Below are 205505 nucleotides of genomic sequence, written 5' to 3' on the forward strand. Positions count from 1 at the left end.
TCCAAGTGCCATGGCAGCTGCTGCTGCTCCCGTAGCTCTGCTGTGTTTGGGGCTGTTTGCTAACATAGCTGCCCAGGGCATGGCAATGGGATGCCTGCTGCTCCAAGGCTGAACCAAAGCGGTGCACGCTCATTATTGAACAGCAGGAGAGCATCTGTGCCGCTGCTCTCCTCGCCCTGCAGTTATTCTGCTCCTTGATCTTGGATTTTTGGGCAGGGATTTGCTTGCAACCAGCAAGTGCCACAGCGAGCTCCTGCACCGCTGCTGCTGTCCCTGCCCAGGATGCTGGCAGTCAGCTCCACGGAGGCACTTACTTCCTCATTGGCAATTCTACGTTGCTCCAGTTTGGCATGGACTTTCTACCTGTGCATTTGCACAACTTTTCCTTTGCACGTGGCCCTCGTACAACTCCTAGGTTGGGCAATGGTAGGCTGCCACCTTCCCAAAGGGAAGAGCTGGGCTGCTGGTTGCCTCCCTTCTCAGGAGGGCAGCCAACCCACAGCAGGGGGTTGGAACTGGGTGGGTTCTGAGGTTCCCTCCAACCCAACCCTTCTGCAGTTCTAGGACTCTGTGATCCATGTTGCCCTGTGGAGGTGGTGGAGCCAGAGGTGAGCCCTCACGCTGAAGGGTGGCTGCAGCCAGAGGAGTGCTCCGTTGTCATCTGTGTGGCATTCTGAGCTCCGTGCGCTGCAATTAAGCCAGCTGCCAAATGATGATGTGGCAAACCTGGGCGGTGTGGCCTCCTCCAATCTGTGCCTGGACGCCGGGCAGGTGAGCTGGAGTGGAAAACATCTGCCCCGTGCATCCTGGGTTGTGGCAATGAGTTATAAGGAGGGACTTTGGGTAGAGCCGAGCTTTGTTTCCAGCCCTGACATACCAGGTGCTGCCAGCGCCCTCTGAAAAGGGCAGCAAAAAGAGCAGGGATGAATCAGCAGAGGGCAAATAGCAGGCAGGGGCTGGGTCTGCTGCTCTGCAGACACCAAATGCGTGAACATTCATCACATCCTGAGAATGCACCCCAGAATTTCTTGCGCGTTTGTCGTTATTACAGGTTGCTCGGGCTGGAAAGGTAGAAATCAACAAAATCAACAGCTGCCAGCTGCTGGTGGTGACCAGAGGGGTCTGCAAGGGCTGTGCCAGGTGAGCGGTGGTGTTGGTGCTGGGTTCAATGCAGGTTCCCTGCATTCTGCAGTAGAACTTCTCCAGGCAGCCCTTCCAAGGCCAGCATAGGTGACGGCATGGTCGTGGTTGTGCCATGAGTGTTGCATCGGCTGCGTGTTTTTCTTGGAGTCAGTTCCTGGAATCCCAATTACATAGGCATGTGTTCTTTAATTTTCAAGGAAGAAAGTCCGTTTTGGGATCTCCCCGTTCCCGGAAATTCAAAGCTAAAGGGAAGTGAAAAATTCCTGCACTGTCTTATCCTGACGGTTTGAGCCACTGGACTTCTACAGCCACGTTCATGCTTTTAAAAATAGACAACATCAACCTTTTTCTGTATTCCAAAGCACGTTCAGGAGTCCTCTCTGGCAGTTCAAGACCTGAATACCTAAAGCCCATCTGGTCTTCCCTTGTCTGCTCTCCAACCCCACACAAGGAGGATCAGAGCAGCTCTGTGCATGCGAGGACGGCCCATTTGGGCACACGGAACAAGTTCTGCAGGGCTCCAATGATTTCACTGAGGTGACGGTTGCCTTTGAGGATCTCAGCCCACACCTCAAGGTGTGACTTGGAGGCGGTTGCCTTTGGCTGGGAAGGGAAATCTGGGAGCTGATGGGCTTAGTGAGCCTGAGCTACCGCTCAGCTGCCGCATGGGAGCACTGGCAGCAGTCATCCCATGGCCTCATCTCCTCCCAGAGTTAAGGATGCTGAGTCGGGTGCTGAAGACCTTTGCTGAGAAATGAGTTCCCAAGCACATCAGAGCCTCCCACTGAACTCTAGGGCTTTAGAGGAGGAACCAGCAGCAGGTAGTGCTGAGAGGGCGTTGCCAAAGCCATCCACCACTTCTCTATTTATTTTTTAATTCATCTTGGTTATCCTGACGTCGATCTTCAAGCAGGATGTTTCAAAACCTCTGCTTTGCCTTTGGGGGCAATCTGCAAGGAAGAGCCAGTTCTTCCCAGCTTGCTGCAGAGATGAAAAGCCCAAGCTCTTGCTATGCAGTGACAATAAAGGAAAAGAAGGAAAAATAAATCCCAAATGAGCAGCTCCCACAGCGGCTCCCCAAGAGCAGGAGCAGCCTGGGCCCGAGGCAATGAGCCATGGCCTGGCTCACCCCAAAAGGAGTCGGGGCCCTGGGCTGTGGGCTCTCCCCTCTGCTTCAGAGCTGCTTTTGAGCTGAGAAAGGATTAAAGGAATTCTGGCTGCTTGGGAGGGAGGGGCGAACTGGATGGGAGGATGCTGGCAATTAAGCATCAAACACCTCTCCTTCAGCACAATAACCCCATCCCATCGATGAGCCCTGAGAGTAGGGATTTGGCCCAGGGTGAAATAACGGTGATAAAAGCCCTCTGGATCAGCTGTCCTGGACAGAGACGGGGTGGGATTTTGGTCTTATGGCTGAACAAATGATGGAGAGCCGTGTGCCCTGTGCCAAAGCCCCCGTGCTCCCCAGCCAGGGCAAGGCCTGGCTCTGGCAGGCTCGTTTTTCTAGCAGGGCAAGTTCTCCTCTAACACCTAGGTGGGGCCGGCAGCTAATGGCCTCTCTGGGGCCACAGCCAGCACCCAGCCCTGGGGAGTGATGGGCACCTCAACGGCAGGGCTGGGAAAGGTTCTGCGCAGGCCCAGCTGTGGTGTGGGGCCACGTCCAGCCTGGGGCCCTGTGCAACGGGCACCTTCCAGCCAAGTGGGTGCGCAGCGAGTGCCCCATGTAGGGCAGAGCCGCCCCACGTTGGGTGGAGGAGCCACATCTGGAGCCTCCGTGGTGCTGAATGCAAGCATCGCTCCTTGCGGGCGGCCACCAGCCCTGCGTGCCCCGCCACGTGCTGGGGTAGCCATGGGTGGGGGACCCTTGCGGATGCCACCCGGCTGACATCAGGGCGGCCGTGCAGGGCAGTGCCGTCAGCAGGTGGCTTCCCTCGAGGAATTTCCCTAATGGCCGCCACGCCGCAGGCTTTGGGCCTGAATCAGCCGCCTTTGGTCGTTTTATCAGAGTTTTGTGTGATGTGTCTGCAGGTACCGGTGACCCTTTGGGGCACGTTCCTCCTCCCCGGGACCTGGCACCCCCCTGCCCGGCTCACGAGGGCGGGGGCTGCCCGGTGCCGGTGCCACCACCGCAGTGACAGACGCAGCGATGGATGCGCGTTCCTGGGCTGGGGGTCACACCCCCTCCCACGGGCACGGTTCATCCCCCTGCGAGGTGCAGCACAGCCCCCCGCACAACTCAGGTCGCCGTGGCTCAGAGCGGCGCGGCTCAGCCCTCCCAAACGGCCGGACGGGGATGTGGTGGGGAGTTTCGAGCTGAGCCCCCCCCCCCAAAGCACCACCCGCGACCCCAACGGCGAGCGGTGCGCGCCCGACAGGGGGCGCTGTGATAGCGGCCGCTTTGGCCCCGCCCTCCCGGTCCCGCCCGTCGGGGGCGGTGCGGGCGGGCGGCCCTAAAGCCGGGCGGCGGCGGCTGCGGGGGGCGGCCGGGCGGGCGATGTGGCGGCGGCGGGCGCGGAGCGGCGGCGGTGGCGGCGGCGGGGGAGGAGGCGGGGCGGACCCGCGGGGCCGCTGGTGGCTCGCGGCGCTGGCGTTGCTGGCGGCGGCGCTGCCCGCGGCGCGGTCCCGCTCTCTATACTCGCCCAGCGACCCGCTGGAGCTGCTGGGGGCCGACACGGCGGAGCGGCGGCTGCTGGGCTCCCCCAGCGCGTGGGCCGTCGAGTTCTTCGCCTCCTGGTGCGGGCACTGCATCCACTTCGCCCCCACGTGGCGGGCCCTGGCCGAGGACGTCCGCGGTGAGTCCGCGCCCCCACGCCCGCCTGGGCATCCCCAGCAGCGGCCCCCCGTGCTGGCACCCGGCCCGGCGGCCCCGGAGCTGCCCTGCCCTGCCCTGCCCGCGGCTATTGGGGCATCCCGCCGCCCCCCGGCATCCCTTCTCGCCCCCTCCCCCCCCCCCCCCCCCCGCCGTCCGCTGTGCCGTGCCGGCCGTGCAGCCCAGCTGTGCTCTCGCAGCGCTGACCTTGGCGCGTGGCTCCTGCCGGTCCCCGAGCCGCGTCCTTCCCCTGTCACATCCCGGCTGCTCCCTTTGATTGCGCTAATGACAGCGCGGGCACTGCGGCTGAGTCAGGCTGATGGCTTCTCTCGGCGCCCAAACGGGAAATGAGGGACGGGGCGACGACGCCGTGCCCCCGCCCCGCCGTGCCCCTCGTGGAGCGGCGGTGCCGGAGCCGATCCGCTGGGAGTCCCTCCTGTCCCCACGTGTCCGCTCCTCCGGCACGCTGCTCCCGGCCTGCTCGCGTTGGGGCTGCCCCCATTCTGCTTTTGGCACCTGCTGCTCGGTGTACCCAGGGCTGTGAGCGTTGCTCCCTTCCCCGGCCAGCCCGTTTTGGGTCGTTCCATCTTTCTTATCACAGCTGGGATGGGAAGGGTCGGAGCCCCGCACCCAGCTGCATTGCAGCGGCCATCCCTCCCCTATCCCGGCGAACCGGCTGGTTGAGCAGGGCTGGTGCCTCCTCACCTCGTGCTGCCGTCGTGTTCCCTGCTTGAAAAGTAGGGCACAGGCTGCTGGCCGGGCTGCTCGTGGGATGGAGGCACTGTGCAACCCGGGAGCAAAAGCTTTGTGTCCATGCACAGCACCCCTGTGGGCCCGGTGGTGTGATGGGGACTGACCTGTGTGCTGCTGGTGGCAGGCTGCAGGGCCTGGCTGCTCCCCACCTCTGTATTTGGGTCCTATTTCTGGGATAGAAAGCGTGGGCAGGGCTCCAGTGGTAGGAAGAATCTGTGTCGTGGGCTGTGTGTTTTTGTTTTTGTTTTTTGTATGTGGGTGTTTTTTTGTTTTTTTTTCTCGAGGATTTTTCCAAGCAGACATCAATTGGAACAAATCTCTCGAGCCTCAGGAGGCAAGAAAAGAGGCCAAGGCGCTTAAGCTGTCCTCCCCCCCGTGCTGTGCGGGAGGAGATTGGGATGGAGGGATGCAGGGATGGCGGTGCAGAGCACTGCAGCCTGCTGCAAGCAGTGATGAGCTCGGCCTTGGCCCCGTGCCTGGCTCTGTGCGAGCTCTCTGCATCCACCATCCCTGCTGGGAGAGATGGGGAGTGGATTTCCCATCAGTAGGGAGCAGCACAAAGGGACGTAATCCCCGGGGGCTGCTCAAATAGCAGGGATGCTCTGTGGGGCTGTGGCTGTGCTGACCCTGTCCTCCGTCCCCTGTCCTGCAGAGTGGAGGCCGGCGGTGATGCTCGCAGCTCTCGACTGTGCTGATGAGGCCAACCAGCAGGTGTGCGCCGAGTTTGGGATCACTGGCTTCCCCACACTGAAGGTAAGGTGCACGGGGAGAGGGTCATGGGGATGCGTGTTGGGATCGGCAACGGGGAGAGGCTCAGTGCCCTGTTTTTTACCCTGCTTTTCTCCGTGACGTTGGCCTTCTCTTGCTTAATTGGGCTGACATCATTGTGGCACCAAAATATTCCTGTGGGGATTCTGCAGGCAGCCTCTCCCCTCAGGCTGGCAGGGTGCCTGGCACGCTGCTGTCCCTGCTGCTGGGCCCGCTAAGCTGCACAAACACATTGGCTCCCAGTGCTGCCCTCTGCAAACAGAGCCCTGGCCTCATGCTGTAGCAAAGCCAGGACTCCCTGACCAGCAGGATGCAGGTCCCATGAGCTGCCATTGCCTCGGACTGGGGTTTGGTTTTGAACTGTTTTTGATGCTCTAGAGGTGGGTTCCAGAGTGGTTCCATCCTCTGTTGCTTAATTAAAGCAGGGCTGATTGCAGCTTGGTGAGCTGGAACCAGTCAAACACCCTGTGTGCTGTGCATACTGTGCGGCTGGCTGGGCTCCAGTGGGACTTTGCAGCAAAAATAGGACCGCAAAAACCCACCCAGCTGGGACAAGGGGCTGGCAGCCCAGTAAATCTGGCATGGTGTGGGGATGCGTGAGCCATGCCCAGCTGTCCTGGGGACCTCGCTGGGCACGTGACATTTAGGAAACATCTCCAGGCTGTTGTGTCTGTTCTTCCCACCACCCTCGAGCAGCCGTGCGCCCAGCCCAGCCTGCAAAGCAAACACCTGCATGACGCCATCCGGCTTCATGGCAGTGAGGAAGGGCTGGGGGAAACCCTTCCTCATCCCTGTCTGGGAGCTCTGGGGCAGCAATGTGCAGGACTGTGGGTGCCCGGAGGTGTGCATGCCGCTTGCAGTGCTCAGCATCCCTCCCCTCGGGGCCAGGCGCATCCGGAGCCAGGCAGCATCCCGGTGTCATGCTGGGGCTGTGCAGGGCAGGGCTGGGAGCAGCACACAGGGATACTCCATGAGGTGAGAGTGTTCTGCGTTGATACGTTTTTCTCCTTTCAGTTCTTCAGAGCTTTCTCCAAGAAAGCAGAGGATGGGATAAGGATTGCTCGTGAGTGTTCACAGCCATAGGTTTTGTTGTTGTTTGTTCTTTTGTTTTCTTTTTATCTAATGTTTTGGAGTTCTGGGGGGGGGGGAGGGGGATAGGTCAGGTCCCTGATTGGAGCCCTGGTGTCCTGTTCCCACAGACCCTGCTGCCACTGTTGCAGACCTGAGACGTGCCATCATCACCAACCTGGAGCAGAGCGGGGATGCCTGGCCACCTGCATGCCCTCCACTGGAACCAGCGAGGTATGGGCACAGGAAAAAGGGTTTCCCAGGGAAATACTGAACCAGAAGTGCTCAGAAAGCTCATTTCAGTTATTATTTTCTTAGTTATTTTCAATTCAACCTGGCTGCAAGAGAGCAAGCAGTGCGTGGCAAGGGAGTGTTTGGCTTTCCCAAAGCGATGGTTGAGCCAGGGTCACACTGCAGCTCTCTGTGTCCCAGGAAAGAAACAGGACACCAAACAAATTGGCTCAGATTCGTGGCTCTTGTGTTGTTTTTTTCCCCGTGGGTGAGCACACAGCTTTGTCCTGCCCTGCCTCCCCTTTGTTTTCTGCCTCCTCGCCTCACCCTGCAGGCTTTCAGAGCCTGTGAACCGGAGCAGAAAACTGGGCTTGAAACCTCAGTGGGGAGGAACCAGGGCTGGAACCGTGCTGATGGCATCACAGCCCTGATCTGTGTGGGTAAGGGGTGGCCCTATTCACCTGGGGGACAAAGCAGCCCACAGCATCACTCTGCTCCTGTCTTTAGCCTAGAGAAGAGAAGGCTCCGGGGAGACCTGAGGGAGCATTTCAGTATCTAAAGGGGGACTGTAAGAAAGAAGGGGATGTTCTTTAGCAGAGTTTGCTGTGACGGGACAAGGGGGAATGGTTTCAAGCAAAAAGAGGGAAAATTTAGACTTGGATGTAAGGAAAAAGGTTTTTACAGTAAGGGTGCTGAGGCAGTGGCACAGGCTGTGCAGAGAGGTGGCGGTGCCCCATCCCTGCAGACATCAAGGTCAGGCTGGATGGGCTCTGAGCACTGATGGAGCTGTACAGGGAGTTGGACCAGATGGCCTTTAAGGCTCCCCTCCAACTCAAACGATCCTGTGATTCTCTTGCAGTGCCGAGGAGGTTCGCAGCTTCTTCCACAGGAACACGGAGCGGTACCTGGCGCTGATCTTTGAGAAGAGCAATTCCTTTGTTGGCAGAGAGGTGGGTACAGCTGCTCCCCTGCACACCGTTAACCTGTGGGCACCTCCAACACGTTGGTCCACCCGGTGCTGCCTTCTCCTCCTTGAATGAGGAGGTGGGGAGGATGGGGATGCTGGCCCATCTCCCAACATCCTGACGCTGGGTTTGCTTACAGGTAGCCCTGGACCTGCTGCAGTACGAAAACGTGGCGGTGAGGAGGGTGCTGAGCAGCGAGGAGGAGCTGGTGGAGAAGTTTGGTGTCACCACTTTCCCCTCTGCCTACCTGCTGCTCCGCAACGGCTCCTTCTTCCGCCTGCCCGTGTGAGTCGGGGGTGCGACTGGGGAGCAGCGGGGGGCTTCTTGGTGTGGGGTGGGAGGGGGCTGCTCACTGCCCCTCTGTCTGCAGGCACGCTGAGGCACGCTCCTTCTACACCTATTACCTGCGGACGCTTTCTGGTGTCACCCGTGGCTCCTACAGGCTGAATGTCACCAGCAGTGCCATCAATGAGACCCGCGCCCTGCAGCCGGTGCAGGCTGCTGACAGGTCAGGGTACTGCTTCAGTGTTATGGGGTGGTGTGGGGAACTGGGAGGGGGTGATGCACCTATGGGTGGAACCCCCCCCCTCTTCCCCAAATCCCATGTTGCTTCTGCATATAAGCCCTGCTCCTTGCAGCTGGCTCTCTTGGGGTATAAAGCAAAGTGCTGATGGGCGTCTTGTCATCCCCACAGCTCCAAGTTGTACGTGGCTGACCTGGAGTCTACGGTGCACTACACGCTGCGGGTGGAGGCTGGCCGACCAGCAGTGCTGGCAGGAGCCCAGCTGGCCGCTCTCAAGTGCTATGTGGCCACACTGGCCAAGGTGAGGAGCTGGGAGGGGAACCACCTGCATGGAGGACCAGAAATGTGAATGCGAGCACGTGGAGCTGACCACGTGTCCTCCATGAATAGGTGGCTGAAGGTGGTTTTGCTGGGAGGCTTTGGGCTGGATGGTGCCAGATGGTTCCAGGCAAGAGCTGGTCCCTCCCAACCCTTAGAAATCCCCTGGCAATGGGCACCTCCTGCTGTGCTTTTCCTCTGTTGGGGTTTCCCTGGGATGTTGAACTTGTGCTGCCGTTCCCTGCTCCTCCACGGGACGGAGCAGTGACACCAGGATTGCTGCCAGCCCAGCTGTGCCTGAACCATTGCACACCAGAGAGGTGTGAGCTGAGCAGGGAGGGGGAGAGCGCAGTGTGGAAGGAAATGTTGGCAGGAAGGCAATGTGTTGTGGCTCAAAGGCAGTGCATCATATGGCAAAACCTCACGTGGAAGGGAGGAATGGCACTTTGCAGCAAGTGTCAGCTGGCAGATGAATTCCCTGCAAGTCTGGGAACTGTGGTGTATTTTGAGCATCCAGGGAGAACAGATCAGCCTTGAAGAAAGAGCAAAGCCCTCCTTCCTTTTGCTTCTTGGCCTCTTTTCCTATTTGCCACCACTGTCTTTTCTTGTAGCTGTGGCACACGTTGTGTGCAGATGGGTGCCACATGCTCATGGACCACCCCCCACTTCTCCTTGGTCCGAGAGCATTGCTGCTAATCGGATTTGTGCTGCCTTACCTCCGGAGCAGCTTTGTGCCCTGCTCAGACAGCTGGGCACTGGGGCTGCTGTTCAGAGCTTGCTGCAGGGTAAACTCAGTGCAGGATGCCGGGGGTCCCATGGCTGGAGGCTGTCCCGGAGCTAGATTCAGGTGTCCTCACCACGTTTTTTTTTCTCCCTGTTGTTTTGCACAGTACTTCCCTGGGCGCCCCTCTGTGCAGACCTTCCTGCAGTCCCTGGACAGCTGGCTGCGGAACTGGACAGAGCCTGAGCTGCCCCGCAGCACCTTGAAGGAGGCAGTGAAGAATAAGGAGGACGTAAGGCACACCCTCCCCTCCCGACACCCTTTATCCCACCCTCATCCCACCCAGCAGCTCGGTCACGCTGCGTCCATCTGTCCTGCAGGCCATCCCTGCCGCCGTGCTCCCCACCAACATCACCTGGGTGGGCTGCAAGGGCAGCGAGCCCCATTTCCGCGGTTACCCCTGTGGGCTCTGGACCATTTTCCACCTGCTGACAGTTCAGGCTGCCCAGGGCAGCCCTGATCAAGGTAGCGGGATGAGGGGTGCTTCATCTTGGGGGGGAAATAGGGGATGGCCTGTGGGCGATGTGGCTCTGTGGGCTCCTGGCTCATCCCCCCTCCTCCTCCCAACCCTCTGACCCTCTTTCTCCCCTAGAGCTGCCGCTGGAGGTGCTGAGCACCATGCGTTGCTATGTCAAGCACTTCTTTGGCTGCCAGGAGTGCGCCCAGCACTTTGAGGCCATGGCAGCCAAGTCCATGGACCAGGTGAAGAGCCGGGATGAGGCCGTCCTCTGGCTCTGGTCCCACCACAATGAGGTCAATGCACGCCTGGCAGGTATGGGGCTGGGATCGGGGGGAACAGGGGCAGCACAGTGGTACCTGGGGATGCGGGGAGCAGGTGGTTTCTCAAGGGAGGGGAGCTGGGACCGTTGAGGCATCCCTTGTTATGGCGGGGTTGGTCAACAGCTCCTTTAGGGTGAGGGAGGGGACCCATGGTAGTGGGGACATCCTGTAGCAGGTGGTTGTGTGGCATCTGAGCTGTTGAGCTCCCCGTAAGCATCCCGCTCCCTCACAGGTCTGGGGTGCTGATCCCTGTACGGTGTGGGGCCGCACTGTCCCTGCTGCGTAGGGCACCTCTCACTCCTTGCTCCTCCAGGTGGTGACACAGAGGACCCCCAGTTCCCCAAGCTGCAGTGGCCTCCACCAGACATGTGTCCTCAGTGCCACCGAGAGGAGCAAGGCGTGCACATGTGGGACGAGGCGGCTGTGCTGAGCTTCCTCAAGGAGCACTTCTCCCCGGGCAACCTCCGCATGGACCACGCCGTCCCCATCCCCAGGGCCAGGGAGGAGGCGGTGGCGAGTGCCAGGCTGGGCACTGCAGGCCTCCGGGAAAAGGAAGAAGAAAAGGAGAGGAAGGAGGAGGAAGAAGGAGAGAAGGAGACAGAGAAGCCAGACAGGGAGAGCGAGACGGGGCGGCCGGGCTCCTCGGAGCTGCGCCGTCCCAGCATCGTGCGCAGGAACCCACGGCTGCAGGCACTGGGGGAGGACATCGTGGACTTGGACTCCTTCAGCGAGCAGCACTTCAAGAGCAAGGCGCTGCGGGCGGCCGGCCGGCACCGGCGGCTCAGCAAGAGGGACACCGTCGCCCTGCATCACGACGCTGGCTGGGAGCGGCTGCGAGTGCCTGAGAGCCGTGAGGAAGAGGAGGATGGGGGCTTACGGAGGAGCCCCTGGTTGCGGGTGCTGGGCTTGGGCTTCTCCCGCCTGGACGTCAGCCTCTGCATCGCGCTCTACTTCCTCTCCTCCATGTGCCTGCTGGGCATGTACACCTTCTTCCGACTCCGCACCCGTGCACGGAAAGCCCGTCCTGGCTTCCCCGTGGCGTGAGAGCGAAGTGGGGACCCCCCCCCCTTGGGCTGCAGGCCCCCCCCTCGGGCTGCGGGGCTCCCCCTCGCATCGCCCAGGGCAGAGGTTTTGCTGCTGGTTTTTGTTTTTTTTCTTTTTTGTGGGGGGGGTTGTTCCTTCATGTGCCACATTCCTGCGGCTGTGATGCTGATGTTGGTTGGGGTCCTTGCACCCCACTGCCCTCTGTAGGAACTGGGCTGGTTTGGGACTGGGCAGCCTGGTCTCGTGCTGGGGCAGCCTCCTGGTTCAGGAGGCTCCTGGGCTCAGGAGCATCACGTTGGTTCCCTCCCATGCTGTTCCCCCTTTGCCTGCGGGGGCACTGGGGGTGGGTTTCAGCATTTTGTCCCCTTCCTCCATCTCGTTGCTCGCTCTCTGCTTGTCTTAGTGGAATAAATTATTTTTGCCGACTGTGCTGTCGGCTCGTCCCTTATTTTGTTCTCTTGCCTCGGGATGACACCCAGCCCCACGTCTGCGGGGTTGCAGTGTCCCCAAGTGGTCGGACGGCCCCTACGGCGTGGGGGACACAAGGAAAGAAGCTGGCAATAGCCCGACCCCAGTATTGGAGCTGCAGCTGTGCCCTGGGAAGGGCGCAGGAGCATCCCCAGGGACCGGGCGCTGGCCCCGTTTCTCCCTGCCCTTTTATCCTTGTTAGGAATCATTAAGGAAAATGGTTGTTTTCTGAGGCTGCGGCCATCTGCTCCGTTGGCGCTGCCTAAATCCCCCTGTAACAAATTCATTGGGATTACGCAGCCCTCCCCTAATCCCAGCCCTGCCCCCCGTGCGGGGATTTAAAGGGATTAGAACCCGGCTGATAATAAACTTTATTAGGGGGTGTGCGTGAGGGGGGTGTCAATCCGATTTGGAGCCATTTTCTTGATATCTTCACTTCGCCCAGGTGGGAGGAGAGGGCCGGCAGCTCTGCGGGCCCATCCTCCTGCCCTTGAAATAAATCGTCTGTCGTGCTGCCTCCCTCTCCTTGATTTCCCTGGAGGGGGAGGTGCCCGTCCCCAGCATCCCTCAACCCCCTCCCCCCGTGCACCTCTCCTGGAAGCAGATGCTGCTCTGCACCCCCTACCCTCCTCCCGGACCCCAAAGCAGTGGTGGGAGATAGGATGCGCTGGGGGGAGGGGAGGGGAAAGGGGGGGGGATGGGACTACCCAGATCGCCGCTGTGGGGGGAGATTTGCGGGGCTGGGAGCTAAAAGCCACCACGCACACGGGAAAAAGAGAGTCCCGTAAATAGACTTTCCGTAATCCTGTTTGGTGCCGGCCCGATGCTCGCAAAGGGGGCAGAGCTGGGGATCCCCCCCACACCGATGGGCACCCGATGCGGTGGGGCAGCATCGCGTTGTGCAGTGCTCACAGGTGGGCTAAGATGTGCGGGGTGGGAGTGGAGGGGGGGCCGTGCTGCTTCTCCCCCCCGGGGCCGCCCCTTCCCATCGCCGGTAATTACCCAAATGGCGCAGGCTGATGGGAGACAGTCGCTATTCCCTAATAGAATTTGCCCTCAAGTGCAATTTAATTTTCCTGGGCCAGCAGCCCCCCCCCCCCCCCCCCCCCACCGGCTCGCTGCCGCCCGCCGCTCCCTTTCTCCCCTCTTTCCTTTCCCTCCTCGATGCAGGCAGGAGCGTCTCTCCGGACACAAAATCGCGGGGCTGGGGGTGGGGGGGACACCCTTCGTGTCTGCTAATCCCCAATTAAAATTAACAGCGCCCTGCTTGGCACTCCCCGCGTTCTCCAGCCGCCGGTAAGTGCCCGCTCCGTGATTTCTCCATGCAGTGGGGGTGGGTGTAGGATGCGGGGATCCCCCCTTACCAGTGAGGGCAGCGTGGAGGGGATGGGTTTCTGCAACCCTGACGCCTTCTCAGGGCACTGGGGGGGAAACGAAACCCAAAACCGACCGAAGGGCAGCACCGCCGGGAATAGATGGGCGAGGGAACGTGCGGGAGGGGACGGAGCGGGGCCAGGATAGGGGTGGTGCGGGAAGGTGCTGCGGGGTCAGGGGGAGCCGCGTTCTGCAGGGATGGGCGATGCGGATGGCGATGGGGGGGGAGGGGGAGGTCTGTATCGATGTGCGGAGCAGAAAGATGAATGAGAACGGAACCCCCACGGGAGAAGGGGATTCGTTGGGGCAGAAGGATCCATCGGAGCCCGCCGGACTGGGGGGGAAGGGGGGCATAGCGCGGTGACTCCGGCAGTGGCGTTTGGGGAATGGCTTGGGTAGGAGATGGGGGAAAGAGATGTCCGTGCGTCCGCCTGTCCGTACATCCCAACGCTCCGGGATCGCTCTTCCCGACCCGCAGGGAGCTGCTCAGCACGGCCGTGATGCGGGCAGGATCCGTGCTGCCGGATGGGTCTCGGTGCCGGGGCCCCGTGCCCCGCTGGGGCTTTGGGGGGGATTTCGGCATCCCCGCGCCCGGTTCACCAGCACCGAACGGCCCCAGTCTCTGCTCTGCCTCTCTGCACCGGCACCGTTGAACAGCGCTATGTCACGACAGCCCCGTGTCGCGATAACGCCAACCACGCTCCGCAGGCTCCGGAGTCCCGGGGCGTGGCGCCGCTAGACCACGCCCCTTTCTCCAAGACCACGCCCACTAACCACGAAGCCCCGCCCCTTCCAGCTATCGGGCTCCGCCCCCCGCGGCGTGCGGCGTGCGGGGATTGGCGGAGCGCTGCAGGCCCCGCCCCCGGCCCCCTGCGGGCGGTGACGTCAGGCGCGCTCCCCGCAGGGGGAATGAATGGGAGGCGGGCGGTGCTGGCGGCACAGCTGCGGCGCCGCGCCCGGGCCGGCACCGGCACCGGCACGGCACAGCGCGGCTGGGCTCGGCTCTGCTGCTGCTGGAACCGGTGCTGCCTGCGGCCGGGGGCCGGCCCGCCGCCCTCTCCTTGCCCTCTTCTCTCCCCTCCGCCGCCCCCGGGCCAATAAAATGATGCAAAGCTCAGCGCTCGCTGCCGAAGGGGCTGTCAAGGGGCTGCCGGAGATCCTCGGGGTGCCGGTACAACGTAAGGACGCGTTTCTCTTCTCCCCCAATCCCCTCTGTGCGGCCCGCTGCCAACCCCGGCCTCGCTTCCCCTCCTTTCATTTCTCCCCGTGTGCGGCAGCGCTGCTGCATGGGAGAGTCGGGGGGGCCCCGACGGGGCGGTCAGTGCGGTTGTGCGTGTGCACGGGGCTCCGAGCGGTGCCCCCGCTGCTGCCGTGTGTCGCGACACGCGGCCCCGACCCGCCTCTCGTCTCTCCGTCCGCGCATCCATCGGTACGTGCTGCAGAGCTACAGGTGGCGCGGCTCCGTGTGCCCCCCCCCCCAGGCAGGGCCGTGAGCGTCCGGACGTGTGCGGGGACATTGTGCGGGAACGGGGGGGGGGGGGGGGGGACTTGGGGGTGCGAGCAGTGCCGGTCGGGTTTCGGTTGTATTTGTTATCGTTGTTAGCATTTATGATTTGCGTTCGTGATCATCGATTATTGCTATTACGGTTCCCCCTCCCCCCTCCCCAGCCTGTTTGCAAACGATTCGTGAGAAGCGGAGCGTCCCGCGGTGGAGGGGGTGGGGGGGTCAACAGCGGGGGGTGGGGGGGCTGTGCACCATTCGTTTCCCAGCCCGACGTGGGGCTGTCTCTCTTCTCCTGCCCGCACCAGGGTGCAGCGAACGAGATGTTGTTCTTCTCGTGTATTTAAGCACAACAAATCGCTGGCGAAATAGCGGGGTTTGTGCTGCCGAAGTTCCCGTGGTGCTGCTCGAAGGCGGGGGGGCTGCGTGGGGCTGCGTGGGGCCGCCTCGCAGTGCGGGCTGCGGGGCTCCGTAGGGATGGGGGGGGAGTCCGCGGCGGCACCGCTTCGGAACCCCCCCCTGCTATGGGGAAATCGTGCGGTGAGAAATGGGGGGCATCGTTGCGGGGCCTCCGGCCGGGCTCTGAAGAGTAGGAAAGGGGCTGCAGCCCTCTCCAAGGATTGCTCTATCGTTATTATAATATTTAATTCTTTTTATTTTGTTTTATTTTGTGCCTCCCTGCCTCTCCCCCATCCCCAGCACTGCTCGCAGCGATGGGCGCCCTTTGCCGTTCGCGTTTCCGATCGCTGTGAGATCGCATTTCTCCCCCCTCTTCCCCCTCCCGGACTCTCACAGCACCTTTCTGCTTTAACCCCAACGTTTTGCATCGACTTCAGCTTAGAGTTGAGGAGCAAAGAGCTGCGGGGGGGGCTATAAACCCCCAGCACGGCCCACGCTAATTGACACCCTCATTAATAACGCTATTTCTTTAGGGGCAGGCGGGCAAACGTGCGGCAAACCTTTTGCCGAACCCAAACTTCTGCCTGAAGCACCTTCCTAAAATAACAACAACAACAACAATAATAATAATTACAATAACAATAATAAACGAATATACATCGGCGGAACGATCATTGAAAATAATGAGGAGGAGGAGAAATTAAGAGAGAAATCGATCAGTGTAGATGGAATAAAACCAACGGGCTGTGCTGCCAACTCGCAGTGCGGTGGGGGGGAGTGGGGCTGGATTGGCCCCCCTGTATGTGTGTGTGTGTATATATATGTATGTAAGTGTCTCTCTGTGTGTGTGTGTGTGTATGCATGCATTTATGTGTATATATGTGTGTATATCTATGTATACACAGATGTGTGTGTCTGTGTGTGTGTATATATATCAGATCAAATGAAATTATCCGAACTACTTAAAAACAAACATAAATCCCCCTTTATCTTAATAGCCGTTTGTTAATGTACGGCTCGGTTCTGGAGCCGTACGGGACGGATGTGGGATGCGCACAGCGGCCGGTTCCGATTCCGACACTCGGAGGTGCCGCCGCCTCCAGCGCTGCGCATCCCCGCTCTCCGTCCCCCCCCCCCCCCCGACCCGGATAACGAAGGGTTTTCTGTCTCTCCCCGTTGCCGTGAGGGGTCCCGAGGGATCGGCGGCGTCTCCCCTCGGTGCCGTTTGTCGATGCTGTTTATTGGGTTCAGGTCACCCCGCTGTTTGTTGGGTCCGGGCCCCGCCGCGCTGCACCGCCCGGCTGTGATCGGCTGCTGCGCCCTTTGCCTTCACCTCCTTTTTCTTTTCTTTTCTTTTTTTTTTTTTCCTTTTCCTCTCTTCTGCCATTTGCGTTATTTGTTTTCCTTATAGTTGCCTTTCTTTTTCCCTTTTCCTCCCCTCCCTCTTTTTTTTTTTTTTTTTTCCCCCACTTTTCCACCCTTTCTTCTCATTTTCTATTTTCCTGGTATTTTGCTTTCTTCCCCCCTTTTTATTTCCCCTTCCTTTCCTCCTCTTCTTCCATTTTAATTTCTTGTGTTACCTTTATTTTCTTTTCCTCCATACATCAATTTCCCTTTTCCGTTTCCGTTTCCTTTTCCTTTTTTTTTCCTTTTTTCCCTTTGTTGTTATTTTCTTTTAATTTCTTTTTCTCTTTTGTTTTTTCCTCTTCTCTCTTCTTTCCTTCCCTTCTCCCGTTTCTTATTCCATTCCCTTTATTTCGTTGATTTCCTTTTCCTTCCTCCTTCCCTTTTCCTTTTTATTTTCCTTTCTTTTTCTCTTCCTCTCTCTTCTTTTTTTCTGATTCTCTTCTCTTTTCCCTTTTTTTCTTCCTTCCTTCCCTTTTCTCTTTTTCTCCCTTCTCCTTTCGTTTCCTTTTTCCCTCCCCTTTTTTGACATATTCTATTTTTTCTCTCTCCTTTTCTCTTTTCCTTTCGTTTCCCCCCTTCTTTTCTTTTTCTCTGTTCCTTTCTTTTTTCCCCCCATTTTATTCTCCTCTCTTTCCCCCCTCTTCTTTTCCATTTCCTCTCTTTTCCCCCTTTCTTTTCTTTTTCTATTTCTTTTTTTTTTCATTTTATTTTCTCTTCCCCTTCTCTTTTCCTTCCCTTTTCTCTTCTTTCTCCCTTCGTTTTTCCTCCCTCCTCTCTCCCTTTCCTTTTCCCCTTCCACCTTTCCTCCCCTTTCCATTTTCCTTTTTTCCCTTTCCTCCTCCCCTTTTTCCTTCCCACTCCCTTCTCCTTCCATCCTTCTCATTAACCATTCCCCTTTCCCTCCTCTCTTCCTTCCCTTTTCCTTTTTCCAACCTCTTTTCCCTCCCTCACCCTTCTCCCCCTCACTCTCCCCTTTCCTTCCCATCCCCGTTCTCCTCCCCCCCCCAGTTCCCATCTCTCCATCCGGGATGGCAGGAGCTCGAAGCTCCGCGCGATGCCGGCGTTGCTGAACCGTTTTCCCCTCCGTCCCCGCAGAAATCCCGCAGTGCGCCGGCTGCAGCCAACACATCCTGGACAAATTCATCCTCAAGGTGCTGGACCGCCACTGGCACAGCTCGTGCCTCAAGTGCGCCGACTGCCAGATGCAGCTGGCCGAGCGCTGCTTCGCCCGTGCCGGCAGCGTCTATTGCAAGGAAGACTTCTTCAAGTGAGTACCTCGAGCTCCCCGTCCTTCTCTCCGTCCTCCCCGCACGCTGCCGGCCGCCCCGTGTCGCGATGTAACCGTGAAATCCCCGATGCTGCGCTCTCTGCCCGGCTGCCGATCGAGAGGGCACCGCTCCGCTCCTCTCCTCCTTTTTTTCTTTTTTTAAATTTTTTTTTTTTTTTTATTTAACCTTTCCCTCCATCTTCTTCCTCCCCCCTTATTTATTTGTTTTCATTTTTTCCCCCTTTTCTTCCCCATTTTTTTTTTCCCCCTCCTTCTTATATTCTCTCCTCACTGAACCTCCCTTCCTTTCCCCGCCGCTTTCCTTCCGCACCGTGCGCTCATCCACCTCCCCGGCTGCTGCGTGGAACAACATTCCCACCCCCCACATGGAACATTTCCCACCCCCCCACCTTCCCCTCAAAATGTACTTCCCAACACAGATGCTCTATCCCTGTTTTCTGTCAGAATCTGGGGGTTTTCCTAAGGGCTGGCACCGCGTCTCCCATCCTTCATCCTCAGCAACCCGCAGGATGGCGATGATGTGGCCATAATCCTAGGGGGACGTTCCCAGCTCAGCAGAACGGAGGGGGCTCAGCATGTTTTCAGTGCCCCCCCTCACCCTGGGGATCTTAATCCCATTGCCAGCCCACGGGCACGGCAGCGCCAGCACCACGTCCCCACATCCCACTACTGCAGCCATTGAAAACTGTGGCTTGAAATGAAGCCGTCGACCCCAAAGTCACTTACACTGATGGCTGAAAGGTGTGGGGATCGGTGATATTGGCACTGGGAGCTCAGTGCTGGGCTCATGTCAGGGCCCACTTAGATCACCCTGTGCCAGTCTATATCCCAGTGCTGTCACCTTTGGTTCACCCATTCATGGGGCCCGAGGTCTGCTTCCCTGAAGCTTCCCAAAAGGCCATGCTTCAATATTTTTGCACATAGAATCATTAAGAGTGAGGAAAAAACCCTCTCAGATCTCCAAGTCCAGTCCTAACCCATCCATACATCCCTCCGTGCCACATCTCCACAATTCCATAGCACCTCCAGGGATGGTGACCTCACTGCTCTTCCCTTGCACGCTCCTCCGTGCCCGCTCTGCACAGTTTTGTTGCACACTCCGTGCACAGTTTCACTGCACACCCCTGGCAGCCCACCCTGCTGGCACGGCACGGCACAGCCACGCTGTCATTACGGCGTAAGAGCCCCATCATTCTGCATTAATCTGGGATTCATCATGCGAGCGGGGCGGTGTAATTAATTTATTTGGTATTAATGTGGATGAAATATGTACTGTCCTTGCGGGGGAAATCAGGCAGCCTATAAGCATTAGTTAAAAGAACCATTAAACTCAACCCTTCCCCAGCTCCATTAGGGCAGCCGCTGACGAAGATGAAGCCGCGCCGCGTGAGGTGTCACACGTAATTAGCCTGATTGCTGGGTTAACTCTGCCCCGCCGGCCGCTTGTCCTTGCAGGCGCTTCGGGACCAAATGCACGGCGTGCCAGCAGGGCATCCCCCCCACGCAGGTGGTGCGCAAAGCTCAGGACTTCGTCTACCACCTGCACTGCTTCGCCTGCATCATCTGCAGCAGGCAGCTGGCCACCGGAGACGAGTTCTACCTGATGGAGGATGGGAGGTTGGTGTGCAAGGAGGACTATGAAACCGCCAAGCAGAACGGTAGGCACGGCCCCTAAGCTCGTGTTTGATGGCCCCCAAGCTGGTGTTTTACTGCCAGGGATGCTCACGCCACTCATTTGCTCACAGATGACTCCGAGGCGGGGGCTAAGCGGCCCCGCACCACCATCACGGCCAAGCAGCTGGAGACACTGAAGAATGCCTACAAGAACTCACCCAAGCCTGCCCGGCACGTGAGGGAGCAGCTCTCCTCTGAGACGGGGCTGGACATGAGGGTGGTGCAGGTGAGACCCAGAGGCCCAGGCCTCTGCCCACAGCCCAGCAGCAGGCTGGCCCCCAGCAAGAGCTCGAGTCGAGTTCCAGGTGCAGGGGTGTCGTGGTGATGTGATGCTGGATTGCAGGGATGCTTGGTTGCAGGGTGCATGGAAGCCGGGATGGAGGGTGCTGGGGTTCCAATGGATGCAAGGTTGCAGCAATGTTGTAGTGCTGGGTTGCAGAGGTGTTAGACTGCATGGATGCCAGCGTGCTGGGTAGTCAGGTTGCAGGTTTGCATGGGTGATAGGCTGCATCAGTGCTGTGATGCCATGGTAATGAGGTGCAGGTGTGACGGATTGCACGGATGTTGGGTGTCAGGAGTGCTGGGCTGCAGGGTCACTCATTCGCACAGTGCTTTGGTGCAGGGGATCCTGCTGTGCAGGGATCAAGTGTTGAAGCGGTGATGTACTGATTAGCAGGACCGTTGCATTGTATGGGTGGTAGGCTGCATGAGTGCTGTCATGCCATGGTAATGCGGTGCAGAGGTGCCGGACTGCATGGGTGTTGGCATACTGGGGTATGCTGGGTTGCCAGGAGTGCTGGGTTGCACGGATGCTGGCCTGCTGGGGCATTGATTTGTGGGGATATTCAGATGCGCAGTGCTCGGGAGCTGGGGTGCTCAGGTGCTGGCATGATGGAGTGTGGAGTTGTTGCAGGGATTCTAATGTGCAGGGGTGTTGGGTTATATGGGGGCTGGGGTGCCAGCATGCCATGCTAATGGGCTGCAGGATTGCACAGGTGCCAGCATATTTGGTTGGGCTGCTTGGTTACACAGCTGCCTGGAAGCTGGAGTGTCGGGCTGTGGGGGTCCCACTGTGCGGGGACGCAGGGTTGGAGCAGTGATGGATGCTGAGTTGTATGGGTGCCAGATGGTGAGGCTGGGAGGTGCTGGCACGCGGGATGTTGGGATGCCAGGTTGCAGGGCCTCCACCAACGTCCCCATTGCTTGCCCCAGGTGTGGTTCCAGAACCGTCGGGCCAAGGAGAAGAGGCTGAAGAAGGACGCGGGACGGCACCGCTGGGGCCAGTTCTACAAGAGCGTCAAGCGGAGCCGCGGGGCCGGCAAGCTGGAGAAGGAGAGCTCAGCTGAGGACTGCGGGGTCAGCGACAGCGAGCTCAGCTTCCGCGGTGAGCAGGGCAGAGGGGCACGGGGTGGAGGGGTCTGTGGGGCTCCCCGTGCACGGCTGACACCCCATGCGCTCCTCCCTTTGTCCCAGCAGACGACCAGATCCTCTCCGAGCTCGGCCACACCAACCGGGTTTACGGCAGCGTTGGCGACGTGGCAGGAGGACAGTTGCTGAACGGTGGCTTCACCATGGATGGGACGGGGCAGCCGTACCAGGACTTGCGGGACGGCAGCCCCTACGGGCTCCCTCAGTCGCCGTCGTCCATCTCGTCGCTGCCGTCCCACCCGCCCTTGCTGAACGGGTTGGACTACGCCATGGACAGCAGCATGGGGCTGGGGGCGCAGGGGGTGAGTCAGACGCTGCGCGCCATGGCCGGGGGGGGCCCCACCTCCGACATCTCCACGGGGAGCAGCGTCGGGTACCCAGACTTTCCCACCAGCCCGGCCTCCTGGCTGGACGACATGGATCACCCCCCTTTCTAAGCGCCGTTCGCCCCCCGCCCCGGCTCCCTGCGTGCTCTCCCCAGCCCGCAAGCGCAGCGCCGGAGATGCGAGATGGTGCCAGGATTTCCCGTGGGAAGAGGAGCCGGAGGGATCCGTGGGGGCTCGGCGCCCATCCTCGGGGCATCGGCGATGTCCGGGGTTCGGGATGGGGCGGGTGCCTTTGGGTGTAAGCACAAGGGAGGTGCGGGCGCACAGCACGGCGAGGATGTCGGGGTCACCCCGCCTCGTCCCTCCTGGTCGGCGGAGAGCCACGTGCGCAGGAGAGGAGGACAATCAGGGATGGCAAAGCCTTTATGGCAGAAGGGTTCGTTTCAGAGCGTTTCTCCCGGCCCAGGGGCCGTGCTGGCTGCTGGCTGCGGCGCTGGGCGGGTGGGAGCGGGGCTGTCGCGCTGCGGCTGCAGGGCCGTGATTTATCCCCGGGCGTGCAGGAGTGCTTACGGTGCAGCGCTGCACCTCGCTGGCTGGAGGGGAGGGAATTGCAGCAGGAAGAAAAGCCTCGAGGCTGAGAGACCGAGGGCACGGCCGAGCTGGGGCTGGAACGCGGGGAAAGATGGTGGGGAGCATAGGGTGAGCCTCTGCTGCAGGATAGTGCAAAAACATTCCCCAAAATGGTGGGGAAAAAGGGGTCCGTGCTCGGGGATGTGCGTGAACGGTGGCGTTCGGTGACATCAGGCTGTGCTGGCTGCTGCCCGAGGCCGAAAGCAAAGGGAGTTACAAATAAACGTGAAATCAAGTGAGGTGCATTGGTGCTGCAGGACTGCCCAGCTGCACCTGTGTGCCCCCAGCCGTGCCCCCCCCCCCGGGTGCTGCTCTGTGCCAAGCCCCCAGCCCCCGCGTGGCACAGGGAGGGGAGACGGGGGGGTCTGTCCTTGCAGCAGTCCCTGCTTGCTCACCATCCCCATCCGATGCAGCCAAACGTCCTCCCCTCCCCTTGTAAATGTTGTACAGTTCCAGAAAGTGAGTCTTGTTTGCTGGGAAAAAGGGGGGGGAAGGGGGGGGAGGAAAAAAAGAAAACAATAAAAAAAATTTAAAGACTAAAATCTTATTTATTGCCACGTCTTTGGGGAGACACGACCCCCCCACAGCCTGTCTGTGGGATGCTGCTTTGTACCCTGCCTCCTGTGCCATGGCATGAGCTGTGTACGGTCCCTGCCGCGTCGAGGGCACACAATGTCAATAAATTCGGGTCTCATCCGCAGCTGCTGTCTCCGGGCTCTTCTTCCCCACTGGGGGGGGCAGCGGCATCACCTGCTCTGACCCCACATGGGGCCGTTTGCAGCCCCTCAAGGTAATTTGGGTGAGGTAAGCCTGAGATGCATTGGTCCAGGAGGGAGATGGAGCGATTATGGCTTGTCTCACCTAGCTGCGGATGGATGGGGTGACAGCAGTCCCAGCAGCCTGACACGGAGCTGGTACACCTCCGTGCTTTGCAGTGGGCAATTCCATCCCTGCCACTGCTTCCCCCAGTGCCCCAAGGGGCTGCCCCAAGATTTGGGGACCTCAGCTCTGTGCGGGCTCAGGTGAGGCGTGCTGGGTGCTGAGCCCCGCCGTGGGCACCGGTGTGTTGGCTTTATATATTTTAATCATTTTAACATTTAATGCTTCTCAATTAAAGTGATTTCCTGGAGTAGATGCCAAGCTTAGCCCGAATGCACATTAACCACTTTCTGTATCGGTAGTTAAAGGCACCGGGGGATTTAAGCAGCAATCCGCAAGGCTGTTGGGGAAAGGTTTGGCTGAATAAAGCAGATTATAAACAATAATATATGTCTTTCTCATTTTTACCCCCCTCTTGCTTTTTTTTTTTTTTTTTTTTTTTTTTTTGGAAAGGCTCCAAACTCGCAAACAGCCCTAAAGTGCTATAAACATCTCCAGGGCTGCGTGCTGAGCCCCACATGTGCTCCCTGAAAGCTGGGGCCTCAATGCTACCGCTTCTATCCTGGCTTTAAGAGGGTGTTTTATTGCCCATTGAGCCAAAGTTCCCTTCACAATGGGGGCTATGAGAGGTACAGTTGGTCCCCCCTGCCTTCCCACCAGGTGCTCAATCGCTGGTGCAGGCTGTGAATTAGCATTTTGGCTACAGTGGGTTTGCTGATGCAACGCTGGGCTGTCCTAAGTGCATCCAAAGTGATGCAGCAGACACAGCAGGCTGACTTGCCCTTGCCATTGACCCAACACCTCTTGCAAGGGCTGCGAGTGACCCTAAGTGTTGGAATCTGTTGAGGAAAGGCACAAAGCAATACACAGCCCGTCACTGCTGCTGAGCCTGCCCTGTGCTCGTGGTCAAGGCCGTGCCACAGTGTTGGCTGCCAAACACCATCAGCATCAGCCCAGAGGTGGGTGCACTGCAGGAGGACCCAGTGTCGGCAGTTCTTACTGTCACTGGAGATGTTACCATCCCTCATCTGGGGGCAGACAGACGAGTGCGGGACAGAGGATGGCACCTCCCATCCCTACAGCCTCCCAGGAACCGAGCTGCTCATTAAGATTGGAGAAGACCTTTGGATTGCCCAGTCCATCCATCACCCCATCCCCACCATGCCCACTGACCACGTCCCTCAGCACCCTCAAGTTCTTCCCTTCAAGAGAAGCACACAGAGACACTGTCCCAACACTGTGCTTGTTTTATTTATAATACTTTGCTTGGACCCAAGAGAAAAAAAAAACCCAAACCGTAATGCAACCCCACGGCCCCGGCCGTGCCAGCAGCCCTTCCTGGCAGTGTGCACTAAAACACAGGGGCCTATCCAAGTCCTGTCCCCACTCCTTCCCTCGGAATACTGCTAGATGTCAGAGCATGCAAAACCCTGACCCGCAGCCTACTTGGAGGAGAGCAGGGCTTTGCTGTACGATGGTACCCATCCAGCTGCGCGGCACGGCTACACCTTGCCTGCTGTGTGCCGCTGCAGGGCCGAGGTGATGGCCTTACAGTCTGTCACCTCCTCTGGCAGGCAGCCCTCCTTGTCCCGCAGCGTGGGGTCGGCCCCGGATTGCAGCAGCAGCTCCACGATGTCAGAAAACTCACAGGCAGAGGCTGTGGGGAGGGAGGAAGGAAGAGCAGGGTTAGATCTCGGCCCTGGGCTGCTTGCAGGGCTGCTTCCTGCCGGATCGGTGCCTCTTTGGTTTGAATTATATTTCAGGTCCTTTTACAATATAAGCGACTAACTCTTTTTTGCTGTTAGATGTTGTAATCAGAGGATCTTTTGCATTACTCGGCAGTTTTGCGCTGACCTGAAGCGACGAGCGGCAAAGTTTAATTAAAATAAAGGCAAGGTGTGATTGAAGCTTATATAGAAAAAGATAAAAAGAAAAGGAGGAAGGGAAGGGGATGATGCTCATCTAGAGGTTGGCAAGCATGTCCACGGCAGGGGGTTGGAACCCGGTGGTCTTTGAGTTCCCTTCCAACCCAAGCTGTCCTGTAGTTCTGTCGTTCTATGATGAAGCAGGGATGTGGGAGAGACCAAACAGAGAGGACACGTCCCGGGGTGGCTGCAAAGAGGGGATTTCCAGGGCTGCCAGGAAACTGCAGCCCAACCCTATAAGCACAGTGCCCATGCTCCTGTGTGCCCTGGCTGGTTGCCGTGTCCCCATAAGGGACCATGTCCCCACAGAGCAGCCCCAGCATCGGATTTATGGCACCCTGGGCACCTCTATTTGTCAAGGGCCGGAGCGGCACTCCTGACACCGGCACGGGTGAAGATGAATTTCCATTCAGCTCAGTTCGCCTAGTGACTCCATTAATCCTCAGGGTTCGGATGATGAATTTCTTTCTCTCTCCTATTTTTTTTTTTATTTATTTCCCCTCCCTCCGCCCTGCCGCCGCACCGAGCCGAACAGATGGCTCTTTCCAAGGAAGACGGAGCGCCCGTGAGGACGCACAGCCTGCCCACCGTGCAGCCACGTGGCCGCCAGCGCTCCGACAAGCCTTGATTTCCTCTGGGAGCTGCAGTGGGATGAGTTCGCTATTCCCGGAGGGCTGGAGGATGGATGGAGGCGAGGAGACGGGAGGCTGCGAGGCCATTTAGCAGGACTCGGGTCCCAAAGGCGAGCAGAGCCTTCGGGATGAGGCTGAGCGCTGGCCTCCGCTTAACCTCCGATTAAACCCAGGGTCAGCAGCGGGCAGAAGGAGGCAGAATTTATCACCCGGCGCAGCCCGCGGTTCGAGGCCGGCTGTAATCAGGAGAGCTGTCGCCACAAGGACAGCTGTCAGGGCACGCTCGCTCGTAAAAAGGGATGGATGCACCCTAAAAGCAGCCTCTCGTGGGGGTTAACCCTTCCCGGAAAGTCCTCTAACAAAAGGGGAGGCTTCACTCCGCTCAGCAGCAGCTCCCTGTGCCTGCGCTGCAGTTAGCAAGTCGGTTACAAAGTGCATCAGGACATCTTCAGCAAGTCTCAGCCTCAGGCCGCTTGGATGGGAACAATTAATTCAAGGCTGTGTTTGAGATTTGGGTGGCGTGTGAGCGGATCCGCTATGGAATGGAATGGAGAAGGAAAGCTACTGCAGTTTGGGAGCGTTGGCACCTGGAGAGGTGTCCTGGGACAAAGAAACGACTGCAGAAATCATGTGAATGAAATCAGTCGTTCACCAAACACCGCAGCACCGACACAACAGATTCCCCACCTCAGCCAGAAGGGTAAGAGGTTGAAAAATGAAGTATCCTACAGGAAAGATCACACGGGGACCATTCACACATTATTGTAATCACAGCCTTGGTTCAGGAGCCTGGGAATCTGGCCGTTTAGATCCAGATCCAAATGCTGTGTCTCGGGCTGATGGACTACAGAGCAATATTGCCATCCTGCTAATGTCCTTGTGGAGAGATCAGAGAGAGGCACAAACACTTCAGAATGACAAGTGTGCTCTTAATTACACAGTGACAGCCACTGAGAGAGAGTATAAAATAATAACTGGACATGCCTTAATTTTGGAACAAATTACGATGGAGATGAAATAATTTTTTTTTTTCCCTATTCCCTGCATATCAGCACTGCATGTGTCACTTAAGTCTCTCTACTTTTCTCATTTAGAGGTAGAACACTCTTTCAATTAAAAGGATTGCTATAAAATCTCGTATTTAATTAGCACATAGCTGCAGCAGTGAGACAAGCTGTAACTTCACTCTGCTTGGTTTGGTAGTAGTAGATCTGCTGTGCTCCCAGCTGGCACCAAACTGGTTTGTAAGCGGGACACCAGGAGGTTAGCATCACACTGCTCCTGGGCTTTGCCATTGGTTAATCAAACCCATCCTTCCTACTAATGCTGCTGCTGAAATTTGCTTTCTGTACGGAGGTGATTTGCTCCAGCTGCAAATCCATCCTGCAAAGAGGGAACAAGAGTGCTGAAGGGCAGCTTACCGTAATGGAGTGCAGTCTGGCCTTCCTTGTCCTGAAAAAAAAAAAAAACAAGACTTGATTTTAGAGGTGGAAGCAACGCCGTGAGGATAGAAGTAAATTCCAGCCTTAAATAAATATGGTGAATCACAGCAATGCTTTAACTGATCAACAGCCCCGCACAGCCAGCTATCTAGCAGCCAGGCTTTGAATCAGCATCTGCCATCAATCTGTATTGGTGGGTAATCAATACCAACCCACGCACCGGAGCGCGTGGATCACGTCATGGCACTGCTGTCATGCAGTTCACAGCGTTATCACTTCCAGCTCATAAAAATGAAGGATTTCAGTCCTATAGCCTTACTTTGGGACCCTGGGTAATCCTGAGTGCACCTCTGCAGATGCTTACTGAGAGCTTCCTTGCAAGCACAGCCTCAGATGGCTATTCAGGACACAGGTGAGGCACATGGGTGCTTGTACAGCTCAGCAAACAGGGAATAAAACCTCTTTTTTTTTTCCCCGCTACTGAATACATTTTAGTTCCCTGCTCCTCAAACTCAGGTCTGTACAACGGTGGACTCAAGGCTGAAGTCATTCAGTCCTCACCTCTGCAGGTGAGGAAAGGAGCACCACAATCATGAGGAATGATGGCTGCTGACACACCTGGGGAGCTGGGAGACGTGTCGTGGAGCTGGGTGATGTGATCCCACGCTTTGGGGTGCACGTCCCATTCCCAGACCCAACAGCACAGCCCTGGGCATCTCCTGCTCCTGCCATAGGGACAGGTGAAGTAACAGACGGGAAGAATTACTGTCCCCTTTGCTTTCACTGCCCCATCGGGATTAGCCTCTAATTCAGCTCCTCGCCTCCTTAATGTATTTGCATCTGTTTATGTAGACTTAAGTTTTTAATTACCATCATCTTTGGGATTAAGGTGCAAATTCAACAGCCTGCTGGCAAAAAGGGGAAAAAAAGAACAAGAAAACAGGTGGAAATCACCCAGAAAACTGCTCGTCAGAGGCTGCTGGTTGCTAAGCCTGGTTGATATCAAAGGCATTAAGCACACCCAGCTGGGAAACCAGGAAAGAGTCGTGCTGCAGGGTGAGATGCTCTGCACCGACCTGGAACGGGGCGGGAGGAGAGGCGGGCAGCACGGATGAGTTATTGGAGAAGCAGCATTAAAATATGCAGGGTGTGAAAGTGCTGGGGGATGGGAGGCGAGCTCTGCATCGCCGCCATCAAAATTTGAGCCAACAACAACAAGATGAAAGGCAGGTGGACGGGACTGGAGGTGCACAGTGGAACCTGGGCACCCCGATGGCGATCCCTGTGTGGAGGATGGCTCAGAAGGTCGGTCCAGGAATGCTCCAGACATTTGTTCCTCTTCCAAAGGGCTGCGTGAAACACTGCTGCTTCAGCAGAGCTGTGCCGTGGGGCTGGCGAGCCCTTCATTTCAGAGCTGGCATTTATTAGTTGGAGAAGGGAGCAGGTCCCAGCACACACAGTGCATCTCTCCAACCCCAACGCCATTTAAAAGGAAAAAAAAAAAAAAAAGATTATTAATCCAGTGTTACGCAAACGCTGTTCACACTTTATTTACACCAGATTTTTTTTCCCCCTGCGAGCCTGACCGCTGGCCAGGTGCCATTTGTTCTACTTCTCCAATGTGATGCTGTTTGCTTCTGTTTGCTCCGTGACAAATTTTAATCCAGGGAAATGAGGAAAAAAAAACAAAACAACAACAGCTCTACTGTGGTCACTGGTGAGTGGGAGCTCTAATTCTTCCCCACTAAAACCAATGGGGATATTGGTTGGCTTATAGAAAGCACCGAGTCAGAGGGGGGCACTTGTATGGCTGCCATGACTGCTCCATCACTTCTTTCCAAACTGTGGATACAGAAAGTTAGGTAATCCCAAGTGCTGGTGCCCCTAAGGGCGTGCTAAAAGAAGTTAGAAATGAGCTTGTATTCTGACAGAGCTCCAGGAGTGCACAGAGTTTGTCTTGCAGCATCTGCCTCTTTGGGAACCGCCGCATCACACCCCATAGCAGCTCTGAGCCAAGAACTTAGGGACAAATGCCCACATCCGCTGAAAGCATCAAAACAAAAGATGCTGCAAAATGACCCCGCGCCTCCCACGCCCCAGGTCTGTGACAGATGTCTCTCAATGAAAATCCAGCTACCAGTGGGCAACTTATTGGATAACGGGATTGCGCCGCGCTCCTGAGAAATTTAAGGGAGAGAAATGAGAGAAGATGGACCGAGCGCAGATGGACCGACTGCCTTATCCGTTAAGTGCTCCTATGGCTCCTGCATGCCAGTTCTGTCTTATAAGAGAGGATTATATCAGAGCTTCCATCCCGTTGCTCGCTCCTTGGGAATTTCTGCTCCCTGCTGTACCTGAGATGAGGATTCTGGAGCTACGGAGGTGTGGGAGCGCCTTGGTCAAGCCAAGATGGAAAACAACACATATAATAACCTCTCCTGCTGATGGACAGTGAGCACACTTGTTTTTTAAGGTGTTCTTCCCCTCTCATTGCTGTTTTCCCCTGTTCATTCATGGGACGTTTAAGGGAGCCGCTCGCTCCTACTCACAGCTCCCAATACTGGCAGGGATCACAGATAAGAGCGATGCAGAGATAACAGTGTTTAACAGCTCGGGTTCAGCAGCGTGGACAGGCAGTGAAGATAAATATTTACACGAGGTCTTTAGAAGGCGAGTGAATAAGAGGGCTGGAATTATACAGACTCTGAACAAGCACTGGTGCTTAGGAGCTGTGAATATAAATCTCTGCAGCCGCACGACGCAGGCTCATTCAAGCCAGGGAGATAAAAAATAGCAGGAAAATACTTCCCTCCGCTTGTAAAAACTGCTTAATTTCTCATCTATTTCCACTTTAGACTTCAACTTCCCAACAATTTACTTAAACATCATCACTGGAACAGGTTGCCCAAGGAGGTTGTGGATGCCCCATCCCTGCAGGCATTCAAGGCCAGGCTGGATGTGGCTCTGGGCAGCCTGGTCTGCTGGTTGGTGACCCTGCACATAGCAGGGGGTTGGAACTGAATAAGCATTGTGGTCCTTTGCAACCCAGGCCATTCTGTGATTCTATTTCTTTTTCTCTCTCTGAGATTTTATCCCTGAGATGGCAGCTGAAAGGCCTTCAGAATGCATGTGTTCATGGTAATAGTGAGCAATGTGGGCTGACACATCCAGCCTGAAATCCACTGCACAGCTCAGGGGATGGCCCTCCATCGCCTTTATTTTCATTTTCATGCTTCTGTGGCTCACAGCAGCCCAGGTTTGGGCACGTGCCATTAACACATGCAGAATGAATGTTTGTGCAGTTGAGTTGCTGGATGAGTGAATCACTGTGGGTGTAAGTGCTGGCATTCCAAAGCTGTGGTTCAGTTTGGGATCTGATGTTGTTCTTTAAGGTCTCTGTGTTATACCAGTGTGCACCCACACGCACCCCAGACTTTTGCTTTTAATTGCCTCCTGATTTTCAAAGCAAGACCAATGACCCCAAGTTTGGGAACGATGCCACCTAACAGGGTTGTGTGGGAACACCCAGACTCCCCAAAAGCTCCAACCACAGGAAAATGAATCACGCCTTCATGTTTTCTTCTCCTTTTCCACCTTTTGATTTCGCTAAAGCAAAATGCACTGATGACTGCTTCACCTGCTGGTTCACAGCGAGTGTCCCCAATACGTGGGTGATGAGTGGTCTGGTGTTTGAAAAGTGCCAGCTGTGAATGTTGAGCACAAGGACACTGGGACAGCTCAGGCATTCCCAACAACAGAGCAACTTCCAGCAGAAGCAAACCCCAAACCCAGGCAACAGACACACACTGATTTTATCTGGGGTTGCAAATTGCCCAGGCAGGGCTTGGGTATCCCACCACTACATCCCCCACTAAATCTTGCAGGTTTGGCAATGTACCGAGCTCATTCCTGGCACTGAGCTGCCCCCCTCCCCTGCCATGTCAAGGCACGGGGGCAGACATCCCCAGGGATGGGAGGTGCTAGACAGATCTTTATCATCACCTCTCCATCCCTTCCCTAAAGCCTATCACCAAGCTATCACAGGTCTATCTCCTAAGTGCCTCCCAGATAAATTAGACCTGCATAGAGAAGCAATTATTACATTTCTAATGGTATGGGCCCTTACAGCACAATCTCCTACTGAAAGGCAAAGGAAATTGCATTAGCTTTTGTTTGATTCAACATTATGATGGAAGGAGGAGGGGTGCAGAAGCCCTTTAAAGCCAAGCTTGGGAGCTGAGCTTCCTTCCCTCTGGTGAGCCCCTCATTCCTTACCATGGCCTGAGCATCCCGGTTCATGCAGGTGCTATAACATGAAGGTATGCCCTCCACTTCCCAACCCAGGTGTAAGAAATCTCAGGGAGCATCAGGAGCTTGCTCTCCCTGGAAGCCTGCCTTTGCAAACTCACTGGCCTTGGGAGTTCAGAGGGCCAGCGTGACGCTAATCCCTCATCGCCCTACTTTCCAACTGGTGCTGCACCTACATTTCCACGTGCAATTTCAATAGGATTTATCACATCCACCACCATCAGCATCTAGTGCTTCTGGCACAGCCAGTGCCTCAACATCCCAGTGCAGAAGGGGCTGCCCTTGATTGCAGAATGAATTTGGCACACTGAGCACAGCTGGGTGTTTGTACAGATGTGCCTATAGGTCGCCCCAGATAATGTTTGCTGCTTTCTGTTGCCTCCAACATCAGGTGTTGTCAACCCCGTGTGTTAGTGTGACAGCACTGCGTCAGCACAAGACAAAAGCTGCCAGGGAGCACCGGGCATCTTCGTCCCATCCCAAGAACAGGGCTCAAAGCTGGGTCTGGAAGGAGCTAGCCTTCCCAAATCTACCTTGCAGGCTGCAAGTAGGACGGCCCAAACTATCCCTTCTCTTTCCTTTGAAGCCAACCACTGCCTACATACACTACAACATCCCTTCTCTGGGCGCTTCCCCGCCCCCTCCCCGCATAAAAGTTCCTCGCTCCCTGTTCTGCTCTTGTGCTGCTTTATCACTTTAGCAGATACCTGGTTATTTAAGGGGCAGGATAAATGGGCTGAGACAGCTTTCCCATCCCCAATTCACTAGGGAACGCTTGGAAATTCCACCTGACACCAGGACCGAGCTCTGCTCTTAAACAATCTCCCGTCTGATCCGATTGTTCCCCAGTGGGGAGGCAGGCTGCAGCTCGCTCAAGAGTCATTGATTGGATTAACAGCCTAATTCCCAACAGATGAATAGAATACTGATGTCTTGTCAGCCCACATCATAGAAGGAAAACACAATCTGCTTCTACAGCCCCAAAATTTAACCCTTCACTTCCCCCTCCCCAACCCCCCACCGTGCACAAGGGTCCTGCACTTCCAGCTCAAGATCCTTCCATTTGCATGACAAAAGCTCTATTAACCTTTGGGATGCTTGGCTTAGCCAACCCAATGCTGGGGGCTCAGGTGTTATTCTTCGTGAGGTTGGTTTTGTAAGAAGCCCCGGAAGGAGATTTATACCAGGACCTTCACTTTTTCCCTATTTTACAACCTGTCCTTAAAGGAAATACTGTATGCTTCACCCTAAGTGGTGGAAAATTCATTAGCCTAACGATATTTATCCTAAAACACATTGGGATTGAGTGTTTCTGCTGTACATCACTCAGCTGTGCCTCTGTCCTGGCTGGGATGCCCGATGATCAATCCCACCTCGCAGAGCACTCCTAATGGAGACATTAATGTTTTCTTACCTCATAGAAAGACTGTGATCAGGAATTAATTGCTATTGGTCAAACGTTCACTGCTGGAAGAGGAGGACCGTGTGCATATTAAAGAGATTCTCCCAGAAAAAAAAAAAAGAAAGAAAAATAATGTATCTATGAACTCTCTGGCTCTACCTGCTTTTATTTCCTTGTTCAAGGTGTAAGAATAAATAAAAATCATACAATTTTAGGAAACGCAATCAGAACGAGCTAATTTTAAAATATCATTAGCATCCAACGGGCTCTGGGTTCTTCCAACAACCACCGTGTATGTTTGCATTCACAGATACTTAAACCAACCCTTAAATACTGCAATTTCTCAGCAGCAGTCCCAGAATACACAGAAATAGGGCTACAGGTGGTAACCCATACAAAGAATTGGTCTCCACAAGATCTCTGGTCCACCATTCTTGGACTGGCTTCCCACCCCTTCAGCATTCTTCCCACCTCTGCAAAGCACAGTGTGGGTCACCTGAGACTGGCCAGGTTGGGTAATATTTGGATTTTAAAGCTCCTGTGAACACTGCTAACATCTCCTCCATTAGTCCTTAATTCTAGAAGAGCTAATTAGCCCAGAATTAGCACGACAAAGTGTGTAAGGATGGATATGTACACCCTTTGTTTTTTCCCTTCCAGCAGCACCTGGTAGCCACCACGATCTTCCAGACTGTCATTTCACAACGCTAATATGCACACAAAAGGTTGAGCAAACAAAGCTTTGAGTCCATCCCTGCCTTTGGCCACCCCTTCAGAGGTGCTCCTTGCTCACAGCACGGGCAGTGGGGAGGCAACAGGCTGCACCAACAGCAGAGCTGCCCTAAGCAAACAATTAGCGAGCGATGCCGCGCCGAATCAAACAATTCAATTAATGCGGCGTCAGTGCTGTTATTTTAACGCCATCCTAATTATTAGCTCCCTTGGCAATTGGATATCATGATGTTTCGTTTTTCATCCCGGATTGAACTGCGCTACGAAGGCAATAAATAAATAAGCAGAGTGACCCCTGCCCAGCCCAGCCCTGCACTGTAATATGGCTGCGTTGTGTATTCTCGAATCCAGGTTAAGGATGGGGACTGGGGCAGTTGTGCCCTGGAACCAGCAGACTGCGGGTTTTATAAATACATACAGAAATAATTAAAATCTAAGGGGTTTAGAAGGGTTAATCTCCTTTAAATAATCTCTGCCACAAAGCCTGTAAAGTCACTGCTGGCGCCGTGCCTGCGCGGGACCGGCTGTCGGAGCTCGGGGCAGCACGTGTGGGTTGTGACATGGCCCCAGCACCGTGGTGATGCTGCAAGCACAGAGATCCACGTCCGGCAGCAAGGTGCTGTGCTGCTCTGCCAGGCTGTGGGGAAGGAAGCCTGCTCAGGCTGCTAAATGGAGCGGGTGGGATGGGAGACGGCGGGAGCTGAGAGCGATGCTGCTGCTCCTGCTCTGTTTGGCTGAGCCCATTGGGATGTCAAGGTTTGTGTTGAAAAGAGTGTGAAGGGGCTCAGGATCACTCTTAATAGGAATGGCTGAGCTCACAACCAGAAGCAGCCAAGACGTTGCATTTCTGACAGCTATAATGGCATCAGAGGTACCACCCTGTACTTCTCTACATCCTCTTCTTTTAAAGTGCCAGTTTTAAAGCCAGTGGCTGAGTGGTCATTAGAGAGAGGGAAAAAAAAAAAAACAAACAGAAAAATCAAAGGGAAAGCACGGATACCAACCCTGTGGAAGTAGAGCAGTACCAAACCAAGGGGTTTGGCTTCACCTCCAGCAAAGGCAGCTGAAACACTGCATGCATGCACGAGTGCCATAAGCGGCGGCAGGGCTGGAAGGAAGGCTCCTGCCTCCCAAACCCTGTCCCCACACCTGCAGGCATGGCCCAGGAAGAGCTGCATAATGCCTTCCTGCACTCCTGCACTGCAGCCAGGAGTAACGCAGGCTCCAAAAGGAGTGGACACAAGGCAATTAGTACCGTGGCTTGAGGCACAGCTCTAAGAGCCTAAGGGATGGCTCAGTTCCTTTTCAGGCTGGTAAGGATAAAGAATCCTGAGGCTTTGTTTTGGTCTCACAAACTTTCCTCAGCTCAATGTACAAAATCCAAACTTTCCATACTCGGATGGTCAGAACCATCCTTGGCTTGGAGTTGTACAAACTCACCAAACGAGGTGCGTGGGTCTCCCAGGACAGCCGCCTTCCTCCCGAGCACTCCTGCTTCTTAAGCCTGACGACTGCTCTGTGGCTAATCTGGACTTAGCAGGCATTCTGCATGCAGCCGTCTGCTGGGGGAGGCAGCACCTGGGTCTGGCCCCTGTGCTGGGTGCAGAGCCCATAGAGGCTGCTTCCTATCCACAATCACAACCTCCCGCATTGCCCAAGGAGGTTGTGATGCCCCATCCCTGGAGGGATTCAAGGCCAGGCTGGATGTGGCTCTGGGCAGCCTGGTCTGGTGGTTGGTGACCCTGTACATAGCAGAGCGTTGAAACTACGTAATCATTGCAGTCCTTTTCAACCCAGGCCGTTCTGTGATTCTGTGATTCCTTCCCCCGAAGGGCTGCTGCTTTGTGATGTCTAAAGGGCCTTTCACAGCCTCTGTGAATTGTATCAGGAGCTGATTTAGCATTTTTTATAAGGCTATAAGATGGTTTGTGCACAATGTCTCTTTCTCGTTTTATCCAACACAACTACAGGTTGGGCTCTGAAAAATCTCCGTTTATGAGCTGCAGGACTTTTCCCTGATGGAAGAAGGGAGAAATAAATGAGAGGAAGAAGGTTTGTTAGTGCTGCTCTTTCACAGCCAGCCAGGTTTACAACCAGTTTTTATAAAGTGCCAATACTGAAGAAATAAAGGTAGGAAAGCCATCTGGAGGAAGCTGCCTCGGGTCATCCCACTATCAGTAGATGGAATTTCTCAGCAGAACCACAACACTGTTAAAACACAGCCAGCTAAATACAATTAGTGAGATGCAGAATGGATCTTCACTTTAAGGGCTCTTTCAGAGCCCACGGACAGCACTTGCTCCCCGCTCACCGTATAATAGAAGTGTCCCTAATGAAATGCAGCAGGAGGCGACTGGGGAAGAGCATGGCCAACTTTACACCAGACAGATTTATGCTCAGGGATGCTCTGTTTGTGAATGAGATGCAGGAGGAACAGGCTCGCCATTCATGGCATAAGGTCAAGTTCCCCAGCACTGCTCAGTCCGAGGGTTGGGGTCACAGTGCAGAGCAGGGCTGCCCCATTTGCTGCCCCACCAGCCCCAGGGAGCTTGCTGGGCCCCGACATCTGTCCCAGCACACAGCAGTGCAGAAGCACACGTGGCACGGGTGGGCTGTGGGAGCAGCAGATGGCACGGGCTGGTGGGCCACCGACCCAGGGCAGCGCTGACCCCGGGGTGAAAGGCTGAGCATCTCCCATCACCCATCCCCTGAGCCCCTTCGAAGCAAGTGTTGATGCATTCATCTTCGTGACTGACAGAAACGAACTGCAAATGGAAGGTTCCACGGGGGACCTTTATTTCTTTGGAACCGAAACGCCGCTTAAAAACATAAAGTTAAGGGCTCTCTTTGATTTCGTTCATTCATCAGAAGCGTTGCTGCTCAGTGGCATTTCTTTCCTCCCGAGAGCAAAAGCACGTCAGCCCTGAGCACAGCCCTGCAGGACAGTGAGGACTGCTGCAGTAAATAATGAACTGGACTTGTGCTTTCTCTGCACAAGCCTCCTGACCTGCTTACCACTACTCAGGGTGCTGAGCTGGTGGGCAGGGTGAATGCCTCCACATCGGGACACTTCCCAAAGCCATCGTGCAGAGGGGTCAGGCTGCTGTGTGCTTGTTGGTTGTTTTTTTTTTTTTAAAACCACACAAGCTAATGCTTTAAGAGTGTCTTGATGGAATCAGGGAAATTGGATTGTCCCCCCATTTGCTGGCCTAAAACAAGCCTTTTTTTTATTTATCCCATTAGAGGAACACAAGAAAAACCTTTTAAATGTCACTAAAATTTCCCCTGCATTGCAAAACCCAGTCAAAAGGGTTTTAATTTTCCCCGAGACCTCTTAAGTAATGCAGCGTGTCAAGGTTTAATACATTGCGGGTAGGGGATTGTCTGCAGCCTGTGCTGTTCCACCAGGGTGACTCCGGAGGGTCGGTCCTGTTTGCTGGATGGGATCCTCGGCCACGCTGAGCTCCCCAGCCTGCAGCACTGAGGTCGGTTGTGGTTGTGAGGAGTGAGATGGGGTAAGGAGACCGGATGGGTCTCCCTTCGGGGTCCCCAAGAACGCAGTGATGCTGGTCCCTCACCTGTCATTTTGGTCTGTGAGTTTGGGCGCTCTGGTTTTGTGAGTGCCTATAATTTATAGGCTTTACTTATTTATTTACGAGGACTAAAGAGACTTGGCAAGAGGCACTTATATATGCTGATACGAGGCTCCGAATTCCCCTGGTGTATTTAATATGACAGACATCAGCTTAATACCAGGGATGGAGTCCAGAACTGACAAGTGGAAGCACACAAAGCCTTCGTGCTGTGAGAGGAGCGCTTAGCAGGGCAGGATGAGGCTCCATCCAGCAGCCCCAGCATTGGCACCTTGGTGCCCCCTGAGCTTCCCGGGGGTGTCCTGCTGAAACACACCCATTTGTGTGGCTCTCCAGGGTGTCCTAACAAGTCTGAATCTATGCAATGAAGGAACCTGTGTCCAAACATCAGAGTTGGGTCTGAAGCATCCTCCGGGCTAGATGGAACTAGATGAGGGAGCAGCTGCAGTCACTAAGGGCTGCTGGCTGCATGATTCCCCTCGTGCCCCCAGTTTTGGGTGAGATGGGGAACTGGAGGGCTATGTGTGCTTGAGCCCAAACCCATGGAGAGCTGGTGAAGGTGCAGAGCCAGGCAGAGCGAGGAAGAGGAGGGGGATCACAGCCCTTCACCGAGCCGCAACAAAACACACCGCTGAGACTGAGATGCTGCCTCCTGAGCTTCCCTATAGGGCCACATAATCTGCTTTACAGTATGTCCAAATTCAGCATGAAAATTGGAAAAAAAAGGGGGGAAAAGCCCCCTGAAGGGCTGGTTATTGGAGCAAGGGCTGCGTTAAAAGGATCAGGAGGTGGGGGGCCCAGAGGGTGGGGGTGGGCGGGAGGGGGGGGGGGGGGGAAGGAATGGGATAAAGTAGCGGGTCTAATCAAATCAGTTTAAAAAGCTGCAGCCTCTCCGAGTTAACCTTGCCAATCAGCCTGTGAGCGGGTGCATGTCTGTGCACATTAAAGTGGAAGGGCGTCCTTGAACCCGCAGCCCGCTCCGTCCTCACCGCAGCCCACGTGGATGCTATCGTGGTGCCCGACAGACAGCAGCCCGGGCTCAAGGCTGCCTGCCCGTGCTTGAGCCCAGCTCAGCATCATGGGGCTGCTCCCCAAATTGAGCTCGGGGGGGTTAAGCCAGCAAGAATTGGTTTCAAAAGGACAAAAAGAAGATAGGAGATAAAAGGAGCAACCCTCCCCTTGACGAATGCGGTTGCATTGAGGCTGGCAGCTGTGAGATGCATTACTAACCTCCGCTAATGACTGAGGGCACAGAAGTCACTTTAAAATAAATATTCACTAGGAATTACACGGGTAATCTAAAGGGATTATCCTGCTGCCTTAACAGGTCCATAAACTAAACGCTAAATGGTCTACACAAGTGTTTGCATTAATTCTGACCTAAATCAACCCTCCTGCTAAAAGCCAGATTCGGTTTTGGAAACGGAGTGTCTGCTTTCAGTTAGCATGCAAGTGAACGTCCCCCAGATCCTTGCTTTCCTGGAGGAAAAGCAGGATGGAGCCTCTGGAAGCCACAAGTGTGCCAGCAGGTGGGAGAGCTCCAGTACAAATGAGTGTCCAGAACAGAGGTACCCGCATCCCAAGTGTCAGCTCCAGCACATGGCACCCAGCATGGGGAGAAGGGTCAGAAGAGCGATGCTTGGGTGCATGCTTCAGCCCTTTGCATCTCTGTAATCCTTCCAATCCAGAGCCCTCAGCCTATAGAACCAGCCAATGTGTGTAGCTCTGCAGACAGGTGAATTCAGAACACAACAAGAGTGAGAAGAGGATTCAATGATCAATATGGGTCCCCTGCAACTTGGAATACTCTACGATTTGCTGGGAGCTCTGGCAATAGGAGTGGAAGAGCTGCGTGCAGGCAGTCAGGCCAGTGCTCCAACGAGTTCTACTTAAAGTCCAATGCCATGCAAACATTTAACAGCAAATAAAGATCAGATTCCTTCCCTCCTGAAATACATATTGTTGTGAGCTCCTACACCTACGCTAGGGAAAAATTAACAGGCAAAAACCAGGACTTCTGTTTTAAAAGAAGATGAATGTTCCCCTTTGGATGGGAACTGCTGAACCTCTGATTGATCACATGAGGCAAGCAACAGTCAGCCCTGGGAGCACAGGTGAAGGCAATTCACCTGTGCTGTTGGAAGGGGTGGAGCCTGGCTGCACCACTCCTAGACCCCATTTAAGAGCTGACTACTAGTGGGGAAGGATCACTTCTGGAGATCCATCCTTTGGAGTTTTACAGTGAGCCTAGGATATGGGTAAGCACTCTATCTATTTTCTTTTGGTATAATAACCTGGTATATTTCATAATTATAACATCTGTACATTCATTGATTATACACCCTTCCTTTATATATGAACAGTTTGCAAGTTTTCTTCTGATACTTAGAAGAATGATAACAGGGAGTGAATCCTCATTCACCTGCATGAGCCTGAGAGCATCACTTAGAGCACTAAGCCCTGCTCTAAAACAAAACTTCCTTAATAGCTGCAAAACGGGCACAGTTGCTCTTTTCCCTCCCAGTCCCAGCTGGCAAGGTGTGATGTCAGCCAGGTGTAGAACCAACCCAACAGACAGCAGCCCTGTGGGACAGGTTGCCAGCACAGCACTGCTCAGCTGGGATAACAAGTGTACGTGCACTTATTTGCCAAGGAAACCTTCAAGAGGGACTCAGAGCAGCGCGGGATGTGAATGGACAGAGACCACATCCACGTGTGTATCAGTGGGAATGGCAGTGGGACCAGCTGCATTTCCAGCTCCTGAAGCAGCATTATGGGAGAGCTTTGCTATGGAGAACCGCAGAACCATTTGAGGTGGAAGGGACCCTTACAGGCCATCTGGTCCAACCCCCTACACTGAGCAGGGACACCCACAGCTTCAGAGCCCATCCAGCCTGACCTTGGCTGTCTGCAGGGATGGGGCACCACCACCACCACCTCTCCAGGCAGAATGGGTGGCTGCAGACTCCTTTTCCTTTGGGAAATCTACTCTGGTGTTGGCAAGACAAGAAGTTTGAAGCCTTCCTTTTATTGCTCCTTCTTCCAACTGCATGACCCCGTGAAGGGAGCAGTCTCCAGGTCCCTGTGATTTTATGCAGCTGGAGTGGAGCAACTGTGCTCCAGCATAAAATTCCAAGATAGACAGCTTCCCTTGGTGGCTTCTCACACCTTGAGTGCTCAGGAGACAATACCCTTCTCTGAGAAGAGGCACAGTGCTACCGAGTGATGGTACATATTAATTTCTAAAAGAGGATTTTAATCATGCAACGTCCTCTGCAGTCGCACAGAATTTAATCTCATTGCTGACAGTGGGTGATGGGGGAGCATGTTAAGTGGAAAAGTTGTATTCCAGCCCTCCCTGCAGATGTGTGCTCCCCCCGGGAGGATGGCACAACCCACCACAGTCTCTCCCTGCTGAGCAGCCCTGGCTGAGGACCCCCAGCACAGTGCAGCCCAGCAGACACACAGTGTGTTCCCAACCTCCTGTGCCAGGCTCACCTACACGTACTGACACGGTTAGCATTTATCAAGGCTTACTTCACAAATATGGATTTATGAATCTAGGCAAGACCTGGGATGTATGCATGTAATACTGCCAGGTTACTGAGACACACAGAACATCCACCCCCTGGCTGGTGGCTCAAGGTCAAGCAAGGAATGCAGCCCACGGTGGGATTAGCTTTGGGATGCTGAGCTCCTCGTGCTGTGCTGCAACCATTAGGACGTGCTGTCCTTTGCCACACGAGGTCTTTTCTCTTCTAATGAGATCTGCCCTCACCTAAGCCAACATCTAAGAATCCTGCCTTCTCCGAGTAATACGGGAAGGGAAAAGAACCCAGAACCAAAGCCTGAAAGCTGTGAGCTGAGACCCCCCCCCTCCCATAAATACATCTGAAATTAAGGCAACCTATGTGATGGCTTGAGCAGAAAGCAATTCTGAGCTCCAACCCCTGCCATGGGCTGACTGCCTCCCTGCTCAGCTGCCCAGAGCCCATCCATGAGCAGGGGCACACCTGGGGATGGGGCACCACAGCTCTGGGCAGCCTGAATTCCATATAATCACTGCAGATAAATGAAAAAAGACACACATTTTCAGGAGGCGCACTCCGGATGCCAGGTAAGTTGCACACAAAACTCCTGTAACGACTCTTTGGGGGTACAAGAGCAATGTTGAGCTATCTGCAGACAAAAATGAGGTATGAGGCAACTGATTTACTGACTCCACAATCCTGAGGGATCTGAAAGAATGGTATTTTGCTTTTGGACACAATAACCACATCAGCACTGTGGGAAGTGAGGGGTCTGAGTGAGAGCTGCATGGGTAGATCTGAAGGAACACCTTTTAGAAGATGCAGAATCCTGCAGAAAACCATGGTTTTCCAACCTTACTGATCCTATGATTCTGTGGCAGTCCACTGTGCACACTTGTGATTTATGTCCTGTAAAGCATGGTATGTTCTTTGTGCTCCCAGTCCACGTGGAGCAGGGGCAGAAAGCACCTCCCTCCCTAACTGTGTCACTCATAAATACAAAGAAACGCCTTTTTATTTTCCCCCTTCCAAACACAAATCCATCATAAGGGGGACAGCGGGAGCACGGCCAACCCCAGCACAGCCACCCCAACCTGCAGCCACTGCACAGCCCTAATGCATGCAGCCCTCTCCCAAACCGAGAGCATCCCTTAATGCGTGCAGCCCGTTAATGCGTCCTATTTTCCTGCATTAACCAAGCAAACGTTACAAAGTGGGTCCCTGTCACAGCCTGACCCATTTTGAGAGCCCACCCGAGCCAAACTGACTTTTATTTCTTAGCCAAAAATAAAAACAGAGCTTCAATAAAAAGCAACCAGTTGCAGCCTTGCAGGATTAGTTGGATGAACCCGTCAGTGGATATAATCAGCTTAATGGCAACAAAGATCACAGCACAGGGAGTGCAGCTGTGACACTCAGACATTGCACCAAAGGGACAGGTTTGCATAGGGCTGGGCTGCTCTCCTTCATTTCCAGCCTTTTTTTCCTCTCTCTCTGCAGCCAACAGCCCCATCAGCTCCATTAGCATGAAAGAATTAAGGAAGGGAAGGGGTAGGGTGGAGCAATTTACGTCTGCGGGTCAGCATGCTTACACAGCTGCATATAATTCAATTAAATGGACAAATAAAGCAGTGCTAGTTGTTTTCCAAACTCCAGTTAATTTTAAGTTAATTCCCACTCTGCTGTGGGCTGAAGGGCTGCCTGCTGGTGCCTGAGCTAGAAGCTCTGGTTTTGTGGCATCCTGATTTATGGCTTTTGCCAGTAAAGCCAGGCACCAGCCACTAAGTAAGCAGCTATACCTTAATCTGTGTGTAGACTTGTCAAATGGTTTGGGTTAGAAGGGACCTTAAAGACCATATTGTTCCAACCCGCTGCCATTAACCATTCTGTTTCTGGGGTTTGGGGTTTCCCCCAGGCAAAATCCCCTGAAATGCAGGTGAATGCAGGTAATGTAGGTGGGGTTATATACAGATGTTGCATGAATCTGTTATCTAGAGGAAACTGATGGATAGATGTGGCACAAGGATGAGCTTATGGAGTGGAAACCATCCCTCTACAGCTTGCTAAGGGCTTCTGAGCTCCGGGCTGGTGAAGCTCCAGCCTGTGTAGTCATGCCTTCAAACAAGAGCTCCAAAAGATAATTCGTTTCTGCTCTTTTTTTTTTTCTTTTTGCAGAATAAAGACCTTTTTCAGTACTGCAAAGTGTAAAGGACCAACGACACAAAGTTTTGAAGTCCTTAAAATCAATCGGTGCCTGCAGATCCACGTCACCTCCCATAGATAACACGTGCCTCAGTCAGAGCTTCCCTTGCTTTCTCCAAAATGCCCATTCGACGCTCGCTGCCATCCTCCCCACCAGAAATACCTACATTTCAGCAGTTCTGAGTGTAGGTAATTTGTAAAGTGCTAGGCAAATAAGCATGCTCTTAAAGGAAAACCTTATTGACGGGCTACCTGGCACTGAGCTCACAACCCACCAGGAACGTCAGGAGGCCAGATTTGCACATGTCAAGTCCATCACCTTCGGATGCTCTCAAAGTTTTGCTTTTTGTGACTGTACAAAACGCATCTCTGGAGCCATTACAGGAATTAGTTGGAAAGGCTGGGGGAGAAGGAGGAGCAGTTAGGAATGGCCATACACCCCTATGAGGACATTTAGAAGCATCTGGCTCTGAGATATTAAGAAAGGGGAAAAAAAAATTAATCACGTTGGCTAGGGAAAAAAAAAAAAAAACCTGGCATCAGCACAGCCACCTTGTCATAAGGCAGATATTAATAATGTGAGCCTCCAGGGAATGCTCTGACATCTGAAAGATCCACTCGCTGGCTATCACAACGCGGGCAGCTTTAACTGATGCCTTTTTGAAACCTCCTGAATCTCAGTCTTAAGCACTGCTTAGGAATTTTTTTTTTTATTATTATTATTATTTTTTGCAGCAAAATGAAACCCTCGGTGTTAAAGATCAACGTTCAACACATTACTCTCTTTCCTAGGTGTTGAAAAGTGTGTGCAAGGGAAAGCAATGCACCTTGCTGCTTTTAACCAAGGCCACAGCAGAATGGATGCAGAAACACTGGATACTGGAGCTGTAGTTAGCAGGTGAATAGGAGGTTAGGAAAACAACAGGGTGTGTTTAAGAGATGCATAGATGTAGCTCTGAGGGAGCTGGTTTAGTGGGTAGCATTGATGGATGGTTGCACATGGTGATCTTAGAGGTCTTTTCCAACCTTAATGGATTCTAAAAGGCTGCTTTTCCAAAGACACCTGCACACCTCATCCCAATGGAGTGGGACAGCCAGAGTCTGGGGACTCCCCCAGCGTGGGGTTCATTTGACACAGCATCTAAAACAGAAATCCCCAGGGTTTGAGTGGGACCCAAAGTTGGTGACACAAAAACAAAGCTTTAATACTAACGACTCGCTGAGCAGCAGCAATAGCTAGAACTTGCATTTTCAAGAAAATGTACTTAATGAACAAAACATGGCAAAATTCTCTCTTTTATTTTTCTCTCCTATTACTTCTGCAGAGCTGCAGAAATCCTTCCCTAATGCCTTGAAAAGGAAGCACGATAAAGGAGCCAACAATTTGCTTGAGGAGCACTGCTAGGAGGAACCCACAACACAACCTCATGTGGATTTTCTCATCTCATGGACCATCCATGACCACAGGACCCAACTCCAGGCGCATGGGATGCACAACCAACTCAAACATAGCAGCAGCTACAAAGCGAGCATCTCCAGGACAGAACAGTGATTGAGAAAACACAGAGGTGGGTCTCTATATGCTATTTGGTGATGCAGGGGATGCTGGCACAACAAGCAGTCACATCAAATAAGATGGGTTGCAGCTGGCAAGCCTAGCTGGGCAATTCCCCAGCTGGGGAGTATCACTAAGGCACATTTAGGAGCAGCAAACTCTGATGTTGAAGTGGATGCTGACCCTCTGGAGAGCAGCTGGGCACAAGGTGGAAAGCACCATCCCCGAAGAAAAGCAGGGCCACCATGAGTGCCACTGTCTGCTCAGATTTAGGAATCATTCTGCAGCCTGTTAAATCACCCTGTCCCAAGGGGAAACATTTTCTGCACGGGGTACAGCTGTGATACATTCCTATGCAAATGAATCAATTTTCTCTTTTCCTCTATGAAAAGTCTCCCATTTTTTCCCCATCACTGAATTTATCTCCCCGTGGACTTGATAAAAACCAACACTGATCAAAGAAAGGGATGCATCCAGCCCGAAGATACGTGTAGATAGAAGTCCCATTGATTTCAGTAGGGAATTCACAGGTTTACCCTTCATCAAAAGCCCTTGGTAATGACACTTTACCAGCTTTTAAGCCCTCAGTGGAAGAGGACTTTGCCATGACTCAGAGTCACTGCTGGCACTGCCTTTGGAAGCACCGAGCCAAGAATGCCATTTTTCTGCTGATCTCTTTTTCCTCCTCTCTTACTTCCATTCCCTCAACCTTTCCAACTGCCCTACCTGTCGCACTGCATTTGGTGCCAAGAGGGACTCTTTGGGATGGGGACAGTGTTTGCTCTTGCCTGATGCCCTGACTGGCACTGCTACCAGCTGCAACAAGGAGCTCAGGGAAAAACCAACCTATTGATGTGCCTGTCCATGTTTCTCATAGTTTCTCTGTGATTGTGTAGTTGTTCTTACGTAAATCCACAGAGCTGCTCCGTATTACTATGTACGTGTGCACAAGAGAGCCACACAAAGTGAGCGGATACAGACAAAAAGGAAAAATAAGATGATGTAACACGGGTCAAAATGAATGATTCCCACATACGCTCTAGTTCACATCATCTTCAGTTTTAGACTCTAATAGATACGCATTCATAAACCACAACGTAAAGACGGATGACCCCAAGCTGCTGTGGTTTAGCAAGTTGTTTCTTAGCAGCTGATGAGTGCAGCTGACCACATCCACGCTGAACTTTTCCATCCAAGGAGAGAAATTAACGAGCAGAAATCAGCACAGCTCCCAGCTTTTCTGCTGCTGTGAAACATTCAGCTCTAAACGCTGTCATGGTTGGCATTAACCTCGTTGCTTTGCAATTAGGGCTGGAGGTGTGGGTGCTCACGACCACCTCCTGTTGTTGAACAACAAGCGCTCGGTTATCAAGCTATGAAGAATCGATCACCTGCAATTGCTGAGCCCTGACTTCACACGGCTCTTCCGAGTCGGACCACAGGAATTTAAAGTGCAATGCTCAATTTCACACCACCTCAGAAGGCAAATTGCCATGTAATCGGTGAGCATCGCTCAGAAATATCCTGACAACAGCAGAGGGAATAGGGCAACACAGAGAAGGCAACGGGATCTGGCTTCAGCCTCAGATTTCATCTGAGTGCGGCTGTGATTAAAGCTTGAGTTGAGAAAGAAAAAGGAAAGAAGAAGAAGCTGAAATTTCCTGCAGGCAGGTAACCTGCCCCTGGCTGAGCCCATGCACCTAGGGAGCTTCTCCTGCAGCGTGCTGCAGCCTGCTGCTTTCTGAAATGCTTCTCGGTGTTGCAGAAAGCCAGCCACTCACAACTCCTTCCTTCCTCTTTTCCTTTCTGCTCGTTAATCACTACCTTGTTTCGAGTCCCCAGCTGAAAGGGTGACATTTCTCACTGAGCACCAAGCCAGGGCAGGAAAACAGCTCTAAAGCTGGGGCCTTCCTCCTCTCCATGCACACACAGCCACCTCCAGCCCCATGCCAGCCCTGCCCTGCTGCTCTGCATCCCAACCAGGGCTGCTGGTGACACACCAGCCCTCTGAAACCAGCCTGGCTAACAATAACCTTTAGCACTATTCCCATTCCTTCCCCTTTCTTTCCGAAAATACTGCTGGATGTACAATAAAGGAAGGAAATATTGTAGAAGGAAAAAAAAAGAAAATCAATTCAAATAAATTTGCAAACCGTTCCGTTAGAGCATCTCACTTAGAGCAGCCACTTCTTAGTTCTAGGGCGAGTAACTGCGGTATGATCACAGCACTAACACCGTGCATGGAGGAGGTGACAACATTTTTAGGGGTATTTATTGGAAGCACACTAAATTCAAGACTGTACCCCGCAAATTAATTTTCGAGGGTGGCAAAAGTCAGCTGGCTAGGGCTGTTATTGCTAATAGCTAGAAAAGAGCCACTTAATCACTTTGCATTTTTATTTGTAGAAGATGAAGAAACATTTCTTTCCCTAATAGTTTCATGCTTGTTTCATCTCATTTCATCTGGACTGCAAGATCTGTTTAATTTCATTTGATCCGTTTTCTCAGGGTCTTAGAACTACCATATTTTTATAATCTTGTTATATCCATGAGATAAAAAACAATTATTTGCCCCATCATTTCCCAAATGGGAAAACAAGACAGAAAGAAATCGAGTGACTCGTTCAAGGTCACGCAGGATTCTGTAGCAAAACTGGGGAATTAGAAACCTGAACTCAATTCTTAATGCAGCCATAAAGGGAACTTCCCCACTGAAGCAACAGGGGTTCTGTAGACTTTGGCTGCTGGTTCTGAACGTTTCAAATAGCTGGTTTGCATTACGGGTGTGTTTCTATGCTGAGAAAAAAGAATTATAACATCCGTGTTCACACTTTTGCTCCAAAACCTTATCAGAGCTATGATTCGAGTTACAGGGAAATACCCACTTCAAAGTTCTGGACGTTCAGCATATGGTGCAATACAGGAACTGCTCTGCACGATGGTATGCCTGTATGACTCTGTTAGCTCCTATAACAACATGAAAGGTGCAAGAGAAATTACTCAAAAACCTGACTCTTAGACTGGAGGTGAAGAGATTGTCTGATTTTTGGCAAGCCAGGTGTTAACAGGTGCTTTAGCCTTATCCAGCATTAATGGGGAGGAGGGAGCACAGCAACCAGGCACTGGCTGCGCCTGAGCTGCACTTTCCATCTCACTTCCAAGCTGTGCTGAAGTACATTGGCAGAACAACATCCATCAGAGATGTACCGACTGCTGACCACAGCAATATTTGTCCTCTACAAAGAGGATACGAGCAGAACAGTTGAATCTGCATAAATATTGCATTAATAACAAACGGACTGGGTGAAGATAGCATTTTAATACTGAGCACCAGCTGAAGTACCTACCTTCAGAGTTCAGAGAAGCTTCTTTGGTTGCTGAATACCGCAGTGCTCATGAACAGGGCAGAGCTGCCATAATGCCACAGGTCTCAGGTTAGGGCCACGCTGCTTCCCCTGGGATCATCCCCTGGCCATCAGCAGCACATACAGAGCCATACAGACGGAGGGGACATCTCACAGCTCGGAGCAGAGACACTCCATTTCTGATGAACAGGTGAAATCCCATTTCTCTTGGCTTCTCTAACACGACAGGTCTACCTTGGTGGTTATTTACACTTCCCTCTTCCAATGTTCCCCTCTCCTCTTCTGTAAACACGCTATAAATACAGACTTGGCATGCAGCTCAGCTTGCCCATCCTAAAGGTCTTTCTGTGGACAAGCTGTGATTTAGCTCCAGGTTCCTGTAAGCCTGAGCAACTTCTTCCAACCTCCGTCAGCACTAATGTGACACGTGCCCTTGTGCCTCTTCCGAGAGACCCGTACCTGGAGGAACCGAATCCAAGTTCCAGCACGACTCACGTGGGCTTCTTTATGGGCTTCCTCCCGCTGCGGCTCCCACGAGCCTTTTATGGGCTCCTCAGGGTTTTGGAGGAACGCTGATGAAAGTCACCCTATCCCATACATGCCACAGGACGCTGCCCTTAACAAGACCAAGACCTCTGACCAGTGTCAGATAATCCGTCACTATAAGCTCCTTGTATCCAAGCCAGATATTTATTGCTATTGATCTGCCTGGTCCCAGCGAAAGACTTTTGTTCTCCCAACCCGGGACTTTGACCTCAATTAAGTTATGAATTTCAATCCGATAGACTGCTCCACTTACCCTGCTGCTCTCCCTGACTGGATTAATTAGAATTAGCTAGGCTGGGAGTCACCCCGAGCGCCTCATGGATCATGTTATTTTAATAATAAATAAAGAGACGGCAGCGGCATACAAGGAAGGATTCTGAAAGATTGTTCATCCAAAAGCATCACTCAGAACCTGCCAATACTAATTTCTCTGAGTTTGATTACCTCATTTACTTCTTTTTATTTCTATTCATTAATTGAGTTTTATCCCCCATTACTTCAGCTCCCCAAATGTGCCCTTCCTATAAAGGAACCAGACACGCACTTTGCCGTTCCAAAGTTTTATTGCTGCAGCTCATCAAAAGTATAGTTAGCAGGAATGGAATAGTCATTAAGCATTTAATAATCTAATAGTGCTGAGAAAATATATATATAATAGGGGAAGGGGAATGGGGAGGGACGAGGCAACCCTGCCTAGTGCCACTAAGCACTCTTCCTACAGATGGTTAATTGGCTGGTGGACAAAGCTGAGCATCTTCAAGGAGGTAACATCTAACACTGGAGAAAATGCATCTATCAATTAGGATATTTTCTGACAGCACAAGAATGCCTTTGGAACGAGACTAAAACGGGTTGAATATCAAAGAAATTTGATTGGCAAGGGGAAGTTTTTGAACTGGTTAGTCGAGGCCTGATAGCTACATTATCCTTATTACTTCTCTTTCCGTATAAAAGCAATTACATACTCGAAGATGTCGGGTTGCCCAGGACTGTACTGAAATGGATTGTCTCAGCCAGTCATGTCACAGACATACTACGGAGTTATTGACCCAGAAATGAACACTTATTTGTCACGCTCATTTTAATGTTTAATTGGCTGGAACAGGAGAAACAGATTTAGATGATGGAAGTTTACCAATTTCTCAAGCGTTGGAACTCAGCTTGCAGATAGCCGGGTCCTGACCTGAGAACAAACGCAGCAGAAAGCTTCAAAGCACAGCTTCACCTGTGGCCAGGCCTTCATTCGGTGAGAAACCTTTCTTAGGACAGGGTGATCAGCCAAGCTGAGCTGATTACAGGGGTAAAGGCTGAACAGGAATAAAAGATGAACGCACGCAATTGCTGGTGGTCATTCCAAGGGATTTGTGCGAGCTGCCTATGGTACCACCAGCTCTGTGTTCAGGTAGTTAATAAACAAAAAGAAGGCACAGCAAGAGAGAGGAGGAGTAAGAAAGCACCATTACGTGGCTTTGTGAAATGTCATACTGCACTTACAGCCGGGTAACAGAGAGAGCAACATCTGAAAGAAAACACGGATGAGTTGATGGTTGGACTAGATGATCTCACTGGCCTATTCCAACCTTAATGATTCTATGGAAGAACTAGAAATGATTCGAGGAGGTTGTACCAGAAATGCTGAGTCAGGGCTTGAGGCAGTGATTGAGCACCTGGTGGAAGGCAGGGCCAACCCAGGAGAGCTCAGGTGTGTGCAATAAACCTGAGTGACCAGAAGCCAGGATCCACCCCTTCCTGACCTCATTTAAGGGTTGGCAGTGGAGGTGAGGGTGTTTCTCTTTGGAGATCCCTGCCTAGCTGAGGCTTTCTGAAGGTAAGCAGCTCTTTTCCTTCCTATCTACATCTGTGGCTGATGCATTTGGGCTTGTTCTCGTTTGGTGCAGTCAAAGACTTTGCCACCCTGCTATTATGATGGTATTTTCCATCCCATTATAGCATTACAGAGGTGCAAAGTTACTAGACAGCTTCCAAGAGGGGTACAACTAAATGAGTAATCTACAATTAAACTTCTCAGTCTGAAAAATGTGATTAAGAGGGCTCAAGGAGGCTGATGAAGTCAACAACAGAACAGAAAAGGCAAGTGGGGGAACAATGACTGTTTCTCATGACATCAGAGTGATGGGCTATCACGTGAAATAGTGGTGGCAAGCGGAAGCAAATGCACAGCTAAACCACAGCACTACAGCTGGCATGGAAGGTTGGGATCCAAATAGGTGGGAGAGAAACTTATCAAAGAAAAAGAAGTAATTCAGGAGCCTCCAAGCCATGGATTTCAGGTAAATACATAGAAAATCCCTTCTGTTTACCATGTTCAGTCTGCTTAGCGTTTACTATTCCTACTGCTGGAGATGTGCTATTGTGTTAGAGTCCTGCACTAACAACTGTTGCAGAAAAGAAATATGGAAATTAAGGGATAGGGATCTCCTAAATGAGCTTTGCCATTTTGAGTTCTGTTTTGTCACTTACAACCCATAAAGCCAAGCAACAGGTGTGAATTAGTTGAAATCTAACTTAAAATCTTTATAAGAGAGAAGAAAAAACTACTATCCTGGGATTCAAAATGCTGGAACAAAGTCCATCTTTTTTAGAAAAACTAGCAGAACCTATCTGCGTCAAAGCCAGCAAGTTCAAGATGTCCCAACAATGAGCTCAGCATTTGTTTGCCAAACAGGAAAAGACAACTGACAACGTATGAGTACAAAATTCCATTTGGGAAGCAAAATCAGACTTTCTCATACTGAAAAGTCCTTAGGAAGAAGGTCACTGGTGGAATTTAGCTCCTTCAAAACAGGGAAAGCTGAATGCAAATGCTCCAGGAACTACCTCTCCCGAGCAAGGAGTAGCTGGTTACTTAGCAAAGGTTGTTTCTCCAGCACAGCCCAATGCCTGGGATATAGGAAATGAAGCAAGGCTACAGACCATTCCAATGTGATGCGTCCACCTGAAAAACCAGCTTGGCTGCCGGTGGTATCCTGTTTGTGCAGCTAACCAAACACCTTAATGAGGGGCTAAAGCATTTCCAACAATGCCTTCACAAATTACAGGGACTTAAACATGTGCTTATGTCAAAGATGACCCTGGGACAAAGGGATTTGGGACCATCCCACGTCCTCCCAGGGAGGCATTTGAGGTAAGGCTGATTCCTGCACCTGCAGAGAGAGACACAGTAAGGAACAAGACCTCTCTTCCAGCCAACACAGTGCCATGCATGCCTACCTAACAGCCAGCTGCTGCAGGCTGTCCCTGTGAGCACTCTGAGATTGCAGCCATCACACACCAGCGCTGGCCTTGCTGAGTGCCTGCCCCTATGAAGAAACAAGGTGATGCCCATCTGCCATGCAACCTCACAGGGACTCACAGAAACCTGGACCTTGGATTTAATCCCAGCATTCTGATTACCCTGAGAGCAGCTTTAGATTTTGAGGGTCTAACAGTGGGGGCTAGTGTCAGTTCTTCAGGACTGACTCTTGGATTTTGCCTTCTCAAATGCTGCTTTTGCACGATGAGGCTGAAAGGGCTGCGTGGGTCCTGAAATGACCATTGGAAGCACACAGGAGCACTCGGTTGTCTCAACCTGCTTTGCAGGCAGTGCTGTGCGCGCTGCCTGAGCAGAGGTGCCAACTGCTTTGCTGCACCAGCAGTGAAGCAATGATTCATACGTCTACAGGGAGCAGAAGAAACAAAGGCTGTACATGTCAAGCTGGAAGATGCGAGGAGACAACGCAACAAAAAAATCGGCATGCACAGGCAGAAGGAAACTACTACTTGTCCTTACAGTACACAGCTTGTGCTGCTGAGACCTGAGGTGTCTTCGGAAGCTGAAGAGCAACCCAGGGATAAGTGTCTGCATCCCTCAGCATATATTTAGGGCTGCAAATATTTTGCAAATGCTTCTGCTGAAAGGGACTTTTCTCCCAGTAGGTAAAATCAGCATCTGCTGAGTGGTGACCATTTAACATTCAACCTGCTGCCAATCTACATTCCACAGAGAGACCCGCAGGAGAGACATGGAGCTGTGCCACTTCTAATAACTGTGTGACTGGCACCATGTCAATGCTTTAATGTAGAAAGCTACCCTCTGTCACTAAGCAGATCTTTCCTTTCTTTTGGCTAATGGATTTCACACCCATTGGCAACAATGTCAAGACTGAAGGGGTATAAGCCTGCAGTCTTCTGAGATCTCCTTGGCAAAGCTGACTACAGAAATATTGAGACAGGGACTGGGGGCTGTAAGGAAAGAAGGAAACTATTGTGGTTAATAATTCTGCGCTCATTACTCACTGCTTTGCCTTTCATCTTTGTTTAGTTTCTTCATCTGTTTGCCATCGTGCCTTCCACTGCAGCAATGGTCAGGTCAGCAGAACCTGCAACGTTTGCTTGCTGAGAGCATAACTATGCCAAACCTCCGCAGCAATCTGCAGATCCAGGAGAGGGTCCTCATGCCTTTATTAGCCAAGCTTTCAGCATATTTAGGGGGAAATTTATATCGGGACATTAAATGAAAGCGCTCAGGTATTTTTTTTAACAAGGTTAGAATGGTCCTTACAGCAGAGTATTTTGATGGCTGGCATTTCAGCTATAGGTGCATTTGCACAGATGGGCTTGCAGAAAAGCCGGTGGGCTACGTGGGCATGCATGTATTCCACAGGGAGTGGAAAGCTGTGAAGGTGCAGCCTGGGACCTGTGTCTCTTGATAAAGAACCACCAGGATGCCTGTGTCAATCTCTTCGACAACTCTCTCAGATACAGAGAAACAGGCAGGGAAGGGATGGATGCACGCTAGCTGGCTACTGCTTTGTCTGCACTGCACCTCCAACATGAGGCCCGTGCTGATGTAGTTCCCCTTTTTGCTGTGAAATCTGAATAAATGCAGTTAAAAAGAAAACAAACAGGCAGCGACACGCAGACTTTCTGGCTTCTTTTTACTCTATACTTGCAATCGTTCGAGAGTCAGGCAGGGAAACACAAAGGCCATACAAATAAAACCAACTGGCCACCAATCTTAGCAATCTTCAACACATCCGTAATTCCTACTTCATTTTTAGCTAATGGTGGGAATTAGTCTTTAGGCTCAGTTGATAAAAATCAACCTGTCTCTGCTGGGTTAGTACCATGATCTGTGGCACAGCAACCACCTCTAGTACAATTGATTTTCCTTTTTGGCAACCAATAGGCCAGTCAATAATAATGTTGTTTGAGAAGGATTTAGTCATGAGGGAGATGAACCCTCCCTGCCATTTATTATGTTTGTATTGTCTCCATTTGAAAAGATTTCTTTTTTTCTTTTTTCCCCAATGAGGACGTGAAGGTATTATGAGGGGACTGCTACTCCCCATCCCAGGCTCCAGAAGTCCTATGACTCAAAAGCACGTTGGCATGCAGATGGAGAGCTGCTGTCTGCTGGGGCTTTTGGCAGGGGACTAAAGAGAAAAGACAGGCTGGGGAAGCAGCCACGCTCCTTGTGCTACTCTTAAATGAAACAAAATAGACTTCAGACAGCTGTGCTGCCTGGTGTGAATTAGTTCAAAACACAGATGCAACATCCACATAGGTATCAGAGAGCAACCAGCCCTCACTGCAGACAGCACGGGATGCTTAATGACTTTCAATGAAATTACAGGTGCGTACAAATGAACAACATAAATTCACACCTACTGGCAACGAAGTTCCCAACCTGCTGATTTCCAGCTGTGATTCTCAAGTTTCCTTCCCGAGGCCCTGAGGGCCCAGGGGTTACTGGAAAACTTACTGACAACAGGTGTGAAATCTTCGTACAGTGACCTGTGCCTTTACTGAAGAACTGAAAGGTCAGCAAACAAAGCAGACGGGTCAGTTAGAACTTGGATCATGAGTGAATTAGCCAAACTACGGTACTATTTTCTATATGTAAGTATAATGTTGATAAGCTGATTACTTGAACTGCACGATGATGCGCAGGGACAGCAAGGCTGGGGCAAGTCTCGAGTTGACTGCTTTGGTGTTACAAGATACTACTTGCCATTCTTCCTCTCAGTGCACAGCTATTAGACTACGATGCCCTTCATCCTTCTTAAAGCACAGGGAACACAGAGGATGCACAGCAGCACAAAGCTGGGGTGCAATTCTGCACACCCAGCATCCAATGCCCCCTGCTTCAAAACCTCCTTTCCAAGTCCAGGGCAAACACTGAAGGAAAAATTGTCACAACTGATGCTTTGACGGTGTAAAAAAAGGTTTTCCTTGTCGCTTGACCTTCTGCAAGGAAAACTTATTCATGTCTTCGTATATATTTTAAAGCTAGAAATTGATATTACAATCATGCTGTCTGAGCTGCTTCGTAACTATCGCGTTATGAATATGCTCCCCATCCCTTCCCTTCAGCACTCAATTAAAAGCCTATGTTTTAAGCAAGCAGAGCTGCAGTGGCAGAAGGCTGTTTTCAGCCTGATTCCCCAGCTCTGGGTATTTCCAGCAGGGCTCCAAAACGCCCTACCACCACCCACTTGGAAATGGCCTCTGGCTCTGAAGATTTAGGTAATTCAATTGCACACACTCCCCTTTTCAAGGTGAAGAGAAGCCTGTTGCCTTTCTGTATCCCTTTGCCCATGGCAATTGGTTACCGCTTGTCAAATGTGCTATTAGAGCTAATTATGAACAATCAGAGAACTCAATGGCTGCAGCTTTTCGGTGACATTAATGAACCACCCTTCTGAAGCTGCAGTACCACCATTTAAAGCAAAAAGCACCAGCACTCCATCACTGCAGTCCAGGAGAGCGTGGTTATTCCCAGAATTGGAGCTGTTTGGAGCATGCTGTGAGAATGAGTGGAGCCAGGCAAGCTCTCCTCCTGCTCCAAGCTGTCTGTTTAACAACGAAGAGTAATAGATCCAGATCCAGAGGTTTCAAGTGCTTCCACAAGATAAGCGTTGCTACGGGTGAACTAAAATAAGGCAGTAAAGAGCGAGCCAAGGCACATGTGCAGGCTGAAATAATGGCACTACTGCTTCAAGTCATCAGAGATCCCTTTACACCTAACCATTGGTTCTTCATAGCCCACACAGTAACTGACAGTGCATTTGGTAATGTGTAATAGCAGACACTGCAGTGTTTATGGCCGCTTAGGAAGCCACAGTTTTTCCCTCTCCTTTTTTTTTCTTTAGGTTACTCTTCAAAAACTCTTTCTGCTCCTTCTCTGGGTGTGAATTCTCAGAGAGTAAAGGTCAAAATAAAGAAGAAATAAACATTAGGTCATGGAGTCTCAAAACGTTATTGCAACTTATATATGGCTGAGAATAAAAACGCGCCTGCCTTCCCTGGGAACACACCTACGTGCAATGCAGGACCTTTATAAAAATTCTCCTTTATTACCTTGGTGGAAAAAAAAAAAAAGTCAAAGATTGATTTTCTTTTTATGGCCATTATTAACCTTTTGTTACTGGCCAAAAATAAACTGGTTAGAAAATGTGCAATACATCAAGAAAAAAGAACGGAAAGAATTTAACAGAAAATTGAAGTTTGGAGAAAAATAAGACGATTCTCCCTTCAGCCTTCTTTTTTAGGAGACTTTACCTCCAAAGAAATGAGATAGATATCCAAAAAGTGAATTCTCTGCATGCTGTCGCAGTACAGCATTTCAAATGGAACCATCTCCCAGGCTGTCAGGTTAAAAGGGACGGGCAGCTGGTGGGCCCCACCTCCATCTCATTTCAAAGGGAAGCTGTCCCCAGATGCATGTGACACACTGCCTGCTTGCTCGCTGGAAGGCTGGCTCTGGGCTGGTAACAGGGCATTCCATGCCACCAGTGTGGTGAAGGTCCACTTTGTACAAATTCCCACAGCACCTTCTGCAAGGCTGATGAAGCCATCTCGCTTCTAAGAGCTTGCAAAGTTGTCAAAAAGGAGAACATCTCTGTCCAAACCGGGCAGGAGAACAAAGCCTATAAAAGCCACGCTGGTAAAGAGCAGTCAATCACCATCTGACAGAAATATGTTGAACGATTATTTCCGAACACAATCACAATTACACAGGGCAGCCCTTCATTACAGCCAGCTGACAAAACTAAGAGCGTTGAGCTGTGAGTGCGGGGAGCTTCCAGCTTGCTGGCCAGAAGGAACCACTTGTTGAGCTGCAGCTGAACCAGGGCAGCTCCCAGCCTGATGCATTACACTGCTGCCCCTTCAGCTCAGACACTTTCGAGCATTCTCCTGTGTAATGCTGCGAAAGAAATTGCTCTGGGGGTCCTCAGGAGGCCACAGAACAAACAGCACACAAGTTCTGTTTTCATTCCTTTCTTACCTGGCTGTTAATGTCAGCAGCGTGTTGTAACAGTACTGAAACGAGCTCCCTGTGTCCTCTGTCGCATGCCCAGTGGAGCAGAGCCCTGCCCTGCAACATCCAAGAGAAAAGTAGCAAAGCTAGTCAAAAAACAGCTTGGAGAATTGTAGTTATGCTATGAATTATTGAGTAGTAATAGCAGAAATACACTAACATCAGTACATAGCATCCTAGTGCTCCGGATCTGGACTTACAGCAGCCCACGCCTGCCTATAAATCTCTTGATGCAGCAGTGGTGAACGAGGTGAGCAACTCATTTATCCACTAATGGGGACTGTGAGCCAATTTCCCAACCACGGTGCCAGATCTGCAGGTGGGGCAGAAGATACCTGCAGCAGAAGCTCACCCTTCTCCTGCTGGGCATCCTTCAGCAGGGCGGCACAGGCAGATGTTATTTGGAAGGAGGATAAGCAGACCCAAAGCATTGAGCTTTTTAACACACTTTTTGACCCAGTGAGTAATTAATTTTTGTAACACATAATTTTAATGTTACACTAATTAACCTTGAATTAGAATGTATTCTCTGACAATGACTTTCTGTGAAGCACTGATGACATCGGTGGGCCACTGAATGATTTATGTTCTTGCACTCAGCACCACAATCAACGTCTAAGAGAGGGAAAGAGTGCCATTTACACACGAATCTGTAAACATGGGAAAATCTTTAATTCATCTTTAGCATCCCTAGCTCAACTCTGGCCTGGTAATTACTTAAGAATGAGGATTTCAGTTGGGCAAGTAATGCCAAACTTCCTTGCGCCTGGTTTCTATTTCAGAAGAAAGAAGCACTTTATCTGCAATATGCAGAATAGCAATAAGTGCTTCAACTGATTATCCCTGTTTCTCTACACATGCAGTATAGAAACAATATTCTAATTACACAATTCCAATTTTTGTGTGATTGTAGTGCAAAATAAAGGCTTTCCTATCCTATCCATAAGTAACAGATGGCTGCAACATTTTGGTTTGCATTTGTCTCTGGTCAAGCAGAACCTTATTTTACTGATGCTGAACTTGAGTCCAATGAAGGAAACCCAGTGGTTGAGGAGGAACTGTGCTGCCCGTTGTGTGAGCGTGGTGATACTGCAGCACGGTGCAACCAGTCCCTTCCTGCAGTGCTGCTTCTGCTGTGAACGTTGCCTTTTGGACAAGACAAGAAACTGAAGCCTTGATCATCTCCAGTCATTAAAAATCTCCTCGCGCTATTTGCAGGAGTATGGATTTCAAGTCTTGGGCCAATTCCATTTTGGGTAATTACACTCTGCTTACCTATATATTTTCTCTGCAATTCTAAATGGATACAATATTTTCCAATTAGTGCCTTAAATGGTTCTGCATTGTAATCGTGCACTATTAAAAAGCTGACACGTTCCACACAAGAAATGGCTGCATCCTTGCAGCATCTTATCCCCTAAGCACAGGGTGGCAGGGACTCCCTCTGCGAGAGCACACCACTGGAAGTAAGAAGAATAATCTCATTGTACTTACCATATAACAAAAAGCATCACTAAGAAACTTAAGTTTAAAACAATCATAGAATGGCCTGGGTTGAAAAGAACCACAGTGCTCATCTAGTTCCAACCCCCTGCTTTGCGCAGGGTCACCAACCAGCAGACCAGGCTGCCCAGAGCCACATCCAGCTCACGACTGTTTGCATTGAAGCAGGCAAACTAAAATCTTCTGGAGCCTTAGCTGTATGTATTTAAGACAGCTAGACAGCTACAAAGTCTACCTGTTTCCTTAAAAAACTAATAACAATTCAGTGATAAACCAACCGAACACACAGTCTACAACTCTCTGCGCAGCTTGGCTATCACCTATACAGGTTGAAAACAGCCTGCACAGCTGTTACTTTGCATCAACATGTGTCTGCATCTTTAAATAACACAGCAGAAGCATTAAGAGCCACAGATTGAGCTGTCCCAAAGCACTTCCCGTATGACTATTTCATTAGGCAGTGAAAGACTCAGACCAAGGCGAATAATTTTGCATGGCAAAGCACTGCAGCAGTAGCCTTGCCCAGTGCAATCAGACAGCAGGGTGCTCGCTCCGTGCAATTCAAACACACAACAGTTGTTGCAGAAGTTACTTGAGAAGATGCATTTCCCCTGCCTCTCAAGTCTTTAATAAAAACAGCATAAAAATAGCCCCAGTGCACTAACCCTGCCTCTTAAATCTTCCGTGCTTTGCTTGGGTAACCGCTGCCAGCTTGGCCGGCTTCTGCAGCAGTTTCTCAAGCCAACAGCATATCAATTTGCTCAGCTCCAAGTCACAGTGTGTTCACAAACAAAGCACAGGACGGGGATTTGTCTCAGCTAGACCGAACCTCAGCAGACAAACGGATGGGAATGAATTTCACATCAATTAGCCAGTGCAGAGAAAGAGGAGAACAAAGCCAACCTCAGTGCAAACGCCACAGTATCAAGCTCTACTTCTAGGTACAATGTTTGCAGCTGTAAAGGCTGCACACCAACAATAGACAATCTGTAGCAAGAGTTTTATTGGGATGCCCCATCCCTGCAGGCATTCAAGGCCAGGCTGGATGTGGCTTTGGGCAGCCTGGTCTGCTGGTTGGCGACCTGTACATAGCAGGGGGTTGGAACTGGATGAGAGTTGTGGCCCTTTTCAACCCAGGCCGTTCTGTGATTCTGTGTTTGTTTATTGGGGCACTTCCAACAGTTACAACAAAATCTCCATCTACAGCCTCCTGGACGTTGGCACAGATGATGGAAGCAACCCACTTATGCCTCTGAACAACTACTGGTTAGTTAACAGCTGAAGAAATACTGCTCCCACAAAGGCAGCAAACGATCCACGCTGCCAGAGCGTGCCTGACGCCCTGCGGTGACTCCCCAGCCACAGTCCATCCCTTATTCCATTAGTCCTGCTGACACATGCAAGAGAAACTGGTTGTTTTAGTCTGCACTATTACTCCTAAGTGAATGCAAGCTATTCTGTTGAACTCTGGGCAATTTAGATCCAGTAAATGGAAGCATGTACATGATTACTGTCATTAGATTCTTTGCTTAATTCTAAATTGAAGTTTATTATATCCGTACTGTTAGCAGGTGTGCTGGCTTGACTGCTGTACACAAAGATTTTCATTTCTTTCTTTAATCTAGGGGAGGAGACAGCCCATGCTTCAGAAGTTGCCAAGGGCATCTCTGCCTAAAGCCTACAGACTCCTACTGCTCCTTCTGAAATCCTTTTGCTTCTAAGTCGGCTTGCCCCCATTTTACATCTTTATTCTCATTTTCTCCCTTTGCTAACTAGATACAGCACGAATACATCGTTTGGTGATAAAACCAAAGCACCATACCACTGCAGGCAGGCCATTCCTGTTGCGGGAGAGGCTGTGCTGAGAGCCTTTACAGCTGAGCACGAGGCTGCTTGGTGCTCCAGCAGATTTTGTTCCATAACAAGTTAACTCTTTGTACGGATCCGTGCTGCCATTTTATATTTATATGTGTTTAAATCAAAAGATCGACAGAGTGAGTTACGTTCAGAGGGCTGGGAAAGGCATCTTCTGGATATGGCAGGATGTATTTACACTGTAACACTAAAACACTTAATAAAAATGACAAGATGATGCTTGCATACACTTCACTCTACCAAAGGCTTGCTCTGGGTTATCTCCTTCCTAAAATGGGTTCTAAAACTTCAATCAATTTGCACGATACTGGAAAATGAGCAGCTCCCCAGACTCTGAAGAATGCATTTGGATACTAAACAGCTCCGGCGACGGTTTCAGCCCCTCAAAACACCATCAAACAAACATTTCTTTCAGATTTCTCGTTTCTCTAATTTATTTATTTATTTAACCAATTAAAATCAAGCCTAATGAAGCCAGCTCCTGCCAAAAGGGGCTCCCACTTCTCTGAGCACTTGCTGGGATAAGCAGAAATATACCTATGGGGGAATTCTGCACCAGCGGGCATCTTTCCATCCACTTTCCATCGGTAGCCAGGGACGCAGAGGTGTCAGGTGTTTGCTGCAGCAGCTCCATGCTCTGCAAGTGCCTGCTGGTTCTGAAACAGGCCCTATCACACTTTGGACTCGTGAGCATATTTCTCAAAGAGGAGAACTCTTTGAGACTCACTCTACACTTTTCAGATCTGGCTCCAAATGTTTACAGGAGAGAACAAAAATATTTCAGCCATCGTTCACAGTTATTTTTTTAACCAATTTCTTTGGCTGAAGGCATGCACATTCATTGCATGCATTGCAAAAGAAGGAACCAGCTTCTGAACATCGGGAAGGATGAAAACATCTCATCAATGGAAATGAAGCAAAGATCACATGATGTTATTATGCACCGATTACAAGCGTGTGATCTCCAAAATGGGACTTTATTAATGAAAAGATTCTGGCCATGTTGGGAATGACTGCCCTGGGCACTCACTTCTGCAACCTGTGGCTGACAGAAGGGCAAATGGAGCCCAGTGTGGAGTGTACAGCCCTGTTGCAGTGACTGCGTGGCATATGACAGTTTCAGTTCATTGAATTTACAATGCGAAATTCCAACTCTGATCGTGAACACCTTCCCTCTCATCTGAAAATTAATTCACACGAATTCCTGATTAATAATAAAAGGCCCTGCCATCAGCATTCAGAGCCCCAGCCGGGGCTGTCATGGCTCAGAGGGCAGAAATCTGCTTAGAGCTAGAGGAGAACCCAACTGAATTTGTGGCGTCTCAGTCTATGAATGTGTAAGCACTTCATCTGTTCACCAAAACACAATGTGCTGGAAAGCAGCGGGCAAAAGTAGCTGTGCATATACTGTTGACCAAGAGCAGGGCTAGGTGGCAGTATGCAAGCACTGAAACCAGCGCAATAAAGCTGGTACTGCTACATCTGCTGAATGCAGAACTGTCCACTCCAGGTTTTTTACCAAGAAAATCATCAGGCCATTCACATTTTATGTATTTGTCTTTTTCTTGAGGTTTCTGGCAATATCTCTATTATCTCCCTGTGAGGAAATACTGTTTTGATTCTGAAAAAGAGCGTACGATGCCCCTAGAAAGGGGGTTTCCAGCAGATCATTCTGCAAGTTGCAGCTCTTGTTGCTGAAAATAACAGGAAGTTTCTGACATGTTACAAAACCACAGTACATCCATGCTGCTAGAAATCCAGTGGAAAGTTGCTCTTTTCAAACAGATTATACTCATCTCCATGATCAAGTGCGTGTCCAACTCTTGCAGTACCTTCTAACAAGCCTAACAGGGGAATTCTGGAAAGGTCTAATACTGAGTTAATAAACTAAACAATTAAAAGACTGATTTTCTGTATCTTTTTATCCATACCTCCTCATCTGCAACATTCACGTCCACTTTTTTCGACTGAATGGCTTTGGTTACGTAGTCAATGTTGTTTTCTCTGCAGTAATCAAAAATGTTCTTGTCCTCTTCTCTATTCAGGAAACAAAAGCAAAAGAAATAACACATTACTGCACCGCACAAAGGCCACGTGCACATCTTACGCTCTAACTTTGCTGCAAACATTTCAATAGCATCTCTGGAGTGGAACAGGCTTCTGGTATGATGCATGCAGAAGAATACTTTCTTTCCCCATGAGTCAGAAATTCCTGCTTCCTAGAAAACAAAGGTTGTTTTTAACAACACTGTATCAGGGCAGAAGTCTTACTCCTGTGAACTGTCACAAGAAGCTTATGAAGTTACCCAACACGAAACCTGCTCAGTCCTGGTATGTATCACTGCAGTCTGCCAGAGGATAAAGGGCTAAAGCTCTGCTTCTCCCTGCTACGCAAACTAACTTGTAACTACCACCACTTCGAGTCAGACCAAAGGCCTTTTCAATGCCATGTATCTGTGACGGTGGTCACTAACACAGGTTTGGAGAAAAGAGCAGAAGAAACAGGACGAGTGCAAAGCTGAGGATCTAATCTTGGTTAGATCCTCAGCTTCTGAAAATTGGTGGCTCAAGGATTTTTGTAGCCGTATCCAGATGAAGATGTTTCTCAGATTTTTCCAAAGCCTTTTTCGAACACTTTTTTACTTTTTAACCCGTTCATGCTCTCAGCCTTGTTAAGGGAAAGCTCTACGGCTCCATATTGTGGGCATGAAGGGATGAAAAGTGAACAGATACTTTCTTTTGATGTTTTTAAAACAGATGTCTGATATTATTGGGTGCTCTTTGGTAATCTGTGTTTATTCACGTACTTCACACCACCACCTTATGACCACACAAGTCACATTCTCTCCAGATGCTCCTTTCAAACCATGCTGTTGTCTCCTCGGATAGAAACTCCTACTTCTGCTGATACTTCCCTTTCACCCTCTTCTTCAGTCTCTCTCCTTCCTTTTTGAAATGGGTTGACCTGAATCTGTATTAGACATGCAGGTGCACAGATTTGTACAGTGGGGTAAAAAGTCTTCATTCAGCTCTCCATCTTTTTCCTAAAGGTTCTGAGCATTTGCTTTACTAATTGCTAAGAAGCACTGCAGATCCAGCAATTGATATGAAGCTCTCTCATGCTTTAAGAATCTGTATGAAGGTCTTAACTTCATTAGAAGTTGTTTGCTTCATTGATAACAACATGAAGTTTAGCATGTCTGAAGCCAGAATACAGCTTTTAGCTCCAGAAGAAGCTATTGGTGCATATGGTAACTGTTGAGTCGTGGCCTGAAGCACTGATTGAGCACCTGGGGAAAGGACCCGGTCAGCCCTGGGAGCACAGGTGAAGGCAATTCATGTGTGTGACCAGAAGGAATGGAGCCTGGCTGTACTTCTCTTAGACCTCATTTAAGAGCTGACTGCCACTGGGGAAGGATCTCTTTCTGGAGGTTCCTCCCTTGTGGAGTTTCCCTTGCAAGCCTAGATCTTCAGAGACAGGTAAGCACTTTTTATTTGCAGCACCTTTCTATCACTCTAATGACTTTAATCTCCTGTATCACTATTCCATCATGTTGATCTTTCTGATTGTTACTTGGTGTAACTCAAACACCTGCCACATCCCTACTTGTGGGTCTTTCCCTCAGCAAGCAGGGCTGAGGGAGCATGCATTGGTATCCTAAAGCAGGCATGTGTTGGTTCCTTGCATATCCTAGCCTGCAACTCTGAGCCAAGGCCATGGTCAAGCTTTGTTGTATCACCATCACTATGAAAAGAAATGCAACGAGGTTCACCTGTGGGATGGTACATAAACATAAACAACCAAAGCCTGAGGCGTGACAATGTCTTCAGGTACAGGTATACCAATACAGCTGTGTTCCTATTGAGGAGTAAAGTAGCTTTGTTAAAAGTAAGGATAAAGTCCATGTTTTCCCTCCCCTTCCTAGTTAACAAATGAAAACTACAGCACCAATGAACTCACCACTACTGTCATGGGATTTGGCATCTTCCAAACAGCAAATAATACAAAGTTAGCCTCTCCTGTGACACCCCCAGTTCACAGTCACCTGTGGGCTTAAGACAATCTGGACGTTGAGCAGAACTCAGACCTGGCAGCCTCCAAGGAAGTTCCTTACAAAAGCAGGAGCCTGCTGCAGCAGATCAGACCCACTGGAGAGGCCACAATGCTCTGGGCCATTCTCCTTTGCATCCCTGGAGGCATTCAAGGCCAGGCTGGATGTGGTTCTGGGCAGCCTGGTCTAGTGTTTGGTGACCTTAAACATAAACATAGCAGGGGGTTGGAACTAGATTATGATTATGGTCCTTTTCAACCCAGGCCCATTCTATGATCTCCCCTATTCCCTGCACACAAGCAGTCCTCTGGCACAGCTGAGCTGCACCTTTCCAGGAGAGATCACACACTTCATGTGCAGGCCCAGGGATGCTACAGAAGCCTTCCAATTCCTTAACTGCACTCTCAAGGACTCATTTGTTGGAGGCCTTGCTTGTATGCTACGCAGGCTCCTGGGGAACAAATCACTGCCTGCTTTAAGTGCAATTACTTTGAATTCTGGAGGGAAAAAAGGCTCTCATGGTGGGATTAGAAAAGGCAAAAGCTTATGCTGTTTGAGATGGAGATCGACAGCTTCATGATGGAGGTTATGAGGCATGTCTGTCCTTGCTAACAAGGGCTGATTTGACAAGCAGAGATGTCCCTCCAACCCTGCCTTGCCAGTCTAACCTCTCACATGTGCTCTTGGCTACTGAAAGCCCTGCTGGGCTTCATGTGGCACAACTGAAGGCACCAGCAGGAAGGCAAACAGCAGCAGTGAAGCAACTGCTTGCTCCCTGTGCTCCATGGCAACATGTCTGCAAGAGCACAGTGGGAGGGCATGTTCCTAGCACTGATGGAGCAGCAGTGGGCCACCATTCCACCACAACCTCCAGGCCAACTCTTAGTCTTCTCCTGAGCATACCAGTATTATTTGTGAGGGAGAAAAATGGACACAGTTATCTGGATATGATTTAGCTTTTCTGGACTAACCATCTCTGTGAATAGTCTATGCAGTCCCCTTCCAAAAAAACACTTTTCTATCTCCACAATGGAATTATTCCAGGATAGCAATCTCCCTCTACAGAGATAAGGTTTTGGGAAATTTCACCTTTCTACAGTGCATTTATTTGTCAGGGTTTAAACCTGCTGCCTCCTGTTTTTGAATTAAAAAAATAATTGTTAGCATATATTCTCTCCCTCTATTTTACAGAAACCAACAAAGAGAAGTAAGCTTTTTTACAAACAGATTTGAACGAAGTCCATACAGTCCTAACAAAGATATTTTATTGCAAACAAAACGATGTCTGTGCTTCAGACATTCAAAACAATTTGTTCTTGCCAAGTGCCAAAACCAGGAAGGTAACTGGAGGGGGAAAAAAACTCATAAAAATAGTATAAACTGGGCTCTTCTTTTCTTCTTTTAGACACAGAGAAGAAATAAGAAACATAGCACAAAAGCAGGTGAGGATTTTTCATTTGTTTCACACCTGTTTGTGTACATGTAAAACAACCCCTCCAGCACAGCAGTTACAAGGAAGCAAAGAGGATGCACGGTTTGTAGACCAGTGGGCACGTGCACTCTACCTATAAAGCTGATAAAAGTCAGCAGCGAGGCCTAGAAGATGAAATAACCTAAAAACCCAGGCAGAAGCACATCAGAAATACAACAGCATTGTTATATCATAACATTGTTTGATACCCATGTTACAGGGGAAAAGATTCTAGTGTTTCTAGTCATTTAAATGTAAGTGTCCATTTATGAAAAATACAGCCTTTAGGACCTTGGGTTGGGAAAGAGCAGGAAACTCAAACTACTATAGAAGTGCACAGTTACTTACAAGGGTAGCTAAAGGAAGATTGAGATGAGTTTGTTTCAGTGTCAGACTATATGACATACAAGCCTTGTCTCTTCTCATTGAGGAGTCCTCAAATCCATGATCACCTGATAGATGGAAATCTGTTCCTTGCAGGTGGCTGGAAGGGCTTCTCCTCTCCTCCCTCCCCAACATATTCTACCTCTCCAACTGCTTTCTGCTCACCCCATTCCAGTAGGAGATGCTAATCCCCATTCAAAATCATAGAATCCTTACAATTGGAAGGGACCTTTTAATTTTAAAGGTCATCTATCAAATCAACCTGAACCACACCTATTGCCCAAAAGTAAAGCATAGGCAGTTCCTTCCATCCTTGAAGACAATGCAGGAGAGCTTACACCAAGCCATCTCCTTTTTCCAAGCCTGCAAGGCTTCCAAAGCCTTCTCCATAAGCCATATGAAAAACAGAGGGGTCAAGCCAACGGGTTTTAAATAGCTCATAGGGGAGATCTACTGTCACTTAACCAGGCTTCACTCCCTCTCTACCTGAGGCACAGTAAATCCACCCAAGCTCAATTCCCAACTGGTGCCGGCCCCGCTCCCTTCCACCCTCACAGATTACCTCTGCTCCGAGGCCTTGAGGGATCCACTCAGTGCTGTGTTGGGTTTCCTCTTCCCCTTCCCATATCTGTATCCCAAAAGATGCTCAGCGAGGGCTGCCTGGCCCCGGTGCTGCACACAGGTGGCATGGCCAGGCAATGGGAGCCCACCGGAGCGGAGCGGCAGCGTGTGGGGAGCCGAGAGGCACTCGCAGCACTCAGTGTTTGTGTCAAGGCCCTCGGCCCCCACGGGACCCATTTTCACATAATCTATAATTATCTCTTCGCTTTAATCGCCTCGTCACTTCTGAGGCTCTCTTGGGCGCAGGAAGAGGAAAAGCTCATTAACTGAACCTTTTCTCCTCTCTCCAGCCACCCATAGCTTTTAATTGCTTGGTGTTGTTATTATCTAGCAGTGCAACTGGGATCATTTTCATAAGAAAGGGTGGTGGGAGGGGGGGAGGCAGGAGTGGGTCCCTGAGGTATGCACCGCAGACAAACCTTTGCTTTCTCAATTATTTATGCCAGCTGAGGTTTTACAAGCTGAATAAATCCATAACTCAAGTTTATTTGGAACCGGCAGGCTGTCCCGGGGGGAGTGTTGCCCACTTGCCTGTACACTTGTGTGCGGTCCTTGGGGGGCTGTGGGGACGCAGTGAGACATGTGTCAGCCGGTGCCACACGCCGCGCCACGCACGGCACTTTGGCAGATTAGCAGCGTCACAGCGGGGAGGGGACAGCCGTGAAAAGCCCCATTGGGAAGGCCAGAGAAAGAGGCCTGAGTGAGGCCGGCCCTTTGCCCAGCACAGTCCCAAGGTCACCACCCTGGGGAAGCCATAAACCCAGAGCAATCCTGGCGGTTGTTGTGGAAGCACCATGGACAGAGCATCCATTTCTACTAACGCCAACGTTGCTCTCGTTTCCATCGCTGGCATTCCCAGGGCAGGCTGGAAGGAATGAACCAAACCCCGGCCACGCGCCGGGCTCTCCCCAAAAGGCTGCGAAGCAAAGCAGCACCTTCACCACGGATGCTGGAAGCAGCTCATTAAAATTCAGCAGCCTTTGTGCCTGACCACACGCAGCGACCTCTGGTATTTTCTGCCAAAACAGTTCATTTGTCTCGCAGAACAACTAATCAATTCCAGAGCCCATCCATCACGGAAGCTCGCGCGAGCCGGCCGGCAGCGGGGCCAGATGGCGGCTGCGTTAGTGGGATTAATACAATTCTGATAGATTACACGGCAGTGGGCTGGCTTCCAAACACCAGGGGGACGGGGAGAGGAGTGCTGGGGGTGCTGGCTGCCACCTGACTGCTCAATGGTCCCCGCTTCCTAAAGCAGGCTTATCAGCAGTGAGCCCACAGGGTCCCCTCTGCTCCGGAGTGCTGCAGGAAAGCGTGGTGGTTTGTCAGAAAAAGAGCTCCTTTCACCCCTTGGGATGGCAGAGTGTGTCACAAAACTCAGTGGGATCTCAGAGCCACCCAAGGGATTTCAATTCCATCCCAACAGGCACAGTCCACATGCAGGCAGCTCCTCTGCTGTGCTCGGAAATGGGAGCAGATGTCTGGCCGCAGTATTTGCTATCTGCCAAGTTTGCTGAAACATTTGTAAACTACCTTTTTTTTTTTTTTTTCCTCTCTCTTTTAAAAATGTTTAAAAAAAACTTTGAAGTTAAATTTCCAGTTGTGCAGCTCTCCTGGGCATCTCCCTCAGCCCGCGTCTTAGATTTATATCGGTGACACATCAGTCAGCCTTATCCCACTGTTTATTTTCCAGCTTTGTGAAACTGTAATTATTGTTATTCGTTCATGGAAGAGCTCAGCCACTGCTGCTTTCATTCTGGCATTAAGACCAGACATGAAGCCTTATGCAGCAGAAAAAAAACCCAACGCTATACCCACCACTGCTGAGCAGCCTGAAGTCACAGATCATTTCCAAACCCTCCTTCAAGGGGAATCTCCGAGTTCCATCACCAGCACACATTATTTTTATCTAATGCCCAAAGTGAGATAAGTGATTTACAGAGAAACACAAAGGCAGAGCACTATGCTAATACATTTTGCAACTGTTCCGCATTAGTCACTGGGGGTACTTCAGCTCTTTATTGCCAGGCTTTATTAATGACTCCTAATTGATGACCAGTGCCCAGCACCCCAAAGTAAATAACTGCTACGCCTCATTAGCTCAAGAGACCTTCTCCTGATTTGAGGATTGATCTATGAACACGCAAATTGCACTGATTTAACTGAATCTCTCTCTAAATTGATTTAATTAGATCAGTATAACCTGTTTCTATGGATGCTCTTGAATTTATTTGGAATCCTTGCAATGTGGTTACATGAGCCAGACTGACCATTTTCCTATCGTGTTCTCAAAGTGGAAACATTTGAGATAATTAGTGATAAGGCAAATTCAGCCCTGGCTCTATCCCAGCTCTCCCAACCCCGAATCCATCTGACTTCAGGGTATGGTATGGCAATTCCCCCTTGCCCAGCATTTGCACCCTAAAAGCCAAGCACTTTGTTCCACAGAAGGAATGTAAGCATTATTTATGTATACCCTAGAAACTCACTTTGAAAGCAATAGCAGTGCTGCTTTAGTAATTGACTGCTGACAGTAAACTCACAGTTTACACTACTCTTAAAACAAGATCTCTCATCTCCCTATTAACCTACTGCCAGCTGCTGCTGTAATCATTTGTTCAACTGTTCAAATGCTTCTGGTAAGCATAAATTAAGAGAATCTGCTTAGGTGAGCCTTCAAAACTCTGCACTTGCATTCCTGCCTATCTGCTGGTGCCTGGTGAGGCTGTGAAGATGCTGGGCTCCAGATAAATTGGACAGCCTTTCTCTGCCTTTGCATCAGCTGAATCTTAAAGGATACATGGGAGCCTGCGTTTGGCACGGCACTGCTTGCTACGGAATTCATTGCTTGCAGCAGTCTGTCAGATCCCAGGGCTGAGGAAGGGTCAAGTTTTAGTTTTTAGAAGCCTTAGAAATCTTAGAAAACAAGATTTATGTTCATTCTGGGCTTCCATACTATGGCTCTATACTTGGAAAATATTTATCCCATCAACAGCTCAGGGAAACAGATACCAAAGTGGACTGATTAGTATTTCAGTTTTGGCAAGCTTGTTGCAAAGCATCAGGAAGGCCCACCACTGACAACTGAGTCCCCGAGATGGTCTGCAAAGTTTCTTTCCTCCGATCTCAGGCTACAAAGCAGCACCCACACACAGAAACTACAGCTTCACACTTACTGGTCACTACCAACATGCAAATATTTGCTGGCTCAAGGTGTTAAGTTTTCTTATTCTGCTCCTCTCACCCCTCAGCTTTCTAGAACATGCAATAACCCTCCATCAATAAGACTTCGTTACTCCCTCTTGAACAACACATGACTTACATGTAGAAGCCTATGAAATCTCAAACTACAAATAAGTTCCCAGGTTTTGCTGCAACACTTGCAAATCCTTTTATTGCATTGTGCTATACACAATTTCCAACTCAGGAGCCATCAGCTAACACTTGAACCAAAGACAAAAGCCTGGATTCTTATCCACAGGGGATCTCTAGGAATCCCGAGGAATCCTTACGAGCAACAAACAGAAAATGAACATTTTAGTTTTCCTTCTTCTTCACAGAAATATTTCAGAGGGATCTTTTGTTTGTTTGTTTTTAAGACAGCATGCTGCTTGCAAATGCAATCAAGTATTACAGAACCTTTTGTTCTTGTAAGTAAGCACTCACAGCCCAATTACAGTCTCCTTCTCATTTGAGTACTATCAACCCAAACCACTTCCGTGCTGTAGTTAAACTTGGATGCCAAATTAAATGTCTACAGCCATCCTCAGTCTCAGCTACTTGCAAACTTTGTACCAGTGCAGTTTTGCTACTTAAAACTATAGTAGGTTGCAATTATACATGCTGACATTTATCCCCTACTCTATTAAGAGAATAAACAGTAGGCAAAAGCCATAGTACATGAGCAACTGCACTGAGAAAGGTGAGGCTGTGCCTGTGGATGAGACAATGCTGATGCTTGCTCACTTCCTAACTTGCAGTTGAAGACACAGATGCCTACTAGCCAAATAGTGCTAATGGACCACGTGAAAGCTCCTGCAAACAAAGTCAAGAGATTTTATTTAACTCACCTTCAGCAGAACCTCACTGTACCAGCTATGTTCGGTGAGTACATCCAACCACAGCCATGCTTTGTAAGGATTACAGCTATGCTGTACCAGTCCACGACTATCTAAGTGCTGCCACACAAAAACACACAGTATGTTCTGCATGGTAAGTTTAAAAAAATTATCTGGGGATGTGATCATCTTCAAGTCCTCCACAAGCAATGTTCTCATGGATACAGAAACAAAAATATAAAAAGAAGATTTAGACCAGTAACCTATCTGTTTTTCTGGATACTGTGCTGTATTTCATGTTCAGAAGGTGCTCAGGCAATACCTGGGATAGCAAAGACTCCCAGAGGACTGTAGGAATAAACATCTCGTTCAGCACTCAATGCAAGGCAGCACTAATATGCTCAACTCCTGAATGAGCAGCTCAAATAGAATTTAGACCACAAGGTCAAGTTATGACATCAAGGATGTTGGCTGAGACCTACGCTGACAGAGCAGGGAAGAAAAAGGAGCTTGCGGCTAGCAGAAGGGCTATTCCTCAAGCAGTATGTTAAAGCAAGGTCACACCTGCCCATCTGGTCAAGGTCCAGGTGCACGTTAAGATGTGATGGCTCTCCAAGCCTGGCTGCTGCTGGCCAACAGCTCAATCTTGCTCAGGAGTGGGCTGCAATGCTGAGGGATGTGCCCACGCTGCAGCCGAGCGCAGCGCTGCTGCTGTGTTTGCCTGCTCCAATTCCTACCTGATCTCCTTGCAGAGGGGCTGGAGCCACCTGCTCACGTTTTACTTTTCATTCATTTGTGACAGCCAGTCAAAGAAATGCTGCGTTAAGAGTTTGAAGGCTTGGAAAATTCACAGCAAGCTTGAGAGGGTGTGTACAGAAATCAGTGTTTATCTTTTAATTTCCTGAGACTAAAATGATGCAAGACATACAGTAAAACAAATGGGATCACAAACACATAAATGGGTGACTGCAGCACGACAGCAAACACTGCTCAAACATTTAGCCCTCTCATTTAGCCTGCTCATTTGAACTAAAAATAATGCTGCATTCTCAAAGATTCTCCAGGTAATCCTTTACATACTGGAATGAATACTACTACTGTGATTAGTAGTGTGGAACAATAAGAAAACAAGCAAAAAAAACCCACTTGTCCTTATTCAGTAGCTAATGTCACTGAGTACTTGCACTTTGACAGTTTTTAAATAGCAGCCATTCTAGCTCAGTAAATGCATTTCTGCTATGCTAGCTGCAGAACCTAGAAAAAATTAATTTGATATAAGGTGCAAACTCTCCCTGAAGGCAAACACTGTCCAATATTAAAACCTTCACTGAACAGACCTTAATGAACATATTGGTAAAGAAATAACTATTTGAGAAAGGTGGTGTCTGAATAGCTTTCTATTAAAAAAGCCAATATTACCTTTTTTTAGCCATATAACTGAAAAATGGGAAGCCTTGCCCTTCCCCCCACATCTTGCACCAGGGAAAGGTTAGTACCTGGCAGTGATACAGAGAGTTATTGATTTAAATGATTATGGACCTGAAAAGTTCTTTCCTGTCATTTATTATCCTGTTGTAGTTGCCACCACACTTGTGTGATATTAGAAAAAAAAGCTTAACAAGATGACATGAGAAAAATACTGTTTTCAACTGAAATCCAGCACAGATAATCACCTGATTGTTTCTTCTTGATACAACGAGCTGACAACAGGGCCTCCAAACGCAGTTTTGCTTTCTTTCCCCCTCTTCTCTGTCATCTGAAAGAAAAAGAAAGGTTGGTCCAGCATCCTGGCTCCCAGCTCACCTCCCAGACCTTTCCCAGCCTCATGGATGAGCTCAGCCCTCCGGAAGCCCCATCTGTGACCCTTCCCATCCGAAGGAGGAGGCAGATGGATGTGCTGTGCACACAGCCATGGACTCACCCCAGAGGTGTGTTTGGTGGCCCGGCCATCCTGCTAACAGGAACCCAAAGCACTGCCACGGCCCCCAAGGACCCAAAGCCGAGCCGCTGTGCAGTGGCATAATGTTATGTTACTAGATTGCAAAGCTTGCCTTTGGAAATCTATTTAATATAGATTTAAAATTAAATTTTATAATGGGTAGCATTTCCAAATGATTTACTCCCAGGAACTCTAGGATTCTGAATGATTCCCACCATAATAGAAATGAACAATTAGAGAGATGATTGATCGATACGCAGCCGCAGGCCTACCTTCAAAAAGCATCCTGCACTTCGGGCTCTGTGATTGACTTTAACTCCATGCCAGATTTGCAGAACAGAGTAAGAGCCTTGTCTGACAGCCTGAACCTCTTGTGCTGGCCAAAGGGAGCCCTGCTTGCTCTAGAGAATCCAGCACCCTATTCTCCAGGGTGCACTCGAAACTGGTTTGCAATTCTCAGCAATGCTGCCTTACAAAATAGCCCATAAATTGCAACGTGCCCTTGGCAATGGGCAGTTCTGCTTTCTGTGACAAGAGATCATCATACCCAAGATGAATAAAATCAGAGAAGCAAGGGAAAGCTGGCCCAGTTTTAGCCCCCTCTCAGTAGATGCAATACATTGCTGACTACACCAAAAATGGTGCTGCCTCATCACAATTCTACGTAGAAAGATGTTGATTTTTTTTAAGTAAATGCTTTAAGTTACCTTTCTGCCAGGCTCCCTAAGCTGCTTTTGTTTTAAACAATTTCTTTTTCCGCATAGTACATTTACATTCTGCCCAGCTTGAACCAGATCCACCTTTCAGCTCTCCTGTACGAGCCCCGAACCCATCTTTGGGCTTGCAGATAGCACTGCTTTAAAAGAAAAGATGAAAAGGAAATTGGCTATGAAAGGCATTCTGTGGCAAGTTGGCTTTCTCTAATTTAGAGCAAAAGGTGACACAAAGTTGTTCTTTCCTGAAGGGAAAGGGCTTTAGAGTCTTCACAGTGCAGTGCCCCTCTTAAAAAATTATTTAGCAGAAACCTTACTGTCCATCAATTATTTCCACACCACTTACAAAGAGAATTAATTTCAGATCAGCTGCTACTGCATGAGAGAGCTATTCCTATGAAATGAAGAGCTATTCTTATGAAATGACATGAAGCTATACTCACACTTAGCCTATCTTCTTTGATGCTGGGGGCCAATGGACTCCCAACCAGCTTCAGAAACTACAAGAACATTTTTAATCTGTGTTCTTTCCTCTCTTCTTCTTCTCAGCACAGTTTTGAGTGGTTGCTTTTTTCAAAGACAGAAACAACACTTGAGAAAATAGATTTCATCTTCCTAGAGGCAAAAATTGTAAAACAGGTTTCTTGGATTAAGTTCACCTTCTTTGTGCAACCCGATGCATTTCCACCAAAGATTAATCGTACTGATCGAGTACACCTAAGGTCACTGGGAAACTTAATGGTAGAGGCTTTTCCAAAAATGCTCAGATGAAAACTTCTCTGGTTCTTAATTTGTATACAGGTTGCTTTGTCTAAGCAGCTTTTACCTCCCCTCCTTCATACAGAAATAGGGAAACCAATATCCAACCTATGAATGTTGAACCAAGCTTATTCCATCACAGTCTGTACAACGAATTTATGAAAAATGTACAGCAAAAGTCTCAGCTAGCCTCTCAGGATTCAGCATGTGCCTGTGCTCTGCAAAGCCATTAAAAGCAGCACCGTGCTCCAACATCCATCACCGTGGCTGGGCTTCCCATGGGGAATGTGCCCAGGCTTGGAACAGCACTCCTTCCCAGGAACGATGGGAGCTCAGCCTTGACGCAGGCACAGACTGGTTTCCTTCCAGCCAGCCTTGCCAACCTGCCTATACCCTGAGCTCAGCTGCCTGCTGCCAACATCCGTACTGCCCGGCCTGCCAGGGATGTGCTTGTGAAATCCAAGGGTGATGGAGCAAAGAAACCAGGCAAGAAGTGGGATAGGAGCTGCTGCTCGTTCCAAGCCACACTGCAGCACAAAGAAGAAGCATTTGGTGGTTTATGTGCTCTTTGTAGCAGCTGGTGCAGTTCTTACATCTCTTGACATCTCTACAGTCTACAAATAGAGCTTTTGGGGCTGAAGAGGCAAAGCAAACGTCACACCCAGACAGATGACAACCAGTGAGTTACCTTGCAAACCACGGTGAAATGAAACCCTGACACTGCAAATTCCCTCTCTTCCTTTAAAAAGGCACTAATAATTAACTATACAGCTCTCAATTAAGCCAGCTCAATTTCTTTTCTTGCTGGCATGCTGTCCAAAGCACTGCAGATACACATGTAACTAATGATAGTTAAGGAATAACATGATCCCAGGCTCCCATAATTTGCTCCCACGAACTGAGACAGATGCCAGCAATCAGGACGGTGTAAGAGATGCTGGAGAAAAGGCAAAATTACAACATGCCATGTGTGTGAAGGGGTTACTCTCAAACTGCCAGCTGAAGAACCACGGGCAGGTAGAGGAATTCGTAGCAGCACAGCAACAAATCTTCTTGCAGGACTGCACACAAGTGCCAAAGCACAAGCAGTGTCACGTAAGAGATCCAGGAAGAAGTCGTAAAGAAAGGCAAAAATGCCTTAAGAGGCATTGGAATTTCCTAATTTATCCCTAATTCTTGTCCATTGACTTTCTGCTGCTTATGTACACATACAGCTGATCTCAAAGTCACTATTACTCCTGACAGCCAACTTAGGTAGGTGGATCTGGTTGACCATAGCTAGCATAAATCACAGGCAAATGCGCGCTTCTGTATGCAGCAGCCGTACTCATTAAGAGGCATTTCCAACTCCCCTGACTCCCGATGCATTTTGGAGCAAGGCGGGGAGCTCCAGCAAGGAATCATCGTTCTCAAGTGTCAAGCAGAGCTGCAGGAAAAAAGCCATGCTCCTCCTGGAGGGGACAGCAGAGCAGCCCCAGCCATACCTCCCAGCACTGTATTTGTCAATAAAAGCTTGGCTCGAGTCAAGGTACAATTGCATCTGGACTGGCTGTCACGGACAATGCTGCTCCAGCCAGCCTCAAAGCCTGACAAGCTCCTTCTGAACAGAATGAAAATACAGGGACTAATATTTGCTAACATCATTAATTCATTTTTTGTCCCCGCTCCCCCATCTTCCTTTATCCACGATGTCAAGGCGTATACCTTCGAATTGTTGTCAGCCATCAAACAGACACTGTGTCCCAGTTCAGAGGTTAACATACAATGACAGACACATTAAAAAACCCTGTCCGATGCCTCACTGACAATTTCAGCTCCATCTCCTCCTCAATGCGACAGTAGCTCAAAGTCACTTACAAGCTTTAACAACATTAAAGTCTAATTGCGATTGAAAAATAAAGGGGAAAGATAGTTTTATCATACTAAGCATTATGGAAGCGAAAAACAATTAGGGAGACAAACATTTTCTTTGCAGAGGTTTTGAGTCTACCTTCTATTTTGGTCTTAAGAGTCTCCCATGATTACAGCATGATCCATTTCTCCTCTTGCAGCAGGAAGAAAATGATCCAAGAGAGGTTGGCTGCTGTAAAGTGGCTGGTTTGGGGTTTAGCTTCTGGCTGTAGCCCTGAAGACAGGACAGAGCTTTACTGCTTTTCATCTCATAGCCCAAGCTTTGTCTCAGTGTACACAAAGCATCCTGCCACAGATTTAAGATGCCACTTCCCCAGTCCTTCTGATGCCCCACTGCCACGTGCCAGAGCTCCTTGCAGAGATGGAAGTGAGCTTCCTGCTGGTGGGGAGATGCAAATGCATTTGAGCTCGTGGTACACAACAGCAAGAACAGCAAAAGTTTCAGCTGAAGATTGTTATTATTATTATTAGAGTTGTAACCTAGCAGAAAAAGTAAGATTCTACGCAAGGATTAGGACATCCCAATCTCAAAACAGGACAGTGCAGATTTACTCAGAGCAAAACGAGACCTGTTTGATGAGTTCTGCACAAGCAGGCACACAGCACACATAGCAGCAACAACTGTATGACAAAGGCACACGGCTGCATCACGTTGCACACCCCTCAGCCCATGGATTCCCTTGCTGTAAAGGCACACATCTCTCCTACTTTCCTCCATACTGTGAACCTTCAAGCAGATTTGCAGATATTTCAGATAAAGAAAGCTATTAATGAAAAAATATATTTGTCCTCTAAGGTGCACTGGCTAATTCCTTAAAACACTCAAGACAAATTCATCATCGTCACAGAGTTTGGAAATGGAAGAGACAACTTCAGTGCAAGCTATGGCCAGGCTCGAGCATCCCAGGCACTGCTGAGCACAGAAGGAGCTCTTTGAGGTTATGTTCAGGTGTCTGTGGTGCTGCCTGCTCTTTCTGAGCCAATGCACCGGGAGTCAGAGGGGCAGCAGAACCTGGCTTAAGAGAGGAAGGCGAGAAATACTCCCTATAAAATTTAACCATTCCTGCAGCTGTGAATACCCAGAACAGAGGCTTCAGTCAGCACAAATGCTGTCCTGAGCCTGGAGGAGCTGCAGTGTGGGATGCCTGCAGAGCTTTGCTTGGTGGTAGCAGGAGGAACCCGTCCTGTGCTACACCTCCCCATGCTGCACCAGGGAGATGCTCAGCAGCTCTGGCTCAGCTGCCACGAGGGACAGCAATGTCCCCTAACCCTTCAGCTCCTGTGAAGTTTGCCTTAAATCCTTGAAGCGTGCTGATTGAGTTGTAATTAAGCTGCATTGTCTCAGGCGACAAATCTGACAGGAGACACTCCAGAGATAACCCAGAGGCAGAGCTCACTGAGTGCTCTGGCAGCTGCCACGTCCCCTTAACCCTCTGGATTAACATTTCTGGGCACCATTTGAGGAGAGAGTGTTATTGGGGAGGCAACAAGAACACGTGAACTCTCCTAAAGTTTCAGCCACTCTCCCCCTCCCCTCCCCGTGCCATGGCCTGGCTATCCCCCTGGGAGGGGAACTTGGGCAGACACTAATTGTATTTGACAGCAGCAATTACACGCAAGGCTGGAGATTAGAAGCTCGTTAATTGTGTGTGCCGTAATTGCTGCCGCCTTTCCCTTGGCTGGCCGAGGCCGGAGCCAGCAGAGCAGAGGCAGGAGGGGTGCTGCACCCAAATGCAGGTGGTCCGGGGCTGAGAGGAGAGGTCTCCTCTTCCCAATCACTCCTGACCCTGCACAATGAGGGCTGGGTGACCAATGAGGCATGAAATGAGGACAAGCCGGGTGCTCTTCCGAGGGTGTTTTCCACCTGTATCCATCTGCACGGTCTGGCTGAACAGCATGCTAGCTGCAGACAGAGGGAAGTAAATATTAACCCTTCAAGTCAATGCTCCTAAAGGAAAAAGACAATCATCCCCTGTAAGATTAGGTGCTGTATTAAATACCTCATAAAAATCCTCTCTTTTCCACTAAAACCCACAAGCTCAGCATTTCTCACTGCCTTACAGACTACCAGAGGCAGTCCCAGGCAGCCCTGCTGGGCAGCCCCTTTCAGGACAAACTCCGTTGCCCTCAGGACTTGTGCACCCCATAACCAGGGCTGCACCATTCCCCTCCCACTGCCCTTCTCAGCTCTGTGACTCATCACCTGGAATGCTTTCAGGTGACCACCGAGGATCTATCTGCACAATCTGAGCAAGTCCTCCCATGCAAAAAGCAGCAGTACATCCCCCAGGATGGTGCATGGATGGGTTTGTCCTTCTGATATTGATGAGATAGTTATCACAGCTTTTCCTCTTCTAAACATAATCTGAGAATGAAACATTTTCCTAGCTAAAAACAAACATGCTGCTATTAACACCCATGTGCTGCACAGTTATACAGAGCTGCAGTCTAAAACAAGGCTTCAAAGAGTACTCCATTAACATATAATGAGTTAATTAAAAACTGTAGCATAACACAGCTGGAATTTAGTCGTAAGGACAGTCAGGGGAGGGGAAATAAATGTGAAATGCCTGACAGAACTGTGAATAAGCTTTATGGTTGCTAGTAGCTCTGATTTCATGACTCAGCGTACACAATTTACCGTGCACATGAAATGAAATATCACACTCAGCCAACAAACATAATGCAGCAGCTCTTAGGATGTTTTTTGACGCGTGGAGCTTTTTCTTTTGTTTTCAATGGAAAAACAGAGAGGTAGGGGCCTTATTCACACCATGCCCAGAGTGCCCATAGCATCATCCTATGCTGTAGCCCTGTGGCTGCCTGGCCACCAACACCGCAAGCTGTTGCCTTCTGCAACCAGCCTTTCCAGCCACGTGAAAGTACAGATCCCTACCCTTTTCCTGAATGTCACCAGGTGGAAGCCTACAACTCCCCACCTAAAAATCAAGGCATTAGTGAGATAAACCCACAGATTCCATCCAACCTCCTGAATTTTTAACAGCCTCTGACACAGCAAGAGCTTTGACTACTCTGAAAAATAAGATTTTTTCATTTGAGTTTGCTGAGCAGCAATTTGGCATGGTGCTGTCACGAGCACGGCGCAGTGATCCAAAGCCCACCTCCTGAACACACACCTCAAGCTGCAAGCAGAGCAGAGTGGCCGTGCTCCTCCAGCCTCTACCACTGCCTCACTTCTCTACCCAGTGCAGACGGCTTAGGAGCTTTATGTCAGGCTCTTCTGGGTTTATGGGCACTGTGGAAAGGCTTTGGGGTCCATGGATGCAAGGAAGACTCCATGCTGCTTTGGAAGGCAGCAGAAACTCAAGACTGAGCAGACAAGACATCTCTTACTGCTCGTCTTTCCCACCTCACCTGCCAACACCAGCAAACTCCCATTTGACTTTCCTCCTGTTCCAAGCACTCTGTTATGCTCAGCTTAACACTCAGCCTACCGAAAGATTCATTTACCAGCTTGCTTTGGCCACTGAAATTTCTGATTGAGGTTTGACTGCAGGTTGAGTTGCTTCTCACACCACACCACCACCATTCATTCCTGCTCACAAAGCCACTCCATACAAGCAAGCTTTTTAACACCTGCTTATCTCTACTTTTGTTAATGGAGAGGAGCAGCACTGCTGTTTGTCTGCAATGAACAAAAAGCTGCATGTGCCAACAAAAGCCCTTCCTTGCCAGAAATGGCCACCTCTCATGGCAGAACTACAGAGGCAAGACCTGGTTTTCTCAGTCACTTCAGCTTGCCATTCCAATTAAGGGGACATTCAGGTTGAGGATCAGGAAAAATTTCCTCTCAAGTGTGGTTGGTACTGGCACAGGCTACCCACATTAGTGGTGGACTCACCATCCCTGGAGGTGCTACAGAATTGTGGAGATGTGGGCACTGAGGGACATGTGGGCAGTGGTGAGGATGGGTTGGGGTTGTACTTAGTGATCTCAGTGATCTTTTCCAACCCTAATGATTCTATGATTCAAATTCACCCTTGCCATCACCAGCAAAGCCAAGATCTTAGGCTAGCCTGCAAATACAAACAAATCAGGTTCCTTCTGCACATCTATCAAGGGGGAAGGAAAAAAGCAACTGAATCCCAGCTACACAGAAAGTCATACAAGTACCTCATTCTGTTAGTTCTGGTCATCACTGAATATCCATAGTTTGAACTCACGTACTTTATATTATTCACTTTCCTGTGCTGTACCTGGCTGGGATGCAATGTTTAAACCCACCAATAAGCCAAGTGTCACGATGTCGGGACGCTGCACACATTGCTATGCTATAGCAGTGCTCAGCGTCAACAAGGCAGAGCCATATCCCTGATTATTTTTCTGAATGCATTTCAGAACAGTACAGGATATATATATATATTTTATGAATTATAACAAGATGATGGAAATGAATTCATTCGCATATTCAAAAGGACAAATACTTCATCTTTGCTTAAATGTTTAACCAAAAGCTCTGCGCTGGGGGCTAAAAATGATAAACCCTCCAATTTCCTGCTTGCAATCCCAGAAGACAGCTACTACAACATCCCTGAGCAGCTGCGAGAGAATATGTGATGCTGCACACAATGCACTAACGCTACAGAACAGTGGCACTGCTGGATCTGGGCTGGAAAAATAAAAGCATTCTTACAAGCAGAAGTTAGCAGAGCTAGTAAAAACTGTGTAGTTGATATGCAGTAGGTTCCAGCAAGCTTACATGGAGGGAGAGAGAAGAGGTAATCCTGTAAAGTGAAGATGTTTAAGAATAAAACGACACAGAGAACCTCTGCACAGGATTCCAGTGTAGCTTTTAATATATAATTTTGCATTGTTGCTTTGCTTTCTAAACTTCAACCTTACTAAAATGCCAGCTTGCAGCTTGACACTGTTTATTTCAATCAATTGCTCGAACGAGGATTGCAATGTCATAAATTAAAGATCCTAAGACCATAAATTTCCAGGGAGATGTAAAATCAAAGAGAACAATCCAAGCAACTCCCAGGGGTGGGAGCCCAACACATGTTCCAGCTGTTGGGCTGTATGCACTGTGTTAGTGCCCTCCCTTCCCCCCAGAAACTGGGGGGGTACAGGGTTACCCTCACCTCTTGAGCCAGGGCTTGCATGCTCAGTATTCCATGCTGCTTTTAAAAGCTGTGCTGCTGGTGAGGGGAGCAGCTTCTTGACTTCAGCTCTCCCCAGTCCACCACACAGCCCGGTGACGGCCTGCAGGATGAACAGGGGTCTGCAGAGCTGGTGCTCATCACTTCAGAGCTCAGCTTTTCACCCAAGGTCTGGGCTGCCTTTTCCCAATGACATCCAAGAGACCTCGTACCCTTGCTCCAGTGGCTTCAAGAAGAGATTGGGCAGATCTGCATGAGTGGGAGGTATTTGCAGGACACTGGTGTACCTGTAAGCTCAACCAGGTGACCTTACTGCTTGTGGGAGGCTGATCACCACCATCAGCAGGACCACAGCAATCCCTGCCAGTGTTCTGCTCTCGTTTGTCTTCTTCAGACTAATAACTGACACTTGGATAAAAAAACAAGCAAAACAAATAGTCATATAAGACATTCACAGGGTGGGAACCGAAAGACAAGAGGGAATGGTTTGAAAGTGAGACAAGGGAGATTTAGGTTAGATATTAGGAGGAAGTTTTTCACACAGAGGGTGGTGATGCACTGGAACAGGTTGCCCAAGGAGGTTGTGGATGCCCCATCCCTGCAGGCATTCAAGGCCAGGCTGGATGTGGCTCTGGGCAGCCTGGTCTGCTGGTTGGCAACCCTGCACATGGCAGTGGGGTTGAAATGAGATGATCATTGTGGTCCTTTTCAACCCAAGCCATTCTTTGATTCTCTGATTCTATGATCTGAACAAACCTCAAAGTACCCCCAATGGAGAGAAGCAGGGATGCTGGTAGTGCTGCACTCTGTGCTGCCAGCCTTAAGGAGCACAGCTACCGTGCTACATAGCCCCCATTTCACACGATGCTGTTAAATGACTTCCATGCTACAAAAGAAATACATTCACTATTTTCACAGTTTCTGACCTCGCAGTAGGACAAGCCATAAATTGAGGCATTAACCCAAACGGCACAGCAGGCGTCTGAATGCTGGTGGCAGACACAGCCCCACACTGGTCCTCTACTCCATGCTCTTCCCATCCCCCTTGTAATCCTGCCCACATGCCCTGCCTCTCTTCCTCAGCCACAAACAGTGGCTGCTTGGGCAGATTATCAAGGCAGACATCTGTTTGGCTGATAGACAAAACAGGAAAACACGATGGGTGCACTCATTTTGTTTTCAGAACACTGTTTTTTCTAATGCATTTCTCAGTTTCCCAAAGAAATTGTCAGCCTGCAGTACCAGCCAGGAAATCTGCAGATTTTGACTTGAAACTGCATTATATGATTTACCACTTGCTCTTGTAATTCTTAGAAGCTGACTACACGTCGAACCTATAAACTGCAGAAGAGCAAAGCTGCTCAGTCCGGGCAGAAGAGGACAAATTTAGTGCTGAGCTCAAGCTTACAAAAACTGAGGTCTGGCTTCCAAAATGCCTGTTAACATATTTTGATACAGAGTTCATACCGAGACACTGCAGAAATGCCAAGTTGCCCTGGAGGTGCTACTTAAACACAAGAGGGTCATCAATTTCAATCGATGGTTAAAATAGTTCAGTAACACTGTGCAGCCCACAGAAAACGTACACACACCTCTGCTCCAAGTCCAGATTGTTCTGTCTTCACTGTATCCTTGTTGCAAACGCCCATTCTCACGTTTCAATTTCCTTTAACTTGCCTGTTACAATTAAAATATGATAGGGATAGGCTAAATAGGAAGAGCAAGGTAGAGGGCAGGAGTCGCCCATGCTGGGGCAGCTGCCCACCCGATCAGAGGTTGCCCTCTGCAGTGCTTTATAAGAAAACAGCCACTGTACAAACCCATCTGCTTCCCAGTTTACTGCACTGCCCTGACCGTATTGCTATTTCGTTTACTCTGAAGTTTGCTTGACTTTTGATGAAGCTATTTCATACCCAGGGTGCTCTCCTGGCTGCTCCCAGTGCTCGCTCACCACCAAGAGGCATTCCACCATCCCACTCCCACTCGCTGCTTGGCCCGAAATGCGGTGCAGTCAGTCCTCCCTACCCAGACAGAGCACAGGACAATAGCTGAAATACAGCCTTCTTCTCTGTAAATGTCAGCACTGGAATTTCAAACCTCTGAGAGCTTAGAAAAGACATTTGGCAAATGTTTATTTTCTTTGAATCCACAGTCTCTCCCTGCTCTGCCTCAGAGATGTGTCTCTGCTGTTCAGATTCCAAAGATGCATCTTTGCTCGTTACACAGTGCAAACCTTACTGTGGGCGTTATTGGTGAAGTCACATTGCTAGTCAAGCACAAGTTAAAATACCCTTTTTTTTTCCTCCAGTATACGCATAGAATATCATTAAGTGCTTCAACACATTTTTGCAGTTAAAGCCAACAAAGTCTCTGTCAGGAGAAGGGGGTCCTGCTGAAGCAACTACTGAGACACGTTGTTGGGATTGGAACTGGTAGATGTGCAACGTAAGAAATAGCAAAAGGAAATATTTAGAATCAAGAGATGCCAAAACTGCAATCAGCAAATGAAAGACTAAAACTGATGAGTAGATCTGGATGCTTTCTCTATTATTTATTTTTATTATTTAAGATGTGCCATGCAACCCCCTTGTTACAAGAAATGCTTGGTAACCATTCACCGCAGTGTGTGGTGCAGCTCTCTACCACATCAGCTTGGAAAACGCAGGGTTTTACATCCAATGGGATCTGTGTGACATCAATTACATGCCAGAGAACAGAATTATGGTGTTTGAGGAAATGGAAATATTGCCACCAAGAACGTTTGCCTCAAAACTGATGAGCACTAAAAGTGTCCAAAGGAAAGACGGCGACGAACGTGAGAACAAAGTGACTGCACAGAGCTGCAAGAGTTTGTGGATTTCCCCAAACCTACTGCTGACAGCAAGGTAATGCTGCAAGGGCAGGGCCTGCAGAGCCAGAGTGACAGCGGGGTCAATGTGTGCATGGGCAGTGCTGCAGGTGGCTGCCAGGGAGAGCTGAGGGACGTCACTGCCAAACTCACACACACGCATCAGCAAAAGCCACTGAAAGCAATGTGTCACTTGCTGCCAGGAAAGCAGGAAGACAACAGGTGAAAGTCTGAGAAGCAGAGCAGGCAGGACACATCTACCTCTCTGAAGGACCCCAAGCAGTCGGATGTGTTGACGGCATGAAACGTTTCTATTTAAGAACAGAAAACACAAAAGAACTGCTTCATAAATTATTCTGTTTTGGAGGAAGAGCGAACAGACTTGAAGGACAGGTGATGTCTCTGAAATATGTAAATGGCACTGAGCTGGTCCAAGCAATTACCTTTTCATTGCCTGGAACTTCAGACTAAAAGGAATGACTCACAAGAAAGAACAAGAAACAAAAGATGTGCTAAAAGGTAGAAGATGACGAAGGTAGATGGCATCGAGAGGAGCATCAAGATGAGCATGGAAGAGTTGAGTCCTGGCATCTGAACAGCTGCTCCTGGGAAAAAGAGTAAAACAACCTGCAACATGGCACATCAGAAGACCGTGCCAACGTGGGGAAGCTAGCTGCAAAGCATCCACAAAGGCAATCGTGATGACTAGTTCTAGACTTGTGAGTTCAAGAGAAATATAGCAGCTCTGTGAAAGTAAAGATCACGGATCTCACCTATTTTACTGTATCTGCTATTTTAAAGCTTTCCTAGCAAAGAGAATTGCTGAAAATAATGCAGACTGATGATTTGCACTTAAAGAAAACTACAGGCATGAATGTATCAGACAGCCTGATAGTGGGTGAAGGGTGAAGGCAAAAATAAAATGCATTGGAAACATTCACGGAGATGAGCCAACAGCTATGCAACTAATGTGAAAAGCAGCATCTGTGCTTCACAGAGCAAGATATAGCTGTGGCTGCCATATCTCCACATGCAGTCATCTCCTAATCATCTGCAGGTACTCCAAGCTCTGGGTAGGAAGGGAAAGGAGAAAGTCAGATTTCGGTTGTTGGTGGTATCTTCAGTGCTCTGCACACAAATTTGGGATGCTCTTCCTGCATCAGCATGCATCCACTTCATTTTCTTCCATCAAAACCAAAGAAAGATTACTAAATTATAGCAATTACAGTCTGATGCTGAAAATGTACTAATACAGAACCTGCAAGGTCAATGTGAAAGAATGAATCAAGGAAAGGATCAAGAAAAGTGAACAGAGACGTGGATCTATAGAGGCTGCATAAGAAATACTGTGTACATTTAGTGCCACTCTTTTCATTAAGAAAAATACTGACAGCCCAAAGGCTGCAGAACAGCAATAAATCTGTTGGGGGGGGGGGTGGGGGGGTGGAAATTAAGAAAAGTTTCCAAGTTTTAAATTTTGTGTGCTTAGTGCTAAAAGATTAAGACATTATATACCCTTTGGGAATATAGGAAATGGGGGAGACAGAGGACTGAAAATAACACAAGAAAATTTGTAAACTGTATAATGAGATACTGCAGCACCCCTGTACTCTGATTACTATTTATGATCCTCTAACAGAAATGCTAAGTCACAGCCTGAAGCAGTGATTGAGCACCTGGTGGGAAGGCAGGAGAGCTCAGGTGTGTGCAATGAACCTGAGTGACCAGAAGGGGTGGAGCCAGGATCCATTCCTTCCCAGCCTTCATTTAAGGGTTGGCAGTGGAGGTGAGAGCATCTCTTGCTGGAGATCTGTGCATATCTGAGGCCTTCTGATGGTAAGCAGCTTTCTTCCTTTATTTTTGGGTCTGCTGCATTTGGGTTTATTCACATTTGCTGTAGCCAAAGTCTTTTCCACCCTACTGTTATTGTGGTACTTTCCACCCCATTATAGCATTACATTCACATAGTAATTTGGAAGGCTCAACTTTTCACATCTGTACCAAGCTCTTTGTACTATTTTATTCAAGTAGTGGGAACACTTTTATTTGTAGTTTACTGAGCCCAAGAAGAACTCAAGAGAGCTCAGCAGGTGAGCATGTAAAGGAGATAGTGACAGCGATGAAGAACCTTGTGATGGTCTCACAGATCTTTCCCATAAATCCAATTTGAAACTTCCAATTTGGAAGAGAGAAATAGCTATTATCCTACCACTGTGCCCTGTTGTGTACAACTCCACCATTTGGAAGAATAGAGCTCCCTCTTGTGGCTCCCGAATGTGGATGTGGCAGGAAAAAATAATGGGAGATCAAAGGATGAGAAGACTCCTCGTGGGATTTCAGCTGTACAAAAATAGAATCCAAATGAAAATAGTAGGGAGGACAGGTGGATTCTCTTAAAGAAAGCAGTGTTGCCTGTACTTGAATGCTGACTCTGAAATGCGTTCTCTGATCTTCTAACTTGCTGTTAGGCCTTTCTACAGCTGAGCAGATTATTTCCATGGAAAGCTCTCAGACCTCTTAACAGGTTTCTAGCTCAGTCACAGGTGAGGGGTAAAGAAAACAGAATAAGGAACTACAGTGGTGAAGGCACAGACAGTGCCATGCACTGAAGCTGTATGAATAAGAAAACCACTGGTGTCAGAAAACCAAGAAATACGCACCTGACTATGAGAGTGAGAGGTTTATGTACTGAAATGCTGCAACAACAAGCATCTGAAGAGAGAAAATAGCTCTTCTTAAAACTATCGGGCATCCTTAGCCCTGCCATTAGCAGAGAAGCTTCTGCTCAAGCTCTAGCACTGCTCTTTCCTCCTGCAAACTTCCTGCATCAACTACTTAAAACCACAGGAGGACTGAGCCACACACCAGTGAGCAAATGCTGGTGCAATAGTGTTACTCTGCACTGCATGGTGTCTACTGAGTGCTGTGCATGGGGGTATGTGAAAGAAGAGCTCTTGCACCCATCCTTTCCTCACTTGAAGGGAGGAGCATCACTGCAGACAGCCCCTTTTTGCTGGATGAATTCTTAAAAAGGATTTAAAGACCACCAGGTTATTCCAGTTCTCCTAGCAGAGAGCTTTGTAACCCAAAGGGATATCTATGGAAAAAGAGTAGCCCACTGAAGCAAGGAGGGGAAATGTACCCAAAGCAGAACCTGTCACAGCACTCCTAATGAACCCCAGCTCTACCTGGTTATCTCTAAATGACATTACCTCTCTGCTGCAAAAACAGGATCAAACCCATGGAACACAAACTGGCAAAGAAGCAGCAATCACTCTTATGAGTTCAGAACAGCACCAGAATATAAGAGGGAATCAAGACCTTGATTCATAGGCTAGTGCTCACACGAGATCCTGCTTCCAGAGTGCAGGACAAAAAAAGAATCAATTTCCTACCGTGAAAAGAAATTACCATGCTGTCAGCATTTTGCTATTAGTGAAACATCTTCCTTCTAACTCCAGTTAAAAGCAATATTTTTCTAAAGAGCAATCCTCTTAAAAAATCGTATAGAAATCAGTCTATAAACAGGGAGATATCCTTAAATACTCAATCAAGTAATAAACCTAGCAGATGAAAGGCAGACTAATTAAAATAACAGTACAATCTCCCTTTAACAAACACATACAGGACTCAAAAATACGCTTGTTGGAGTACCTAATCATAATCAGATTTGGTAATTTGCTGTATCAAAACAAAAAGGAAACATTTTCAGAATTGATCATTCAGTTCATGTCACTTTTATGGAGATTACTTTCTATTGATCAACATTTAAATAGTAGTTGAAAAGAGAAAGATGAGAAAAGGATAAGAAGTATCTTTACATGCTAAATACAGCATGAACCGATAAAAGCAAAATAAATTAGATCACTATAGCCAAATCAACCCTGCACATGTGCTCACTGTAATGAAGATAATTACAAACGAAAAAGATGCTTCTTCATGCTTTGGCCTTAACAAAAGGGGAGTTTTAAAATGAAGTTAGAGCTTACTCTGCTCAGAATGAAGTTTCCTATGCAACAATTAAGTTCTGCATGAAGCTGAACTGTTGTTGGTTTCTGAAGGGCACAAATGCTGGTTTGCTTTCTGAACAGCACTTCCTACCTGTGGATTCCAGCTGGGGTCCAGTTTTTTCACTGTTGCAACATACTCCTGCATAGCCTGATGAGGACTGGTGTCTCCCAGGGCTTTCCAAGCTTCCCTAGGGCAGAGAGCAATGTATCAGTGAGCCTCTCTGAAACAGCACAGCGTGTTTTCTATGGTGTCATCAGTGAACAAAGCAAGAAGAGCCATCTATGTGTTTTCAGGGGGTGTAAAGCCACCTTCCATTCAGTTTGAAGTGGTCAGCTTCTCAGCGAAGCCATGAATGGCTAGTGCAGGTGCAGCACTTTGCTGTGAAAGCATCTTTCAGGGGATCTAGATCTAGGTTGGAACATGTTTTGTGTACTAACCTAGATTCAGCTATCTTGGCTGTTTTTACAATGTTCAGCCTGGAGAAAAGAAGGCTGTGGGGTGACCTTGTTGCAGCATTTCAGTATCTAAAGGGAGCCTACAAACAGGAGGGGAATCAACCCTTTGAAAGGGTAGATAACAGCAGGACGAAGGGAAATGGTTGTTTTAAGTTGAGGGAGGGAAGATTTAGGTTGGATGTCAGGGGGAAGTTCTTTACTATGAGAGTGGTGAGGTGCTGGAACAGCTGCCCAGAGAGGCTGTGGATGCCCTGTCCATCCCTGGAGGTGTTCAAGGCCAGGTTGGATGGGGCCCTGGGCAGCCTGGGCTGGTATTAAATGTGGAGGTTGGTGGTCCTGCATGTGGCAGGGGGGTTGGAGATTCATGATCCTTGAGGTCCCTTCCAACCTTGGCCATTCTGTGATTCTCGTGGTGTGCAGGCCAATTCTGGATGTGGAAGTTAAAGACAGGCTGGGCTTTCATGTCCACGTGAGGTAGAGTTAGTTATAAGCTGTTCAGGTTGAAAATTCTGATTTGATCGTGTCTGTTGTGCTGCAGGCCTGCAATACCAGTAAGACCAGTATCCCTCTTCTTGCATGAGAAAAGCTATGTTTTTGTGAAGACAACCCTATATTAATCAAAAGCCATTTGGTGGCAGGCTCTTAGATTTGACATCCTCAAAGTGAGGTCTGTAACACAACACAGAGCAGAACTAGAAGTCTCTAGGAGTTACGATGATTTCCTCTTACCATTTTTGCTTCCCCTCAAAATCAAAGAAGCTTGGCTTTGGAGTGTTACAGGTTCCAAATTTCACCTAAAAAATAAAAATTCCTTATGTTAGAACAAATCAGATGGAACTCCTGAATGGTCTGCGAGGCATCCATCCAGCTGCATGGGAAGCACCAGCTGCCAGTGAGCTGAGGCCTGAGCAGAAGTGTCTGAGATGAAGCAGTGTGATGCCACAGTGGCAGTACCAAGGCAGGGTTAGCAAATGGGCACTGCTGCAGGACAGAGTGTGATCCTGTACACAGCTTTTGTGGCTCAACTCTTGTTCAGAAAGACCAGAACAGACGTGGCACCCAAACTAATGCAGATGGATAAGAAATCTTTTATTCAGTGTAAAATAGACTTGGTGCCAGCAGGACTTCTGTGGCCAGCTTTCCATAGAAAGGCATCCCGACATGACAAGCACAAAGCTATTTCTGTCAGTGCAGGGTGCAGCTCGATGATCTTCGAGGTCCCTTCCAAGCAGAGCCATTCTGATGCCGTGGTCTGGAGGAGGGCAGGGGCTGCTGGCAGAACATTCTGTTAGCCAAGCAAAACCCAACTGCCTTCACCCTTCTTGTTTAGAATGAAATATGCCCCAGCACTCAGGCAGGTGAAGTGCTTAAATCAACCTCACCTTAGCAGGGTGGGGATTTTCTGCTGAGGAGAGAATCATTAATCAGGCTGTAAAGAGAGTGTGCCTACACCGAGAGATATTTATTAGTTACACTATGTTTTCATTTAAAGTGTGAGAGACTGTGACTGAAATTAATTTTCCGTGCATCTGACTGCCTGTGAGTAAGCAGCCCATCCAAATTAGGATCCCAGCTGGCCTGTAAAACAGTGCACTGCATTCCATGGAGGAAGAAGGGAAAGGACAAGCAGCAGTTAAGCCCTGTAAATCAATCACCATCCATTTGTACTGTCAATGTTTTCTCCTGTGCTCAGATATGGTCTGGACCATTTGTTTTATACAACAAAACATGGAAATAAAATGCAAACTCATCATGTGAGCAGAAAGTGCCTGCCTGGCAGTTCTTTGGTTCGGTGTGCAAGCAGGCCAAGCCAGACAAAAAAAAAAATCCCATCTTTTTTAATATTGCTTGCTGCCATCATCAAAACAAGAGGGCAGTTTATTCTCTCTAGATTTGGCATTCAAAGGCTGTTCCAGCCCTGGAAAGATTGTTAGTAGCATCAATAGTAATACAAATCAGGGAACAGTAGTTAAATTCCATCCATCAAGAGAGCAAAAAAAAAAAAAAAAAAAAGTGCTCCTGTGCCCCGCTTGCTATTTTGAGACATGTTAAAAAGGCTTGCAGTGGTTTTGCTGGAGAGAAGAAAATAACATTCTTGGCTTCCCTTGCTTTGCTGCAGGACTCCATAATGCGTCAGAAAGCAAACGGGAATTCAGTTGGAGGAGACTTGGATGCTGAGGATGGTGATTTTTACTTAAATGTATCAATGTAAAAATTGGAAAAGAAAGAAATGTGGTGTAGGACTCGGTCCTGTTGCTTTCAGTGGAAAGCTTCAAATGCTGTTTTTTCTCCTCAGCTAGCAGAAAGATAAGAGCCCGTGTTAGTATTTCAAGGCAGAGTTCTTCATTCTGGATCCACAAAATAATTACTGACGGTCTCCAGGGGCTGACTGGTCACTTGGTGCTTAGCTCTCCTCATTTACAGTTCATCAGCTGCACGAAAAGCAGTGTGCAGCCAGAATGTATTAAGTGCTTTCCTAGCGTTGCTTCTCTGTGCAGCTGCCGGCAGGCTTTGCTCCTAAACCACTGAGTAGCAGCTCTGAATGGGAACAGCCTGCATACAGCCTGCATTTGTGGCCAGAGAGGCAATTTAGAAGCTCTAGGAGAAGCCTTCACCTGATGCTGGAGGTGACAGCACTCAGAGTGCGTGCATAGACAGATGCTCAGAGATGTACTCTGTTTACTGTCAGCAGGGCATAAGGGAATCTAAGGAAACATAATAGAAGGGTGCTAACCCTGCAGACTGAGGGCAGCAGGTCCCCGCTTTGCTCACAGTCATGCTGCTAATGCTGGCTCAGTTCCATCCTCACAGACTCAAGGCATGGACTCCACAAGTGATTTGCCCAGAGCCTTGTGGAAAGCAGGAGGAGAAGCAGCACTCCAGCCCAGATCCAGTCTGATCTTCCTCCTGTGCTGAAGCAGAGCCATAAACTCAGCACCATCAGCTGAAAAGCTCACTGGAGATGACAACTAAGCAATTCCCTCATTTTCGAGTCTCTGACACATAAACAAAATCAGAGAGAAAAGTAATAAAATCCTGAAATGGCCTCCAATAAAAGGTAATAAAATTCCAGGAAAACAGTTATATACCCAAACAGTTTGAAATAAATAATATACAGTATCTTAACAGAGAGCTCAGCTGTTACTGTCACCCCTTTTATGATGGTGCTGTGTCTTAAATCAAAGCCCTCAGTGACATAAAACACTAAACTGAGGAAAGACAAGGATGCCAAATCAAGGGCAGCGGACAGATCTGAGTCAGCACCTTTTGTGTGCTAGCAATACTACTGTCCACTGGAGTAATATATTAGCAGCCCATTATGCATACTGATACGGCTGCTATAATTAAATAGAGAAAACTTGCATTAAGCACCATCGTTTTGATTTAAAGCACAAAATGCTGCAGAACTCCAAGCTAGCAGAGCCTAACGCTGAGGTAGCTGTGCTAGCAAACTCCTCCTCTCTCCTGCCTGCACCAGCACTGTATTACAGCCTTCCCAGACAGCCAAAGGCATGGAGACCCAAAGCAGAGGGCACACAGGCACTGTTTGTGCATTCTGGGACAAAAGGAGATGGAAGATCCCTGGTTTCTCACCTGGAGGGGACTGGAGACCTGTGCTGACTGCAGTAGTTGCTGCCTTTTCTTGACTGGTATCACAACTTGGGAAACAGCTTCTGATTTCAGTAACTGTAGCTCTTATAAAGCACCAGGAAACCCTCTGGAGTCTGCTGACAGCCACTGGCTGAGGGCTAAGTAAAGCCTCCCATTGGCCACCGAGGACAGCTACAAAGCACTTGTAGGTGGTGAGAAATAAGAGGTTATTTGAAACGAATCTGAGAAGGCAGATGAGCTGTAGCAGAGACAACACTATTTCTTTTCATCTCCTTCTATGCACGGCCTGAATTCCTAGAAGTTCTCCTGGCACTTTCCCCCACCCTTTCCTTTTCTCTTACAAGGAAAAAAGAGCCAGAGACCTGTTGAAGCACCAAAAGACCTGAAGACAAAGCTCCCACGTGACCAGCCTGCTCTGAGAGACAATTAATGGCCCACAAACCACAGCTAAGAAGCCACCAGCTCAAGGGATAATTCAGTACTGCATCAAAAAGATGGAAATGCTTTTAAGCAGCAGCAGGCCAGACAAGGGTATTCCACGTGGAAGAAAAATGTAACTTGGACCGTCTGCAGAATCATAGAACGGTTTGGGTTGGAAGGAACCTCAAACCTCATCAAACCCCAACTCCTGCCACGGGCACGGCTGCCAGCCACTGGATCAAGCCGCCCAGCGCCCCGTCCAATGGTCTCGGGCACCTCCTGCTGAGCAAAACAGATAGGGTCCAGTTCCACAGTCGCTTTTCAAAGCGAGGAGCCGGCAGTGCCGCCCAGAGCTGCGTGTGCCCCATCCCTCAGGTGCCCCATGCCGTGGGTGGGCCCTGGGCAGCCTGAACTGCTGGGCTGCAGCCAGCCCATAGCAGGGACCAGGCAGGGGGAGCTTTGGGGTCCCTCCGAGCTGGGAATACTCCGCACCTGACCCGAGCACGTGGCAGAAACCAACCAGCTCAGCTTCCCAGCCCTTCCCCCCTCTTCCTCCCCTCCCCCCCGCAGCGCCAGGCCTCTCCCTCAGCCCAGCCGCAAGGCCCCGCGCCTCACCTGCTTATAGCGAGCGTACAGGTACAGCAGCTGCTCCTTGCTGGCGCTGGGCAGCAGGGCGGGCAGCCGTTCGGCCGCCTGCTCGAACAAGGCGGACAGCTGCCGATCGGACGGATCCGGCTCCGCCGAACCCGAGCTCCCCTCGCCGGCGCTCCCGGCCGCCAGCGGGGGCGACGCCATGGCGCCGGTACGCCCGCACCGTCGTCCCCCTGCGCGCCTCGGTACGGTTCCTCGCCGCCCGGCGGGAAACGCGCGCTGCACCCGAGAGTTCCGGGGTACGCGCGGTCCTACACCCATCCGGTGGGCAACGACCGCTGGGGGGCAGTGGCGGGCTGGCTGTGGGCCCAGCCTGCGAGGCCTCCTAGGGATTGATCCTTCCCGTCCTATCGCTGTTACCAGGAGCAGAGGCCGATTCCACTTCATCACAGCCTCCCTTTAGGAGCTGTAGAGCAGCGAGGTCTCCCCCTGAGTTCCTCCACACTGCCCCGTGCCATTCCCTCAGCCACCCCCCATCGCACGGTGCCCCACACCCCGCACAGCTCCAAACACACTCCTGGACCTCAGTGTCTGGTAGTCGACGTCAGTGTTCTTGTAGCGTGCAACCTGAATGTGGATCTGAAGGAAAGCAAGCACATCCCTCTTTTAGTTGTTGCTTTTTTCAATAGAAGGTCAAGAGACCCCACAGCAAGAGCCAACAGGTCCGAAGCCAGCCCCAAACCCCTCTGTTGTGTGCTGACCCCAGCCACGAGTGGGATGGATGAGAGCTCAGCAGCTGCTGCTCAGGGTTTTCCCTATGAAAGGCTTTTTTCTTGCACTTTTCTTCTGAAGGCTCCTCCCCAGCAATCCCCCGGCATAATTTATATGTATATATTTTAAAGAAAAACGTGCTATTTATAAATGATTCTATACACTCCCAAGAAAGCAAGTGCCAGACTGTGCTGGTGGGAAGCCTACTGCCGACTTCTCCCTGCTCCAGTTAAGGAAGCGGATAATGCCCATTCTCATACCTTCTCCCAGCACCCAGCTGCAATAGCAGCGAGGTGTTCCAAGCACACAGCTGGGCACTATGTCAGCAAGTGGTTCCAGTGCAAGGACCTAATGCTTGCAGTCCTGCAGCCCTTTTGTCCTGCGTGATGCAGTAGGGGGGGACTGACAGGTCATGGGCTGGGCTGGGCTCACCGAATGTAACGTGCTAGGACATGGCTGGGGTCAGGAAACACACAGGAAGGGGGGAACAAGACACCAGGACGTGAGGTTTTCAGTAAAATGCAGGTTGTTAGAGCAGCGAGGAAGGTCATTTCTGGGCTCCTAACGAACTCATTGCCCTGCCGAGCCCGGCAGCGATAACGCAGCACCGTGCGGCGATGCTCACCACGCCCGAGGCGCTGCGGGATACACGCAGCACCCCCCCCACTGTGGCCACGCCCCTATCTTTAAGCCACGCCCACTCAGAGACCACGCCCCTATCCTGGCCACGCCCACACCCCCGATGCCACGCCCCCCGGCGGCGGTGGGCGGCGGCGGATGTTGCCGTGGCGACGCGGCGCTGCCGGCGGCCGGTTGGCTGGCGGGCGGCTGACGGCGGGAGGCGGCGGCGGGCCGGGGAAGATGGCGGCGGCCGAAGAGGCGGCGGCGGCGGCGGCTGCGGGGCGGCGCTGAGGAGGCCCCGAGGCGGGCCGAGGATCGGCGGGGCCGGGCGGGCGGGGGCCCATGTGCGGCGGCGGAGGCCCCCCCCCGCCCCGCAGTACCGGCGGCGGCCCGTTGGCAGGCAGGCGCCGCTAGGAGCGGCTCGGCGGCAGGATGAAGTTCGCCGAGCACCTCGCGGCGCACATCACCCCCGAATGGCGGAAGCAGTACATACAGTACGAGGTGAGCGGAGCGACCTTCCCGGCGGCGGAGCCGTGCCCGGCGGGGCGGAGCGCAGCGCAGCGCTGTCCCGCGGCTGCGGGCTGAGCCGCCGAGCCCGGGCTCCGCTCAGCGCCCGGAGGCCGGCTTTCCCCCGCCGGGCCGGGGCTCTCGCTGCGTGCGCCGCTCGCGTTCGTTTCCCGACGCTTTAACCGCGGCACCGCTGCTGCGTCCGTCTGCTTTCCCCACCCGGCTCCTAAATGAAGGCGGGTTGGAGTACAAAGTATCTCGGAGTCCTTTCTGAGCGATACAAAACAACCTACTATCCCCCCCCCCCCCCCCCCCCCTCCCTCCCAGCCCTCCTTTTCGCCCGTAAGTTGTCAAACTCTTTGTTACTCTGCCCTGCTGCCCGCGCGTATTGCTGCATTGGTTATACACGACCCGGTGGTGGTGCGGGTGCAGGCAGAGGCGTGCAGCCCTCCTTTGTGCCAACCAACACCGCCTCGTTGCTCGGCCGAGGGGAAGGCATAGCCCTGCTTTCGTTACTTGCTTGCGGTTTTTCTTGCAGCGTACGCGGCTGTGCTCGTGTCGTTGCCGTGTTCTTTTCGTTTTGACAGCTTAGATCTCCGTCACGAACGGTGCACCTAACACACAGACTCGTGCGGGTCTTGTGATGGAGCTGGGAAAAGATCAGCCCCGTTTCCAGGGATTACCACGTCGAAGGCTGGGAGGTGGGACAGGCGCTGCCTCCAGCTCGTTCTGTGTCACAGAGCCCCCGTGCAGCCCTCGTGGTTATTTCCTTGGCACAGCAGCTGCTGAGCCCGGGTTGCAATGTGGCCGAACCCGGGGAGGCTGAGCCCCCACGGTGAGCAGCCCTGCCCTGTCGTAGTGGCAGCAGGAGGAGGGTGTGAGATCTGGTGACGTCAGGGAGAAGAATGAGACGTTGTGTTTTGACGACCTAAAAATGACGTTTTGCTGTCGGGTGGTATTTCGTCATTTACAGCCTGCAAAGTTTTTGTCAGTAACGCGGCCTTCCCCTCCAGCAGTTTTCTGTGCTGTGATTGTTGAGGGCAGGTGCGTGGTCTGGGGAAAAGCTCAGGCAGGGAAAAGCCTGTTGGCTTTTGTTAAATGGGGAAAAAGATGTACTTCGATACCTAGAGCTTAGATTTCTTATCTTGCAGCAAGTGACCATTGCTGTCTGTGTGCTTATTAAGAGCAAGCAATGGGCACGTGAAAAGACAGATAATGTATTCTGTTCTGTTTCATTCAGCTTTTGGCAAAGACGTTGGCTTGTGGCTGAGTGAATGCAAGCACTGAGTTTTACAAACCCCTGATTGCCTCAATCTGCCTCTAGAATAGGAAATCAGAAAGAAAAGATTGCACAAAGCTCAAGTTGGAAGGAATGGAACAGCACAAAGCGTGACGTTCCATGCTATGTCTGCTGCTGGCAGGTCTGGGAGCCCAGCTTGCCATCACCCCTTGTGTTGTGAACTGCCCCTTTGCTTCCCATGGAGCAAAAATAGAATAGGAGAGCAAACAAAATCCTGTCTTTCCGTGTCAGCATTGTCTTTTTCAAGCAGACAAAACTGGACAAATTAAAGTGACTCACAGATGAATCTCAGAGGATGCTTTTTCCTACAGATGTGCCATTGTGGCTGTAGTGAAGTTGGAGTGCTGGGCCTCTGTTTGTCTACTAATTGCAATGTGGATTCGCTGTTGTGTGCATCCCTGAAGCTCCTGCAGAAGGAGGGGAGCGTGGCTCAGCCTGCTCTCATGTGTCAGTGTGATGGAGGCCTGGTTTTACACTTGGCAGATGGCAATTCTCTGCTGGTTTCTCCAGCCTGAATTTGTTTATCCGAGCGCAGAAAGCTCCTTATTGAACTCTTAAATTGTCTTTTTGTTTCATGTTTTCCAATCTATTTGACTTCCCTCCTCTCCAAAGGGGACCTTGGGCTCTGCCTGCCTTAGTCTTTGGATGGGGGACAGCAGGTTGGGAAGTTGTAAAGCTTGTTTTCCCCCATGAAAAATGTACAGGTAGGCGAGGGTGATTGGCAGGATGAGAAAGGGGAAGGTGTTCTGCATTGGTGGCTGCTTCTTTTGACCACTTGATGCGTGGCACAGGATCACGTGCTGCCAGCTGGTGAGTCATGGGAGGAAGGAGACAGAGCAGCCGTGGTCAGTCAGAATGTAGGAATGGGTTGTGTCACTGGGATGGGGATCATCCAGCAGTGGCTTAGCTGGGAAAACAATTCTGCGAGTGACCTTTGTTGGGACCTCTGGAACGAGACCTTTGGGAGATGCCTGAGCTGCCTGTTTGCTGGCCGCCTGTGACACCTTGCAATAAACAGACGTGTCCTTTAGACCTTCTGTTTGCTTAGCAGTGTGTTACAACAGCGCTGAGCTGCTCCTTGCTGAGCTTGTGGTTTTCCCTGGGAGGGCATCAGGGTGGTGATTGTTCAGGCTGTGCTGACCCAGGGCAGGAAGGGGCTGTGGGATTTGGGGTTGTGGGATGTTTTGGGTGATGGGCAGCAGGCCTCAAGGACCCCAGTGACTTTTGTGCATTAGTTTTCTGTAGGTTCACAAGGCAGCAAATGAGCTCTAATTCTCACAGCAGGTGTGTGTGTGAAGCCTGCTCGTGTTCTTTGTGTATGTGAGGATGCTTGCCTTCATTGTGCTGTGATCTGCTATAAAGTGAATAATTGCAGGACAGATGGGTCTTGCCCCTTTACTTCTAGTTCCCAAACTGGTTCAGGTTACTCCAAACCCCATCTCAGGTTGTTTGATGCTGTGTTGCCCTTGAGATCCCTCCTTGGGAGAAGGCAATCACTCGTGTTTCCTAATCTGGTCCGTCACCCTGTCTTCAGCTTTTAGAATACGTGTGTGTTCCTGTACTACTGTACAACAGTGATAGATCCCCGAGGCTTCTTTATCTCTGTTTGCCTTGACAAGCTCCTTTCTATGTCACGCCACAGGTTTTCTAACAAACCTCGAGCATCCTACCAACCTGCAAACCTTTTTTCTGAAAGAGTATGTTTTAAAATACAGCTGGAATAACAATAGCAGATTAGTAGTATAACAAGCTTTAGATGAAGGGGTCAGTAAATGAGAACACGTGTTTCTTTTGCTAGCAGAAATATGTGTAATAGCATTACCAACACGTCCCGTAGCTTTGTGTGTCAGTCTGGAGGGATAAAAGGACTTTAATTGCTTTTTGTTTTCAAACAAGCATATCAAAACGTAATTTTTATTTGATTCTGACTGCATTCTTTGTTCTGCCCCTCCAGGCTTTGAAAGAGATGCTGTATGCAGCCGTGGACCAGGCCCCTTCTATAGAAGGTAAGCACGTGGTCACTGAGAATTGTGTTTTTCTTGGCATTGGATGTGCAGTAGTGTTATTTTTCTGTCCTCAGTCCTCCTAAATTGGTCAAGTCAATACACTGATGGGCAAACGCTCGGCCTTCTGCAGCCTGCGTGCTATTTGGGATTGTTGGAACTCTTTGTCTTCTGTCATCAGCACAGTAAATGGCTTTGTATAGCTTGGGACTTCAGCAGCTGGATTCCTCTTGCTTATAAGGACATTCACTGGTGGAAGTACTACTTCATCACTGGAGAATAGCCTCTTGTTTTCCTATGGCAGCCCTGGGAGATGGCTGTGCTGGAGAGTCACCGGTTGGTGAGCAGTGATGTGAAGGTCTCATCCTTTTGTCCTGGCTGCTCCCTGAGTGCTGTGCCACCTCTTGGATGCTGATATGAGTATATTTTCTTGTTTTCATATGTTTATTGCCACTGCATTCTCTAGGTAGGTTATTTTAGCACAGCATTTGCTTTTAAGCTCGCTGCATTTTGAGTAGTCTTATGTGATGTGTGCAAAAGTTCTCAGTAGGACCCTATATCTTTCTCTCTCCTTTAGTTGTCTTTGAGGTACTGAATAGTTTTTGCCTTGATCTTGCTTTGGTCCCTTTCTGTGGATTTCAAACTCCGTGCTTCTAGCAGTTTGATTGCAGAGCAGTGTTAGTGTCACTGATCTCTCTGAGTGCAGCTCTTTCACTCTTCCTTGTGTGTGTGCAGAGCAGAACTGCTGCTTCCAGTGCAGTCAGTTGGCTGGAATCAGTAATGCCAGCCATCACTGATGCTAGTTCATTAACAACTCACACCCTCTTCTCCAAACTGTGGGTCCTAGAAGTGCGTTTCTACAGGTGAGTGGCCACGCTCCTGGCATCACCTAAAATTGATGGGCTGCTTTTGGGAAATGGAATCAAGCTTGGAAGCAGTATGCTGGCAAAAGAGGAAAGTCCTGCTTTTTAGAGATGCGAAAACTGCTTTAAAACACCCCCACCCCATCCTGGAGGATCCTTCTCCCAGACAGCAGTTTTCTCTCCCAAAAAGCAGTTTTCCATCTTGGAGGAACCACAGTGTTTTGTATAGGCCACACAGATGATCTTTATTAACTTGTCTTTTAGAGATAATTGCCTGGTTTTGTTGAGAAAATGTTTCCTTTGTCTTACCACCAGTGTGTGACTTAAGGTTTGTCTTTAAAAGGATAGGGCTGCAGATGCTTTGCATTTTAGTTCCTCAGTATTGTTTTGGGAAGGTGTAAAGAAGACACTGTGAGAAGCTGGCCATAAAACCCCTGAGTGGTATTCTGCATTTTGACTTCCTTTTTTTTTTTTCTTCCTATGCTCGTTGTGATATAGTGATGTTCTGTCTGTGCTGTAATGTTTACGTGTAAACATACTTAGGAAAGGAAGGGAAAGTGAAGAATAAAATGGTATGATATAATATTAATGTTGTTCTTTTGAATGTTAAAGAATGTAAACTTCTGTTTCTGCCTGCTTTGATGCTTTCGAAACCTCATCAAAAAGGGAAGTAATGACTTAACGTTGTGCTACAAAAAGCATCTTCTGCTTGTTATTTGGAGAGCAAGTCTCTCCCTCTGTACTGCAGAGAACAAAGCGATGCAAACTGTTTGGAACTGCTCAGATTTGTCACTGTTTTGCCCAAACTGCCTCTAAGAAGAGAGCAGCTGTGCTAATTCCTGCACTGTTTGTTAGTTCAGTGCTATGCGAGCGTGTGCTGGGTTTCTTTTTTTAATTAAAGTCAGTTTCCAGTGTGTTATTTCCCTCCTGTTTTGTTTGTTTGTTTTTAGTTTCCTCTGCTGTGAATCTGTTTTGCTCATTCTCCAGCTCTCTGAAATGCATGTGTGACTTTGAGCTTAGCACAGGAACACCAGGAGGGTGCTGTAAGCCCCATCTTCCCAGGGTGAGGCTGGTGTAAATCTCATTTTAGGCTGGTTTAACTAAAAGCCATTTGATGTAGGTGATGCCAGGCACTGTAGCTGTGTTCAGCTGGGCTTTGATTTACCTTACATGTTCACTGGAGCTAATCTTCAGCTAGTAGCTGGGCTGTGAAATCAAGGGAGGTCTGTCTCCGTTGACTGTCTCTGGGCTCGTGTTAAGGAATCTCCTGCTTATGGTTGGCACGTGGGTAAACAAAGCTGGCTTCAAAATGACTCATAAGCTGTGCAAATGGTGCTGCTGCTGCTGTTTGAGGGAGAGAAGTTTGCTAGGAGGATGATTGTGGATGTAAGTTGTGGGGTCACCTACCAGCACGTTTACCTGCTCTACTGGTGATCATAGAATCCTTGGAGCTGGAAGGGACCTCTGAGGGCCATCCAGTCCAACTGCCCTGCAGTTGGGAGCACTGAGCAGATGTGCTGGCATCTCCCCGAGCTGCTCAGGGTTCAGCTCTTTGCAGCCATAGCGGAGATGGAAGTCTGGCTGTGAATTATTCATCCTGATTATGCGCTCCAATGGACACGGTCCACTCTGAATATTATTGCCTAGAATATTTGTCTTTCAGATATTGAAATTTAACCTCCCTTTAAGACTTGTGTAAACAGATCTTGTTGTTGTCACATTAAATGGCGCAAAAGCGTTCTGCAGTATCCTCCTATTATGGAGATGACTTATTAAACTTAACCCCCATCTGCATTCCAGTGGTAGGCTGGAACAAGGATTAGGCCGAGTGGGGAGTAGGAATGCTTCAAGATTGAACTCAAAACCAAAATTAATAGGTGACTTTCATTACAGCTTGATTGACAGGGGAAAAGCTTAGCAGCAGTGCTGGTGCTTGTGCTGTGCAAATTCACCTCTTTGCTTGCTCCAGATGAGAAGAGAGGTGTGAGATTGGGACGTTCTCAGCATGCTCTATTGGTGATATAAACTTACTTCATAGCAGGCTGGCAGTGCCATAGCACTGAGCACTCAGGCTGTGATGCAGGAGCACGTGCAGATCTGCCTTGGCTGAACTGGTGCGCTCAGGTTCTTGCTCCCAGCTGCTTGTTTCCACAGCTGGGCTAATGAAAGGGCTGTGGGAGGCAGCAGGAAGGCTGGGTTGGGTGCTGCACACCAGCTCCAAGGAAAGGGCTGCACCTGCAGGCAGGTTTCTTTTGCAGATCTGCAAGCTGCTTATCAGGCTGGCTGCACGAAGGCTGTAGATCCCTCCTTAATGGTGTGGGGTGACAGCAACATCAGAAATGCTTTTTTTCCCTTCCTTCCTGCTCTTGCTTTCTGATAATATAAAAAGGCCAGTGCGTTGATTTAACTGGTAGGTAACCAGGTTTCATGTTGGTGGTTAAAACGTGAAGGCTGGGAAATAGGAAAGGAGTTCATAAAGCTGGAAGATGGACAGCCAGCCGTGCTCGCAGTGCAGCAGAACATCAAACAGGGCTTTGGGTGTAGCCTAGAGAAAACACCACACGTGTGTGGATAGGAGGTCAGAATTTATTGTTGGGCTTTGGAAAAGGCTGCAGCGGGAGGAGTAACAGCAAGATTTACAGTGTGTGTAGGAGGCAGCCTCGGGGTTTGTAGCCATTGCATTCGAAATAGGCGATTAGGCTTTGGGATGAGGCTGTGGCTATTTGGTGAATAATGCCATGTGAATTCAACTCGATGAGTTTCTGTCTCTTTAAAAATGCACGCTGTGAGCAGGCTCTCCCTGGAAGGAAATCTCATTCTTCTGCATCAGAATCACTTGTAAGATGCTTCAGAACGATGGTCAGGGCCTGCCAGGAGCTTCAGCATCTCTGCGATGCCATGTAGGAGGAGCAGGGGCTGCCAGCACAGCTCCTCTGCTTTGCTACCTGGGCTGAAGAATGCCTGGAGATCCGCAGCTGTAAGGCAGCAGTGAACCAGAGCTGTGTATGTTCAGCTAAAAGCTGCAGAGAACACTGAGAATGCACCAATCTACTGGCATGCATGGTGGATGCTGTGTGCAGGAACGTGAGGAGCAGCACAGCCCATCCTGCAGCTCCAGCCCCGGGCTGTGCGCTGCCCTTGCTGCAGAGGAGAGAGCTTTGTTTATCTCCTAGGAGATGGAAAAGCAATTTCTACTTCCTGATGAGAAGCTGACAGGCTATTTGACTTAACAAGAGAGGCAGCCAGTGTGATTGGGAAGAGGAAAATTGCATGCCATAACACAGCGATAGAAATGCAATTTATTTTGCATGTGCTATATAGCTTCAGGCACGCATTTCGGAGGGGTGAGAATTCTACACGTGCTGAAATGCCAGTTCTAAATAGCAACAAGAGGTGAATTTGGCTTCCAGACTGTGTCTGTAATCTTGGTCTTATTGCTCCTGCTGTTGATTAGCGTGCTTTTATAAACACTGCCAATGTGATTAGCGTGCCTCTATAAACATTTCCAAGGTGGGGTGAGGGAACCTGGAGCTCTCTGGCAAGCCAAGTGAGAGTGAGCTGTGACCTCAGGACCTGCCTTGTGCCACGGCTGCAGGCATGTCGTGATGTGTGGCCAGGATGGCTGTCCTGGTGCCACCACTGCCCATCCGTGTCCCCATGCTGAGCTCAGGTGTGCTTCTGAATGGCTGCTCCCTGTGAGCACAGCTGTAGCAGTGAGTCACAGGCAAGGCAGCTGAGTGGGGTAATAATGAGCAGGATTGGCTGATATACCTATAAAGCAAATTCTATAAATAGCTGAAAGGGATTGGGCCAGTATTGCTGTGTTTTGGTGAGACTTTGTCTTCCATCGTCAGTGGTAGCAGTGAAAAGGCAAGGAGGTAACCAGTCTGAGATCCCCATATGGCATTCTGCCTTTCTTGGAGCCTTGCTGCATGCCAGATGTTCCTTGAACTCCACGGCAATCCAAGACAAAGGTTTCATTTCCCCCCACCCAGTCACAGGATAATGCATTTCTCTGTTAGCAGCTGGGTCAGGGCTTGGTTCTGCACTGACCTTGATGTGCACAGGTGCAAGGAAATGTTTCTTGGAGGCTGTGTGTCCTTTTAAAGCCTTTAAGAGGCTGTAATTAATGGAGTTGCCTAGAGACAAGAAGACTTCCCGGGGAGGAGAAAGGAGACCTTCCCAGGGAGGATAAAGAAGGAGCATCTTTTGGCTGAGCTGGGTTAGTGTCAGTGTCACAAATGATAGCCCTCTATACAGGCTTCGTCTCCGGCTTTCAGATGCTGCATGCTCTTAAAGTGCAACATTCACTTATAGTATAGCTCTGTAAGGGTGCTGGTAAGATTTGTTCATTAAAACTTCATGTTTCAGAGGTTAGGCTGCTAGAATATGGATCCAGAACACAATCTCCTTGTCAAGCAGTCAGAGGAAGAAAGCAAAGCAGGGATACCAAGCCTGAAGCATTTGCCACACCTGATCGGATGCATCTGCTGTAATAATCCTGGTTGCAGGACAACTGCTCTTTCTGGTGAGCGCATCACACCCTGCAAAAATACCCCATATCAGGTGTGAGTTTGAGCAGTGCATCAGCAGCAGGGAGCCTGCCACAGCTTTCATAGCCTTCTCTTCAGCAGATGTCACCTTGGTGAAGCCCCAGAAGGCGTGAAGCAGCAGGAGGGATGGCGAGGGGTCCCGCATCCCTCTGCCTGTGTGTAGCTGTCTGCATCTCAGCCATTCTGTAAGCAGACCTTGCCACGCTGCTTCGGGGTCTGCTTTGTGTCCACGTGTGGCCCTGTTTTTCCCCAGCCTGCTGCCTTTGGCCCTGGAGCTCCCGACCTCTGTAGGCAGAAGTTCTGTTTGCTGCTGTCGGCGTTCAGTAAGGCTTGAGCTGGAGTCTCAAAGGCTCCAGGGCCACTGAGTGTCTCCAGTTTTAGAAATCCGGCCGCGGCTCAGTCAGAATTGATCCGTACTGATTTCCCTTTCAGTTCCTCCTGCTTGCAGCCAGCTCCTGCGGGTTTCGTTCCGCCTTTGTTCCCAGCTGATGGAGCTGGTTGGTGCACGTTCATGCTAATGGAGCCCGCTCGCCTTCCGGCTGGGGAGGAATTCAGCGTTGGGAGGTGTGTGATCTGGGCTTGGACTTGCCTAAGCACAAATTCGACTAATGAATTAGTCATCAGCCATGGATTTCATGGCCCTGGGGACACGGATCCTGCGGCTGGTGCAGCCAGCTGTCAGTCAGGAGCTGCTGATGCAGGAACTTCTCTCAGGCTGAGAAGGTTCCCCCAGCCCTGCTAATATGGGGAAGGGAGGTTGCCAAAGCCTCGAGCTGGTATTTCAGTAGCAGCATGCCTGCTTTACAGCGTGTCCTTAAAGGCTTCGGCCTCTTCACCTAACTCAAATAAAAGTATGCCTTAACTGGGTATTTAGAAACCCAAGGCAGCACACCCGAATGACAGCAGTTCTGCCATCTTCTGCATGCAAGGTAATTTTACCCAATCCTGTTTTTGTGGTAAGCAGGACGTGGCAGGGGATGCTCCATCCTCCATCAGTTTCAATAGTGATCCCACAGTTACACAGGTATAGGGGTGATGTGGGACGGGTCTGGGAAGAGATGCTTCTACTCTATCTTCTTGTCCTTGGCCACCACTTTGGTTTTTTTTCCCTCTTTTGTTAGCATTGCACTGTGGCGTGTGCCTTGTGGTGGCTGGCCTCAAGCATGATGATTATTCAGAGAGGTATTCAAGCTTTATCTATAAAAAAATAGAAATTACGAGTTTGTGTGCTTTTTGTACATAGCTGGAGCAGTCTCTCTGGGGACAATAAGGCTAGTGTCGATTTATGCATTTCCCATCATAACTCCCAGCTATGCTGATTCTTTGCAGAGTGTCTGTTATGGCTCCTGGCCAGTGAGTCAGTTTTTCTGTTGCCTTTGTCGGGCAAACACCACGTGCAGCAGCAGATAATGGGTGATTCTCCCTGTAGAGAGGGGTAGTGGCTCAAGAAACTCAAGATGATGGCTGCTACTATGGGATTCTGTATAATTTTATCTGAAGATGGAATAACGATGCCCAACTTTGTGCAAGTTGCAGGGTGTTCCACCTGAAATGTTCTGATTAGAAAAACCCCAAACTATAAATATGTAGACAGGAAGGAGTGTAGACAGTGTCAAATGCCACAGCTGCCTGGAGTTCTCTTGCGAGTATCCATCAGGCCTTAAAGTCTTCATGTGGTCCTGCTGCTATGAAGCAGAAGAAATAAAAATCAAACCTCTCCGAAGAAAACATTTGGCTCAAAGAGCAGAGGATACTTCCACAGTTATGCTCCCATTCTTACGTTTGCTTTTTGCAGGCATTTGGCAAGACTGTGCCGACGTGTTTGGGCAGCTAGAAAAGGAGTATTTTGTTGTTTTTTGCTTTCTTAATTGTAAGTTCATTTGCAGAAGTTAGAAACGAGGCAGTGCTTGAAGCTGTACGCTTGGTTGCTTGAGCGTTGTGCTGAATACCATTGCTTTATAAATAGCACCTTCAGGCTTGGCACCTTCTCTGTATGGAAGGTGTCCGAGTCTCATTTGTAGATTTGGATTTGGTCATCGTGTTGTCACGCTGCTCTGCTTTTAATCTTTCAAGACGCACGCTGGCGAGAGTGCCTAATGCTACGGCCTGCTTCTGGTTTGTATTTAGAGTTCAGCTCTGCCCCGTTGGGAGCAGGCACAGCTGCTGGGTGCTCACAGCTTCTGAACTATGCAACGCTAATTCTGCTTTGGATCACGTTGCTCCGATCTTCATTTGAAAGTTAATTGATCAGATCTTCAGTTTTCCACATGGGAGGGCAGTAGGAGGAGGGTATCTGCATGGAGCACGAGGGCTCAAATGGCCCTGGAAGCCTAAACAAAGTGGGGAGAATGCTGGCTGCCAGCGAGTTTGCTGGGTTTTATCATTTGCTCTTCTAATGCTTTGCCTTTAGTGGGGCTGTTTGTTGATGCAGAGGAAGGTTGATAGAATCATTAAGGCTAGAGAAGACCTCTAAGATCATCAGGTCCAACCATGTGCCCACCACTGCCCCCTCAGTGCTGCATCTCCATAGTTCTGCAACACCCCCAGGGATGGTGGCTGCACCACTCCCTGGGCAACCTATGCCAATGCACACCACTCCTTCCAAGAGGAAATGTTTCCTAATACCCAACCTGACCTTTCCCTGCTGCAACTTAAGGCTGCTACCTTTCATCCTCCTGTTCAGTTGCAAAGACCTTGGCTAGGTCTGAGAGGACCCCAAGGAGGGCATGCAGCCTGGGTGCTGCAGGGTCTGCCCGTGGGTGCTGCATTCAGTGGGCACCATCCCTTCCTCCAGGATTCTGATAACAAGTGGCCTATCTAATTAAGTGTCTGCACATAGATTCATTTACAAATATTAATCTTTACTCGAGGAAGCCAGTTCCGTTGCTGGCTGCTTGGTGCTTGCTGTCAGGCTGGAAGGCTTTGGGAAGATGCCTGCTGTCAGAATGTGACTGTTCCACGCGTCCGTGTGCCGAACACAAACAGCTCTGGAGCTGATCAAAGAGGGAGGATTACACTGCTGCCACGAACTAAACGGGCAAGTGGGGATAAGTGGCAGCTCTGCAGCAGGTCTACCTGAGCACACAGCCTCTTTGTTGTCATTTGTCGGCGTGATTGTTTGGTTTTGTTGATAGCGGAGATGTTCTTTGTTCTGTTGGAATATTTATCCTTGCATTTCAAAGCCCCGACAACTGGGTTACTTGTGATGGAAGGCCATCTCTGGTGTAGCTAAATATGCGGTGAAAAGTTCATCTAACTGAGTAATACAGGGCATCCTTTAGAGTTCTCAAAATGCTTTTCATATAGAAAAAAGAGAGATTTTCATTTGCACACCTGCATTAATAGTCAGAGCATGCGCACACATCCTTGGGGAGAGGTGAGTTATCTGAGGGCAGCTGTACAACTTCATCTCTGCATCTATCCTATGAGTTTTGTTACATCCCAGCACCTTATATCCTGCAATTCTTACAGGCAAGTGTTGTATTGATGATCATATTGCAGGTGTTTTGATTGGCCTTTGTGCCTCTGTGAAAATACCAGGTATAACACAGCATATCCAGAGGGATGTATTCTACCTATATGTATGGTGAGCAGTTGTTATCAGTCTTCCTCACTTCAGGAAAAAAAAAAAAAATAGGCTTTAAAGCAAACATTAACCATTACCACGTATGGTTTTGACACAACGAACCTGAATTTAAAATGATGTGCCAATAGCTGATTCGTTTTAAGTTGCCTGTGAACTGTAGCTGAAGCAAGTCCTGATGGTCTCTGACCTGTTAATAATAAATTAAATGAATAGCACAGACTTTGATCTGTCTGTCTCAGAGTTCAATCTGCTGAAGAGCTGCGTGCCCCTGCCCAGAAGCAGGGCTGAAGAAGTGACCCAGCTGCTGCCAGCTGCGCTGCTTCCAATGTACAGCCGAGCTCCTGCTCTTCTTTTGCATGGTTACCCTATCTCAAATTAGGAAACCGGTTTGAAGTTGAGGTCTTTCCTGTTAAACCAGGAGCAGAAATACGTCAGTGTGTCAACTGCAATCTGTTTCCAGTTATTGCTCCTGTCACATCGGTTGCGTTCGCAGCGTACAAGGAGTCTTTGTGTTATCAGACCACTCGTAAAGGCAGATCTTGTTTAGCAGCTCTCTCTTGTCGCTGTACTTTATTTTCCTTAAACTTTCTGCTTCCTGCACAGCAAGGAATGCTATGGCTGGAGCAGCCTAGTACTGCGAGCAGCAGTTTCTAAGCCTGGTTGCATCTTACTTTCATGCTCTACAATGTTTTATCTGCCTGGATAGCTAATTTAGAGCCCACTAACTGAAGATGGCTGTATGAGAAAAGGGGGGCAGAGGAGACGAAATATTGTGGGATGGCATCTGGGTGAAGAGTCTCATTGCATTAAACTGTTTTCTCTCCACGCGGTCATTAAATCTTGTAAAAGTCTTGACTCTTTCTCATGGAGGAGTAGACAAGAATAAGCTCGGGGCTTTCACTGCTTTGCCATACATTGCCTACATATGACATCGTTTTCCTTGGAGCTGTTAGAATGGGTCTGTTGGGTTGCCTTAGAGGTATCTCTCAGCTTACTTGTCTCCTAAGCAAAAGTCTCACATCTTGGAATAACATTATTTTTGCCTCAGGATAACCTTGGTTGGCTTTATAGTGCCAGTTAGGTTTTGTTAACTGAATGTTTATGGATCCCATACTAACTTGCTTTGCCCTGAAGAGGTTGGGCCATTGGACCTAGGGGTCTTTTTAGGTCCTTTCCAGCTGAATATCCTATTCTATTTGCTCAGAAATGGCTCTTCTGCTGCGGGATAGCAGGGGAAAGCCCAGAATATTTGTGTGTGGGCAGGTTTTTGTTGACCTTACGTTGCTTGGGAGGATGTTGCCTCCTCTGCTGGGTCATCTCTTCCTTTTTTTTTTTTTTTTCCTTTTTCCTCAGAATTTTCTAAAGTGTTTTTGACGGTCTGGATATGACTCAGCACATCGAAAACCGCAGGCTTTGGGTTGGGCTGAAGTTGGCAGTTTTGGCTTTTAGCTCATTGCCTGGGAGTGGAAGGTATTGAAGGAGTACACGTGTGCTGCTGTGCCTTCTGTTAGAAACATGGGCAGCGTAGGCTGTGACGGTTCAAAATTCATTGTGCTTTTGTTCGGAGTGAGAAATGTGAACAGATCTGGTAGGTTCCCAGCGACTTGTAGTTTGTTCTTTATTTTTTTCCCATTTCACTCTTCTGTGGTGCTTGCTAAGTCAAGCCACTGCGCTTTTGTTTTCACTGGGCTCCTCTCTTGTAAGCTTTTTTCCCCCAAAGTGATCCTTTTGGTGTAAGGATGCTCAGCATTGCCTGGGGCGTGGAGCCCTGTGGGTATCCCTGTGCTGAGCAGCTGCTGGCTGTTGTGCTGAGCTGGGCCCTTTGCCTTGGAAGGCCTATGGCTCCTTGCTTTCAAAGGAGAATCGCTGCATGTTATTTTTAGGGCTTGGCAGGGAGAAAAGGGCGTAAATAATTTTTATAAGTTCCATTCTGCAAATGGCAACTTTGGGATGTGCAAAAGGTGGGCATACTGTTCTATGAACGCACATTGAGAACAGCACTTCAGGAATGTAGTTTTCTCACACTGAAGCTGTTTAAGATTCCACTTTATGTACTTAAAGCATCTCCTTTTGAAGGTGGTGATGTGCCTTTGATTTGGAGTTGCCTTCTATCAGCTGCATGGAATTAATCTTGTGCTCAGACACTGAGTTCTGAAGGGTGGAAACAATCTCCTGCTGTTGGGTGTAAAGTGTGCAGGAGCTGCCCCTGCTGCCAATGGTACTTAGCCCCTTTTGTAAGGGGCTTCTTATTATAAGGATGCTTATCCCATGGGAGAAACTTTACTGATGTAGATTTATTTTCTTCCTATTTCCGCACACCTCCTTGGGAATTCATGTAATCCAGCAGAGGTTCTAAGACCCTTAAGGATTTGCAACGTTCCAATGATTCATTAACTTTTCTAATTATGTGACTGCTAGGACACGTCTGGATGCTTTGGGGTGAATAGTCTGGAGATAAATACATGGATACCTGGGGTAAATGCAAGCTGTGCCTTATGTGCATGTGGGAAGCTGTTGTCACACTCCAGATTTTAGCCAAAAAAAGCAAAATAAGATGGCTGGTCAGCCTGTTGAGTGTGGGCATCTTTCCTCAGCAGTGATTTGATGGACTAAAAACCCCACAGCAGGATTTTCCTTGAGGGATTAATGGTGGAGGGTTCAGTTTGTTGATGTTCTGAGTGCTCCTTGCTCTGTGCAAATCAATAGAGGCAGTTTCTTAAAAACTTTTTTCTTTTTCCTTTTTTCTTTTCTTTCTTTTTTTTTTTTTTTTTTTTTTTACAGCTACAAAGGCAAAAACCCTTTCTCTGTGAAGGAAACTGAAGCAAGCAGATCTATATTTGCCCCTGATTGATGTGGGCAGCTCCAAGCTGCAGTGTCAGAACGCTGAGCTAGGATGTGTTCATTTGATTAAATCAAGTACGTGGTGGTGGTGGTAAAAGGAGTGTATTTTTAAAAGCAGTAGACCTGAATATTTCCATTTTAACGTTCTGTTTGGGAAGGTACAATATTCCAGCTGGCTCAGGTAACAAAAGGATACCTTGAAGGAAAGGTATGTGGGACACAGTGCTTGTTCTCCAACTGCAGGCAAGAACTGGTTTTCTTGCAGTTCCTTTAGAGAAACAATCGGACTCATTAAGATGATTAATTACTGCAGTTTTCACTCATTAATCTTTTGGAGCACCAATATATATAGTGTGCAGTAAAATCCATTAGCGTGCCATGGCTCTGTGCTAATAGTTGAATTCTGCTCCTCTTTGTAGTAGTAGTGAGGTAGATGCACATAGGTTACAATGGAGTAAAAACAGATTCCATACGAAGGAAAATATTTTATTTGATGAACAAGATATGCTTGTTCTATTCCTCAGGTGCTGGATGACTTACATGGGGTAGAGCATGTTGTTAGAGCTATTAAAAGTTATGAAATGGAACTGAGGAAGGCATGATATGGGAAAGGAGCAAATTGGTGCATCATTCCATACAGCTTTGGCCCTGTGTCTGGTTGATGATCCATACGAGGATTCATTTAAAGCTTGTTTATCTAAACTACTTATTGTCCAGTTCAGCAGCCTTGGAAAATGAGGGTGAGGGAGACGTGGATTCTGTGAGTTTACAGACTTTTTATATGTTAATGTAATGCAATGTACAAACATCTCTTCAATTATAAAAGAGGAGAAAAGCAGATGATTAACTAGGGGCTGCAAACAGGCATTCAATTCACGTTCAGACATCACTATTTCTTGTTTCCGAAGTGATGCACAGATATATATGGCTATGTATGCGCATGGTAGAGTGGTTTAGAGTAGGTAGTGCATGTCTCCTGCCCGAGGACAAATGATCCTATTTGATGTGGGAAGGATGAATTGTTTTCCGATCGCAGAGGCGTCTCGTGGTGTTTACACAAGCAGAGTCAAGGTTTCAGATAAATCACGGGTTTCGTGTGACTGTGAGTTGAGTGACTCCAGTGCAATGGAAATAAGCACTCAACCGGACTTGCTGACTTGTGGGCTGTGTTTCAGAACCCTGTGGAAACGCTAAGGAAAGAAATGTTCAGAGAAATTCTACTTGCTTGAAATATGAAGTACCTGAAAAGATAGCACGTGAGCTTTAGGAAGAATGAGGTGAGGTTTAAGATAACTGCAATGACAAAACATGGGCTGAAGGCTCATCTCCAGATCCAGAGATAAAATCCCATGCAGCTACACAGATAAATATGTGATTATTCTCTCATTCCCACTTGTATCACATGTGATTATTTACATCTTAGAAATTGATGTTTCTGACTTAAGTCTTCAGGGTATTCCTGATGCTGCTCTTCAGCTGACTGTAGAAACTAATTGGGAGAGAGAGATTTACGGCTGCAATTAACTCACAACGTCGGTGTGTTTTCATTCCAGTCCAGACAGAGGTTGACCTCCTCTGTGTGAACTCGTAATTCAGATCTCAAAGAACAAGAAGCAAAACCTCACAGTTTTAACATCCGTTGTAGAGCAAAAAGGTGACGAGTAATAGCTAGGTTAACTTCTTAAAATCCTGTGCCACAGGAAGAGCGTTTAGAAAGAGATGTTTATTGAGAGTGTGCAGTAGTGGTGTTATTCTTAGGGTGCAAAGCTCTGAGTTGTTTCAGGGCTTGGAACGTCTCCTCTGGTCAAAGCACTGTTGGTGAGCTGGACATCCCTGGGGGTCGAGGGGTCCATTCCTTCCACGTGATGAACCTGATTCTGCAATACGATGCCTTTGCATCTCTCTGATGTTCCTTTGGATGCTTTTGGTAGCTCTAACTTTCAGAAAACTTTTGTTTGAAACTTCTTCACTCAGTTCCAGCTGCAGTGGGTGTTGAATTGAATACCCTTTGTGGAGTGTAAGGCGTCTGTTATCTGTTTTGGCAGCCTTCAGTTCGCAGCGTTCAAAGAGAAACGCTTCCCTCGGTGCTGCAGGTTTTCTTCTTTTGCTTTAACATCTTCAAACAACTTCATTTAGTGGAGTTTGCCCGTTTCCCAAAGTTTCTTATCTCTGCCATCCAGGCTCGAGGATTCGCGTGCGGCTCGAATATTTGGGGGTATGGGAAGGAGAGGTTTGGAGGTAGGAAGTGGCGTTATCTCGTTTATTGGTTACTTCTGCATTTCTGCCATTCTGTTTGCACAAGCAAACAGCTTGAAACGAGGTCTGTTGGAACTGGCTGAATTGTGGAAAATGACTTCTGCGCTGTCACATATGATGGCATCCACGTGTTGCTTGAATGCAGTTGGAAGAGTGGTGCTTGTGCTGGTGACATGGGTTGGCAGAGCTGGGGCTCCTGTCTCTTGTGGGCTTGCTGAGGTCTGGGCAGGACTTCCAGCTGTGATGGCAGTATGGAGGTTCCCTAATGCACAAGGCAGGGTTGGGCACTGTTTTACCACTGCCTGCAGTAGGGATGACGTGTGCTTCCAACCAGGTCTGAGCAGCGTTAAACTGCTTTAATCTTGCAGATTGACTTATTCTTCACTCGCTCAGAGGAGCTTGTTCAGAGCTTTTAGGCTGCTAATGCCATAAGTACAGCACAACGCCTAGGAGCCAATTACAGAAAGCAGTGACTTGAGGAAGGGGAACTTTGGAATTAGCCCTTCTGATAGAAAGCAGTGCAGAGCACACCAATGCCCCAGTGCTTTGCTTGCTTTGCTTGGTGCTGGTGAGTGCAGGCCAGCTGGCAATGAGGAGCTTTTTGTGGCCGCTCTTGCAGCCCAAGTGAGATATTTGAGACTAATAAGCTATGTTACCATTGAGAAAAAGGATGTCAGGTCTTTTCCCTTGGGCTGTCTCCAAACCTCCATCAAACAATGGTGCTTCAGTTAGGGCTGTGGGCAGGTTCTGGCTGAGCTGCTGCAGACTGCTCACCTGGCTTGTGAATCAAGGGGGGAAAGGAAAAAGAAGAGGAAAGGCCAAAGGGACTTCGTTCACGCTTGGAAAACGTGACTTGAATTAGCAGCAGAGCATCAGAACCTCCTGCTGGAGATGTGGCTTTCTGAGAGTTGATCGTGTGAGAGCATTTAGTGAGAAAACAACATAACTGTTCACTTTGTGCTAGCAATTAGGCCATCTTTCACTAAAGGCTGGGTTTATAAAAAAAAAAACCAACAAACTGAAATGAGCACCATTTGCAATGGGTTGCCTGAAATTTTAGTAACTGACTCTTATTGCTATGATTTATTTTTTTGTTAATGTTGCAGGGAAGAGAAAATCAAGAATAAATTGGCGAGTACGCCACACGCTTGTGTCTTATCTCCAGCTTTATATTTAGAATTGAGTTTAAAATAAGAATTCCTTTTGTTTTTACGTTTGGGCCATATGTGCTGCTGTCTCTATAAAATGTGAGTGGAGCTAATTAACTACAAATGAAACACCAAACTGCTTTGGGTGGGGGTTATTGCGCACGGTCTCGATGGAGTGATGCTCGTGATTATCCTCTCCCATGACCAACTTCTGGCTTATGGTCTGGTTCCATCCGAAGGCCTTGGTATTACTGAGTTCCTGCAGGATTTTGTAGGAAGAGGCAGTGCTCGTTGCTGGCTATGGGAGAAAGCTGAAGTGAGCCATGGCAGCTCTGGGAGATGAGTTTGATTTACTGTGTTGTGGTGTTGAGGGAGGTAATGGATACCAGTGTGGAGCTCGCTTCCATTACTGTTATTTTTGCTGCCAATGTATCAACATGTTAGCAAATACCTGCATAAATATGGGGGTATGATATGTCCTGAAAGCATTGCTGGAGTTTCCAATTCCACTTCTGTATTGTTGATGGTTACTCACATAGCCAGTAAGCTGAGCACCAGCAGGATCGTCCTGCTGGAGATGGATTACCTTTGTGAAATGCAGTAGAGCCAAGGAATTAATTTGAGATATTTGGGCTGTACAGGGTTGCCAACTATACTGAAAGAAGAATATTTAGTCCCAGATGTGGTGCAGGTAGGCAGATGCACAGGCTGGGAGCACGAGAGCACATCAGTGATTATTTGGTGGAGTTTGAAGCACAAGGAGCTTTCTAAATCTTGCAAACTAAATTTGATTCCTACATAGAAATTAGAAGCCTTCAGAAGTTGGAATGTGTTCTTAAGACAACTTTCATCTTATTTTAGACGAACGTCTCATTAGGTCACTCCTCTTTCTGTTCTGAAGCTCGCACTGCCACAACATCATAATTAAATGGGATTCATTTTCCAATTTTAACATATATTGTTTGATGGTTGTTTTGTTTTGTTGGGTTTTTGTTTTTTTTTTTCTTAAGACAATGTACTGGAATAGCTTAACTTGGAATGGTAAGAAAAAGATTGCTCTTCACCAAAGGAATTGTGCCAATATTTATTCCATTTCTATAGCTGATCATTTGTTTCAGGTTCATGTCTGTGGGCAATCAGCCTTGTCTGCCTTCTACTTAAGGAAAGCCTCTGATGTGATCTCCAGTTAATCACCGTGATCTTTGGAGGCTTCATAGCTGCTGAAATAATGGGAATTTATCCTTTTTATTACAGCGTTAGTAGTGATGGGATTTTAGCATACACTATGAATGTTGCACAAGATGCTGAAGTTCAGTAACTCTTTATATGAGACCTCTCTACCCAGGTTGATCAGTGGGATTGGGTGGATGATGCTGTAGTGATCCCTCATATTGGGGGTCATATTGATTTTAATTCTGGAGGAAAAGGAATGGGAAGGGGAGGTGAATTTACTGGTAGCTAGTCCTTAACTACTGGAACTCCTGAGCACTTGGGCATTCAGTATCACTGTTAGCTTGTCTTCAGATCTGCCTGCTGCCATGTTGCAAGGCACCTAGCTTACTAATTACTGCTCTGATTGATTCCTTGCAGCTAAAATTGCTGAAGCAGCCTGATCAGCAGGAAAATAGGTTGTTGAACTTGAGGTTTGCTGCAGCACTGAGCATTGATATATCATTATGTACGGCTGCTTGCATTTCTGTAAGGAGATACAAGTAGTGATAGAAGGTGCATTATGTGTTAATGATGATTGCCTGACTATATTTGACTTCATCCAAAGGCTGTCTTGGAGAAATCTGTATGATGAAGATTTTTTTTTTTCTGAAACAAATCCTATTTTCTTGTATGGGGTTTTATAATTTCTTTCTACAAGCTTGTCTTTCTTGAGTATAACGCTGACGTTTCATACAGTTCTCAACTGGATAAAGTTGAATTTGGGCTATTCTTCAAAGTGAGCAGTTGCTTTCCCTGTAGCTGTTTTGAAGAGGCCTCTGGACTAGAGAATGAAGGCATTTTCTGGGATGCCTGTAGCATGACCTGAAGTCTTTTGTTTTCCCTATTCGTTTCTTCTTCAAGGTTTTCACTACTCTTAATTCCCTTGTTCCAACCTTACAAACGCTTTCGCAGAATAAAAAGCACCGGTGTTTTACAAGGGGAATCCTTCAAAGAGAGAGCTGGCACAGATGAGTGAGCATCACCCAGATTTGTCTCCTGCTTTCATGTGCTTTCCTGATGGGTCACTGGAGCCTGACCTCGTTTATGCTGGCCACTCGTGCTCTTAGAAAGCTAACTGGAGGAATTGAAGGCAGCGAAGCTGGTAGGACTTGAGAATGAAATCAGGTTTGGGAACATCTTTTTGCCTTTCTTTACAATTTCTCATTAGGTATAAAATCGTTGCAGTAATTACTTAGACTTGCATGTTCCAGGCAACATCTTGACCTTTTATTGGATCCCATCCATATATCTTCATTTAATGAAGTGCTTGTTCCCTCTGCCTGGGAATGTCCAGGTGTGATGCTGAGAAACTCTCAAGAGTTTGATCATTGTTAGCCCTTAGGAGCTGGTGCCCTCGTGCACTTTTGCCAAGAATTCCAGGCTGAGTGAATGGCAGCAGACACCATTGCTTGGGTACTCAAGCAACGTTGCTGCGCTGGCGTGGCTGTAAGTATTTGGACATCTCTGGCCCTTAATGTTGTTGTCTGGTCTCTGGTGCAACCTTCAAAACTTCAGCTGCCCGGTTTGTCCACCTAAAGTCTTCCACCTAGCAATTTAGCTTCACTTAATTGGTAGAACAGAGTAAATCTTCGCTATATTCAGCTCCTGTTTATTTACTTTAATTATAGTAAATTTTGTCAGAAATAAAATGCTGCTGTGCTTCATGTTACGAAGCTTATCATAGTGAACTTCGTATTCTTTTGTGGATATAAATCGTGGCTCATTGTGTCAGCCATGAGATCGAGTGCAGTCTACTGAGCTCTGCCCCTGTGTTAAAGCTGGCAGCAGGTACCAGCATGGCTGATGTGCCCAGAGAGCTGGCCAAACAGGGGCTCTTGTCTGCAAGAACCATAGAATGGCTTACGTTGGAAGGGACCTTAAAGATCACTGAGCCCCATCCCTGCCATGGGCTGGCTGCACTCAGCTCAGGCTGCCCAGGGCCCATCCATGGCCTGGGGCACCTCCAGGGATGGGGCACCCACAGCTCTGGGCACCTCACCACTCTGAGTGAAGAATTTCCCCCCAACATCTCACCTTAATCTCCTCTCTTGTAGTTTAAAACAAGGATATAGATAGATGAAGAGTCTCATAGCAATGTCCTATTGCTATCAGACTCTTCATCTTTTTTTATAAGCTCCCTTTATGTACTGAGAGGTCACAATGAGGTCTCCTTATGGATGACTACTGTTAGCATCTGTGATAGCTTCTGTGAGATGCTGATATGAACTGTTGCCTTTCTGAGCCTAGATCTGTGGACTGTACCCAAGCACTGCTGTTTTCCATGTGCTCATCTGCCTCGTGACTTAAGCCCTTGTTGTTTGACATAAGGGTTTCTATAGCTCTTTAAGGAGTCCTTAACCAGCACCATTGTGGAGGCAGACCTCCTTCTGGACCTGTCTTTGATATCCTTTGTAGAGGATAGGCATTACTGTCTTCATCTGAATGTCTTACTGTTTTTTTACTGACAGCTCCAGTCGGTTTGTTGCTCTACTTGTACATACTATGTGCTTTTAATCACAGAATCCCCAAATGTCTCAAATTGGAAGGGATGCACAAGGATCATTGAATCCAACTCCCGGCTCTGCAAAGGACCACCCAGAACTCAAACCCTTGGTTTGACAGCTTTATGAACTCTGACAGCCTGGGGCCATGACTGCTGCCCTGGGGAGCCTGTTCCAGCACTTGACCACCTTTTCCAAGACCCTTTTCCTAATGCCCAACCATTATGGTAATACTATGTCTTACTGTTCTAGCTGCACTAAGTGAGTTTGGGATTCAGTCTTTAGTGCTGCACTAGGGCAAAAGTGGAATAGGAGGCTTTAAAAAGGGAAATATTCAGCCATTAATTGTTAAAGCAGAGGTGAGTTGTGGCCCTGGTGAGAAATTTGCTGCTTCTTTCGCACATCATTGCAGTGCTACACTCACAGCTCCTTGGGAGACTCCGGGTTTTTCCTCCATGCTAAGCCCACAATAGCTGTGTCCTTGAAGCACACATGGAAGAGATGTCCCTAAAGCTTTTACATCTCCAGTCCAACAAGAAAATACTGCAAAAAAGGAACTCTCAAGTCTGAGCTTAATGAATCTGGAGAGCTCGAGAGGCAGACAAAACAAGGGCAAGGATTTGGCTCTGGGTTGGTGCTGGCAGCAGCGCACAGCTTTCCTGCTGTCCTTCAGCTGTCCTTTGCGGGCAGCTTGGAGGTGTGGATGGAAAAGCAATGTCTCACTTCTCATTTTTAAACTATTTCCCCATGACCATTGAATCAAGCGCTGTGCAGCCCTTGAGCCGCCGAGCCTTATTCACTGTGGAATTTACTGAGACAAACAGCTACGACATGCTGCTGCTATTTATAACGTTATCTCATTGTCTGTGGGTTACATGATGCTGTGTGGTATGAGGGCTTGGAGGGGAGACCCTTTGCGGTGTGCAGCTTTCAAAGCTTTTTTATTGCAATGTCCATGTCATGGGTGAAGAGTATCAGTCCCAGCACAGACCCTTCTGGGACACTTCTCATCTCTGATCTCACAGAATTGCCAGGGTTGGAAGGGACCTCAAGGATCATGAATCTCCAACCCCCTGCCACATGCAGGACCACCAACCTTCTCACCTGATGCTAGACCAGACTGCCCAGGCCCTATCTAATCTGGCCTTGAACACCTCCAGGGACGGGGCATCCACAGCCTCTCTGGGCAGCTGTTCCAGCAACTCACCACTCTCTCTAAAGAACTTCCCCCTGATGTCCAACCTAAATCTCCCCTCCCTCAACTTAAAACCGTTTCCCCTTGTCCTGCAGTTATCAACCCTTTCAAAGAGTTGATTCCCCTCCTGTTTGTAGGCTCCCTTTAGGTACTGAAAGGCTGCAATGAGGTCACCCCGCAGCCTTCTTTTCTCCAGGCTGAACAAGCCCAGCTCCTTCAGCCTGTCCTCATAGGGGAGGTGCTCCAGTCCCCTGATCATCTTTGTGGCCCTCCTCTGGACCCTCTCCAACAGTTCCCTGTCTTTTTTGTACTGGGGGCTCCACACTTGGATGCAGTACTCCAGATGGGGCCTCACAGGAGCAGAGTAGAGGGGAACAATCACCTCCCTGTCCCTGCTGGCCACCCCTCTTTTGATGGAGCCCAGGATCCCATTTGCCTTCCGAGCCGCAAGGGCACACTGCTGGCTCATGTTCAGTTTTTCGTCTATCAAGACCCCCAGGTCCTTCTCCACAGGGCTGCTCCCAAGGCCCGCTCCTTCCGGTCTGTAGGGATGCCTGGGATTCCTCCGGCCCAAGTGCAAAACTCTGCACTTTGCTGTGTTGAACTTCATCAGGTTCACCCGGGCCCACCTTTCCAGCCTCTCGAGGTCCCTCTGAATGGCATCCCTTCCTTCAACATGACTGCACCGCTCAGCTTGGTGTCATCAGCAAACTTGCTGAGGGTGCGCTCAATTCTGTCACTGATGTCATTGATAAAGATGTAGAAGAGCACCGGTCCCAAGACAGACCCCTGGGGGACACCAGGGGTTACCAGCCTCCCCCTGGACGTGGAGCCACTGATGACCACAATCTCTATTCAGAAATGGAGCTGTTGACTGCTGCACTCTGGACTTAATCCTGCAGCCAGTTCTTCATCCGTTGAACAGTCCATCAAATCCACATCTTTCCAATTTGGAGAGAAGGGTGTCATGGGGTATCATGTCAAAGGCCTTACTGAAGTTGAGATGGATGACATCCGTGGCTTTTCCCTTGTCCATTGATGCAGTGACGCCATCATAGGAGGCCACCAGGTTGGTCAAGTGGGATTCACCCTTGGTGAAGCCATGCTGGTTCTCATGTATCACCTCCTTTCTGAAATATCTGACTAATGATTTTCTTAGGAGCTTGCTTTACATGAGGGGACATTAGTTAAAGCCTCCTTTTGACCTGGAAGAGTTGACTTCTCCAAAAAATGAGTTGTGTGTAACTGTAAACATGCCCATGGCCAGGGTATCCCATCAGTGTTGCTGCAGCTGTCACTGGAACCTTTTCTCAAAGCAGATGTGAAATCGATACCTACCAGATGCCTTCAGCTCAGAAGAAAACAAAGCTTATTTCTGAATCTGAGCCTTTTGAATTGGTTCCAGAATGCCCAAAGGAGTTGGGAGCGGGGAATTCCCTGCTAACTCTTGGTAAGTCTTAACTGGAAAACGAATCAGAAAAAATACTATAAGGAAGCAGTCTGCCTTCAGCTAGCAAGCGTGACTGACCTACGTCAGCGTGATGCTGTTTTCCAAGCATTATCCCCTCCAAAAAAGAGTCAGAATGTGATAGGAGTAGTGGAAGGCCAGCTTCAAAAACAGGGAAACGCCTTAAAGAATCCTCTTATTGGAAAACAATAAAAGAATAAATTTTGTTTGGTTATGGCTCTAGACAAACACAGGCTTCGTTTGTGAAGACACGGTGACTACATTTAGCTGTTCCAACAATTAATGCTGCAAAGGGAAGAGATTTCAACTCTGGCTTTAGCTGTAAAAATCTGCAGTCAGTAATCTGAGAGGAGAAGGGTGTGTGAAAGGCACATAAGGGGGAAGGAGGATGTAATATAACATCAGACACCCGTTTGTGGTGCGGTGGATGGCTTTTGAAGGAGGGTGGGCAGCCCTGTGAGCAGCTGGCTGTTGGCCTTTGCAGCCAGCTTGAGCTAAGCACTAATGACAACTATCCCATAGATTGTCTGTTCACCTGGATGCTTACAGGACAGTGATCTGCTGGGACAGCAATCTTGTTGCAGTTGACATCAGAGCAAAAATCATTTCACCCTTGAAAAGCATGTTAAGTGCTCGGATTTCTTTGACAGTGAAGAGCCATGTTAATGCCCTGGCTTTCTCACTTGGCTTTTGTTTTAGCAAGCAAAATGTGAAGGCATTAAACTCTTCTTGTATCGATCCATAAGGGAAGGTGGCTGGGAAATGTATAATGGCAGCTGGATTCCGTGCACGGATTGCTCGTGAGGTTGAAGTTTGCGTGGGTTGAATTTGCAGCTTATTGGCTGGGTTGGTTTTTTTTTTTGACGTCTCTTTTGTTATGGAGCCTGCTGTCATCTCCCTGGAAACTGAAACAGAGCAGCAGTCAGAGAAGTAGGAGAGGAGCAGGTCTGAAGAAAAAGAAAAGTGGGGGATGGAGACATTGCCATGTAGTAAGAGTAAACCTGAAGGAAAAAGTTGGTTTTCTGAATTTATATATATATATATATATATATATATATATATTTTTTTTTTTTACAGTAACCAAACTCTTTCTAGCAAACTACTTTTGTGCTAAAGAGATGAGTCTAAATGCAGCCATTGCCACAGTGCTTTTTCAGCTCTGAGATCACGATGGTGAAGCCAAGTACCTTGAGCTGGCTCACCGTGCAGCCCTGCCTTGTCTTTGTGCAGAAGAGCCTCTGCCACGTGCTTCATGTCCTCCTGGTCTTCTCCATGTGCTGCAGAAGCTTAGTGGCAGGTCTAGGCTTACTGCTTTTGAGACACAAAAATGCATATGCAGTGCTATGCTGGTGATTCGAGTGATATGTTTTTAATGACTGTGAGTGCTGTTGTTCCTATGTGCCAGGCTAAGCTTTTATGTTTCAGAAAAGACCAGGACTCCCCATGGAAGTACAGTGGTAGGCTTGGGAGGATGCTGTGACTTTGTAGTGAGTAAGCACTGTGGGTTTGTGCAGCACGTTCAAGGTATGTGTGTGTATGCACAACCCATGGGTAATTAACAAAATCCTCGTTTCGTTTTCCTTTGATTGACTAAATTGAGGATTCAAAGTGGGTTTGGCATTCTGTCTGCTTTCTTTGTGTTAATTTTCCTTTTCTTTTGACAATTAAACTGAACTTTCTGTAAGTCGTCTCTCGCGTCCCCGTGACAGAAGGAAATGTTGCTGTGAGAGTTACCCAACTGTGGAAATGAAGATCAAGAAACAACATCAACTTTCTTGCATGTTATTTTCACAGCTTTGCCTGATGTTCTATCAAGGACAGCATCCTCAAATGGTTGAATGAGACCTCTTCAAGCTGACAGTGCATGAGGAAGATGGATATAAAATAAGCCCTTCTCGGTATATCTGCAGCCAGACTTTTTTTGTTTGACTGACAGTACTTAGAGTCACGTTCTTTGCATTTCATTTTGGTTGTTGCGTGCTGCATATATGAACCATGTGATGCAGTGTGAGAACGTGGATGTACCTGAATTTTGGCCTCCGTGCACAGCCTTCTATTTTGTACCTGGAGTGTACAGAGCAGGTGCAAAGGCTGGGAGGAGGGGGCTGTTCTCAGTGAGCTGGTTCAGCAGAGACTTTCTGCTCACTGCTGTAGCCAGAAGAGGAGAAAAGAGCTCAGGCTGGTGAAATCCAGGACTGCCATACCCGGCCCATTGTCTCCCCTCCAGCTCAGATGCTGGCATGCTGGAGGTGGAAGAAAACCTTATGTTGTGAAAGCAAGGCTGGTAGGAGAGCTGCTATCTGCTTATCAGCCCAGCTGTGTGCAGTGCTGGTGCTGACGTTCCCTGCCAGCTTATCCCACTTGAAAGGGCTGAGAGCAAAGCAGTAAGGAGCACAGAGGAGGGCAGTAAAGAGGAATGGCTGGCTTCTATGCTGCGAGTGATTGAGCTGATTACAGCTATCTAGCCTTGAACAAGATCTGATAGAAGTCTACCTGATAAAGTAGGTGAACAGCTCATTCTTTCCGCCAAGACAAAATCTAGGGGACATCAAATGGAAGCAGTAGATGCCAGATTCAAAGTGAAAGGAGATGTAACTCGCTTGGCACAGGTCTGGAGGTGCTGGGAGTTGGAGAGCTGAACGCAGGATTCCACACGTTGCATAGAAGAGTCAGGAAGCCCCTAAACCACAAACAGGTGCTTTGGGAGAGGTTATTTAGGGGAAGTTTCACTACACAGTTGTCTTATCTTTGCATTCTCCCCTGGTTAATCATACTGGGTGATGATGGGGAGGGACTGCTGGGCTAACTTGCCTTTTGGCCTCACTTAGTGTGGCTCTTCTCATATAAAACTGGCAAAAGGAACCTAGCTTTCACGAGCAAAACTGTTTTGGCAGTTCTTTTCTATGAGAATTATAACTGTTTAATTATTGCCCGGTGACTTGTAGCAGCATTTAATCCAGTGTTCTGTTTTGCTTTGCTACTGCTGTTACGAGGGCACGTGTGAGGTGTGAGTTTGCCCTGTGAATAGTGTCCTGGCAATACAACCTCTGAACATCTCCTTTTTTACCCATTTTTGTTTATCTGCAGTCCTTGTTTTCCATCTCAATAATAAGTTGAAGTGCATCTGCCTGTTAAAACAAAACAAAAAAAAAAAGTGAAGTCTGATCTTGTATAGAGTTACTGGAAGTTATTAATGAAAAGAGTGGGACCTTTCCACCCTCTCTGCTTGCTTTAATTATACCAGGAGATGGGGGGCATGTGTCAGTCCCTGCTTCTGTGAGCAGTGCATTAATTTTATCCTGACTATGGGAAAAGCAACAGAGTGGCATAAAAGCATAGGATCGTCTGCAGTGATGCTGACTGTTGGATGGCTTGCAGGCCTTGCAGTCTGCATTTAGAGTGCTTTCTGAAATCCCAGGCTGGAAATCCCTTCTTTATAAAGATATGCCACTGTTACAAACCCTTATCCACTCTTTACAATGGTTATTTCTTAAGAGGATTACGTATCTTTGTATCATCCGTACTGAAAAGAATATCAAGCATGTGTCCCAGGGTTTTGTTGTTTCCTGAGCTTTGTAAATACTGTTAAGAAATAAAATTCACTGGTTTACCATAATAAATCCTAATACTTTAGGAGATAATAAGCGCTATTGGAGGTTATTTGCTTCAGTTACCTTGCAGCATCTGGTGGGCTGTTGTCCAGTACACGCAGTGGGGTGGGATGCTGCCTTGGCTATTTAAAAGCTCATTAAAATTGCATCTCCCATGCTGTGGTTCTGTCCTTACCCCCTCCAGCTAGCTGTCCAGGCTCTGTGAGCAAGCCAGAATTGATCACAGCAATTAGCTGAGCCCAGGGGAGATTTCTAAATGCTAATGTGTATAGTTGTTTGGTTGTTGGTGTTTTTTTTTGTTTGTTTGTTTTTTTGCTGTTAGCTCCTGTGTTACTGCTAGTGATGGGTGCTTCCTCACTTTGATGCATTCATTCTTCTCCTCTGTCTTTAACAGTCCTGTAGATTGTTCTGTAGACAATGGAATCATAGAACCACAGAATGTCTTGGGTTGGAAGGAACCTCAAGGATCACGAAGCTCCAAACCCCCCTGCCACAGGCAGGGCCACCAACCTCCATATCTAATTCTAGACCAGGCTGCCCAAGACCCCATCCAACCTGGCCTTGAACACCTCCAGGGATGGGGCATCCACAGCCTCTCTGGGCAGCCTGGGTTGGACCAGTTTAGTTTTACATTCCTGACTCAAAACTAAACTGGTGATATTTCCACTAGTGGTAAGCTACTGCTTGGTTTTTTCCTTCCCCTTAACTGTGTGCATCTACACAAAAGACACATTAAATGTCACTTGCCAGCTTTCTAATACTTGAGTGGTTGTATGGTCGGAAAAAAAGAAGAAATGTCATTCAACAAAGTAAAACTGCACAAATGCACGAAGAAGTCTGGTGGTTTGTGGCTGCACGCAGGGAAAATAAGTCTGTAAGCTGAGAGAAATGGCCCTAAAATCTCCAACCTGGCACAGACTTGTAAAGGAGTCATGTTGGTAGAGCTGTTTCCTGGTTATAATTTCATTTAACTTTCTGTACCTTGAAGCAAATCCAATAAAAAGAAAACATGCAAAGGTTTGGTCAAAAGGCAGCAGAAAACTCTTCCAAACCTTAAAATTATGATTGATTGACATGGCAGCAAGTAGCTCCTCCATTCTTGGAAAGCGTTGGTCTTTTTTCCTGGGGAAGAAGCACTTGATGTCCTTCTGGTGTTTATATTATGAATGGTTTTCTGTTTCTTAACCAGAGCTCAGCAATAACCCCGCTTCTGAAGAAATGGAAACCCAACAGTAAGTCGTGGCTGAACAGCTGAAAATCTGAACTGATGTGGTGGGTCTGTACTGTTGACCCAACGTGGCAGCTCTGATCACAACCATTACATCTCACCTTGTGAACGTGGTGCTCGCTGTGGAAAAAGGGGATAGAACAAATTAAACCTTTGGTATTTCAGTCTGGAGAATGTGATGGCACAGTGCTGTCACTATGCGCTCCAACAGTTCCTCCCCTTGAGTATCACAAATAAGCCCATCTTACCTGAGGCTAACTGGAATATTTTCCTGTAAGGCATTGAAGTTCTTAACCGTTTCTGATATTGATAAAACATCACTTTGTGTCTTTTGCAAATCTAAACGCACAGGAACATCCTGCACCAAATTTTCTGTTGCAGGAAAATACTGAAGCAACTTGGTGCATTCCCAGTTGGCACCTCTGTCCCATCAGGGCTTGCTGGTAGCTAGTTTGCTGGGCTGCTGTATAGCTAGTCTGTGGATATATCCAAGGTTTAATCCTTTCTTCTTCTATAGCCAGACCCTTTTTTACACTGTACGTATAGAACAAAATGTGGAATACCCTCAGTGCCTACTTTCTGGGGCTTTTCGAAGGGTTTGTGTCACTGCAGTGTGAGAGCAGATATTTCAGCTGGTGAGCACTGCTTTTATCTTTTCTCTCTCTGTTTTCAAGGCACCCCTGGTCCTGCACTCAGCCCCTTGTGTGGTGTGGTCAGGAGGAGCCCCTGCTCGTGCTGCCCCATGATGCATTCCAGGGCTGAATTCCGGAGGAAAGGTCTCTGTGTGCAGGCAGACTCGTGCCTCCTATTCCCTTCTCAGTATTTAGCAGGCGTGCGTGCCAGCCCTTCTTTGGAGGTTAGAGAAGTGCAAGGCTTAATAAAACTCTCAGAAGTCGGAGTGACCGTGTTAAAGGCCACACCAACAGCAGGGGAGGAGGTGGTGGTGACCCCTGAGCTCTCCTTACCTCTCCTCTTTTACCTGGGGATTTATTTCATACTCGTGTTCACTTCCCCCTCTCTCTCCACTCCAGATGAATCCTGGTATTTTGACTCAGAACTTGGGTTGTCCTTCTACTTGCATACACTTACAAATTCCTTGCTCTGTTTGTGCTATCTTTGATGTGAATACCACTTCCTCTGTTGCCACAACATCGAGACTATAAAAAGTACTTTGAAAGCATCAGAAACATTCTCTACAAGATATTTAATTAAACCCATAGTTTCCAGTGTGCCTCGAACACGTATATAGTTCCAACTCATGACACTGTGATAATAAGATGACAGTTTTACAATGTGGTGCTTTGGCTAAACCTTCTCATCTTCTTTTTTTCCACTACGGGGGCTCTGGATGCTACAGCCTTCATATGGTAGATGAATTCCTTGGCAATTTGCTCTGCTGGCAGTCTGTACCCATCAACCATTGAAAAGCTGGGCGTTTATGTTCAGTTCCTGTAGCCTTGTTGTCCCTTGTCACTGCAATGGGGTAAATGGTTCTTGTCTTGAGAATTTGTAAAAAAAAAAACAAAAACACCCTAATGTAATTCTTGTTTGGAGATGCCCTACTGTGAGTAAGGCCTTCAACATCTGTTTCTGTATCCCCTTCATGCAAGCGGAATCCCATTTTTCTCTGGAATTGAAGAGCTCCTCGTTACTCAAGGACTCAGAGGTGAGCAATGGAAGGGCTTTGGCTCTGATGGTGGAGCTGTGGAGCAATTCCTCTGCTGGTGGGAGCAGATGGAGGTCCTGGAGCTGGAGCCATGTGCTACGTGGTCTGAAAGTTCCCCCAGCAGCTCAACTCATTGTGTGGGGGTAAGAAAAGCACCAAAAATGCACAACATGAGGATTACTTTGGGATCAACAACTGTCAAATCACTCGCAGAAGACTAATCAGGTTTGGGACCGATGAGCGTGGAAGCGATTACAGCTTTCCTTAAGCTCCGAGGCCTTTGTCGTTTCATTTGCCTCCCGTGGGCCATAGGATTAGTTTGTCAGCAAATGTATTGCTGTTCAACTTACTGTTTGCAAAAAGAGAGCAAGACCTGAGCCCATCTATCCTCCTGTAGCAGAAATGCTAAGTCACGGCCTGAAGCAGTGATTGAGCACCTGGTGGGAAGGCAGGGCCAACCCAGGGGAGCTCAGGTGTGTGCAGTGAACCTGAGTGATGGAAGGGATAGAGCCAGGATCCGCTCCTCATTTAAGTGCTGGCAGTGGAGGTGAGGGTATTCTGCTGGAGATCCCTGCCTACCTGAGGTCTTCCAAAGGGTAAGCAAGTTTTCTTCCTTTGTTTCTGCATCTGCAGCTTCTACATTTGGGCTTGTCCTCGTTTGCTGCAGCCTAGGGTTGTGCCACCCCACTATTACTGCTGCGTTATCCATCATGTTACAACATTGCCTTCATTCCCCTGCTCCCACCAGTGACTGTAGCCAGTGAAACCTGTGCCCAGCAGGAGCTGAATGGCCCCAGCTGGTGCTGGCAGGGACTTGCATGGTGCAGGTCAACGTGCCCTGCTCCAGCTCATCTTTCTTGCAGGCAGGAGCAGCCCCTTGCCTCTGGCATCCTGCTTGGAGCGAGGTGCTGCTTTAAGCCTGGGTGCTATAAATGTCTGCTTGGGATAATAACATATTTCATGATTGTGATCATTCAGCTAGATAATTACTTGAAAATATTGGGGGTGGGGGCAGTATTTATTTCTGTAAATTGAAGCAATTAGATTGCAACCTTCTGCTCAGCTTTGTAAATGTGTTGCTGAAGCTCTTCCATCCCACAGATATGCAGCTATATGAGCCTGGCCTGGTGGCTGCCTTGCCTTTGGCTCTGGGCAAACCACGGTGTCCTTGTTCTTACCAGAAGCTCTGTTTCCATACAAGTGGGTTTTATTTCTTTCAAGCACTGTGCTGGCTTTTTTTCTTCAACGCCATGGATTAAACATCCTTAATCATTAATGATTCTGATTCAAAACGCTTGGCATAGATTTCCGAGCTACAAGTTCTGATCCTAAATGAAGCAATTTTTCTTCCCATGTGGTATTGCCATCTTTGGATAAGATGCTTTGAAGTCGAGCAAATGCAGTTTAACTTTGAAAGCAGCAGTGATGTACTGTTTATGACTGCAGTGTTTCTCTAAGTTCTTTTCTGATAAAACAGAATGACGTTTTTGAAGGTGATTCTTTCTGCAGATAACTACAGTATGTAAAAAAAAAAAAAAAAAAAAAAAAAAAATGCTACCGTGGAAGGGAGATTGGTTGAAAAAGTCAAGTATTAATTTTTCATTTCTGCGGTATCTTTGAGACCTTTCCAATGATACCTTTTTTCCCTTCTCTTCCACCCTGTTAAGAGAATTCATAGACCACGAGGATGTCCCTTTTTTGAACCTTGACATGAAGACATTTCTTTTCAGCAGAGTAAATCCAGAGTACAACCTATATTCACAGCCCATTGCTCCGATTAGCTTTCTTTGACGTAACTAAAAAGCCACTGAATAATCTGTCCAATCTCTAGGAATGGCATACATTTGTTTGATTTTCAGATTTGTGTCATTTCCAGTGATGAAAGTTGTCTCCATACTCTCCCATTGTGTGGTTGCAGGCAGCTTTAGGGCTTTGTCATGCACCTTTTTCAGACTGAACAAACCCAGCTTTCCTTGTCTCTGCAGCTCTGTTATCTTTGGCACTTCTGTAGGAAACGCAGATGATCTGGAGGACTTTTTGCTTTTCAGCTGCTTCTTTGCTTTTCAAGGTGAAAGGGAATATCCACTGGAACAGCACCAATTGGCAAAGGGCTGCTGAGGCTTTCTTGCTTGTTGCAGGCTACAAGTCTGGACAGCCTTTGTTTGCAGACAGTGCATGTCTTGTGTCGGGCTTGACTTGTTTGTAAACAATTCCAGCTGAAGGGGAACTCCCCAGCGTGCCAGACAGGTGACTTGTGTCCAGGCTGAGAGCCTGGCTGGGAGCAAGGTGCTGCTCTGAGCTAAGGGGCTCCCTGCAAGCTCAGACAGCTTTCAAAGAAGCTTTTAGGCGTGTGTTGTTGACTGTATACTGATGTGACTTGCAAAAATAAAGAGGGGACGTTGAACAGCCAGAAGTCTTCCTTCTTAATCTTTCCTTAACAAAGTAACCCTGCTTATTAATTTATTAGAGAAGCAGACAGCTGCTGAATGTGCTCCTGTTTGTGTCACAGGGCAGTGGTTTGGTGCTGAGTTTTTCCCTGCAGAAGCAGGGGAGAAAGGGAAGGAGGAGTGCAAGGCTGGGAAGTGCTTGCTTGGAGCTGGGTCATTTCCAGAATGATGGCCCAGGCCCACGGGTTGGCTGTGCTGGAATATCCAGCAGGGCAGGCATGGGTCAGCATGGGGCAAAGCTGACACAAAGATCATAGAAATGGTTTAGCCAGCATCTTTGTAACAGTTGTGTTTTCAGAGTTAACCAGTTCAGGCATATGCCTACCCAGAGCTCCTTACCAGTCGTGTTGTTAATTATATTTGCCTGAAGTTTATAATGCAGGCTTATTTGCAGACGAGGTGTGGGAGTTCTGGTATTTGTTCATGGTGTGTTTTCCAGCTCGGGGTTTCTCAGCCAGCTCTGTGCACTCTTTTAGCCTACATCTTACTTATTTTTGCAAGTACCTGACCTTAAGATATATTATTTTAAAGGGCAAATCTTTTTAAATGTTGTAATTGAATCAATTCCATGCCAGTTCTTCATAATTTTCACGTTGAAGTATAACTCTGCCATGGAGAAAGCCAGCCTTAATACGAGTCCTTTCCTAAATGAGCATTTCTGTCCACGTCTCTATTTTCCTCCATTGCTTAAAGCCCAAACAACTGCTGTAGCTTCCTTGGAGATCCTGGTTTTGCTTCAAACCATTTTGCAGCATATTTCATTCTTGCTGCTGCAAATGCACAGTAATTGGCCAATTTTCCCATTTTACTCCCATTTTTCAAAGTCCTGCTTTTCTTCTGCTCAATGTACTCACTACTGTCAGCTTAGTTTTGGACCTATTAAAATATTGTGTTGCTTCTTTTAGTCTCTTTCCTCCTCACTATAGTATTAGTACATGCTCAGTATTCACAATAATTTCTCACAGTCCTGGGTTTACTTATCTCTTCTCTTCCTGGCCTAATCTATTCCCAGGGATTTAAGCTGGGGGAAGAAAACCAATTGCCTTGTATGTGTGTCAATGCCCCATCCATGGAGGCATTCAAGGCCAGGCTGGATGTGGCTCTGGGCAGCCTGGTCTGCTGGTTGGTGACCCTGCACATAGCAGGGGGGTTGAAATTAGATGATCACTGCTGCCTTTCCAACCCAGACCATTCTGTGATTTTATTCTTCCAACGTTCTCTTAGTTGGGGAATTGAGAAGGCTATTTGGAAATGGAAGGTCTTTAACTGAAGAAATGCCTTTGTTTCCATGCTCACTCGTGCATCTATAATTTAAGAGCGCGGGTGTCAAAGGCAGAGGTGAGTGGCTTGAGCATCTTGAACCACAGATAACAAGGCCCTAATGTTCTTCTTTCCTCCGCTGCCTGGCAGGAAAAAAAAATCTGCATGTAATTATTGTAGATAAACCTGTGTTTTTAGTCATATCTATGGATTTGGTTGGGCGGTTTGGACAGCCAAGCTAAATTGCAGTATCGTCCGTCTGCTTCCTTCCCAGCTTTGAGAATGCATCAGATTAATGCTCCCGATAGCAGGAGTGGCTGTCGCTTCCATTTCTGAGACGCTGCCTGGTGTCCTGTGATACACAGCAGAACATGATTAGGATGTCTCAAGGGATTTTCACCTTTCCAGCCCTTTCCTGATCCCCGTTTTCCTTTTCTCCTCTGCCGGTGCCACGTTTCCAGCTCGCAGTCGAGGCTCACAGCTTCCCTTTCAGCTTTCTGCAGTCTCCTTGAAATGTGAAATTCACAATGCAGTGAGGTCTCTGTAGTTACTGCTGAATGTTGTTCCTTTTCTGATCCCCATAGGTTTAATTCTGCCGCTTGGTGTTTTACAGAAGCGAATGTTTCTGGCCTCCTCTGATGTCTTTGGCTTTGTAAAGCTTTGTAGAAATGACTCTTTGAAGAAAGAACAATTCCGCAATTAGTAGGATTTTGCTCGGTGTTAGGGGTTGAGAATCTCGCTGGCAAGGGAGCTGGCTGCGGGCCAGGACGTGCTTTTAGATATCCGTATTGTGATCCTGTTTCCCAGGGCAGCTCAAAACCAGCCCAGCCCCACAGCTTGGCTGCTGGGGAGGAAGGCGCGCGCTGGAAGGAGGCCATCTTGTCAGCCTGGGCCCTTCCTATGGAGGAGCAGCCCTTTGTGCCTCGCCTTTCTGCAAGCTTCCCCCCCCTCCTCTGTTATCAGTAGTTGTAATAAAGAGTAATAACTGAGTAATAGTAATAATGAGGCTTTTCTTGCTGTTGCATCCCTGTGGAGCTGCCTTGTTTTCTCGTGGCCTAGAGGACTCCCTCCTTGTTCACAGCCTTCTCCTTCATGCATCGTCCCAGTGAGCAGCTGCTGGGATGGGGGGACTGCAGCTGGCTTGCTGCAGCTCAGAGGTGTTTTTTCCTGCCCTGGAAGACAACTACAAGGATGTGTTGTCTGAATGGGTTTATTCTCAGACATACGGTAGCAATCCCTGCCGTGGCTTCAAAGCTTTGAGTTTGGTGCACGATACGATATTGGTGTCTTTAGAAGAAAGCTGCCAACGTGATCAAAACAGAGCAAAGGAAAAACAGGCTCTTGGGACGTCTGAGAGTGGAGCCTGCTGACCTCAGTACCCCTCTCCAGCACTTAAAGTGAAGCTGCTCAGATACTAAGCTTCCACCTCGCTGAGATTCAGAGCTGCTGCCTGTACACAGGACCAGACGTGCCAGCCACCTTGGTCCCTCCCTGCATAGATCACAGTGAGGACGGGAGCATCACCACCATGGTGCTGCGGTGCTGTTATCCTCTTTGGTTTCCCTAAGCCTTGGTTGCTGGTCTGCCTCCAGCTGAGTTGGCGTTAGTGCTGCTCACTCACCCTGACCAGCAGAAGCTCGCTTTGGTGCCAGCTCCCGTGGGATGTTTCCCATGGATTCCTGTACAGGGAGCGAGCAGATAAGCTCCGTGTCCTTTGGTGTCTCTTTGTCAGATGATTTTTTTCCTTGTTACCACGGCAACCCCTCCTACTCACCCCCGGCACCCGAGGTCTCCATACAATGTCAGTTATTGTCTGTGACGATTATTAGGCTATTATTAAAGTACCGCTGAAGTATGTCAGGATCCTGCAGGAATTTCAAACAAGTGGGAGCAGAGACAATAGGGAGCACGCATGCATCGTGCTGCTGGGGGAACACGCCTGCAACCTTCAAAGAGCATTTTGGAATAAGCACAAGGGGTCTTGCCAGAGTGAAAAGAGGTCAGAGCAATGCTATCATGTACACAAAAACGTGGCTGTGTCCGTGCTGCATGTGGCACCTCTGCAAGCAGCGTAGCACCCAGAATACTGCATGGATAGAAACAGTAGTGTAATATTCCCACCATAGGTGGCTGGGGAGCGATCCTTACTTGGAAGGTCTTGGGCATTCACTATCTGAGTTTAAAAATGGGTTGGCCATCGTCAGCGAAAGGATGCACAACAACAGTGCGATGAGCAGGTGAGAAAAGGAGGGGAACCTCAAAATGATGCTTCACAGATCACAGCAGATCGTAATGCATTTTTCTTTTTCTTTTTTTTTTTTTTTTCTTAGAAGAACCTCTTTGTCCATTTCCCAGCTGCAAGAATTTGGGAGATGAGAAGAAGGACTCACTTTGCCCTCTCCCTGTGCTGTAAGCAGCCTGGGCTTATGCTACTGAAGCCCCTGTTCCACATGCAGCAGTAAGAGCACAGCCTTTTCCATTCCTCCCCACACCCTAGAACTGAATTCTCTGCTGCCTTTGTCTTGCTGCTGCAGCCCTTCTGTGCAGCTATAGCAGAGCTGACAGGGTTTTATGGCACCTTATCGATTTCATCCAGGAATTTCCTTCCTAGCACCTGCAGTGTTGTCATGGGTCAAAGATGTCACCAGACTGATGTGGCATTTCATTTCTAAAAGCTGCCAAAGAGGACAGCAGCTCGCTGATAACATCTTTCTGTCAGGCTGCGCAAATGTGAGGAACAGTTGTGAGAGTGCAGATGGCAAATTTGTTCATGGTTTTGCATATGTAAAAAAGAAAAGGGGGAAAAAAAGAGGGAGGGTTTGAAAGAACCTTAGTTCTTACTGTTGGCGTGTGAGACTGGCTCTTTAGAAACTAATTTCTCTGAACAGGTTGCTGTAAATTTGTCTTAAGATGCACCACCACAACTTCTCTCCATCCCTGGAGAGAGATCTTCTTCCTCCTTCCCCAGCTTACTGCACAGATAGAGAGCTCTGCCTCGTCCCTCAGCACTGCGATAAGCGCTGAAGATGAGTATCTGGAGATGTTTGTATGCCTGTTAGTTGTTTCCCTTAGCCTAGAGTACAATAGTACCAGCTGATGCACAACTCTGTGTGTGTTTCTCAGTTCTTATCTGCAGCCTTTCTGCCCTTCTCACGTAGGTAGCAGCAGGGAGAGCATCCCAGCTGACAGAGAGCCTGGATGCGGCTGCTGGCTGGAGCCAGGGCTTGTGCTCACAGCTACAGGTCCTCGTAGTTGCAGTATCATTTAAATTGGTCTTTCCAAGCTTGTTCCTAAAATGGAAGGTTGATTTAGTGACCAGTGCCTTCTGGCAGCCAGGCTGCCGGCATGTAGCTGCAATTTGTGCCTGGCTGTCCTCCTGTCCCTCCACACAGCCCAGTGTAGCTCATGCTGCCAACAGACGCATCAGCAGGCACTGGATACTCCTTTGCTCTTAATTGCAGTTCCCTTTATTAAGCTGAATTCAGGAGCACAATGCTGGAGGTTATCATCTTTGGAGAGCAGAGATACGCCAAAGCTTTTGTCGCAGCAGATATCAGTATTAGTATTATTTTTTTTTTTGATGCAGACTTGTTGGCATCCTTTTGACAACCCCATCTTGTATTTCTGCTGCATTTTGACTGTTTTGTCATCTGCATGCTACCTGCCATGTGGCATATTTCATGGACTTGTTTGGCAAACGGAGGGAAAATACTTCCATGTTCTGCTTTAAAAATAGTGCAGCCGTCTGGAAGTCCAATTATGCTGTGCTGTGGGATTACCCCGATAACACTGTCTCTGAAGGCAGATTGATAGCTCCCAAATTGCACTTCTTGGGGGGGCGAGGGTGGGGGGAGTGAGATGATAAAACAGCGAAGAAACCCCAAATCAATTCGTACGGAGTTGGAGGGGGGCTGTAATGTTTTGGCGTGCTTTTGGTGAGAAGTTGCTGTCATTTCAGGGCACGAAGCCGGAGCTCCCTGCAGAGCTGGCAGCCCCACGCTCAGCCAGCAGCAGTGGCCACGTTGCTAATTCGGGGTGCTGTAAGCTGAACCAGGAGCAAAGCGCTCTCGTCAGCGCAGGAACAAATGCAGCATCAGCAGCTTGTGTTGCAAGCAGGATGGCTATCGTATGTGTACGGTGCTTTAGTCTTGGCAGACCCTTAAGGTTTTTCAGTCTGAGGCGTTGCTTTGGGGTTAGTTTTGTACCTCTCGCCTTCGGGAAGCTCGGTGTGCACAGAAACAGAGCTTTTCCTTGCTGTCCCAAGCGTACAGTTTTGCTTCGTTCATTGCATCCTGTCCCTCCTGACCCATCCCTCTTTTCTTTCAGGCCTGTAATGAATTAATGATTTTATGTAAATGTGCTGTTTGATGGACTTGGGAGGTGTGCCCTGGGACTTGTTTAAGCTATCACATAGGAAATGCATCATCTGTTCCGTGCTTTCTGCAATTGCCATCATTTTTATTTTTCCTTTATTCCTTTTCCCTAATTTCTAATCTTTTTTTTTCCTTCTTTAATCCTTCAAAGCATGTATAGACCATTTGCCCGCCTTTAAGGATTTAATTGTTTTTCAGCCCTGTCTCCCTGCCCCACCCCCTATATTCTGCTTTAAATAGGAAGCCAGAAGCAACCCTCCCTGCATTACATACCTGATTGCTATTCAGTTCCCAGGGGGGAGGCACTGAGAGCTAAAAAGCAGGGGCTGGAGGTCCAGGCTCTCAGGTTAGACTCACTGAATGTCACTAATTAGAGCAGAGTAGCTGCTTACATATTTATTCATGTTTCAGAACAGTTGGTGAATCAATTGAGTGAATGAACTGGGGCAGCCTCTGTGTTTCTTGGGGGTTGAAATAAAGCCCCAGGACCTATTGGAGCTGCTTGGTGCTGGTGTATAGTGGTGTGAATGTGGCAAAACAGTTCTTATGCCTTTCTGTGAGACACAGCAGTGACGTTTTAAACCCACCTTCTGCTGTCCTGCTGACGAGGAGCTGGTTCCCTCCTCCCAAACACTTGCCAAAAAAACCCTGCTTAACTTGAGTGAGAAGAAAATGCTGTCATCTTGAAGGCCATCCTCACTCTATTTGTAGTTAAGGTAATGGATTAGTTTGCCTAAAGGTTACATTAAAATCCTTGCAGGATTTTAAAATCGGGACGGCAACAACTTTGTGCTGATGCATTGCTGACAGATTTAACAGTGCAGAATAACCTTGTAATACCCAGTTTCCTTTTTTTTTTCAAGGAACAGATTGGTTTCCCTGCAAACACCTTGAAGTGTTGCCTTTTGCCAAAATCCCCTCTGAATTTAGCTTTGCTTTTAACCCTCAGGTGGGTTTGTGGCGTGGGGCAGTGGCAGCCTCCTGCTCCCCAGCAGGGAGCTCTGTGTTCCAGCTGCTCATCCGCCAGGAGCAGTGCTCCTTTCTGCAGTCCTAGCAGCTGCCTGCAAGGCTCAAGCACAGCTAGTGGGGTGAGAATCACGTTTTTGGATTCTGCTTTCATGAGAAGTAGGGCAGACTCTGCGCATCTCCGAGCTGGGATTTCATGGAGCATGGCAAAATCATGGGTAGGAGAGACTCCGTGTTCCTCCCTGCTTTTTCTTGCTGCTCTTTTGCATGCTTGGCTCTCTATTTTGTTCACAACATCCATACTTTAAATAAGGAACAACCTTGAATTTAAGCAGTTTTGTAAGTAGTGAAGTCTCAAACCAGCCGCTGCTGCAGGGCGGGTGGTACCTTGTTGGCTGCTGCCTGCCAAAGCCAAGTCTGAAAGGCTTGCAGGTTTCTCACAGCAAAGCATGCTTCCTCCCATTCACCCTTGACAGAGAGAGCACCTGCACGTAGGGTAAGGTTGAGAAATGTAACTGATGAGGGCAGCTGGTCCCTTGTGCGTGAGATGCTCCTGTAACTCCATCACTGTGTTCAAAAGCTGGTGCAACCATTGACACAGAACAGCACCACACCCATGTGTTTTAATGCCAATTTTTGTGTGGGATGTGCACAGTAAAGCTGGGTTGCTTATCCTGATCCTTCAGCCCTGTTGGCTGCTGCCAGGTTGCACAACCTGAAGGTGAAGCTGGCTTCTTTGGGCAGCTGTCCATTCAGGGTCAGTGGAAACATCATTCTGCCCACGTGCACTGCAGTGTAACTCAGGCTTTTGCCATGCTCCCGAGCAGGGATGCAGCAGTGGTTGCAAGGCATTGCAGTGCTCTTGGAGATGCAAGCAAGAGGTGGTTAGGAAGCTGGGCCCTTTGTTTCCCCTGCTCAGCATGCTCGCTTCCAGTTTGTTTCTGAAAGCAAAGCCCACTGGTGCTGGCAGTTCTGCAGTTTGTGTATTCCTGTCCTGCCAGGTTTTGTTCTGTTAGCAATAGAAATTACTGAATGCTTCCTTTGGCTGTGTTATTTACAAAGTGCCAGCAGTGCTGCGTGTTGCTCCTGGGAGAATGTCGGGGGGGAATCACATGCCTCTAAATCATTCTTCTCATTTGGGGTGTAAAAAAAACAAAAACAAAACAAAACAAAAAAAACCAACAACCCTTTTTTAAAGGATTCCAGCCTGCTCTGGGCAGAGACAAGCTTCCTGTAGCTCCTGCCTGGGGACTGGGGCTGAGCAAAGGGGCGAGCGAGGGCACGGGCAAGCAAACAAGGCTATTGAATCCTGAACTGAAATTGCCCCAGGCTTGTGTGCACCGGAGAGCTTCTGTTTGCTGGGCTGGAGTGAGGTCCCAGCGAGCAGCAGGGTGGGCTTGGCTGGGGCTGTACATGTGGCTGGGGCAGAGCTGGGCTCTGTACGGGTCAGCAGCATCTGTCGCAAGTGCTGAGTGTGAAAATCCCCTGATACACCCTAACACAGAGCTGCTCTCCAGCCCTGTGCCATTTCTCCAAGATACCGTGGAAACACATTTTTCTTCTTCTGATAATTGCTTGCTTATTATCTTCTCGCTGACTGTTTGCTCTTAATAGCTGGTTTTTTTTTAAAAAAAAAAAAAAGAAGAAAAGAAAAGAAAAATGAATTGGAATAGTTTGCTCCCTGGGGGGGGATGAAGCCATCACTGGTGTGTTTATAGCAGGCTTGTCTTTGTGCTGCGTGGCCGCTTCCCTGTAAGGGGAGCCTGTCGCTTGTTCTGCATCGTTAGTTTTCTCTTTCTGGTTGCTCTCAATATTAATTGAAGTCTTTCCCCAGACACAGCTTTGTTAATCTTCCCTTTCTCATTGCCCTCCCCCTGGCTTTGATATCCCCAGCAAACACGCTTCAGTGTGCCTGAGATTTGAAAGCAGCCCTGTTTTCCTTACTAATGTTGGTGCTTCCTTTGTTCACCTGTTCCTTACTGCCACTTTTTAGCAATTTTCTTTCTGTCCTTAACTTTCCCAGCCTTGTTTGTTCTGTAATTGTTACAAGGATGCCAATGGCTTTCTGGGGTGGTGGGGGGAGGTCTGATATCAGCTCCATTTATGCAGCATGGCTTTCGATCCATTAGCCCCATTGCATTTCTGCCCGTTCCCTGTTCTGTCTTCCTGGGATGTGGTGTGCTGGGCTTCTCCTTCCCCATCCTGTCCCATCCTATTCTGTCCTGCCTTGCTGGCAGCATCACCCTGTTCCTCCCGGGGTTTTTAAGAAGCTTGAATGCTCCTAATTTCAGTATTTCCCTAAAGGTTTTCTGCATCGCTGCTGGCAACGTGCAGGAGGAAGCTGTAGCTTGCATCTGGTTCATCTCTAGCAACTGCAGCTAGATGCTTACAAGTGATGGAAGTTTGAATGACTGAGCTGTTGTAGGTGTGGGCACCTGAGCTCAGCTCCAGGCAGCCACGTGGGCCTCCCCAGTGTCTGCTCAGCAGCTGAGCTGCAGCCAGGCTTCAGTCAGCTCTCTGTAATGAGAAGGTAATTGCTGCTGCTTGCTACAAGTCTGGGAGTAGGACCATTAAAACGTGAGGCTCGATAAAAGAAGCATAAACAGTCATTTTATTATGGAGCTTTATCTTGGACAAACAACCTTTTTTGCTTGATTAAATTATTGGCAAGATTGAGCCAGTGTCTCTCTTGATAGATACAAATTCACATTGAAGAAGAAGGGAAAACTTCCTCTTGGTTTTCTTGCTATGCCACGAAGCATGACCTTCCTTCACGGGGTGGGGCAGGGAAGTAATATTTATGGCTTTTAGGGTGGGAGATCTCTGCTACATTCAGCACTGGAGTGTTTGAGCTTCCTTTAATTTCCCCCTGGTGTTGCACTGCCAGTCCCTGTGGTAATTACTCCCATCATTGATTTGAGCTCAAATCTATAGGATTGCAGCCTCCACCACCCCTTTGTAGAGCAGGTGCATCTTAAGCATCTCATGGCTAGAAAGCTGGGAGCTGTAGCACAGAGTAGCAGAGGGCTTGCTGAAATCATTGAGTTTTGCCAGGCTGAAGGAACACGTGAACTGAAGGAAGAGGTGAATGTAGGGAAAAACTTCAACTGGAACTTGGAACGCCTGATTTCAAGTCATCAGTTCTCGTCTTGGTGTTCTGTGCTGCTGTGCATCTTTATTGCTGCTTGTCTTTCATATTTGCTTTCCTTAAGGACCAAGCTGGGAACTTGGGGAAGCATCCTTTACACCTACCCATATGAGTTTCCAGGAGGAAGGCATTCTTCTGCTCTTGTAGCTGGGTAAAACACAAGGCTCTGTGTTACTTAACAACAGACGTGCAAACTGTGAGGTGAGTTTTGTGCAACCATCGTTGCTGCAGGGCTGCTTCATTTAAAGGAAAGCCAGGTCTCCAGGCAGCAGGTTGGCAGCTGGAGGAATGTGTGGGCACGTTGTTTAGCCAGGGACATGCCTGCTGCCATCCTGGTCCTTCCACCAATCTTTGGTATCTCTGCTGGCATCGCTGGCTGCTTGCTTCAACTGGGCACACCTGGTCTGTGTGTCTGGGCAGGTCCTGGTATGCATGGAGCAAGCTTCTCAACCCTGCTGCTCTCTGTTCTTTGGTCCTTGAACGTGTGATGGTTGGTGTGAAACTTCATCTGGAGCTATGGTTCTTCTTGACCCTCTTCTTCAATCTTAAGTTTGGCATATTTCTAGTTTAGCTTTCCAGAAAGCTTTTCTGAAGCGTTTAATAAATCTTTACTTTTCTCCTTGAAAAGAGAAAGAATTCAAAGGTTGTTCTTAACCAGGGAAGGGCAGGTATTGCAAGTCCCATCCCTTTGTGATGTCTCTTGGTGTTTAGATCTGCCCTATTGCATTAACTCTATTTTTTATGGCAGATTGTGGAATATTGCTTGTTATTTCTCTTATTTTTTTTCTGCTACTGCCTTGCTGTCCTTCAGATGTGAGGTACCCCCTAACCTAGGTCCTGTAAGCCCCATAGTAGCACTGGAGTGTCACGGTCACTTGTAGGCACAGTCACCAAGGGGGACAGACTTCTGGAGCTGAAAGGGCAGCGTGCAGAAGTCAAACAACCCAGTGATGTTCAGGATGCCAGCCTTTTCTACGCCTGATTTTCTTACCAGGATATTACCATTGATTTAGGTGCTGTGCTTATAGAGTCATAGGCACTCGGTTATTTAACTAGCTGGAAGGCACTTTGTGGATGCTGCTTTTGCTTCCCTGCTGAATAAACCATCTACAAGAATACAAATTCCGGTGATACAACCTAAAAATAAGGGAACAGAGCTTTTACCCACCTGAAAATTGTAATTTCCAAAGGTGTTCTGAAATGGATTCCATTCATTCTGGGTTAATGGTAGAACCATTGCATGGCAAACCAAAGCCTGAGACAAATCATGTTGGTGGTTTGCAGCAGCTCTTCCTTCCTCCTCCTCTACCTGCTCACAAAACTGCCTGTGCAGACAGCACAACCTCGTTTGCTACCTGACTGTTCATTTTTTCTTTCTGGAATTAGAGAAATAACTTAAGCCAAATTAGATTTGGTTATTAAGGCAGTCATTAAGCGGAAAACTGACCAGCACATCTGGAATGGTTTAGAAAGGTAGATACAGCCTACTGTAAATTTTTATTATTTTTGGTGGTTTTTTTTTTTTTTTTTTTTTTTAATGTTACCTTATGTATGAAGCTTCTTGCATGCTGCTTTTATAATATTTTGTTTCAAGGCCGCATTTTTGTTGATGGACTCTTCTAAGAGAGAGATGCACCATTGCACACAAATGTACAGTTTCTCAGAAGTGAAGGTGAAACATGAAAGCAAATGTTCTATCCATGCAAAATGAGTGAAGCAGCGTCTGCTTCCTCTCTCTTACCATAGCAAGAAAAAAAGGTTCTGTATCTATGCTCTGAACACTTAAAAGTGTTCTTGTGCTTATTTGCCACAAGATTGGGCATGAAAATGCATGGTGAGTAATTAATTTCTTAGAAGCTGGATGAGTGATACCATGTGCAGCTGACAGGAGTGTGGCTTTCTGCACAGGGGGAGGGAGTTGGTGCATGGAAGTATCTTAGCCATGGAAAAATCCCCCAGTAAACACGGGCATGACTCATTAGGGATGTAGAGGTAATCTTTGTTCTTGCATTTACGAGCTGTTCAGCTTGACTTTTAGCTGTAAAGCTCTTTGTTGTACTGTGCAAGAGGTTGGGGAACTCTTGGGGATGTCAAGGACGTTAGAAAATGATGGTTGAGCAGAGGGGAGGAGCTGGTGGGGGTTGGAAGCAGATGCATTTCTCCAGCCAGAGAGGCTGTGGATGCCCCATCCCTGGGGGTGTTCAAGACCAGGTTGGTTGGGTCCCTGGGCAGCCTGGTCTGGTACCAGATCTGAAGGTTGGTGGCTCTGCCTGTGGCAGAAGGGTTGGAATTTGGTGATCCTTGGGGTCCTTTCCAATCCAAGCTGTTCTATGATTCATTAATTAACCTTTTTTTTTATTTTTTTATTTTTAGAATTTCTTTTAAGCTGGAAGCCTGGTGATTTCCCAGAGCCTGGTCACGTTGTGTTGTTGTGGTTCTGTTTGAGCCCAAGGCACAGGGCTTTTTGGTAGCGAGAGGCCAACAACAGGGCACAGCAAACAGTTAACATATCCAGGCAGCCCAGTAGCCCATGAAAGTGAGTAAGCAAGCAGCCCAGTATGCCGAGCACTTGTTTCTGTGCTGCAGCTGCAGAACACAAGGATTTGGATGGATGCTTCTCATGTGCTGGGAAATGAGTGTGTGGGGCAGTGTAGGAACACGTGGCAGTTTTTCAACTTCAGGCTCTATTCTAGGTGAGCTCTGTGCAGGCCAGAAAGCATGGAGATGGGAATACATCCCAATTGCTCCAGCTTGTGATGTGATTTTGCAAGGAAGGGCAAAAGGCTTTTGGGCTTAATGCCTCGTCCTCTGCAGCAGGAAGGTGATGGCAGGAAACAGCCGTATCGATCGGGTTCTCTTGGCAGCCTTGCTCATGGCAGCAGCACAGATTTTAGGGTGAAAGACTTATTATTGCTATAGAAATAGAACAAAAGAAAGGTTACCAGTGGTCCTTCTTGGCAGTGGTAGCTCGATGTCTTTTAACAGCAGCTTCTGTTGTCATGGAGCTCCTGAATCCAAGGCTGAGTTCTGGCACTGTGATTTTCTCATGGCAGAAAACGTTGTCCTGTCCTAGCCTTGGGGGGAAGAACAAATAAAGGCAATAGCCTTGGCAGCACTTGTCTATTATTGCAGCTCAATTGCTGAACTGCAGTGGGAACATTACCAAAGGGAAACCTTTTCTGCACAGAAAAATCTTGATTTTTTTTTTTAATTTTTTTTTTTTTTTTTAAATTGGCATCCACTGTGGTCTGCAAAATGTCTTTTATAAGAAGGTGTTTGGGTAAGGATATTGAATGGTTTATACGGAGCCTTGATTTTCTCTGAATCAGCAGTGTTTTGAGGTCCAAACAGAGACCTGAATTCCCCATCTCAAGGTTTTTGGAAGGTCTTTCAGTAGTGGCTCATTAGTGCCTTAGAGCCCTTTTTCCTCTTAACTTGGGATGTAGTCAAACAGCTCTATGCATTCATTGTCTCCTAAAATGATTGGTAAAGTAGAAAATAGGGTATTTCTTTGGCACTGTGTTGGTTTAGCCTTGCATCACGTTGAGCTTCCCGTTACCTTATGAGGTGACATCTTGGAAGGAGCAGAAATACGTGGCCCTTCCTTAAGTCAGCTCTGTTTTGAAACTCTCTGATTACAGTCATTTAAAAACCTTCAGGCAACTGCTGGCCTAAAATCTGCCTATTAAGTACCACGCACTGATTTCTCTTGCTCCATCCACCCACACCTGTGGGATCAGGGCAAGTCTGGATTGGCTTCACCACTAGGGCTGCAGGGTATGGTGTGGCAACCACAGTGACTCTGCCCTTAGGAATGACCATCCCCAAAGCAGAGCTGTTTCCCATCCTCCGGTGCTGTGTTTGTATGTGAAAGCTTAGAGGTTGAGCTGAGGATGCTGTTCTGTCCTTGGTTCCTGATTATACAACCACGAGAGGTTTAAGCGAGGTTTTGAAGTGGCTGTTTTATTATAGCCTGGCTCTTGCTGAAGTCTGAAAGTCTGGCTCGAAGGTGCGTTGTTCAGTGCTGCCCATGGCTGTGCTGATAATAGAGCTCCAGGAGAAAGCAATGGCTTGGCTTGGGTTTTGTGGATTACCAGAGCATTGTCATCTTGGAAGTGCAAATCTCCAAGCTCTATGTGGAAGGAGGCTGCTGTGCAGAGAAATAGTGTCAGCAAAAGGAACGGGGCTGAAGCGTTTGGAAGGATTTGCTGAAAAACCGTTCTAAACTGTCTATAAAGGGAGGAAATAGGTAGTGAAGGGAAGGAAGGTTATAGTGATGAGAAGGTGGGAATGGTGGCTGAAGCCAGTGAGTCCACCAAGATGGCCTTGGGCAAGCACGTGAGGATGGAGCATGGTTTATCCTTCCACCGATGCCTGACTGTAGCATGGGTGATGTTTTAGCTTTGGTGAGATGTTGGGCAGCTGTCTTCACCCCCGTGGCCCTGCAGGTGCAGTCATACAAGCTGGGATGTAGGAATGAAGCACGTGAGATGTGCAGGAGCACGTGGAGGGTGTGAAACGATGATGGGAACTCGGGTCAATGGGCAACACTGCTTCTGTGGGATTCTCCCTCCCAGTCTTTGAGCAATTCCTTTTACAGTGGTCAAGTGCGTGGTCCCATTGGACTTGACTGTTCTTTCTCCATGTGACAAGGTGATATTGTTTTCCCCTGAAGAAATATTTCCGTGGCTACCATTTATATCTTTTGTTTCAACTTATTTTTTTCCTGTTTTGTTTTATAGACACAGATGAAGACACGGTAAAAAGATGTTTTGCCACGTTTGAAGAGAAGTTCTTCCAAACCTGTGAGAAAGAACTTGCCAAAATCAACATTTTCTATTCAGGTAAGGTGCTTATTTGTGTATATTTGTGGAAAATGCAGCAACATAAAAAGAGTCTGAAGCTCCCAGGCTTTCAGAATAGCCACAGTGTCCACGAAAGGTCTACCATCAGGTAATTACAGGGCAGGTTTATATGGGAGACTGCTCTGGTTTAATCACAGGCGTGGAACCAAACCATAGTTTTTGAATGGATGAGAATGAAGGACAGGCACTTTCATTTCTTTGTAATAAGCATCCTACTGAACTTTGAAGATGCTCTTAAATTTAAGTGGCAGCTTACATATAGGGCGCGTTTCCTCATCCGTGGTGACAGTCTTCTGTGTGTGTTTAGGCAAATGCAGAGCTCCCCCGTTGGTGTTTTCAGAGCTTTTGCAGAAGGATCTACTGTGATCTTGCCTGCGTGTGTCCACTTGTCCACCCTGACACTTCCAACAGGTTTTAAAGCACTAATTCTAGCTTTTGCTGTGTTCTGGGGTAGATCGGCCAGAGGCAGTTTGTCACTGGCTGTATACACAAGCCTGGTAAGTAAATTTGGTTAAAAATATAATGGTGTAAATTTCAAAGTCCTATTGTTTGTCTTCCCCGAGAAAGTTTGTGTTCCCACCCTTGGAAAATAAACTTGAGAACGGAATAATCGGAAATTTGCCCTGTAATATTGCTACAAAAGGCTTTGTGCTGGTGTGCTCTAGTTCCACCCACCATTACATCTCAGCTGGTTTTCTGCCTCTTTTGGTAATGCTTGAAATGGGTTTTCGACTGGAAAAGAGTTTAAATATGGGTACAACGGGGTACTGACTGCTGCCATACTTTCTCTCAACGTGTTCTTGATTTATTGGCATCTTGCATTAAACAGGCTTTTGCAGCACTTCGTGGTAGCCTTCTCTTTTTCTTTTGATCAGATAACAAAGTTGAATTGTGCAAAGTATTTTAATAACCACCTAGCATGACTTTACTGCTAGCTGTTTTATTGCTGGCGGAGTCTGGGTGGTGAACACAAGAATAGCTAAAAGCATAATAGATGCACTAAGTGTGCACTGCTGCTTGCCTCTCTTCAGCTTCCTTGTAGGGAAGCAAACCTCCCTTGGGCTGGATGTGCCAGCTATCCTGGCTCTGTGGAGCTGTTTTGACGGAGCCATGGTGGGTACAAGGAAGGACAAGGCAAGAGGAGGTTTGTAGCTGGACACTGTTGGGCCAGCTGGGTTGCATGCTTGAGTCTGTAAGCATTTTTCTATGTGCAATTCATGTGTCCCTACCTAAACTCTAGTTCTCACTTGAGTTTTACCCTGACTGTTGTATCAGAAAATACCATTGTTGTTATGCTCAGAGACTTGTCTTACTTTCATAGAATCACAGAATGGCCTGGGTTGAAAAGGACCACAATGATCATCTAGTTCCAGCCCCCTGCTTTGTGCAACCACCAGACCAGGCTGCCCAGAGCCACTTTCTGAGCTGTTTCAGCTGCTCTAGTAGGAGATCCTGTGTGCTACAAGCTAGGCTCTGAGGAAGAAGTTCTCTCAATTCATATGCACAGTGCACATGATAATTTTCCCTAATGAAGACCTGCTAGCACATATGCACCCACATCCACGCCCCCCTTCCCTCATTGTATAGAATGACATTAATAATACAGAATAGGATTTTTTCAATTTGCTGTCATTTCAAAAAGTTATAGGAGCAAATATGTGCAATTTGAAAATCTCTTGTGAAAAGATTTAAATAAGTCTTTTATTTGCAAGAGAGCAGTGTGACTGGAATAGTATGGAAACCCCTTATTAGTGCTGTTAACGGGAAGCTACGTAGAGCAACCAGTGAAGGAATGTTCTTTGTCTTGTCCACGTCAGAAGTGTGCCATGCTGGGCTCTGTTATAACTCCAGGCAGGTGGTGGCTTGCATCATGACCTGCTGCTTGCTATTTATTATGAGCTCACTGTATGGCTTGTTAGACACTTGTCTTTATGACAATAAATATTGCCTGCTTGCAGGAAAGCTAATCCTTCTGCTAATCTCTGTTTCGTTTCCTCCTCCCCTCCTTTTCCTGTCCTGAAGGCTCAGCTCTGAGCACTGCCTTGTGCTGTGTGCTCAGAGACTGTTGGCTTCCATCAAACGCAGTCTTAATTCCCCAGGCTATTATTCTGCCTCTGCAGGAAGGAAACCTGCCATTAAATAGATTTGATTTGATAAACAGTTTGTGATTATTTGGACTTCTCTCGTGTAAACTTATACCCGATTGAAAAGAAACAAAAATAGGAATGTTTTTTTGATAGTTCCAGCAGAGAAACTCCCGTTGAAGTGTTAAGGTTTCCTTTGTGGTCAATTCTGGTTTGTGCCTGGGACCCTCCAGAGAGGATTCTTGTTATAATCTAAGCCAGCGTAATGCAGGGAGGTCTGAGAGAGCCTGCCCTGAATGCACTCTGGGCAGGGTTGCTGTGAGCTGCTATGGGCTGCTGGGTTGCCTTGTGGCTGTTAGCAGTTCTTGAGCGTAGCCATGGCCATGTAAGTGACTGTTCTTCCAAGCTGGAACTTGGGGAGTTATTTTACCAGCTCCTTGGTGTGATGCTTTTTTCCTGATCCTTATCTTTAAGTTTGGAAAATAGTCCTTAGCTATCATTTTGTTGTGTTTTCGAGATAAGTTCAGGTTGGCAGCCCCTTTTATTTGCTAACTAATGAGACAGTGCTTCTAACTGGTGCAATGCAACTGAGGGAAAGGAGGGGTAAGTGGTGATTGCAGATTGTCTACAGATGCCAGCAGCCTCGTAGCTGCTGATCAAAGCAGGAGCTGCATCTGTCACTGGGAGCTTGCCAGAGGGGTTGCGCTGCTCTCCAAGCTCCAAAATCCAGCCATGCACACGAAATGTGTTTCTTCTTTGATTTCTTTGCTGTCGTATAAAGTGGTAGCAAGCACGTGGCCGGTAGTGGATGTGCAGATCCTCAAAAATCTTCTGCTGAATTTAACACTTGGTAGGTAAGGCCACGCGGTAGGTTATTCTATGCAGAGACATTTACCTACAGGCACATTGTTTGGGGTAAAAGCATGCTTTCCTTTACTGATAGGCAAGTTGGTGCCCACTCACCTGCCTTTTTCCTTCCCCTACCAACAGAAAAGCTTGCAGAAGCTCAGCGCAGATTCACTACTCTTCGGACGGAGTTACAGTCAACGTTGGATGCACAGAAAGAAGCCAGTGGGGCTTCCACGCTGCCACGGCGCAGAAAGCCAGTCTTCCACCTGTCCCACGAGGAGCGTGTCCAGCATAGGAATATCAAAGACCTGAAATTGGCCTTCAGCGAGCTCTACCTCAGCCTCATCTTACTGCAGAACTATCAGGTACTCACAGAGGGAAGCACTTGGAGAAAGCTCTGCGTCTTTGTGCTTGTGTTGCTTTCACTTGCCTCATTCAAGCCAATTTTCCACATCATTTTAGCCTTAGGGACCTTGGCTTAAGTTAAAGAAAGGGCCAATGCCTAGCAGCCAGCAACATACTTCTAATAGTGTTGTGTTGAGCTGGAAGCACGTTGCTGACCTGCAGAAGGATCTCAGATCCTCTCCCATTGCTGAGCTCTCTGAGCACAGCACTCTTGGCACAGTCACAACACGCAGTCACTCCAGGGCCTCATAATTTGGTGGTATGTTGTTCTGTGCAGGGTTAGAGCTGAGAAGGTGGGGAAGGAGCTCTTTTATCTAATGTTTGTAATGGAACTTGAAATGCTAGCGTAATGTTTCCTCTTGGTGTTACCATGGCAGTGACTCTGACCTTGCTATATCAGAATTTCTTGTGAAAACATCCACTTAAAAAAAAAAAATGTTTGTAATTCTGTAGGACGCAGGCTCATTTGCCTTGAAAGAAGTATGAGGAAACAAATCTGTAGTTGTAGTTGGACTTGTAGCATGAGGGGATGGGATAAATATTGCAGACAGTGATTTCGTTCCAAAATTCTAAAACTATTAAGATCTTGTTTTTGTTTTGTTTTTTTTTCTGAAACTTGCTCTGCTTTTAAAAGCTCACTGTGTTTATTTGTTTTACCTCATTGAATAAGAATGGTTTAACATAGAGTCTTTGACTTAAATTTGCTAGATCTGTCTTTAGGTCCTTACCAGTAATGCCTGCAGTCTTTTTGCTGTAAGAAATACTTGAGTACCACTGTGTACTCCTACTCAATAGGAGGTGACAAAGGTCATTCCTCTGACAAATCCTTTCCTATTCTACATCAGTAAAAAAGGCATCCTGCACACTTACCTTTTTGTCTTGTGCTACCATAAGTCCAGGAGCACTGTGTGTATGTTAAACATTTGCATAAAACCCATCTGGATTTGATAGCTTTCCATCTCCAAAAGGAGCAGAGGCTTCCTTCTATGGCATATCTTCAAAGAGAATGAGAAAGTCTGTTCCAATTGGTCTTGAAGTTGAGGACAAGGAATACGTATACTAAAGCCAAATCCCATAACGTTGATTCTAAGCACCTTTGAGCTTAGAATATAAGAATTAGGAAATATTCAGTAGCTTAAAGCCTTAGAGAAATAAGAGGGTGACCTGCTGGGAGGATGGCATAGCTGAGGTTATGTCTTCCTTCATGTAGGAAATAAAGCGAAGCTGCATAGATTATATAAAATACTGTGTTTTAGAGCAAACAAACCTTGAGAAATTAACTAATAAGTTCCACTCATGGGGCAAATAATTGAGGCTGATTCGGTCTCACTGGAGTGCTGTGCATTTTCCTCGTTGGTGCATTTCCTAACTAGGTATATGAGCAAAGATTTGCAAGTCTGCTGCTTCGTCCTACTTGATGTTGCATAATATTATTGCACAAGTTGCACTGTTTTTTCACCTTTAATGGCAAAGCATGCCATTAGTCAGCTGACTTCAATACATACAACTAGTATCCAGCAGAAATGGAAGTCAGGCCTGGAGAAAGCCCAGTGCCAAGTGAAGCATCTTGAATAGCAGGACGAGCAGAACGTGTGACTGAGTGCATGACACTGGGCTGTGTGAGGTGGCACCAGGAGGGATGCACTGTGCCCTGAGGACACCGGAGTCGGGTTGTAAGTCCTGCTATAGTGCATGGATCGAGTTGTGTCAGTTCAGGCTGTGAAAAAACATCTCTGCCCCAAATCAGCATTTTGTTGCATCTTTTTCATTTCAAATTTATAAAACGGTGATCTGCTTTCCCTGGGGTAGAATACTGGCTTTTCCAATGGAGAGTAATTAAAGTCTGTTGTCTGCAGTAATGCAGATCAGTAATGCATTGGCTTCCTGCTCCCATCTCCCTAGCCTCATTTCCCCACCTATATGGCAGGGGTCTGGTACTAAATCACTCACAGCGTAATTAGATTGGAAATAATTTCGGTGAGTAGTTGGTGTGTCTCCCCAGGGTATTGGATTCTGCTGTTTTCTGTGTTTTTCTTTCCAAGCTAATTTCTAAGCTTGTTTTGAAGTGACTCCTGCATGTGTCACTGCTGTCTGAAGGGGACGTAGAGCCTTTCGAGTTGCATTTTCTGTGCAATGAAGTACAGTATTTCAGATGCATCCTGTCACAGCAATTGCTGCTTAATGCAGTGTGCTGAGCTTTGCCTGTCTTTGTTACTGGGTGTTAGGAGAGTCTTGGGTCAGGGCTTAGCACATAGCTTGGAAATAAACCGTTATCTTTCCTGCTTTAATGTGGTGTCGTCTGCTTATCTCACCTCCTGTGTCTGCAAGCCTAGTAGACTGGTTTTGTAGTTGTGGGGTGGAGTGTGCTGGGGAAGAACGTGCTGTCCTGGGGCTGCACTTGGCTGGATTTCATTTGCAGTTGTATGAGGATTTCCCTTCTATAACGTGCTTATTCTGAGAACTTGGAAGGTTTGGAGAAACTAGAAATCGGTAGCCTGGTTCTTTCCAGTGGGGAAAAAGCTCTTGGAAAGATTATTGTGTGCCTTCTCCTGGGGGATTTGAGCCAAAACGTGCTCTTTCTGTGGCAGTTTTTTAGACCTCATTCCAGCTGCTGCTTTTGCAGAGACCTGTTGCTGAGCTGCAGTACCTGGGATGCACGCAGTCAGTGCCTATGCAAGCAGAGCATGTTGGAGAAAAGTTAGGCTTATGAGTTTTGAGTAGGTCCAAAGGCTGTTGGCTATTCCTTTTCTTGCTAGTGGCAAATAACCAAGCTGGGGTTCAAAGACAGTAACTGTTTCCCTCGTCTGCAGAACCTGAACTTCACTGGCTTCCGCAAGATCTTGAAGAAGCATGACAAGAACCTGGAGACAACACGAGGGGCAGAGTGGCGCGTGGCCGAGGTGGAGGTGGCACCCTTCTACACCTGCAAGAAGATCAACCAGCTCATCTCTGAAACAGAGGTGAAGATGCTGCTCCTATTGCAGCTAGAAAGCAATGGTTTCTTGTTCACTGCTGATTCCTGTAGCATCTGGATGTAGTTTGTGTTCACCACTAAGGCAACTAGTAATTAATGTGCCACTGATTTCTGGCACTGCTTGCACACATTTGTGTAAGTTTGTCTTTAGCTGGCAGCTTTTCACTCTGAGAAACTTACACTGTGTCATTACCTTACCAGGTAATGATAACTGGATACATCATAGGAAGCTTTTCCTATCTTTGTTACCATGTATTGGAAGAACATTGAACCAGACATCAAATATAACTTAGAAATCAACTGTTACTTTTTGTTTTAATGCAATATCCTGTACTTACTGTTAGAATGAACTTCTGTGATGTGTGTCTTTATCTCTTTAGGAAGTGGTGACCAACGAGTTAGAGGATGGGGACAGACAGAAGGCTATGAAACGTTTGCGTGTTCCACCTTTGGGAGCAGCTCAGGTAAACAATTGATAGAGCTAAGCTTCAGCAACTTGACAAGTTGCCAAATCAGATTCAAAAGTAGTGAATATAATGGATATGAGCATGCTCCATGAATTGTGAAGGCAGGGTAGTCGCATATTCTGCTTTAGTTCCAGAAGATACGGAAACAGCCTGTGGATTGCAGGCATGATAATGTAGAGATGAGGTGAATAATAAAGAGAAATTTGTGCTAATTATAATGTATGCTGCTTAAAAGCTGCTGAGAGGCCCCAGCTCTGCTTCAGTGCAGCATCAAGATAGGTAAAAATGTTATGCAACAATTTCAGTGCTGTGCTTCAAGGAGGAAGAGTGCAGTCTGAGATGAGACTGCATCTCTGATTTAACATGTACTCTGTGAATGGATCCGATTTTGCTGATAACCTGTTTAATCCCCCGTAATTCCACCATTGCTTTGTTCACAGCCTGTACCAGCCTGGACTACATTCAGGGTTGGATTTTTCTGTGGATTGTTCGTTGCACTGAACGTGACTGTCATACTTTCAGGTGGGTATGTTCAGCAGGACCCAGCTGGCTCCCATGCCCTGGTGTGGATGTGTTCTTGTCTCTTAGCAGGGGCTTGCAGCTGAGCTGGTCATCCTTCTGGGTTAGATCAGCCTGGGTCAGGTCACGCAGTTGTGAATTATCACTGCTCAGTAATAGATCTTGTCCTTCTTGTGTTACCTATGTGGATTTTGGATTTGAACAGATGGTGATTTTTCTTCTCCTGCTTTCCTCCTTACTTTTGAAAGAATATTCTGGAAGTGCAACATCCGTGTATAAAGACAAGGTGCTTGTTCTGTGAACACACATTCCTCTTCCACCTTGAGCAAGGTGTTTGTAGAACTTAAATTCTGCATAGCACTGATTCACAACAGAGAATAGAACGTATGTATAGCTATGTGAATACCGTGTCTTTCCTAATTTTCATTAGGAGTGCATGAGAATGGCACAAAGCTGTGCCAGGGGAGGTTCAGACTAGATATCAGGAAGAATTTATTTACCATGACAGTGGCCTTGGTTTTATTCTACTTTGATCCATCCAAGTTTGAACTCTCACTGGAGTAAAAGGAAGGCAGGTGTTCTAGGTCCAGATATGGGGCTTGATCACAAGCAGCCTTGCTGTGGTGTGTGTGGTTTCAGTAGTGTAACTTACGTAAGCAGTGCAACAGAAAATCAACATATGAGCTCTTGCATTTGGGAAAGCCTGTGTCTGTGTTTTGATTTGAGAGAATTTTTAATCAGATGTTTCTGTAATTGGATCTGAACATCTCCTGGGATAAAATTTCTCTGCTTTAGAAGCTGTTTGCTCTTCCCTTTTGTATAGTAGAGTTAGAAAGTTGACCCGTCTGTATGAAGGCTCCAATGAATGTGTAGGAGCTGTTCTTTATTCATCAGCCTTTTTTCTTGGTGTAACTTTCATGTTTGGTCTGTAAGATGCAAATAGGACTGAAGCCTGTAATGCTCATTTTGTCTCAGTATTAAGAACAAAAAAGAGACACGGTTGTGAGCAGGAATTCATAAGAATGATTATACCTCTAAAGCAGATGTTGCTAAACTAGTGTAAATAATTGGTATGTTTGTATCAGCAGACATGATCTGGTATCTCTGAGTTACTTCACATATTGAGCAAAAGCTGCATCCAACTGCAAGTTATTTATTTTTAATTGGACATTACGTTGCTAACCTCTATGCTACTTTTGCCAAATTGTTTTTATGATCTGATTTGCTAAGATAGGATTTCAGAGTTGTTTGTGTAGAACCTGTGAAGCAACACTACACCGTGGCCACAGTAGTAAACCGTATCAGTGCTGTTTGGGGCTTAGATTGAACAGCAGGAAGCACTTCTTCATGGGGAATATGGCCAACCATATAATGGCTTGGGTTGGAAGGGACCTCAAGGATCATGAAGCTCTGACCCCCCTGCTGCAGGTAGGGCTGCCAACCTCCACATTTAATATTAGACCAGGCTGCCCAGGGCCCCCCAGACCAACGTGCTCCAGGGCCAAACCTTGGAGCAGGCTGCCCAGGGCAGTGGGAGGGTTCCCATCACATGCTATAATGTGTTGAGCTGTGTTCACCACAGGATAAGCCTGTCTCAAATAACAAGCTGTTCTGGTCTGCGTGCTAACTCCTGCATGTCTGATTCAGTATTTTGGGGCTACTCTGGGTTTGGGAGCTGCAGACATTTCAGATAAAAAATTTGAAATGCGTGCTTTAGCAGTTTCATGCTCAAGGCTCCTTTCTTTCAACTTCTTCGGTGCACCTCTCATTTCTGTCCAAGGTTGGGCTCTATTTGCCTGAAACTGATAGTCTGTAGTTCTGTGAAAAGTGCCTGTTCTTTTCTCCCTTTAAAATGCTTATGAATGAGGAATACCCAGTGGATCCAGAACTGGGGATAAGGACAATTGTATGTGCTCTTCTCATCAAACCTCTATCAGGCAGTGGAGGTGCAGTGTTCTGCAAGGGGACTCGGTTGGATGGACCACTGCTTTATAGGGCTGCTCGTTATTTGAGGCCATTTCCAAAACCCCAAAGACTGAACAAAGCAAGGAACAGACTTTCCCATATTGCTGCCTTGTGTTGGATATTCTGTTTGGGTGCGGCTGGCAGCTATACTGCTGGCTATGAATATGTATTACGTTATGGCTGTACCTACTTCAGTGATCGGACGCAGTTCAGCGTTGTTGGAAATGCTGTAAATTGTGCTGCTTGGTTTTGTGGGCAGCTGAAATATTTGTATCTCTGTCTGGTGAGATTTCCTCTCCGTTAAAGCAGAATGTGTAAGTGGGTGTGGTGACGATTTATGCTTAGTGCTGTCCCTTGAGCCCGTGGTGTGAGACGGGGGTCTTGAGATGCTGCTAATGACCTGACTGCGCAAGCTGGAGAGAGAATTTTCCCCAGAATACTCATAAATCCTCTGATAGATTAGGCAGAAGGTCCTCCAGCTGCTAGAATATGCAGGTGAATGACAAGCAGGCCGTGCTTTCCTAGGCTGTGGTTGAGTATCTGAGAGCCAGAGCCAGGAAGCGGAGCGCAGGTTTGATTTGTGGCGTGACTTGTGCTATCATTAAGGCCCTCTCATCTTTTTCTTTGTCAGGTGTGGCTTTTATAGATGGACCAGATGTGTGGCCACTGGTGAGAATCTATCGAGGTGGCTTTCTCCTGATAGAATTCCTCTTTCTCCTGGGTATCAACACGTACGGCTGGAGACAGGCTGGTGTGAATCATGTCCTCATCTTCGAGCTCAATCCCCGCAGCAACCTGTCCCATCAACATCTCTTTGAGGTAAACAGCACAGACCAGACCGTTAGCAGAGGCTGAGCTGTGTGCATCAGAGGATAAGTCCTGCACCGTTTCCTGGCAAGGAATTCTAACACAATTAGAGGAGGAAGTTGCTGAAGTCTGATTAGATTACAGGGTTGCACGCTGCTCTCCCTTTTCTTATAATGAGAATTCATTGTGGGGTTTGGAATTATTTTTTCACAAGGTATCTCTGTGTGTTGTCTGTCTTTCTGCAGATTGCTGGATTTCTGGGGGTTTTGTGGTGCCTCAGCCTGCTGGCATGTATATATGGTAAATTCATCTACATCCCTATGCAGGTGAATCCACTCATCTTGTATGGCTGCATGTTGCTTTTTCTCATCAACCCTACCAAAACCTTGTATTACAAGTCTCGTTTTTGGCTGCTCAAACTATTGGTAAGTCCCAAAATATAAAACATAAAATAGATAAATAAAAGATAAAAAGCTGTGGCTAAGCTGTAGCAGTTGAAATATGTGCAAGCATCAGTAATCTTCAGTACAGAGGAATGTTTTACCATTGTACCTATGTATTCATAGAGCAGACCTGATAAAGGATTACTGCAACTTATTACTTGCTATTTCTGTTTGCCTCTACTGTTGTTATCTTCATATTGCAGGTAGTTACTAGTTAATCTTCATGCATACAGCTGTATGTAGCATGTCCCTTGATGTAGCAAAACAGTTTGCTAGAGGTTACAGGGCTGGAGGACAAGGTGACATGAATGCTCCTCAGTGCAGCTGGGCATTGCCAACGTGGAGAGCGTTCACTGATGGAGAGGGAATCTTTGCAAAGTTTACTGCTTCCAGGTTACTGTTTCCAGCAAATCTTTTGTGGTCTTAAAAGACCTTATTTTAGACCCAGCTCCTGTTTTCTTGGTAAGTTAAGTCTGGTAAATAACGAGTGTAGATATCCATGCTACTTTGATGTACCAGTTGCAGGTGAGAGTCCGATAGAACTGTTTTCAGACTCGTTGGATGGCTCATCAGTTTCTTCCAAAATGGCTGTTTCACATGCTTGTCCCCACCCTGCAGGCCCTTTTAAATTAACCTCAGTCACTTTGGTTCCCTTGATATCTTGTTCTTGCTGGAACTACTCTGAGAGCATTCAGCAGAGGGGAATTGGGCTGGCTGACATTATTCGTAGAATCATTTTAGTGCCAATTAAGACAATTAACTTTGTCTGGAGCATGGCAAAGATGAAATGTAGAGTTATGCTTCAAGTGCGTGCGTGCAGGTATACATACAAGTAGTTAACCTCTTTAGCCCTGTTATTTGATTTGCTAAGTTACAGCTATTTTGGTTTCTCCCCTTTTGCCTTCCAGCATTCAGCCACCTCTCACAAATGTTCCTTTAGTCCCAAGCCTCATTAGTCTTCCTGCTGTCCCTTGGTGCTAGGAAAAGTACTGCCAGTGATCTGACTGTAAGCAATCTCTGTGCTAATTTACCCTAATATCTTCAAAGGGTAAGATCCCCAGTCTTCACAGAACTGTTAGTAGCTGTGGTTAGTTCCCAGAGCCTGCTCCATCTCTAGACCTTGCTGCAGCCTGCAACACAGATGTATGCGGAAGCCAATTCATCCCAAGGTCTCCTGGGGAGAAAAGCTTCATCAAAATGCAAGATTGCTATTATGGTAGAAGATGACAGAATTCTTCTGTGTATCATGCAGAAGGGGGAAGGGGAGAAAAGAGACCAGACAAAACCACTCAGAGTAGTTTTTAAAGCTTCTCAGTTGGCTGTCTGGGCATATTTTATTTCTTCTCTCACCAGCAGCTATCTGGGTGAAAGGAGGTGTGAACAGTGCAGTTCTTAGAACTCTACTTTTCACACAAACTCTGACTGGAGGAGCATTTTCTTCTCACACTTGCTATGCTTCATCTCTGGCAGAAATGCAGCCTGGTGTATCGAGTGTAGCTGTGCATTATTGACACCTCTGATTTTTCTAGAAACAAATCAGGAGGATATGTCAGTGTTTTTTACAGCATTTCCTGACGGAGTGAGGAGGCTTTCTCCATCCACCTGTGCTCACTGGCTGCTTGTTGGTGCTCATGAGCGGGATCTGTGTTGATAATCCCTGGTGGACTGCAGGTCACTTCTTCATTGATCTTCCTCTGGGCGAAAAAGTTATTTAGCCTGTAGGGAGTTTTAATCCCTTCTTTCTTGCCTGCGTGGCACCCTGCTGATGTGAACGTTCTCTGCCTCTGCTTCCAGGAGAGGAGCGTGCTGCATGCACTTGTGTAGGCTGAGGGAAGCAGCTCAACAAGAGGAATCAGATCAGAGCGCAGAGCATGGCATAGCATCTCCATACCGGCCTTTCTGCAGGGAGCTGAGATGGGGAAGCAACTGCAGGGAGCAGAGCTGCATGAGGTGAAAATCTAGGGAAGTGTTCAGCTCTAGCTCAAGCATCTGCTGTCTCAGCACTGGCTTGAAACTGCAGTGATCAGCACCAGAAAGTTTGCGCTTGGATTGTGGAACTGCTGAAATATAATTGCAACCGATTGCTTGAAACTGAAGTTGGACTCTTGCTGTTATTGCTTTATTCTTGGGGCCCATCTTCAGCTGAGGGTTTTGCAGATTCCCTGTCTGGGGAAGGTGGATCTGCTGTGTGGAATGGGGATGTGCCAGCACCCTCTGGTCCCTGCTCTGCAGCTGGCTCGGGCCTGGGGCAGCGTGCAGCAACCGTGGTCAGAAATGGCAGCTTTCTGGGGGGGTTAGGGGAGTTCAGACAGCAGCTCCTGTCTGTGGGGATTGTGGATGGGGATAGCAGGGCCTTAGCTGGGCCATCTGCATATGTGCGACTCCTTGTCTGCGCTAACCTTTAGGTGGAAAGCTTCTGCTCTCTTAAAAGCTCTGTGCTGTCATCACCTAGTGTCCAAGTGTCTCTCATTAATCATAGAATCAGAGAATGGCTCGGGTTGGAAGAGACCTTCAAGATCATCTTTCTTGTGCTATGGGCCCCAGATGTGAACACGGTACTCCAAAAGGGAACGTCATGAGGGCAGTGCAGAGGGGGACAGTCCCCTCCCTGCCCTGTGCCACCTCTCTGTTGATGCAGCCCAGGAGCTGATGGCCTTCCAGGCTGCAAGAGCACGCTGCTGGCTCGTGTCCATCTTTCTGTCCACCAGGACCCCCTGGTCCTGCTCAGCAGGGCTGCTCTCAATGAGTTCTTCTCCCAGTCTGTATACGTGTCTGGGATTGCCCTGCCCCAAGTGCAGCACCTTGCTCTTGGCCTTGCTGAGCCTCTTTAGGTTCTCATGGGCCCACTTTCTGAGCCTGTCCAGGTCCCTCTGGATGGCTTCCCTTCCTTCTGCTGCTTCAATTGCACTGTGCAGCTTGGTGCAAATTTGCTGAAGGTGCACTCAATCCCTCTGTGGATGCCATTGATAAAGATGCTGAAGAGCTCCTGACTCCCCTGGGGGATGCTGCTTGTCACCAACCTCCACCTGGGCACAGAGCCATTGGCCACAACCCTCTGGCTGCAACCACCCAACCAATTCTTTATCCACTGGATGGTCCACCACCCAAATCCATAGGACTCCAATTTAGAGACGAGGATGTTGTGTGTATTAAACTGTTAGGAAAAAATAAAGTTCTGCGAGTAAACATAGTTTAATCAGCTGGTATAAGGGGTTGCTCGTATGGTTTCTCTGTATGAGAAAGAAGGCTGCTGCACCTTCTCTGATCTCTGCAGCAGTGCTTCCACACCAAGGCTGCTTTGAGAGCAGCCGTCCCTCACACTCAAGCCTTTGTAACAGGTGCTGTCCTACCTGAGCACGGGAGCTTTCTGGGTCAAGGTCTCTATCTGCTATTTAATGCCTCAAAGTCTTGATCCCTTCCTTGGCTTCGAAATGTAGAACCTTAAATTGGCATTGCTAGCCCAGCTGGGAATGTGTCAGTCCTTTCCTGGCTTTCCATAATGGTGTATCTTTTAGGTTAATAAGGAGAGCAGTATAAAAGATCATTGTTAGCCTGTGCTTTCATTAATTTAAAGGTTCATAAATCTCTGAACTACAGGATGGTGCTGGGGCTGTCTCTTTGAGAAATTGGCCGTTAGTAGCTATAACTAACTGGGTAGAGAGAGTTGTAATCGAAGGTAATGGACCGTGAAAGCTGGCTGGTTTGAATGTAGCAAAACTGCTGTTGAGGCTTAGAGGGAAAGTGGACTGGGATGAAGAGGGAGTTTAACTGACACTTAATAGGATCTCCTCTGCTCTCTATTTAACTCTTTGGTGCTGGAGGGTTTGGGAAATCCAGCTGAATAACGGTACTCACGGAATGCCAAAGAACAGCTAAGTACACTGAGACACGGTCAGATTGAGGGCCAAGTTATGGGTCTGTAATCTGACTGATATTAAGTCTGAAAGATATCAGTAAAGGTAACGTGTGGCTGAAAGAAAGTGCCTGATGTGCCTGGTCAGCATGAGGAGCACTGGGAAGAGCTCTTACGTGGAGACTGCGAGCTTGGTTGGGAAAATGAAAACTTGGAGAGGATGAATAGTTAAGCACAGGAGGAGAATTAGATGTCTGGAAGCAGGAATTTTATTTGTACTTGAAACAGGGAGACAATTATCTTTCTTTTTTTTAGCAGGAGCAAAAGATCAGCAACAAGTCTGCAAGTATTTCTTTTAATTCCCGTATTTGTTCAATGCTGTGATGTTCTGCTGCTGCAGATGGGTCTTTGCTAATATGTCACACAAATTATTCCTTTTCCTTTCAACAGTTTCGAGTGTTCACTGCTCCCTTCCACAAGGTGGGCTTCGCAGATTTCTGGCTGGCTGATCAGCTCAACAGCCTGGTTGTAATACTCATGGATCTGGAATACATGATTTGCTTCTATAGCTTCGAGGTTCAGTGGACGGACAGTGATGGACTTCTGGCAAATACAGGTAGAGAAATGCTGCCAGCCTCGTGAGTGCTGTCAGAATGACCTGAAAAATACCAAGCAAGGCAACTTCTTAGGCAGCTGGTTTGAAGAGGCCAACCAATGACACGGAACTGAAATAACTGGCCTTTCTTGCAAGTGTGGCATTGGAGAGATTCTCTCGTTTCTTGCTTCCATCCAGAGAAATGGAATTTCACATCAGTGTTCGTTTCCTAATCCAGTCGTTTGGCCTGACTTGCACATTCATCAGAGGATGTTAGAGCACTTATTGATTGGAAAGACAAAACAATTTTCCTGGCGTTGTTTCATTTCAGTGGTTTAACCACGTATTTGCTTTTAGCCTGTTGCTGTTGCTTAGCACGAAAATGAGTTGCGTGAGGTCGTTAACCACACTTTTCAGTGCTGTAGCCTGGTTCTTAAAGGCTCCATCAGCATAGCCTAAAGCACGAAGGGATTTAGAAACTTCCTCAGAAGTCCTCACATGTCACATTTGATGCTATAAGAGCAGGGTGGTGCGTGCTCTGCCTCTCTCCTTTCTAGCCAGGGCAGTCATAGAGCTGGTGTGTGAATTTTGACTTTGGCCTTCCCAGTGGGAAAGCCATACCTGGCTCCTACTGCATCAGGCTGTGTTCTTTCCATTTTTAAGCAGTGACTGCTGGCAAATTGTGTTGTCTGATGGTTTTGACACTTGCTAAGAGAGATTGCAGCACACTTCAATAAGCATCAGCGTTCGCTTTGTTTTTCCAGTCTGTCTGATCTTTATCTTCCATTTATGACAGTGTTGGAATTAACTACGTATTTATCTTATTAAAAAAAAAAAAAACCCAACAAGTTATAAAGTAACTGCGTGGATAATGACTTGTTCTCCAAACCCTGGAATAAAGTGCTTCAGAATAACTATCAGCTAATGAAGCTGCCTCCATTAGTTTGAGTAAGAAACAAATGTTTGCTAACGTTTGGGTTCTCTGTTTTAAATGTGCTGAGCAAGACTGCAGAAAAATATGCCTGGGGGGTTGCAGTTAGAGCTGGGATTTTCTTGTCATTTCCTTAACAAGAGGACCTTCAGGCTTCATGTGTGACATGGTGCTTTGTTTGTGTTGTTGCCTCTCACCCCAGTTGTATGTTTTTTTTATATGCAAAAAAGTTAAAAGCTACTGACCCTGTATCCCTGACACTTCTTTCTTGCAGATAATCAGATTTGTTACAGCTACTCCTACGGAGTGAGAGCAGTTGTCCAGTGCATCCCTGCTTGGTTGCGATTCATCCAGTGCCTGCGCCGGTACCGCGATAACAAACGGGCCTTTCATCTGGTTAACGCTGGAAAATATTCCACCACCTTCTTTGTGGTGACATTTGCAGCCCTCTACAGCACTCACAAAGGTACTGGCTTATGTTGGAAGGTCGGTCATTTGCCCATCGGCTCCTGCTCCCCAGGTGTGCTTATCAGATCACACTCTAGAAGGAATGCTGACAGACCACCTCAGCCACTTGCTCACCAAGTTGGAGTGATAGCAATATGAAAACGCAGTGTTGGTTCTTTATATTTAAGTATTGTGTCGTGGTGCTGAGCTGGTTTTCCATTGGTGACTCTGCTGTTGAGGAGTGGTCATCGTTTATCTGCACAGCTCTGGTGGGGCAGATATGTCTCACCAGTTTTTTCTGTTGAATGAGAACATCCTGGGCTAAGTCATGGGGTTTTCCTCTTCCATGGGGAGAAACTTAGGACTGGCTTCCCTTTGAAGCGTAGGCTTTGACCTTTCAGCATCTGTGAAACATCTCAGTGGAAAGTCAAAAGGCTGCCTAGCTGGTAAAGAGTATTTCAGCTCTAAAGGAGGAAACTGGAATACCTGTCAGTTCTTGCTGTGATGGGAGGTTGGGCGGGAGACGTCTAAGGAGAGGGAGAATGTAGGAAATACTTCTACCTTAGCATTTGTGAACAGTTACAGCTTGTCTGTCATCCCTAAACACAGAGAGATGTGCACAGTGCTGGGAAAACGCCCTCTCTCTGGATTTTCCTATGTGTTTTTATCCATGTTTTTTTCTGCTGCTGGCAGGGAGTTGTTTCCAATCCATTTAACTGCAGATTGAGCTCTGATCCCCAAGTTCCCCATCTCCCTGGAAACGACAATTACTTGATTCTGCTTCTTGCTCTGAAGGAAAAAGCTTTTCGTGTCTGCACTTCAGGCAGTCATCCTGCCTCTCATTGTTCTCAAGTCCTCAAAGCTGTATTCTTTTATTTGAAAATATACGCCTCCTTTATCTCCTGGAATTAGCAGCTACACATGCTCATGAGCTATTGCTTATCCTGAAATATGATTGTGGCAGGGCAGGGAAAAGGGTTGGATGTATGCTCCTAGTTCCCATGCTGGTTGTGGGTGGGGAAGCAGGGTTAGTAGAAACCTTCCTGCGGCTAAGAAGTGGTTCTGGAGCCATGTGTGTAACATTTGCCAAGCTTTGCATCTTAATGGCACAAACAGCATGGCAACAGTGGTGATGGATGCTTCAGAGCTCTTCACCTTGCTCCTCATGCATCCCCTCCTGCTGCTCCCCCACAGGGCTTGCTCCCATTGTAAGTTGCTTGGTGCCAACCTGCAGCCCTTTTCTTCCAGCCCTGCACTCTGTTGGTCCCAGCTGCTAAGCTGTGAGATGAGACACACACAGATTGCCTGGCTGTAGTCAGTGCTGGTATGGTTTATATATAGTGCCTGCCTTTAGGAGGATGAGGGATGCTTCTCCCTCCCGTGGGGACACTGTGGAAGAGCCCCCTGCGGGAAGGCTGGGATAGGTTTGGGACAGGAGGAAAGCCAGCATCTGGGTAAACATCCTATGTAAGGACTTGACCTTATCCTACTCCCCGAGAGGTCTGCATCCATGCCAATGCTCTGACCCTTGTTCTCATTGCTGCCGCACACAGCTGGTGCCTACCCCTGGCAGCTGGCAGGCAGTGGGCTGTAACGAGGTGTTTATGAGCCCAGCCCAGGCTCCTTCCAGTGCCTGAGACCTCGGTGACTCCCAGCTTTGCTCTGTCCCATTCTCCTGGTGGCAGCTGATAGAGCGTAGCTGTTAGTGTCGTGCAAAAATAAATAACAATTTGGGAGCTTTGTGGCATTTGGAAATGACACATCGCACAGCTTTTGCAAATGTCACTGTGCTGCCTGGACTGGCAGTGGTTTTGTGAGCATTGCCTGAAGACCTTGCTATGTCTTGTCAGTGCTGTTGGCTGTATCCCCCCGCTGCCAGAAACGCGCCCTTGGAACTTCTTAATTCTGTTAAGATCTGCTGGAATCTTATCTGTGTTCTTTGCACGCGTTTCCCCTTCTCTAAACTTGGAGTCGGATGGACTGTTAGCAAGTGTTCACTATGTTGCTGTTGGAAGTAGAAGCGCTGCTCCCCCACGCTTTCTGTCTGCCTAAGTATAGCAGAGGCAAACGCTGGTCTCCTATTTACAAAACAACTATGAGGGGCTGTGGATGTTTGCTGCTAGGAACACCAACACTGCCCCAGACAGGTGTCAGAGGGGGGTGAAAATCCTTGCTGCTTAGACCTGTTCTAAATGGCACTTAGTAATGAACCTGTTAATTGCTGTTTTAACAAGAGTTTTATTTAAACAGTTTTTCATGCCTCTGTTTGCAAGTCTATGACTTATAAGTCTGGAATGAGAGCTTTCAGCTGCCAGGAGAAGAGGGTAATTTGTGGCCTTTTCTTGGGAGGTCAGGTAATGTACACCAGGCTGTTCTCCCTGGGAGTCCCAAGGAACATCATGGCCCTCTGGGGAGGGTTGTCTTCCTCCTCTGAGTTAGAACAGCAAATAATTTGTAGTTGTTCTTTAGGTTTTCTCACGTCTGCCAGCTGCGTGGCGATGGGCTGCGTGGTTAAAAGGGTTTGTCAGCATTAAAATCCAGCTAATTCACCTGGAATGCTCTTATTTATAAAATGCTGGGTTTTCATATACTGGTTGAAAACAACTGGAACCAAACAGATGTGCAAATGCCACTTTGTTACGAATAAGTGACACGTGCCTATGTGGTACTGCTTTATCCGTAGCTGCCAGAGCAAAGGTTCCCCCCAGCAGCGACACAGAAAGCTCCTGACTCAGTTTCCCCAAAGGACTGCAGTTTAATAACCCCTCGTGCAGCACATAATTCTGGTTAGAGAAGCAATTTTCTTCCTTAGGGTTTGGATTTCAAATGCAACTTGCTCTGCTCTTTGTGCTGTGCTGTTAGATGCAAGGAACCAGAGTACACACGCTTAGTCCTCTCCCAGACTGGTGCTCTCGTTGTCCTGGAATGAAGCTTGTTTTGCAGAGCCCCCCTCCAAGCTATCATCTCCCAAATTAGTGCTGCTCAAGTGAGAGCCCCTTACAGAGAGCAGGAGCAGTGAGCACTGACTCGAGCTGCCCGCCCCGCTGCCGGCTCACAAACATGAGCACATTTCAGGGAAGACAGCAGGAACCAAAGGGCAACTGTTGCTAAGCTCCCAAAGGAAGAATTCTCAGTATTTTTATATCGCTCAAAGGAATGGGAAGCAAAGGCCGTGTTCTGTAAATATAGTCCTCTGGGATATGTTTGCACAGGCAAATGAGGCCTATCTGTAACTCTAAGCTACCTAGCAACTGCAGCGTGTGCTGGCTGCAGTGCAGCAGAGCAGCAGCCCTGTCCCCTGTAACTTGCTTTTTTAAGCTGAAAACTGTGAAGCTTGTTGCCTTACAGAGGAATAGAGATATGACCCGATGAGGCAGCAGTCGTCCCGAGATTAATGAGCTTCTGCAGGAAGGTGTTGGACCATCTCTTACTCATAGCGAGCTTCAAGCAGGCCTGAACAGATGAAGATGAATGGGAAATGTGCTGCTGTGTGGAAACCCAGTGGAGGACTGCAGGTCTGTTTCCCACTCCTCATTCATCACAGCGGTTGAGGTTGCTGCCAGCTTTGACACCGAGTGGTGCAGCTCACTTCACGCTGGGTCACTGCTTCTCCCTGGGTCTGTCCTAGCATTGCACAGCCGTGGCTTCCAGGTGAGGGGATGGTGGGCACACTGGGTGCTACTGGGAGCTGTCAGAGGTTACCTGGCTGTGTCTTAACTCTGCCATCCTCTACCTGCCATAGTACTGGTGGCTTAGTTGGGGCATCACTCATAGCTTGTTGCCACCGTGTTAGAAATTGCAGGATGTAACCCCCGTGGAGAGAATTTGCAGATAGGTGGAATGGTAATTAACTCTCATCCTGAACGGCTACAGCAGGAGATGAGCGAGGCAACGTGAGAGCTGGGGCTAAAATGAATTAAACAAGTCAGACGTTGGTGCAGAAAATAGCCATACCTCTTAAACAGGAGGGAGATCATCTTTTTACACTGGTAGAGGGTAATAAGACAAGAGGGAATGGCTTTAAACTAAAAGAAGGGAGGTGTAGATTAGATGTCAAGGAAACTTACCACTGAGGGAGTGGTGAGAAGCTGGCACTGCTGCCCAGGACTGTGGGTGCCCCATCCCTGGAGGTGCCCCAGGCCATGGATGGGACCTGGGCAGCTGAGCTGGGGGGCAGCCAGCCCATGGCACAGAGTAGAGCTTGGTGATCTCTGAGGTCCCTTCCAACCCAACCATGCTGTGATTCTGTGGTAGCGAAACGAGTGGGAGAAACCAGCAAAGCAAAATAAAAGGATGCTTAGAGTTCAAGTGCAAATTTTTAGTTAAAAAGGGCCTTTTTTTTTTATGGCAGAGTGGAACCACAGTATTTGTGAGACCCTGTTGCCTTTGTTATTCCTTGCATGTCGGTACAAGATCTCTCTTTCTCCATGTTGGAACAGCTGTCAGCACTGTGGCAAGCCAGATCGTTTGATTTAGGTGTCACAAGAGCCTTAGAGAGAGCTTAGATTGACCTCTTGAAGTAAAACAAACTTTGTAATGGGATTAACTGTCTTCTTTCCTAAGTGGCTGCCTTCCTGCGGCTCGCCTTAGCACAGCATACTGGCAGCTCCATCAGGGTGATTATTTGGAGCCAAAATGTGCAATGTCTGTCACATTGCTGTGAGCTAGGATGAGTTTTGGTCTGAAACCCTGTCATCCCATGCCCAGGAGGCCCTCAGTAATGAGTTGTGTTCATTAGCCAGTCTTTCTGATCCTTTTTTTCCGGCAGAGTGGTGGCAGTGTCATTAGCAGAGTACGTGAGGCATTGCCACGGGGCAAACATTTCCATCCTGGCCTCTGACCCCATCCCAGAGCCAGCCTGCCTTCCCACGCCAGCTCATTGGCACTAATTGCTCAGCCAGGGCTCCAGGTGATGCTGTGGATGGAGGGGGGAACCACCCCCTGACCGAGCCCTGTGCCTGGTGGCAGGCATTTATAGGCAGTGGGATTGGGAGCTGCCTCTGCACCCTGAGTGTCAGCACAAACGAGGCGTGAAATCCTGCAGGGACATTTTCCAATTCTTTGTAGGCCTCTAAATGTCAAGTGGGATGCTTGGTGGTGCCAGCAGCCGGGCTGTGGGGGAGAGGCACCTCGGCACCCTACCAGGCAGTGAATCATCCATCTGGTCCCAGCTTAACGTGACTGGAGAAGCGAGAGCACTATTGAGTAAGGTGTAAGTGAAAGGGATGGCTTACCAGTTTACCTTCCAGATCTGTGCCAACTTGGGGTTCTCTGGGGCTGCAGGAACCTGGGGGGTGCAATAAGTCACCGTTGGTTTGGTTTTTTTTGGTCAGGGACATCGTCAGTGGGCACGGGGGGGGAAGGGTGGATGGTTGGACTAAATGACCTTAGTGGTCTTTTTCAAACTTAATGATTCTATGAATCTCTAGATTAGACCACAGCATTTATTTCTGATGGTGAATTCAGCTGTTCTTATTAGTGAGACTGCTGGCAAATGGTTGCATTGGAAGCCCCATCCTTCTCAGTTAAACACCCCCCGGTAACACTTCTCAGACGTGAGAGATGACACTGGGAGAGGAATCCAATCTGTCAGCAGGGAGTGGTGTGCTTCCTCCAGCTTGCAATTAAATCGTGTATCTCCCTAACAAAAAGAATGCTTTATCCATGAGAGTGCTTATCCAGGCTGGATGTGGCTCTGGGCAGCCTGGTCTGCTGGTTGGCGACCCTGCACATAGCAGGGGGTTTGGAATTGGATGAGCATTGTGCTCCTTTTCACCCCAGACCATTCTAGGATTCTATGATATGGTGATTCAAAATTAGGCACGTTTATATTGTCCTACACAACCCAGTGTAAATCAGCAGAATATATGTATTTATTTAGTCAAAACAGGATTTGGGGATTTCCCCGTTCTACAAACGCAGGATTTAAATAGGAGAAGAAATTAGAGGTTGCCTCTTGACAGCTCTTCAGTGCTATCTCTTGCTGCTTTACTTTAAATTGCGCCCTGAGGCAATAGTAGAGGTTTGCAGAATCTAAGGGAAGGTTGTTCTTAGGAAGTGGTTGGTATTTGACAAAGCCTGTCAGCTCACAATGAGTCCTGCTTGTGCTCCTCAGGGCTGTTTGCCTTTTTGCTGCATTAAGCCCACCATTGCGTCTCTGCCATCGATCAGCATTAAACAGAGATTCCTGCTGGTTGGGGGAGCACTGCTGCCCTTCCTTCCTTTGTAATTAGTTACTGAGGGCTCAGTAAGACTTGGTTTCAAGCCATAAGGTGGTGGTGGGAACGTGCTTTGGGATGCCATCTGATGGCTCTTCTCTTGGAGGTAAGTCACTTCTGGCTGTCTCACTCCTCCCTTTGTGTGCTGGGGTGGAGTTAAGGAGCGCATCGCTCACAGCCTACCTGGGTACGTGCTCAGTTTGCTAACATTTCCCACCGGGCACACTGTAAATATGTATTTCTTTCCTTTGGGTTCCACCTAATCTGAGGCTGAATGGCTTGCCGTTAAAGGAGCCTGTGTTTGGCAAGCCTCGATCAAGAGGCTTCTAATTCATGCTGGAGGTGGAACTGCTGCACACAGTCAGATTGGCATCGTGCAGCAGGGCTCACCTGGCTGTGTTTCCTGATAACCTCAGACTTCTGACAGCTTTTATCACAGCTTCCACCATCAGCAAAGCCCGCAGCTGGCAGTGGTGGCTGACACACCACGAGTGCTGCTGTGCTCTTATCCAGGTCTTCAATAATACATGGCATTGATTTTTTTTTTTATTTTTTTATTTTTTTTGCCTGTGTTGAATACTATATAGTGTTTACATTCCCCAGAATAATTCAGCAGGGTAAACAGATAGTATTCTTTGGAAGTAAAGTCAATATTAACTGCATTCGGAATAGTATTTGCTGTCTATCTTTGATGGAAAGTGACTTTTCTCTTGCCTGTGTTTGGAAGGGGCTATAATTTCTGCCTAGTATTACTCCTTCAGAATGCATGTCAGAAACTGTTTCCCCCATGGCTGCTGTTGGTATTGAATATATTTGTCTATCAGCAGTTTTTGCAGGCAGTAAATTCAGTTGCTACACGTGCCTGTGGCTGTTTTCCTGCTCTGTGGCCATTCACAGCTTCAGTTCAAAGGTTGAAGCCTTCCATTATTTATCTGTGTGACCTTCTGGGGCAATTTGCGGGTGTGTTTGTGCAGGGTACCCACTGGGATTGCCTTTTACAGGGGAAGCTGAGGATGCTAATGGAAATCCTGCAGTGAGGGTTGCAAGTGGCCCTGGCAGCGTGCAGCTCCCCATCATCTCTGCAGCAAGCGGAGGTGCCACGGGTGCTGCAGCAAGATGCTGAACTCAAGTGCCTCTGACACAGCCCAGCACCTCCAGGTTGCAGACATGCTCATTAGAACACACATTAAAATACACCCCCTGCAAGAGGAGCTGAAGCTGTGCCTACAGTTGCAGTTTTGTGCTGACGGCGTTTCCTCGTGCTGTTTGGAATAGCTTTGTAGCTTGGGATGTTGCTGGGTGGCAGCACAAAGGGCCTCACACCTCTGACTGCCAGCTATGCTGCAGAAGGTTTTCTGCAGCCCGTGGCATGATGAGAACTTCAGTCTCTTTCCCCTCTCGGAGGTGTTGAGATCTACCAGGAGTCCAGTGCATTTGTGTCATCCCGAGACTCTCTCATGGTGGATCTGGTGGTTTCTAGCACATCATTAAACAAAATAAAAATAAGATGAAGCAGCTCCTGTTGAAATAGACCCTGACATCGTACGTACACACAGCAATGTATTGCTCCTCAAAAACTGGCAGGCGGTAGATGGAGCCTCTGGGCAGAATGCAGATGCCTTGATTTTCTACCCCCCTGAGCAGTGCTGAAGAGGGCCACTAGGACCAGCCAGTGGAGATTGAGATATAATTGCTTGCCTGGAGCAGTAACATATTTCTGTGCGCCGGCTGAATACCAATGAGGCCAGGAGGAAGGAAGGTATCAAACAGAATCACAGGCAGGAGGAAAAAGAAGGTAAGTGATTAAAGGATGGGACTCAATGGCTAAGGCTGAAGACAATAGGCTTGTTCTGATGAGAGCATTCTGCCAGAGAGTGGATTTGGTTTTGTAATGAAGTTTTTCAGGAGCTGAGTGCACTGCAGGATGGTGGGTGAGAGAGAATACAGGAGCCAGTGGGGGGATTGGAGGTGGGATGACCTGTCTAGGATGGTATGGGTTCGTCCCCTCTGTGAATGGAGGATGTCCCAGCGATGCCACTTGGCTGCTCCTCAGTGCTGCAGGGCACTGCCGTGGATGTAACCCTCAGCACTGCCTTCTACATCTCCCTGAAGGTGTAGAGTTCCAGTTTGTTTGAATTCTGTCCTTAAAAACAAACCAAACCCAAACCAAACAGCCTGGCCCAACCTTCAAGCCTAAGCCCCTGTAGGGAGCCTGCAGCCTGCAGGGTAGTTTGGAGCGTTTTAGATGTTGGAAAGCACTTAACCCCTTAGCTGCCTCTTGGAATGATCATTTAGGATCTGGTAGGGGAACTGAACGTGGAGCCAAAAATAATGGAGGAAGGCACAGCCTTAGAGTCTGGGTCACTGCACATCAGCAGCTGTCTGTTTTTCCCTATGCAAAAACCTAGTGAAGGAGCTGCTGGGGGAGGACAGTGTCTTGCAGTTGATTGCTAATTGATAAGCCTCAAGCGTCACCTGAGCCCTGTTTTGTGCCAGCAGCACTTGGAAACGTGGCATTGGAGCCCACGTGGTGCAGGACATCCATGTGGCAGCCGGGTCAGAGCTGCCCTGGGTGCCACCAGGCTGCAGGGAGAGGAGGGTGAGCGCACCACTGCTGGTCCTGTGTGACAACAGGCAGGGTGGGCAGACCTGCACAGCTCAAGTGAATCTCTTGTCCTTTTCCTCTGCTGATTCGAAGCTTGGCTGCATAAATGGTTTTAATAGGTTTGCTTTAGGGGATGTGTTTTGAAAAGAGAACAAGCGTGTGTATTTGACCTGTATCCTGCACATCGTATCCAGGGAGCCTGGAAGGCATAATGGGGGGAGCGTGCTCTTACATGGTGCCCCTCATTTTCACCTCCATTAATTTTGTCGGATCGCTGCTGTACGTTTGTATCAGAGTTGCTAAAAAGGGAAGGAGAGAGCAAACGGCCCCTTTTTTTCCATAAGGCTTTGGTTGTTTTCCCCTGTTCTGAAGCATCCTGTGGGATTCCCGTGCCGTCCGTCTTCATTCAGGTTGTTAGGGGACTAATTTTGCTGTTTGCGTTTTCGCAAACTAAGCCACGCTCTTACGAAACCCTCCTCGTTGCCTCCTTGCTTTTCCTTTGTACAGCCCGTGTCCTTTGTGAAATGCGGCCCTCAGCTTCCCCCTGCTGTCCGGACTGAGGATGACAACCAGCCTGCCTCCCCTGCCACGAAGATGAACGTTGTACTGCACGTCTCGGTTCCAAATGCAAAACGTTGACTGAGTTGAAGTAGGCTTTTGAAAGAAGCAATCCACTTCAGGTGGTACAGAAGTGTGCTGTTCTTCTCTTTTGCAGCTAAAAACCACAGCGACACCCAAGTGTTCTTCTACCTGTGGATTATCTTCTATTTCATCAGCTCTTGCTACACCCTCATCTGGGACCTGAAGATGGACTGGGGTCTCTTTGACAAAAATGCTGGTGAAAATACATTTCTTCGAGAAGGAATTGTCTACCCGCAGAAAGTGAGTGTGTTACAGATGGCTTCTGCTCTTGTAGCAAAATGCATTTCCATTTGTTTCAGCTGCAGGTTGCAGTTGGCTGCTTTGTGCCCCCTGCATGCTGGGCATGAGGATGTTCCAGTTTCAAAGAGATGCTGCTGCTGGTGCTTTTAGTGAATGAGGAGCAAATTCTCTCTCTGCTGCCTCTGCACCAGGATGGTTGTATCTGCAATGAGAAGTTATGCAAACGTAAGCCAATTTAAAAACAGACCTTAGCACAACTGTGCAATGCTTTGCATAGATGACTGGCAGGGTCTTTTCCCCAGGAGTGAAAGGGATGTAAGTGTTACTGTGTACCTTGTATTGTGCAGACAGTCTATGTGCAAGCAACAAAGCTGATTTAAGAGTTGAAGCACACAAGCCTGCCTCTTCTTGAAGGCTTTCTTGCTGACCTGTCCCATCTGTATCTCGTGCTGCAGGCATACTACTACTGTGCCATTGTTGAGGACGTGATCCTGCGCTTTGCCTGGACCATCCAGATCTCCCTCACTTCCATGCAGATCTTTCCATATGCTGGGGATATCATTTCTACTGTTTTTGCCCCACTTGAGGTTTTCAGGTAAGGCTGAGCGGCTTGTTTGGATTTCGTATTACTTGTAAAACATCAGCAGAGTGGGAAGCCTCTTGCTCTTTGGACTCTGAGTTGGAGGGGGAGGTCTTGCATGGCACTTAATCTGAGCAGGGTGCTGAGGAACACTGCAGCAATGTGGGGCTGGGTCTTTGGCTGCATTTACCATTCCCTCTGCAACTGCTGGATCTAATAATCTCAAAGGGTCATTACTAAGTTACTCCTTATAACTGTATTGTTGGCAGAAGCATTTGATATTTCTCTTAATCTCAAGTTCACAGTTATTCCCAGATTCCTACTCCTTTCCACCAATTTGCAGCCTGCCCCGTTGGCTTGCACCCTGCCCCATTGCCCTGTGGGGTTTCAGGTCTCTTTACACCCTTGTGCTCTTGCTGCAGACCCCCATATGAATAATCTGTGTAGCCCAACTTCACTCGTGTGCATGGCAGAGGTTGCCATGTGTTTTTCCTTCCTCTTGTAATGCGTGCAGACTCGGGCTGTCATCATTAGGACAATGAATGAGCCTGCCAGCCTGTTTGTTCCCCGGGGAGCTGGGAGATGTCACAGCAGGTGTTGCTGGTAGTTGTTTGCTGTTCCTCCGTACTCCAAGCACGTTCCCAGTGGCACTTTGTGATCACTGGGAATAATCAGTGCTGTCCAGGCTCACGGATCAGTGCTTCACCAAACACAGTGACGCCTATAAAAACGGAACTGCGTCAATAAATCTCTTTTTTTTTTTTTTTCCCTTCACCCAGGAGGTTTGTCTGGAATTTCTTCCGTCTGGAAAACGAGCACCTGAACAACTGTGGTGAGTTCCGTGCCGTCAGGGACATCTCCGTGGCACCGCTCAACGCCGACGACCTGACTCTGTTGGATCAGATGATGGACCAGGAGGATGGCGTGCGGAACCGCCGTAAGAACAAGCAGTGGAAGCGCAGCCAGAGCATATCCTTGCGCAGACCTCGCCTTGCTTCACAGTACGTTTGGCCTCTCCTCCTGGAGCTGTCGTGAAGGCAGTCCCCTTTACAAAATTCCCCTCCTGCACTAGTAGCTGTGTCCAGGCGTTGACATCCAAACATGCAAGACAGGCTTTTCCCCTGTTTCCGAACTTCAGGCCACCCCAAGATTTCAGTTATCCTTTCATTAAGATGTCACGTGAGATCTCAGACCCCTTCCCCTCCCATATCCAAACCCGTGCAGTTTTTCTTTTCACCCCTCATTCTTACACCCAAAACATTCCCCCATTTTGCATCCCACGCTCTACTGGCTGTGCATCTTTGTGGCTGCGGGATGCTTTGGTGTCTGAGCATCACTTCTTCCCCCCAAGCACAGCTCCAGAGCCCTTGGCCAAGAGAGCAGCTCCTGGGGTGAGGAAGCACAGAATCATAGAATGGCCTGGGTTGAAAAGGCCCACAGTGATCATCTAGTTCCAACCCCCTGCTATGTGCAGGGTCACCAACCAGCAAACCAGGCTGCCCAGAGCCACATCCAGCCTGGCCTTGAATGCCTGCAGAGATGGGGCATCCACAGCCTCCTTGGGCAACCTGGACACGCAGGGAGCATTGTGCAGTAATGGCTGCAGAGCATCTTCCTGTTTCATTGCTGCCTGGAAGGGGTGGGAGGAGGAAGGAGCAGCCTCAGCTCCCTGATGAGTGTTTTCTGTTTGTGTTTCTTCCCAGGTCCAAGTCTTCTGACACGAAGGTATTGATAGAGGACCTAGCAAAAGAAGTGAACACATGAAGCAGCCACGATCTCTTATTCAGCATCCTTTGTTTTCTCGTTCTGCTCCCCTCTTCCCCAAGTAACCCAATCTCTGGTACAGTTCCAGCAGCAAACAGGAGAAAACACTGAACACATTTTCCGAGCTCTTCCAAACCAGATCCTATGGACTCCAACAAGCTCACTGTGTTTTGTTTCTTTTCTTCTGCGTTAATTTTGATGTCCTATTTTAACAAACAAACAAACACAAAATAAAACATTTTACTTTCTTTTGCCAATAAAGAGGACAGTTCAGGAAAGAAGGATTGTTTACAGTCTCAACAAGGACATACACACCTGTCTGGATAAAGAAGCATCATAGGGACTCCCTATTGGGACAGTGCCGAGAACACCCTCGGTTTCTGCTTGGCCCGGTTTTGACTGGTTGAAACCGGACTTAAGTTTTTAAATCTGATTATTTTTTGTTTTATTTTATTTTATTTTTTTTCTTCATATCCAGCGCTGAGGCACTGGCTGCACTTGCAGGGAAAGTGCACTTAGAGCAGTACCTTCATTCATGAAGCTACTTTTTAATTTGATGTAACTTTTCTTATCATATATATTTCTTTTCTTTGGGAAATGTGATGTATGTGTTACGTATAGTTCTCACATAATTTATGGAACCTGACAACCATCTGAGAGTGCTTTTGAGTCCTGTGCAATGAAGGTTGTACCGGTGACGCGAACCCAGGAATGTGGATGGAGATGTGCAGGGTCGTGGGGTTGTGCACCTGTTTCCCTTTGATTGCTTGCTTTCTTTTCAGCTTTAGTTGAAACCAAAGCTTTTCTTTCTGACTTTGGGTTGCTGCTCCCACTCCGGGCACTGCTGTGGTGGCAGCTGAAGGCTGGCTTGCTGCGTGACAGCAGCACACACCGTCACACCGCCCGCTGTAAGGGAGGGCTGGGTCCTGCTCCAGTGTGAGCAGCTCAAGGCAGAGCCTTCCCAGCATCATCGTCTGGATCTCACGCTGGATTTCAAAGCCTTCATCACCTTTAGCTGAGCCCAGCAGGTAGGAGCAGCAGTGCTCCTTGCTCTCTCGTCCTGCAGCAGAGGCAGCACGCGGCGGGTCCTGCCAGAGGTGTGTTGGGCTGCCAGCAGGAGCTGGGCTCTGCTCATTACATCTTTGCCCTGCTGTCTGTTGGCTCCCGTCTGGTTTCAGCGATGGGATTGCAGGAATCCCTGCTGTCACATCCTGGGTTCTGTTCTTTTGCCCTGGGCTGGTAGCACGGCTTCTCCCCTGACTGCTGCCTTGCATCTGTTCTGATTTTGTCCCCTGCGCTTTTCGCCCGGAGGATCTGAGGAAGGAAACTCAGTTCTCTTCCTTTCATTTGGAATAGGTTAAAATGAAGCGGTGGTGGACCTGTGCCAGAGCAAGGTCGGTGCTGCAGGTTGGGAGCTGCAGGTTGCAGGCAGTCAGATTCTTGTTGTGTAGCTTCTCAAAGCCTTATGGAAAGCCTTTCTCCTTCCTGGCTCCTTCCCTTGCCTTTATTTTTGTTTCTGCCTTTGCTGCCAGAAGAAATAAGCGAAAAGGGGAGGCGGTGTGCTGCAGCTGGCAACAATTATCTCCCAAAATAAAGCACCGTCCCCTTTGGCAGGGAGTTCCCAACCTGCCAGCAGCCTCAGACAAATCAGGAGGGCACATTCCTCCCAAACCAGCCCTGTGGAACACGCAGCCATCACAGCAGCGTGGATTGGGATGGAGGTTGGCAACGGGCTGGCTGAACTGATGTCTGCAGGGGCCTTCAGCTGCCGTGGGTGTCCCCATGATGTGCCACCGTGCACACGGGCGCAGTGAGCTGCTGCCTTCAGCCTCCATTTAACTTCAGTTCTTATTCCAGAAGGCGACCGGGTTGTTTTGTCTCCTTGGAAAAGAGGGTTTGGGGCTCCTAGGGGAAGAGCGGATGATCCTTGCGGCAACCGTGCCGGCCACAGCTGGCCTCACCACTGCTGGAGGGTTAGCCTGGCCCTGGGAACACCACTGGAGAAAGGCAGGTCTGTGGGAGGAGGAGAGGAGAGGGCTGCTGGCACCCTTTGGTGCCCAACCACGGCCTCATCCTCCTGGCACTGGGGCTGCAGAACGCCCCGGCTCCTCCCCATCCCTGCCACGTTGGTCTCATGGTTCTGCCGCCCCGACCTGTAGATGTCCAAAGTAATTATGGAGTGTGATTAGTCCTCTGTGGGTGCTTGCTTTCTTCCTTTCTCTTTCGCTATCCCCTTCTCCACTCTTCTCTCTGGCTAAGTGGAAAAGGTGAGGACAAAGACTTGCCGCTTGCTTGGACTCATGGTGTACTGTGACTGCGCTGTTAGCTGTCTCCTCTTTCCTTCCCAAATGGATATCATTTCTGAAGTGTGGAATAACCCTTCTTGATAAGTAGGTTTTAAAAAAGAAAAACAGAAAAAAAAAAAAAAAATGCACAATGTGATACTGTTTCCTAGTTCCTAGGTGGTTGTATAAAAGCAAAGTTACTGTGATTGTGTTTTTAAAAGGAAAAAGTGATTGGTTACTCAATCTGTCCTTTTTTTTTTCATTATTACAAGCTCTTTGTTTTCCAATGACCTGACGCTCGTTTGTCACTGCTCTGCGCCCGCCTTCCCCCCTCTCTGTGCTGTGGGGCTGTGCCCACCGGGTCCCCAAATCCACGCCGTGGGGCTGTAGGGCCTGGCAGCTCCCCAATGGGATTTGCAGTGCTGCTGCCGGAAATTGCGATGCCCCTGCCCTGCTGGGGCTGATTTAAGAAGATAACGGCAGTTTCTCGTGCTGGTGGGGGCCGGAGCTGAGGGGTGGGGGATTAAAACAATTTCATAATCCCAGCGATTTCCTCCGGGGTCGGGATTATGAAACCAATGATGAATAGCAAAAGCCGCAGCGTGCAGCGGGATCGCCTCGCCCATGGGCCCTGCAGCTCCCCGTTGTGTCCCGTGCCTGCAGGTAAGTGATGCCCAGCGGTGAGGTGGGGCTGTGCAGGGAGGGGGTACGACCTGGGGGCTGTTGGGCTTTGGGGTGAGGGCACGGCTGCGGGGTTCATCCTGGGGTAAGCAAGAAGAGCCAGGATGCGGGTGATGCGCATGGGATGCTCCAGCACTGCGGGCTTTGGGGTTGAAAGATGCCAGAGAAGCACCATGGGGTGCTCAGGGATGGGGGAGTGCGCTTGGGGTGCGTGGTGGGGGGGTTTGTTTGCACAACCAGAAGGCGTCCCATGGGTGGCCTTGGCGCCGCTCTGGGTGCACCGTGTCCCCGGTGTCCCCTGGGTTGCGTGTGACCGCGGTGGCCCCGTGGCCGCCTCCAGCTCGGGTGTCAGCATCTGTGCCGGGTTTGGCTGGGAGCCCCGCCATGGAGTGGAGGAGGAGGAGGAGGAGGAGAGGGAGGCCGGGCAGGAGGCAGGGCCGGCCACAGCCAGCAGCCCAGCCAAGCGGCGGAGCTCCGGCGGGGCTGGAGTGGCTGGGATTTGCTGCTTTTTTTTTAATTTCCTCCCTATGCTTCCTTCCCCTCTTCCGCTTTCTTCTCCCTCCATCCCGGCCCTCTCCCGATGCTCAGGGTAAGCCCGGCCCTCATGGCTGTCCCGGCTCTGTGGGGGCCCAGCGTGACGGAGGGGTGCTGTTCATCCCCAGCGCATTGCGGGCTCCCTGGGAGGGGATGAGAGGCTGCTGGGCCGAGCGGGGCACGGAGGGCTCCATCGGTGCCGTTGGGAAGACGGCTTCCATGCAGGGTTTGTGCTCCGAGGGCTTGGCATCACTCAGGGATGGCCATGTAGGCCGCAGGCGGGCTGCCCTCACTCGCTCTCTCCTCACAGGGCACATGGAGGGGCCCCGTCCCGCAGAGCCCCCCCGGGGCCCCCACGCCGTGCTGGAGGGCAAAGTGAAGGCGCTGAAGGAGAAGCGTGGAGCCGAGCGGCCCTCGCCCAAGAAGCCCCGTGCCCGCAGGGGGAAGGCTGGAGCCGAGGAACCGCGGGCGCAGCTCCGCACGTACCTGACCGATGGGCTGCTGGACGGCACTGCGCCATGGGGGGAGAGAGGGGGGCTGGGAGGCTCTCCCCCTCTGGTCTCTGATGGCAAGGAGGTGACGGCGGGCCCGGAGCCGCTGTCCTTGGCTGAGAGGGTGGAGAGGAACCGGCGGCTGCTGCACGAGGTGCTGGGGATGCACGGTGCGTGCCTGGGCCTCTGCCATTGTTGCAGGTCTCCATGGGGACCTCTGCCATTGTTGCAGGTCTCCATGGGGACCTCTCCTATGGAGGTGGGCCCTGGGCAGCCTGAGCTGGGAGGCAGCCAGTCCACGGTGGGGGAGGGCTGGGAGGGCTTTGGGGTCCCCTCCAACCTATGCCATTCTATAGATCTATGATTCTATGACTCTCCAGTCTGCGTCTCTACAGCCCGGGGTCTTGTGCCCATTTCCTGGGCTCTCAGATGGCAAAATGTTCTTTGGGGAATTGACCCCAGAGGGAGTTGGTGCAGAGCTGGGAGCTCCCAGTGATGCCTTCCCCCTTCTCCCATTCCAGAGGTGCCAGCAAGTGATGGCGACTGGGACTCAGGGGTCTCACTGCAGGATGCAGAGGGCTGCAGGTAGGACTCCAAATGCTTTAGCTGGGGACAAATGGGTCTGGGAAGAATGGGGCCGGGGGACAGAGCAGGGCTGGTGCCAGGTGTCCCTGACGGGAGAGAGGAGTGGACAGAAATGTCTCCCCAGTGCTTAAGAGCTTACGGGAGGTAGGAATGCGTAATCTCATTGGCCTAATGATAAACCCCAGCAGTGGGGCTAAAAATACGAGGAGGGATGGGCAGGTGAGTGGGGCTGCAGCAGCAATGCTGGGGGGCAGTGTGGGGGAGGTCTGGGGACAATTTGGAGTGGAAGCACTTACATGGCAATGATCAGTTTTCCAGCACTCTGGCAGCTGAGGCTCAGTTGGTGAGGGTGGGCGCAGGTGGGGTGCCTCGGGGAAGCCAAAATTGAGGTTCATGGCAGTGGCTCCCCACACTTTGGCATGGGGCATGGGTGTGTTCCAGCTGTGGGCAGGCTGGGACCAGGATCCCCGAAGTGATTGCTGAGCTGATTATTTTAATCAGGAGGATTAGGGCTGTGATCAACAGGGGGAGGAGGGCAGTGCAAGCATGGGGCTGTGCATGGTTGCGGGTTCCCCCTAGGGCAGGGAACCCCCCGTGCACGTGATAGAGGAACGGGGCTGAGCACAGCCCAAAGCTGTGGGGCTGGGGCAGCACCTGCTTCAGTTTGCTCACATGCATCTGGGATGCCCCTGGTGCAGGTCGTGGCCCCAGGCTTGTTGCTGAGCCCCCTAAATTGCTGCTACTGCAGTGCGACAACTCCGGGGCTGCCCGAAGGGGTGTCCCCAACGTCTGTAAACCAGGCCCTGCTTTCTCTGCGCAGAGCAGCCCCGTCACCGCTAAACCACTTTTAATCCGTGTTATTTTTTGCTAATCCTTCCCTGCAGGGCCTTTGTTCCCGGGCAGGAGCTCGAGCTGAGCCCACGCCATGAGCAGGCCAAGCAGCTGCTGCAACGCGCCCGCATGAAGGCTCGTACCAACCCGCTGCGTGCCAGCCACGACCTCCTGCTGCTGCCCACCACCGCGCACCCCAGGTGAGCCCTGCGCCGTGCCACATCCCACCCCACATCCAGCTCCTACCCCGTGACTCGGTCCTGACCCCTGCTCCCTTTTGGCACGCATGACCGCCCCAGCAGAGGTGCTGTGCCGGGGCCGTATGCAGGGTCGTGTGGACTCAGTGCTGCTGGGATCATTAGCCACACTTCTCACCCCATGGCGGAGGATTGTCCCTGCAGTTTGCCACCCCTCTGTCCCCACTGCAGGGAGCCCAGCGGGACACCGAGGCCCAGCGTCACCACACGGGAGGTGGAGGGCACGGCGGGCGGCAGTCTGAGCGACTCATCCAGCGGGGAGTCGGGCTGCAGGGAGCCCCGGCGGCCACGGGGACCCTCCCCATCCCGCGTGCGCTTCGAGGACGAGTCGGCCCGCGACGCCGAGGTTCGCTACCTGGAGCGGCTGCGGCACCGCCGGGTGCTGGGCTCAGCGCTGGAGCGCAGTGGCGGAGAGCCCCGTGGGCACCCCGGGGATGGCCCTGTGAAATCCCGGGGTGGTGACGTCCCTGCTGGGGGCAAGTGCCAGGCCTGTGGCTCCGTGCTCGGTGCTGCCGTGCCAGCTGAAGGCAGCCCCGTGGCACGGGGAAGGGAGTGCACGGGTCCTGGTGCTGCTGCCCAGCCTGAACCCAAGGCCCGGCCGCTGGGTCCTGGGGGGTCCCCGCTTTGGATCCTGCCCTCCCGGCAGCGCATCCACACTGAGAAGATCAAGGAGACTTACATCGGGAATGTCGCCCGTGGGGATGAGGCAGACTCGGCACTGGAGAGCACCGACACCTCCGATGGCTGCCGGACTGACAGTGAGGAGCCGCGGCCCCGCAGCCCCCACCCACGGGGGCATCGGGAGCCCCGGGCTCGTGGCCACCGCAGCCCCCGCACCTCAACACAGAAGGAGAAGGGCACGAGTGTGGCCGGGAGCTCAGGGACACTTCGCCCCCCACCAGCGGGTACAGCTGGCAGCCAGGATGGGGGGCACACCAGCAAGGCAGCGGGCGATGGAGGGCTACCGGTCCCTTCCTCGAGGCCAGCGGGGCCTTCCCACACCCCCTCCACCACCACTACGAAGGCCTGCTCCCAGGTGCCTTGCAGGACAAGTGTTCCTGTTAGCAGCCACCAGTGTCCAGAGCCTGATGCTGGGAGCACTTTGCCCCAACCCAAGGGCGCGGGGCAGCGGCGGGGGCCCTGTGGCCCTGTCTGGCTCCCGGGGAGCCCCCTGCGTGCCTTGTCCACTAATAACTGCAACAACACCCATGGACAGGGCTGTGGAAGCCGCCCCGATGGGCTGGGGGCACAACCTGGGGAGACCACCAGGACGCCCAAGGCACAGCACGATGGGAACGCAACACCTGGGTGAGTGGTGAGGGACTATGAGCATCCCTCCTCGGTTCAGCACCAGGCTCGGCCTCATGACCTGAAAGTCACAGTGGAGCAGGGTGAGGATGTTTTGGGGGACAAGCTACTGCTAAATACTGTTGGGCATTGTCCTGTAGGGAGCCAGCACGGGCAACAAGCCGGAAGGGCAGCGGGGATGCGGCTTCCTCAGGGCTGAAACGGCTCCTGTGCAGCCTGAGCCAGAGCACCAAGCAGCGCCTCGGCCGCTTTCGCTGCTACAGCATGGAGCAGCTGCCCGGCCCTGCACCCAACGGCCCCAACGTGAAGCGGTCGCCCTCGCTGCAGGCCCTGGTGAGCCATCCTCTGCAAGGGGGAGATGGGGCTTTGTTGGCTGGGGAGGGTTCTGGTGGCTGGGGATGTTGAGGGGTACGAGGGCGCATAGCAGGGTGCAGGGTTTTGGTGCCACATATCTTACTGTGTCACGCTTCTCCAGGTGTCACCGTTCCGCCAGCCCCAAAAAGCCGCCTCCATACAGAGCCTGCACAGCCTGCTGGGCAGGACACCCCGAGCCAATGCATACCTGCTGTCCCAGCCAGGGGACAGGGACAGGTGGGATGGGAACATGGCCACGTATAACCCTGGCCTGGCGGTGCCGTGCTGGGCTCACAGCATCTCCCTGCAGGAAGGCAGCCTCGGGGCCGCGGCACTCGCTGAGCGTGGAGGACATCGGTGCACCCGACCGGCTGCGCACGGTGGGGCGCGTGGTGGAGGTGTTCCCCGATGGCACCAGCCTGCTGGAGATAGAACGGCCACCACACGGCTCCTTCGGCTTCCAGGTCACCTCCGGGCACGGCCGGCCTGACACAGGTACTGTGGCCGTGGAATGGTAGACCAGCTTAAGTAGGAAAGGACCTTATCAAAGACCATCACTCACACGGGTTTTGTGCACTGGGGGCTGGCGGGTCAGCTGGCAGCTCAGTTGCCTGCACCTCTCTCTGCAGGTGTCTACGTGCAGGAGATGGCGGACGCCGGCACGGCCAAGCTGTATGCGGGGCTGCTGGGGGTGGGTGATGAGATCCTGCAGGTCAACGGGGCTGCTGTGTCGGGCCTGGGGCTGGCACGCATCCGGGAGCTGCTGCTGCAGGCAGACAGCCTGGCCCTGCGTGTGTTGAGGCAGCGCCCGGCTCGGCGGTAGCAGCACGACTCCAGGAGGAGTGGAGCGGTCTGCAGGAGTCCTGCACGGAGCTAAAATGCAATAAGGACCTCACCAAGACAAAGGGCCTGAATCTGCCCTGCTTATGTGCAATGCGTGGGTCCCTGCAGGGATGGGGACAGCAGGGCACCCTGAGAGGCAACATGGGACCAAGGACCTGCCCCTGGCACGGGGACATCTCAGCTCTCCGGCCCTGGACTCTCTCTGCCTCAGTTGGAAACCTCTGCCTGTGAGCTGGTGGGTTTCTTTTAAATTATTTCAAACTGCAAAAAGAAAAAACAAACCACAGAACTGTAAATATATATATATATATATATATATATACATGCAATGACAACACGTGGTGTTGTGTATATATATGTAATGAAAGTACTGCGGGTGGCACTCGGGCTGGGGATGACACTTGGGTGAATCAGAGCAGGTGGGGGGAAGCTGGGGCTGGGGGAGATGTGGGGTCCTTCACAGTGGTGGTCTTATAGCTTCTTCTGCCTTGGTGCTCAGGCTGGGGATGTGCTGTCTGCCCCTGATGGGATGGAGCTGCTGCACTCTGGTGCCACACAGGCAAAGAGCCCCCAAACTTGTCCCCGTTACAAGAGAGACCGGTGCTTTCCTCTGCCGTGACACACTGGCAGCAATAATGCTTTTATTTAGGATTAAAGGGAGGGGCAACACCATCAACAGAAAAAGCAAACGTACAAAAGGAAAGGAACAAAGACAGTTGGGTAGCAGTGACACCTGGACAGACACAGAGCACGGCAGCAGGGCTGCAACCTGGCACAGTGTGTGAACAGAGCACTCCTGCACGGAGCACCAGGAGCTGCTCCTGGACAACATACAACCATACTGAAAACCCACTCTCAGAGAGGTCTGAAGCCCAGAGCACTGTGCAGACACAGCCAGAGCCTGCCTTGGGAAAGAGACAGTACGTATTTCTTACAGTATAACCAAAAGAGACAAGGCGTTGTGCAATGACCAAGATCACTTGTGCAGGTTGGCGTTAAGGGCACGTGTGCGTTCATTACAAGAGGAGCTGCCCTGATGTGGCAGGGCTGTTGGGTCTCCTCTCATCCCAAGCCTGGCTGCAAAAGGCACAGTGCCACCAGTGGGTGCAAGAGCTCAATAGGAGGGACTGAGCAGACCCAAATAGAGCCAGAAACTGCCAGGGCTATGTGTCCTGGGCGACAGAGTGCTTTAGGTGCCGAATTTCCTTTCTGAGGAGTGTGGTTCTGGAGGCCTGGTTTGCAGTTTCAGCAGAGGCCTCAGTGTCAGCATCAGTCAGCTTCCTCCCCCAGCCCCATCTGAGACCCAGATGGAAGGCGCCAGTCAGCCTGCCTCCCATCTTTTGGTGCTCTTCCCCCCCCCCCCCCAAAGTACAGGAGCAGACTTCACTACAAAACTTTTTCTTTCTTGAAGCATCACCCCTTCCTCCCGTAATCAACTGCACAAAACCCATCTGTATTTCTCCTCAGTAACACTGCCAGGGTGAGCTTTCCTCATGGTGTTTTGCTATCCATGCCTGGCCAGCACTGCTGAGGGAATCCCTGTGCCAAACAACTCGAAGGTAACAAAAGCACTGGGAAGTGATACAGAATGTGACCTGGCTCTGGGTTGCTTACAACTGAAGTTTCCAAAAAAAATAACAGTTGGGGAAAATTAAGACATCCTATTTACAAGTTTGTGTGCACTTAAAATACATAGTTAGGCCCCATTCCTCTGATAACGCATCCTGCAGCCGCAGAATGAACGCGGCTCGAACGGTCATCAAAAAACTAAAAGAACTGTTCCTTAAAAAAAAAAATAAGTTATTTTAGACCTGACAAATCACTTGCCAAAGGGAAGCAGCTGTTAAACAGAAGCTTGGCTATACAAGGGGAAAGAAAGCATCAGTCAGCGAGCCAGAGAGGCTTGTGTAACAGGAGGTGACTTGACGAGCTGTGTGAAACCAGCCTCAGGCTGATGGCCCCAGCCCTGCGTGTCCATCAATGGCAGGACAGCACACCTGCAGCTCACCTACCTGCAGCGTGTCAGCTCCTGCCTGGGGGTCCTGGATGTGAATGTTGCAGGGTCTTGGTGCTAACTGGAAGGTGTGGTGCTGGCTGGGATTGCCCTTCCTTGCTTTGGGCACGTGTTGCTGTGGGGTTTCAGGCCACCGCTCCTCCCAGTAATGCTTCTGGCTGGCAAGCATCCCACAGGCTGGTGATGCAGTTTGTAATGCTCAGTGAAACAATTCCACCCCCCATACCCTGCCAAGGCTCCCTGCTCCGTGTCCACACAGAGGGCTTCGGACTGCTGCGGCTGGCTCATACCTGCGAAGGGTACAGTCCCCCCCCAGGGCCTGGGGACCAGATGGCAGCACCGTGGGGCAGGAAGCAGCCCGACGGGGTCGGGGAGCCACAGCTGCTTCCTGTCCTCTGTCTGCCCTCCCCAGAGCTGGGGGAGATGTTGGTGGAGCCAGGCCTTAGTCCTCGGAGGAGAACGGTGAGAGCCAGGCACGGGTCTACTTGACAGGGATCTCTGTGGTCGGACGGAAAGAGTTTCATTTCCCCGTGCTACAGGGGCTGGGGAAAGGAGTGGAGGCTTCCGAGGAAGTTCAGTCCATCACAGGACAATCAACAGGACCAGCACCACCAGCAAGATGATAAAGAGGACGATGATTGCACACCACTGCCGCCGATCTGGAAGAGAAAGGAAGTGTCGGTCCTCTTACTTTAATAGAAAGAAAGCTGGAGGAGAGCTTTTCCTTACCACGCTGCTTTCACTGCGCTTCCCTTCTAAAGGAAAGCTCCCTCACCAGCAGAACAAGCACCATGCCCTTCTGCGGGCTGCTCCTTACTGCCTGTGGGGTGACAGCGCTTCTCTTGCAGGATGCGGCTGCTTTTTGGGACTGCAGTGTGGAATTTTGAGGTTTCTCCCCAGTCAAGTTCAAACAGATTTGATAAGCTGGTTCAAAAGTGATAAGGAAGAAGCAGAGAGCTGCTTTGTGTTGCTGCTTGTGGACTGACCTGTTTGTGCTCTGCACATGCTCAAACACTGCACTGCCTCTAGGATCTGCCTCAGGGAGCTCAGCACACCACTGGAGGAATTCTTATGCTTTTTTGGAAAAGATATGAATGCATTTTACAGAACAAAACCATACCAGCCTGTACTGCTGCTCTACGCTGTCTGACACCGTCCTGCTCCTACAGTGAAAGTTTCCCCCATCTGGATTCAAGCTCGCCTCCGACTTCCTGGCACCAGGAACCCCACTGTCCCTGGACACAGCGCAAGCTGTGACCGCACCACAAAAGCCACATGACTCGTGCAGGGCCTGCCTTCCCCCAGATGAGCTCTGTCTGCAGCAAGCTGTGAGTGGGCGACGCCAAGCTGCACAGCTGCTCTCCGTCCACGGCTACGTCTGCACCGGCAGACATACAGCCCCTGTGAGATGGTGCAGTGCGGGGATGGAGCTGCTGGCACCACTCATTGAACGCTGCAGCCAGCCTAGGGAGGAGCCGTCCCCTGTTGCTTGCAGTGCCAGCGGCAGCACAGATTCCCTGTGAGTTCCCTGTCCAGCCCGATCCTGTAGAGCAGTTCCCTCCTCCCTCCCTGCTGCTCCCACCCCCCACGCACGAGCACCGGCAGCGGAGGCGACGCACAGAGCACCGCAACGTGGGGAGCGATCGGCGGGGACTTCCCGGCAGGCACGAGCTTCCTGTTTGCTCTGCCCACGGCAGCCGGCCGGCCGCCAGCCCACCACGTTCAGGCACTGCCTTATAAGGACTTTTCTCGTGGGCTCAGCCTCCCCAGCGCAGGAATCGCCTCTCCTCGCCACCAGGAAACACGTCCGACTGTCCTCCCGTCGGTAGAGCCGGCGCCAGCAGCGCACAGGCAGGGGAGATTAGCAGAGGGACTTGCTGCAGCTAGAGAAGGCACGCACGGTGGCAGTGTTTTGCTCAGCAGGTGGCCTGGGAAACCGCGAGCAGCATGAGAGGCTGCAGAACTCTCCTTCTTTATCGTCTAAGAAGAGGTTTTTCCCAGTGCAGTAGTAACAACATAAATAGAAAGGCATCTGTATATAACACAAAGGCTGAGGGCAGACTGCAAAGCAGTATCTGGGCATGAGCAGCTGCAAGGTTTGGATGCCTTCTCCCTCTTTAATCTCTCAAGCAGCTGGAACTGCTCCCTCCCCTCTACTTGGATCTGGGAGCACATAGTGCTCCATCTCTAGAATTCACAGATGTGCCTCCCATTTTCCTGGCCCAGACCCCACAGCCCTGGACTTACCACTTGTCATGTGAGACACTTTAGCGAGCTTCTTCATGACATTATCCAGCCGTGAGTGAGTGCTGTCCAACTCGTGGGAGAAGTCGTCCAGCATCCTGGGGACAGAGGAACACAGTATTGGTCAACAAGTAAAGCAATACTTGCCTTTGGGATCGTTTGCTGCGCTCATGCACGCTGATCAGAACACAGTGACTGAGAAAAGCAACACAGCATGGTCACCTGAAAGCACCCAAGGGGAAAAAAATCCTGCTGAAGCAGCAGCTCAGCTTTGGTGGAAAGTAAGAAGTCATGGGGACACCTGTCGGACTGGTCCCCCAGCTCTGCATATCTCTAAAAGGTGAGCAGTGGGGGTTTCCTCCTTTGAAGATGAAAGTTTTGCTTATAATCCGTGATTAGCAGTGAATGTGTAGATCAAGGTGCCAGTTTGGACTTTAAATCCCTTCTCTTGCTGAGGGCTTGCACTTGAAGCTAAAATCTTGTTCCACTCTGGTATCAAGCAGGACTGAAATTTGCAATTGCTTTTAAGGTGCTTTTTAAATGCTACAGAAGTTACCCCTCCAGTTCCTTCACACAGCAAGAGTAACAGACCTGAAAGCCTTTCTGTAGCTGTGCTTTGTCAGAGCCACGAACCCACCTGAAGACAGACAAAGCACATCCAGGATCAAAGCTATCCCAGCCATCTCCAGTGAGCAGAACTTTAAACATAACACCCTTAAAAGCATGGAGAACAAAGAGTTGTAGAAAAAAGCCATATTGCCTTAATTATCTGCTAGCAAGCACTGATGGCTTATGCGGTGACCTGGAAACAGATGCACCACACCAACCTGCCGGGGCCAGGCTTCACACAGGAGGTCCTTTACAGTTCCTCCTATCCACCAAAGACATCACAAGGGCTCACAGCCCTCCAGACTCTCGTCAGCCACACAGGAAGGGTTTAGGCACAAACCCTTCGTGTCTGTTAGTCTGCACAACTGAGAATTTCATGCACTTCTTTGCAAAGGACATGCACAGGGAAAGAAATCTAATTTATATGTAAATGGGTGGATACAAGCTACTTTGTGAGCTACCCTTTAACCCTTTGTGTGGGTGAGGATTATTTTTAGCTTTAACGATGAATGCAGCTCTGTGTAACAAGGCTGAGCTCTGAGCTCCTGGGTCACACAGCTCCATGCAGTTGTCTGGGGTAGCACAAAACCCCATGGAGTGGGAAAGCACACAGTATCTATCCCTAATAGGCAGCACTGCCTTCCCTCATCTGTTGCACACTGCTGGCTGCTAGAAGCCAAGGAGCTTTACTGTGTGCCTTAAGGGTGGTGTTTAAAAATGAGTAAAGAGAGAAGGGAAGGTAAACTGGCAGCTAAACCTGCCCCAGGTGCAGGCTTTGAAAGGAACATGGCTGTGGTAGGATCCTTGCAGGCTGCAATATGAAGTGCTTTCCACGGCCTGAAATCAAAGGCAGCCTAAGGTGCTGCAGATGAGCTAAGAGAGGCTGCCTGAGGGACCAGGAAATTCAAGGATGCAACAGGGGTATCAGTGAGGACCCCCAGCTGTGCTGCAGCCAGCTCCACACCTGCAGGGCCTTTGGCATCCTGTCACATACTTACACTGCCTGCTCCTCCAGCTCCCCGCCGATGCGCTGGGACATGTTCTTCAGCACCCCAATGCTGCCAGAGACCAGCTCCAACTGCTCATCTTGCTGCTCCACAATCAACTGGGGCCAGAAAGAAGGAAAAATGAGTGATTATACATCTGCTTCCTTCTGCAGCTGGGGCACAGCCAGCTGCTCACGTGGACGGATGCTTGCCATTCTGCCAACATCAACTGTGGTGCCTGGGAACAGACCTAAGGTTCCAGGAAACAAGGACCGTGTTTCTAAGAAATGCGTGAGAAGTGGCAGCAGCAGGAGAGCTGTCCCCTGTTCCTGTGGCACAGCTGGTTGCAGTTTCCTCAACCACGCCTCCAAATTCAGCCTCAGCTTAGCAGTGCCCCTTCCCTGCTGCACCAACCTCTAAGATGACTCTTTGAAGGCAGCAAAACCTCAAGCTTTGCCGCCCAGAGCAGGAGCCCTGCTGAGGTAGTGTATGGGAAACGCTGCAGTTAATGAGGAGTTAACACAAGTAAGAGGCTGTTGCAGCTTCTACAGCTAAAAATAACACGTCTGGCTCTGAATGTGCCAAAGGAATAGGTCTGCTGATGGTTTAAGTCACTTTCAGGGCACAATCACGCTAAGGATTAGCTTTACCCTAGTTACCTACTTTGGAATCTATTTATCTTCCTAGAGTCACTAGGTAAAACTCATCTGAAAGCTGGCTGGCGTCATGTATCAGAAGCTTCAGCAGAGCTTGCTGCCTGGAGAGGCGGCCTATTTACAGGCCTGTGTCTGGGTGGGCTGCTGGAGGCGGATCTGCGCTGCTCGGGCGCTGCTCCAGGGGAGCACCTTGCCAGGGCTCCTTGCAAAGCCCTCACACAGGCTTTCTCACGAATCTCATGTTGACAAGGGCAGGAAAAGGAAGCAGGCACGTGCTCCTGCTCCCTTCTGTTCTGGTGAGGATGCACACAAACAGCAGCAAACACCAGCCCATTTTTTAGCACGAGAAAGTTTAGGAAGATAAATGAACGCTCTTCAGGTTGCAACGTTTCTACTCTTCCAAGGATTTCAGCAATTCTTGTAATACTAAAACTCAGCGAGCTGCTGCTTCCAGACTTAGTTTGCCTTCTGTAGGTAAGTGGAAGACAAGCCTCAATGGTTAAAAACTGCACCAAGCAAGATGCATCCAAAGCTGTGCTGTACACGGAACATATGCACAGGTGTACTTCAAGCTATCAGGCTGTCAGGCTCCTGGATCCAGGCCAACTGAGGGCTGGATTTTTTCTGGCTCCTGAAGTCTGAACCCCATCCCCCTGACACCTATTTGGCAAGCAAAGCTATTCGGTCTGCGTTGTGCCAGCTGCCTTACCTGTTGTTGAGCTTGCTGCTCCTCAATGAAGTGTGAATTTGCTAATTGCAGCTCCCGGTCCAGACGGCTGTATTTGTCAGGTCCAGAGCTCCAATTCTGACTGCTGCTTTCACCCAGGAGTGCCTAAACAGATGCAGAAGTCCCTTAGCAACACCTCTGTGTCTGCTCACAGCTGGTCTCGGGGAAGGAGGACAAGGCAACGCTCCTGTGCACATGCCTACAGCATCCCTTTCCTTCCGCTCTACTGGTGTTCAGCCAGAGTGCTGGCACAAACTAAAACAATGCAATGCCAAATACCAGCATGGGAAATATCTGCAGCATGATTATTGCAGAAATGCTTCTCCACTAACAGGAGAGCTGGAGCACGACTGACAGACAGCGCAAGCAGGAGGCCTGCACCGCCCAAAGGACTAGTAAAGGTCTGTTCAAGATGCAGCACTGTGTGCTAGGAGGACACGTGAGCTGGGAAGTATCCAGATATGTCATGTTAACAGATGTATAGATGGAACTGAATGCCACGCTGCTAATGACCAGGGCTGAAGGTCTGGATAGAGTACTTAACCAGGTGAGCTGACAGTAAAAGAGTGCAATATAAACACAGCAGTGTTGTAGGCAGAATTTATGTTCTTTGATTCGGGTTACCTGCTATGCTGCAAGTATGCCACACTGCAAGATTACACTCTCTACCTGCTCTACAACCTCAACACATAAGCTAGTGCAAACCCAGCAGAGAAGTGGCTTTCCAGCTGAGGACATCTGGTCTCTGGAAGGAAGCTCTGATGCAGCTTCCGGAGGGAAGTCTGTGTTTGCCAGCCTCAGTCCATGAGGATCAGGTCACCATCAGCCAAAAGCTGGCCTCTCAGACACAGAGACATGCTGGAGAAGCTGCCGTAGCCCAGCTCAGCTGAGGCTCTGCGGACTTAAGGGAAGGCGAGGGGCTGGGGAAGGAAGATGGTAAGGGGAAATGAGTTTTCCTGACCAGATGTCACTGCATGAGCTGGGCCATATGGTCTCCTGCAGCTAGCAGTTTTAAGTAAAGCAGCAAAACTTAGAGACGGCTACAGGCTTGTCTGAGGAAGGCAGTAAGGGACTTTGCTTCTCCAAGTTTTTGCCAAGCACATCAGTTAAGCCTGTAGCAGGCTGACAAACCAGCTCTATGCTTCTCAGTATCTTCTTGCAGTTTATCATTTTTGCCACAAGTGATAAAGACTGATGCAGCCAGATACGGCATGCCAACGCTGACAGAGGCAGCTCTGGACGTCAGCTCAAAGATCTCCTTACAGTCTCAGGGAGAAGCAAAAGCCGCATCTATTTCTATTCCTTAGATTACAAGTGCAGACAACCTGAGACTGCTTGAGCTTCTTCCATCTTCTTACAAGGTTAATTATCATGTGAAGCAGCTATTTGTGAAGGGATGTGGAGTCCTGGCTCCTAAATACAGCAGAGCACGGGATTACATTTACGGAATTGGATTCTGACTATTCCTTCTGAGATGGAGGGAGATTCCCCCTTCTGCAGGGTGATGCAATGCTGATGGCTGTACACAAGCATTTCTGAAGATGGAGACAGATGGTGAGTGGTGACACTGCTTTGAGAGACAGGTTTGAAAAAGAGTGACAGCAACAAGCCTGACAAAACCAATGCTCTCAGATCATTGAGACAGACACGGCTCGAAGAAACAGCTTTGCTGCAGCATGGAAGCCCCTTTCCAGAACAAATGTTTGTAAGGTGGTGTGCTACAAAATGGGATATATATGGTACTTACAGCTTTAAAGGAGCTTTAACCAATGCTCTACCTTATGGTGTGGGTCTTCAGACTAAGTGATAGGAAAGCCTCACCTAACACATGTCTCAAAACAGCTGTTAAAGCTGATAAATCCTTCTAGTAAAGTGCCAAATAACCACTGCATTCACTTAGCTTGCCCACTTCTGATTCTCACCTGCCTGTTTTTTCTTTCAGCCAGTGCTTGCATGGAGGAGTTTGACATCTGATCCTTCATTTCCTGTTTGTTCAAAGAAAGAAGAAGTACGTAAGCATTGGATTTGAGGTGACTTTCAGCCCCAGTTTGCTACCAAGCTGTCTATACCCAGAAAGATTTCTTTGTGGGGAGTGAGGGAAGGGAAATTTCTTTGAAAACATAGTTTTGAAGAGTTTGAAAAAATGCTGTTAAAAGCTCCACTGCAGTTCATTGCTTCACTAATACTAGAATCAACAACAATGAAATATTTTGAAAATATTCCTTATTTACTACTCATTTTTATACAATCAAGCACTCATTTGGGTTGGAAGGGACCTTTAAAGGTCAGTTAGGTTAGTCCAACTCCCCTGCAATGAAGAGGGACATCTACAGATAGATTAGACTGCCAGAAACACTTTGGTTTGTATAATACTAGATTAATGTTCCCATTGACAGACTGTAAAGAAGTTATGTTCTTGAAGGTCTTGGGAGCCTGTAGCCTGCACTTTATTCCCAGATGTACCTGATTTAATCTTGCAAAGGACAAGACAGATTTCCTGTTCTATGGCCCTCCTCTCTGACTGTCTCTGTGTTTTCTCTTTTACTCATGACATTCTGCCTTCCTACAGAAGACAGCCACAGGAGGCTCCTACTCCCATTGCAAACCAGTTTAGTTTCTATAGGGCAGTATGATCCAGTGGGTGCTGATTCACCTTACCCACCAGCAGAGTTCTGATGTCACCTGAAGACACATAGGTATGTTTTATGCTTTACTGCTCAGAGACGTATCATTTAAGCAACAGATCCCACCTGGTTACTTCTAATGCAAAAGCTGCTTTCAATCATGAACTCTCTCCATGGAAAACATAAGTCAAATAACTGCACGCCACCAGTAAAGAAGTAAAATGTGCTGCTCCAAAACCCATCAGGCAGCAGCTTTCAATAAGGAAAGAGGACCTAGAAAGCAGGCTTGCCTGATCCTGTTTGTTTCAAAAGCTGACTACACTGAGGACGAGGCAGCAAGCACCATGTCTGCTGCTGGGGCTGGTGTGGCTTCAGGATCAGTTCCCAGGCAGCAAGCTTTAAGAACTGCCTCTGGACTGCAGGACTGCAGATAGGATAACAAGCTTGTTGCTAGCCACAGCAATGCAGCTTGTCAAGGAGGAACATCAGAGCCATGAGGGAAAGCAGAAACTAAGCTACACTGAGTGTAGCTATTAATAGGGAGAAAACTTCCTAACCAGTGTGTTACCAGGCAGTGACGATTTCAGAAAGGTTTTTCTTCTCTACTTATTACCACCAAGCTGTTAAAATACTCCTCCTGCTTCTGAATCTTCCCTAACAGCTATGTGAATAAGGAGGCTCAGGGGAGACATTACTGCTCTCTGTAACTACCTGAAGGAAGGTTGTAGTGAGCTGGGGGTCAGTCTCTTCTCTCTATAATTGGTGATAGGACTAGAGGGAATGGCTTCAAGCTGCGCCAGGGGAGATCTAGGCTGGACGTTAGGAAATACTACTTTTCTGAAAGAGTGGTCAGGCACTGGAATGGGCTGCCCAGGAAGGTGGTGGATTCACCAACCCTGGAGGTGTTCAAGGAATGTTTGGATTTTGTGTTGAGGGATATGGTTTAGTGAGAACTATTGATGATAGGTGGATGGTTGGACTGGATGATCTTGTAGGTCTTTTCCAACCTTGGTGTTTCTGTGATTCTGTGATTAAATGCTGCTGCTCTTGCAGGTGCTACTGAACTTCACTTTACTGCTGCCTGTAGCACTGAGCTGTGTGAAGCTGCGGCCCAACAGGCAGAGCTTTGCCAGGCCCACCTCTCTCTGAAGTACTGATATTTAAGAGTGTGAGTTTAAACTAAAAAAATCTTCCCTGAGTTAAAAATAAAACTAATGGCTGTTTTGACTGTTTTGTAGCAAGAGGAAGCCACGTAAATAACACTGGACTCTAAACAGATGTCAGTGTTCGAAGTGGACTCTGTTTCTGAAAACCAGAGATGCAAGCACCAAACAGGCAAAATTTCTTTTAACTCTGAAATGAGACTTGCATAGCAGAAGGGTCTTTTACTCTTCCTTTCCAGTTTGTACAGGCTTCCAGATTCATCAGTACAAGAGAGGCATGCTAGGCAATGTGGCCCCTGCACCTGACCCCAGACAGGCAGTCCTCCTGACGTTGGAACATGTGATGTGGGGATGAGAAGGCAGCCTGAGGGCAGGCAGGTAGCAGACTTACTCTCTGCTCTCCTGTTCAGCACTGACCTAGTCACCCCATTGCCTTTTTTTAACCACTCAAGCTGCCTTCTCTTTCCCTATCCCAGTCCTTGCTCCTTACCCTGACCACCTGCCGCGTGCTCGTGATGAAGGATTTTCTGATACCCAGCTCCGTGGCATCCAGGTTGAATTTCCGAGGGTTTGCTTCAACAATGCTTAGAGGAGGAGTCAAGGAGTCTGTGAGTGGTGTTCAGTGCACACAGATAGACAAACTGCCCTGATGGGAGCCCATGAAGAGGCACTTTTCCACTGTGCTGCACCTTTTCCTATAATTTGATTAGCAAAATGCTAGATGCTGGAGGAATGAAAGCATGGCAGCAACATTCAACACAGTACATGCACCAGAATGAGGTTTCTCTCCTGCTTTTTTTTTTTTTTTTTTCTTTTCAGTTCTCCAGTGCTGCGCAGTGCTTTCAGCTGAACACGAGGGAAAAGGAATAATTTTGGAAGCCAGCCTGGAGTATGAGTGACTACACAGAAATCCAAATTCATACAACACAACAGGCTTCTAAGAACAAAGCATCTTATAATATACCTCGTCAAAGGGGAAACAAAAGGCAGAGGGAAATTCTCTTGCTGAACTCATTTGCTGTTTGAGAAAAGCTGAGGTAAATGCAAAATTCAATCCCTGATAGTCCTGGTTTCTGCAAAAATTAGCTACCAGCAAGAGCTGCTACGTAGCTATTTCTTACAGCTTAAGAACTGCATGCCTCAACCTCCAAAGAACTCCAGAAAGGATATTAATTGTTTCATCCAAGTCTTCCAGGTCCCACTCAATGCTCCGCAGATTGTTCCTGAGCTCATTAGTGGTCCAGTCGATTTCTTCTCTTGTGGCAATGGAAGGATCCTGCAAGAGCTCTGTCCACCTCTGGAAGAGTCCCTGGGCAGTGTTCACAGCTTTCTGCACTTCCCTGCGGTTGGGGTGAAGAAAGAAAAGTGAAGGGACTGCATCAGCTGTTCTGCAGCAGTCGTGCTGGGACACGCCGTGCCCAGAAGAGCTTGAAACTGCAGCCTCCCTGCAAGTGCCTTTCCTTCAACCACTTCTAGTTTATTTTGTGCAATAAGGATTCACCATACCCACTGGAGAACCCAGTCTCCTCTCCTGTTGAAGCACAAAGTGACAAGAAACTTACAGGCCAGCTATCACAATTAACAAAAAGACCAGTTTCATCAGGAGTAGTTTCTGCTGAGTGACACAAAGGTGAGACAGCGCAGCATGAGCGGCTGGATAAGGCTGCCCTCGTGGCAATTAATGTTCTGCATTCCTCTAAAGACTACCTGAGCAAGATACCCCAAGGACAAACAACATTTGCAGGAACTGTCCCTGCAGTAGTTAGGCAAATTGTTGAGTGCAGCATTGTTTATTTCAAGTTAGTGTTAAAAAACTACACAGCTCTACTACACTGGCTTAGGGAACAGAAGTCTTTTCTGCTGCTCTAAGCTTTTTGGAGACGAGTGCATTCACAACATGGGAACACAGGCTTTGCTGACAGCACTGAATGCTGCATTTGTGATTAGGGGCGAGCAGCAGGTAGCAATTCTCTGTACCTACAGACACTGCAGCCCTGGCCTGGGAACAAATCACCCAGGTCCAGGAGGAGCCAGGATGAAGATGCAAATGATGTTTTGCTGGTGTGACAGCCAGCAGAAAGTCAGCATCCATGTAAGATGCAGGGATTTATCTCCAGTAAAGGAAAGCTGTTTATCTGTTGGGAAAGCCCAGAAAGGATGAACCATGTCTGCACCAGGCAGCAGCCATGTCTATGGCTCTGCATCTGTCATGTCTAGAGCCCTAAGGTCAGCAGCTGTGCTCTGTTCTCTCTGCTGCTTGCAAGCAAAAGTTCTGTTTTTTTCACCTGTATGTACTTGGAAAAGTACCTACCAGCAGGAATTCAAAGCTGGACATCCTAGCAGGAGGAGTTACAAATGCAAGGAAAGCAAACTGAACGCCATGTGGCTCAACTCCTTCCACCTTAATCTGCTGGCTAATAATTAACACCAGGAACAGCACAACATCCCTCTCCCCTCCCAGCCCCTTCCCCTTGTGGCGTGGGAATCTCTCTGGAAAGTCTGACCGGCTGTTTGCTCCCCACCCACAGCAATTAGCATTTGTTCTCCCCAGCACCGACTTAGCCTGGCAGCGATCCCCTTCTGCTGACTGCCCTGCAGCCTTTCCCACACCTCCTCCTGTGCTCACCTGGCTTTTCCCACTGCTCTTTCTGAGCGCTGTGCCACTGCCACGTGGAGCAGGACAGCAACAGCAGGAGTTGAAAGTGGCTCCATGCTGAATTTTGGAAGCTAAGCTTCTTTCCCCCTATTAATTACAGTTTCCCTTTTCCCTTTCCTCTGACCTCCACTGCCTTTGTTTTGTGTTTGCCTTTGTTCAGGCTTTCCTTAGTTGCCATTATCCACACAGGTTTCTTCCTCAGCCTGTGCCTGATCCTTTCTCTCAGCATAGTCACCAGGCTCTGGTGATGCCCTCAATGAGGAGCAGCTTGCATTCAGCCCCCCTCTGCCCATTGCACAGTGACATTTGCAACCTCACATCCCACGTGCCGCTGATCGATGATAAGGACAGCTGGGCACGCTGCCCCCAGGCTGGGCAGCCACGCCAGCATCCCAGGTGCTGCACCTGCAGCAAGCACATCTCCAGCTCGCAGCGTCCCTGCAAAGCTTCCAGCGGGGCCTTCTGCTGCTCACAGCCCCTTTGAACAAGTGGCTTTGTGTGGGCACATCTCCTGCACACGCCTCACAGGGGGAGTTTTGGGGGGGGGGGGGAGGAATGGCTTTGGGAATAACAGCAGGGCTTGGACCCTCACAGAACTGCCAAGATTCCTGATGGCTTCTCACAGCCCCCCAGATCCCTGCTGAACCCCATATCTCTGCTGGGCCCTCACAGCCCTCTCCTTCAGATCCTTGCTGATCCCTCAGCCCACCCCAGATACCTGCTGACCCTTCAGATCCCCACTGATTCCTCACCCCCCCCCCAGATCTCTGCTGACCCTTCAGATCCCTGCTGATCCCTCAGCCCCCCCCAGATCCCCGCTTTCCCCCCAGATCCCGTTTGATCCTTCAGGCCCCCCATCCCTGCTGACCCCTCACAGCCCCCCAGCCCCAACCCTTCCCCTCACAGCCCCAGCTTCACTTTTCTCCTCAGAACTCCCCCGCCCATCGCTCTTCTCCCCACAGACCCCCTAGCCCTCACCCTCATCCCTCCCCTCAAATTCCCCCCCCATTCCCCCCCTCAAGGCCTCCCTATTACCCCAGCACTCATCCTCCTCCTCACAACCGCCTTCCCCCACCCCCGCATCCCTAACTCTCTCCTCTCCCTCCCCCCCTCACAGACCCTTCCGCCGCCCCGACCCCCACCTTTCCTCTCACAGACCCAAACCCATCCCTCACCCCTTCACCACGAAGAACGGGTCCTCCATCGACATGATGGCGCCGACGCCGCCGAGTCGCCCCGGCTGCCCAGCGCTCCGCCCTGCGCGCATGCGCGGCCGCCCGCGCCCCTCCGCCCGCCCCGTCCCGCCATGGCGGCGGGACTGTGAGGGAGCGCCTCCCCTCAGCGCAGCCACCGGCTGGGCTGGTGTAGCCCAGCTACCAGCCGCACAGTGCTCGCTGTTTGTGTCGCTCACTGCCTCGTTTCCACGGCTCTGTAACACCCAAGCACTTCGGCGGGCTCTTTTGGAGACACAACGTGATGCCACCACCTCCCATCCTACCGCCGTTACCGGGAGCAGAGCTGACCCACCTCAGCGCAGCCTCCCTTTAGGAGCTGCAGAGCAGCGAGGTCTCCCCTCAGCTCCTCCGCGCTGCCCCGTGCCGTTCCCTCAGCCGCCCCCCATCGCACAGCTCCGTGCCCAGGATGATAACCCCACATCCTCTATCTACTGACCAAAGGCTGTTGCCCCTACCTGCACTTCCCTCACAAAACTGCGGCCCAGCCTCCCCTAGCCAAGGCGATGCTGCCTTGCTTATGAAAAACCCATTAGCAGAGGTGCCTCCTCAGCATGGGAACCAGGTGAGTGGCTTTTGCAATCGCAGCACGCTTACTCACGAGAGAGGGGTGAGGACTGGTTTATGGGGTCGGACTGGTTTATGGGGCTGTGGGGTGAGGAAAGACAGCTGCCTGCTGCTCCAGCCATCCCCATGCCTGAGAAACCACAGCTTGGGCGCAGCGCAGCATGAGGTAGCTGTATGCTGGGCTAATCATAGGGAAGGTGTGAACTTCACAGGAAGAAAAAAGGCAAGCTTTTCTTTGATGCTGGAAATGATGAACTTTTTTTTTTTTTTTTTTTTTTTTTTTTGCATGAAAACCACTCAGATTGAGCTGCTGTTGTTTCAGAGTGGGCTCATCTTGTTGTCAAGCTCAGATTTTTTGGCTTGGAAGGGCCAGGCGAGTGGCAGCCAGCTGCAAAACTGGCCAGGGGGGATGTGATGAAACACAGTGCTGGGAAGCTCCAGCTCATCACAATCCAAACTGCAAGAAAGCACAGGGCTCACTGAGTGCTTTATCAAGAGAATTCCTGTGGCATGTACGTACATGCACAGGGCTGTGTGTGATCCCATGCTAGCTGGCAGCCTGCTGCTAAAAAGGTGTATCTGACATACGAGAGATGTCTTTTCTTCTGGGGGAAAAGCTACGTTGGTTTGAGTTTGAATTTGCAAAAATAGAGATTGGTTTTGTTGGTGGTTTTGTTTTTTTTTTCCACCCAGACAAGGTTTTACAGCACAATAAAGCACAAATGGGTTTCAGATGCTTCTATATGTTTTTGTTTTTTGTTTTTTTTTTTTCTTCTCCTCCTTTGCATTTTTTAGTAAAAGTTGTTGAAGATTTCTCAATGGTGGTTGTGAGAGGAGGGTTAAGCCAGTGATAACTGGATGGAAAACATCAGTCTGTGGCTAAACAGTCAGCACTGTGGTGGGCAGCAAGGGCTTACATCGTGGTTTTTAAAAACCTGTGGTGACTTAACTGAGAAGTGAGAAAGGGGCAGACAGCACCAAGGCTGTAAGATGCTAGCCACGCTCAGGGCTTACCTACAGCTAAAAAGTGATTATTTACCTGTGTAACGAGGTGCTGGTTTGGAGAGAATCCTCGTTACTTAATGAATTGGTGACAGGCTAGCCCCACCTATGGAGTGGATAGTGGGAGCTGCACTGTTGTGGTGGGTCAAAGAGGAGGTCTGGGGCACCCACGTGCATGGCCAGAGAATCCATTCCAGGCATTAATTAAAAGGAACTTTCTCTGGCCACCTCACCCCATCACAATTCCTCATTATCCCTGTGTCCACGGGTGGCTTTTGTACCCAGGCTCCTTGTCACACAATCAGCCCTGCAACACAGGGCAAGGTGGCAAAGGAAGGTCCTTAGAAGAGGAAATGGGCACAGACGTTTTATTTTGCACTTTCTCTTCATTTTGGAAAGAGGGATTCAGCACTGAGAGGACCCTGGGCTGAATGGGGCTGATCTGGTGAGGAGCAACCAGCCCATGGCAGGGGCTGGGACTGGGTGGGCTTTGAGGTCCCTTTGAACCCAACCATTCTCTGTGATTCTACAACACCACGATTTTATGCTTCTGTGACCTGCTCTGCCCTTGATTGCTCTGAGGATGTGAGGATGCGGTCCCTCGCTGTTAGCTTGGAGCATGGCAGTGTGACACAAGTGTCATTGCCATCCCGTCGCACTCCAACGGGAAGCTGTGGGACAGAGGACACATCTGTGATCCGTGATGTTGCCTGCCAGCTAAAAGGAAGGTGACTTTGAGATGCAGGGAGAGAAAATAATTAGACTGTGACTCCTTTGGGCAGGCAGCCTACCCCACAGTCTGCCCGGCTGTGGTTTCAGCTGGCTCTGTGCGGAGCTCACCCAACTGATGCGTGGATTTAACCCTGTGCTGGGCTGCAGGTGAGCCCAGGCTCCTTCTGTTTGGCACAGAGTGAGTGCATCCCTCGGGGCATGGAGCAAATAGCCCAGTGGGCAGCACATGAGCAGCAGCCCAGTGCTGTCCTGGGTTTCCCCTGGACACCAGGCAGTTCCATCTGCACGACTGGGTTTGGAGAGAGCTATGGACACTTTGGAAACAGCACAGGGCCTGCTGCAAGCGTATCAGAGAGGGAAAAAAATACAGGAAGGTGGACTACAATAGAAGGGTTGTCTGATAGGAAACCCTGGACAAATAAATGTGTTCTTTCCCCAGGAAACCAAAGCCAATTTCATAAAACACTGAAAGCTGCGGGGCCACGTTTTTCCAAGGGAAATGGCTGCCTGAAGAAGCTGATAGCTGGGTGTGGGAGAGGTTGCTGGAGGGGTAGCAGGATCTTGTGATGGGCAAAGGGTCTGGGCCGTGGGTGTCCAGGAGAGGAGGGGGAAATCCCAAGTCACCGGCTCAGAGGGAGGGAAGGGAAACATTAAATCATTGGTGCAGCAGGGTAAGGGGAAATCCCTGGTCATTGGTGAAAGAAAAGATGTGTAGAGAGTAGTGTTGCCTGTCTGGGGAAGGATAGACAAGGCTGGGGCATCTACACCCTTGTCCACGCTCAGAGGAGCTGTAGGTGCCCCATCCTTGGAGGTGCCCAAGGTCACGGATGGAGCCCTGAGCAGCCCGACTGGTGGGGAGCAGCCAGCCCACGGCAGGATTGGGACTCACTAATCTTTAAAGTCCCTTCCAACCTAAGCCTGTCTATGATTCTATGATCTACTCTCATGGAAGTGGGGTTTTAACCCTGGAAAATCCCCTTTGCTTTCTAGGACGGTGTTGCGCTGTGTGAACACAATGCTGTGGTTTCCAGTGCAGGTACAGAGCATTCTCAGAAGCTGGGGGAGCCACTTCCCCTCCTTCAGCTTTAGGTCTGTGTTGATTTCTTTGTTTTGCTTACATGTTGTGTTTGGTTGTCACCCAGCAATGCTGAGTGGTTAAAGTTTTGGGATGTTTCCGAGCTCTCTGACCTTATCTTCAAACACAGATAACCCAGAGCAGTTAGGAACCACGGAAGATTACCTGCTCATACCAAACTGCGGGAGGCTGAGACTGCATCTGTGTCAATCGTTGATTTTTCTAGGGGGGAAGAATCAACCCCAAACGATGGTGAGCATTCCAAATGGCTCAGCATTTGATATCTGTTATCTCAGTCTACAAAATGAATCCCTTTTTGGAAATGTTTGCTTTGTCAGTGGAGCCTGAAGCTGTCCTGCAGGTCCATTTTCACCTGGGGAGGCTCAGTACGAAGGCTATCCCGCTGCTGGTGTGGACATCTGCATCCCAGGAGGAGCCCAACCCCCGAACCAAGAGAAGGGCGATGATGTACCGGGAAGGCTCCAGGAGAAGGGGCGAACGGGCAGATCTCACGCTTGGAGGACAGCCGGATCTCTCCGGGAGCGTTCCCCATTCCTTCAGTGCAGCTGGCCCCCCAGCCCGGCTCACATTTGGCGACAAGCCGCAGGACCGGCTGCCGGAGGGTCGGCGCCAGCGTGGAACAGGATCTGGGTAACCACATCCGCACTCGGCGACAGGTCGGGGGCCGCGCTGCGTGCCAGATGGCCCGGCCCAGCCCGGCTCTGATGGCAGGGGGACCCTAGGCGCTGCCGGGAAGTGACAAAGGGACCTTCGCCCTCGCTGCTTCCGACAGCGCGAGGGAGGCAGACGGAGAGGTGACATCTCCGACGGAGGCAGCCACGGGGCCGTGGGCAGCCCGTGCCACGAGGCAGCAGCGCCAGCCCCCAAGCGAACTTCCCGGAGCTGATTGAAACGCCTATAAAAAAGCAGCCGTGTGCGCAGCCTCTGCGATTATTATATTGTACCGCAAGCTGCTTCCTGTCCCGAGCCTCTTTTATCTCGCATTGTTTTCCTTTCCAGGTGGGGCTGCGGGCTCCCCGCCGCTCGGCCCCCCGGGCTTCCTGCTCGCTCAGAGCCACCTTTGTCTGCCGGCCCTCCCCCTGCCCCCGCTATTTCGGGAAACGGCAGCTGAGCCGGAGGGTTGCGAATTGTTTGTCAGCTCGCTGCCAGCCTGCCGAGATCGCATGCGGAGAGAGGAGCGCCTGGTCGCACCCTGCCCGCCCGTCTGCTGCCGGGGACGGGGCAGCGCCCCTCGGCTGGGCGCACACACGGGGACGCGGCACCTCCCCGCGTGGGAACGGGCGAAGCAGCGGCCCAACAGGCAGACAGGCGCAGACAGACAGACAACAAAGCCACCCCAGGCGAGCGCTGACCTCAGAAGCTGCCATGTGACGCTGCCTCAAACTTACTAAGGCATGACATCAGCCTGGGAGGGAAAAGCAGGGCTGCCACCAAAATACCGCCCGGCTTAAAAGGGCTGAGCTGGGCCGGCCTTTCTGCTGCGTGCTCCCCTCTGGGCAAGCAGCCACCCGCAGCCCTGCTTCTGTGTTCAGAGCTCTGGGGGTCACGCATGTTTGTGGGAGGAAACAGCGCCCGGGTGTATTCAGCTGTAGCTATTCCGCCTGGCACGCGTGCTTGCCCTCTGCACAGCTGTCCCCTCTCTGGGCACTGCTGAGGACGGAGGACCACGTTTTGGTGCTGGCTGTGTGGCTGTCCCTGCATCCCACGGCCCTTGGGGAGCCGGCAGGCAGGTTGTGTTGGCTGGTGGGAAAGTCTCGTGTCATTGGGATGAGGCAGAGCGGCAGAACAGGTTGGTCAGCCTGCGTGCACTCATCTTTACTCAGCAGAGCGCCCGTGCTGTGCCGCGCCCGCCCATGCTGAGCTTTCCCCGGGCTCCGCACCGCTGCTCTGTATCGACTCAGGCAGATGGCATCAGATGAGATGTGCAAGGCATGATTTATTCTCACTGGGGTCATCTGCTGAACACAAAGGAGCCCTGTCCCTGCCAGCAAGGAGTCCCGCAGCACCCACAAAGAACCCCCGTTGTTTTCACATGCGGATGGTCACACAACCGCGGGTGAGGAGCTGCCACTGCGGTCCCAAAGAGCTGCCCCGGCTGGTCGGGCTGAGCAGAGGGCTGGCCCTGAGCACGGAGCAGGTTGGGCAGGTTGGGAACGCTGAGGACAGCAGTGCTTGGTTCCCATCAGAAGGGTGGGAGGGAAAGCCCTGCTCTGCCCCGGGGTGTTCTCCGCAGCCCAGAGGCTGGTGCATTGTGCACTGCGTTTGGAGAGCATTCCTTGGGGGTTTGCAGCAGGAGGAAAATGTGCTGGGCTTGGGGTTCCTGGGGAGGAAGGCTTCTGTTGTGCCACCTGCATCTTGGGCTGACATAGGGCATGATGAAGTAGCAGAGAAACTCCTACAGAGTGTAAAAGTCCTCCTTTTTTTTTTTTTTTTTTTTTTTTTCCCCCACCCCAGCGAAGCAACGATGTCCATTTTTTCGCCCTGTAATTGCTCCTTTTGCCCTCTGTGGTGCCCAGATGTTCCCTTTTCCACCTCCACAAGACTGCATCAGCAGCAGGGGAAATCACCAGACCTGTCCCAGGTCTGAAGCCTTCTGACAAGACCAGGGGTCCCTGGTGGGTCCTTTTGCCAGCAGGCAGCATGCTTGAGGCCTGATGGAGACGGGCAGCCCCTACACCTCACATCCTGTTCCTCAGCACCAACTGTGGCTCTTGTTTTGGGTGAGAAGGCGAGGAGTGGGAAGGCAGTGTGCGTCACATGGCAGACAGGAAGCCAGCAGACAGAAAGCGATACTTGGGGTTCCACTTCCTTCATGCTGGTCTGTCCTTTCACTTCTGTCCTTGCCGTGTTGCCCCCAATGGAGGCGGTTGCCGCTTCCTGGAGCTTGGATGGGGGGAGAAAGAGGCAAGAATCGTTCTTGCTTTTTTATTTTTTTTTTTCCCTCCAGAAAATCAATCAAATCCAAATTCACGACCTGGAAAAAGTAAATCCAACCCCAATAAAAATAAAATAAAATAAAAAAAACAACATCAAAAACAACTGCCCCTTGCGTACTGTACGATGGAAAGCGTGGAGCCGCGGGAGGAAAGCTTCGCAAAGTGCTGTTTTGGCAAAAACTAGTAGCCGAAGAAGACACCACATTATCCCCGCTTGCCTTCCACTCTACGTGGGCCCCACCAGCCGCGCGCCGCCGTTGCCGCTTTAAGGGCTCTCTCCGCGGGGCGAGCGTTCGAACGCGCTCCCCCGGCTCGCCATTGGTCGGCGCGCCGGCGGTTGGAGCGGCCGGCGGAGCGCTCTGATTGGCCGGCGCGGGGGCGGTATAAAGCGAGGCGTGGCGGGTGGGCACCGCTCAGTCGGCGGCGAGAGCGAGCGGAGCGCGCGTCCGTAACGACGGCAGCGGAGCGAGGCGGAGCGGCGCGGCCCGAGCTCACCCCCCCGCTTCACGCAACCGTCGGCGGCCCACCCATGGAGTTCAAGCTGGAAGCGCACCGCATCGTCAGCATCTCGCTGGGCAAGATTTACAGCGCGCGGGGCCAGCGCGGCGGCTTGAAGCTCCACAAGAACCTCCTGGTGTCGCTGGTGCTGCGCAGCGCCCGCCAGGTCTACCTGAGCGAGCCGGGCTGCCCTCCCGAGCCGCCCCCCGCCGCCTGCGGGCCGCCCGCAGAGCCCTCTCCTCCGAGTCCCGCCGCCTGGGCGCCCGCAGAGCCGGAGGCGCCGAGGTTCGACCAGCGGCTGCCCGACGCGGACTGCAGGGGCTCCCAACGCTGCTGCTCGTGGGGCGGCTGTCGCTGCGGGGCGGGCGCTGAGGGGCCCGGCGAGGCGCGGCGCTGCGCTGTGCCCCCGCTTTGCCCCCGGAAGCGGAGCGCCGCGGAGATGGAACAGCAGGGCTCGCCGCTGAAGAAGCCGCGCCGAGAGGTGGAGGAGTCGCCGCCCCCGCAGGGCGAGCAGGAGGACATGGAGACGGGCAACGTGGCCAGCCTCATCAGCATCTTCGGCTCCAGCTTCTCGGGACTGCTCAGCAAGGAGCCCCAGGGCCGCCGGCGGCCGAGCCTCGACGGCAGCGAGGAATCGACCGCGGAGCCGGGGCAGATCTGTTGCGACCAACGCGTGCTGCGGACCCTCAACCCCTGGAGCACGGCCATCGTGGCCTTCTGACGCGTCGGACCGCGCACCGCGAGGAGGGGCACGGACAGACCCGGAGCTGCCCCCCTCCTCCTCCTCCTCCTGCTCCTTCCTCCCCCCGGCCCCGCACGGAAGAACAGCGGGCAGCAGCACTTCCCCTTCGCCGGGCCCCGACCGTCGGCAGCCGCCCTGGGAGCGGCCCGACCCGACCCGCCCGGAATTCCCCTTCCCGGCCGTCCCCCGCCCGGGGCGCTCCCAGCGGGGATATTTTAAGCTTGGAAAGTATTAAATTTATTAAATAAAGTGTTTATTTTGGAAAGGTTTAGGTTAGAACTGTTACACGGTGCTTTTAAAAAGTGTTTATTTGAGAGAAACAGAAGTTTACAGACGCTCCGACGGAAAGTCCTCGTGAGCCTGGTTGTTAGGCTCGGGGATCCCCGGTCTTTGTTGTATAAAGGCTTGGGGTTCCCGTTGGGAGGGGTGGGATGGGGGGGGTTTGTACAGTGTTCTCTTCGGTGATGTATCTCGTTTTGTATAAAATGTAATGCTACGTGTGTGACACGTATTAAATATTTTCAACTGTAGGAGCAGAGTCTGTGTCTGTGGGTCAGGGGAGGGCTGGGGGATGGCAGCCAGGCACCCCACATCGCATTGGGTGGGGAAGGAAAGGGGTTACGTTGGGGTCCTGCTCAGGACCCGGTGTGCCAACCCGCTCGATGGCTGTGGCTCAAAGTCCTGTGCTTGGGGCGTGTGAGCTGGTGCTGCCAGGCATAGGCTGTGCTCAGGGCTGCTTGTTCTGCTGCCAGCGGTCGTTCTCCGTGCCTCCTGTTTGCTGTTAACTTGTGGAGCGGTTACGATGAGCATTGAGGCTTTTTTTTTTTTTCCCTTTCTACTATCGGTTGGAACTGGGTTAAAGTTCCTGCTCGCATGGGTGGGGAGGAAAGCTTGGCCTGTGCTTCACAGCCACTGCGGAGCGCCCCAGGGCGTTGTAATTAGATTGAATTGTGGGGGAAATTTTTTTTTTTTTTTTTCTGCTTCTCGCTGGGAGATTCCCCAGGGGCTCCTCTGCTCCTAATTAACGAACTCTCCCACTGAGGGCTCTTGCGAGCAGCCTGGTGTGCGCCCTGGGAGCTGCAGTCCAAACGTCGAGATGGGAAAGCTGGGCAACAGGAGGCAAATGCTGTTATTTCTCTTAAAAACTGTGCTTGGTGTCGGGGAGAAGGAGGTACTTCGGGACCGCTCCACCTTCCACGGGCGTTGTGCAACAGCCGGACCGCTGGCAAATGCCACGCTGCTGCGGCTCCTCCCGGCTGGGTGACCTCCGCCGAGCTCCGGCTTCTCGCTTATCAGCTGACACGCCGTGTCCCCGAAGGACCCAAGCTGGCTCCGTGGGCTGCTGAAGCCGTCCCCGCTGTCGTACCGCAGCCACGTGCTTGCAATGGGGCCGGAGAAGCAGCACCCTCGGATTTAAAGGGTTAAACCCCGCAGCTCAATGCCGGCAGCTGGGTGGGGGGAGGTTGGGGGGGCACCGGCGAGGAGCAGCCGGCCGCTCCCAGGGCTGCGGTGACCCCGCTGGCCGCAGGGAAGGGAGGCAGCAGCTCCCTGCCGTGCCCCAATTGTTCCGGAGATAGTTTGCATAACTGGCAGCAGGGCTTAGGAAAGCTCTCCGGGGGAGCTGGAGCAGCCTGCTGTTCTCAGGAGGTGCTCGGGGGTCCCAGGGTCTGCCTTTCCTCCTCCTTTCCGGCGGTCTTTTCTTGTGCCTGTAATAACATTGACATAAGCAGGGGCCGTCCTCCTGTTCCACTGCTTGGGTCCTCGGAGTTTCCCTTCCCACGGTGCTGCGTTCAGAAGTGAGGTCGATGGGGTGGGAAAGGACAGAGCCGTAGGCTGGGGAGGGGCTGGCAGCCCAAACGCATCTCCGTGCCAGTGTTGCTGATGGAAGGAGTGCAAAAATAAGCCAGATAAAAATAAAACCTTCCATCACTCGGAAGAGAGGGTAACTCCTATGGAAGCACAGGGCCCGGATGGATGTGATCTAATGGCAAGATGGCAGGTCCTCACCTCCTGGAACAGCAGTGAGGCTGTTGGGGAACCACTCCTCGATGTGGTCTGGAGTTGAGGGGGCTGCTTTGGGCTTGGATGCGGACCCCAGGGCTCAAATAAAAGGGCTGAACCCACACGTCCTAGGATGGCTCAGCCCTCTGAGAGGGGACGAGGGTAGAGGTGGCTCCCGAGGGTCCTATCCGGTGTCCCCCACGAGTGTTCCATCCCGGTGCATCCCGTCCCAGCCTTCGTCCATCCCTCCAGGGGAGGGGAGGAGGGGGCAGGCTGTGGGCTGCAGCATCCTGCGGGGCTGTGTCAGCACTCAGGAATCTGGGAGCTGCTGGGAAGGAGGGAGGGAGGAGGAGGGAGGCCGGGAGGGAGGCCAGCGCCTCGGGGCTGCGCTGCTGGGGCCTCTCCCAGCTGGGGAATGGGGGGCACAGCACGGAGGGGGGCTGCCAGGTGGATGGAGAAGGGAGAATCCAGGCCGGCTGGGGTCCCTGAGGCAGGGGTAGAGGATGAATACTAACAGCTTCCTTCTGTTTGCTGCTGCTGATGTGAAAACCCTGCAGGCCCCCCTGGCTGGGTGAGGGCTGCCCGGTGTGAGCAGTAATGAAACACAGAGCTGCTGGGGAAAGCTCCCTCTGGCTCCCAGCTGAGCAGTGTGTTGGTTTGGAGAGCCAGGGCTGGCCACACATGGGATGCAGGATGCTCAGGTGTGTCACCCCATGTCCTGTTCCCTTGCTCTGTGCCTCTTCCTAGGAAAAGGCCCTTCTCCTCCTCCTCCTGTTCCTCATCTCCAACTTCAGCTCGTGGCCTTGGGGCTCAACGGCAGCCCAGGACGGGTCAAGGCACATCCAGCCCCAAGCTGAGCTCTGCACATGCAGGCACAGGAAGAAGCGTGACTCCCTGGGAGATGCTCCCCCACTGCTTTTCCTGGCACTGAGGGCACAGAGCTCACTGGGAACCACCTGCAGGAGGGGAAAGGGAATGAGGGGGGAAGCAGAGGAGCGGATGGGACAGAGGACAGGCAGGAAGGACACGGAGAGTGGCTGGGAGAGGCAGGAAGGGTGGGAGGGCAGGAAGGAGGGGAGCGGTGCGGAGCCCCCGGTGCTGTGCCTCTGTCCCCAAGCACACAGCAGGGCCTCCAACCCTCACCAGGCTGGGCCCCGGCTGGGGTTTTGTCAGCAGCACGCAGGAGGAAGTGGCTGTGAGAGCAACAGGGGACAGAAATCCCCAGTGTGCTCTGACAAGAGTGGGTGGCAGATCCGCTCTGCCCTTTGAGCGGGCTGCCTTCTCCTGTTTATTTTAACCAGGACAGCGCTGTGAACCCAACACGTGCCCAACCCTGCTGGCTCCAGGGCTGTGCCTGACCCGAGGTCTTGGCATAGAGCCATGTTCTGGGGAAGAATGGACTGACAGATGGACACGTGGCTCGCACATCCTTCTTCCTCCTTTTCCCTTTCCTCTGGGAGAACGGCAGCAGATGCATCTCCAGGGTGCTTAGCCTCGTGCCTGGGAGCAGGGTGCATCCATCCAGCTGCCACCACAGAACTCTGGGACCCTGACAGCCATCCCTCGGAGCCTCAGCATCTGCTCCAGGAGAAGAAAAGGCCAAATTCACCTAGGAG

The 205505-nt window shown here is 49.6% G+C and overlaps 7 protein-coding genes and 1 long non-coding RNA gene across 12 annotated transcripts; 6 read left to right on the plus strand and 2 right to left on the minus strand.

The window, feature by feature from the left end:
• Positions 1-701: 701 nt before the first annotated feature.
• Positions 702-1585, plus strand: LOC149916799 (uncharacterized). Its single transcript, XR_016469090.1, has 3 exons — positions 702-771; positions 1052-1140; positions 1341-1585. It is a non-coding gene; the product is annotated as an uncharacterized LOC149916799 (long non-coding RNA).
• Positions 1586-3637: 2052 nt separating this feature from the next.
• Positions 3638-11613, plus strand: QSOX1 (quiescin sulfhydryl oxidase 1). Its single transcript, XM_031595614.2, has 12 exons — positions 3638-3935; positions 5358-5458; positions 6488-6536; positions 6673-6775; positions 7632-7722; positions 7877-8022; positions 8108-8245; positions 8432-8561; positions 9469-9591; positions 9680-9824; positions 9952-10131; positions 10453-11613. The coding sequence occupies exons 1-12, from the start codon at positions 3638-3640 to the stop codon at positions 11181-11183; spliced, it is 2235 nt and encodes a 744-aa protein (XP_031451474.2). The 3' UTR covers positions 11184-11613.
• A 2366-nt stretch (positions 11614-13979) lies between these two features.
• Positions 13980-22351, plus strand: LHX4 (LIM homeobox 4). 2 transcript variants are annotated; one of them, XM_090145737.1, is made up of 6 exons: positions 13980-14203; positions 17428-17599; positions 19076-19278; positions 19366-19520; positions 20507-20678; positions 20768-22351. In XM_090145737.1, the coding sequence occupies exons 1-6, from the start codon at positions 14128-14130 to the stop codon at positions 21157-21159; spliced, it is 1170 nt and encodes a 389-aa protein (XP_090001863.1). In that variant the 5' UTR covers positions 13980-14127; the 3' UTR covers positions 21160-22351. The 2 variants fall into 2 exon arrangements, with proteins under 2 accessions (XP_090001863.1, XP_031451356.2); XM_031595496.2 differs by having other exon boundaries at positions 20771-22351.
• Positions 22352-23786: 1435 nt separating this feature from the next.
• Positions 23787-92696, minus strand: ACBD6 (acyl-CoA binding domain containing 6). The gene is made up of 8 exons (XM_031595615.2): positions 92483-92696; positions 88565-88629; positions 87471-87567; positions 71750-71832; positions 61422-61527; positions 56080-56169; positions 26536-26566; positions 23787-24214 (listed from the first exon to the last, which is right to left on the minus strand). Exons 1-8 carry the CDS (start codon positions 92660-92662, stop codon positions 24060-24062), a joined length of 807 nt encoding a protein of 268 aa, XP_031451475.2. The 5' UTR covers positions 92663-92696; the 3' UTR covers positions 23787-24059.
• A 1465-nt stretch (positions 92697-94161) lies between these two features.
• Positions 94162-173747, plus strand: XPR1 (xenotropic and polytropic retrovirus receptor 1). Its single transcript, XM_031595616.2, has 15 exons — positions 94162-94351; positions 97612-97663; positions 142725-142826; positions 145922-146145; positions 148996-149145; positions 149540-149623; positions 150067-150148; positions 152742-152929; positions 153163-153342; positions 157664-157829; positions 159014-159205; positions 168725-168891; positions 169347-169486; positions 170251-170472; positions 171175-173747. Exons 1-15 carry the CDS (start codon positions 94283-94285, stop codon positions 171233-171235), a joined length of 2079 nt encoding a protein of 692 aa, XP_031451476.1. The 5' UTR covers positions 94162-94282; the 3' UTR covers positions 171236-173747.
• A 206-nt stretch (positions 173748-173953) lies between these two features.
• Positions 173954-179718, plus strand: KIAA1614 (KIAA1614 ortholog). 4 transcript variants are annotated; one of them, XM_031595489.2, is made up of 9 exons: positions 173954-174183; positions 175046-175396; positions 175748-175811; positions 176696-176842; positions 177071-178207; positions 178348-178540; positions 178683-178798; positions 178872-179056; positions 179191-179718. In XM_031595489.2, the coding sequence occupies exons 1-9, from the start codon at positions 174090-174092 to the stop codon at positions 179382-179384; spliced, it is 2481 nt and encodes an 826-aa protein (XP_031451349.2). In that variant the 5' UTR covers positions 173954-174089; the 3' UTR covers positions 179385-179718. The 4 variants fall into 4 exon arrangements, with proteins under 4 accessions (XP_031451349.2, XP_090002158.1, XP_090002159.1 ...); XM_090146032.1 differs by lacking the exon at positions 173954-174183 and adding an exon at positions 174189-174961; XM_090146033.1 differs by lacking the exon at positions 173954-174183 and adding an exon at positions 174189-174790.
• Positions 179719-180008: 290 nt separating this feature from the next.
• STX6 (syntaxin 6) lies at positions 180009-194489 on the minus strand. The gene is made up of 8 exons (XM_031595618.2): positions 194259-194489; positions 191598-191767; positions 190918-191012; positions 188563-188625; positions 186623-186745; positions 185270-185376; positions 183666-183760; positions 180009-182077 (listed from the first exon to the last, which is right to left on the minus strand). Exons 1-8 carry the CDS (start codon positions 194348-194350, stop codon positions 182001-182003), a joined length of 822 nt encoding a protein of 273 aa, XP_031451478.1. The 5' UTR covers positions 194351-194489; the 3' UTR covers positions 180009-182000.
• Positions 194490-201036: 6547 nt separating this feature from the next.
• On the plus strand, positions 201037-202418 carry IER5 (immediate early response 5). Its single transcript, XM_031595619.2, has one exon. The coding sequence runs from the start codon at positions 201178-201180 to the stop codon at positions 201865-201867; it is 690 nt and encodes a 229-aa protein (XP_031451479.2). The 5' UTR covers positions 201037-201177; the 3' UTR covers positions 201868-202418.
• The last annotated feature ends 3087 nt before the right edge of the window (positions 202419-205505 follow it).

Source organism: Phasianus colchicus, chromosome 9 (genome assembly GCF_987193195.1).
Source record: "Phasianus colchicus chromosome 9, bPhaCol1.hap1.1, whole genome shotgun sequence".
Taxonomy (NCBI): Eukaryota; Metazoa; Chordata; class Aves; order Galliformes; family Phasianidae; genus Phasianus; species Phasianus colchicus.

Excerpts from the sequence above, each read along its gene's own strand:
- QSOX1 (XM_031595614.2), top strand. The coding sequence starts at position 3,638 with ATGTGGCGGCGGCGGGCGCGGAGCGGCGGCGGTGGCGGCGGCGGGGGA. Across the intron at positions 6,537-6,672 it reads GGATGGGATAAGGATTGCTC|ACCCTGCTGCCACTGTTGCA; the intron begins GTGAGTGTTCAC and ends CTGTTCCCACAG. Across the intron at positions 9,592-9,679 it reads CAGTGAAGAATAAGGAGGAC|GCCATCCCTGCCGCCGTGCT; the intron begins GTAAGGCACACC and ends TCTGTCCTGCAG.
- LHX4 (XM_090145737.1), top strand. The coding sequence starts at position 14,128 with ATGATGCAAAGCTCAGCGCTCGCTGCCGAAGGGGCTGTCAAGGGGCTG. Across the intron at positions 19,279-19,365 it reads TGAAACCGCCAAGCAGAACG|ATGACTCCGAGGCGGGGGCT; the intron begins GTAGGCACGGCC and ends ATTTGCTCACAG. Across the intron at positions 20,679-20,767 it reads CAGCGAGCTCAGCTTCCGCG|CAGACGACCAGATCCTCTCC; the intron begins GTGAGCAGGGCA and ends CCTTTGTCCCAG.
- ACBD6 (XM_031595615.2), bottom strand. The coding sequence starts at position 92,662 with ATGGCGTCGCCCCCGCTGGCGGCCGGGAGCGCCGGCGAGGGGAGCTCG. Across the intron at positions 71,833-87,470 it reads ACCCCAGCTGGAATCCACAG|ATGACAGAGAAGAGGGGGAA; the intron begins GTAGGAAGTGCT and ends TTTTTCTTTCAG. Across the intron at positions 24,215-26,535 it reads CCAGACTGCACTCCATTACG|CCTCTGCCTGTGAGTTTTCT; the intron begins GTAAGCTGCCCT and ends CCCTCCCCACAG.
- XPR1 (XM_031595616.2), top strand. The coding sequence starts at position 94,283 with ATGAAGTTCGCCGAGCACCTCGCGGCGCACATCACCCCCGAATGGCGG. Across the intron at positions 142,827-145,921 it reads AATCAACATTTTCTATTCAG|AAAAGCTTGCAGAAGCTCAG; the intron begins GTAAGGTGCTTA and ends CCCTACCAACAG. Across the intron at positions 168,892-169,346 it reads GAATTGTCTACCCGCAGAAA|GCATACTACTACTGTGCCAT; the intron begins GTGAGTGTGTTA and ends CTCGTGCTGCAG.
- KIAA1614 (XM_090146031.1), top strand. The coding sequence starts at position 174,586 with ATGGAGTGGAGGAGGAGGAGGAGGAGGAGAGGGAGGCCGGGCAGGAGG. Across the intron at positions 176,843-177,070 it reads CCCACCACCGCGCACCCCAG|GGAGCCCAGCGGGACACCGA; the intron begins GTGAGCCCTGCG and ends TCCCCACTGCAG. Across the intron at positions 179,057-179,190 it reads GCACGGCCGGCCTGACACAG|GTGTCTACGTGCAGGAGATG; the intron begins GTACTGTGGCCG and ends CTCTCTCTGCAG.
- STX6 (XM_031595618.2), bottom strand. The coding sequence starts at position 194,350 with ATGCGCGCAGGGCGGAGCGCTGGGCAGCCGGGGCGACTCGGCGGCGTC. Across the intron at positions 191,768-194,258 it reads CCGTTCTTCGTGGTGAAGGG|GGAAGTGCAGAAAGCTGTGA; the intron begins GTGAGGGATGGG and ends CCCCAACCGCAG. Across the intron at positions 183,761-185,269 it reads GAGCTGGAGGAGCAGGCAGT|GATGCTGGACGACTTCTCCC; the intron begins GTAAGTATGTGA and ends CTCTGTCCCCAG.
- IER5 (XM_031595619.2), top strand. The coding sequence starts at position 201,178 with ATGGAGTTCAAGCTGGAAGCGCACCGCATCGTCAGCATCTCGCTGGGC.